At 41.6% G+C, this 243793-nt stretch overlaps 2 protein-coding genes and 1 pseudogene across 2 annotated transcripts; 1 reads left to right on the top strand and 2 right to left on the bottom strand.

The window, feature by feature from the left end:
- Positions 1 to 1055: 1055 nt before the first annotated feature.
- On the bottom strand, positions 1056 to 235850 carry pam (peptidylglycine alpha-amidating monooxygenase). The gene is made up of 19 exons (XM_022250921.2): positions 235691 to 235850; positions 217379 to 217847; positions 212117 to 212171; positions 198060 to 198150; positions 197799 to 197887; positions 197164 to 197247; positions 151953 to 151995; positions 127679 to 127746; positions 126672 to 126832; positions 110588 to 110691; positions 92042 to 92166; positions 53430 to 53768; positions 48539 to 48665; positions 38043 to 38159; positions 36732 to 37030; positions 26868 to 27077; positions 15996 to 16123; positions 4090 to 4192; positions 1056 to 3260 (listed from the first exon to the last, which is right to left on the bottom strand). Exons 2-19 carry the CDS (start codon positions 217619 to 217621, stop codon positions 2848 to 2850), a joined length of 2799 nt encoding a protein of 932 aa, XP_022106613.1. The 5' UTR covers positions 217622 to 217847; positions 235691 to 235850; the 3' UTR covers positions 1056 to 2847.
- On the bottom strand, positions 93814 to 99807 carry LOC147799121 (uncharacterized). The gene is made up of 2 exons (XM_087136471.1): positions 99313 to 99807; positions 93814 to 98839 (listed from the first exon to the last, which is right to left on the bottom strand). Exons 1-2 carry the CDS (start codon positions 99532 to 99534, stop codon positions 98711 to 98713), a joined length of 351 nt encoding a protein of 116 aa, XP_086992597.1. The 5' UTR covers positions 99535 to 99807; the 3' UTR covers positions 93814 to 98710.
- LOC147799120 (uncharacterized) lies at positions 104614 to 105495 on the top strand (annotated as a pseudogene).
- Positions 235851 to 243793: the final 7943 nt, after the last annotated feature.

Here is a 243793-nt window from a genome sequence, read left to right as displayed (position 1 = left end):
CGCTCTTCTTGTGCCCATCCTCCGCGTTCGTGCTCTGGTGACTGGGTTTGCACCGCGTGGAGCTGAGCCGAGCCGTGTACCAGGGTGATTTGAACCCTTAAGTAGAGGCAAGAAGGGGGAATCTGCCCTGTTAGTTATTGTTGAGTTGTCCGCTACCCAGAAGCAGAAAAGATACCTGATTAGGGAGCACCTACGTTTCTAATAAATAAATACATCGGTCTGTCCCGAAATGTATTGGCTTGATCCGTTGGTTATTTGTACCCGACCCCCTTGTTCGTGTGTGGTGTGCGTGTGAGCGCGTGAGAGTGTGCCCTGGTGCCTGGTGGTAGACTGCCCCACAACGAGTCTGCTCCCCCGGCCTTCTTATTAGACCGCTCGTAGGACGGCTGAGGCCCTACTCAGGGTACGTCCCCTTCCCAGGTTCGCCCGAAGGAAGTCGCCTACCCAAGGTGGACGGCAACGTTGGTGAGTCCAGGGGAGGATTCCGCCACAGTATTTTCAATTCACCTCTACACAAGTTATAGCTGCTAACAGGGTATGAGGTTTGGACTTCGTTCTCAAGAGGATTTCTAACTCGTAGCTATGTCAATTAACTAAGGACTTCCTTGGACGGGTGTAACATTTTTCTGCCCTTTCTCATTGACTTTGTACATTCCCCATACAAAATGCAAACACATTAGTAAATGTATAAAAATATCACCCTCCATATAGAAGTAGAAGGTTTTTAAAATCCCAATTTGACACCATATTCAAGTAGCCGCCAACCCGGGACTTCTTTTGGCTTCAATTTTTTTTTTCAAGTTGCCTCGTTCTCGATGCAACTGCCAGCAAGGGAGCCAAATTTGATTTGTTCCATTGGGGAGTACAAAAGCTCCCTTGCTGGCAGTTGCATCGAGAACGAGGCAACTTGGAAAAAAAATTGAAGCCAAAAGAAGTCCCGGGTTGGCGGCTACTTGAATATGGTGTCAAATTGGGATTTTAAAAACCTTCTACTTCTATATGGAGGGTGATATTTTTATTTCAGGTCACTGTAGTCAGCAAGCAGTTTGCAGCAGTTTTGTATTACATATCAGTGTCGATTTTATTTACCAGGAAAGTGAACCAAGTGCAATTTTGCACCACAAATTCACGGTAATGGTACTCAATTGTACATGACCCTGGAATGTAACCTAAGCTACCAATCACAACAATAAGCATCAAGATGATACCATGCTTTTTGCCGGTGAACATAATGTTGCCATATGAATCCTTTAAAGTAGGATTTCCCTTTTTTTTTATAGAAACACCCTATATAGGCAAGTCTTCATTTCCTTTAGTGAGAATAAAGGATATCAAAAGTTGATATGCAGCACTTTTTTCCCTGTTAAATGCATCTCTATGTTACTTTCAAATTCAATTAATTACAGTGTGAACACAATTACGTATTTAGTACCATACACAGGAAGTTTGGTTTTCATAGTACATATATACTATCAAAGAAAGAGTCTACCACTGTTTTACAAGTGTGGATTATTTAGACAAATTTAGACTACCTGAACTCATTACTTTATATTAACAAGCCATGTTCATGCTGTACCAATACACAGAGTTAAACAGAGAGCTGACTGAACACATAACTTTAAAACAGCTTTCTTGAAAGCTAGTACTTGATCATACATATAAAGCTTCTTCTGCAATGTATGAGAAAAGTAAGCTGATTCACAAAAAAAGTACTGCCACAACAAACCAGAATTATGTCATGGTATGGCGACAAAAAATGCATAAAAAGAGTGGACCTATGTACTGATGATGTATAACAGTGCATTAGTGGGAATGCATTGCTGTACACACTGTCAGAGGGTCATGTATGCACCGCTATCATAAACAATTGTTTGAGTATGATTATCAAAAAGGCAGTTGTTTTATGTTACCATGATTTTGAATCTTCCTGGGAACTTCCCTCAACAACTGGAAACATTAAGATAGTGGCTGTCACTTGTGATCAAATGTAACTTGTATGTGCACTTTGCCGCCTCCCATTCTATCCAATCATACACTGGGGTAAACATAGTGATACGTTATCAGTGCAAAGGCCTATTACAGGGTGCCAATCAAATGTCACACTTATCTATATTCACTACTCTTCGGGGGAACAAGAAATTTAAAAACCACAATGGACCAGTTTACAACCATTATCACCTTTTAATAGGGGAATAAAGATATGCTTAGTCAGTATGATGGCCTCTCTCATCCGAGGAAGAATGCACCAGATAACTGCGCAAGTTGGGGCAATGTGGTCAGTTTTCCATTGTGCTGATCTCTCCAGTGGCACACAAGTACACCCCCCCCGACCTTAATGGTCATTACTGTTAGCAGTTTAGTAGGAGTTTGTTTGTATCTTAATATGCAATCTGAGGACATGCCTGATCGGGCACACTGGGAGATCTACAAATGTGTAGAAAAATTCTACACATCAATGATGCAGCAGGGGTTTGATATTTCATGTAACAATACATTATACCTCACTACTCCTCTGTCAGGGGCCATAATAGAAGTTTTACTTTAATGGGTGAACTAGTGTTGTAGTTGAGACCATCACACGTAACAGGGTGAACAATGACAAGGGAATGCTTTTGTTGCAGTTCATTTAAATAGCACTTATAATGCGCCGGTATCTGCCAAAAACTGAAACTCATGGCGCAGTTTCAATAGCTTGTGACTTGAATTCAGACGGCGGGTCTTGCGTTGGACTCACGTGCTTTTGTGAAAGTCTCAAGTGGTCTCGGCTACAACACTGGTGTGAACACCAGCAAGTTAAATTTGTATAGGGAAATGCACATAATTCCAAATTACTTACTGCTTTTATTTTCACAAATTTTGTGTTCTCTTTGAGTTCAGAATGCTATACTCCTCCACATCTGAGTCATCACTCCAGCCCATACCACCTTCGGGATCTGATTCCTCTGTGTCGACCTGATTAAAGCCTTTCCTTCTGTTAAAGAAGTTTCCCAAGCTGAACTTGTTATCGCTAGTGGCCTTATAACTTGAACGGATGGCAGTGCCTGCTTCACCCTGGAAGAAACGCATGCGGCCTTGAGCTCGCAGGCGGACAGAAACTGCTACCAGAAGCATGAGGAAAATAGGAACAGCCAATACAGCCACAATTATGGCTGTAGTGGTAATGCTGGCATTCAAAGAAGAATTACGTGTCTGCTTGGGGGCATCATTTATGTGTGGTTGTCTCTTGTCTTCAACTTGGCTGTAGGCTGTTTCATCTAATCCTGTCCAAACAAACAAGAAGTAAACTAAATGCCAAAGATAAATATCAAAAGAAGGACAAATAAAACGAATTCAACTGAACTACTGTGGTAAAAAGAAACCCATTTAGTTCAAAACCTGAAACTGCACAATAACAGAGTTCCAACTTGTCATTCAAAAATAAATAAACCCTTACAGGCAAACACCCACACAGTCGTGTTTTGCGATACCCCGGGTTCCCACAACAGTTTCCCATAGGCTAACCACAGGCACTTACCTCTGAGGACAATAGATTGGCTAATGAGGGCAAGAAAACAACCTTTGTTTTCTTTGTGTAAAGCCAGACACAAACACACCCACACCCTAGTCACACAATACCTACTTTTATTATCAAGTACTACTGCATAATGTTTTGTGGTTTCAGTTTCACTTCATGTAAACCATTCTCAAAAAAAAAAAAAAAACTCAAGAAACATTTCTCCTTGCCAACAGGCCCATTTCCCAACAAGGAAATGTATGCATCATTCCTAACACATTTCCTTTTTGCACAGGTAAGTGGTATTTTTGGCCATTTTTATGCTGTGGTTGAGTATCACTACACTCAATTATGTAGTGCGTCTGTGTCCAGCATACCACGAAGGTGAAACACAGACACACTACATTATTCTGTGTTCCACTTGCACATGTGTGATAACTAATACTATTTCAAAATGGGACTTCTAGTCTCAGAGTGTACAAAGTTTGCAGAGCTCAAAAATCCCAAACACAAAAAAACATGATGAGAACTTGCTGTAAATTTTAATGAACAAAAAGGACTTGAATAAAATGGAAAACATGAGAGTTTTTACATACCAAGGTCTCTTTGAAATTTCCACACCCTGTTCGGTCCAATTTCAACCACATACACATCTCTGGAATCTGGTGCTGCTGCCACATCATGTGGTTGCTTAAATCCCTTCGACAAATTTTAACCAAACAGAACATGATTTAAAAGATCCAGGGAATGAATTTTTCGTATATCTCTTTTTGTGTATCTCTGTACTCTTCTTCCATGTATAAAGACTGTTTGACATCTTTTTTGAATTACGTGAACTGAACAGTGCACTTTTTCAAACATTAAAAATTGACCAAGCATTTCTGGACAAGTGAGGGTGCTTTTGCTTTCATGTAAATCCAGGAAGACATGTTCAAATTGTGAACCCCAAATTTGCTATCTGGGAACATTTCTGTGAAAAGGATTTTTGCTGGGTTATTGCCATATACTTACACAGCACAAAAATTGCAAAAGATAATGAAATCTGCCATAGCAGTGGTTAAAAAAATCTCAAAATTGTCTGTACACAAATCAGTGCAACACTGAAATTTAATGCCTTGGATGACATTATAGTTCTGCTCATGAATATGCAAATGTGCATAAGCATCAGAATATGGGTTAACCACTTTATGCTGGGGCATTTTTCAATGTTGATGATGCTGGGCCGGCATGACTATAATTTTTTCCGTTTTCAAAATCCTTCAAAAATTCATCATTTTATTTAACGGTCATCTATAGCCACACGAAGTAATCTTTAGGCACTACTCTAAGTTGACAGGTGACCTTCATTGACTTCCGAATATTGCAGCCAGGCCTGCAACCTTGTGAACAGAGCCCAGATTGTGCGGTGTTTAATAGCTGTCTTTTGTTCACAAACCTGGCTCAGTGCACTGCTGACCTCTTTTCAATAGGGCCAGATTAGTGTGCAGCGATGCTGTGTGGCTCATCGCTGCAGTGGTGGAGCGCTTTTGTCCCTGGTGGTAATCCGCTTGCTCTCAATGCCCAAACCCTAGTACACAGTTTCAGAACAAGGCTGGATTATCACCACTTTTGAGAGTGAAAAATTTCGGTAATGCCCAGCAGCCTGGTCTTTTGTTCGGAGTACGGTCTTTTGATACATGGCCCTCTTTCCTTTGTCCGAGTTTGGAGACCCCGGCCACGCATATAAACCATAGGTCTCCGATTCCGGAGTCCCCGGCAGGAAGTGGTTAAAATTGCAAAACAAAAATTTAAAATCAGGTTAATTGAAACCCAAAGATGCAGTTTCAAGGGTTTTTAGTAAAATTTATAAACAGATTTCTATTTCCTGGTTACTTTAAAGATGCCACACAAGTTAGTTACATAAGAGATGCCTTGCAACAATACACTATTCTCATGGATAAGAATGACACAAAGGAACCAGTCAATTCCAGAGATGGTGGTCCCTATGCAAAAGCTTGCCCCAAGTCACGAGGTATAGCAACAGTGTCTTTAGTCTGGGGAATTCAAATTGTTACATTTCTGTGCAATCAGATAACACAGTGTATTTTATTCAAATTAAACTCGCAAGTGGCTTATTGGGTCTAGTCCAAGTAACTTGGACTGGCTTGCATTAACACTTCTTCACGTATAAAAATAATCACAAGAAATCCATCATGGAAGTTGAAGATTGAAATAGACCTATTCCCCAGCTGATTCGACCACATTTGCAAAATTTGAAATCTTGAAATGCACACTGCATGTCCAGGCTTTTGGAATTTGCTGGTGCGGCTTTTGGAATTTGCTGGTGCGGATTTTGTCAACTGCTTGCTGGCTGGCCGGCCGTAAAATGTCTCCATCCTTGTTTAGCTCTGCATATTTTTAACTTGAGGATTGATCTTGTCAAAGACTACATCGAAATCAGACCCTCTTTAGACAATTCTTATACAGGCGTTTGCACTAACATGTTTATGAGTCTATGTCCAAGGATTGGTTTAATATCGTCAAAAAAACCCGATACATATAGAACATGTTAAAGACGTACAATAATGTACAACACAATTTCTTTGACCTGTGCTAGTTGCCACAAAGCCCTTTATCGTCGAAAGCAGAAAATTTACTAGCTTCATTTCAAGCTGCATATTTACGGTGGCTGGGAAATGTGCTCTAAATAAAATACTGGAGATTGTTTGTCAAGTCTTCCACTGATGAACAAGTATCACTAGGGTAAGTATCACTGGGAGATCTGATCCACTCTAAGTGGGGGAGGAGTCTCTTGCGTTCACATACCCCTGCCCAGCCTACATATACAGAGTGGCACCAAACCCTGGAGGTGGGTTGGCGACGGGAGTGAAGTTACTATTAAGGAACATAAGGCGGGTGTTGCAAGAGTGAGCACTTGTTAGGAGACACTGCTCAGTCAAGGTATCCATCACCCAGCCTACAACAGTGCTGGACATTGTCCTGACCGCAGAGCGCAGGGTCTCTCTGCCATATGCTGTCTTGCTCTGCAGAACATTTTTCAGGTAGCAGTCAGTGAAGGTGGAGGGAGATTTCCAGCAAGCCGCCACACAGATTTAAGCTAAAGGAACTCCTCTTAAGTACGACCAGGATGCAGAGGCAGCCGAACGCCATGGGCCCTGATGTGAGATTGGGTTGTCTCATCATGTTGTGTCGGCCAGTCTCGCTTAGCAAAGATAATGGCCGAGACCTTCCATTGGGCAATAGTTTCCTTCGATGCCAGGTGAAAGGGTTTTGTCATGGCGATGAAGAGCTGTGAGTTAGATACTAGGCGATGCTTGGTCCTGGCAAGATACCACTTGAGAGTCCGAACCGGACACCATGTCTTGTCAGAGCTGTCTCCCGAAAGTAAGGTTATGTTGAGAACAAGTATGTCGGGAGGCCGGAAGGTAGGCGTCTGTTTTTTTCGTCAGAAACCCAATGGTTGGAATAAAGCCAACCCCATGGTGACCATTGGCAACCAATGTAACGACTGCAAGGAGGAATGCCAGATTGATTCTGAGATGGAGGTTACATGCATCGGACAGCGGTTCAAGGGGGGACCAGCAAGAATGCGTAGGACACTTCCAAGGTCCAAGGATAAGACAAGGCGTTTGACGTGGGAACACTCGACAAACATTCCTCAAAGGAAATGGTGGATCGCAACGTTGTTGGAGACAGTCGATTCATCAATGAAGCCCGAGGGTCAACAGCCACCAAGGCCAACCAGTTGTTGCGGATGGTGGCAATCTGGAGGCCCCAGTGAAACAGACACATGAGGAAGTCTGTGACAGAACTCACAGGAGCTTCAGTTGGAGAAACATAATGGTCATCGCACCATCTAGTAAAATGTTGCAGTTGGCTGTTGTAAATTTTGCAAGTGGACAGTCGTCAACCCCGGGTCGCCATGGACGCAGCGTGAGCAGAAAGGCCAAACACCATGAGGGATCGTTGGACAACGGTCCAGCACGTCAAGTGAAACTCTCCAGTGCTGGGTGGAGGATTCCTGATTTGGGTTGACGAAGGATGTCTTCCCTGACTAAAAGGACCAGCGGCCATCATACCGGGAGTCTTGTCAGTCTTGGCAACCACAGTTGGTAACGCCAGAACAGAGCGATGAGGAGGATCCAACATGGCTCCCATTCCATATTGGACAGTACCTGCGGGATACTGGAGGAAAGGCATACGTCAGAAGGCCCGGCCAGATGATCTGTAGGGCACCTGTTGCCCATGCCTGTAAGTGAGGGAACCTGGAGCAGAATTTCGAGGGATGGGTTTTGTCGGCGGAAGCAAAGAGGTTGACACGGGATGCTCGATTTCCGCAAAAATCTGCCTGGCCACATTGGGTGAAGAATCTACCCTGTTGGTCGGATGGCACCCCGAGAGAGTGCATCTGCTATACTGTTGCTGGTTCCCACTATGTGGATGGCTTTGAGGGTGATACCTTGATCGTTTGTCCACATGAAAAGCTGCCATGCAAGGGCGAAGAGTTGAGGAGAGAGAGTGCCACCCTGGAGGTTGATGTACGCCACAGCCATGGAGTTGTCGCTCTGGACTGAAACAGAACGACCTACTAAGTGTTGCCAGAAGTGGCGAAGAGCATTTAAAACCGCTTGAAGCTCTAACCTGATGATATGTTTGTCTTGAGAAGTGCTGTCCCAGACCCTGGAGGCATTGAGTGGAGGAAGAGAGGCGCCCCTTTGAATAACAAAACGTCTATCGTCACAGTTACATCTGGACCTTGAGGTACGAAAGCAAGGCTGGCCAACAGGTGCTCAGTGACAGTCCACCACCGGAGGTGATTGTGTTGGAGGGTTGGCCTAAATGTACAAAGAGGCTGAAGTTGTCAATATAAGAAATGAATGAGAATGAGCACTGTTACATTGTACTATGTCTGAAGGGACTACGGCCATATCATTACATGCATGGGGAATTAAGGTCATTCCGCATGCATTACAAGAATAGAAAAACGGCAGGTAAGGAACGCCCGAAGATGGAAGATCGCTCCATAACTTAAGAATCCAAATATCCTCTTTCATTCTATATCTAAGCCTTGTAACACTTCCATTTACTCGCTGGAACAGACAGTGCAAGCGGCTAAATGGTGAAGTTAACAAATGCTTGCCAAGTCTGTCTTTTGTTTCGATTATGCAGGGCCAGGCGCAGTTGGAAAGGCAACCATGGCAAAACCGTTAACAAAAATGGCTGGGACAGTAGGCACACTATTGTCAGACCTCGTAACAATCACAGTAAATACACATTGGACAAGCCTACTACAGAAGAACTCGTGTCTGGAAAGCAATGTGAGGCGTGGCCAGGCTGAGTGGAAGAATATATGGAGAGTTGGGAATTATTTGATGAAGATATTATTTGTAGAATTCACGACAATGTGAAGTTTGGTGAATTAGGACGCCAAGACATGGATACTGAATTGAATGGTGTGATCACCAGTCAGAGATAGAGGGCAGTTTGTCCGGGGATCGCAATTGAACTTGCATGCCTGAGTACCTCCGATAACGAAGTTTCAGACATCGGAGGGCTCAATGGGTCTGCGAGTAGGGCGATGACATCCACTCCAGGCACTAATGACGTGAAGATCGATGGTCAGAATAAAACACACACGGTAGGCTGATCATATCGCATTTTATTCACCGGGACAGCTCCATAAAATGGTGGAGTGATGCTTGGAGAGAAGATTTCTCTATCTTCCACCTAGCTGGCCCCCAGCACGGGGTCTCAGGTGCTAGCCGGTAGTCTGATGCGTAGTGCAGCAGTAGGCCTATGAGCAATTGTTCAAGGTCAGGGTTGTCAGGGTTGAGCATGCGAGACCGAGACTCGGTCTAATATGCAAAGGAGACACCCCCAGGCATAGCATGTTCACAGGGTGGAGCTAGATGTGAGTCGTAAGTTAAATAATAGAAAAATAGATAAGTGAAATTATTATTATTGAATGAAGTTATTAAGCACCACTTCAATCCAGAAAATACATGTGTAAAATGAATTGTCGCTGTCATGTATTAGACAGACCGACGGAGCCGGATGTAAAGCCAAAGATGAAAACTGGATGTGAAGTCCGGAGCGCAGCCAGCTACAAATCCTGGTGAGGATCCGGGGCAGTCACTGAGGGAGTGGAGATTGACTCAAGGCGGCTGGTTAAAGTGGGCAGCGTCTCTAAGAGAGTGGACCGCCGTCATCAAGCCCGATGAAGAAATATCTTGCCTTGGTGTAGAGCGAGATTTCTTGCACTTGAACCCAGCAGAAAACAATGAGTGTTTACGCTTATGTGCAGTGATCTGGCCGAAGAACTTTAAGAACCTACTATTTGAGAGAAAATTGTGCCTTTGATGATAAAAGCATGAAACTTTGTACTGAGTCAGAGTATGTCCTACAAGAGATATTTAGCTTTAGGGCCATTGCAAATTTGCCCTTTGACACTAATGGTGGCCATTTTCTAAAATGCCCACCACTGATTGATATTTTTGCTGTATTTTTCAACTTTTTTTGCGTATAAGGAGTTATTGAGAGCTGGAAAATTTGGCATTTGGCACATTATGAAATACCTGTGATTGTAGGGTCATTATATCCTGGAAAACAATGGGGACCATTATTTCAAATGGCCACTAGGGGCAATTTTTTTTCAAAATGTCCACTTATTTTAGCACATGTATATTGATGATATATAATATGTGTTCCATATGGATACATTAATAGCTCCCACTTGAATCTACTTCCCATGGCATATATCTGCTTGTCCTGGCAATCACCATTAAGGACAGTACAGGGACTAGGAACAAGTCTTTTGTAGAATAATGCTACTTGTAGTAACACTTGGTGGCACATTTCAAATTTGTTTCAGCCAGTATTTGTTGAGGACTGTTGTTTCATGTAACCCAATGGTGTAAGTTTTCTTGAAAAATGCACAATCTTGTCTAAATAGCTTATCAAGGTCAATATAGAGAAGTCAGGAGATTTTGTAATGCATTTATTTGTTTCAACTGCAGTGAAAATACTGCTTTAAAGCTATGGGAGACCGGAATGGATAGCCTAAGCTTATCCCTTGCTTAGTGTACAAATAGCATAGGCCTATTCTAGGCTTAAGTGCTGTGATTCATCTGACATTTTGTTTATATGAATGAATGCTTTGAATCACTATTATTTTTAGTATGGACCTGAGGAACTTGGCTTCAAATGTATTAGAGCCAGTTACAGGTACATGTATTTAGGAGAGCCAGGGAAGAGTTGAAAGTGTATTTAATAGTGTACTTGTTGGTTGGACAATGTGTACAGCTTCCATGTCAGTAAGCTTTGACGCAAGCACACCGACACTCGGTGGTTCATGCTTCCATGTCAGTCAGCTTTGACGCAAGCACACTGACACTCGGTGGTTCATGCACACTCAGTGGTTCATGGTATGAATGAAGTAATTTGTTTCCAATGAGGGAGCTTTATCAGTAAAATGGCTTGTGCTTTTTAATCTGATGTTTTACAGTCAACAGAAACTGGCACAACACATCAAAAAAATTTGCCAGGAAGGCAAAGCAGAGTTTCTTTCTCATCCAGTTGACTCAAGACATGCACACAAAGCAGGGTATAATATGCTTGCTGAGAATCTGATGGCATTTAATAGGATTGGTTGCTTGCGGCACACATTAAACATATCATCATTAGATAAAGGTGAGGGTGTTCAAGGAGACATTCTGTCATCGGAAAGCAAGGTGGCACGAATCTTGTAGACTGAAGTTTAACAAAATAAAACTTCAGTGGGCACAAAAGCGAAAACAACCCAGTGAAGATAATGCAGATGATCTAAGCAAGTTCACCAGTCAAAACACTCAAGAACAAACTTCTTGCATTGAAAAATACTTCTGTGATAAACCTGCAACTGGAGCTAAAGATACTTTGCACAGTGCATCAACCGCTCAGCTTGATGTTTGTGTGCAGCCGTGTGCCCTTAAACTGCAGAACAAACCACTACTTGCACAACGTCGTGCTGTAGACCTCATTGCACAAGATGCCAAGTATCACTCCGTGTGCTTAGTTTCTCTGTACAATAAAGCATGAGATCTTAAGACCTCTGAGGCATCTGATGCAGACAGTATCAACCACGGCATCGCATTTGCTGGACTTGTGCCCTATATTGAGGAGGCCTGCATGGACAATCTTGTTGCCCCAGTTTTCAAACTAAATGACTTAGTTAAGTTGTACACCACTAGACTGCAATCAGAACTGATGTGAGTATACGTATCCATTGTACAAAATGAAGAATAGATTACTTAATTACTTTTCAGAGATGGAAGCTCACAAACAAGGCCGTAAAGTGGTCTTGACTTACAATGACGATGTTGGATATGCGCTACGAAAAGCATGTGAGCATGATGCCAACAATGATGCTGTTCACCTTGCAAGGGCAGCAGCCATAGTTAGGAGATATATGTTCAAAATGCACACCACATTCAGTGGTTCATTTGACACTCAATGTCAGGAGGCATCAGTGCCAGTTTCCCTCTTGTCGTTAGTTTCAATGATATTGTATGGTCCCAACATACAAACACAATCAAGCTCCTCATTGGTGCCTCAGCCAGCACTCACCGCATCACAAATACTTATGCACAACAGTGCAGTAAGTCATAAGGATACAACTGCAAGTACAAGGCACACCAAAGAAAGAGAAACACCACTACCGGTCTACCTAGGTGTGATGTTCCATACAAAAATCCACAAGTGAGACCTTGTTGATACCCTCTTTGATCTGGACCTGTCTATATTGTATGACCGAGTGCTCGAAATCTCCACAGAGCTTGGTGACAAGATTTGCCATCAGTTTGATATCCCGGAAGCCGTCTGTCCTCTTCAACTCAAGGGCGGGCTCTTCAGTACTGCTGCAGCAGATAATATTGATAACAATCCCAGTTCCTCTAGTGCACACGATTCTTTCCATGGAACTGGAATATCAATGTTCCAACACCCAGATGCCAAGTTCAGTGGAGATCGCCGTTATGTTGTCACCAGTGACAATGACACTCGTGACAAGGGGACGGTTGTGCATTTACCTGAGTACTACACCAACGTGGCCCCTGTTGCTCTGCAAAAACGTCATCCATCCGTACCAAAGCTAGATGGACCCAACAAAGCAGTCTGCAAGCTCATTGATCGAGCCATGCAGAAGGAATTCAGGTACAGTACAAGAGTATTTTATTTGCAGGATGTTATACCGTATGAATCTTTGAATCACAACTTCACAATACTGATACTAAGGTATGTGCGTACATGTTTTACTGGGATTTGCAGGTAGCTGGAGTAGCTAAGACAGGTGATCACCACAAGCATGCAACAAGAGCACAAGACTCTTTGTTAGGCTGCATATCACGCCAGTCTTTAGCCAGCCAATAAAATACCAGAGAGCAATGTGGCACTCACCTCTCGGTTGCCCCTTTTCTATGAACAGGCCAAATATGTTGCCATGATTTGCAATTCCATGGATGAAGTGAAGAAAGCAGTGGATATTATGAATCCTGGGCAAGTGCCCATCATTACGTTGGATCAACCTCTGTATGTTTCAGCAAAAGAGATCCAGTGGAGTAGGCCAACAACTCACGGTGAGCTCCACTTCATTGTTATGTTTAGCTGGCTTGACATTGAAATGGCTTCTGTCAAAATACTTGGCAACCTTCTAGAGGGCAGTGGGTGGTCATCTGTACTCGTACAGGCTGGTTTTGCCTCGGCTGGAACAGCTGATTCATTTCTGAAGGCCTCCCATGTTACACGCACTCGACGTGCTCATCACGCCTGTGTCTACTTTTGCACAAGGCATTCGATGAGTACCGCAATGGCCTCGAAGATGGGCAGAATTCCATGTCATAGGAAGAATGGTGTTTCAACAAGGCTGAGACATGTCCCAATTTGCAGTTCTGGTACTTAATCCTACAGCTGCAGCTGGTGATGCTATCTTTGTGAGAGCAATACGTGAGGCAAATTTCCTTCTCTACATAGAAGCACTGACCAAGATCGTTCCTTGGTTCTTTGCTTTGGACCACATCCACGATGCCAAATGGATACCAGTCCACTTGCGTGAAATGGTTACTTTGAATGACACTCATCCTGACATCTGTGGCGAATTTTTCAAAGGAAACTTTGTGGTAAAGAAGACAACACATGCATTCTCCTCGATTGCCATAGACCAGACTCATGAGCAAAATAATGCATCCATGAAAGGTGATTGCGTTGCTGTAGGTCTGACAGAGAATCCTGCAGCTTTATGGCGCTGGATGATTTCTGGCCCTGAGATGGCCAGATTGATTGGGGAGTTTGAAGTTTCACTGAAGAGGGAGAAGAACACATGATTTCCGACATCATGAGCGAACAAAGCATGTACAGGTGGCATTTGCACAACATGTGAAATCACTCACTGGTGCCATAGAAGAGTTGGGAAAATCTTTTCAGTGATGATAGCAGTTACCTTCTGGTACTTGATAGCAAAGACCTTGCTAATCCAGCTGTTATATATACCCTGCAAAAGATCGAGAAACTTGGGCAAGACCAATGTGACACATGTGAAGGAGCAGCTGGTCAACCAAGGAAAACCAATTAAGAAGAACAACCTGCCTCTCTTCAGTTGTCCTCCCGTCCAAGAGAAAACAAAGGCACAACTACACATGACATCCTATAAGAGTGACTGCTCCCTTTTCTATAGACTGTATATTGCTTCACAGACATGGAATGGCGATTTGGATGAGTTCTTTAAAGCATGAAAACCAGGCTTGTCCACCAGCACTGTCACAAATGGGCAAATTGAGATCTGGGACAGAATAAGATTCAGTGAGTTGCTTGGAAGATGTTGTTTCTTCCCAGGAAACTTTACCCACTCCCACTGTCCAAGTCACCATACTTGGCGGTGCAGCAATCGTCAAGATGCTGCGGCCCGGTTCTTTAGAGACGATCAACGACTATGCAAAGCAAGTCTTTCTGCCATACATCACAAATCAGTTACAACATGTAAGATGAATAGATGCTGTGTGGGATGAGTACTTCCCTGATAGCTTGAAAAGAGACACATAAAGCAAAAGGGAAAAGGGTGTTCGCAGATGTGTGGATCCATCAAGTGCCATTCCTAGAAACTGGCAGGAGTTTCCTTGATTCCTAGAGACTAATATAGCAGATATTGACATCAACAAACAGCACACATCATTTAGACGTGGTGTGTACTCAGCCCCGAGACAAATCAGATCTTGCTCCATGCACACGAGGAGGCAGACACACGAATCATACTCCATCTAGCAAACACTGTTAAACAAGGGTACACGAAAGTATCAATACGTACAGTTGACACGGATGTGGTAGTTCTTGCTGTGACAGTAGCCCAGCGCCTAAATATAAATGAGTTATGGGTTGCCTTTGGTGTTGGACAGTGTTTCCAATATTTACCCGCTCACATAATGGCAAGAGAATTCACTGGGTGTGACACGGTGTCATATTTTGGAGGTAGAGGAAAGAACACTGCATGGAAAGTATGGAATGCATATGATGAAGTCTCTCAAGCATTTTGAGCCTTAGCTACAACCCCAGCTCCAGAGTCTGTAGATGTCTGGTTAAAGCCTTTGGAACGGTTCACGGTCTTGCTTTCTTGGTTTACGGTCTTGCTTTATGACCATACCAGCACTCAAGAGTGTGTCAACCATTAATGTAGATAAGGGTCCGGGGAAGTGTTGCGGCAACTGCTCGCTCAACCCCAGCCCATTCATTCCACTAGGTCTCTCCCCAACGTGGCTGTTAATATCAGATAGGAGTGGGGCAGCCTGCAAAGCCCTTCTCCACGGCCACACCCATCCAGCGTTGGGCCGTTATTGTTTGAACACACGCACCACATTGAGAACAAAGGGCTGCCCGTGAGCCCTGATCAACGACCATATACAACAAATACCAAGGTGGGTCACACCCAAACATGTAGATAATGCACAGAAAAACGGGGCAGAAAAGAAACACAAAAAAACACAGCATGCAAAGAATGAAATATGAAAATAAGCACTCTTACCAATATATAAGAAATCAAATCAATTCACAAACGTAAAAGGTTATGGAACTCGAAACTCTGAAAATGCCGTAAAGACACATCCGTAAATGATAGGCGCTGAAAAAAAAAGAAGGACGAACATGGTGGCGGGACCGCAGTGCATTGTGGAGGGTCAAGGGAAAAGAATGCATAATCAAGTCTTTTCTGCGAATTGTAATAGGCACATGGGAAATTTGCAGACGTAGGCTAGGCAGGGGTATGTGAACGCAGGAAACCCCTTATTTTATGGGGGAGAAAACGTACAATCGTATTTCCAAGAATTTCCTGTAGGAAATACGGCTAAATCATACTAGTTGGCAGGTCTGATGTGCCAGATGCATAACAGAAACACAAGCTTTTAAAGTGAATGAACTAAATTAGCCCTTCAGAGTAATGCTCAAGTTAGTATCTAATATACAATATTGGAAAAGTAAAATTTACTGAATTTCCAGGCATCCACATATGAAGCAACACTCCACTGTCAAACCCGATGGTGAATCCCTGAACCATCTGATTCGTTGCGCCTTTTGTGGATGAAACTTTACCATTTATTGCATAGAGTACACCTCCTAGGACAAAGCATAGACATAGAAAGAAAAATCAGAATTTACACACAAAAAAGTTGTCACATAAATCTTTCCTTGCTTGAAATTCTCAGAGGTTGGTGTAAGGTTTCCTTGCCTTCCGTCTCTGTTGACCAGGTTCAACTCCTGGCTGGGTCCACAGGTGCTTTGGGTTTTCATTCCCTACCTAATTCTGTTAGTTTTACCTAGAATATCCCTCTGGGATATCCCTACTCCAAATCTGTATCTGCTTCTCATTACCGTCCCAATACAGGCTTCTTCAGGTTAATGAGCTACAGCACCTAGGGCAATCATTGGGGTTATCACCAGAAATAATTAATATTAATAATAATAATGAAACTGATTTGGAATTAGGGGATAAACAGATCATGTCCTCCCATACAGATCAAACAACCTGGAGAAGCTCATCGAAATTCTAGGACAGTTACTAAATTACTTGGTACAGAATAACCAAACGTAAAAATCTTAATTATGGCCAAGGAAGAGTAGTATAGGAAGAGAGTTTCAGCTCAACTTTTCCCCTAAATACCTCTTTCGGGCCCTCTCCCACCTCAGAAAAAAATGAAAAAAAGGTTCTCACACTCATATAAAAATCTTTGTAGCATACTTTGGATCTCTGGGAGACTTGGTGGCTTGAGGGAAAAGAAAAAACCCAACCTCCAAAAGCGGAAAAAGTACCATCAGCTCTTACAGGTAGTGCAAGATAACGTCATACCCTTTACTGCCACTGGTGCAAATGGTAATGTGTTACAGAAAGATCTCATTGACACAATTCATGCTTTTACCCGTCCAGAAGCGATTGCAGAGGCAGACATCCAGAACGTCCGGCGATTTCAAGGTAACTACAGAAATTGGGAACTGAAGCCTAGTTTCTTTGCAGATGATTTGGTACACTTTTTCAATTTTTACAAATGTTACATCGAAAAGAAAGCATTGGGGGAATTTCGCGAGTTATGAATATACAAGTTGCAACCTGCAATCAAGGTTCAGTTTCAAGTAGAAAGGCCTGAAGTGGAAACCAAAGTTGGTGTTTTTATGTTTACAAGTAAAAATATCGGGGGGTTTGCCGAACGAGAGGTCAAAAACGCGTTGGGAAAAGTAAAGAGAAAAACAAATGGAAGATGTCAAAGCTCACACCAAATGAGGCTCTGGTGGGGTGTTTGATAAAGTTATCACATTTTTTATAAACGTTGTGCTCTATAATCCAGTTGGAGCGATAAGAGCTGCAAAGGGTATCTATAGTGACAACGTCAAAAATCAACTCAAAAGCAAACCAGATTATTAAATAAACAATGAAAGGACTTCAACGTATACAACAGCAGATGGTTTAAATTTTACATACACGTACGTAGACTTTCCCACCCCAATGTCACAGATTTCATGCATCGAAGCTCAAAACAACTTGGTGATCAACGTATTTGGTTACACCGCGAAGGACGGTGTGTTTATACTTTACACAACCAAAGCTGTAGGTGAGCCGATCAACTTACTTTATTTTTACCAAGGTTGAAAAGCCCATTATTGTTGGATTAAACATTTCTCTAGGTTGATGGGTGGGGTTAACAATTACACTGGTCAGAAAAATTTTTGCTTTAATTGTATGTGTCACTTTCAAAGTCAACAAAGACTAGACAATCACAAAGAAGACTGTCAAGGAATAGACGCAGCACCTTCCAAAGTCGTACTCCCTGAAAAAGGTGATCATATCCTCAAATTTGAAAACTACAAAAACAAACAAGACACTCCTTTTGTTATTTACGCAGATTTTGAATCTGTGTTAGAATCTCTCACACCCGAAGAAGCCAATACGATTAAAACCCAACATCATAAACCATGTGGTTCTCCTAACGTAGTCGTACAATGCGATGGTATATGTACGAGTTGCAAAACATACCGAGGGCAAGACACAGCCACTCATGTCATAAAATCGCTATCACCAGAAATGAAAACAATTAACGAAACGTTGGCTGATCCAAAGCCGCTTCTTTGGACGTTAGAATTAAAAAAACGCCACGACAAATGTTGGATCTGCAAAAAGTGTATATCTCCAACTAAGGAATCACAGTGTGAATGTCCTATCCCGCAAAGCCCAAAAACCGAATTCCAAAAAATAGACTTTAGTCTCATAAACGACTGTGACTACATCGGTATGAGTTGTGAGAAACCCATCGACAAGCTTAGAAAAGTTTGCAAACATTGTCACGTCACGGGGAAGTACAGGGGCCCAGCGCATGCAAACTGCAATCTCAAACTCCGAGTCATGCCTAAACAAATGCCCATTCCAGTCGTGTTGCACAACTTGGAAAAATATGACGCGCATTTGATTATGCGGGGTGCTCGCGCGTTCAACAGAAGTCAAATCAAAGTCATCGCTAAAAAGTCCGAAAACGATTTCTCGTTTTCTTTTGGTCAAATTAAATTTCTAGACTCGTTTCATTTTATGGCCACTTCACTAGATCAATTGGTCAAAAACTGCACCAGAGAGGATTTTAAGTTACTTTATGAAAGGTTTCCAAACAACACAGAGCTACTGCTAGACAAGGGTTTGAAGAAACCAGTCTGCCTCCTTGAGACACGTTTTATAGCTCATTGAAGCAGGAGTCCGTAATAAAAAAAGAATATGCATGAGCCCAAAATGTATTGACAACGTTTGAGTGTCAAACTCTTAGGGACTACCACGATCTCTATGTCGAAACAGATGCGTTGTTACTCACGTGTGTGTTTAAAAACTTTCAAAAGGTCTGCAAAATGAATTATGGCCTAGACCCTGCCAACGACTATACCTCGCTGGGTTTATCGTGGGATGCGATATTGAAACACTCTGTCGTCCAACTCGAGCTGTTGACAGACATTGATCAACACTTGTTCTTTGAACGGGCTAAACGCAGTGGCAACTCAAGCGTAGGAAACAAACTTTACGCAAAAGCTAATAACTCCGGTTTAAAAGACTATGATCCAGACAAACTAACGTCATACATCGTGTACCCTGACATGAATAATTTGTACGGTTGGGCTATGAGCCAGTATCTGCCTATTGGGAAATTTAAATGGGTCAAAGACTTGAATAAACTTAATGCTGAATACATTACAAAGCTTTCACCTTTCGCTACAAAACGTTACATGTTTGAAGTAACGATCGATTATCCGCAACACTTGCACGACCAACATAACGATTTTTCCCCTGGTACCCGAGAACATTCAGACCCCAAACGAATGGCTGTTGCACTACCAAAAACAACTACTTGAACAAAACGGAGAAAAAGTTGCATCCGTAGACAAGCTCGTAGCAATGCTTTCAACCAAACATAGATACGTCTTTCACTATCACACATTGCAAATATATCTCAAACTCGGTTTACAACTGAAGGTGGTTCATCGCGTGGTTTCTTTTGTGCAAGCGCCTTGGATGAAAAGCTACATCGACAAAAACACTGAGTTACGCAAATGAGCCAACTCTGATTTCCAAAAAGAATTTTTTAAAACTGATAACAACTCGATATTTGGCAAAACGATGGAAAACGTGAGAGATCAAATTAACGGACACTTGTTGAGAGACATACAAGATGCCCCACGATATAAACACTCTAAGCCTTACTACAAATCGAACACACCGTTTCCAGGGTGCGATCTCTCATTTGTCGAAATGCATCGCGTAATAACTAAGTTGCACATACCAATCTAGTGTGGCGTAAGCGTGCTAGATCTGTCTAACACGTTATTGTATGATTTTTATAACAATACGTTAAAATAAGATTTTGGAGACGATGTCCGTTAATTGTATACCAACACCGTCAGCTTGCTCGCTCAGATTCAAACAGACAACTTACACGGTTACCTAAACCAAAAACGTGACGTATTAGACTTTTCAAACTACATGTACCCAACAATCACACGCTTTACGATCCTAAAAACAAAAAAGTCATTCGCAAGATGAAAGACGAATTTGGTGGAAAGGTCATTTCTGAAGTCATTTGCTTACGTCCAAAAATGAATTCAGTCTTACTCGAAGACAACGTCAATCAAAAAAAGCCACAGGGGTAACTAAAGTTGTGACTAAGAAACAACTATGACATGAAGCTTATAAAACATTGCTGTGTGATTGCAAGCGGGTTTATACAAGCAACATTACGTTAGGTCGCAGAAAACTATGATTTTTACGATATGTCAAAACAAACTGAGCTTGTTGAAGTTGGATACAAAGCGTTACATTTTGCCAAATGGCATCGATACATTAGCATTTGGCCATTATTGCATAGGCGGTAACTCGCATAGGCGTTGACATGAGTAGCTACCTAAAAGATAAATATGGTTTGTGGCTTGACTTTAGAAGTTAAGATGACAACTCGGCGCATGACTCGGGTCAACCGTTGGGAGCAGGAGGCAATATTTCAATCCAGATGAAGTGTGAAGCAGAAGCAGCCGGGCACCTGTTTATGTACGTTTTCTTGATTATGGATGCTAAGTCAATGGTGGAAGATGGAAATTCTAAAAGTCTAGTTTATAAAAAAAACATGAGTTTAAATATGTTTAAACAGCCACATTGTGCTCTTATAGTTGGACAGACTGGCAGCGGGAAAACCCAGTGGATTTGGAAAGTGAATACCAGTTCGTATTTGAAGCGATCGTAATCATATGTCCGACTTTGTTTAAGAATCAAACGTACTTGGCCCACCTGTGGGTGTACACCGACGAAAACGTGTAAAAAGAGAAACTCAACTTGAATGAAGCACTCGACTTGTATCAAAAAATTGTTTGACGATGTGAATACTTTGTTTATTATAAACGATTGTGCAGCTGATCAGCATATCAAGTATAAGAAAGAGTCGAGGAATAGCAGAACATGTATGTTGAGCAAAATGGCTTTTAGTTCAAGGCATTACTTGCATCCATGCTGGCTTTTAACGCAAAAGTATAACACTGTGTTGAAAGACTACAGAAGCAATACGGGGTGGGTTGCGATATTTCGTTGTGAGGATCAAAATTCTTTGGATCAGTGTTTGGAAGAGGACAATATGATACCTCATGAAGAGCGGGAATGGTTGAAACGCCATCTAAGAGATGTGAAATTTATTAAGTTGGTTATAAACAGTGAGCCTCCTGTCTCTTATTTACTTGAATAAAAATTAAATAAATATAATTATTTAAAATAAAACAACAATGGCAGAAGAAACTAAGATTTGCATTACATGTAAAAAGTCAAAAGACTTGTCTAATTTTAAAGTAAAAATAAATGGAAATACAAATGTTAATTGTAACCATTGTATTAAAAAAGGAAAGATTTATCGTGAAAGAAAAAATGTCCTCACGGTCAAAGAAAGAGTCTGTGTGGAATGTAACAACTTAGGTATCTGTGAACAGGGTAAACAAAAGGTAAAAATTGTGGAGGCGTTGACATTTGTAAACATGGTAAACGAAAAGGCAGGTGTAAAGATTGTGGAGGTATGTCAATCTGTGACGATGGTAGAGTGAGACATGATTGTAAAATATGCAGTGACGAAATTAAAATTACTATTAATCAATGGATTAGTGGTTGTCGATGATACGATAAAAACACAATCACTTCGATCCAAACCATATTATAGATACTGACTTTTTCGTGGATTATTAGGAGATCACGAATAGTGTTATTACGAGGATTGCAAAGTAAAACTGCAATATTTAGAATATAAACCTGATTTGGGAACCATCGAGCATTTAAACAACTCGCTAGGTCATATTAAAAGCAATTGCGTATAATGCTGTCTGTCTTGCAATGCTTAGAGGAAGTCTGACAGACTTGTTAGTTGTCTCTTTGCTTAAGATTTGTTTTAAATTGGTGTAACTGGACTGATATAGTCCATTTACACCAATTTGCTATTTCTTGTAAGTAAATAACAGCTATGTTGGAATACATGCAAGTAATTATCCAGTTTATTATCGCAATCACCTTGACCTATTATACATATGAATACATACGTATCAAACGTTTAACCAATTTATAAAGCTTATAATTAAAATGGATGACATCAAATCAATCTTATTCACGAAAACAGAATCCGCCAAAATTTCTGAAACAAACCCAGCGTCAAGGATAGACTTTGCGTAGTCGTGGCCTTGGGCAAATCTAAAAAATACTTTGGGAAAGATTATACCATCAAGGATATTGAATCATTAAATCTGGCCGAGCAAGAAAAACTGTTTAATCTTTACGAAGTTCGATTCGGCAAAGAAATTGTCAAGACGTGGGGCAATGCAATTTTGAATCTATACGCACGGATTTTATGAATAGCCACGCCTATCGACCTTTTGGAATTTAATGTGGATTTAAAATCAGAAGAAAATCTAACCAAAGATTTAAAAGAGGACCCCATCATCAGACAAAGCATGGGTCACCTGCCGAGCAAGCTGTGCTACAAGTATGGTGCTTACTTTTCACCACTGGTGGCAACATTTATTACAACAAAACATTTGGCCATCAATAAAAGCATGTCTATTATAAAAGAAGATGTCAACAGAAGAGAAATAATTACCACTGGTTCCACCATCGAGTCCGGTGAAGCCACAGGTTCAGGCGGTCACCAAGAGTAAGAACCCTAAAAGAGTGGAACAGGGAAAATGCCTGGCGGAACATAATAAAAAGATGAAGCAACAGCTCGCTAGGTTGAAAATCAGAGAACCAAACCCGAAGCAAAATCCCTAAGTAAGTTCTACACAGAAAACAGAAACTTGATTCTGGGCGGACTGGTGATCGGTGTGTTGGCCCTCACATTGTTTTTAAAACAATCCGGATCTGAAAACTCGGAGAGAGGATCGATAACTGAAACAGCGCTAGAGTTTAAAGTTTGCAGGCTACTCGTTGCGATTTGTAAATTGTTGTTGTATCCTTCAAATGTACCAATACGTAAATCCATGTCCAAAGGCACCAAATACAAACTGGGCACCACCACAAAATTCTTAAATCCATGTCCAAAGGCACCAAATACAATCTGGGCACCACCACAAAATTCAACAGCGGTTTTGCATACTGCAATGAATCTTGAAACTGGTCAATTGACTGCTTCTTTGCTCTGTAATTTACCCTCTTGTAATTTTGTCGTGCTTGAGCGTATCTTTTCCTTCATATCATTAAAATTCTTAATTTGGGGCAAAATCAATACAAATTCTTCTTGAGACACGTCCCCGTCTTCAATAGTGTGAAAAACAGACTCATCAATGGTGTTTAGCTTGCCGTCTGCAAGCATTCTGATTTGATTGTGTTTCTTTGTTTTTGCCATCAACTGGAGACTGGCATATTTCAACAACATGTAACATCCAAATGCGCCTATAGCAATAGCTTCCATCACTAGCCCAACGGACACAGTGACGGCCCCTTATAAACCTGGAATACCTATGGCGGCTGGTTGTCATCTCTTTTTTATATTATACGCATTTTTAAAAATGTCTAGCTCGATCGTAATTTTACCATCTTTGTTGTTGATGATTTCTTCCCTTTCGTTTCTTAACGAAAATTCAAAACTCGTTATACATCCATTTACAAGTGGTTTAGCAGTGCTTTTGCTTGGGTCTAACACGCTCCACAACACATATGAAGGTTGTCCATTAAAATAATTAAAATGATTGTTCATTTCTTGGCAGTGTATCCAAAGCTCCTTAAAAGGGTTTGTGTTTATCTTCCCTTTGTAAATAATGTTTGAAACAAGCCTGCCTCTTGGTAAATTCAATAACTTGCCAACTTCTTTACCAATCGCAATCTGAGATTTCATCTGTCACCATAATTGTAACTAAATTGAAAATCGCGGTGGACTTTAAAACTCACACCCGGAATGGCATTTGAAATAAAATCAAACCAATCTACATTATAAAACCCCGGTGGAATGACTACACTCCTGCATTCTCCAGCTTGTAAAAAAATTCCAGGTGTTTCTCTCTTCTGCAACTCCCGCAGGATCGGGACATTTTTAGAACCCGTAATTAAAGGAGCATACCCTGGTTCGGTTTGAGCAGCTCTGATGATTCTCGTTCGTTTGCCTACAAACCCTTTGCGAATAAATTCTAAAGCTATGCTGCGGGCTTCTATACAAATATCAATTTGTGCTAGAGTTAAAGCATCAGATATTCTATCAAAGTGGCAATTTTTTTATTAAATTTCCAAGAACTCCATATTCCCTTTTTAAATATACTATTTGTCTGTTGAGGTCATTTATTTTTTGGTTCAATGAGGTGCTGTATTCATCTAGACTTCCTGCCTCATAAGCTCGAATATAATCTCTGATTATGTCATAAAACAAAAACGAAGTATCTACCTCTACTTCTGAGAACAGCACTCTAATGTCGTTTAACTGGTCTATTAAACTTATATCAATATCTTGTGTATTAGGTCTGATATTTGCTGGGCTTGGTGGATCGGGTATTTCACTCATTTTGCTCAGTCTCCTTCCAGTAGGACTTCCTCTGACCTGAGTTTGCCATTCGATTTCAGTGGATTTTGTAAAGTTAAAATATCCCGGGTAAAAACTTACTTTTTGACTTGTACGGCCTTGTCACCTTTTAAATTATCAATGGCATTTTCTAATTCAAACGTCTGCTCACTTTCGGTCAAATAAAAAGAATGAGTTTCTGTGTCTGTTTTATAATAAACAGTTTTAAATAAGACCTTCTTCTTCATAAAGTTTATATTTTCATAACGGCATGTTCCTAATGTTTATCCGAAACTTGAAATGGGTCTTTTACTTTGTCTACCGTTTCTTCCATCATGTCTTGATAATAGACGGCAATAAAGGCGCGAAGTGGTTTTCCTCTAGAGATCTTGCCTCCTAAAATTTGGTTTAGTTTGTGTTCTATGCCACCCGCTTCATCTTCCGTCAGTTGAATGTCTAGTTGTTTGAGTATTTTGTTTGTTTTAGATTTGGGCTTTTTATAAACAAAACGCTGATTGTATTTGCCGCCTACGTTTTCTACTTCAAAGTCTGTATAAGGCTGTAATCTTTTACAACAATCGTGGCAATTCACAAATTCCTTTTCTATTCTTTTATTGATGTGCGGACATGTGTCTTCTTCGGTTTTACATAAGTTCCTGATGTTTTTTTTTTGTTAATTAAAGCATACAACTCTCGTACACCTGGCGGTAGAAAATAGCTGGTCATCATCTTTTATAAATAGTATTAATTCTTTTAAATAAAAATAACCTCATTATCCCAGTGGACAATGAGGCTTTAGAGTCAAATTTTAATATACGTTAATTACTCCAGGTCGCTGTTATCACTATAGGATCCATTAAAAATTGCAATGCTATTGTGTTTTTGAATTTATGTGTTAAGAGATATTTTTCACTTTCTTAAGCCACAGGGACATGGCGAGTTTTCTTTTCTATAAAAACAAGTTGATAAATAATGATAAACAACTCTCTTTTTTACCAGAGAGTTTGCTTTTGCAATTCTGGCGGGGTCAAATGGTCCATGGACAACGTTTGGATTTTTATTATAAGCATTGAGATGTCCATGGTCGTCGGTTATAAGTTTGGTTTGACATGATTCTTATTTTATATCAGATGTAATAATTTTTTATCATTTTTTTTTCGGCTTAATCTGCCACGTCTATTAAACGTGCGTAATGGTCTTCGGTTAATGGTAGTGCTGGAGGAGTCATACTTATTTCTACATCTTTGTCATGTTCAATTATCAAACCAAGTTTTCCTACATCTTTATCCAAGTCAGATTCTTCATATTGGGATCATATTCTCTTTTCAATCTCATCCTTTTGTAGCAACCATAACCACTATCATCTTCGTATACAAATACTAAATATGATTCACCAGATAAATCACAGCAGTTGATGCAACAAAAACAATCTTTGCAGCTTTCACAATCGATAAAGAGTTTACATTCGATGCATTTTTCACAGTGCTGACAGTTATTAGAATTATCAAAACCAACACATTGTTAACAATCACCACAGTTCAAGCAATCTTGCATCTTTCACAACTGTTCTTGTTTTCACAATCATCACAGTTTTCACAATTTTTACAATCTATGCACGCGATGCAGTTTTACAATCGTTGATGCCTTAACATCCAATGCAAGTTTCACAGTTAAAACAATTATGAGAATTTTCACGATTAGTGCATTCTTTGCAATTAACATTACATGTGCAATCTTCGCAATCATCACATATTTCGTGGTCATTGCAAATATCACATTCGGAGCAAGATTTACAATATTTGCAATCTACACAATCGTTACATTGATCGATATGTATAGAGTTTAAACAATGTTTAGAATCACGAGCATCTATCACGTTAAGAGACTGACTTGTGTTTTTGCAAAAATAACAATTAACATTGGTTTTCTGGTTTGGCATCTCTGTTTTAATATACATTGAGAGAATTTTTTGTAATTTTTCTTAAACCCCATTCTTCATTTTTGGAGGGTGTTTTTTTCATTTTTCCCAAGGTGGGAGAGGGCCCGAGAAAGGGGTGAGGAGGGTCAGGTAGGTATACAGGAGAAAAGTCGATCTGAAACTCTCTTCCTATACTACTGGAAGTGTGTTATATACATGTAATTTATAATCTGAAAGCACACCTTTATTTTACAAAACCAATTCAGGAAGTGTTAATACCAATTTGGCAAACTTTCAAGAAAATATGTGGCCTTAAATATTGGGACATAGTGTAACATAAAACAAATCAAACATGATTTCAGTTGCACAAGGTGACCAGGGTATCCTATGCATGATGTCCAATACTTTTCCCTACCTTTCCAGGGACTGTAGCTAATGGCAAATAACCGTTGACCAAATTCTGGTAAGTTATACTCTCGAACATATTTTCCAGAGTCAGCCTCAAAGCATTGTATCCGTCCATTTTCCCGATCAGCAACACAAAGTTGCTGCCTGCTTGGGACAAATGTCAGGCTGTGAGGTATGGAGAAGGTGCTTGGCTCCGGGTCAATGGAAAGTTCTCTGCCTACAAAATTAAGAAGATGATCTCACTAAATATTTATCACAAACAAATTACTTAATACATACACGGTAATTAATTTATGGGAAAACTGGCAATCTTAATAATACAATACTGGAAACTATCAATCAAAGGGACGACTTTGGCCCATTAACAATGACATTATGATGATGCTCTCATGTACAAACTGACCTCACAAGTCACATGACATCCCTTCAAATTAATACACGTAAAACACAAATTACTTTGGAACCAGAAGTATAATCCAAATGAAGGAGCAATTGCAGAATACCCCGCCACTCCAAAAAAACGACCCGTGGAATGACTTGTTACGTGGGTACGAGGTGAAAATTCCTTGAGAAGAGAGTCACACTATGACCTGTACCTGGCTATGGCATTGATCATGTGAGGTGGTGGGATATTCTGCAATTGAGCCCACATGAATCCTGAAGATGCATGGATGAGTTACAAGTGGAAACTGAGGTGATGCCACCACGACATCATCAAGAGATGTACTATTAATGTGGCAACACTTAAAGGTCAATTACTCTGGAACTACAAGTCTGATCCTTATGAATCTATGCATAGACATATGCAGGGATGTATTGTATCTATAAGTCAAAGTGATATCAAAATGATGTCTTTAAAGGTCAAGATACCTGTTAAAATTGTAACAATAAAATACAATTTCACAAAACTTCAATTCCCATGAATTGTTGCACTTGTTGAGGGAAGGACTTTACAAATATGAAATTGGGGAGATATTTGGATGACATCACCAAAAGCCATGTAATACCCCTTGAAATTTTTTCAAAAAACACATTGAGACCAATTACTCCAGAACTGAGTCCAATCCATGTGACTCTTTGTACATGTAAATCTAGGAATGTAATGAGTAGTATTACATTCCCTTTAACCCTATCCATATCATATTGAAATTTGAGAATATGGGACTGTTAGAAAGCATTTAAATCCCATTACCATGGAGCTGTAAGTGCTATCCTCATGAATTTGGTTTGCAAATCATTCTATAAATAAATGGTCCAAAGTGGGACATATAGGCCAAAAGTTTGATAACTGTTTACTACCCTGTAGCATTATGGTTTAGGGAACATTTAAACAATTGGGAATGTTCCCATTCCATTGGACTGGTCACACTGGAATGCTGGCATTTCCATCCGAACGTGCCCGCATCGCAGGCACGTTCCAGACCGTTCCAGGCAGCGTTCCATTGGGAATAAGTGTCTCTAGTGGAACAGTCCTGCTGTTACAATCGCAATCAGGAATAAAGATTTTTGGCATTCACTTCCTAAAGTCTGTGTCTGAAGGACGGTAGCTGGAGTGTTGTATTTTGTCATTTATTCCTTATGAGGGTTAACTTCTCTCCCGTTTTTCTCTTCCACATTCACCATGACAAATCTTAACAATGAATTTAGAGTATATCTGGACACAGTTAATTTTATTGTGTTAATGTTAATGTCTGTACTCACAAGTGTTTTATTCATTGTCGGGTTTGTGTGATAGAGGGAATCATCATCGCAATGTTTCACACTTAAGTATTCCATCATATCAGAAACAATTTGGAAACCTAACCTGCAACTTAAGGGGTGTGGGGTGAGGTATCCAAATATCACGAACAAGGTTGAATGACACGACTAAGACAATTAAGCTCGGCACTGGCACACTGATACACACAGCGACATATACTCTGCATGAAGCCAGCAAGCAGTGATTCTCACTTTTGTATCTCTGTTAAAAACAAAATTTCCATAATCACATTAACAAATTTTTCCACATCACATTTCCATCTCAGGTTTACTTACAATTCTTATTCAAAATTAGGCCTATCATAAACCAAAGTAGATTACCTACGCTCGTTTGTCATGGCGGGCTCCGTTTTTGGACATTGCCTAAGATTTGTACATGGGCGATATGAAGCTACCCGAATGAGGATGCTCCGATGGGAACGTGTACTGTTCTCACAAAGGAGCACCGTGTGGAATGTCTCGTTCCCAACAGAGCAGCTGTCCATTCCAGAATGAGAACAGGGAGTTCCAATGGGAACATTCCAACCGTTCCAAATTTTGAGATGCTCCCTTATGTTCCCTTATATACAATGTTTACACATATACGTATACCACTATTTTATGTGAACAAATGAGGCACGAGGTTTGGCCAGGATACCTTCAATTGTTACACGGTATAAAACTGAAGTGACACATATGGTGCACTATAAAGCTGGCCTAATTCCTGGTTGATTCTACCTCTTCTGCTGAATTTCTAAACTATGATGTTGTATGATTCTTTTTTTAATTATTACAAATGACGGATTTTATATTGCGGTTTCACATGCAACAAACTGGGAGATGAAAAATTAACGTGTGATACCAATACTGCCAGTGGCTTGTCAGGAAAATATCATTACCTAACTTGCTGTAACACTTTTGTAAATGAAGAACAATTGATACAAAATCCTTTTAGCTAGAAAAATGAATTCTTTAAAACTGCCAGCACCCTGCGAACTTAGGTATTTGTTCTTTTTTTTTTTAATGAACGCTTTGTGATCATATGCTGTTTGTCAAAAGACAAAGCATGATGAAAGTATGTAACTTTTTCCCTGAAAACCCTCCCAGTAGCCATGGTTGATAAACTTATAACAATCACCAAGTGAAAAGTTTTCCACTTGAAAGCTTCACTAGGAGAACTGAACTGCTAAAAGAGCCGTTTTGTTAATTGAATCATGTCCAGTGTTTTTCTCCTTTTAGGAGAAACTGCTTCCATATTATTTTTGAGTGCATAATTTAATAATAGTTTTGTGAGTTCTCTCAAAACTTTAAAAAAGGCAAGCAACCAGACACAGCAAATCCCTCCCCCATGTGTGGGAGGGTCTGTTCGTGAATACCTATCCCAAACAGTCGCTGTAATACGCAAATTTCCTTTGCACCCTATTTTATTAGCTAAAACTTGATGCATTGTAGCACCACCGCCATGTTCTTCCTTTTTTTGGTATGAAACCATCTGACCAAATTGGGGGAGGACGGGTGGGTGCCAACTGTTTGGGGTAGGTATTCATTAGCAGACAATCCCAGGAGTCTATTGCATTTATCCTACCCCTAACAATCACTATATGATGCAGAATAGCACCGTTCCCCAGAGGGCGTTGGTGAGGATGCACTATTTAAGAGAGAGAAGTGTGTGGTCAGAAGAGAGATATAAGCTTGGGGGGAAGGAAACATAATGCGGACTCAACAGAAATAGGGCTGTTGGGTAGTTCTGCTAGTGGTCCGCCCTGATGAGGAGTCCCTTGACTTTGGCGTGGCTGATGACAGGACCGTCCTTCTATGTGAATAGTCTCTTTGCAAGACATCAGTGAGGTGTACGTCAATGGAGTTTTCCAACATCCTGCATAGCATATTTCCTCCATTGGAACACCCCAGAAATAGGCCCAGGAGGCAGACACTGCTCTGATATCAAGGGCCCTGATGAGGCATTGAGTTTAATCGTCTGAAGAGTCTGGACACTCAGGGTTGGCAAATCTGATGGCCAAGACCACCCATCTGGTTATAATGTCCCTGGTTGTTTCTCTGTGGGGCTTATCCTTGTGATGAAAAGTTGCAGTGTTGTCTCTCTCAACTCTCTGGTCATGGCTAACAACTATTTGAGAGTTCTGTAAGTACTGGACATCAGGGCTTTTCGTCTGGAGTTCTGGCATGCTCGGTTATGTTTACAACAAATAAAATCAGGAGGATGGAAGGTAATCAACTGATTCTTGATGAGGAAATCCAGAGCTGGGAAGAGGTGCATGCTGTGGGGTGCCCACCCGATGTGGCCATCAGCGATGGATAATGACTTCAGCTCGCTGCTACGGTGTGAGGTGGTAACCACCAGCAGGAGGGATAACTTCACTGTGCTGTGTAGTTACGAGGCCTCACTGAGGGGTTCAAATGGTGGGTCTGCAAGCTGGACAGAGAACAGGTTTCAGGAAGGGATCAATCATTTGGTAGGAGATGATTAAGAGCGCCCATATCTGATAACCCTGGTTTCCATGAAGTCGTAACCAACGCCAACGGCACGCAAGACGTCAAGATGCAGAGTCCTGGAAGGGAGATGCTGCATGACATAATTCCACCAAAAAATTGAACAAAAAGGCGTCAACACATAAACAGTTTTTACAAAAAAATGCATCTTCAGGTTGCAATGTCACCCCTTGAAGCCAAGCTGATACTCAAGTTTGATGTAACTTGTTAATGGTCAGCAATTTTGTTGACAATTGGAGCTGCATATGCTAGCAATAAGGAGAAATTGGACAAAATAAGTGGTACTAAGTGAGAGGAACATTGTTGTCTGCCCGTCATGAGAGTGTGTGTGTTTGTATAGGTCCACTCAGTGATAGTAAAAGTTGAACCAGGCTCAAATTTCGGATCCATCTTGGGCTGGTTTGCATATGTCTGGGTCAGGGTTTTACCTGGGGTACTGATATGTGTGAGGTGATTCAACAAATTTTGCCCAAATTCTAGTGCCTAAAACAAAAGCGAGTGCTTTTTAAAAAAGCCTAAAATAAAATCTATATATAGTCTAATAGTACATTTACTCCAGATTTCTTGTCTTCTGTGCCCTTCCTTATCATTCTGAATGATTGAAACTGATTGATTCAAAATATCTAACTTATTTAGCTTTTTCCTTCCATATTTGTTTATTTTAAGTATGAGGTGGTAAAATTCAACAGAAAATCCTGAGGCGGTCACTGAAATCAGTGAGGTGGACTGCCTCACACTTTAATAGGCAGGGGAAACACTGGCCTGGGTTATTGGTGACACTCCATTAGACATGTTTCTATATGTCTGCATTGCAGTTTGCATCTTGATTGCATTGCCCTCTGCATTTCTTATGGAAACTGGGCTATGGAGTTGAACCATCAGGGAAGCCATTGTGTATACCTACGATGGCAGGCTGGTAGTTGTGGATGGTCGCTACCTGTAGGCCTGATTTGAACAGGTACCCGAAGAAATCAAACTGCAGTGGTCATAGGAGCTTCAGTCAGAGTAAGCTCTGCACACTATGAAGTGAAATGTCGTAGTCTGCTAATGTACATGCTATTTGTGTCCGGTTCTTGTGGCCATCTCGGTAGCTTCCTCAGAAAGGACGCTGATCAGTACAATTGTCTGAAATTGGCCAGCAAGTCAGGTGTAGGGATGCCGGCTGAGTGCAAAGTATGCCCAACTTCGGTTGGAGGAGGAGGTCTGGTCTGGAGGGCAGGATGAGTGGCGTCTGTACAGGTAGTCTGGTTAAGTGGGAGAACCAAGGCTGGCATGGCCAAAACGTGGTGATGAGAAGTATACTGCAATGTTTCCTTTGATTGTGGAAAGCACTGCCAGGATCAGGCGGGAAAGAGTAGGCCAGCATACTTTCCCAGTTGATTTGGAGAGCGTTTATTGCCCAGGCCTGTGGGTGCTGAAACCTGATGCAGAACACTGGCAGTTGAGTGTTCTCAGCTGAGGCAAACATCTGCTATGCTGTGGTGTAGGATCCACTCTGTTGGTTGTATTTTTCCTTGACGGAGGGCATCTGCGACTCCTTGGATGTGTGTCACTTGACGCTCGATCTCTTGGTCTTGTGCCTGTCTTGTCTGGAGGCACAGGCAAGGTGAATGAATTTATATGGTCTACTTTAGGCCACTACATGGAGTATGATACCGAGTGTATACGGACGTGTTTGCCCCTGATGCTTGAGCAGAAGTATTGTAGTGTGTTGATTGTTGCTTGGAGTTCTAGCACATTGATATAGCTCCCTTGGAATTTAGGTCCCATGTTCCCAATGTCTGGTCTGGGGGCAGGGAAAGCCCCAATCAGAGGTGGCATACACCCGTAGTTATTATTACCTCTGGGTTTGCCTTTGGGAAGGGCTATCCCCTGAGTTAGATGCCCTCTCATCTCCCCCACTGCAGATGAAGTCCATTATAGAGATTGGTAGATCGATGGAGTCCTAAGGACACTAGCAGATGCTAGCAGTTGTAGCGGTCTCACGTACAGTTGACAAAGGGGAACCAGGTACACCATCATCGAGGCCATCATCGAGGAGACGTAGCCAAGCTTGGGTGGGGGCCGGTTGCACTCTAGTAGGTTGTCGATGTAACAACAACATAGAGTAGAGGGCCTCACGGATGGACACTGCGTCATGCGTGTTGCATGCATTTGCATGGCATTTCTGACGAGTGATGTTACTGCGCGAAATTAACTCGTAAACAAAGTAATTTCAAGCAAAACAATAGGTAAAAATATAAAATAACCACAAAGCTTATTTTTTGGTAAATCGTATTTCATTGAGAAAAAATGTAGTGTCGTATTGTCACTGAAAAATCATATAAAATACCATAAAATTGTACTGGTTGGCAGCTCTGCATTACTCTGCACTGGTACACATTGAACTGTGGTACTCTGCTGAACTGAGCATTACATAAAATATGATAATATCTTTTTGAAACATACTTTCATAAAAGGATCAATGCATTTATGTATGAGACCAAGTGGACAAAAACCCTCTCAAGAGTAGTGGGGATTTCTAAGCAAATATTTCGTATTTTTGGTTTCTGCTTTGCCTTTGAGAAAGATTCTGCATGGATTGAAACATCAGGGCTTCCCATCATTTTCCTTTGTATACCACAGTTAGCAATATGCACAAGTCTTGGTATTTTACATTTCCTCAAGTAGTGCTGGAAGAGTTGGAACTAATGCATATTTCCATTGTCAAGAAGTTCACACTGTCTACTGCCCGCGTCTTCTTCCTCTTATTTTCTACATCAGGAGGTGGACATATCATCGGCGTCACCATGAAGTTACGCATCATGGAAAGTTGCCGCACCACAAACTAATGTATCATGTGTACAAAGTCTATGGGCAGTACGTCACGTGGTGCACCAAACTATCCTATATGTCACTTCATGGTGAACCCGATGATATGTTACAATCCCAATAATGAGGCAGTTTTTAGCATGACTGCACTCACTTCACTCTGTTACTATTAACGCGGACTACAACTAGCCTTGTCCCTAGCTTCTGGCATTCGGGGCACATCCAACAAACAATAAGTCTGATTCTTATGTTTTTTTGTGGATTGGGGAGCTGCTTGTCAGAAGGGCCTGGTCTGTCCAAAATCCCTAGCCCCTCCAGGCCCCCCTTGGTGAAAGGCATGATGATTAAGAGGTGGGTTGCGAAAGGCTATTTGTGCAAAAAACACAGACCGGCAATCGTTACTATAACTGGCCTTTAGGTAGAAACAAATTGTAAGCAGCACCTGGAACATGACTTTAGGCTATAAAGTCAAATCTCGATAACAAAAACACTGTTAATACAACATTTTGCAATCGCTTGGAAATTTTTGTGGTCCCATTCACTCATTTTTCATTTTTTTGGTTCCTTACAATACAAGGTTCCTATTATGACAAGGTAATCTGCAAAGTTCAAAGGATCTCTCACAGATATGTTCACCCACCGCAGCCGGTGCACCACTGAGTTAATACACGGGTTTGTATGGGATTGCACACGATGGGCGAGTCACGTTCTGGTTGCGTCTCCTAAGACTATGGCTTTGGATTTAAATCAAATGGTGAAGAGACATTGCCATTGTTTTTCTGGAGATATGCTGCATTTCCAGGGTGTTTCAAAAAAGGTACATGTAATCCAACTTAAAGGGGTTAATTCGACCATACTTTATAACCTTTAAGCAAGGATCATGGTATCACTTTAAAAGTAGAGATTCTACGTGTTAAAATGACACAAGGGTTTCTTGACCAGGGCCATGCATGATTGAGTACCACCACCTAGAATTTAGGGTGCAAAAATGTGGTTGGTTCACTTTCATGTGGAACAAAATCAACACAAATTCTCATTTAATGAAAGATTATTTATTCATTTAGCACACATTCATCAACAGCCGTCCTGAGTGACCTCTGTTTCTGTTTAAGCTGGTTCCATGTGTTTCATACTTTTAACATTGGCCCAGATTGTTTTCTTTGCTGGTGATTCTCTGTCTCTGAACGCTTCGTGAAAAGCATCCTGTGTGGCTGGCAAACTTTTGGTTTCTTAAAATGTCTTCACCACAAAAATTCTCTGCTCAGTGGTTTGCTGCACCATTGTGATACGAAGCTTGTTTGATGGCCAGAATGGACATGCCAGGCCTTTTGAATAAACCCCACTGCATATTAACCAGGCAAGACATTATTCACAATCAAGGTGTGGCAGTTAGTCAAGTGGATTGTGACGAGGCTCAATAAGTGAACCAGTGCCATTTTGGTGTCATGATTTCAATCCATTGGTATTCACTTATGCAATAACATGATTTGGCAAGAAAGGTGTCATTTGAAAGCTCTTATCTTCAATTTTATTGCTGTGGCCCTCAAAATGCTGTGTGAGATGTCATATAGCTATATTAATCCCTTAAAGTTGGATCACCTGTTTTTGAAACACCCTGTATATCTTTACAAAGGACATTAGTCATGATATACATGATGAAACCAAAAGGGCTACATTTTGTTGAAGTGATATTGAGTAATTTTATGCAACACTGCAACTCAGTGTCCACAGAAGCCAGTATTGATAAATTATAAAGCAATTTTTATCAAAACCATTTAATCCTACAGAATTCTATAATATTCGAATATCAACTCGACTTTTGGTTATGTAATGACTTGTTGTGCCAGAATAAAATCACAGCATGAACCAAATTTAAGTTCCTGAATCTGGGTTTAAAAAAATGAAGCCACGTAATGAGCATCAGGATGGCCTTTAATTCAGCGCTGGCTTCACCTTTATGTGTTTCGAATTCTTGGGGAAACTCCAGATGCAAGAATATCATGATTTATTTTACAAGAAAAAACGAAATCAATTAATTTCACTATTCAAAATTATTGCTGCATTAGATGACTGAATAACATGAATTACATCAGACAACTTCTTCGAACTGAAGTTCTGGTGATTTCCCAGACTATTTCTATTTATTTTACCATGGGTAACCCTGATCCCTAAATGTCCTGTTTTAGAGAGACCAAAACAATGTATCGACATGTGCAAGTCCACACCATGTCTTCTTAGGCCACTTTATGTGGACTTTTTTGTATAGAGGTCTACACTATGTACATGTATGACACTCTTGCTCCAAACATGCAAAACGGAAGACAAGGTAGAAAAAAGTATGCCCCTGCAGCTTTGCAGGCAGGGAATAAAAAATGAAATATAAAAAGACAAGAAATTTTCATTGAATAAACTGCACAGAAAAAAAGACAATTATGGCTGCTTTAAACAGCCACTGAAAGAAAAGGACAGAAAATGTATGGGAAGGTGCACACTCAGGTTAGGCTGTTTGTGAACTGGGCACTCGATCAGTCAGAATATGTATTAGTTGTGGTTCCATATGACCGCAGAAGAATTCAGTGATGTAGGTCACTACTACAGCACTGGAAGACCAGGAATTGTGAAAATAATCACTGGTCTTTTACTGATTCTTATACCATTTCTTTTGGATGTAAAAACAAAGAATTTTTGTATTTATCGGAAAATTTCTGGTTATGGCAAAATGAAACTAATAGAGATAGGGCTGACAACTGCAAATTAGAATTATTTACTATTCAAAGCAATGCCTAGGGTTATAAATTGAGAGTATTCATACCAACATAGGATGATGCCTTCCCCCATTCCAAAATGTAATCCCCTCCAGCGGAGAATTTCACAATCCTACTGTTACAATAGCCATCGGCTACAAAGATATCTCCAGTCATTACATCCACAGCTACATCCGTAGGCTTGCAGAAATGATCTGTGCCACTGCCTGGCTGTAACTCTGTTCCTAAAGACAGTAAGGGCTTGTCTCCACCCCCAGGAGGGAACTTGAATACCTGGTGGAGTGCAACATCTGTAAGCCACATGTTCCCTTCACTGTCAATAGATAGTCCATGTGGCATGAAAAACCTTTGAAAGTAAAAAAGAACACACACAAATTGCTTGACCGTAAAATTCAAGAGCTCTTAGTCATGCAAATTTGTCAAGATGTAAACACCACTAACTTTTACACCACTAACACCGCCAACTTTTTCTAGAGACTTAACTGAAGATAATAAATTTCCCCTCTACATGTACCTTATGCCACAACCTCCCAAAGGTTTAACTAGCAGCTCAAGGAGTGGCAAAGCAACATGAGAACATAACACAGGGCATTGAGGTATACATGTGCATATACATTTGGACATGCTTGGTAGTTCAGTATTGGCAACCAAGTACAAGGCACTTGGTTAACCCTCAAAGAGCTGGGGGGGGGCAGAATCTGTCCCCCATGTTGATTTTTGCTTATAGCATCTCCAGGATTAATTTCTGCATGATTATACTTTATGACAATGTTTTCCAACGTATTAGCCTCAGTCTGACCCCAAATTTATGAAAATTAGACATGGCATTCTCTCTCAGCGAAGAAGTTTAGGAGGCAGGGTGAAGCATGATGTGAAATTTACCACTGACTTTGTACACAGACGTACAATGTACAAAGGGCAGTGGTTTCCTTTTGTCAGGAAGTCTCTTGCTTTGGGGAAGGTCTATTTATTGTATAATTAACTTATGAATATTTATGTATACAGCTCATAGCATCTCTGGTTTCATTTCCACTGAATATCCAATCTATACAGCATCTTTGATGTAAAAAATGCAATAAAATTGCCCGACAATCAAAAGAAGATAAACAAATTGGTTTCATGAATAAGTAATGATAGCATGTATGCCTCTGTGGCACTGCCAAATAGCATTGAAATACATCATCGTATGGCCGAGATCTGAGGGGGGCAGATTCCGCTCCCCCCCCCAAAAAAAACGGCTCTTTGAGGGTTAAATCCACACACTCTGCTGAAGTTGAGCTTTTCCTACCATCTAAAAAATTTAGAGTATTCACTGAAAATACATAATACCAACTCCAGTGGCGATGGCTGCCACTTACAGGTTTTCTCCCCACTGGTGTTTTATCTTTCCAGTTGCCTTGTCAAACACCAACACTGTACTATTTTTGATGCGTCCCTTATCTGCATTCAAGAAACGGTTGTCTGCACTAAAAGTCCTGTACACATCATGGCATGAACAAAAAGTAAAAAAATAATCTTAAAACTCAATTTAAAAAACAACACCAATTCATTCCTCCCCCACAGTAGTGTGAAATGAGTCTGCTCGTGAATACCTACCCAAGCATTCATTATACATACAAATTTCCCTATACACCTTCTGCCATTTGCCAAAACCTTGATCAATTGTAGTGAGCCCTCTATTATCACAACGCATAGTGGTGCTGCCGCCATGTCCATCTTTCGTTTTCAGAGCTCAGGACCTGAGCCAGAGTGAGGAGGACAGGAGGGCGTCAACTGTTTGGGTAGGTATTTGTTAGAAGACTCATCCCACACTATTGTGGGGGAGGAGTCCACTATGCTCATTCTCCCAAACAGTCACTGTATATGCAGAGTAGCACCATACTCTAAAAGAGTGATCGCGAAGACGTACTGAAAGTGAGGAATACTGTATGGAATGATGACCCACCGAGGATAGCAGGAGGCCATCAGGAAAAGCTAGAGGTGGATCCTTGTGGTCTCAGTGAAGAGGGTTGTATTGTCTTGCTATGAAGAACTTGTCGCAAGACTTTATTCGGGTGGCATGAGGTGAATGATGAAAGTGTTTCCCAGTACGCTGCCCTGAGGATATCTTCTAAAGGACACCACCAAAGATGTCAGTAAGGTACATAGTGCTCTAATGTCTGAGCTGCAACAGGGTGGCTCGGTTTGTGATTTGGGAAATTTGACCATTTGGAACAGGCCAACTAGCCCTGGTGTCTCTGATTAATGCTCGATGAGGTTTAGTGGGGTAATGACAGAAGAAGAGGGATAGCACTATGAAATTTTGATCGGTTAAAATAGGGTTAAATGTCATTTTTAAAGTATTCCACGCTGGTTTTAACCCTGTTTTAACTGCATTGATCAAGCCAAAACGTTCGCTCCATTTTAACCATGTTTCCACCGAACCCACAACCCTTTGTTATTCAAGCTTTAATCTTCTGGTCCATCAACAGTCCAAACGAACAGTCACCCATTTTAGCCGTGTTTTAACGGCGGAGAGATGGTGTGCTACAAACCGCAGAGTCCCGTGGGATAATTCCACTTATTACCGAATAAAGGAGCGGTTTAGGGGGAAATGTCAATCATTTTCCTTACATTCAACAATTTTCAAGATGTAATTTTTTTTTTTTTTTGGGCGTTGGGGAGATGTTAATTATATATAACAGGTTCTGCCCTTACCCAACGTATATTAACAAGCACTGTATGCTCAGTGCTTGTCCGAGAGCTTGTGAAAAAAACCTCATAAGCTTACTCGGGTGGGACTCGAACCCACGACCTCCTGCTTACTAGTGCAGATGTCTTAACCACTCGACCACCGAGCTTGCCGGGGTTGGCTGGCCGGTCGGAATCAAATGAAGCAGCGGGTACCGCGAACTATTTTCAAGATGTATTTTTGCGTTGGGGAGATGTTAATTACATATAACAGGTTTTGCCCTTACCCAACGTATATTAATAAGCACTGTATGCTCAGTGCTTGTCCGAGAGCTTGTGAAAAAACCTCATAAGCTTACTCGGGTGGGACTCGAACCCACGACCTCCTGCTTACTAGTGCAGATGTCTTAACCACTCGACCACCGAGCTTGCCGGGGTCGGATGGCCGGTCCGAATCAAATGAAGCAGCGGGTACCGCGAACTATTTTCAAGATGTATTTTTGCATTGGGGAGATGTTAATTATATATAACAGGTTTTGCTCTTGCACAAGTTGGAAATTGGCTTCAATGTATTGGCGCATGGAGATATTCATAAATTCACTGATTTTTGACATATAAAGCAATGAATCGATCAAATAAAAATGATACCTGTGTCTAGAGTAGTTTAGTTACAATAAACAAATGAAGTTTTATTGGTAAAGTTACCATTCTTTAGCCTTGATGACAATCAGAAGTGACTGTTTTCTGCGTGCACAAAATCAATCACACTAACGTTAAAATCCAAGAGTGGCGCCCATAGTTAACCATGCATCAAGAGCGCAGATGCTTTTACCAATCAAAACTCCCCATGGCAGCTTTGTACCACCAGCCCATAAGCCCTAACGAATTGGCAGGAACATGACTATCCAAACCATATCACATCCGCGGGAGAATCTGGAATAATTCATTCCAGTTTTGAGGACGAACTTCGTTGTTCCACAATTTCTGCAGCGGACAGCATCACGGCCAATGGGCCCCCAGCTTGGTACAGCTGCAGCTCCCCACCCATGAGCTGAATTGCTGGGCTGCTAATGTCATGCGTGTACATAGTTGCTTGCGGCATGATGCATGATATAGAAGGCAAATTTTCTGCAAGTGCACGGGCCGGGGTGGATAAAAAGCCGATATTGTGGCGGGTGCCGATCACCTCGCTTGTGTTAGCCAGCTGTTAGTGTATTTTTAGTCGAGGAATTACTCATTCTCACCTTCTTCAACTTAAACCTTACACTGCACTTTTGGATCTACAGTCTACCCCAAATTCCTGGTTAGAAATCGCTCAATCCCCCCGTCCCCAAGCTTAGAACATCCTTTTAATTATCGTCTCAGCCAATAGCAAGAATGAAAAAGACATCAAATGCCAATTGGGCCGTACCTCTATGCAAATGGACCCAAAAAAAATTCCCCTGGAGTTGCTGTTGATCGAGGGCGAGTCCGACTGCGATCAGCATCCAATAAAAATTCATTTTGAATGTCCATTTCTAATGTTATTGGCCTAGTATGCAACGTAAGGGCATGCATCTTGGGGGTTTGCATGCATAATGTTTTTCTGAATATACATAAGCACAAATGAAGTGAAAATTTAGTATTGTAATGCAGCTGAAATGCCATGCCTACAGGTACATTGTAACTTTACACGATAAATTCAATGATTTTTTACATATAGAACACTGGGTTGATTGAATAAAAACAATACCGATGTATGTAGTAGTTGATTTTGAATTCTCACCATCATGTGATGCGGGGCCATCTCAGTTTACTGTACCAGTACATGTACATTATACATGTATATGTACGTGCACGTGTGCATTGTACAGTCCCGAGCTACAACCTGTTATCCTGTTTCCATTCTCTTCTTTTTTTCTCAATGTTTCTTGCAACTGTATGCATTTTGTTTGCTATCAATGCCATGTCATATCAAAGCGGAACATCCAAACCTAACTGTGGGACGGTTTGGTTTGAAAGTGTCATGTCAGATGATTTTAGGTTCGGTTCGGCATGTTGCATTCCATCCGCGAATCTGCCAGTTCGTGAAGGGCTCGATTGTTTGGCAAGGATTTGCGATGCATTAAATAAAATCTCTGTATCATGAAATACATGTGATGCACGACACCTAAAAACTAATACATTCAGGTATAAGATAGGCCTTCAAAGTGCTGAGTACCGTTGCAGAAACTCACTTGTATCAATAAGTGGAGATTAAAAGCTATTTAGTATACCCCTAGGGATTAGGCCGGGGCAGCCTATTAATGCGGTATGAGCGCCACACACAAAGGAACTCATCTGACCTTGGGGATTATACTACACAAAACTGACTGCAGAGTGTGATGCCCCAAAACATGCAGAAGATCCCTGTTTTAACCAAATAGCAGTCCTTGCTATCCCAGCCGAAAAACCACAAAACTGACAGCGGAGTTAATGAGCAGAGCTCCTTACCAGTTTCAAAAAACAACCCTATTTCAACCATGTATTTTTGCCACCCCAGGTTTAATCGAAAATGAACACAGTTAAATTGAGTGATAAGACAGCATACACCAGTTTTAACCGAGCGGAAATTCATAGCGTAGTACCTCTCAGCTTCGAGTCCTGGTCAGATACCATTATGAGAATTTGAACAGGACGGCAAGGTTTGCCATTAGAACTAGAATGCTTTACGATGTTTAAGACAAAGATGTTTTGTTGGTGGGATGAATTCAAATAAGACCTTGAGTGGGCTTCTAGGGCTCCGATAAAATAGACGCCATGGTGTTACCATTCATTGAAATCATCCATGACGGATACCATCGGTAATCCATTGCAGTGGAATGAAGAGTTACTAGAAGTACTTTGTAGAGGGGCGAGCATCACCAAGGTGAGTGATGATGAGACCTCAAGGAAAAGCCCAGAATAAAAACCTTTGAAGAGCTCAAGGACATGAGACAGGCCCCAACAATGAAAGAACTGTCTCAAAGGGGAACGCTTGATGAATGTACTAAGAAAAAAATACTCAAGGACAGCACTGTCCGAACAGTGGAGCCATCAGTGACAACCACAGTGGATAGTCCTGATGACAGAAAGGTAGTTGTGTATAAATGTTAACTGTAAATTTGAGAAGGGACAAGAGAGAAAGTCAACTACTGTGGTTGTAGTCATTTTGGTTGAAGACGCACGATGACAGACACACCATAACATAGAGGGCCATTCTTTGGCAGTGGAGAGTGTAAATCTAGATGGGTTGGTAAAAGTTGTCACCTAAGGATCATCTTTGGGACAGGGAGGTTGGAAACCATATGGTTCCACATCAGCTACCAGCAAGATTGTAACCGGATGAGGTCAATTATGAAAACTGGAAGAGTGATCAGGTCACAATTTGGGCTGGAAGAACAACAGGAAGTGGGCTGGGAGGCCTCAATATGACACTGGTAAAGAGGGTGCCTGGCCCACCAGACCCGTCATCAGGCCGAGGAGGAGTTGTGTTTGTGTGCCAGAGCCTGGGAGGAGTCAGGGACCGCACCTAGATCAATCAGGGCTCGAGAAGGGGTAGTCTCAATATTCCTGAGTGATGAAGAATTGCAGATGGCAAGCTCATAAGTAAGGCTAGTGTCAAGTGCAGTCTTGTCTGGAGCACTGTATATGTCCAGTCAGGCATCAAAATATTCAAATGTGAGAGTATGGGACTGGTGTAGGTAGGCAACCACAACTCCTGCCATTCGGGTGAAGACCCTTAGGGATTGAATGGTCAAATCCCAAAAGCTCTTCCAGTATAGATTAATCAGAGGAACTTGTAAAAACTGTAGATGGACTGAAGGCAGGAAAGTAAGCCATTTGCTAATCCATCAATGACAACCAGAATAGAGTCGACAGGGGTTGAAAACTGTGGAGTGTTCAGGATGCCCCATGCAGAACTTCTCAGGGCTCAGTAAGGCTCCTTTTTCTTGTCCCAATGCCTGCCCACTAAATCTCATTGGAGCGATTGGTGAAAAACTGTTGTGAGAACTCATCTGGCCAACGTGCAGACTTCCCAGAACCTTAAATAAAGTGGTAGGTGGTCACCAGCACAGTGCTCTTTGTGTTGTTTGTGTGGGCTAATGACAGGAGAGCACAGACAAGCTTGACTGGTGTACAGGGGTGAACAAGTGAGCTGACTCGGTGTGATGAGCCTACAATTCTATTACCTCTATGAGTTTGTCCCAAAGATGAGCCTTTCCTATAAAGAGGGAGAGGCCACAGATAAGTGAGAATTGCTCGCTGATAAAATTGGCATTCTCATCCAGTGCCATAACAGCAACTGCAGTATGGTCTGGAGAGACAGAAGATTTTTTTTTGCCTCACGAGAGATACTCTGAAAAGGATAGAATAAAAGGCAGCACAACAGAGACTGCAACAAGAGGCCCTATCCAACTTAATTAGGGCAAGCTCAAGGTTGGATTTGTCCTTGTCAAGAAGGTTGGAAGTAGCAGACCCAAGACTGGAAACACGTTTGTGTAGTAGACAAAGGGGAATCTTTGATTGCATATCGTTAAAGGGGATGAGCCGTGCTGGGAAGATTTCTTGTAAAACATGCGTGAACACCTAACACTAACATATGTATAACAAGAAAACACATCTTCATAATTTCAAAATGCACGGAAATATGGTAAAAATTATACTTTGCACGACCCTATTTCACTCCTTCCGGGAGCAAGAGTCAAACTACAGCTGTCGGGTACAGAAAGATGTCTGAAGAAATTCCCAAGAATCGTGACGTCTAGGATGGAGTCCTTTATCCGGCGACTGTTTACTGTTACGCAACAACGCGTTGACATGTACATAATGCAGTAGCGTTAGCGTGTGCAATCATGTCGAACTCAAGCGATGATAATTCCAGCATTGATGCTTTTTTTGATCACAGCGATCAGTTGTCATGTTCGTTTTATTCATTTGACAAAAAAAGTGACATTGAAGGAGCTGATAAGGAACAAGAAATATTGCCTTTGTGCGACCGCCAGAGTTCCTCTCTGTCAGTCTGGTTAGAAGGCGCTCTCCTGTGGTGGGACTGCGACAACAAATTTATTGAATCCCCAGATCCGTTTGGTTGAAATATACAACCAGGTAGTTAAACTTAACACCTCGAGTCAGAACAATGGAGGGAAACAACGGTTGGACAATTATGTAATGTCAACCTTGTTCATTTTATTCGGATATTTAAACAGCACGTCTTCAACAATCCTTTAATCTTTGGTTCCTCTATTTACTTGAAATTCATTACTTCACCGAATATTGAAACTCTGTATCAGTGTGAATCAAGCTCTGCTGATGCTGCTCCGGTATACTGCCATAACTTCAACTTCTACGTCAGTAACCAGCCCTGCTGCAATTACCAGTATCCGCTTGAGCACTCCACCAGTTTCAACTGCGCCATTTCATAAATACATTCCTATAATGCAATCGGAGTCTTTGCTAAGTACGTCATCACATTCTTAAAGTTTACTTTATCATATTGTGAGGCTTCACGAAATCATAATGTGTAACAGTGGCAGATGAAGTTCAAAATTAATTTATAATCAATTTGGAGATGCTCCAAATCATTAATAAGTAAGAACTACCAGACAGAAAATGTACCTCTGAGATCTTAAATAAATCAGAAGACAAGGAAGTTTCTTACCTAACGTCGAGTAACACAACTTATTTGCGGTGACTAGAGTGAGCATGTCACGCTCAGCTTTTTATATGTTCTCCCACCATGCATCCAAGAATTCTTTTGGGTTCGATAGTTGTTATCATGTAGCAACTTATGGTGGCGCTCTTATGCATTTCCTGTCATATTTATTGAACTGCCTAAATAGCCAAAATCATCTCTTTAGAATCAACTGAGACATAAAATTATTCCATCACATAAAGGTGAGAACGGTTAATTAGGAGAATCAATTAATCAATGTTCGGAGTTAATCACGTGTTCTGTGACATGACGTCACACATTTAATAGCTTCCGTTGCTATGCACATGCATACTGTAGATACCGGCTCATGACATGTGGACTCTCTAAGGCATAAATCATACATCAATTAAAGCTATGCACAGGTAATCAGCAATTATAATTCATGAAAGTTTTAATGGTAGAACTTGCTCAAGAATTAAGTGAGACAGACCATACCCTCGGGCATCACAGCTTATCAGTTCAAACCAGAATACACTTGGGAAGAAATTTTGCGACCCGAGGCTGTTGGCCACAGGCATGTCAGCGACCCGGAGGATCGACAACCAAACACTGACTGGTCATGATTTTATTTTTTCCTGTACCATTATAAAACTTTGTCTTTCTTAAATTGTCCTACATTGGCCATTTTGATAGCTGTAAAGTAGAAGTATTTTTTTGTCCATAGTTATAGGCTAGCCTACTTCATCATAGTTGGTGTTCCATTCCAACAATTTTTGCTCACCATGCACTGCGAGTCACTTGCTTGGCATCGACGCGTCGTGTGCGTGACGACTGTGCAGCATTAATTGCACCAGAAAATAGTCCATGTGCACCAGTGCAATATAGTCCCATTTTACATCGTTTACAAGTAGTACGTGTATGGGTATACATGTACGTGTCAGTACTGGTACGTGTACATACATGTAAACCTGCACATGTATTTGGGATTTTGAGTCCTCATAAAAATCTGATTGTGTGTTATCCACAGATCTAACCTACAAACACTGGTGTGAAAAGTCGCTTGGGAATCTACAAAAACTGCTCTCTGGGGAATTGTTTTGATTGCGAGAACAGCCACCAGCAACACAGTTTATCAGCATTCTTTCGAAATTCACTATAGAATTCACTATAGAAATTATTACACATGTATGACGCAATGCAAAACAAAATGAACAAGATGCATCAAGTTAGTTGTCCAGTACTGTAGCTCTGCCCCGTGTTAAGAGAAGAGCACTGGGAAACAAGACCAAATGTGGTTGACTTGACATGTACAAGTTACCTACCCGACTACGCGCCAGAGCAGAGAATATTATTCTTGCGCAGACCGATCAACTATCTTGCTGGAACTATGCAGTCTTGTCTGAAAAGTCGAGTCCGTCTAATGACGTCACATTATTGCCAAGATTAATCTGCTGCCCTCATCGACCGATTTTGATAAGTTTTTGCGAAGAGCCCGCGTGGAGACCGAAAAAGCACACAGGAAACACCAATTTTTGCTGCTTTAATGACATAAAAGAGGGGGTAATCCAACTTATTGTACATAAGACTGTTGAAAACTATCATATAACATCAACTTAACCCTACATGGCCCATCCCCTTTAACAGAGGACACTATTCCTTAGTCACCAGAAGACTCATCATGAGGATCAGGGTAAGTCTGGACTGGGCCCTGTTGTGTATCCCAAGAGGGATTGCATGAGGTTTCTGATGAAGGTAGAGTGTCTTTCAGGTTATGCGAGCCAGCGCTGACAATCGATGCACGTCCACGCAGGAGAGGGGAGTCCTGGATGATGAATGTGGAAGTGGATCGATTAGAAAGAAGGCCAGGATCTGGAGCTGAAAAAAAGGGGTGAAAGCCTTGGATCAAGGCGACAAGTCAAGATGATAGTTGAAAGGGAAGTGGTGCGATGTTTGGACAAACGCAACCTCCTACAGGATGACCTGGTGGCAGAAAACGTTTGCGGGAAAATTTGCAGGTGAGCCCAGATGTCAGATGGGGCCAAATGGGCAGGCAAGAATGGCTGAGGGGTGGATCATGCCTGAAAGAAGTGGTATGTTGTTAGGACGAACACAGCTTCCTTTTAAATTACCCAGCGAAAGAACATGTGGGGTGTTTACGCCTCTTACACATGGGGATTTGGCAGAAAACTCACAGAAGAGGTCAGCTAGGCAGAAGAATGGTCAAGCTGCAGATCACATTTGGACAGAGGCTGTATGAGGTGAGCCACAGTGGCAAAGGGCCCTGAAGCGATCTTCTGGGATATCCCCAAAGAAAAAACATGGGGGGGGGTGAAGGACCCGGGGTGTGGAAATCATGGAAGTGTAGCAGGCTGATGGGGTCAGATGCCAGGGGTGCAGACTGGTGAGATGTGGCCGTATTCACCGGGACAGCTCCAGGAAGAGCTTGGGAGGTTCTCACCCGGTAGCGCCATTGTCTGGTTCATGCCTAGGTGCCCATGGTCTCGGAGAAGTCTCGGTTGTCAACTTGCCAGTGTTGTGGTCTGCCTTGTGCCTGCATGGCCCAGCACTGTAATTACTGGGACCACCCCAGATGATACTAGGGAGCTGATGGGAGGGTGTAATGACTAATTCACACCTGAACACCCTTGTTGAAAGCTTGTTTGAAGGTGGTGGATCATGGCATAAGGTAGTCGGTGTGGGTGGTGTGGGGCTTCTTTCTGCGAGCTTTGAGAGCCATGCCCGTAGAGTGATGTACTGATGTACTGTATAATATTGCTAGGTGGCACGAGCTACATGGAATCAATGTTGGCAACCTATGAGCATGCAGTTACAAAGAGAGAGAGAAACCCCAACCAAAACGACAAATAACACACACTTGGAGAAATAATCAGACACTACAGTTTCTTATTATACAATTGATCAAGGTACCACAGGAAGGTGGAGTGAGAATGGAAACTTGAAGATGCCAAATATGACACGTCCATTGGCAATGGCACTAAGAAAAGAAGGATGAACATGGAGGCAGCACCACAATGCAGTGTGGTAATAGAGGGCGCAATACAGTTGATCAAATTTTTAGCAAATGGTAAAAGATGTGTGTTGGGATAGTGACTAGTGACTGTTTGGGTAGGATGAGAGTAGTCAACCTGAAGAATCAACTGTTAAACTTTTTTGAAAAGCATGCAAGAAAAAAAAGGGTGGGAAAATTTACCTTTCAAGAAACAATGGGTGATATAAACAGGGGGTAAAAATAATTGTGGGGGTTGAGTATGAAGTGTCCTAATTGCAAATATTGCTACCTACATGTATGATGCTTTTGCCCAAATTCTAAGAAAATTATAGAATAAATGTTTGACCTTTGAAAACTCTGGAAGCCATTTACCAATACCATAATATTAACAATCAAATAAGGTAAGTTCTTTTTTGTTTTCTTTTTTTTTGGGGGGGGGGGTTGCAACCTCCTCACCCCCAGATCCACCACCAGGTTTATCAATACCTTGAAACAAGCTCCTACATTTTCTTTCTGCTTACCGAACTCCCCAAATCCTGTCTGCTCTTTGAAATATATGCACATCTCCATCCGAGTCCACAGCAACCCCTGCAACCTGACCCAAGGTCAAGCCATTATCTGTTGGCCACCCTTCAACAATAGTCAGATCTGTAAATAAGTAGTAAATATATCATACATGTAGTTGTATTAATATTGGAAAAGCAAACTAGTAAATCACTAGCTAATGCTATTTCGGATCACATGCATTTCACAAGATTTATCATTTCCAGGGACAAGAAGTTTTATTTGAAGATGCAAACATCAGTCTAATACACCATCAGTCTAATACAACATCACAAGACTACCCAATAGGTTTCTTCAGCAAAATACCACACTACACATCTGTCAGTAATACATTAGTCACCAGAACTACATGTACATCACAGTGTGGACAAAAGTAAAAGGGCAAGAAATACTTTCTAAGCTTTTTCTCACCAATATGCTGCCAGTTTCTTATTCTGGAATTTTTGTTTTTGTTTAGCTTAAATTTTTTTCTGGTTAGAATCATTCTGCAGTTTTTAACCAGTTGAATGTGGCAAATAATGGGAACCCCTCCCCCCGGGGTATAATTTTCAGCAAGAAATTTGCATAGCAAATCTGCTATACAAAATAATTTTTGCATGCCAGTTGGATCAACTTGTCTAGCAATTTCTTTTCATGTAATCGCAGTGTAAATTACAGGACACAATTTCAACATGACAAACAGCGCATGTGTGAGGATAATAGGGAGTTTAAGATTCCGCAATGTGCAATCTTGGTACGGCTTGCTAAGTTTTTTAGTGTGCATGCTCAGTTGCTATGGCCAGTGTATCATCCTCAATGCAACCTCGACTCTATGGGCTACGTATGTGTAGTGGAGGCATTTTTAACGGGTGATTTTTTTTATTAGTACTTGCAGCCTGTATTAATATAGGGGTGGCACCCCTTGGTTTACCCAGTTGGAGTTGCAGTGTGTGCCCCCCTGGTGTTTATTTCATACTTAAGTCCATGTAGCATAGCTAAAGCTTCAGTAGCAGGTCAGCTGGCAGAGAGTAAACACTCATGTAACCTGGCATCCAAATCTGCCCTTGCTGTATTTAAGAATCGACCTGCAGTGGACTTGGTAAGTTTCTCCCTTTTTCTTTTTTTGTGAACATGATCATGTGCCGCTTTACTTTTTTTTGACATATTAAGGTTTAGCTCTATAATAGAGTCAAGTCAGCAGTTTTCCCTTGACAGAGATATATATTTTTTTGGCTCTCCTTTTGATCCATTTTTGGAGGTCTGAAGATACTTGCTGATTTTTCCCTAGAGATGCAGAAATAATCTGTAGTTTTGCAAGTGTTTTTTACTTTAATCTGAGGGCGTCATGTAACTTTTCATGTTTTTGCTGAAGCTCATCTTTTGAAACAGAGTGTACTGTTTTTTAGTATCCATGAAAAGTTTCCGCTCCTTTTTCAGTTGCTGATTATCCCAGGCACTTGTAACTTTTGGAGTTCATGGTTATTGGAAGTGTTCCTATTACATGTATTGCTTGTGGTTTTCCTTTTTTTTTTCTTTTATTTTTTGCTGGAAGTGCCATGAAGTTGTTCTTTATATAAGGTTGTTTTGTTTAGTAGACTAAGTTTTTTAGTTTCGGAAGTCAGATGATTGGAGTATGTAGGATCGAGAAGTTGGAATCTGTTGTCTAAGAACTTTGTGCTGTTTAATACTTGAGATGCTTGGACACATTTTTTCTTTATCTTTTCCTTATTTTTTTTGTATTTTAGTTAGAAATTTTAGACATGGAATACACTTGTTAATATTTCGACCATGTGATTTTTATCTTGTGTAAGGCCAGTTTCTTTGTTCTCTATTCCTTGCCACATGGTTGAGGCAGCAGCTCTTAGTTTATGACTAGGGAAGTAGGGATTACACATAGGATTAGAGTGTCCTGCCTTCCCAGAAGAGGCCAGAGTCTTTTGTTTATTACATCTTTATTATTCACGAGCTGAGTGTCAGTAGCATTACCTACCCTCCTTCCTCCCATGCTAGAAGTTTATGACGGATTAAGTTTTACCTTAAGTACATGTAGCATGGCTGTGTATTGCTAGGTTATTATATGAAGATGTTTTTTTGTTGTTGCGTAACATTTCATTTATAAGTATCCACTTTTTCTTTCTTTGCAGGTTGTTAACCACTACCAGCCGGGGACTCCAGGATCGGAGCCGTATGGTCTATATGTGTGGCCGGGGTCTCCGAACTCGGACAAAGGAAACAGGGCCCTGTAACAAAAGACCGTACTCCGAACAAAAGACCAGGCTGCTGGGCATGACCGGCATTTTTCGCTCTCAAAAGTGGTGATAATCCAGCGTTATTTAGAAACCCTATACCAGGGTTTGGGGTATTTAGAGCAAGCGGATTACCACGGGGGACAAAAGCTCTCCACCACCGCAGCGATGAGACACACAGCACCGCTGCATGCTAATCTGGCCCCTATTGAAAAGAGGTCAGCAGTGCACTGAGCCAGGTTCGTGAACAAAAGACAGCTGTATAACACCGCACAATCTGGGCTCTGTTTACAAGGCTGCAGGCCTGGCTGAAATATTCGGGCGTCAATAAAGGTCAGCTGTCAACTTAGAGTTGTGCCTGAAGATTACTCCGTGCGGCTATAAACGACTGTTAAATGGAATGATGAATTGTTGAAGGATTTTGAAAACGGAAAAAATGATAGTCATGCCGGCCCAGCATCCTCAACGTTGAAAAATGCCCCGGTCCGAAGTGGTTAAAGCTGTTTGTGTAATCGATTTGTACTTTTCTTGATACTGTGTTGGCTTTAAGGTTACAGTTTGAATATTGTTGGCTTATAGTTGTGGTTTGACTTGGCTTTGAGTTATAGTTTGAAAATTGGTTTGCTTTTGGTTAGTTCCGTTGGTTTTGGTTTTTGGTCATGGTTTAAATTTTCCTTGGTTTGGTCCTTTTCTTTTGATTTTTGGTCTGGGTCTATAGGTCTTTTGAGTTGGTTTATGGTCATGTGAAGGTTGGTCATTATTTTGGTCCGTTGGTCTAACCGTCGAGGATTTTTTTTAGGTAGATTAATCACTGTATCTGACGCTTTCTCTTTGGAGTTATTTTTTTATTTCTTGTTAATCTCTTGCCTTTTTTTTGAATAAATCTCTTCTTTTGATTAGTTGTTCCGGAATTGAAGAAATTTTCTCTGTGTTATTTTTTTTACAAAGATCTCGCGCCTGTCCTTACCCAATCCCGGATTGTTTATCTTTTTGTGCTAATCCCCAGCGAAAGATTTTTTTTGTATTTTGCAAGCGAGTTTCCCCTAGTGTCTAAAGTTCTCTTAGGTGTGTCATTTTTCCAGGCTACATATGCATTGCTTCACTAGCCCCTAGTTGTGTAAAATTCGAAAATGATCCTGACTGGCTATTCAGGATGAAAATACATAAACATAAAGTTAATAATAGGCTTATTTTGAAAGTTACACGCTCATGCCCCTGTATTCTCCTGCACGTCATGCACGTGTAAATCTGCACTGCACATAAACACACTGAGTAAAGGCCTAATTTAAATATTCCAAATTGTAGGATATTTGAATTATACAAAACTAGGGATTAGATTGTACAAGGCATGGTGGGAACCAACATGGCGCAGCAAGATTGTAACCATGGGAATGAGGTTGTCCTCCATGTGGCATGTATTTTGCTTTTTAATGTTGTTGCTTGGCAATCATGGGCCGCGTAGTGGTTCTGCGATGTGAAACCTTAAACTCTATAATTAGTTGACTACATGTACATTGTCACTGCATTGCAGGCAATGAATCAATACAACTTTCAAGGTCCGGTTAGAAGGTTACCGTTGTACTCCTTGCTGCTGGCGCAAGGAGTACTATGTCATGTGCTATGACTAGTGTGAAAGTCGAGACTGATTAGCAGCTGAAGGCGCATTCACGTAAGTCTTCCTTCCTGCACAAATTGTGTTATGGAGAAACACGATTTTCCTTTTAATTTATTAATTCATCTTATAATGCTTCATACTAGTTGGAAAATGGCACAGTTAATCGATAAGCTGGTCTCAGCAAAGTTTGTAGTAAACACCCCAGCTACTTGCGTGCGAGAAAGGAGCATGTCATAAGGTTATGTCTCACCAAGAGTATGTCATGTAAGTGCATATTCTCATGGGAGGTTGTTCCAGTTCTGCCACTCACATTATGAATAATTCAGTCATTGGGCGGTAAGTATTTAATTCTATAATGGCCAATTTCGTACTATAAATGAGAGCTGACTGCATATTATAGGCTTACGGAGTGTTTTCATTGTGTTATCGGCACTTAACAGCTAGCTTAGTAATTCAGATTACAGGGCCAGTGATTGCAGAGAGTGCCACTCTTTCGTACATGTACTAAATGAATTTGCCCATAAATATGTACACGTATGTTTCTGGTTGCGCAGCAACTGCTGTAAAAAAATAAGTGTGTAGCAAATGGTTTAAAATGCATCTTGAACTGTGATGCGATACCGGGAAAATGCTCTGCCCCCCCCCATCTTCCTGTTTAACCACAAAATATAGAGTAAAGCACGGTCAAATATAATAAATGTCAAACTTTTTACTTACACATACTAATTCCTGACTTGCTGGTCAAATTTATGACAGATGTAAATGTACATTGCTATTGGTAGAACTCCTATGCAGCCGGTCATTATAATGATTTAGGTCATGCTCAGCAGTGACCATATGAATCACAGTTAAAATAGCTAAGAAGAGAAATCATACATTTTGTAATACATACCCATTAATCTGAATTTGTGACTTACTTTTATTTTGAAATTGCAAAACTGGCCAAACTGACCTAGTTCTCTGTTCCAAAATCCATCAATATGGAACACATATTGTATAATCACTTACCTTCTGATGATTCCTTCTTGTTATCTTTTGCATTATTTTTGTCATTTCCATCAGTCTGTACTTTTTTAGTTGCTCCAAATTCCTGTCCTGATGTCTTCCCAATGACAGGTCTAGATGTTGTTTGATCAACATTCTCCTCAGCAGCATGGATCTGTTGGCCACCATATTTTTCAAAGTTGTGGTCGTTATCATTGATGTTGGCACCATAAAAATCAGGCTTGTAGTTTCCATTTCCAATGTTGTATTCATAAAAGTCAGGACTAGGATCATTGTGGCCAGGTTCCATCTTGCGTGTACCTGTACTCATGCTGGGTGGGTTTTTGGGAGGGATGTCTGCACCTGTATGCATGTATGAAAGAAAAAAAAGAATGCATTTTCAAGAAAGGACAAAATATCCAGCTCACTACTTCATGTGCATCTAAATTCTTTACTGCAAAAATTGCGTAAAATTGTTAAAAGACATCCATGCAAATCACACTTAACTATGTGCAAGCTTTGCCACAATTTGTACAAGCAGAAAGCAGAGAAAAATTGGTAGATACCCGACTACATTAGGCCCAAAAAACAAAGTCTCCCGTTTCTGGTCAGCGCGTGTGTTGCTGTAGACCTTTGTGTCGGCAAAATAACATTTTTTGTATTTGGTATAAAACGATGTCTAAAAGCTGCCAAACTTGTTTAACTGACTGGAACCCTGTTATCATGAAATGTTAACATGTTTTTGATGGGGTATGGTTGAGTAATATGTACAGTAAAGAAGTCCCTCTATAGTTGCTCATAAATTTAGTTGGGCACTCTTTTTCAGATGATGTCATTTCTATATTACACGTTTACATCTGGGAACAAAACAAATGAGGTGGTCTTTATGTCCTGTGTACCTGTACAAGCTGAAAATGCTTTCAACACCATGAAGTGCTGGGGCCAGTCTATTTTAGTGTAAGTTGTGGCCGGCATTACATGTACATGCAGTCGTGATGGACATCGCATGTTAACATATATCATTTCCAGAAAAAAAAAGTGATAAAAAAAAAAGCCGCACCACTTTTGGTGCCAGCTTCTGACCAGAAATGGGAGACTTTTTTGGCCTTATGGATGTATGATAAATAGCACTCTAAAGATCCCACCTCCACCACATCATTCCATCCATCTCACATTTTGCCCCCATCCTATCATCTCATCAATCTCTTACTCTGCCCCCACTCATCATCCGAATCCATCACCTACATGTACTCTGACCCCCGTACCATCATCTCATCAATCTTCTTTTCTGCCCCCCCCTCCATCCCATCCCAATCCATCTCCTACTCTTCCCCCTAACCCAATCATCCCAATGTGTCTTCCATCCCAACCCATGGGAGTGTGCAGTATTTTCATATACATGTATGTATGTACGTATATATAACACAATTAAAAACTTAAATGTCTGGGGCCCAATTTTTTCATTGAATATTTACAAAACAATTCTTCATAGGCAATGATCCCACATGCAGTTCTGAAACTGATAAAACTCAACTTTGAAACAAACAAGCACAAATGACAAACACCCAATACCCACAAGCAAAACTTTACATTTACATTACAGCTGGCTGGCCAGCCAGCCCACCAGACAGGACAGAAAAAAAAACAATATTACATTTGCTTTACAGTTCGTCAAAAAGAGAGGGTGCTTTGTTTCCCAGCAATATCATGGGAAAATATGCAAACTGATGTTTTCACTTAAGCTCTACAGTATGTCAAGTATGTACATGTTTAAACTAAATTTCATTTGGTATGTGTACAGACCTGTAGAAATAATATTAAGTTATTTTCAGCATTTTTAAAACATTGCAACATAATACATGGCATATTAACCGCTATCCTTTCCTTATCTTGCACTTAGCATCTCTATCATGAGTATTTATAATGCAACAGACTTCAATGCAATGGTAAGCAAAACTTCATTTGGTGACGGACAACACATCACATTCCATGAGAGTTATCTTATACATGAAGAAGCATCCACTTTGATTGACTCAGATTTACTTTAGAATGGAACTGCTGTTTTTGCAGTGTTGCAGTGAATTATAAAAAGATAAGATAAAAGATAAGATTTGCCTTTATGTTAGTGTCTTACTGGAGCAACATTTCACCTCCAATTTCAAGGTGAAATTTAATCAAATTCCTAATATTCTGATTCATAGCTGTCAATTTCATTTACCCAATGAAATTTGATTTTGACCCGATTTTCCAATTTGTTCAAGAGTGCAAAATGAAACCTTTTAAAATATGCCCACAAATATTTTTTTTTACAATTTTTAAGTTGGGTATGTGAGTGGAGACATTAATGATTTCTAAGATTTTATAAATTTTAAAGAACTTTTGACATATTTTTGTGGCATTTTCTGAGATTTTTTTTCAAGAGTATCAGGTCAGTCAGCTGAATTCTTGCCCAATTTCTGGGCACCGATGTGTTTAAGTTTTGGACAAAATTCCATGACAATGAAAGTGTTCACAAAAGTGCAAAAGCCTGTATCATAAAGGCAATACAGTATCAGTATTCAGCCAGGAGCATTTCAACAGTTTTTCAAGTTGTTCAACAAGAACACCAAATGAACGTTACAGTGTGTCACGTACTACTTTATATGTACTAGCGATGAATTACGCGACACTGTCAGCACTGCAGTAAGGCTTACACACCGACTTTAACCACTTCTTGCTGGGGCACTTATCAATGTTGATGATAATGGGCTAGGATATTTATCATTTTTTCTGTTTTCAAAATTCTTTAAAAATTCCTATCTTCATTTACCGGACACTTATAAACACGTGAAGGACTGTCTGGTGGCTCCTCTAGCCTGACAGACAAAATCTATTGACGCCTGAGTATTTCAGCCAGGCCTGCAGCCTTGTAGAAAGAGCCCAGATTGTGCGGTGTTATATAACTTTCTTTTGTCACGAACCTGGCTCAGTGCGTTGCTGACTTCTTTTCAATAGGGGCCAGATTAGCATGCAGAGGTGATTTGTTGCTCATCGCTGTGATGGTAGAGCGCTTTTGTCCCCGGTGGTAGCCCGCTCACTCTAAATGCCCCAAACCTTGGTATACTGTTTCAAAACAAGGCTGGATTATCTCCACTTTTGAGAGTGAAAAATTGTTGGTAATGCCCAGCAGCCTGGTCTTTTGTTCCACGTACGGTCTTTTTTACAAGGCCCATTCCCTTTGTCCGAGTTTGGAGACCCCGTCCACGCATATAAAGCATATGTGTTTGGATCCGGAATCCCCGGCAGGGAGTGGTTAAATCTTGATTGCAGATTTTTGCCTGGTGTGGTTTATACTCGGAATGGCTTGTATTCCCCAAATGACAATACTAAATTTGGACACGTACATGTACTTTGAACAAAAGCACATCTTGATATATTGGGTGCAATTAACCACTTGCTGCCAGGGAGCCCGGTTTTGGATACGTTTTCTTTATATGCAAAAGAAATCGGACAAAAGAGCTGGGTCTTATAACAAAAGACCGTACTCGAAACAAAAGACCAAGCTGCTGGGAATTGCCAACATTTTTCAGTTGTCAATAGAGGAGGAAATCCATCATTGTTTTGAAAGATAATACCACTGTTTGTGGCATTCAGCGCGAGCAGATTACCACCAGGGACAAAAGTGCTCCAGTGATGAGCGATACAATACCATTACACGCGAATCTAGACCCTATTTAAAAGACGCCAGCAGTATCAGGAACAAAAGAAAACTAGATAGAAGTGTTTGTAAACAAGTAAAAACACAGACCTGTTTCGGGACTGTTTCACCAACAAAATGAGTATTCACAATTGTGATGAATAAACCTGGCATCAAGAAACTACATGTATGAGCGAGTAAAACTGAACAATTTACTATTCAGACGTCACATAGCCTGAAAGAGTTACTTGGTAATTTACAATGAATTTCAACCCATGCAGTTGGATGTCCACTTCAGAAGATAATCTAACATGACTTATCAAGTGATGTCATTCTGACATTTGAGAGTTTGCCTTGTACTTTGTGGAGTTCCCAAGACTTGCTTGAAAATTATAGTATTTACTTAGAGACTTCTTAGACTGATGATGTCATCACAAGTGGATGTGATACCAGTTACAAAAATTGAATTTTTAAATGAGGGTTTTCGTGGACAAACACAGTTGCTTTGGCCCTGTTTCATTAATCTAAAACCAGAGACGAAATTCTTGACAAAGCACTCACAAGATTTAATGACAAGGGCACACAGGCGATACAGAAAACCCACTGGCCAGTGGAATACTTAAACTCCATGTCACATCGATGTGTGTCAGGAGATATAGCATATTAAATAGTGCCCCGTCATTATAACATGAGGTCCTTTTTGTCTATAACACCTCCCTTTCTAAATACTTGCCAAGTTTCAACCAAATCGGGCATGCACTTTAGGAGATATAGTGCTTTAAAAGATGCACCTTTAATGTTATGTGACTCGTTTGCTGATGATATTGTTATCACCTGAGGTCAATCTCTGTTTATAAACTTTCCCTTCCTAACTATCTGCAAGGTTTCAACCCAGTCAGACATGTACTACACAAAAAACAACACAAAACATTACTGTTATTGCAGAAAGAGCACAGATGCAATCTGCTCTCAGCACCATCTGCTCGGCATTTTGGAAGGTCCTGAGTATATGCCTATGCACTGTGCGCTGCCGGCCACACGTTACAGGCAGATATTGAGCATCCAAGCAAGTTAACAGTGTCCAATCCACAGTACGCAAGAGGGATTTTTGAGTTCGCAAATGTTGTAAGGGGTTTTTCGTCGTCGGTGCTTCGTCTGAGTGAAGAAGTACACCACTAATGCATTTCATGCAGTTGACTTCAATGTTTAAGCTATCATCTAATGAACAATTCATGCTTAAATCTGTTAGTTGCTTTTTTACAGAATGAAGAATGAAAGAACTTTTTATCATAACTTTCGATCTGATAACATCATTGGCCCCAAATTTCACGTATGTGTTAACTAAGTTAAGATCATTGTCTACATAAATTTTTGGACAAACTTCCCCACAGACATTTATTCTAAATTTATTTTTCAGAATTTTTAGCCTGTCCCTAGAGGATGCTCAACAATTACATGACGTCATCAGTAGATGATTGGAAGAATATTGTACCCCAACGGACCAACACCGTTGAAAACAACTTGATACCTTTTACCACTTTAAATAATAAGTCCACTTCTGGTAGCAACCGGAAGGAGGGGTCATGTGATTGACCCACAAGAGATGAATTAAAGACCCAATTTTACTCTGGCACTTGCCACAAAAGAATGCTACGGGAGGCCACAGTTGATTTTATATGGATTTTTACAACATTAACACAATATTTATTTAAATATTCAAAATTTAACAATAAATCACTTGGTGACATCATCATGACGTAATGATTTTAGTATTATCTTTGCTTCTAAGTCTTTTTTTGTGTAACTGAAGATCACCAAACTTGGGCCTTGTAAAGGTGTACAAAGTGAATGAGCTAATATAAATATTAAAAAATCAATAAAAAACCACATCGTGCACATCTTTGAACCAAGGTCCTTCACTGATGTAAGTTTGATGAAGATCCGAAGTTGCAAAAGGACCAAAGTCGATGGTGGAAGAAACGTAGACAAAACAAAAGAGCTTTTGGTCAGAAGAGGAAGAAGAACGAAGAAAGCTAGAGGTTTTGTCTGTCTTGAGGACAGAGCAAAGGGCTTTTTCGCATTTTCTTTTTACTTAAGAAAAGGGCATTCTTTCATTTGAGACATCACCACATAAGGATTTCTCTTATTCACACATCTATCCAAGAGTTCCCAAAGTCTCCAATGACGTTTTGGGTGACCTCATTATAACAAATATTTGGACATTAGGAGATACAACGAATTAAACTTTGCACCCTTTACATCATGTCACCTTGTCTATAACACTTCCCATTCTACCAAATTTCAGCCCAATCAGACATAGAGTTCATGAGATATAGGGCTGTAAAGAATGTACCTTTAATGACACGTGACTAGTCACATAAAGTCCTTACCACATCAGGTCAATGTTTGTCTAAAACTCTTCCTTTTCAAGAGACCAGCAAGGTTTGAACCTAATCAAATATGTACTTCACGAGATACAGTGCTTTGAAGAGTGCACCTTTAATGTCACGTGACTTGTCTTCTGATGACATCATTATCACATCAGGTCACTATTCGTCCGAAGCCCTCCCCTTTCAACAAGTACTTTTCAAGATATATTGCTTGAAGGAGTACACGTTTAATGTCACATGACCGGTTACATGATGACGTCATTATCACATGTGGTCAATTTTTGTCCATTGCACTTCGCATTCTAGATACCTGCACGGTTTTAACCAAATCGGACATGTCCTTCAGGAGATATAAGGCTTTAAAGTTTGCTCCTTTAATGTTATGTCAGCCGACACCGTATGACGTCATTATGACGATGTTGTTCTTGGACCCTCTCTAGCTGGGGGATCTAAAGAGAGCACACCTAATACACAGTCAATCAGATCAAGAAAATTGCCAAAAACTGGCTGTGGAACAAAAAAAATCTTTAGAACCTATTGCGAATATAAAATATTCAAAAATCAAGAAAATATCAGAAGGCGACATCATCATAACGTCATAATATTGGTGTTTTGTTTCAGAGATTTTTCTTGGCTGTAAATCTAATGACAAATGAAGATTGCTAAATTACCAAAATGATGCCATGAAAACATGTACAAAATCAACGGGCTAAACACACATGCAGCAAAAGTGCTCCTTTGAGTTCATATCACGTGATTTGTGTCTAAACTGAAGAAAAACTACGAAATATTATTTGATATTCTGACTCTTGGGTATATTTGGAACCACACGGAAGAGAAAATTTAGCCTGATTTCTCTTTTGTTCTAGTAGTAATTCTTGGTTGAAGTTGAGGACTACTCACTCATTAAGCACGACAATTGTGGAGTGCCAAAACATGTACAATCCCTCTCATGTCACATAACCACTGATGATGTTGTGATATTGCACGTGTTCTGAGACCCTCTTTAAATGCTGGAGTATGAGTGTGCACAAACATGAAATCAGTTAGATTGACCAGCGTCCCGAAGTGTACCTTTTGAAAAACGTGTACAAAATCTACGGGGAAAAATAAGGTATTCAAAATTCAATACAAAATAAGGTGATGACGTCATCATGGCGTCATCTATTTTATATTACTCTTGCATAAGGGTCTTTGTTAGTTATCACCTTGTCAACAATCAAACATCGCAAAGTTAACAAAATTGTGGCTCGAAAAGATGTACAATGACAAAGGGCTGTAAACACGTGCACAGAAAAACTGCTCCTTTAAGTTCATGTCACGTGATTTGCATCTAAACGGAAGAAATATTATGAAATATCATTTCATATTCTGACTCTTGGGTATATTGGGAATCGAATGGAAAGGAAAATTTAGTCTGATTCTCTTTCATTCTGGTAGTAATTCTTGGTCGAGGTTAAGGACTACCCACTCATTAAGCTCGATAATAGTGTGCGGTGCAAAAAGTGTACAATCCCTACGGAGAAATACTGCACCTTTAATCTCATGTCACGTGACCATTGATGATGTTGTGATATTGCACGTGTTCTGGGACCCTCTTTACGTGGTGGAGTATGAGTGTTCACAAACAGGAAATCAGTTAGATTGTGCCTGTTGAAAAATATCTACAAAATCTACGGGGAAAAATAAGGTATTCAAAAATCAATATAAAATAAGGTGATGAGATAATCATGCCGTCATCCATTTTATATAAATCTTGCATCAGGGTCTTTGTTGGCAATCATTTTGTCAATGTTAACACATCACGAAGTTACCAAAGTTGTGGCTCGAAAACGTGTACAAAGTCAATGGGCTATAAAGTCATTTGCAGAAACACTGCTCCTTTAAGTCCATGTCGCGTGATTTGCACTTAAACTGAACAACTTTTATGAAATATTACTTCATACTCTTAGGCATATTTAAAATCAAATAACAGAGCGTAAAGTACCCAATTTCTCCACAGTAACTGACATTACAAGGCAGAATTTTAACTACACTGTCTTGTAGTTATGCAAAACAGAAATGTCTGGGGCTTGTAATAAATACAGTTATATGAGTTGAGGAGAATGAAGAAATAGTTTCACTGAAACTGCATTTCTCATTGAACAGCAAGTAAAATGTGTCCGGTAACTGACGTTACACAAAAAGGACATGGAAAATTATCGTGTAGAATCAAATTGAAATATCTCATGTCCCTGACTCGCTAGAGTGATATGTTTAACTTGACATAATACATAAGTTCTTAGGTACAGAGGTGCAAAATAATAAGCAAGTTAAATATTTCCCTTTTATGCCACGAAAACTTTAGTGAAGATATGAAAGTGTCACAGTTAGCTCACTTTAGGGCCACAGTAACTAGAAGGATTAGATGCAGGCCGGAAAATGATTGTAACAAAACACAATCTGTACTATTTACAATATCGATTCTATCATACAAAAACATATACAATTCAGTATAGCTACAACTCCGAGGTTAAAATTAGACTTACCAAATGAATTCACACACGCATGAATTTCAGTATTTGCAATTCAAGTATTTACAGGTAAGTGTGTGTGAATTCAAATTTCAAATTTACTGTAAATTCGCAAATCTAGTACATCAAAGAGATAAATACTTGATAGTTTTCAATCCTTCAGCTTTCAGCTCTGTAAAGCACTTCAAAAAAAAAGAAATATCAATCGAAGTTCCTCCTAGGAAAATCAGTATTCAAAAGAAAACTTCCAAAACAAATGTCAGTATCAGTTCAATGAATTTACCAGGTATGGTGGAATTTAGTTCACCAGGCGAAATGCCAACAAATTGCAGTATAAACTCCAGAGAAATCAAGGTTGATTAAAAGTACATGTATGTCACAAGCTGGGATAATCCAAAAAACTCAAGGCATGTAAAAGAAGATCTTTTAGTCAAAACTTGCAAATGTTATCACTACGTCTGCTCTCAAATTTAAAATAGCTGACATACAGTTCGACGTAATATCAAATTCGTCCCTCCTTGATTACAAGAATCCGCCCAACTAGAAGTGAACCCTCACTGCAGTGTACTGTGACCAAGGTTACATCAGAATTCCAGAACCAGCCATCGTGCATAAGGAGGAATGGAAATCAACCAGTCTTTTGAGCTAAGCTCAAATCTTCAAAGCCATCTAATTAAAGCAATAATTCACCAAAATGCCAAATAGTGTGGTACAATAACAAGAATATATATCTCAATCTCGAAAAGTCATTTCAACGAAAACTTGTCGGAACTCAAACAACTATGATCGTAATTTATTATCAAGCTGATTATGAACAAACCTTTAACAAATCAGTCGATGCTGTTAACCACTTCCAGCCGGGGGCTCCCGTACCAGAGCCATAGGCCTTATATTCGGGGCCGGGGACTCCGAAATCGAAACTTTACTATAAAAAGAAAAAAGTTGCTGGGCGTTTCTTAAAAAGTTTGGGGCTGTCAGTTAGAAAGTTTAGGCCATCATTGGCCTGTGAATTGTGACTTTATTTTATAGCCGGGGTGACCGAACTTTTTTTATAGCCGGGTAGACTGAACTTATTTTATAGCCGGGGTGACCGAACTTATCAAAGCCTGGAATAAAAGTACGAACTGCTGAGAGCTGCCGGGCACTGCCAATCAATCCCTGTATTCTTTTAGCGCAGAGCGCTGCAATTAGCGGAGGTAATCCGTGTATTGTTTGTGCAGAGCGAATTTGTTCGCGCTGCCGGGCGCTCGCAGGGGATTATCGCTGCACTGCACCGAAGACAAAGCGCGGGCTGTGCAGGCTCATTATGCACCTGCGCCCCATGAATGACCCGGCCCGGGCGCTGCTGGCCCTTGCCACGTTGACTGACAGGGCACGGCCCTCGCTGCTTGAGAATAAAAACGCCGTGCAGTGGCTACATGTGTTCATATTGGGCATCGTGTTATTTAGAGCACAGACAACATGGCTGAAGTTATATCCGGAGAGTCCAGTTCTTCCAGCGAAAGCGAGTTTTATCTGAGTTCAGACGAAGGTTCTTCGTCTTTTTCATCACCGCCGTCACCTGCTCAAGTACAGTCAAGTACAGAAATTGACAGTGATGTACCCTTGGCGGTATATGCCAAGCACAAGAGACAGTCCCGTACACAGACCGCCGCGTCGACTAGAAGCAGTGCCGCACCTTTCCGGTGGACAGATGAAGACGGTACACCGCTGAAGTACAGCTTCACCGGTAATGGTGGTGCCGTTGATCCCCGCCTGCATCGCAGCTCGACCTGCAGTGAAGCCTTTGAACTGTTTTTTTACGTCATTCTCTACAACAAGATAGTGCAAGAGAGCAACCGGTATGCCATGCAGAGGCCCGCTACGACATCGGCGCACATGCGATCATGGACTGATCTGAACACTAGAGAACTGAAGGCCTTTCTGGGCCTTTGTATAATGACGGGCATTGCGAAGCACCCCACCCTTAATAGCTTCTGGTCCACCGACCCACTACTGAAGATGAGCCTATTCCCGTCCATCATGCCCCGAGATCGCTTCCTTGCCATCCTGCAGTCCCTCCACTTCAACGATAACACTGCCATGCCAAATGACTGCACCGACCGCCTCTTCAAAGTGCGCCCAGTCATCGACCATCTTGCTCAGAAGTTTGCCACTGTCTACGTTCCCCAATGGGACATTTCGGTCGATGACTCCCTGCTGAAGTTTTACGGGCGTCGCCGCTTCGCTACCTACAACCCCAGAAAGATGGCCTGCTTCGGCATCAAGATGTACAAGCTGTACCAGAGCTTCAAAATTCAAAATCTACACCGGCCAAAGTAAAGGAGACCTCCCAGCAACTGCACAAGTGGTGATGGACCTGGTGAATGACCTAAGTGGTAAGGGCTACTACAACCTTGCCCTTGACCGGGCCTTCAGCAGTCCTGATTTGTTTCGACGACTTCACAACCAGAAGTTCAACGTCGTCGGCACCGTCATGGGGAACAGAAAAGGGATGCCGAAAGACCTGCAGTCCGTCAAGCTGAAGCGGGGCGAAACAGCGTCCCGGTCGGCCGACCTGGGTGTCAGCGGTTCTCTCCTGGCCATGGTGTGGCGAGACAAGCGCAACATCCATATGCTCTCCACCATGCATACGGCAGACATCCGTGGCACTGGCAAGCAAGACAGGGCAGGAAAAGCAGAAACCGACCTGTGTCATCGAGTACAACGCCCTGATGGGGGGCGTTGACAAGAGCGACCAACTAGCAGCAAATCATCGAGCAACTCGTAAGTCCCTCAAGTGGTACAAGAAGCTCTTCTTCTACCTGCTCGACTTGACGCTGGTGAACAGCTACGCCGTGTACCTGGCCGTTGGTCACCGCCTCTCCTTCCTGGACTACCGCTTGAGTCTTGTCTGTGAGCTGCTCTTTGACGAGCCCTTGCCCGAGTACCACCCTCAGCACAATACTCCACCATTCACCAACTCCCACTTTGTCGGCCGACACTTCCCCGTGGACTTTGAGAGGACCAGCTATGGCGACTTCCGCTACCGGCGGTGTGTCCTCTGCGCTTCCCGTGGTCTGCGAAAGAAGACACACTTCGAGTGCGACACGTGCCACCAGCCCCTCTGCGTTGCCCCCTGCTTCAAGGAGTACCATACTGTCCACTAATTGACACTTCGAACATTTATTTTCATGGACATTTTCATTGACATTATATTTTGTGTTTTTCATGTGTGTTTTGACTTGATGCCCCACTTATCTAGTGTAAAACAATATGTCATTTACTGGTGGTTTTACTAGGTGGTCATAGTTTCAACCTTTGAAAAAAATGACGAAAAAGACAAAGTTTCTGAAAAGTACTGCTTTGAGGATGTTGTATTTTTATCTCTTGAAAAAGTGGCACATTTCCTTGTAATGGTTTTACTAGGTGGTCATATTTTAAGCCTTTGAAAAAAAATGACCAAAAAGACAAAGTTTCTGGAAAGTACTGCTTTGAGGATGTTGTATTTTCATCTCTTGAAAAAGTGGCACATTTCCTTGTAATGGTTTTACAAGGTCATGTTTTCAACCTTTGAAAAAACGACAAAAAAAGACAAAGTTTCTGGAAAGTACTTTTTATTCGTTGCACCGGTGTTTGCTTTTTATTTGATTAGAAAGAGTGGAAATTTATTTTACCACTTTTATGAGTTCAACTATTTCAATGAGAAAAGAAAACAAGAGAAATGACAAGAAGAAAATAAGAGAAAAAGAAGTTCTCTCCAAATATTTGTCTGTGTGTGTATTTCTATGTGTACTTTATTTTATTGGTTTCTAAATTTACTTGAAATTGTTGGGGAAATAAAGTTTGGGAAGGGAAATATCTTACACTATGGGAGGGAAAATGAACAAGTTGGGAGATAAAATATGAGAGTGGTTTGGGGGGATATAAGTTTGGTAGATGGGAAAATATATAGCAGAAAAAAACCCCAATAGCTTCCAAGCACTGAACCTGAATCCAGCAGCATTAGCTTGATTGTGTGTGATCAACTGAGGACGGGAGAAATTCAGTCCCGGTCCTTCTGACAGGAAATCAATTCCGATCGACAAGGGAGTTTTGGCAAATTCAGGCCAAACTCTTCTACTGTTATCCTGATCATCTTGGGCCAGCAACAGTCTGCCTCCAGCTCCCCTGAGGACAGGTCTTGAGAAATAACCATCGCTGTTTGGTGCAGGAAATGCCAAGACCCTTGCCACTGGGCTCTACTCATTTCAACTGGAGGCCACATCTCCTGGGAAGACAAGAGTCGAAGGTTACGTGGGACTCACTTCCTTTGTGCATCCAGAGCCTTTCAGAGCCACAAACAGCTTTAGCTTCATTGGGTGTTGTTTTATGACTTCATTTATTTTATGACTATATACTGTTTTATGACAATTTGTTTCTAATAACTTTGTAGTTGTCATTTCCAAATATCCCCACAAGAGTAATGTGAATTGGATACGATGTAAATGGATTACTAAATTCAAGTTAAGGAGTAACGAGAGTGAAGAATTCTGTTGTGCAGATAAGAATACTAAAAAATATTGTGGATTATACACTCTCTGTACTTGTAAATATCGAATTTAAATTAAGAGTCAAGAAAGAAACTCACAAGTGTGGGACTCTTTCTGTTTATGGAGTTTGATTTATAGTCTTGTTAACTAGGATCCGGGGTTGCCATTCCAGATACACTTGAAGTCCGCTGTAACTTATCCCAAGAAAATGATAGAGTAGTAACAGTTACAGTTACATTTGCCATAGGATTTACACATGCAAATCATAATTGAGAATTGGTTTGTAATACCTCATGTCCCTGACTCATTAGAATGATTTGTTTGATATGAAATCATACCTTGGTTCATCAAGTACAGATGCATAAATTAAAGGAAACATTGGTCAATTTTCCACTTATTATTTGAACACTTTATTGTAAACATGACGGGAACTGATTCATAAAACTACAGCATACATCTGTGTATTCATTCGTCTTAAAATACTTGGCCAAGGTAATTGAAAAATACAAACACTGCTATTTTTTTAAAGCAATCATTAAGTCCAGATTTCAAAACCTGAAGCATACTTTGTAATTAACCTACGTGTATGTTTTAGAAAAGGTGAGTATCATACAACCACAAAATGTCATTGATTACAAAACTATGAATTAATTTAGCTTTATTATCCTGCAGAACTTCAAATTTTAATATTGGGTATTACTAGGCAGTGTGTTTGGCATGTACTCAGAGCTGATGATACTCCCTTAACAGGTCCTTACTGGAAACCTGAAAAAGAAGGATCTCGTGAAGTTTAGAGTACCAACTCTTTAGCTTTGGAAAGTGCCCTTGTGCACAGACAACTGTTGGTAGTGGAAGTTTTCACCACTGGATCATAACAGCATCTCTGATCGGGAAGCTATTTTTGAAGCCATCACCATCTTTGCAGTGTCAACATTCATTCAGTTTACACTTTCTTGATTCAGGGAAACAGATTATGATATCTACAAACTGATGGTCATATACTGGAACTGAAGCATCAACTTTTTGGAGCACATTTACAGCCATATCAAATTAAAGCTCACTTCCTCATCTTTCATTTTCTTTTCAAGTTTCAGTGGCTTAACTGACGACTTTTGAAGATATTGCTTTCCAGAGAAAATCACCCCTCAAAACAGTCAAGATGAGGCCCATCACCTTTTTGAAAATTGACGCCTACTCTACAAAGCAAAATAGAGCAATCTGGCAAGCCCTGTTTGGTCCACTACTTTCAGAAATACAAGCCGGCAGTCCTGCTGATAGATTCCATTCTCCTTAAAATACAAAGTCCATTGGCCATGAAATGCTCTAATGGCAGAGAATTTGAAGCCTACATATCATGATTCGGTCCAAGTTGGCAATATTGGACCTATTATTGACCTGCAACCCTCAAGTGAATGAATGGGGCCAGTGTATCATTATTTTCTTGGTAACTGACGTTATGTCATGGTAACTGAAGTTACACAATGGTTTCTACATTGTAACATCTTGGTAACTGATGTACCACATTCAGTGGTACATTGAGTATCCCTATTTCTGGTTCAGAGAGGAAGACATTTGGTCATAAATTAGAAGTCCCAACTTACACCATAAAGATAACCTTCTTTGCGGAATGAAATTTAAAAATCCATGTTTTTGGTAACTGACGTTACATCCATTATGGTAAAACTGAACAAGATTTTTGTAAAATTCATTCATGAAATCAGCTTTTTTTCTTATCATTTGATAAAGTGTTTCTCTGGTAACTCCATCCATGTGAAAGATTACTTTTTAGAGCACTGGCATAGTGGAGATACAGGAAGCATGTCAACGCAATCTTTTTTAAAAGTCAAGTTATTAGCATACTTTGGCCATAATTTTGAAAATCAAAATCGCAACCTTCATAAAAAATTGTGTTTATTCTCAAAACTTTAACTCAAGTATTAAAAATATAAGGTGTTCGAACCATTATCATTCTGAATTTTTGGCATCTGTGCCCTATATGTCATGGAATTGCCCCGGGGTGTTCAGGCATTTAAAATGCAAGTCACATTGGAACAGCTTGTTTACAATGCCCTTCTGCCAGGCAACTTACAGCCTAAAGTTACAACCTACAAGTAATCAGGCTTGCGGTTTCAACAATATTTTGTTTTGCATATATCATTTGACACTGAAAGTTCCATCTCCAACATTTTCACAAACAAAGGTAAACTTGTCATAATGTCACTGCAAAATTCAGTTATCAAATTCAGAACAAAAAACTTCCACTAAATAAATTAATTGACAGTAAACCACTTAATGTCAGGTTTTCTTCCCCGAAAAAGCTGCTGGGGGAGGTTTGTTTGCAAATTTTTCCACTTAAATATGTAGGGGTGTACAACTTTTGAATTCAAGCATACCCTTGGTTCTTTTATTTCAGCCATTTTTCAACTGCCCTGGTAAAAATTGTGGCATGTGTCCAACATCAACTGGTTTGCATACGTTTGCATAGCGTTTATGCCACCCATGGCCATGTATACTTTTTGCCAATTGTTTCGATACAATTTACAAATACAAATTGCTAGTAGGGATTTTTGTAACGTTGGCTCTTTTGTTAGTGTGATTTCACTCTCTGGTAAGTGGGTCTACCCAAACAAAGAAGGTCCTTAATACCCTTTGCTCTTTTGTGTCTGGTGTGAGCTCCCATTTTAATCCTCACAGCTCAAAATAAATATTTCCAGATTATAGTTGGTAGCAGTAGCAGCATCCATGTGTAGGATTGTCTTCCATGTTTTGGCCCAACAAAGCATGACATGTTAATACGTCAACCGCAGAAATGAAAAAGAATTAAAACGAGTGTACACATCCTCTTTGGATCAACTAAGGAAAATTGTAAGTGTTTACTTATTATTTGATCATTATCCTCTGGAACTGACAGACTAACTGTGCACCCAGTGTGAAGTCAGTCAGATGAATATGTGCTCGAGTCTGTGAAGGTAGAAAAATGTGCCTAAACTTTCAGAAAAAAACTGCATGTTTAAATTCATGTCACATAATTTGCGTTTGAATGGAATAACTGTTGCAAAAAATTTCTTTGTTTTTTTCTCTGAGGTGCATTTGTCATTGAACAAAAGGATATATTTCCTCTTATTTCTCTTTTGTTCTCATAGTAATACTCAGCCGAAGTTGAGTACCACTGAGTCATGAGCATCAATAACAGTATGTAGTGATAAACACGTATGAAAAACCTATGGGGAAAACTGCGACTCATGTCACATGACTCCTGATGATGTCACAGTGGTGATTTTTGTCTGACACCCTCTCAAGCTGATGGACTAAATTTGTACGAAATACAAAGTCAGTTAGATGGATGAGTGCCCCAATCTTTGACAACAGAAATAATTTTATGTGCCAAAAAACTTATGGAGAAAAATTGCACCTTTAAAGTCACATCACATGATTTGCGTTTGAATGAGAAAACATTATCAAATATTATCTGTTATCTTGAATCTTGTGCAGGGTTCTCCCCAGGATTTTTCAAAACTGTGGGGGATTTCCATTGTGGTTTACCAACATTTTGCAAAGCCATGGCGTGAGGTTCGGACCCCGCCCAAGGCCCCGAAAATTTTGGGACTTTATAGATGCTCTCAGCAGCATTTTAGAGCATTTCCTGGGTTTTTCAAGTACCTTTTCTCAAGGAAAAATGTAACAAATTCAATATTTTTTTTTAAATTTTGGATATTAGTATTTTAACAAATGATCAATTTCCTTTCTGGACTACTAAAAGGCTTGTAGGCACAAACAATGAGTCATTTTAAGTTTCAGACATGCAACAACATGTAGTGGCTGTTTAATATAAACACCCGTTTATTCAGTTTTAATTTTAATACATTTCCGTTTTGCTGATCAGACCTGAAACTATGAGCTCCATTCACTTGTAATGCAAAAATATTAGCTTAAAAGAAACAAATTTCATAAAAATATAAAACGATTTGGTCTTTATTTAAAATAAACAACAAGGCATTTCTTGTATATCGGCAAGAAAGAATACCCACTGCAGGTGACTGCTACGTTTGGGTTTCCCTCAGCGCGAACTGCGGAAGTTATTGGCTTAAAAAGAGCCAATCTTTGATTAAGTGTCTGCCATTGAGCGCCAGACAAAATGCGGTGATATGGCAACGAGAAATATCGTCCCCGTCGTAGATGCCATTAATACTCATACACAGGGCTACGGCTGCTGCCATGAAAAAAAGAACGTGTGTGGGATCAATGTTGTAAGTTCTGCGAATGGTGTAGTATAAAATTGTACCCTTCATAAATGCAGCCCCAGTAGCGTATTGACCACACGGCACAGAGAAAACACACTTGAGCACGGGTGCATGTACGACGCCCATGACGGAAGTTCAGATTTCATGCAACACCGGCCACGAGGATGCCGATCGTACGTGTATGTACGGTGTGCAGTACAGTGTGGCCGCCAACGCGTGATGCACAATGCATGTACAGTACATGGAAAAATGCAGGACTAAACTGTTTTTTCATCTACATTTTCCGGACAAGCACTCTGCATTATGTAAGATACAATGTAACTGTGAGCCATACTTTCATAATTATAGTGTGCGTATCAGGGATGAAGAAATGGGTATCGGCCCGTTTTTCGCATATTGGGCAGAAATAATGGCGAAATAGGCCCGATACGCAAGTTTATACGTGGGGAGAACCCTGTTGTGTATATTTGTAATCAAACGAATACGAAAACATACGATTTATCTTTCCCTCTCATAATAATCCTCAGCCAAAACTTAGGACTACTCAGTCGATATGTATCAGCCAAGCTTTCTGTACCAATACTTGCTGGTTTTAAAAAAAATGGAAAAGCTTGCACAGTATATGTCTTTATTTAATTCAGCAGCACCATGTGTTATTTTGCATTGATGGCTCTTAACTTGAGTAATGTCTATGTACTAAAGAAATTTAGATTAACAGGAAACAGTAAGCCATGGCATCTTTGCCATAGTAGTCTAACATTTGTTACCCTGTACATTTCACCTTTATGCACTTGCGGGAAGTTGCTGTATAATCCAGTTGGATCCAAACATAACAATTCCAAACCCAAGCATCCAGGTACATACTGTATAGGCTACACACATACAAAAGTTGTGCGTGTATCAACCTGTGGCTATAGTCAAGTTCAGTTAAATCATCTTTCTTTTTAGTTTATTATATATTTTTATGTATCAAGAACTACATTTAGAGGATAGCTTTGTACAAGGTCTTTGAAGAATCAACTGCTTGACAGCCTAAGAAGAGAGTAATGTGGATGAGAATCTCTGTAACAAGTTCTTGAAGAATTGAAGTGCACTCCTTGAAGATAGAAGACATGCCATAATACCTGAAGAAATGACAGTATTTCGGAATTCCCTGCAAAAAATTTCATTAAAAATTGAAACTCCCAGAAGATATGGGCATCTACATTTTGGGGAATTCCCTTATCTCATTCAGGGTGTGCAGTGTATTTCTGAAAAAGCACAAACTGTGTAAAAAAAGTCAACATTCATTTAAGTATGATGCTAGTCATATGTTTTGCCGTGTACATGCGCACTTCTTGACACCGAGACACACTTTCACTGCCAACAAGTGCACACCCTTGACGTTGAGAAGAGAAAGAGGGTGAACTCTGATGGCATTCTTCTACCCGATGGATTGAAGCTAAAAGCATTGAAGAGAATGAAGGATACAAAGTATCTTGGGGTGTTAGAGGCGGACAAGCATGATGCATGACGAAGTGAAGGAAAGGTAAGCCACTGGGATCTTTGTCAGAAACTAAGAGTTGCAGTCAAGGGGAAGTGGTGGAAACATGTCACAGAAAAGGTGATAGAGACCGAGGATGTCAAGGTTCTCAGGGATTTCAACATACAAACTGACCATGTTGTATAGGCAGCCGGATGTTGTTCTACATAGGCCGAGGACTTGTGCCACATTATAGATGTGGCAGTTCTGGGTGACACCAGAGTTGCCACCAAAGAAGGAAAAGTTCCAAATGTACGCGGATTTTGCAAGGGAGCTGGGGAAGGTGTAGAAGGTCGGGGCTTAGGTCATTCCAGTGTTGGTGGGGGCGCTGGGTACCACTCCCAGGCCCCTTGACTTGGTAAGTTTCTCCCCTTTTTCTTTTTTTGTGAACATGATCATGTGCCGCTTTACTTCGTTTTGACATATTAAGGTTTAGCTCTACAGTCAAGTCAGCAGTTTTCCCTTGACAGAGATATGTTTTTTTTTGGCTGTCCTTTTGATCCATTTTTGGAGGTCTGAAGATACTTGCTGATTTTTCCCTAGAGATGCAGAAATAATCTGTAGTTTTGCAAGTGTTTTTTTACTTTAATCTGAGGGCGTCATGTAACTTTTCATGTTTTTGCTGAAGCTCATCTTTTGAAACAGAGTGTACTGTTTTTTAGTATCCGTGAAAAGTTTCCGCTCCTTTTTCAGTTGCTGATTATCCCAGGCACTTGTAACTTTTGGAGTTCACGGTTATTGGAAGTGTTCCTATTACATGTATTGCTTGTGGTTTTCCTTTTTTTTTCTTTTATTTTTTGCTGGAAGTGCCATGAAGTTGTTCTTTATATAAGGTTGTTTTGTTTAGTAGACTAAGTTTTTTAGTTTCGGAAGTCAGATGATTGGAGTATGTAGGATCGAGAAGTTGGAATCTCTTGTCTAAGAACTTTGTGCTGTTTAATACTTGAGATGCTTGGACACATTTTTTCTTTACCTTTTCCTTATTTTTTTTTGCATTTTAGTTAGAAACTTTAGACATGGAATACACTTGTTCATATTTAGACCATGTGATTTTTATCTTGTGTAAGGCCAGTTTCTTTGTTCTCTATTTCCTTGCCACATGGTTGAGGCAGCAGCTCTTAGTTTATGACTAGGGAAGTTGGAATTACACATAGGATTAGAGTGTCCTGCCTTCCAAGAAGAGGCCACAGTCTTTTGTTTATTACATCTTTATTATTCACGAGCTGAGTGTCAGTAGCATTACCTACCCTCCTTCCTCCCATGCTAGAAGTTTATGACGGATTAAGTTTTACCTTAAATACATGTAGCATGGCTGTGCATTGCTAGGTTATTATATGAAGATGTTTTTTGTTGTTGCGTAACATTTCATTTATAAGTATCCATTTTTTTCTTTCTTTGCAGGTTGTTAAAGCTGTTTGTGTAATTGATTTGTACTTTTCTTGATACTGTGTTGGCTTATAGGTTACAGTTTGAATATTGTTGGCTTATAGTTGTGGTTTGACTTGGCTTTGAGTTATAGTTTGAAAATTGGTTTGCTTTTGGTTAGTTCCGTTGGTTTTGGTTTTTGGTCATGGTTCAAATTTTCCTTGGTTTGGTCCTTTTCTTTTGATTTTTGGTCTGGGTCTATAGGTCTTTTGAGTTGGTTTATGGTCATGTGAAGGTTGGTCATTATTTTGGTCCGTTGGTCTAACCATCGAGGATTTTTTTTTTAGGTAGATTAATCACTGTATCTGACGCTTTCTGTTTGGAGTTATTTTTTTATTTCTTGTTAATCTCTTCCCTTTTTTTGAATAAATCTTCTTTTGATTGGTTGTTCCGGAATTGAAGAAATTTTCTCTGTGTTATTTTTTTACAAAGATCTCGCGCCTGTCCTTACCCGATCCCGGATTGTTTATCTTTTTGTGCTAATCCCCAGCGAAAGATTTTTTTGTATTTTGCAAGCGAGCTTCCCCCAGTGTCTAAAGTTTTCTTAGGTGTGTCATTTTTCCAGGCTACATATACATGAATGACAATTTGTTTTCCGTGCCTTGAGTTTGCTGTTGTATTTCAATGATTATGCATGTGTTGTTAAGGTATTTTTGCCTCGGGAAGCGTGATTAATTTCTAGTGTTACATCGCACCACTGCCTTACCAGGTTTTGCCAATTTCCAAATAAATTTGGACAAGAACACTCTTATTTTGGCCTCAACCAAATCCCTTTGTCGATATGCTTCACCTTTCCTTCTTCTTGATGAATGTCTTTACGGGCAGACATGATGATGGAAATGTAACGATAAGAAACGTCCATTCAACAACACACACAAAGGTACAATTTTCTATGATAACACACAACAAGTATTCAGGGTACCAGGCGCAGTGGCTTCGCATGGTGATCTATACACTCGTGCATGTGGTGAGTAGCATGAAAAGTGCACAGTCATTGGCTTATATGAAAATACGTCATGAAAATAAGACTATCAGAGCGACTGTTACACCGACAGTTACCAGGAAACAAACACATTTCCAACAGAGATGGTTATTGGTCGGCACTGTTTTTTGTCAGCGAAAAGAGCCAATGGAATGTGTTGCTTTATCTTATCTCCCAATTCTAGCCTGGTACCGGTTCAGATCTGTGTGTACGTTGACAGCGTGTGCCTGAACTACACATGAACGGAGGGCATGCATGGCAGGACACAGTGCCCTTCGTGGTTGATATAATTTTGATATTCTTAGGACAAAATAAATATGACGTGACACATGGGAAGTAAGCAATGAGAAATGCAATTTCATTTTACATGTATTTCACAACAAACAGAGGCTCAATATTATCATACATGTACCTGATACCTGGAAGTCAAAATTATCTTGATAAAATGGGTCGGAAAAGTTTCAAATATCAGAATTTCTAAGTTGACTATCACCGTATCTGACAGTCCAAAAAGGCCAATCTTATTTGCAAAAGCGGATTTTCAAAGTCCCAAAAGTGGAAATCCGCCAAAAAGGGCAAGAATCTCATCCCTGCAAACTGGGTTTGTAGTGTATTCAATATGTTATGATTAAGAGTGTCAAAAGTGGCACTTAAATCTAGCAGGACTTGAATAGTTACCTTTTGCTGGTCCACAGCCATGAGAAAATCACTCTTAATTCTCAGCAGTGCAGTTTCCGTGCTATAAAAGCATCTAGAATGCAGACTGTGTGACAGGTAGCAGCAGATTAGCATGAAGGTGTTGAAAGATTTGTTTTGTAGCAGCACTTTCAACAAGTTCACAGCCAAAAATAGTTTTCTTATTTGGAGCACAAAAAAAATTACAAGTCATTTTGTTGTTTCTTATTCTCATATCTTCTTGATTTAAGAACTCTCAAGTAAAAATTTTTGCTACCCTTCTCAAATAAAAACAAATTTGTACAATACCTTTTCTTACAGTGGGAAAAAATGTGGATTAAGATTTTACTTTCTTGTATCAAGAAAATCTGCTAGAATAATTTTCTTATTGAACGTTTTTGACAGAGTGACACAAGAAAGGTATCTTCTTTTCTTGAATGAAGGAAGGTTTTCCTATGCAATTAAGAAGTTTTTGTTGGTTGTTTTCTTACCGTCTGCAGTATTTTTCTTGGGTAAAACTAATTTCTTGACAAGATTTTTTTTAAGGAAAGGAAAGAGTTTTTTACAATTTAGTTTCTAAATATTAGTTGAGATGATGTTTCCAATATTATAAAACAAGAACAAGTTTCTCAACTAAAATGTTAATTATACCAATGTAAGAATTCTGCAATGTAACTTTTCTGCAATGGAACAATCTTTTCTGAAGACAGAGTTGATTTCTTAAAAATGTACAGAATCAAAGTCTTTCCATGCAAGGATTAAATTTCAAGTACATGTATATTCAAAACAAATTATGACAAATAGTGAACTATATCATTTCAAGTTTAAATGTATCCAGTTAATTGTGTGGACTTCTTCCAATCATCAGCCCAGCCACTGTTTGGTTTCAAATTAACATGGCTGCATAATGTACGGTATGTTCTGTTTCCAGAAATTAGGTGCTTAAGAGCTGTCTGAAATATGGTGTGGCTCATTGGAGTTGTGGAAAACACACATATGAATCAAATCATTTGACAAATTTATCATTTAGCAAGGCTGGCCAGAACACAAATTAGCAGGTACATGTACAGTACAATGCACTCTGTGAAAATTGATTCGAATCATTCAATCTTGCATTGCACATATGGATAACAATTTAAAAATATCTATGTTGAAAGCAAACATTTCATTTTAAAACCTACTTCTATTCTTCTATTCATGACAATTTTAAGGTCTCGAGTTGTATCACATTTCACATTTAATATGCAACTGTCAATGAAAGCATGATTTAGAAATGTACTGCAGATTGCTTACAGGCCTAAAATTGTCGCCGGGAGTTCGAGAAGTTCCAAGACCTAACTGAGAAGAGTTCGGCCCATCGCACCACCCATCGCCCAATGGAGTCTGCCGTTGATACATTGAAGTGGGTCGTCAACCTCTCCGCGAGGACCTTCACCAGAAGAGAAATCTCTTCTGGGGAAAGGCCTCAACTTCGCCGTCACCCCCGACCATGTACCAGCAACGGAGATCGTGGTCAGTGTGGAAACAACATTGAAGAGGCTTGACCCAGAAACAGCTGATCTGGTCCGCAGAGAAGTCAACGCCACGTTACGGAGGGCACGCGCGCCCAGGAGCAACATCAATCGGGAGCAACGCATCGCCCTGAAGGCTCTACGGCAAGATCGTTCCATCCTGATCCTCCCCTCCGACAAAGGCCGTGCCAGCGTGATCCTCGACGCCCATACGTACCTGGATAAGATGGGTAAGCTCATCTCCACGGGCCCTTACTGGAAATTGGCTAAGGACCCCACCGACCGGCTCTGCAGGAAGATCACAGCCCAGCTTCTCGCCCTTAACAAGTCCGGAGATCTTGACGATGCCACCTACCGGAAGTTACGCCCCAACAGCAAACAGCCTCCCCGGATGTATGGTCTACCCAAGATCCACAAGCCGGGGACACCCTTGACACCCATCATTTCATGCGTAAGTTCCTTTGCCTACAACCTCTCCAAGCATCTAGCAGGGATCCTGTCACCGCTGACGGGTAACACGCCGAATACCGTACCCAACTCCACAGCTTTCGCTGACCGGTAACACACCGAATACCGTGCCCAACTCCACAGCTTTTGCTGACCGGTAACACACCGAATACCGTGCCCAACTCCACAGCTTTCGCAGAGTTCCTCCGCGGGCAGCACATCGACAGCCATGAGGCATTGATCTCTTTTGACGTTGTGTCCTTGTTTATCAACGTCCCCATAGATGACGCTTGCTGTGTGGCCCTTCATCGCCTTAAGAAAGACCCTGAGTTGCCTGACCGGACATCGCTCTCCCCTGCCGAGATCATCTCCCTGCTAGAGATTGTCCTGCATTCCAGGTATTTCCTACGAACAGACAGATGGAGCAGCCATGGGTAGTCCGGTGTCAGCGGTTATTGCCAATCAGTACATGGAATCATTCGAGGAGGAAACCCTGCAGAGTTGCCCACCCGACTGCCTACCTAATCTGTGGAAGCGGTACGTTGATGACACCTTTGTCATTGCACCATGGGATCAAGCCAGCCATCTACTCAACCACCTGAACAGCCTCAAGCCCAGTATCCAGTTCACCATCGAGAATGAGCAAAACAACAGCATCGCATTCCTGGACACCATGGTCCACAGGGAACCCGACGGCAGCCTGACCAGCACCATGTATCGCAAGCCTACCCACACTGACCAGTACCTGGCCTTTGACTCACACCACCCAGTGTCCATCAAGAGGGGCGTGGCCAAGTGCCAACATGACCGCGCCTCATGCCTAGTCACCAGACTGCACCACACAGCCGCCGAGAGATGCCAAGTCACCGCTGCCCTCATGGCGAACGGGTATCCAGCGTACTTCATCCGGCAGTCATCGAGACCCAAGACCAGCACCGGAGTGGAGTGACCAGAGTACAAGGCTTTCACCGTTCTTCCCTTTGTGGATGGTATCTCCGAATGGCTGAAGAGGATCCTGGAGGACCATGGCGTCCACACCGTGTTCCGATCATCCACAACCTTGAGGAACCAACTCGTGCGTCCTAAGGATCCCATCCCACCCGGAAGACGCGGAGGAGTGGTCTACAGGATACCACGCGGTGACTGTAACAAGGTATACGTCGGCGAAACTGGCAGACCAATCGGCAAGAAAATCAAGGAGCACCAACGTGACGTGAGACTCTCCCGTGTGGAGTCGTCAGCGGTAGCCGAGCACACCTGGGGAGCTGGTCACCACCCCAATTCGGAGGGCGTGCAGTGCGTGGACCAAGACCAGAATTGGTACACAAGACGCATCAAGGAGGCCATCCACATCTGCCTGAATGGACACAGCATCAACAGGGACAGCGGCATCGACATCCCGGGGTTCTGGCTCCCCACCATCCGCCAACACAACCACCGGAGCGAAACGGAGCCACACCGAGGACATGGAGTGGAGCATGCGACGCCCATTGAGGTCACCCGTACTACATCCGCAACACACAGCGGGGGGCATGCAGAGGACGTAGTCCAGCAATATACAGCGGACTCTGCAGCATCCAGACTTCAGTTGAGTGATGAAGGCTAGCAGCACCAGCAGCCGAAACGTCGCTACCAGCAACACGACACCGCGAGTCATTGATTATCTTTTTTCCTGTATTTGTCATCCACCGCGGTGATTATGTTTATCTCTTAGGCCTAAAATTTCCAAAGTTCAGCTCAAGTCCTGGCTTATTGAGCAGAGGATGAACTGCAGCCACTTTCCACTTGGATAAAAACTCACTATTAGCCAGAGACAAATAAATCATTTTTGCAAGTATAGGTAACAGGGTATCAATACACACTAAAACAAGCTTTGTTGGAATAGGATCAAGATGATGATATTTCTTGCTTGATTTTAAAACAGTTTTTTTCACATCACATTCAGACAAGAGTCTCAATTCTGTGAGATGTGGAATACTCTCAGTATTGAAACCCCCCTCGGCATCCGTGTAGCTGCATGTATGTCCTTGTCAGCTGAAGTCAATCAAATAGTTGCATGAATATTGAAAATGTTGTCATGAAAAAACTTGCCCAACTGCAAAATTAGATCTAACCAGATTTGTAGGCAAGTCGAAGTACTGTTTTGACAAGTTTTTGTAACATTGAACAGTTTCTTTTTATCATTGTCGTTCTCTAGTATTATGTTTGAATAATACGTACAGCGAGCATTATTCATCATGAAGAGTGTTTTGTTGCAAGCCAGTGAACCACTTCCTGCTGGGTACTCCAGAATCGGAGACGTATGGTTTATATGCGTGGCCAGGGTCTCCAAACTCAGACAAAGGAAACAGGGCCCTGTAACAAAAGACCATACTCCAAACAAAAGACCAGGCTGCTGGGCATTACCGACATTTTTCACTCTCAAAAGTGGTGATAATCCAGCCTTGTTTTGAAATGGTGTACCAGGGTTTGGGGCATTGAGAGCGAGCGTATTACCACCGGGGACAAAAGTGCTCCATCACCACCGCTGCATGCTAATCTGGCCCCTATTGAAAAGAGGTCAGCAGTGCACTGAGCCACGTTCATGAACAAAAGACAGTTATACAACACCGCACAATCTGGGCTCTGTTTACAAGGCTGCAAGCCTGGCTGAAATACTCGGGCATCAATGAAGATCACCTGTCAACTAAGAGTAGTAGCTATAGAATACTTTGTGTGGCTATAAACGACCATTAAATGAAATAATGAATTTTATAAAGATTTTGAAAACGGAAAAAATGATAGTCATGCTGGCCCAGTATCATCAACATTGAAAAATGCCCCAGCATGAAGTGGTTAATATCCTTCATGACCTGAAAGCAGCTATCTTTTAACCCATTGTTTTTGCATCAAGCCAATTTTGAGAAGACCTGACAAGTAAACAAAAAATATTACCACCTCAATTTTTTTTTATATTTTGTGAGAACATACTGGGGTTTAATTTTTGCCCAAGTTTATCAGGTCAGGTGATTGAAAAGGTCAGAATCAAGGTCAAAGTAAGGGTCACAAGGTCATCAAACTTCATATTGCTTTAACATCAAATTTGGAAAAACTTCCTTGAGAAGTGCTTTTCCAAAGATACCAATATCAACAAATTTGGCTGCTTGATTAGGGAGATAAGGTCATTTGAAAAGGACGTCGAGCCCATTTTGACCAAACTCAGCCAAAATGGTGGTCTGTAGCTTGAAGCTGTTGGTTCAACAGGGCTACAATTTAAATTTCAGCTTTTTCACCCAACATTACCTCAAAAACCAAAACTGAACCAGTTTGAAGGGTTGAGTTTTACCAGTTGGGTGATTTGACATCAAATGACCCTATTTGTCAGAGTTTCTTGCATGCTCATGTGAAGCAGATTCTCTGGTAACTCCTGAGACAACAGAGCTGGCTTTTCACTGCTATCCAAGCACTAACTCCACATTTGCATGAATCAGTTTTTCCAGGTTGCTATGATCACTTCCACAATTTGAAGAACCAATCCTTTTGATGCCATTTTTCCTCCCTTCTCAGGGGGCAACAGCATCAAATCTCTTCCCCTCTTGGGAGCAGAGCTTTATTGGCAAGTTCAAAGAGGCTACATTGGTGGGGGAGGAGAGGCACTTGGAAGCTAAAGACAGAGTAAATCTTTGATAGTCTACAGGCACAAGTACCACATCTGTTAAGGAAACTAGACAACCATCTGGTACCAGTAGCCAGCAGTTTCCCCATGAGCCTCTGATGCCCTTCTGTGGGTATGGTTGAACATTCATGCCCAGCCGCAGTCCGACCAGACAGGTCCAGGATAAGGGTAATCCCTCCGATGAATCCACGTCCAGTTCACAAGAGCACACCTTTTGACCTGTATGCTCTCCTTATCCTAAAAGTGTTATGGCAGCTACCACAAGGAATGTTTGCGCAAATGACTATTCAATCACCATGGCCTACAATCCAGGGTCAGTAGGAGGGCATCTCATAAGTTACTCCAAGACTTGGGCCCTGTTTTTCCCAGACAAGTGGGTTCCTAATGCCATAAAACAGGGATATAACCCTAGAATTCACAAGCACACCTTCTTCAAACTTTGCTCCACACCCAATTCCATTTCTGGTAGACAAACAGAAGCATCTTGTACTAGAAAAAGAAATTCAAACCCTACTTCAGATGTAAGCAATCCAACGTGGTCCTGCAGGGAGATACCAGACATGGATTCTAATCAGCATTCTTTCTAACACCCAAAAAAAATCCTGGTGAGTGGAATATGGAATATGGATCCCTTGAACAGATATATTTGACCAAAAAGATTCTGAACGGAGATGCTGGGTATAATTCTCAGTGCTATGCCAGTTCTGGCTTGAGCATATTCCAATATGGGAGGACCATGTTAACTTCCTTTATTTTCTTTACGCACATGCAAATTCAGTCGCCTTCTGTGCGGTCTCTCAACAGCCCCAAAGATATTTACTAGTGGCATCACGTGGTGAAAATGAAACATTCAGATCTTTGTTTACCTCAATTATTAACTTGTTGTGGGTTCTATCAGAAACAAGGACCTAAAGACAGTCAGAATAACTTGAAAACTTGCAGTTTGCTTGGGCTTCCAGAAGAAGTCCCAGCTGGAACCTTCCACTTGGCCAGTCTACCTAAGGGCAGAGTTGGATCTTCTGTGAGGTGTGGCTATGCCTACAGGGGATCAAAAGTGTGGGGGGGGGACTGGCAAGAACTCAAGTAAAGCTTATGAGGTCCCATGATAAGATGAGACATTGACGTGAGGACGCTCGACAAACATCCCTTGAAGGAGATATTGGATAGCAGCGTTGTCGGAGAGATTCGAGCCATCGCTGAAGCCTGAGTGGACAGCCGCCAAGGCTGAACAGTAGTTGCGGATGGTGGCAACCTGGAGGCCTGACTGGTACAGATACATTAAGAAGTCTTTGACCGAACTCACAGGAGCTTTGGTTGGAGAAACATTGTGGTCGTCGCACCATCTAATAAAATGTAGTCGGCTGATACAAATCTTGTGAGTGGACAGTCGTCGACCCCGGGCCAAAATACACACAGCATCTGTAGAAGAACCCGACGCCCTGAAAGATCATTGTACAATGTCCAGTACATCAAGTCAAGACTCTCCCCTGGTGGGTGGAGGATCTCTGACTTGGGCTGATGGAGGATGTCTTCTGTGACCAGAAGGACCAGCAGCCATCGTACCAGGAGTCTCGTCAGTCTTTGAAACCACAGTTGGCGAGGCCAGAATGGGGCGACAAGGAGGATCCGACATAGCTCAGTTCTGTCTTGGACAGGACCTGCGGAATGAGGGAGATTGGAGGGAGGGCCTATGCCAGAGGGCCCGACCAGTCGATCTTTAGGGTATCTGTCACCCACACTCACGGGTGAGGGAACCTGGAGCAGAACGTTGGAAGGTGGGCACTGTCGGCAGGAGCGAAGAGGTCAAATTGAGGACGCTTGATCTCCATGAAAATCTGGCTTGACAACAGTCAGATAAAGAATCCACTCTGTTGGTAGGACAGCGCCCGAGAAAAAGCATCTGCTGTACTGTTGCTGGTTTCCGCTATGTGGACAACTTGAAGGCTGATGCCCCGATTTATCGTCCATATGAAGACCTGTCATGAAAGGGCACAGGAGTTGAGGAGGGCGAGTGCTGCCCTGACGATTGATGTATGCCACTGTCGTTGAGGTGTCGCTCTGGACTTGAGCGGAACAACCTACCAAGTGCTGTTGGAAGTGAGGAAGAGCAGTGAACACCGCCTGAGGTTCTAATATGTTGATATTTTTGCCTCAACAGGGAGTGTACTAGACCCCGCTGGCGCGGGATGGAGGAAAAGAGGCTCCCTATCCAAGTAGTGATGCCACCGTTGTCCTGGTCACATTCGGACATGGAGGGACGAAAGAAAGGCTGGCCCCATGCAATAAGAGGCTAAAGTATTTGCTAAGAATGAATAATGAGCCTTGTTAAATTGTACTATGTTCAAAGTGGTTGTTTGTATCCTTGAGTTAGAGGACTACGGCCATATCATTATATGCATGGGAATTTAAGGTCATTCCCTATGCACTGCAATAATGGAAAAACTGTAGATAAGGAGTGTTTGAAGATGGAAGATCGCTCCATGATTTAAGAATCCAGATATCCTATTTTATTCAGCATCCAAGTATTATAACATTCCCATTTATTCACTAGAACAAAGAACACGAGTGGATACAAAGGAGATATTGCCAAAATTTGCTGAGTACACCTCTTCGTTTCAATTATGTGGGGAGCAGTTGGGAAGGTAACCATGGCAAGCCATAAAAAAAAGCAAGCGTTGACAGTAGGCACAATTTTGCCAGACCTCGTAACATTCACAGTATACACACTTTGGAAATTCCCACTACAAAGGAACTCGTATCCAGAAAGTATGTGGGACATGGCCATGCTGAAAAGAAGAACATGTAGAGAGCCCAGAATTATTAAATGAAAGGAGCTTGTAGAATTGGCAACAAGGTGAAGTTTGGTGAACTTTGACGCTTGAGGCATGGATACTGAATTGAATGGCATGATCACCAGTCAGAGATAAAGGGGAGCCTGTCGGCAAATTGTGGTTAATCGTTACCACGCCTGAGTGCCCCATATGACAAAGTTTCAGACGCCGGAGGGCTTGATGTGGCATGGGTCTGCGGGTAGAGTGTTGACATCTACCACAGGCATTGATGAACAAAAAAATGGTGGGGAGAATACAACACACATGGTAGGCTGATCGTATCGCATTTTATTCACCGGGTTGGCTCCAGAGTATAGCAGATTTCTCTATCCCCCCCCCCCGCTGGCTCCCAGCACAGGTCTGATGCATAGTGTAGGGGTAGGCCTATGAGCTATTGTTCGAGCCGCGGTCAGGGTTAAGCATGCGTGACCCAGACTCGCATTCACTATATATGTATAGGGGCCGTACAAGCAAACAATGTAAGGAGGCCCGGCAAAGTATACATATAACTCCTGCACGTCTGAATGCCCCAAAATGGACAGATTAAAGCAGAGGCGTAGGCCTGAATATGAAACGTCACCACACTGTAAAAAAAAAAATTGGTTGAACAGTGTTGGGCATTCGTTATTTGCCCACCCTTGGTTAAAGTTACCACATTGTTGGTTAGTTTCCATCGATGTTGGTCAAATATTGACCAACAGTTAGGAAGAATTTGCACAAGGTTGGGAGGTTAATATTACTCCAACATTGGGTAAAATATCAACCAAAAGTTGACCAACCTATTCACAGTGCAGTTGTACCTAATAAAGAAAAGGAGATGCTCCAGGCATAGTGTGTTCACAGGCAGGAGCTAGATGTGAGTCATAAGTAGAACCCGGACAAGTTAAAAGAATTGTTATTGAATAAATTATTATTTATTATTTGTGTGTTGGGTGGACCAACAGAGCCAGATGTGAAGGCCACAAATGTTTCAGCGGGACATTTAGTTTGTGTGCATGTGCGCCACGTTGTTTCGTGCCCGTGCGAACTGAAGATGGCTGCCCAGTGATCGCGGTTTTGAGCTCAGAATGTATCGGGTATCATCATCTCTAAATTAACATTTTTCCTTTTTTTTTCTTTGCAACTGATTTGAATTTCAGACCTTCCAATTTAATATGTGAAGTATAATTTCAAAATGACCAATATCTCTTGCCTTATTTTGAATTTGATCGGCGACGTCTACTGCAAATGTAATTGATACAAATGCAAAAACACTAGCTTGTGAGGTCGAAAATGATATATCTCCCCAGTTTTTCCGAGCCTGCCACCACAAAAACTATGTTTGGAAAAACAAAACTAAGGCATGGAATGAATCTCATATGGGCAAGAAGTCCTGTTAAAGAGAATGGTTAGTTTTGATTTTACGTGTTTTGAACATGTACAGCGCCCTCCTTACATGTAGTGATGTACATGTACTTACCGAAAAAGAAAAAAAAAAGCTTTTTTCACTCATCAAAATCCCCACAGCGGCATACCACGTCAAGGTTACAGGTGCTGCACAAAGATTTACAGTAAGTCGATCGAGAGATCGTTTGAAATCCCACTATTCAAAGAGATATGGTCATACTTTATACATGAAGATCTGGAATTGCGAACTTGAGTGGCTTAGACAATAGTTGTACAGTCATAGTCCTTGTCCGGTGGGTGCATGTGGGCCAGGCATGTTATATAGCACCAGCACAACAGTTTTTCGGGATATACGGATGCCAGTAATTGTTCCCTACAGCAACCTATTAGCCGTCAGAAAGCAAAACATGTCAAGAAAGTTCCGAGGGTAAAAAACCAAGTCGTTTACTTAGGAAACACTTAAAAATCTTCTGACCGGTCCGATACACGTAGAAATAGATATACATATGTGCACACTGTCAAGTGAAGTCTGTATATGAGTGGAACTCTTTCCGATAAACGTACAACTGCAAACACATGTTTTTATATTGTTACCTCACTATGTAAAGCTTCAGATCATATTCGTCAGTTTATTAAGTGATTCTGTTCAGCTATTTTTTGGTCACTTTTAAATTGATTGAACTTACTGTGATCCTTAATGGTACATATAAAAAAAATTTCAGGATTTCCACTTAGTTTGATGTCTGATCTGATAATGTTAAATCTGGCATGAACATACTTCTCACCCTGTTAGCCTTGGAATCCAAGGCCAACTTTCCTGCTTGAGATCCACTTGATGACATGCTCTTCCACAAGATGCATATGAAGAGTTACGCTTTCTGTTGGGAGGTTGCCCTAAGAAAATTGTAAGTATTCTTGAATGTAACTTCCTTAATGAAATGAATGATACAACAAATTCAGTTGAATTGTGTCTACAAATATTCTGTTTTACAACAAACTGTGAAATGTTTTACAACAAAAATATGGGCGATTCATGATGTAGTGTGCCACTAAGAGGTTTTCATGGAGAGGCCTTTTCATAGTGCATTATGGGATATATAGTTGCCAAAATCTCATTCATTATTCTGCGCTGTGCATGGGAACCTTCAGTGTTTCTGATTGTTGATTTATATTGGTTGAAAATTCGAAATTGCTTATTGTGAATGGGTGTTAGGTAGTCAAAATGGTTGTTTTGTGTGCTGTGGGGAACAACTCAATCAATCAATCAAATATCCCCAAGCTATGTAGCAGAATGTGCTTAATCGGAGCAGCGTGTTGACAATAAATTTTAAAAGTGGCCTGTCTGCAGCAAACTCTTGGCGGTGCAATGTATTGTGAATCACCTGTATTGAAACATTTTAAAATTCCTTTTGGTTTTTCACCCCTATGCCTGACAATGGTTCTCCTACATGTATTTATTGCCAACTTGAATATGTTCTCCATACCCAATGTAGAATTGGCTGAAGCCAACAAAATTGTCTTGCTGATCTCCTCACTCTCAACTTTGTTTCAAACTGTTCAAGACTTGATCTTAAATCTGTGGCTTGATCACCCTGCCATATCTCCTGTACAGCTGGGAAATCTATTCCTTGTTTTGGAGTCACAATAGTCTAAACTTGTTTTAACTGTACTTTTCTTTCAGCTCAGTGACACACTGATCTTCAGCAACAAGAATTCGGCAAAACTGACTGACTTTCTTGCTGATGTATTCTGAAGGGAATGGCCAATGCTCTTCCAAGGATAGCTGCTTTCCCTTACCTCATGCTAAGTTCAGCTGTGCCACATCCGAGGACAGATCCAGAACAAGGTATTTTGGGAGGTCTTTTCAAGGGCTTAAATTTTTTTTTAAATTTCAACCTTGTATGGCCTTTGGGGGGTAAGGCTACATGATGGGTAATTTGCATGGTTGTTAAGGGATGGGAAATAAGAATGGTACAAGAACATTAGAGGAATCTATTGAAATAAACTAGTAATTGACCTGTTTTGATAGTTCATGTTTATACATGTGTGACATGAAAGTACACAGAGCCATTTGCAAGAGTTTAGGACCACCCATAGAAAATGCATTAACCTGAAGGAAAACCAAACTTAAACCAATCAATCATGGCAACTTATGTTTATTTTCAATGTGTAACCTTGGTTGAATATTTTTTTACAACATTTCCATGATTTGACATTTAACAGTCTAATATTCAGTGTTCCCTCCTTTATTTCTGATAGCTTAGATTGGTTTTTTTAACCCATGCTGCCTTACAGACAAAATGTCATACAAGACCTGCCTTTGCAAAAAATTTCATTCAAATGGGTATGTAGCACTACACTGATGCTATGCACCACTGTAAAATCATGTAAAGTCAATGAGACAATGCAATGCAGGCCCAGAAACAGAAAGACCAATAAAATTCCAGGTGGTCTTAAACTTTTGCAAATGACTGTAATTCAATGGTCACGGTGGTTATTTTGGAATGATCAGAGTATTCAGTACCAACATTGTTACAATGTAAAGGTATTTTTACCATTTGGAATAAGTAGGTTGCAAACATGAGGTATCAATGACAAAATGATTTTTTTTTTTTTTTCTCAATTGATTTTTATTAATTAAAGCATTTTCTCTCATGTAATTTCATGTTACGTTACAAGTGACAATGACTTTTTATAAATGCTACTCTGTTTTTAATTGTCTTAATGAGAAAAATATCCTATAACCCTAACACTCCTCAATCCTTCACCTGTTGGAGGAACGAGGACTGTTAGGGTTAATTTACATGTACATGTATCTCATGTATGTCAGCACTGGAAGGCATGACATCACATTATGGTAATGTTTTCCGCAAATCTGCTGTGAAAGCCCAAATAAGTACAGCATGATTTCAATGAAAATCAAATATAAATTGTACTTCTGAATTTGATATATGTAGTCTCATGACTGGAAATACCACAAAGCCCTTGGAAAAAAAGAAACTCATTTAAGATGAAATAGAAAATACGTTAGAGGCTAATAAGTTTACTCAGTGATATTTAGAAACCATTCTCAAGGAATATACAGTATCAATCTGTGGTGATACAGAAAAATATATATCACCAGGCCACCTATTCAGTTTTAAACTCTACCGTAATTCTATCATTTGGCCTGGGGAGTTTTCTTTTGGCATGACTGTCTGAATTGTATTTTGTGCTAATGCAATAGGTCACTTTGGGAGGAACAAGGAGCACTCCAAGAATGTCAATATCAAGATGGAGAGCTAGTCAAGCATTAGGGACTCTTTACTTCACTTCAGACATGCTGTGTGGAAGAAACATAAGCTCGGTCGTGTTTTGGATATAAATGGGTATTTCTATTCATTAAGGGGATCATTTTTTTCTTGTCAAATCTGACATGATTTTGTTGGTTTAGAAAACATTCTTTAATTTCCAAGAGTAATTCCAAGAGTAATTAAAGAATGCAAATAACCTACCAAGTAAATGCGTGTACTATTTGAAGACCATATCCACTGGAGTTCCACTGGGCGTATGTAACAGGTACAAAAAAAAATGTCACCATACATATTAACCCCTAATTTGAGAATAACACACATGGCATCTCCCTATGTTCATATAACATTATTTTTACCTCAAGTGCACTGAAAGAATTCTTCATTTAATTTACCAGCTTAAAATGACCAATGAAATTCTGTATTGGCCAGATTTTGAAAGTGCCCAATAACCCTCTTCAAAAGTGCACAATAACTCTCTTAATGTGCCTTCAAAACTATAAAAATCAAGCTTGATTGGAGTACTGTTGGTGTAGGTACAACAATGACTTACCGTTATCAATTTCAAAGAAATGTTGATGTGAATGTGGAATTTTTAAAGATTTATTCAAGTGCACCACTGAATTTGTGCCAATTTCCCGGACCCGGAAACCAAGGAACGGTAACACGTCCTTCTTACACCGGACATTGTACAGTCGATTGTTGGTGTCTCGACTAAGAACATCCCGGGGGTTACTCACTATACAAATACATGTCAGCCTCAACAGTTTGCTAACCCAAGGTGCAAGGCTTCGTCCGTGCAATCCCTGGAAATCAGTCAGGCACTCTGTACCAGCATGACGTAGCTAGTGTCTCAGAAGTACTGACTAGTGGTGTGTTTCGCGTAAACACTGCTTATTGGAGGGGTCTGGAAAGTTACGCTTTTTTCAAACATCAGACTTCTTGCAAGCCACAAAATACCCGTAACGATGTCAACAAGTATTGGTCTTTTGGTGGTGATGGGGGATCTGAGCATTAGCCCAGTGCCTGAAGTGTGGCATTGCTAACCTTAACTGAACAGGGACCAGTCCTGTCAGTGTAACGTGAGGCTGTGCGCCGCGCGGTGCTATAGACTCGGCCGTGGCGGAAGGAGTGTAGCACAGCGACCCCGCAGTGGAGCGTGTTGTCCGCTTGGAGGGAGTAGACTGGCCTGATTTCCAAGCGGAAGAAGCACAGTGAGCAGAAGCTGGTAAGGGACCCGGGAGGTGGTGGGCTGTCGCCCTGCGAGCCCCACTGGGCCAATGGTAGGCAGGGTCGCTCAGGGATGAGGTAGGTAGCAACGCTTGGCATCTGCAGCATAAGGAAGAGGAACAGCTTGCTATGCTCTGGTCAATCGTGATAAAGGGTAGTGTTGCAGCACAGCACGCTCAACCCGATCCGTAGGTTATGCAGAGTGGACGCCACAGATCAAGGGCAATGTTGCGGCACAGCACCCTCAACCTGACCACGTAGATAAAGGTCTGGGGTGGTGTTGTGGCATGGGACATTCAACCTCGGCCTATTCACTCCACTTGGTCTTTCCCCGACACGGCCGTTAATCTCGAATATTGCAAACCACAAAACAAAGGTGAGGGGCAGCCCGCCAAGCCCCGCTCCATGGCCAGACCTACACAGCAAAGCACGTTGGGTCGTTATTGTTTGAACGCACGCACCACATTGAGAACAAAGGGCTGCCCTTTAGTCCCGTTCAATGACCATACCCAACACACTACAATGGTAGGTCACACCCAAACCCATAGATAATGCACAGAAAAAGGGGCAGAAAAGAACCAAAAAAATACAAAATACGAAAATAAGCACTCTTACCAATAGAGAAGAAATCACTCTTTATTTGTAATTAGGAATCAAGTCAATTAAAAAATGTGAAAGGTTACTGAACTAAAAACTCTGAAAATGCCATAAAGACATGTCCGCAAACAATAGGAACAAAAGAAGGACAAACACGGCGGCAGGACTGCAGTGCATTGTGGAGGGTCATGGTGCAGTCTGCATAATCAAGTCTTTTCAGCAAATTGTAACAGGCCCATGGGAAGGCATAAGAAGGCTGGGCAGGGGTATGTGAACGCAGGAGACTGCAGTGACAAACTCACATCATCTTGGCTACAGCAAAAATGGGTGGACATCTGGCCCACTTTCTAAAAATGGGAGACTGTAGGCTTTATTAATTACCTGCAGTTTCAGTGCCACTGCACAAATCTGTGGTCATTCTTATGCGTGGCTCAATATAAGCCTTGTGTTAACAGCATCCTGGAAACCAAAAGGTCATTGTATTGTAAATGGATGCCAATGAAATATCAGTATTCATATATGTCTCAGAGGGACTCCTTACAGCCATTCCTGCATCAGCAAAAGATGTGACTAAAAATCCCCACTCTGACAGTAGCATACATTTCACCATAAATTAGCAACTTGAATAAAGGTTAGAAAATTTTCCACTTGCACCGAAAGAGTGTGTTATGATAACTGGTGCAGGCAAATTATTGCATAGTTTTTACATGCTCTATGAGCACAGTTTTGTAGAGATTTTAAACAATTTTTGGACATTAACTCAGCAAAACATCAGTGCAACACAAGTGTATATATTGCCTAAACAGGCTTGATGCAATCTTGACAAGACTGACCTTCAAGTTATAAAAACACAGAAATGGACATGGGTCATTGACGGGCAGTGGGACACATCCACGCCAAAAGTCTGGACATGCCATGTGCATTCTTTCTAACAAAAAAATTCCAAGTTTGAGAATGTGGTCAAATCAGGTGGGTAAAGGGCAACCCACTCTAAGAACTTGATTGATTTGTCATGTGATTATTTTCATGCATGAAGAGGTGTTGAACCAATCTAGAGTTGGTCAAACCAGTCACAGAGGAATATATGTATATTTTGAAATTACAAATTTTTAATTGAAAAATACAACAGTTGGATTTTCAGGATACAGTTTTGTGATCCCTGATGTTAGTAGGTCTGGAAAGCCCTGCCTACCTGCAGTTTGCAACTCCAGCTCCATTTCTGGCCTCTACCTATAAAGCTTATTCGTGTGAGGCTAATAAAGTTCGTTGAACTAAACTGCCTAGGAGACAACAAGCCAGTGCAGTGCAAGCTGCTGAAACAAAACAGGCGTTCCCTGGATTGTGTGAAGTGGCTTGTCACTATTCACACAGTGTACAGTGTGGCACTGTGTGTAACTTAGATCGCTACTCACTAACAATCACTACTCGCAAGTACTTGCCAGCTGGTAGTCGGGCTGCTATTAATCAAATAGTTTCAAATCCACAAGTAGTGCATGAGTAGAAGGAACAAATCATGATTTGTTGATTCATCAAGATACTTGTCCAATGGTATTTACTATGGCATAACACACCAGCAAGTGGGAAACTTAAGCTAGATAAGGTAAGGTAAAGGAGTCCTAGAAATAGACTTTTGTATTTAAACAACATCAGTTTCATCATTCATAAAATGCGAATTCTCTAGAGCTTGACAAATGCCTGCTGCTGTGGTTAGTTTCAAACGAACTTGGTAGTACATCAGTACATGTGTGTCCTACCTGGTGGTATGTTCTGGAAGAGTTGCGGATTACCTTCATCCCAACATGTTTTGTAAGTTTCACCCTCCAAAGCATCTGTGTAGTACATCATGTAGAAGTTACACATTTCATCATGGGAGCTGCCACTAAAGCAAAAAGAAATTGCAAAAAAAAAAAAAACAACCAGTCATTTGTGTTTGGCTTGTTTGATTTTGAAAAAAAAACTTACATGTTGGGTTTGATCATACACAAATAAATGTTTGTAAGTGCAATGGCAAGAATAATTTCGTTAAGTGACAGATGAACTATTCCACTGCAATTGGCTTTGCCTCACGGAATGGAACATTTCTATTTGTTTCATACAATACATTGTACCTGCAAATGCTTTTCTTCTAGGAGAACAATTAGCATTCCTTGTATATTAACCTCCACCATTTTGCAAAACAGACTTTATTCCTGTGTGTGTGAAGGGCTGCCGACTGGTACTTTGTGTAATGTTAGACTGGTTTCCGTTCCTTAATTATTTTCCTTTCTTACTGTGAACAAAACATACAAAATGGGGATGGGAAGCAGTCAAGTGAAATGAAGTTCCATTCAGTGGCCTGACGTTGGGCACTTCCAATTTTCACTTGTAACATTTGTGTATTTTCACAAAAGGTGAAATTTAATCAAACTCCAAGTATTCTTATTCATAAATGTCAGTGTCATATACCAGCTACAGAGATCTGATGAAATTTTATATTGGCCTGATTTTTCCGATTTTTTATTAAATTTTTTTTGGAGTGCAAAATGAACTCTGTTAAATGCACCCCACTTTATTTTTTACAATTTTTAGTTAATAAGTAGGTGAGTGGAGGTAAATATGATTTACTAGAATTTATAAATTTTATAACATTTTTTGTAGGATAAAGCTAAATACTTGCCCAATTTCCGGATGTCAACATATTTCAATTTCAGACAAAATTTCGGGACATTGAAAATGTTAATGCAGGTTCAAAATTCTGTATCATGAAGACAATAATACCACTATTTAATAAAGTGGATTTGAAGTTCTGGAACTAAGAGGTTCAGCAGTGCTATATGAAGAAAGTCAAGTAACGTTGGAAGTATGTATGTAATACTCTACATGTACTAGAACTTTGGCAGTGCAGCACGTGCGATAACTTAGACATTAACTGTCAGCATCGCAGTGCAGCTCAAATGCTTACTCACTCTTAATTTGCAGATTTTTTGGTGTGGCATACACTGCGCGCTGCCTGTATTCCGAAAATAATGGTAATGATGTTCATACCGTTCGCTTGTCACCCAGTGCCCGACTAAGGACACTTTCATTGCCCTACCAACTGCCCGAGGCACACAGGACCAAGGCCGGCTACCCAGCAAGTTGAAACAAAACCCCAATCAAGCGTGACAGCACTGACATTTTCCCGGCAGATGAAAAAGGAGGCTACACATAACGACTTGCGTCATATGCATATTATGCTCTGAAAGTGTACAGTACGTACTGTGGCGAATGTAACTGACACCTCTTGTGGTGGACCCAGTAACCGGCCGGATCAGGGATGGAATTGACCTGGCCCAACCCCACAAATATATTTATTAACCTTGAGCAAGGATGAGCGGCTACCCTGACACAAGGGGGGATATCAGTAAACGAACAGCGGACTAAGCCTAGGAGCAGTTCGTTGGGTGGAAGTTTACCACCAATTAGGAAAGACTAGATTTATCTGGTTATACAGTAATGAAACAATGAAACACAGGGAAACCTAAATAAACCTCACAGCGACACAGGATTTCCAAGGACAATAATCAAGTATTTGATTTATTGCAATAAAAATCAATAAGGTATATAAATCACACAAGGTTTATGTACACAATACACCTCACAAGGCAATACAATATGCCTCACGTGGTTAACTAACCACCCCACTAACTTAAACACAGCTAGCCTACAACCCAAGGGTTACCTCACTAAATAGTGATAGCCCTCACACAAATAACACAGAGTGTCATGCAAAACAGGGTCGATCTAACGAAAAGGAAATTACCCTCACAGCGATCTGAGTACATCAAGTAAACCTGAAGGCTAGCTAGCACAATGACAAGATTGCCTTCCAGTCGTCACTCCACTATCAGTGCTTACAGACGACAAGCAATCCAACAGCAAAGACCACTAGCTCCCAGCCTAGGTTCACGACACTCAGCTCTATCACTAAAGTAATCTAGACCCAATACGGTTCGCTACTACACCTACCAGTTATAGTCACTACACGCAGCGCCCCAGGTGCAGCGTCCACGCTATACCTCGCACAGTCACAGCACAGAGCGGTAGAAAGCGTCCTCCACGATCCTGCCACTCTGCAACCCAGCAGCGAAACCCACAAACTGATTGTGCGCGCTCTAAGCACGCCGCAAGCGCCCAGACCTAGTGCTCTATGCGACGCTGATTGGTCAACGCAATGCTTAATAATTCATGGCTTAGACTGGCATTCATGCCTACCCTGTTTCGTTACATAATATGCATATGATGTCTAACCGAAGTGCACCCTCTTGTGATACTATAATTCGCTGTTTTCGTGATGTTTTGCCGTTGCATTCACATTTGAGGTTTCTATAAATGTATCTGTTAATTTTTTTTGTTTATCAAATCTTGAGTTACAAAATTGCTATTTAGTTTATCCTAAAAGTCGTGAAGCTACATGTACCACTCAAGATTGATCTCTGATGATGCTGTGGCAAATCTCAGTTGATTTGCAACTACATAATGTTTGGTACATGTCGGTTGTGTGCACAAACTATTGGGAGCCTAGGGCGATGTTCGGTACAGCCGAATGTTCAGTATAGCGGTGTTCGGTATAGCGATGTTTTTCTGTACTAATAAATAATTAACTTGGTGTATTTTGTATTGAACATTTCACTAGTTATTTATATGTAATTTGCAGGAAGTTGTTGAGGACTAACAAGGACCCATGAAACTCATACAAGGTTTTTTTTTGGGGGGGGGGGCAGTTGTGACAATGTGCAGTGTTCAACCTGTCCCAACTCAAAGCCACAAGCCACATTCTACTCATCCGTGAGCTCCTGAATGCTAGCAAAGCTTTCCTAGCACATGATGTGCACCAGGGAGGCATCCTTTACTGCTCGAACAGAAAAGAAACTATCTTAGGTCTTATGACTACACCAATTTCCTGACAAGGGGACAACTGGATGAACATACCATGCAAAAGGTGAGTGAGTGCCATGCTGTTAGAGGCAGTTGACCTGACTTTGAAACCAACGTGTATGGCAGCTAGAGCTGACCTGTAGACACAAGTTGTAGATACTTGCAGCTCCGAGTAAAAGAAGTACAAAACGAAGTTTGATCATTGAAGCACATAACAAAATGCTAAATTCTGCTGTCATAAATTAAACAGGTGGGCAGACAACGTCCCATGTGGCCATGGCTGTAGCTTTGCCAGAAAGTCCTGTCGAACAGAAAGATTGTTGGACAATACCCAATATTGGAAGCAGATTGCTGGGAGCTGGGTGAAAATATCCCAGACCTTGGATAACGGAGGACATCTGGTCTGGCCAATAGGACAAATGGATGGTGAACCAGAAGTCTTGACAGTCAGGTGAACAAGGGCTGGTGTAGTCAGAAAGGAGTAGTCAGGAGTATCCGACAGTGATCTTGCTCTATTTTGGAGAGGACTAGTGGAATTAACAAGATGGGCAGAAAGGCATACCCTAGCATGCCCATCAAATCAGACCCGTAGGGCATCTGTGGCTCATGCACAGAGGGAGAGAAACTCTCATGCAGAATACCGGGAGTTGAGCATTGTTCAGAGAAGTAAAGAGGTCATTGTAAGGTTGCTCTATTGTCCTGAGGAGAGTGTGTTCGCCACTATGTTGTCAGCCCCTGCCATGTGGATTGTCTGCGGGTCAACTGCATGATCCTTTGTCCTTTCCACTGATGTGTGAAAGCAGAGGCAAGAAAGCCACTTGACTAACTCAAAAATGGAGATGACGTTATCATCCAGAGCCCCTAGCATGACTGTAGTCAGGTCTGGACAGAAAGGAGAATTCTCTTTTCACATCTGAAGAATGTACCTCGATAAGAGGGAAAAAGATGAAATAGGTCAGAAACCACGACAAAGACTTCATGTAACTTAGACAAAGTTGGTTTTAGTCTTTATCAAGCAAGGAGTTCCTAACGGAAGTCTTGTTAAGTCGGATGCATAAGTTGTCTTTAATGGTAGTGCATAACTCTGGAACATATGGAAAGGTGCTGAAGATGTTCATGTCATATTTAAAGTAAGCCGTGTCCTGTATGGCTGCTGGCACCCCGACTGCCCCTGGATTAACTACCAAAAGCATTAATTTCAGAAACAGACACTTTTTTTTCATTTCGATCACACAAGGCTTAATTGGAAGAGATGGCCTAGGTCACCCTCATCATTATAGCAAAATAGTGGACTCACAGCAGGCTTACTTTTGACGGACCTGGTAAAAGTCACAGTAAACAGACTTGGACACATCCACTTTGAAGTAATCCCATGCACGGACAGTGTGCAGGGCATGCACAGATTCAGAAGAATAAAAAACTAGATGAGAAGAGCGTAAAATACATGCGTTTGCCTGGGCGCAGCCAGTGGTCACATGAACAGGGCAAAAAATTTTGAACGCACAGAATGCTAGTATGGCGAACATAATTTCTACTTACACTAACTTAAGTGAGCTTTATCCGGGCTAGTCTTCTCCAACAGAAAATGCTTTGATTGTGGTGATTTGAATAAAGTTTTATAGTAAATTGTGGTGGTCAACAGAACTGCACCAATTTGCCACAGTTGCAAGCAAAGACAGGAACCAGGACAGTCGAGAGAAAAACCGACCTTCCATGAGTAAGTACATGAGTCAATAGCGTAGGCCTGGGCCTAGCCTATAGGCTAATTGTGCTCTGAGCGGGTAAAGTAATTTAACGGCAATAAACAAGACTTATATTATGTTGGTGATATCAGCGTGTATTTCAAGTGTGTATGCTGAAAACATATTATGTAGCACGAAATGTCACAGAGCCTCAGAGGGGAGGCCCCCCCTTTGTGTCAGCCTTTGTGTTACCAGAATCTCAATTCTATTGAGGCATCTATGTGATCAGTCACAACTATCTAGAGTGTGTATTGGGTATGGACAGGGAAGGGGATACCTCCCTGTCACATTTCGTGCTGGGTATAATCAAACAAGCTATCAGGCTAGAGGCCTGTCTGAAAATGAATTACATACATGTAGTTGGCAAGATATTAATCAGGAAGCATCACACCAACTTTGTAATTATTATTAATTTTTCCTCAGAAGTACCCTTTGGCACTTTTGCAAGCCTGAAGAAACCTGTAGAGAGGAGACAATGAGAAGTAATCACAGTTGTAGAGGTGGGAGGAAACCCCAGTGAAATATTCTGGGTAAAACCCACAGAATCAGGCAGGGACTAAAAACACAATCCTCATGTGGGCAGTGCCAGGATTTGAACCCGGACCGCTCAGGTAGAAGGTGAGGAAACAACCACTACGCCAACCTGATTCCCATACATGTGTATGTACTGCAGGGCCAGGACTTCCCTACGTAATGTTTAACTTGAACAAATCTGTTCAAAAGATTGTGTGACAATTTTCATTAACAGTGAGTTGGGATTTTCGTCATCGAATCATTCTAAGTAGGAACCTTGAATATCAGCTCTTTTCGCTGGTGGAGAATGTTCCTCCAGCTGCGGTGATATGTTTCAACCCTAGAGGACAACCCAAGAGGATAACAATTAATGAGCACTGATGTTGGATCCCCCATTATTTTACCATGCACCAGTTACTGTTGGAATCCCTTATACTTCGAGTTGCGCTCTACGATGTTTCTGAAAATCAATACATTTCTTTGCAGGTCATCTGTTTGGGATATTTATCTTTTGTTAGTAGACTTCAACAATACCCTAAAATGTGTAAAAAGGAGGGGGTATTTCCACGCATTCAATACACATTCCCTCATGGAGACCCAAAGCAATGAAGATCTGGCTAAATAGAATAAAGTGCACCAACAGAGATGGGTCTAAATGGCAACCGACAAAGTATTGTAACAGTGGCACCAACAGACTGGTGCGGGTGCTGGTGTGGCTCTGTGGGGCCGTGCCAAGCCCTGCCGGTTGGCTTGTTGGGCCCATCCCTGCATTGTCAGCGCAGTAGCACTTTGGGGATTTTCCATTGACCTCTGAGTTTTTCGTGCCAATTCTGGCAAATGTGTTAGTGTGATTTGATCCGGTGTGAATGTGACAGGAGATCCAGATTTGCTTGTACTTTTATATAAAAACTCTGTGTGTGTTCACCAGTTGTTGAGGTGTAATAAAGACTTGAGGACAAGCATTTGTGCCCTTTTTCAGATGTGTGCACCCCCCCGAAAAAGAGCAGCGATGTTACAGTATATACAACAGACTGTGCAGCAATTACTTTCCTGCTGAATTCAAGAAAATGCTGCCCCATACATATTTGAAGATTATCTAGGTCATTTAAACCGGTAATAATGCTTAAATTATGTAATGCAACTTGAAGTTTACGCAAGTATGGAATAAAGCTTGTGGTTTCACTGTTTTCCTCGTTTAACTGTCTTTTTTTTTTTCAGCCCATACTCTCAAGCTTGGACTTCAACCGCCAACGAAGAAGAAGGAAACACCTCCTATGGAAGATCCATTTCTGATCCCAGCCGACAAGGCGTCTGGCTCTGGTGAGCACATGATGGCTGAACATGCATACAGTCATCCTCAAATGATGACTTATTAGGGAAGCTCAGGAAGGCATCGCCCATCTGGAGAAGAAAAAACAAAAAGTTGCAGAAGACAAACCCGCAGTTAACAACCAAGTCTGCATCTGTGAAGGGCATCGTTCACAGACTGAAAAAGGAAGGACTTGTTCCCGATGACAAGGTTCAACTAATCCAGTCAAAGTTCACTAACCTGCAGTTTGGACTCGCAAACAGTTTATCATCAAACTTCAATCGACTATGTGGCCCAGAGATAAGGAACTTTGCATTGTACCTGTCCTACTGCTTGAAAAAGCTTAGGAATTCAACATTATGAAAACTAGTTTATGTTTTTATTAATACTGTTGTGGTTTTATTCTTGTATTTGTTAACAAGGCCTGGCCAATATGAGCTGTGGTGGCTTGAAGCCCCAATGGCATAGAAGCGCAGTAAGGTCTGTGGAACCCAAAGAAGAATTAATGGGTGCCAGGGTGTCATGGCTCGATGGCGCACCAGGCGGGTGAGGCCCCAGCACTCACATGACTTTGGTATCTGCATGAGGAGGAGTACGCACAGGGGCCGCCAGAGAAGTGGTCTTCTTGGATGATGTCAAACGGCAGGTAGTACTCTTCAGCATTGCCAGGGGAACACTGGCTTGAGTGCAGTATGGATTCCTCTGATGATGATATCATGATAGTAGCACAGGCCTGGGAGATGTCTGATGGGGTACTCTCTTGGGGGCCTCGGCTGGCTCGCCACATCAGCAATTGACCAAGGAAACAGGGTCCTTGCCAGATCCCGGTGGTTTCCCTACTCGCGTCTTCCACAGTCGACCACGGAGCTTCCCTGTCAGCTCCATGGGGACAAACAAACCAGGGCCAGGCCAGATCCTGGCTGGAACCCCATGGATGACAGCAAGGCTTTTTTCTTGTCCTGGTGGCCAGAGAAGACAGGGGAGTATGACAGATTCTGACAGTGACCCCCTTAATTCAACCAGCTAAGGTCTGCAATTTATCGGTAGGGTAGACAGAGGAGTAGCTAGAACGAACCTTGTAGTACCAATGGTAAACACCTACAGGGTGCACATACAAGAAAACAGAAGAAAAGAACACAAAATATACACGAAAAGAACACTCTTACCAATAAATGCAAGGTAATACGTTGGAACGCCGCTATAATGAACACGACGGGGTCCATGCTAAATGTTCGGTACAGCGGTCTTTCAGTATAGCAAAATTTACTGCCGAAAATTTCGTTGCCATATTGAATAGCACCCTCTCTTTTCTAACTGAAGTGCACCCTCCTGTGACACTATGGTTCACTGTTTTCGTGATGTTTTGCAATTGCATTCACGTTTAAGGTTTCTAAAAATGTATCTGTTGATTATTTTTGTTTTTTATTAAATCTGAAGTTGCAAAATTGAATTCAAGTTTATCCTAAAAGTTGTGAAGCTACAGCTCAGGACCAATCTTCGATGCATGCTGTGGTGAATCTTGGTGGCTTGTGTATCAGCGGCGCCCTCTTTAGCCTAATGTTAGTGCAATGCCACAGTGTGCGTGCGGTTTTCTTCTGCAACTGCCGATCATGCAGAGTTGAAAAACCAGTATCCATTTGATACCATTGGCAGATTAACCGTGCGTGCCCTGGCCGTTACTAGGAGATGACTTTGGACAAGTGTGGACCAATGTACCCAGTTTCTTAACTAGTTCATTACAATTAACTCTTCAACAACTAGTGGCTTTTCCTTCTAAGCCTTGGGGAAATAATGGCCACTTGTCACTTGCAAAATAAGTGTGGTTTGGTTTGCATTGCCTTCCAGAACCAGCTTTTTTCATATGTGCACTTCAAGTAATTTAAGAGGTTCAATTTAATTTATTTTAAATTTTATTCATTCGTGGCTTTCTTAATTGAAATTGTTTATTACTGTTATCTTGTATTATGTTATTTAATATTAATATTGTTTTAATTTCATTAATTTTTTGCATTTATAATTATATAATTAATGTCTTTTTAATTGTTTCCTGTTTCATATTTAACTACTTGGAAAGCTCCTTGACAGAAACTATGCTTTTCTTGGGCAATCAAGCAGGAGCTGGTTAAATATTGTGTCCTATATGTTTTGTTTCAGATGTTAAGATGTACAGGAATACATCATGGGTATAGGGAGCTTTGAAGAGAGGTAGACCTGTTGTCTGGCTGCTGCTTCCTTCCTTCTTACTTGTAGGAAAAATGCATACTAGCCTTCCTCCATCTCCTGAATCTCTCAGTGTGGCTCCTAGTGCCGTACTCTGGGACCTCACCTCAGCAGGTGTGCTAAACCATATGAAGGGGTGATGTTAACACAGCATCATTGGGCGAAGAACCTCCAAGATGCAGGTTACCAGCCAGGGTGGAAGAAGTTCACAACAAACTCAAAGGCTATGTGTTCGGGACCAGGGCAACTAGCTAGTTGGACGATATTGCTTGTGGTATGGCATGGCGAGGTACTGGCTCCGCTATGCGACATTGCCCAAGAAACACTACATGAAGATGACAACAACCAACAATCATTCCATTCAAGATCGGTTGTCGCCTAGATTCAGGACTGCCACTTCTACTGATGGTCATCAGGGCAGGGGTGGAAATATGCTACTGGTGGACCAAAGTAAATTCGTGCCAGGAATAAGATCACTATTGGCACATGGAATGTGAGAACATTGAGAAAAGCCGGGAAAAGTTAAGAGTTAGAATATGAAATGGAAAGATACCACAGGAACATACTGGGACTCTGTGAAGTACAATGGAAGAACTTTGGAGAAACATCTACCCAGAGGGCCACAAACTCTACTACAGTGACAGGAAAGATCAACATCAACAAGGAATTGAGATTTTTGTTCACAAAAACACTGTGGATACTGCCATAGGATGCCGACCGATCTCCACTGAACTCATGCCAATCGTTTGAGGGCTTTACCATTAAACATCATAATTACCACCAACAGCAGAGCATGATAATGAAAAAGTTGAAGACTTCTACACCGACTATAAGAAGCCCTTGATGGAACTCCAAAGAAAGACATCATTGTGGTGCAAGTTGATTAGAATGCAAAGGTAGGAGAAGATGCATCTAAGGACTGGGAACAAGTATGTTGGCCATCCTGCAGCACCAACGATAGAGGTTTGAGGCTCCTAGAGTACACCAGCTACAACAACCTCAAGCTGATGAACACTTTGGGCCCACACAAGGCATCAAGGAGGTGCACCTAGCACAGCCCAGGGGGAATTAATCACAACCAGACTAAATCATGGTCAAACATCGCTTCACGTCCAGAGTCAACATTGGTAAGACCAGAAACTTTCTAAGAGCCGACATTCGAAGTGACAATAAGCTTGTGATTATTATTGTAGAGAGCCTCTACAAAAAGGCCACAAGCACAGTCTTCTTCAATAACAACATTGGAGTATGGTTCCAAATGACAGTTGGAGTATGCCAAGGCTGTCTGCACTCCCTACGCTTTTCAATACCTTTTGGAGTGGATGCGCACACTTGAAGATCATGAAAGATTGGAGGCTCATGATCGGAGGCAGAACAATCACAAACTTACTTTTGCCGAACAGCAGCTTGTCCACCGGAAAAGACCTCCTCAGCATACAGCAAGGAGATCAGTTTGGAGGAAACTAACTTGATATCCAAAACACCAATGGCATTACTGTTGACATAAAAGTCAACAATCAGAAGCTTGAGATCCACTACAGCTTCAAATACCTGGGAGCCACAGTAGCAGATGAAGGATCAAAACCTGAAATTCTCTCCAGGATAGCTCAGACCACAACTTCAATAACCGAACTGAAAAACCATCTAGACCGACAGGAACTTCTCAATCAAATCCAAGATCAGACTGATGCATTCCTTGGTCATGTAAATCTTGTTCTATGCTTGTGAATCCTGGACCGTCACAGCGGACATTGAAAGAGCAGTTGAGTTGACTTCTAAAAAGTACTTGGCATCTCCTCCAGCGACCACATAACCAATGAAAAAGTCAACAGATGAGTTGAAAATGAAATTGGACCATGCATCCATAAGTAGAAAAATGCCAGCTGAAGTGGAATGGACATGTCACCCATTCATCAGTCCTTGCCAAGACAATCCTACAAGGCATGGTCCGACGAGGAAGAAAATGAACAAGACAGAAGAAGAATTGGGAAGATAACATCAGAGAGTGGACAGGCATTGAGCTGAAGGAAACACTAAGAAAAGCCGAGGACTGAGAGGAATGAAGGAAGCTGGTTGTAAAATCTTCTGAGGGGCCCCTACGGTCAGCCTGACTACGGGATCCATAACCGTAACCGTTTAGAAGTATCTTTGTGGGTTGAATGTCTTTGTAAATGTACCCCGAAAAGAGGAAATAAATGAAAATGTTTTCAGTTGGGGTAGGGGACAAGACATTTTACCCCATAAAGGGTACAATAAACTATACTTGACACAACCTGTTGAGAAGGTAAAAATATTGCTCAAACTCACTTGGATTTCGGGGGCACCATACATGTCTCAAGGTGGATTGATTACTAGACGGGTTCCTTTCCAATAAGAGTGAAGTATTACTTGTGTGCCTCATGCAAACGTCTGGTAGTTGCGCTTGATGCTAAACTCTGAAATCATCTTGAGCCAGTTCTGGGAATGGTACTTTTGGTCAAGGCTTCAAACAATAAACATCCACGTTCGATTGAAATTAATTCTTCTTGTTTCTACAGTGTTCCGAGTCAGAAGATATTATGGGTGGAGATATGTAATTCATGGTGGCATCATCCAAACTTTATCGTTTCACTTTGGGAACTTGTTTATCTTTTTTTTTTTGCAAGTATTACCGGTAATTAAGAATTCCTCTGTGAGTACCGCGAGAACTGTAGCCAAGAAGATGATGCCAATTGGTAGGCTAAGGCTCACACGGGCTGCTACACAGCTTACACAGGGACGCAGCCCATAAAGAGAGCTCACAAAACCCTGTTTGCCCCACCAGAAGACAAGACACATTAGGAAGGACAGTGACGCGATGTTAAAGGGAAGCCAAGGTGAGAAAAGTGCCACTGAGATATCATGTAAAGAAGCAACGGCTACTACAGTGCTGAGATATCATGTTAACAAGCAACGGCAAACACGGTGCTGCACACACCTGTAGGGTTGCCATGTTAGTTTGCAAATGTGGTCCAGCATGCACTAGTGGGCATACCATGTCAGACTGCAGTTAAAGTGCAGCATGTGCTGACAGGAATGACAAATCAGCATGCAAATGCAGTCCATCACACACCAATTGGAATACCAAGTCAGCCTGCAAATGCAGTCCAGCGCACAACAATTGGGATGCCCAGTCGGTGCCAATGTGGTCCAGCCCACATCTGAGCGAGGAGTACAGAGTCAGCCTGCACATTCTGCAGCATTTATGACCGGGGTGATGATGACCACAATATTTTCTGCTGCATCCTGCACTGGAGGAGTGTCTGGGTTGGTAGCCAGTGCTTCAGCTGTTATGCCTCCTCCTGTCAAGGTTCCGGTGGGTTTTGTCCATGGATGAGTAATGCACTATTTACAAGTACATTGGGTACAGATACAGCAGAAGGGGCATTTATTCCTTGTGGTCCTACCGTTACTTCTCCATCGTCGATGACATCTGGCATTATACATTGGACCTTAGCTTATATTAGTTCCAGCACAGGGGGGTGGAAAAGTGCATGAGGCCCCATTATACACAGGTGGCTGTAGCTTGCCCATTTATGTGGTTGTGCCAGCCCCCCATATAAGCACCACACCACTTGAGACACATTTGCCCCATACTTGGGGAACTCAGAGCAGCGCAGCAAGTGGAATGGGCAGCAGTACACGTACTAGCGAACTTAGATCAAGAGAGAATGCTGGACTTTTGGCCTTCCCTATTAGTACTCTAGCACGGGTTGCAATCAGTGGGGTATTCGGGAATCCCAAACCTATCCAGCACATTGAGTCAATTTCCTTGATTGGGGGACATGTTTCTCAGGCTGTGAAAGAGGGTAGCACACCAGAAGTAGTTGTGCAGTCTATCAAAGCCACTGAAGTCATGCTTGTTATTGACAATAAGATGTTATTGTGTTTGAACTAGTCCAAAACAAGCCGTACAACTTGATGCATGGGACACAGGTTGTCAGCTTTCCATGAATTCATGGCCTTTTACCTGGTAAGGTTTCCTCAATGGGTCCAGGAACTTCTTAAACATACTGAGATTGTGCTCATGGCATCAGTCCAGTTCCCTGGCAGGAGTTAGCAAGTATATGATGAACAATTTTGTCTTTTGCTGGAAGCTCAACCTAAGAAATCCTGGGGTGAGCTACAGGTTGAATTATGGCTAAAAGTAGCATCTTGTGAGGCAACTCTTTCAGCGGCAATATGGGTCCCGCCGAGCACAGGGAATCCCAGAGACATGTGCTTTGCATTTAATAGTCCGAATGAATGTAAATTTTTGGGCTGTAAATATCAACACAAATGTGCCAGAGGCTCCTGTTCCGGGCATGGGGCACCTATAAGCCAAAAGCAGGACAGCTAAAAGCATTACCAACCAGGAGGCAAAAGGTAGATAGGGCAAATGGACTACGGGACAGGATTAAAAGTACATTGACCGTTGTGACTGAGGTGGGAAGAATTAATATATTGTTTGGGGGTTGGGGACTTGAAATACAAAAAATGGCACTATGGCAGGGGGAAAAAATAAATGCCAAAAGACTGGTGGTCCTCGTTTGAATAGAAAAAATAAGTTGAGATGGGAAGGATGAATATTTTTGGTGGGTTGGGAGCTCCGCATAAAAAAAAAATGTGTGGTGGTGCAGGGAAAAAATAAAACCACACGGATCTAGGTGTGGATTGAAAAGAAATGCTCGAAATTTTAAAAAATGTTGTCAAAATAAACAACACATGGTCTAGGTTTGGATAGCAAAGAAATGCTGAGGTGGGAAGAATTGATGTATTTGACGGGAAGGATGTGTGAGAGAAAAAAAACAGCAGTGGCCAGGAAACATGACAGCCACATGTGGTCCATGGTTTGGGGTGGATTTATTCTAGAAATTTTTATCTTCTGGATTTGCCGAGCCACTTTTTCATTCTTCACTTGCACAACTGCCCAATTATTTTATTCAAAGCACCCAACCCTCGGCATTTTTCTAAGGCTTTTATTTTTTTTCTGTGCCACGGCTGTTTTTTTATTTGGAGGACCAAACCTGCCAAAATGATTAATTCTTCCCTCCGCGGCGTTTCTTTTCTATCAAAACCATGACTACCTGTGGTTTTTATTTTTTTCCGGCACCACTGCATATTTTATTCGGAGCATCCATCCCAACCTATCAAAATATATTCATTCTTTCCTCCGCGGCATTTATTTTCTATCCACACCTACACCACTTGTGGTTTTTCTTTTTCCCAGCACCACTGCATTTTTTATTCCGAGCACCCAACCCGCCAATAATATTAATTCGTTCCTCCTTGGTATTTATTTTCTATCCACACCTCAACCACTTGTGCTTTTTATTTTCCCCCCTGCACAACTGTATTTTTGTTGTTGTTGGAGTATCCATCCCAATCCATCAAACTATATTCATTCTTTCCTCCTTGGCATTTATTTTCTATCCAAACCTAGACCACGTGTGGTTTTAAAATTTTTCACAGCACCTCTGCATTTTTTAGTCGGAGCGCCCAACCAGCCAATATCAATTCTTCCCTTGGCGGCATTTCTTTTCTATCAAAACCTTGACCACTTGTTTTTATTTTTTCCCGTAACCGCTGCATTTTTATTCGGAGCGTCTATCCCAACCCATCAATCAATAAATTCTTTCCTCCTTGGCGTTTTTTCTGTTCAAACAAAGACCACACGTGGTTTTTATTTTTTCCTGTACCCCTTCACATTTTTTTCTTATCCCAAGCACCCAACTGATCAAAATATATTTCTTTCCTCCTCGACATTTTTAACGAAAACCTTGACCAGAATCGTTTTTATTAAGAACGTATAAAATGTGGGAAGTCAGTACATCAAAGGGGCAACTTGAGCGTTTTCTAAGAGGAAGGAAAAAATCTTATCGGACCAAGCACTGTTGACACTTACATGTATTTAGCCAAGACTCAAGAACAGCTTGTATGAATGTTTTTCACATCTTTGCTGTGACTTTGTTGTGACCCTTCTCGCACGCGCAGGAACGGCCATTTAACATAACAATATCAATATCAACTCATGCAAGGGAACGGGCAGGAACGCATTCGGAAATGCTCTTCGGAACAGGGGTGAACGGGAGGGTGTGCAGAACGGAAGGCAATGCATGCAGACGCGTTCGAACGGTCACTGTATTTTTGATCCCGTCCCTTACCTGCCTGAGCATCGCATCACCAGGGCACTTGTTCAATATTTTTATCTCAACTTCTTGAGACTGCCCCTCATGTTTCTATTGCATGTGTTTGTGCAACGTCGACGACTTCCCCCTCCTTCCTTATGGGGGTCCCCCGCATCGTGGCTCATCGAGGGAAATACAATGCACGTCAGATTGTTCTTCAAGGACACATTCAAGCATTTGCACCTGACGAGGGGCGGGAGACACCTGAAAATTTGTATTTAAGTAAGTTCCCACAGGGTGATATGGCTTTAAGAGAGGTAAATAAGGTGTCAGGAGAATCCCTGTACAAGGTCAGGAACATAGTAAAGTGTATCAAACTTTGCACATGTTTTGAGTAAACTTTGTACACTTTTTTCCCCTCTATGAAAAAGAAACTTGACAAGTGGGAAATTTTTTCATACATTTTTCACAAGTGGGAAAATTTTTCACAGGCATTTTTTCACAATTGGGAAATTGGACTGTGAATGTGAATTCTTTTCACAATTTTTCCCAGTCATTTTCACATGGTTAAGTTTCAGTTGCAATGTTTTGTATGTAGTGACTGTGTAAGTTGACTGAACTGGAATCCTACTGTCTGCAAAACACTTACTGATGTTTATCATAGTGCACGAGAAACTTTAGCCTGTGTCTGTCAAATTCCCGCTAGAAAATGCCCCTTCATTGTTTGCTAGAAAACCCCTATGCAAACTTTGCTTTAACAATGTGAAACAAGTGGTGGTCAATGGGTTGTTTGCATAAATTTCTCCTGTTTAAACCTACGGGAGGAACAGTGGCTCCAGGTGGACCTCCCGGACACAAATGACATCTAGCGAACCACAAGGCAAAATTGGTTAAGAATTAAACAACATGGATAATCTTCCTTATTCCAACACCCATTCAATTGGTGGTGATGCGATGGAGGTGGATAACTTGACAGTTACATTTTTCTGTGTTGTGTTTCCCACAAAGGGTTGTGACAAAGTGACATCAAGCTGTACTTACCCCCCCCCAACAGAGTCAGTAGAGTAAGAAGCCTTCTCATTGCCTAAAGGTTTGATGTGACCTAAGCTCTCCTTGGCTCAAATCTCCTTACTTGATCGGTTGATCAGTGTGCATAAATTAAGTACTGGATCTTGATTACAATCCTGTGGGTTTTTTTTTAAGAGAGTATAACAAAATTTTTATCAAATTTCATAACTGATGCTGAAAGCTTTTAAAATTTCTACACTAACATGAAGAGTTTTCCCATCTGTTGAGCTGACACTGTGCAGAATTCTGCATTTTCCAATCAATCTGCCATGTCACTTGTCCCAAACCAAACTTCACACAACCACATACTAGTTGCTAAAAAGTGCATCGCTTCCAAAGTATCAATTCCCGGTGGGAATAAACCCTACAGTAAATAGAAGAGCTTTTGTGTCATAACATGCAGTGTCCTGTTTGTAATGTATAAATTTATGCACACAACCCTATACCTTACCCAGAATAACCACTCTACTGAATATTCATGAAAAAGTTTCCAGTCCTGCCCTTGATTGGCTGTTCCCGATCAACTCAGGATCCTGTGTTCACACAAAGTTTGCAGTGGCAATAGACCCCTTCACTAACAAATTCATAATTATGCACGCATGCGCACAAATGGCCTTGGCGGCAAGAATTGTGAGCAGGCCATTGAAAATATGACTTCAATGATCATTCTCTCTCAGGTTTTCTGACTTTGTTCATTTTTTTCTTGAGAAAATCTCTTTAAATCTTTAAACTTTCTATTAGTTTCTAAATGAAGTAGAATTTTTAGTAAAAAGATTTTAAAATCATAATTTTTCCTGTGCGCACAAGATCATCATTTCTTAGTATGGCCCCCTTCCATCTTGGAGCCAACCAGTGCATTTGTAAAAATACGTTCTGATGTTCAATCTACCTCCATGGTTCAATGTACATGTACTGGTATGGAACCCATTCGATTTGCTGCTTTTTGGACTTTTTGAAATGTGAAGAACTAGATCTCTTTCTCTTTGGAATCTGCATTTTGTCTTGAATAACCCCAAACACAACAACTGGATACCATTTCTTTCGATAGTACTCCAAGCTATGACCAAATTCAATGGTAAGGTATGTACATGTACGTAGAGTAAAAATGTACATTTAACATCGGTATGTGTTTTTGCAAAATGCAAAGGTTGACTCCAAAAACACTAACGATGTAGTTTATACAACTTATGATGGAATGGGGCCACACTAAGAAACAACGATCTCGAGCACACAGGAAAAATAACGATTTTAAAATCTTTTAACAGAGCAGTAAAAATTCAACTTAAATAAGAAACTATTAGAAAAACGATTTAATGGGATTTTCTGAACAAAGTCAGAAAACCTGAGAGAAAATTATCATCGAAGTCGCACCCCTGTACATTTTCAATGGCTCTCTCACACTCCTTGCTGCCAAGGCCATGAGTGCATAATTATGGATTTATTAGTGAAGAGGTCTATTTGTGCAGTAAGTCTCCACAGGTGGAACCAAGGCTAGGCATGCATGTACTGTGTATTACTCAAAGCAGTGTGTAGTACTGTATGTACACTGGTATTTCAACAGTGAGGATGCTAATTAAGGTGGGTCATTCCCAATGCAAATAATTCTACACTGTAGTTATTAAGCTTGATGTGCAGGGGTCGAAATTAACGGTGGTCCACTGGCCCGGGGCCACCAAAACCAGAAGCAGAACTATTTTGGGGGCCTTAAAAAGTGTATTTAAGTCCAGCCAGGCTGCCCAATTAGCTGTTTTGGTAGAGAAGTTCACAACTGATGCAAATGGGCATGTGTGGTGGGCCTGATTGATTTCAGTACATGTACTCAACCCGCGGGCCACCAAATTTTCACAAGGGCCAGTGTGGTGCACTTGCCACTGGCCCTGCGGGCCACCAAGAAATTGAAGTTAATTTTGACCGCTAATTTATGCTATAAATTGTGGGTTTTAAGGTTAAATCCACAGGTCTTGTTCCACCCATATATCTGATTTACAATACTGAGAATTTACAAATTCTGAGAATGAAGCATTTTATCATTTAAATGATGAAATGTCTTGTTCTTATGGTTTTATGAGTTTTATGTACAATTGTTGACTCAGGGCAATAATACAAATTATCTGTTACATTTCCTTTTGTGTGGGGTGTATACAACAGGGACTTTTTCTAAAGGACTGTCCAATTTTTTATTACCAATTGTTTTTTGCAATGTTATCTTATTGTTTTTTTTTCAAATTCGTATCATTTCTACCGTATTTATTTTTATGGTTTTATATCTTTTCATGTACAATTTTTGCCCCATGGCAATATTACAATTTTTTTTTCCAAGCTTACCAAAAACTTGTAAGGCTGTAACATGGTCATCATTCTTTTTTGCCACATTTGATTCTTACTTTGTTTCAGAATGACACTGAGAAGCATTTGCACATTACTTACCCTGCATGCGTAATGGTTTGCCTTGACTGGGAGTTATAAGTACACCGTGCTGCCAGGATATCACCACTTCTGATTTCATAGACATGATCCATAGGATAGAAAGCCTATAAATAGAATTAAAAAAGTTTCTATTGCAACAGTATACTCAGAGACCTTACCAATGCAAAGTATGCAGAATGTAAATAGCGTGACCTGGTAAATATTTCTTAGTATAAAATCTAGAAAAAGACTTTGATTTTAAAAGTTTCTTCCTTGATAATTCAAGAACCAAATGAAAACTCAAGTTCATATTTTGTTATACTATAGTGCATGTTTATGAGTGCAATTGCACAAAAAAATCATTAGATGACAGATTCAGAGTTCTTTTTCACAAGGTAAAGTCGATGGAATGGAACATTTAATATGTCAACAAATGATATTATTTTTATGAATTGCATGAATGTGAAACATTTTTGTTTTATGCAATGCCTCAGAAAATCATTTGTAAATTTATGTTCGGATATAGGTTTCTTTGTGTCTGTATTAATTTGACAACCAACTGAAGTTTCAAGAGAAGTGTTATCCTCACCATCAGTTCAGATATTTCCTCATCTGACAGAAGACAAATGGTACCAGTATTCTGCATTTACTGTATCGCACACAGTTGTGTGTATTTGTGTGATGACATAACGATACTCCTATTGCATGTAAGCATGCAACACAATATTTTCTCTGGGTGTGAGGAGCTATGACTGTGCCTATTACACATACGAAGAGTATGAAAGTACAATAAATGGGTATAACCAACAGTCCCTTACTAATCAAACCAAGTAATTCAAGATTCATGATTAGCGGTCGAGCAATTTACTCAGGTTGTATTAAATCTGGACCACATAATGATGGATGCTTCTTAATTACATATAACAGGTTTGCCCTTACCCAACGTATATTAATAAGCACTGTATGCTCAGTGCCTGTCCGAGAGCTTGCGAAAAAACCTCACAAGCTTACTCGGGTGGGACTCGAACCCACGACCTCCTGCTTACTAGTGCAGATGTCTTAACCACTCGACCACCGAGTTTGCCGGGGTCCGCTGGCCGGTCCGAGTCAAATGAAGCAGCGGGTACCGCGAACTATTTTCAAGATGTATTTTTGCGTTGGGGAGATGTTAATTATATATAACGGGTTTGCCCGTACCCAACGTATATTAATAAGCACTGTATGCTCAGTGCTTGTCTGAGAGCTTGCGAAAAAACCTCACAAGCTTACTCGGGTGGGACTCGAACCCACGACCTCCTGCTTACTAGTGCAGATGTCGTAACCACTCGACCACAGAGCTTGCTGGGGTCGGCTGGCCGGTCCGAGTCAAATGAAGCAGCTGGTACCGCGAACTATTTTCAAGATGTATTTTTGCGTTGGGGAGATGTTAATTATATATAACGGGTTTGCCCTTACCCAACGTATATTAATAAGCACTGTATGCTCAGTGCTTGTCCGAGACTGAGCTTGCGAAAAAACCTCACAAGCTTACTCGGGTGGGACTCGAACCCACGACCTCCTGCTTATTAGTGCAGATGTCTTAACCACTCGACCACCGAGCTTGCCGGGGTCGGCTGGTCGGTCCGAGTCAAATGAAGCAGCGGGTACCACGAACTATTTTCAAGATGTATTTTTGCGTAGGGGAGATGTTAATTATATATAACGGGTTTGCCCTAACCCAACATATATTAATAAGCACTGTATGCTCAGTGCTTGTCCGAGAGCTTGCGAAAAAACCTCACAAGCTTACTCGGGTGGGACTCGAACCCACGACCTCCTGCTTACTAGTGCAGATGTCTTAGCCACTCGACCACCGAGCTTGCCGGGGTCGGCTGGCCGGTCCGAGTCAAATGAAGCAGCGGGTACCGCGAACTATTTACAACTTATACAATGTGCAAAAAGTAAAATGAATTCCAAATGCAGATGAAAACCCCGGAATCCAAACTCATCCAACTGCTTCCTAATGGTTTATAAAATGAATATGTACCTGTAGAAAATCAACCTCGATTTCAAGACTTCCCTATTTAAGAAACATAATCAACAATTTAGCAGATATACATTTACTTGACTTACCACTATGAACTTTAAAATGTAACTCACATTTTTTATATAAGATGGGTTGCAGTCAGATAGGTTTAGAAAGTGTTATATACCAGCAGTGCTACAAAACATTTACATTTGAGGAAGGTTATTGAAGTATTAATTCAGTTTCATTAATTCCATCCACATATATACATGCAAACAAATGTCATGGCCAGTGGCTCACCACTCAGTCCTATTCTTGCCAACATATTTGTGAGCTGTCATGAAAATCTCTCCCCACCTAATGTGGGTTGATTCTACTACTGCATACCTACCAGATACCAATGATATGCATTATTTCCTAGTCCATTTGTTATTAAATTCTCGATCACCCTACAGTACGCCCTCACCCGCTTGACCCCATGAATCGTCCTCTTTTTTTGTAGCGCAAGAGTGCAGAGGCTGCTTAGGGAGGGTAGTTGGTAATCTGGTAGGTATGCAGTAGTAGACTCAACCCACATTAGATGGGGAGAGAATTTAATGCCTGCACCTGTGTAAATGACCAATACATATGCAGAGTAACACCGAACCTGAGGATGGTGGGAACACCACCAACACCCTAGTCATGACGAAAAAGGAAAATGGAACGATGAGGGCAAACAAATGTATACTCTCATCATGTTAATGCACAACAACAAATGGAGAACACATTTAAGCTCAGCATAAGAATTGCCTAAGAGCACCCTCTTGCAGGGTGAAAGACGGCTGGCAGTGAACCCACTATGATGTCAACCTGAGAACTGACAGTCCCCCTCAAAACATCACTCCCAATTTATATCTGGAAGCTGGTCGATAGAGTCTAGTGGATGTGATGAACAATTAGGTGACTGGCTCTCATACGTCCTTCTCCAGCTGAGACACTAACAGCTTACATTCCTACTGGCAACAGCAAGTAGGAATGTAAGCTTCATACTGAGGTGAAAGAGGAAAGAGGGAAGCTTGACACGCTGGTTCAAAGGGAGGTTCAGTTTGTAGCTGGAGAACATTGCCCGAACACCACAAGAGAGTAAGTCGTTTGGATGGAAGGCATTCAGTGAACATTTCTCTCGGAGATGGTGAACCATCAAATTGTTAGGAATCACAGAGCCACAAAGGATCGCTGCTATTGCTAGTTCCAAAACATGGTTACAAGGAAACTGGAGTTGATGAGGTGCATAAAACGTCCATCACTAGCGAAAGAGGCACTTTGGTCAGATCTGTGGAGTGCCCTTCACACCATCAATCAAAATGTTGTACCCAGCTGTTGTAGATTCTCCTAATGGATTGAAGTCGGCCTCTGGCAGCCAAGGCCGAAGCAGTGTGAAAAGGCCTGCCTACTAAAAAGATCGTTAAGTTACATTAAGTGTAGACAGACAGGTCCGCGGTCGAAAGAGTAAGACCGGACCCTGACACTGAAGTAGCAGGATATCGATCAGGAGTCTGACTAGCCTTTCCCAAAAAGGACTGGGGGTCAATGTTGTATCCTAACACAGGACATTCATCAAAACTAACCCTGAGGCACAGGCCCAAGGATTGACGTAGTCCAGGAAAAATGTCTCAGGAATTACTCAAACATAGATAAAACGGCTTTCTGATACAGAACCCTCAGTCCAACTGCAGTGAAGCCTCGACAAAGGGGAGGGTTCTCTCTGCATACACAACATAGGATACTCCGATAAGAGGGAGAGAGAAGTGAAATAACAGGAAACCATGAGAAAGACTCCAAGTAGCTATATAAACCTGGTGAGTATTTCGAGCAAATGAGGAGTTACCGCCAAAAGACCAAGTCAAATAAAAGTTTGTCCTAGTGGCAATGCATGACTCCAGAAAAAAATGAAGAATGACTAAAAAATAAATCTTGTCTTACATCTGATGTAGGGTCAAAGACAGGTCCATCTGTCATCAGAAAATCAAAAAATAAAAATGAAGCATCTGTAGTCATGAGATTACTCTAAGAGGATGAAAACCATCTCAGTGCTGCCCAACGGAAGCAGAGTATAAACATTTACTCAAGACACATATGTTTCAGCGGGACAATTAGTTTATGCGTATGTGCGTCAAATTGTTTCATGCCCATGTGAACTGAAGATGGCTGTCCAGTGATCACAGTTTTGAGCTGTGATCACTGTATTGGGTGTCATCATCTCTGAATTGACATGTTTTGTTTTTTCTTTGTGACTGAAATGAATTTGAGACCTTCCAATTTAATTTGTGAAAGTGTAACTTCAAAACAACAAATATCTCTCACCGCATTTTAGATTTGATCAGCAACACCTACTGCAAATGTATGTAGGGACATGGCACTTTACGTGCAGAATATGCAGCACACTCACTGTTTAAGACATAAAATTGGGAAAGACATGATTATTGAAAACACCAACTTGTGCGTACTAGGGTCATATGCTTACGAGCCACTAATTAGTCCCTAAAGATTTGTTTGGAATACTCTATCGGAGTGATCTTTTTGATAAGCATTATCGAGAAGAATGACCAGTACTCTAAAAGCAAATTTATGTTTTTAGTCTAACTTTTAGGGCGACGATCACTGATCAATGTGCAAAAGATAGTTTGAGTGGCGGAAGAGTTACACCTTGGCCAATTCACGCACGTACGTCCTAACAGCCTCTTTGGCAGTGCGTGCTCTTGGCCGTCGCCGGTGAGACCTTCTCTCCTAAAATGATTCCATTTGATGCTGCTTCTTGCTGGTGTTTCATTATGTTCACATAACCAGCTGATGCATTATTATTTGTAGATTACCCTGGTTGGGTTAGTGTGCATGAACAGGTCATTTTAGAAATGGAACGTGGACTATATAAGTTTGCAAACTTCCAACTAATGGTCTTGCAGTTGAATCATGCATGACGTGTATGTTGTATTAGCGACCATGCTGTCACTGTTCATGTATTATAATTATGTCACTTCTCGCCCACTGTATACATGATAGGTTAAACGTGCTGTGTGTAGCACGTGTGTATGGGGTGGCCAAACACTGCCTGCGTTCTGTAGGCTGTGTTGCTTGTGGTATATATGGGCCAAATACATGAACCTCTATCTCACTGTTTGCCAATAGCACATGCGTATGTCAGATCGGATCACATCACATCACAATTACATACACAGACTTTGTTGTGTTTTTAATCTTGTAGACCTCATATTCATACAACTGGGAGCACTTGACTTAACCTTTTTGATGAAACTCTACCCCATATGATATCAGGGTAAGCTGGTGAATGTTAAACATCAAATTGTGTGCTATATTCATGTATTTCACCCTCTTTGAGATACAATTACCAGGATATACAAAGATTTATTCTTATTGTGTGCCCATCTACATTTACATATACTATAATTTTGTAAATGTTCAAAAAACTTATTGTAACTGAGCTTATATTCAGCACACAATAAATACATTTATTGACTATTTGTCTTTATGGATAGGGTTTTTTGGGGGAACTGTAAAATAATCAATCAAAAATCAACAGGATTAAACAATATTGGGAGACAGGGACACTGAGTGATTTTGTGTGTATCTCTCCAAGTGCCCTTCCCCTTATCCACCTCATTGGTAGATCGAACAGCAACTGAGGTTGGCCTCTCCTACCATTTCACTTGGCGTCACAGACAGGATCCAGGGGAACTAGACGATACAATAGCACCAAGATACATTTTCATATTTGTCCTGAAGAAAACCTCTGATATAAATATAGTCGTGAGTGGTGTATAATTTATGAGATAATTATTCTCCTTGATTTAAGTTCTCAAACCTTGATGGCATACATATAATTATAAAGCCTTGCTTGAAGTAAAAGTTTTATAGATGACCTCTGGTGGTACAAAGTCAGTAGGAAAAAAAAAAACAGCCTCGTCTGTATTGCACAAGCATAAAGTGGGAGGTAAATGATGTTATTATTATACCCCTTCCAACTTTAACGCCCGAAGCGAGTGTGCCATTGTTACTTTTGCCGAGTATAGCTCAAGTAAATCTCGGCTTAGCGTTTTGAAAGAGGGCGTGGTCGAAACTCGGCAGAAAAGTCAGGACGCACCTCTGTCCAATATGGGGTGGACAATCAGAAGTTACTGTCAGAACTCTTCGAAGGACAGTAACAGCTTCAGGCAGCTGTTCACTGCCTTGTCCAGCAGCAGACCCAGATGAGCATGCAATTGCAGAATGATTCTGACTCTGTGCAGTCCTATGCTGTTAGACCACCGACTCTGGAGCGCAAAAAGAGCTACCAGAGTCAGGTTACTTGCACATTCTGTCACAAGCAGGGTCACTCTGAAGAAAAGTGCAATGCTAAGAAATGCATGGAGGGCGCCAGTAACAAAGAAAATACCGCAGAGAAAACTCCCCCCTTCGGGAAATGCCCTGCCTCCGTCATAAAGGGCACTATGACAGAAAGGGGTTCATGTGCCCACCAGTCAGTCAGATCTTGAGCCAGAGAGCACTGATTGTGAAGACATTACAGAAGATTCTGCCATAGATGTGGATAGGATGATGAACAAGGACGACCATGGAAAACTCCTTTCAAAAAGTCCTGCCAAAATTCTCCCCCACAGTAGTGTGGGTCGAGTGTCCCAGAGAATACTTAACCCAACAGTCACTACGTATGAAAATTTCCCATGCACGTATAGCTATTCACTGAAAAGACTTGATCATCCATGGTGCCCCTTGACCTCCCACTACGCACTGCAGTCATGCCGCCATGTTCGCCCTTCTTTTCGAAAGCGACTAGGAATGTCACAGCCAAGTGGGGAGGTCGGGCGGGAGAGAGCTGTTTGGGTAGGTATTCTCTAGTAGACTCAACCCACACTACTGTGGGGGAGAAGTCTACGGCGCTCTATCTACCCAAACAGTCACTACATAATGCAGAGTGGCAACGGTCTAGGTGGTGGGATGGCTACAGAATACAAAAAGATGTAAAAGGGATAAATGGCCATTTATCATCAAGATAAGAATATGCTCGTCATGATTTCCAGCCAGATATGAACTCAGTGTGAGGAAGAAACATTAAAAAGGACACACCAGGAAGGAAATATCTGGAGTCATGTGTTGTCTCAGGAATGGGAGTCGATGGTAGAGCACATTAGGTAACTTTGACACCAGACAGTTGCTAAGTATGATTGAAAACTGCAGTTCCGAGTCTCATAAAAGAAGAAAAGAATCGGTTACTGCACTTATTGGTATTTGAATTGAACCACTACAATGTACACTCTTTGTCGTGCCTTGAGTAGTGAGGAACCGTTTGCTGCTAAAGTAAGATGTTAGGGATATTAGGGATCTAGGAGAGTCAGACTTCAGGGTTAGGAAGGTCTGAATGACATAAAGAGAAGTGTCTTTCCTGGCCAATTCTAACAGCATTGCCAGGACTATGGTTAGTAGAGAGGGGCATGTTGGACTTACAAGCCCTACAACTCTAGCCTGTTGGAAGAAGAAGAAAAGGGTTGTCTGCGACTAAGACATGAAGGCGAGGGGGTCTGGTGCAGGACAACAGCAGCTAGATGTTCCATGTGAAGGAAGGAACAGCAATGCGCAGAGACGGTTGTCTGGTACCTAAGGAACGGACTCCGACAAATTGTGATGAAGTGTCTATTCTACTGCATGAATCTTTCTCTGAGAGCAAGCATATGTATTTCGAAAAGTTGTTGTTGGCTTTGAGATGGGTAATCTTTGGGTAATCTTGAAGTCCAATGTTCATAAGAACAACTGTATTTTGAGGAGGCCAAGGCGTAGGGAGAGTGTACCTCCATTGTGATTTATCTGGCGTAGGGAGAGCGTATCACTGTAGTGATTTATCTGGTGAAGCAACAATGTGATAACCAACACACTCCTGTCCCTGAAATCTGAAAGTTTAGACATAGGAGTAAGTCACAGAATTCGGGAAGTGCCGGTATAAACCAGTACTTGAGAATCCATCTATGGTTTCACTGGTCACAGATATGCTTGTGTTATAAAGGCCCAGACAAAGGACAAGAGCGGAAAAACAACAGAAGATTAAGAAACCTGTATGGCTAGTATGTTTCTAAGTGATGTTCAGGAAAGCTCCAGCCTTATCTGTACATCTGCCTACAAAAGCCAATTGCCAGAATGTCTGATTGTGGGAATGGTTAGCTGGTGGGAGTAGGAGATAAAGGTTACTAGAGTAAGGGCCCTTAGGACACTGACAGAGTGACAGGGTCCAGGCTAGAGAGTTACTCTGCCGTGATTGAAGTAGAAGAACTTGAATTTCTGTGAGAGGACTGGAACGGGAATCCAACAATTGAAGTCCCAAAATAACTGTATGTGTCAGGAGAGATTGGGATTCAATGAGTTTGTCCTAACAACCAGGCAGACATGAATCAAAGAGGGTAGCTGAACGAGCAGACACAGGTATTCTTCTGACTGAAGAGGTGTCTGCTAAAACTTACTACTGTAGTAGGTAGTAAAGTAAATAAAGTACCTACAAGATCAATCATCGAAAGTACCTTAGAAGTAAATAGCCATTAGCATCAGATCTTGGGAACAGAGTAGCGTCGACATTCCCTTTTGGTCTGTATCTCCCTGCATTGCCTGTGAAATAGTGGAGAGGGCAAAGCAAAATTTGGCCAATTGTGTGGAACTGACGAGGGAAGAAGAACTGTGGTAGTGCTTGTTCCCCGAATCCACTGGTTAGTTTGCCAAAGGGCAGGCTTACACTCATCCCTGAAGAAAGATTTTATCGGTAGGTGTAAATAAAGGTGACATTTCTTTTTTTCTTTTTTTTTTTTTTTGAAACCCCAAGTATGACCGTTGTGTGGGCTGGATAAGGGCTAACCTCATCTTTATCTGGCAAGGAATTTTTGCCGGAAGACTATTTAAGAGTGGCCGATGACGTCACTGTATTGAAGGACTTTGGACACTTAAACAGCTTAATAAAATGGGAGATTAAAGCCAGACTTCCTAAATCGGTAAGGATGAAAAGTTGGGAGTCGCAAATGGAGCGTCCATGCGATAACTTAAAATCATTAATAGTACTGCATGACAGAAATACAGTGATCGTATTTCGCATTCAGAATCTGAAAAAGTGTGGACATAAGTACCACTTCTAAATCCGAATAAATTTTATTTCAACCAATACAGATTATTCATCGAATATAGAGAGCGATACCAGTCAAATGTAGCTCTTTATTTCGATCTCGTGGGGCGCAATTGAAAGAAATAACACGGAGGTATCAACGTGACAAAAACTCATAGCAGACACAGTACATAAGTGTGAAGTTCGGACACACCCACATTGGAAGATCTCGGACAGTGAACCGGAGATAGTGAGGCTGTGTAGAAGATTTTTTGGAGAAAGCACGACAGGTCAAAGTGGTTATACATGCGCCAACGTTGTACAAAAAAGCCCCCTGGAAAAGTGCAGTATTACAGGATAATAAGACACTTGTAAAATCCACGACGGTGTAAAGCGCTTAGGCGTGAGGTAAAAATACAGACGGTTTGGAAACAGTTCAACGGTTGGTGTTAATCCCCCTTCATTCCGTTTGTCTTTTGGTGTTCGACAGTTCAACGGTTTGAAAAGAACTGTCTGTCCTTGACTGTCTAGCTTCACCAGCAACCCTGACAACAATGGAGTTTGTGGCTTACACAGCCATGGTTGTGAACATAAGATCCTATTCAAGAGAACTTCACTGGCCCCGGTCCGTCTTCCTGGGCTGGTCGTAAGGATTAATGGTTAACACCTTGCGACAGAGTTGCAAAATCAACTACATTCTAGATTCATTTCTACATTCATTTATACCGCCTGATCTATCGTCTCTGAAAGGAAACATCCTCACAGACACAATATGAATTTATTTTGAACTTAAGTCACGTGTACCATATTCCTTGACGGTTATAAAAAAATCAAATAGTGGTGCAAGTATGTGTCAAGGTTCGGTTCGGTTCAGACAGGGCTCGGACATTTTTTGCCGAACTTCTGATCGGTTGGGGTTCGGACATGCACCCACATGTACATGTACAATGCACACTGAGGCATCGAAAGGCTCGCTACGATTGTACCGCAAAAGCCTACATAGTATTTCTGTGTATAAAATTATGCATCTCCTATCTCTCCCCATCCACAAGCAACTTTGATTTGAATACTTTTTTCTAAACTGTTTCCCCAGAGTTTGTTTACGAGTATGTTCCATATAAAGTTAGTGCCGGAGGTGTGACAGTTTCCGACCGTGTTTTGCCGACCAGGAGCGGTTGTGTTTGTACCATGCTTGACTCAACAAAACGATTTTAAGATATGTGCAAATAGAAAAAACAGCATGCTCAATTAGGACTTTCCTCCTTCAGTACAGAATACATGATCGCGCAAATTGTGTTTTGGTTATTTTTGGCGAAATAGATTCAACTACGAAAATGGCTTTCGTTGCAAATCTGAGGAGGAACCTTTCCAAGGACGGCGTGCACGTGACCAAAGACGCGATTTTCCATCAGCCTCTTTTGAAGCGATAACAGCATTTTGTTATTTGAGATCTGGTAAATTCTATTATAACGCATTCGTACTACGATCAAACCCTTCATTGTCAAATGAAAAGAAAGTTAGTCCATCGCGCGAACAAAAATCTCCTCGCACGCTGCGCTAAAGCACAGCATAAGCGAACCGCTTGGCAAAAATTTCATGCAGGGATGCCTTGGATCGAGCGCGAGTCTGACTGTGATCAGCATCCAACCAAAATTTGTTTTGCACCCCATTGATGACACCATTGGCCTAATTTGGAACGTCTTTACCCTAATATGGAACGTAAGGGCGCAGCTATCGGAGATTGGCAAATAAAATAATAAATCTGAATATACATGAGCACAATTGGATGTAGTGAGAATTTAGAAATGCTATGCAGCGACAATGCCGTACGTTGCGTGTTCTTGGTTGATTTCTGAGTGATTCTCACCACATGCTTTTTGCAACCATCTCATGATGCAGGCCATTGTAAGTTTCAGTATGTCGCCTGTGTGGAGCACGCCGTATAACTCGTTATCCATTTTTCGTTGTGTTTGTTTTTTATTAAGTTTATTTGTATTTTTATGTATTCCCGCGTGCCATCAATGAAATGCCCTTTTAAGCCGTACATCCAAACCAAACAGTTTGGTTCGGTTCGAAAGTGCCTTGTTTGATTTTAGCCTCGGTTCGGCGGTTCGCCTGCAGCACTGGATTAAATTGTGTTTATTATTTTAATTTACTGTGCATTACAGTTTAATAGGTAAAGTCAAACACCAGAGATTAGTATAAAACCCGACCCGTTTTTCCAACATGAATTTTGTACAGCCACAAAGTATTCAAAGAGTACAAAAGAATCGTAAAAGAATCGAAACATATTGCAACGGGCACGCATGTACTACTGACTTCAAGAAAAAACATGTATCCTTAAATCGTGCAGGTGCAGTCGCGAAGTAGAAAGCGCGTAGTTTGCGTACGTGTCTTCCTCGATCCTACACATGAAAACCTGCGAGTGCGCAATGCTGAGTCCCAGCTTGTGCACAAGGCCAAAAAAAAGAGGTTTTATCTATAACTACATGTTGGCGAACAGAACACTACGCCATGTATGATTTAGGTAAATACTATTTCGAGTTAGTATATTCGATTCTGCAGGTATACAGTTAGGTGTGTATTAGATTCACGAGACCGAGACAAAATATCAAGATTACAGGGTATCAAGACCTGAACAGACTGGTCTGGAAACCGGCAGCGCAGATATTTCACAATTTATTAGCAACACAACTACTCAGTACACATGTTTTATCAGGAAGTTAAAACAGTGTGCCGATCTAAATCCTCCTGTGGAGCTGCAAAGTAAAGAGCTATTGTTATGACTCATCCACTAGACCACAAAAGTCTAATATGCAGTAATGCGATGAGCTGTCCATTGTTTACTGGAAGCTGCAGAGTGAACGGTGTACTCGATCGCAACAGTTTGGCCAGCCTTGCTGAAGCGTTCATCTGTTCAACGTTGACCGTCCGTGGGGCTTACCGTTTACAAAGCGTTGAACACTTTCAAAAGCGTTTGTATTTTGACCTCACGCCTTAGTGAATTCAAACACCCAAGAAGTGGATGCAAACAAGAGAAATGCAATAATGGATCCAAATGCAAATTGTGTCATCACCAGGGCAAGGCCAGAAATGGGGCAGGTTGTCTCAGGCATCAGTGAGATCAGGCACATGGCAATTGGCAGAAGTCATTCATTCATTCTTTATTTACTACATAACTGTCCACTACAATATGTCACGAATAAATAAAGAAATGTGGATGGGGGTCCCAAAAAGCAAAGGCTTGTCGAGCAGGATTCCCCGGTATATTAATTAACACATAGCACACCCAATACACACCTAATACATAGGTCTGCGGGCAAAGTGCGGGATCGTCTCCTGCAGGCCTCGGAGAACAGGCACCAGAGGTGGGAAAGTTGTATCCGGTAGACTGCTTGTACATAGTCATTGTTTCTTGGCTCCGCACCTGCTGACATGGGATAGACACCAGTCCAAGGTTGGTGCGCAGTGCAATGATAAGGTGTAGTGTCCACTGAATATCCCAAAGAATGGCTGGTTCAAGTCTAGTCCCGGGTGTAGGGAGGAATGGGAACTACTGAACAACATACGGTATACAGAAACCTCGGCAGCAGAGCAGACCGGTTACCTATGCTGTGGTCTGCATTGTCCTTGCATAACTGTATTTCGTCCACTGGAGTCACACCGACTAACGCAGGGGGTTGCCCGGTAACATATACTATCCACCCATACCTGCATGCCCCCAATGAAGGGTGATTGAGAACAGTAGTTCGAGGTGTTGGAGCGCTCAGTAGAGCTGGGGCACGAGGGACGTGGGGTCTTCCCACCGCCAGCCTTGTCAGACACGTGGCATGAATAGGGAGATTTGTGATTCATGGTAGTACCAATGCCCAGGATGCAGGCGGTGTTGTACCCGCATTGCCTGGTGCTGTCTCTATAGGGGGTCTTCCCAGAGCGGGCAGGGGGAACAAGGGGATAGAATTAGTCTTCCGAGAAGGTAGTTGGAAGACAGGGTGTACAGCGTTCGGAGGCCCCAACCACGCAAATGGCTGGCAGGCTCCGTGGCCCGGTATTGCCTCTGTAAAGGCTGTCCCGGAAACAACAGGACAATGACCCAAGAGGGATAGGGGAATTGAATGGGGAAAATCGCCGACAAAGTTGATGTCCTCTTTTGGCGACCTGGTCTGTTGCTTGACTGAAGCACAGCCATGTGGATTCATGGATGCTCCCATTCGTAGCAGAATGTTCCAGAAGGGGAACACTAGCTTGACTTAAACCTCAATAAGTTCCATGTTCTGAGTAGTCGTCTGCAACCAGGAGAGGTAGGTCCGGGTCCAGAGCGGTAGAAGCTGGTGTGGGTTTGTCGCTCAGGCAGTGGACGAGGGAGGACAGAGATTCATTAATAGACTGAAACGCTGTCATCCAAGGTTCAGAGGGAGTGTTCCCATTGCTTGAAATGATGTCTCATCTCTGTTTCACTTTGGTTGAGGTGCAATCAGTAGTAGGCTCACTAAATTTCTTGTGTAAAACCATTGCTCCAGGAAGAGCATTCACAAGGTGTTTAATTGCACTCACTACCGGGCTCACTAAACAGCACCACAAATATCGCATAAATAAAGGTGCCAGGTTAGATTTGTTAATGTGGTTGCGGTTTTTGTCACAGTTCAATGGCGTCTGCTTTTCTGAGCAATGAGTGGGAAAGTAATGAAGTATTAGAACTGTTTATTGATGCGGCAGCAAGCATCAGTTTCGGGGTATACTTTGGTGGCAAATGGACTAAAGGTAGATGGCCAGAGGATGTGATTCAGAATCCCCCATCAATTGCTCTTCTGGAAATTTTTCCTTTAATGGTTCCCATTAAGTGCTGGGGCTCTGTGTTGGTCAATCATAAGATTAGATTTCAGACAATGCAGCAGTCATGCAAATTGTCAATAAGCAGTCTTTTGGTTGTCCCAAATTATGCATTTATTGCGCATATTTGTGCTGGACTGCCTACAATTTAACATCGTGTTTAGGGCAATTCATGTTCCGGGAGTACATAATGAGCAAGCCGATGCTCTGTCCCGTTTTCAGATGCAGCGGTTTCGCATCGCAGCCCCACATGCCGAGCGCGTCATGACTCCGCTACCAATCCTCCCCGAAGTGTGTAGGTGAGATGAATCACCTTTTGGGTATTTCTGTTGCATCAAACACAAGGAAGGCATATACCACAGGCTGGAATGCATTTTGTCCATTCATGAGGTGAAGACCTGGTGCGACATCCTCAGCAGTACCCCTTGATATTCGAGAATTTGTTGCATGGTTGTCTTGCGTAACTTGGCGCCTTCGACCATTGCTTCGTATGTTGCTGGAGTGGGATTTTTTCACAAAATCAATGGTTGGCCAGATCCAAAACAAGATTTCATTGTCACTTAACAGTTAAAGGGCTGTAGGCGGGATCGGCCATCTATTGATGATAGACTACCAATATCCTTGCCAATTTCAGCAGATCTGTTGCATGCATAACCTCATACTTGCAATCCCATTTTCAAAGTGTGATGTTTAAAGCCGTCTTGCTTTCAGCATTTTGGGGATTTATGAGAGTTGGGAAATTTACTGCAAGATCATGGTGCTCAATCCAGCGTTCCCTTTTGTGAATATCCAACATTGAGCTTTGTCATAAGAACACAGTGGTTGATTCAGTGCTAATCTTGTTCAAACAAGGAAAAACCAACCAGACGGGGCCTGCTCAAACAGTTCAGCTTACTCACTCACGCCCACAGATTTCTCAGCCATTATCTTGCCACTTTGATGGCAGCCCCTTGACAACGTATCGGTTTAATTAACAGATACATTTCTAGAAATCTTAAACTTGAATGCAACGAAAAACATCACGAAAACAGTGAACCAAGATATCGCAAGAGGATGCACTTCGGTTAGACAAGAGAGGGCGCTATTCAACATGGCAACAAAACGTTTGGCAGTTAAATTCAATATGCCAAACGACCGCTGTACTGAACATTTAGTGTGGACCCAGTCTTGTTCGTTATAGTGGCGTTCCGCTGTACTACATATTGGTTACATCCATTACAATTAAGTAATTAAGCCCATTTCCAGTAGTAACAATGGAAAAACTTTCGCTCTGAACCTGGACTTGTGCAAGTTTTGTTCATTTTGAACAAGTGTGGGAAGTAAAACCTGGTCTAGTCAAAACTAGGCAATGATACAGAAAATGCCAAAAATCCACAAGGTGTCTCAAGGAATGAAGAATTCTGGAAATCTGGAAAAATCCAGAGAAATATCACCCCTGTAACAATCCAACCCGACCTAGCACAACCACACAACCACCCCAAACCAACCAACAAAATAATTTCAGTTCCCACAACTGACACTCTTTAACCACTTCCTGCCGGGGAACCCAGTTTCGGGCACATAGGCTTTATACACGAAACTGGAAAAAAGAGCAAGGCCTTATAACAAAAGACCGTACCCGGAACAAAAGTCCGAACTGCTGGGAATTGGTAACATTTTTCAGTTGTCAATAGAGGAGGAAATCCATCATTGTTTTGAAACATCATACCACTGTTTGTGAAATACAGCACAAGCGGATTACCGCCAGGAACAAAAGAGCTCCAGCGTTCCAGTGATGTGCAATACAATACCACTGCATGCTAATCTGATCCCTATTGAAAAGACAGAAGCTGCACACGGTGCCAGTTAAGGGAACAAAAGAAACTTATGAAACACCGCATAATCTGGACTCTTTTTACCAGGCGGCAGGCCTGGCTGAAATTCTCTGACATCAATAAATGTTGTCTGTTAGACAATCATTCATGTGGGTGTAAATGTCTAGTAAATGAAGTTATGATTTTTCGAAGAATTTTGAAAACGAAAATCTTCTGGTTTTACGTCATGCAACTTCAAATTACACCCGGCAGCAAGCAGTTAAGTTTTGAAAAATAAGTCTACTTTTTTTTTGCCCCTTTTTCTGAATGAGTTTAAAAAATCAGAGTTACCTGAGCCCATTTGGGGTTACCCTTGCCGAGTAGGGTCCATTCACTTTGGCGTATGCGATATCCAGTAATGACCGAACTCAGTTCATGGGCATGTGTCCGGAATGCAAATGGGTAGATGGGAACAAGATCAGAATAGATGCACGCAATGTCAGCATGGAAATCTAGAAACCACAAACACAAATTCAAAACTTTACTAACACAAAATGTGCTCATTTTTCTTCTGTCAGTGCTCTCAATTTATTGTTTAGCTCAAAAGAAGTATCTCAATTAATCATCCTACCATTCCTATTGGTTTGTCAATCAAAAGAAATAAATAAGTTGGTGCACTCCATTATTCTGTGTGCTATAACAGGGAAGTCAAAATTTGTCAGATAGTTTTGAATAAGCGAGTAGAAACCAGGCAATTAGTTTGAGTGGGGGAATAATATTGAATCATCGTCCCACTTTTCTGTGGTAAGCAAAAAAAAAGTGGATTTTGAGGAATTTCTCAGACTTCCAACAATTAAAATTATTAAATTTTCACTAGAAATAGGAAAACAATTTCTTACAAGCTTTGAATATGTTGCTCTGAATACATATTACAGATGTACATAAACATCATGAACACTGACCACTACAAAGACTCATATGGTGTCACCCAACCTTCCCCTTCCCCGCTTTTCAAAGTTTCATGGCCAGACAAGTCAACCCCCCCAACCTTTCCCATTTCCCAATTTCTGACACAAAGGTATGCTACTATATGTGAGAAACATACTTTAACTGATTATATATAGACTTGTTACTACGACGGACCTACTACTGAAATAATAATGCCACAAGTGTTCTTTTCCATGGGAGTTTGATTGGTCTCATCCCTGTCTGGCTCCTAAAGAAAAGTGCACATGTAAACACAGTGTGATGTCATTATGTGTCTTAGGTCTGTTCATGTGCGTATTTTTAACCCTGTTCTGCTAATACTGGTTAAAAAACTTATATCATAAAGTGGCTGTTTGTTTCAATGTACTTACTTGTTGCTTGAGGCGGAATAGACATGTACCCTGATCCCAGTAAGTAGACACCTCCAGCATACGGCTGCCTATAAAAAAATAATAATAATAAATACGTGTGGATATACATGTACTTAGGCCGTGTCTGAAACAGGCTTCCAGAGCTATGGCTAGGTCTATTGTCTACGCGTCTCCAAGCATTTCCAATGAAGCAAAGACCTAGACTAACTCTAGACAAGAGATTGGGATGTAGCCCTACTATACTATTTATATATTTATCAAATATCACCAACAGCAGCGAGCCGGCAATTACAGGGAGTTTAAAAAGGAAGTTAAATACATAGTTTAAAATAAAAATAATGAATACAACTGTAAAAGATATAAAATTGCATTAAGTTGTTACAACAAAGAAATCGATATTAATCAACACCAATCAAGCACACACAAAAATAAGCAAAAACGGAAACACATGACAAATGATACAGAAAAGCGAATATAAAGAGGGAGAGACAGGGGTAGGACAAAAGGGGAGGGCTGGGAGTTAGGGGGTGGAAGAAAGAAAAAATGGTCTGTGGTAAAGGTCAGTTGGGAAGGGAAAGGAAGGGCAGGGGTGGATAGGATCTCGAGAGGAAGGAACGTTTGCAAGGGTCCAGGAAAAATGGGGGAGGGTAAAACCAAAGAATAGGAAGGGGGGATAGGGAAGGCCTTGGAAAGGGAAGAGAAAAGAGGGAATAAAATCTGTCCAATAATTTCAAAACATTATAAGTGAACTTCTGTAAATCTCTCCATGAAAGACATTGAGCAAATCTGCCGCAAACACACCACATGTCCCATGAAGTCGGTTGTAGGTTGATGAAATTCTGGAAACAAAACCCTGCTAAGTCAGCTTCAACATAACCTCTTGGGACATGCAGGGTGTAGTTGCTTACAGTCCTAGTATGATGAACAGGAATACGCAATTGAAATGGATTAGCGTCAGAAAAAAAAACATTGTGGATATGTTGCTATATACACGCAATCATTAACAATTCCTCTCTGAAGAAGAGGTGACTTGAAGAGATCACAGAATTCACCATATCTGGGATCAACAAAATTGAGGTAGCTACTATCGAAAGTCCTAAACATGAAAAAGAGGTGACGCCTCTGAACTCTCTCTCGCCTGTCTGATTGAGACTTGGAAATAGAGTTAAAAACTACACAGCAACACTCCAGGTGAGGTTGAACAATAGTACAGTACAATGTACACAGGAAATATATGCCACTGCATCAACGAAAACTACGCCACACCAGACCTATTAGGCGACTAGCCTTCTTAATCAGAGAATCTACAAGAGAAACAAAGTTAAGTTTAGTGTCAACAAAAATACCCAGTTTTTTTTTTTACACTGACTCACTCCAACAGAGGGGGTAATTAATCACAAATGGGGTAATTAAAAACACAGGTTTCTTTTTGAGAGTGAGAGTAAGGACACTGCACTTCCTGAGATTATGAAACAAGTGCCAAGTGGAGCACCACAAGTGAATATTCTGTAAATCAGATTACAGAGACAGATTGTTATCAACACAGTTAATTTGATGAAAAACCTTGAGGTCGTCCGCAAAAAGTAAACTCTGGTTGTTTATACACTGGGAAATATCATTTTATACTTAACAATATCAACGAAAAAGGGGAATTCCGAAAGGAGCAGTTTTTCCAGCTTGAATAAAACCATCCAATACAACTCAATGTTTTTTGCCTGTTACATAACTCTTTAGCAGTTTCAGTAGATTAGGTTGAATGTGATAGAGCCAAGCTTGTGGAGAGGAAACTGGTGGTTAACTCTGTCAAATACTTTAAAAACTCGGTGTAAACAACATCATGCCATCTACCCTAATGAACAGCACAATAAGCATCCTAAAGCAATAAAGTAAGATTGGTTGAACAATCTCTACCTGGTACAAAACTGTGCTACTCCTCAGCAATGACTAGCTTTACACGACATAGTAACTGTTCACATAGAATCTTTTTGAAGACCTTGGAGATTAATGAAATTAATGAAATAGCTCGGTAATTGGTAACATTTTCCCTTTTGCCAGAAATATGGACAGCAGCAATGTTGGCCTTCTTCCAATTGATAGAAAACTGCCCTCATACAAAGATCTATAAAATAAATAAGACAAGGAGCTACATAAACTGTCAGAACATGACTTTTACAAAACCTTGCAAGTTGTCAAGGCCACAGGCCTTATGGTAGGCAGGTGTCCATGTTCAGCAACTTATCAAGAACCTCACAGTCCTCAACTGTAATTGCTGGCATTGGATCAAGATGATGAGACTAAATTGGAGGCAATTCAGTGTCTGAAACCACAGGTGTAGGTGAATACACGAACTGAAAATACTCCTTCAAAAAGGCTGCCTTCCTAGCTGTATTGGATGCTTTGACCCCAGTGTGCTTTGATGGGACTCCAAGAACATTTGGGGTTCTTCCCAAGGTCCCTTGAAACTGTTTACAAGTAAATGCTGGATTTGTACCAGATAAGCCACTTGAAAAAAGATCTAGCAGACCTAAAGGAAGCTATGTTTTGAGGTGTGGGATCCTGTTGTTTAGTGCAGAAAGCTCACTCTTTGGCACACTTCTCCATCAAACCACAGGGGAGAGAACCTTTGCAGACACACAACTGGTAAAACGTCAGTCACAGCAACTTCAATGAAGTCATAGAAGGGTGCGGCAGTCAGATGTTGCCTCTAGAAGACACCATGGAACATTAAGTGTCTGCTGAAGGTCAAACAAGTCTGCTTTGTGGAACTTAAAATTGGGACAATTTGATTTTGGAGTAAGTTGCTACAGGCCCAATGCACAGCATGACACTCACAGATCTATGATGAGTCAAAAACATTGTCTGCGAGGTCTGATAAGCGTGAAAACTGTCTGAGCCAAGAACAAGGTCAAGAACATTCCCCCTAATAGAACTGAGATCACATGGTGCGGACTGTGAGCACTCAGAACACAAACACAACCTGGAACTAGCAACCCAGTTTCTACATCCCATTCAAAGTGGGTAGCTTGAAATCACCTGTCAGACAGAGTTGTAAATGCAGGATGGTTCTGGCAATTGGCAAGAGCTACCAGAGTCTGGTTTCCACCGTAGGGGCCAGTAAAACAAGCTAAGTAACAGTTTATTAATGCCATCTAGAGTGTTTTACCTCTACCCAGAGTAGTTTTAGTTCAAGTTTGATCTTGGTTATGTCTGTGTGTCTGTAGCAATACAATATTCCTTTATACTTCCTAAACTTTGGAAACATTTGTTTAGCCAAATTTCACTATGCTGCTCAGAATTTGTAAGCCCATTTTCAACGTTGACAAAGAGAGGCACAGACAGCACCATTAGCAGTCTTAGATGACATGTATGGAAATGCTATGTCGCAATTGAAGCAAATGATGCAGACAGTTACAAGTATTTGAGAAACTACTTTAAAAGGGCATTTCTTGAATTTAAAATGCCACATTGTTTTTATTTCTTTGTAAAATGACGTCATGCAACATTACTTTGACAACTTCTTGTGTCTTGACAGATCTATGCTCTCACCAATCATCATGACCACACGAAATGTAGACTTTATTTCAAGTAATATACTGGAAGGATATTTATAGTTATAAGATCAATGTTGAATACAGCATCACCATGAAACTAGAAAAGCAAAGTATGCAACAATCAAGACGAGCGAATCAATGTAGGGTTGGACCTACTTCCAGAAACTAGACGGCATAACTCCATGTGCCCTCCAGAACTCTTATTGTTGCTGAGGTTGTAACGCTACTTAACTTTTTTTTGAGTCTTTTTTATTATGTTACTTGTAGCTACATGTACATTCTGAAGGCCAAGGTGTTGAATCCGGCAGTTGTGTTTGGTGGGTGAGTGCTTTTTTTTATTTAGGGGTGTTGGGTACGGTGTCTTATTTTAGCCTTCTACTGTATAATTTGTAGGTAATCTTGTTTTAGTCTTAAGGTCATAGTATTTGCGTATTTTATTTATGTACAGCCTGTTGAGATTTGTTTTATGAAATGGGCTTTAAACAATTAATATTATTAATATTATTATTACCAAAAATGGGTCACTAGGGAGACATTCCTATAGGAACATGCCCAAATTTTTTCAAACTTAACCGTCCCATTATTCAATATTCCCTAATCCGATCTTAACCAAAATTTGCATTTTTTCCTTTCAGACCCTAATCTATCATCTCTCAAAATGTGGACATTAAAAATTTTCCTCCATTTGGTATAGTTGGAGCATTAGGGAAACACTGAAATGTCTCCCTAATGACTGATGTCTCCCTAATGTTGAAAAATTTACCACAAAATGTCTCCTAAGTGACCTTTTTAGAAATATAACACTAATTATCATTATTATTACTATATGGGTATTACAATCTAGACTCGTAGAACAAATTAATTTTGTTGATAATTGCGCTTTCTCAATTGAATCTACCTCCCAAAAGCCATCTAAACTGATCTCTTTCTCTCTAAAACTTTTGACAATTTTTGTGTGAAAAATTTGAGCCTTTACCACTCACCACCCACTCAACTTATCCACATGACTGCAATCAACTTACCGAACACTTGTATTTGTACACACAGAACATGTGCCCAGTAGATGGCAAAACTCCAAATGCTAGACCGACCATTGTTTAGAGGTGGGGGATGAAATCATGTGTTAATTGCAGTACTGTGACTGAAATTGTAAATAACGGTTACAAAGATACCCTCAAAACTTGTTCTCAGATTAATTGTAAGAAAATACATCCCTGATTTCAAAGTGCCTGTGGAACCTGGTCCATTCATGGACCAAATAGTTTTTGTGTAAAACAAGTCCCATACACTGCATTTTCCCTTGTTTTTTTAATAAACCAGATTAAAACCTTCCTAAGCAGGCTCCAGAGTATTCTTTATGGGGAAATAGTCCTTTCCCATTTGTACTCAATTTGTGTCATATCCTCGATCTTTTCAAATAAAGGCAACTAAACAATAGCAAACCAGCATTCCGCCCTTCATGGGCCATTTCCCCATCCCTGCCTACTACAACAAAAACAAAACTCCATCTATTTATGCCCTGTCCATCACAAGTGTGTGCTCAGGTCAATAGGATATCTGTTTACAAAGTGTCAGTGCCAGCCCCAGCAATAATCCAGGCAGTGAGTCAGTGACCTGCTTCACTTTCCCAAAAAGGGACAGTGGATGTTGTACATGTAGTGTGTGAAACCAGTCTAATGTATAGGCAGCCAGTCTAATGTGTATTTCTGAATAATGTACATGTATAATGTAAGGCCTTGGGGCCCATGCCCTATGGTGATTTGTGTGATATATGCCTCAGAACCCCTCAGCCAGAGGTTGTCCACGTTCTCATTTATTGCTCCCGAATCTCCAAACGTGCAAACACAACAATACACAAACTCATGGGAGCTGGAATTTTTTACATAAACACATGGAGCTTTAATTTTGTACACAAACATATGGGAGTGATATTTGCCCCGCCTGTGGTGATATGGAGGCGGAATAAGGAGCGCAATGGCACAGAATGTAGAATCTTCTGAGTGCTGTCAGGAGCACAGTTATTCAGCTATGGGTAGGAGACTGGTCAGACGCACAGATACATACGAGTATAAAGTAGTCTCACAACATCTCCTTTCTTTTGAAATTAACAAACTGAAGTAATACAAAGGTTTTCATTTATGGATTGGAATGTGGTAGTGTGTATGTGGTAATAGAGGGATTTCACATTAGCTCCGTCTGTGCATATCCGCATTGAAACCGAGGCTCTCTGTGTTGAACTTCGTCGCGCGTGCCTGCGGAATCCACACAGTACATGTAGTATCCGGTTCGCAAATGTGATGCCACTTCAGTTTAAACCACGCCCACTGCACATGCAGATACACGACCGTCGCAGGTACGTTAGTTCATGGTAAATTGCCGTTGATTTTTCTTTTGATTTTACGTGTTGAGTCATCCTGAAAGACTCTTCCACAAAAATTTGCAGCCTGAAAAGTCTGAATTTAACATACCTTTATGTATTTTGTTTCTTGACTCCTTACTTTCAATCATCTGATTGTATTAAGAATTGAAGCTGACACATACAGCCTCGTTTTCAAACGCGGAAGTGTGCAGATTGACACTAAAAGTCGTATTGGGATCCCTCTATTCTGGACTCATTAAACTGGAACAACCAGAATTAGCAACTTCTAGCAACTTTTGACAACTTTTAACAACTTAGAAACAGGCTTAGAAGTCAGTGAATTGGAACAGTCGATAGCTAACTCGACCAGATGTGGTCTTCAGTTCAGCAGGCATTGCTGTGGGGTTGTCTTGGACTTGCCTATCACAAACTGCATTGGTCTCCAATTTACAAGAATGATGCGGCTTAGATTTTTCACGCACACCTTGTGGGGCAGTCTGGTAGTTGCCTTCCTGAACCAATTTGTCAGCAAAACGAACGCTTCTGTGGCTTATCGAACTGAATGCGCCTCGCTGGGTTCGCGTTTGAAGCAGCAGGTTGGGCACGGATGCGCTGCTGGCTGACCATTTAACGCAGATGCGCTCGATTGCGGCAGGCTATGGTACCATTAGGTGTGGAAACCTCATAAGACCGTGGTTCCTTCCGAACTTCTGTGACCTCTCCCAGGGTCCAGGTATTGTCAGCTTGGTTGAGGATCTAAACCTTCCGTCCAGTGAACAGCAGTGGGAGTATTGGTCCTGCTTGTTTGTCGGGTTGTTGGTTCATGTTGTGTGTTCTGTCCTGCAGACATAGGAAGGTTTTTGAGGATAGCTCTTATGTGTTGTTACTGGGCAATGTAGAATGAATTGGACAGCCAAACATGATTTCAGCTGGTGCTGGCAAACCAGTGTCAATGGGTGTGGCTCTCAGGTTTAGAAGGGCACGGTAATGTCTTGGCCTATTTTACGGCATTTTGTCTTCACTGACTTGATGATGCGGACTGTACGTTCCATTAGACCGGTGCTGACATTGTGTGCTTGACAGACCAGTCCTGGTAGGCTTTCCCTTTGAACTGTGGGCCATTGTCTGACACGATCTCTGCTGATGCTCCCAGTAGTTCAAAGATTGAAGCAGTGTGCTGGGCAATGGTTGCACTAGTTGTGCTAGGCAGGTGGGACATGATCGGGAATTTGGAGTAGTAATCAATGATAACAAGGTGGTGCTCTCCATCCAGCTCAAATAGGTCCGTCTCAAGTTCAGTCCATGGGATTGCCCAGACTTCATGCAGGTCAAGTGGTTCTTTGTGTTGCTTGGTTTGGCTTTCTTAGCAAGCTGGGCATCCCTTGACTAGTTTAGGTATGTCCTCATTGATTTTTGGCCAATACACCGAGTTCCACGCTAGGCGTCTTGTCTTTTTATGCCTGGTGTCCAAAGTGCAGTTACTGAGGATATTCTCTGACATGAGTACTTGTCTACCTTTGAAGACGACACCGTTGGACACCCCGAGTTCATCTCGGTATGGCCAAATTGACCACAGTTGGGCAGGAAGTTCCCTGATTGAGTCTGGTCTTCCTGTGTAGATAATTTGTTCCAAACAGGGTCTCATGCAGTTTCATGCTTAAGTGCTTCATGTTTGCCACAACCAAAGGCCAAGGGCTATGCTGTCTTGCTTCATGGGGTTGGGCAAGCAATCTTTTCTATGCAAAATATAACCTGGTATTTCAAGTTCCTTGTTTGTAATGGAATCATTTAATCATGTTTCAACGAATCCAATAATATGTGCCTGTGTTTCTTCAGCCATTAATCGTAATTCTCCTGATTTAGGGCAGATAGAACGTACATTTAAACACATCATTTTAATCCCTTTCATCACTTTTAAATGTCCAAGGCCCATGCAGATCTGAGTTCCAGTGTTCAGAGTCAAGTTCATGGCTGACTGTTCTTTGATGATAGGAACTGGTGTCAGGGTCTATGGGGTGCATGGCAAATTATCTTTTGGATCGATTCCACTGCGGTCCGAAGTATATACAGGTATCCTAAACCGAGATGTCAATCGTCTTCCTCCTCTATGGCTACGTCGTCGCTTATTGATCTCTATGGCTTTTAATCTGTCAAAATCAGATTTATTCAAGAACTTGCCTTACTTCTTGAGTCCAATATGTTCAACTCGTGTATATGTTACACGGGACTGGCCTGGTTGTAGATGACTTGCAAAACCGTCACTCCTAGTTTCCGAACCAAGATATGTCAATTCCAGGAGTTTACAGGATCGATCAGCTTCAGAGTATACTTGCGGAAGTTGAGGACCAGGGTTAGCGTGTACATCGTTATATACAGTTATGTCTATTGGTGGATCGTGCCCAGGGATAAGAAAACATATATATCCACGGTTTAACGACTTTCCTGTAGGGATCCTGGTGTAGTGAAATCTGCATTGGCTCAATCGTCTCAATAGAGAGTAGCTATTAGACAAGCCCTTGAAAATGTGATAACAAAAGTTGAAGAACCCTGATGAAGGCTGGTAGCTCCTGAAGCAATCACCAAGAGTAAAAATAAAACAAATACTTCTGTAGCACAAACATATGATGCAGTTCTGTAGGTCGCCATGTTGGTTTCACTGTATTTGACGGCAGTGATCTCAAAAGTAGGGCAAAACTCAAGATTTCCAAGGCACAAACTCTTGAAGGTCCCATCAAAACATCAGAAATCCAGAAGAAAGAAATATACAGCAAAGACGAGCACGAAAAACAACAAAAACACGAAAAAACAACAATGGGACTGGGTATAAAATCTTAATAACAGAAATAAAAAACATAACAGGCAATAATAAACAGCGCCCCCTCATTATCTATTCAAGTACGTTGGTGCCTATAGAACGCGTAGTTCGTGCAATAACACAGAACATAATACAAAAGTGTCCACGTAAAACCGTGATGCTCTATAAGCCCAACTCATAGGCTGAAATCACAGGCTCCACGTAGATATCGCATGTTCCAGCAAGTTTCCACGCTCCTCTCTGGCAGTAAGCCCATGTCCATTTTCACATTATAAATGACTGTTCACTGAGCACACTAGATTCCATACTAGATTCCAGTAAAGTGTCAAACACAGAACCAGAACTAACATGGTTGCTTCATTTCGGGGACTGGGGCATTTTGTGTTTTATTTCATTGTTGTTTTGGGTCGTGCATCTTACTATTTCTCACCAATGGACAAGGTTTCATTAAGAAAATTATTTTATTGATCTTATAATGATGTGGATTTGACCTTAATATTACAGTTCCATGCCCACAACTTTTCTAACTTGTTAATTTTACATTTTGAACCATTTCATCACAGTATGTTTCACTCCCATTAGATGCCTGGAAATTAACGACTTCGACTGTGGGTGGCGGTTAGATCGGACCATCGTGAACCAAATGGAATTGTCCTTTGTAACTTGCCAATCCTCTGTTAAGTCTTCTTGCTTTGAAGACTTTGTACAAAGTTGATAAACGATCACATTGACACTCTTTGTATGTGTTCTAGAAGGCTTAAACCGAATAAAACACCAGAGAATCGTGACAAGAAATGCTACATAAATATGAAATTTAGCCTCAAAGTGGTTGCTAAGATGATAAATTATTTCCATTTTCAATCGACATCTGGGTCTTTTTTCCACTAAATTTCTCAAGTTTAGACGTTTCCCAGAACAGTGAGACACTGCATACGACAGGCCAGAATCTCACCTACACAATACAAGTTTTTGTTCAACTTTCATGGAATATATTTGATATTTCTGCACAGCGTGATCTACCCATGTTTTACATGCAGGAAACTGATCAAGCCACATACCGTGCACGGCACAATGCAGCCTGTTACACGTCGAGCCAGTGTACAAATTCATGTGGTTCATGAACATGGAGGGTTTCGAGTGTGCTGAATCTGAATATGACTATTGCCAAGCTGTAAACGTTCACAAATTTATGTAATATTTATGCATTAATCATATTTAAGAGCAAATAACTGTGGTACACAACCTGTCAATAACAAAGTTTTAATTTTTCCCCGACAAGGCAAAGTTTTACCTATAAGTAGAACATGCACTTGGTTTAAACTTCTAACAAGGGACCTCACAAGACAGTAATAAGGTGGATTGAGTTTAACACCCTCCCCCATTTTACCCTTATTAAAAAGGCTTTGAAGGGTAATGTGCTCATTCTCATCTCATTTAGTACTAAGTAATCAATAACCTTAAGCCAATTATGACTTTCCCTGTATGAAAGGGATAGAATGTTTGTGGTCCATTAAAGAGGATGGGGGAGGGGGGCGAGTGTGGGAGTGAGGAGACTTGATTGTTGATGACTTTATTCACCAGAAATGACTTCTCACACTACCTAATGAAATGAGAGGTAAATTTTGAAAATAATTTGTTAAGTGGGAGAATTGAAGTGAAGGCTATTTTTTTCGCAAGCTCTCGGACAAGCACTGAGCATACAGTGCTTATTAATATACCTTGGGTAAGGGCAAATCCGTTATATATAATTAATATCTCCCCAATGCAAAAAATACATCTTGAAAATAAAGGCCATCCCTTGGGCTTTGTTAATTCGCAGCATATGTACCTGTGATGAATGATGATAGCCTTCCAATGTAAACAGAGGAGAACATGAAGGAAATCCAAACTAAAATAAAGGCTATGTTTTTGAGTATTCAATTAGACTTGGTCAAGGCTGCATGTTATTGCCATCACAAGTATCATGACTGTCTATCAGTGTTGCAGTACTCATACTCAGTACTCGTACTCGACTATTACTCGAGTACCGTTTTTAGAGTACTTGTACTTGTACTCGGTCATCCAAATACTCATACTTGAAGTACAGTTCTTGTACTCGGGCTACAAAATACTCTGAACTCGACATCCAAAACTTGTACTCGAGCATCGAAGTACTCAAACTCGATTAACGGTACTCAATAAAAAAATCCTTTAAGTTAACTTACGACAGTCTTTAAAATAAGGTACAAAAATATCGACCCCAATGACCCGATATTCGATACGGTTCTGACAAAAAGAAGGCCGAACGTGGGACCATTAACATATACATGTACGACCCATTGGCTGTTCTGTGCGCATACTTAACCAATCATGTGCGCAAATTATATTGTGGTACTCCAGAATGGTCCAACAATTTACTTGGGCATTGGTAGTCTGGTTCCTGGACCCGAAAATTCTAACAACAAATCCAGCATACAGAAAATCACAGGTATATGAATAATTGAGTCTGGAAAAGAAACTTCGCCACGCCATGGACGTTGTGTCAACTGCTGCAACGCACGCATAGTGACCGCGACATTGCTAGCCAGATCACTTGTTCTTGTAGCCATGCCATCTGTATTCGGTGTTTCTTTTACACAGTGGCGGGTCTTAGAGTCTCTAAATTAAGATAAAACTACTTTTGAATTAGAAGTACTTGTACTCGTACTCAGAATTAGAAGTACTTGTACTCGTACTCGTACTCAAAAGTGCAAGTACTTGTGCTCGGAAACCAGTACTTGTACTCGGCTGGCAAAGTGCTCGACCTATCTTTGTACTCAGCAGTCAAAGTACTCGGCAGTACTTGGTACTCGAAAAAAAGTACTCGACTATAACACTGCTGTCTATATGTATATATTGCAAATACACTTTCTATGAGTTTCCTCTATTGAACGTTTCTGTTGCAAGAACCAACTGTGCATGTGAAAAAGTGTTTACTTCAGGTTAAAAATGCAATTGTAAATAATATTTTAATCCATTCTTTGAACATATTTTTGACACATTTGTTACTGATGAGTACAGTGCCTGTCTATAAACATACTCTTACCACTGTATACAAACTGTTGGTAAAGAAGAGTGTATTTTCAACAGAAAATTATTTTTAAGAAGACTCTTATGTTCTTCAAGTCAGGATCATTATGCAGATATGCATACCTAAATAATATACACTTAATGCATTTTAAAAAGTGCCAAATCAATGTCCAAGTATTACCTGTCAACTCATTACCCCCCCCAGTAGTGTTGTGAAGTTTATCAACAGAATAGCCCAGAAACGGGAAAAGATGAAATAAAATGAGTTTGCCCAACAGCCCGGCTTCATAAAGCTGTAAAGCACAAAAATCTGATTGGAATAATACACCCCAAAAGGTCTCTCTATTTACAAAAAATACAAACACTTGTAAAAATTTCTGAGAGCACCTTAAAAAAAAACCCAGAAAATATACAAGTTATAGATCATGGTGCAGATCAAGTGGCCTTTCCATACTAATAAATATTAGTTCTTGACTGTAAACAGGGATACTTTAATTTACTCACAGAAACAAATACATGGCCGCAAACAAATACATGATGCTGAACTCCGGCAACTGAAGCATGATTGCCCCTTTCTGCATTTTTGATACTCATGGCCGGATAACAGTCAGTGACAAAGTGGACGGACTCGGAAAAGTTGGCATGCACTGTGACAGCTGTCTTCAAGATATAGAGAGCCAGGTCACCAAATGTCATGTTCAACAAAATCTGGACGTTTATCTCTTGTATGAAGGCCATTCCATCAATTATCCAGATGCTATTTTGAGGTATGCTGTCAGCCAAGGGAGGTGGATCAATAGCAGATTCTATATATCGCATCAAGTTGGCTTTGTTGGTTTCTTCAGCCCACCATTCTCATTAGCAAGTGCAAATGGAACTGAATTCAGACTGTACTCCAGCATCTCCAGGATGTCAACTTTCCTGAACTTTGATGTCATGAGAAGTCTTGCAAAAAGACTATGGTCTTGCTTTAGAACAACCTCCTTTCCTCCTCTCATGGCTATTTTCGTCTTTTTCAACATTTGAGAAAACATTGAAAGCTTCTGATGCTTGATGGCAGTATGAAACCCAAAACTTCCTTCCTGGAGATGTTCTCAGAAATACTCCTCCACTGCTGACTGTCCATGCATATGAACTTGAAGGAGATGATCAAGGACTTTTGGGGATGTTACTACACCAGATGTGAGATGCACAAGATCTTGAGTGACAAATGGGTTGATCATGCTCTCAATGGTATCACACACTGCCTGAACATCATTGTTGTCCTTGTTCATGTGAGACTTGCTCAAATCCTTGACCTTGGCCCCCTGCACAGATTTGCCTGCCATCACCTCACACTGTTTTGGTATGGCAGCTCGAAAATGATGACAGAGAATCCACCTGTGAATGTAAGCTCTTCTGGTCGTGAAGCCAATAACACCCCCTCCGGTTTTTGAGTCTTTCAGTGTTCACAGTCCTTGAGTGTTCACAGCCTGCTCAATCACTTGGTCAGCAGGGATACTTGGACAGTCATGATTGCTTTGTTGCTGCACAGCAAATTCACCGTAAAGTAAAGCAGCAGAGACGTCTGGATGGGTTGTGGGAAGTTGCTGCATTTCCAACAAGTACGCAGGGAGGCATCTCAAGTAGTTAGCGTGATCATATGCAAAGAACCAGGGAATAATGGACCTAACGGCAGATAGATGGGGGAGGCCAGTTTCCTTCTGTCACACAAATGAGTTTGCACCATATCTATATACAATGACCAAAATACAAAGGTTGGTCTTGCAGACTGAGACTCAATGAATGACTGATACTTCTCCACAAGCACTTGGTATTGTCTGCCTCCTATCGCACGATGCTCAGAGTCGGGAAATGATGTTTGCATTCTCTGAATGACACCTGAAGCTTCTTTTTGATGTGGAAGAATCACTGCCATCACTGGTATCGTCATTACTACTTGCTACTGCTGCCATGAGCTACAGCATATTCAGCTATGCTTGTCACCTGTAACTCATTTGTGCGCAAAGTGTCACTCTCATTCTTGTTTCAGGGCTGAATAAAATTCAGCTGAGGGACTGTTCCCTTCACTTTTCTTTTTAGGCTGCAAGTCTTGTATGAAGACGCATCCATATTATGAATATCATTCACTGCCTTAATAAACAGTTTGTTTAATATTGTAAGCCTCAAAATTTCTTGATTTCTTATTATTCTTGGCTCAATGACATACAAAATGTTTTGTATGACAGTGCATAATTGAAGTCCCTATTATCTGTCGTTGCCTTTGTTACATTTACACACTGTGTAAATTCTTTGTAGCAGCTCTTGTGATACTGCACCTCAATGGGGACCATGTCCCTCCCCTTCACCTGAGTGAGAATGTGCTGATGATGTTGCTTCTCTGCTGCTGCAAGGAAGGTTTGAGCATGTATTTGTTCACATTTCAAAAGAGGAACCTTCTGTCACGATCCAGTTCTCCTGTCCCATGTACACTGGTTCCGCCGACAAATTACACATTCACTTAGCAGCACATGACTCCTCTCCTGGTGAGATTTTGTTGGCGATAAGGTGGACTTCAGAAGCATTTTCTTCTTTGGGGATCGGCCTGGAGTATCCTCATCATACGCAGATTCAGAGTCAGCATCTCCAGCTGAAATAAAATCCACATGACATGCCATGTTGAAAAACCATAGGAAACAGTTGGAGTTCCCAGTGCAGCTGTTAACTTAGAATTTCAAGTATCTATGACAAAAAGAAAATTTTAAACATCTCAACTGATTAAAATGAGGTAAGCCTAGTACATGTACTTCTTCCTGGAAAATGTTATCTTTCATGGAAGGTACAATATTAACTAATTATGGGAAAGCTTTTTCAAAGTTCAAAAAAAAATTGCAGAACATTCTATTGTGGAGAATTTGACACTCTTGTCAGCCATCAAATGTAGGACAACTCATACCCGGAACAACTCATACCAAGGACATGTCATTCTGAAAATAATTCATATCCAGGACAACTTGTAACCAAGAGAAAATTACATTTTATCATAGCTTGTGGCAACATCACATCAGAATTGTAGAATAGCATATCCAATCTGGTTTTTTATTGCTGATAATGCAGCTGTCTGTTTTGTGTGTAATCCGATTTTCTTCAGTTAACCGCGTTGAAATTGTACGGTTTGTACGAAATTTCCTGGGTACCAGATGTCTCAGGTACGAGTTACCCGGGTACGAGTTGTCCCGAGTGTGAAATTTTGGGTACCAGTGGTCTCGATGCTTCAGCCATCTTGTCAACCTAATTGTCTAGTCACGCTTGTCATGACATGTCACACTTTATCATGAAAATTCATAACAGCAACAGCATACTCAACTAATGATACAAACTGAAAGACAAAATTTACCATTATCGACATCTTCTTTAGTTTTTCTGCTATGGGCCCTTCATATCTTATTTACGTTGTAAAACCTCTGGTAGCAACGATGGTCGGAGTGCCGAATTATTTGCCACGTCGCTCAAATTCACATGGTGTGTTTGGGCAAACTTTACAATAATTTGGGCCTCAACTGAGTCAGGAATCTGCGTCCACTGGCAACTGTAGCTGATAAACTTACTCAAACTTGAACTTTTAAAAGCTACAAGCATCCCACATTCATCCGTGTAAACATGAATACAACAAAAATTTGGCTGCATTTCCAACAAAACCTCGTCTTCTACGGTTGCCTTCATCTTGGTTAGTGTATTATTTTACAAAGACGGGAAAGAGGATGATCAGCAAGGAATTTCATTGGTTGATACTAGATGATGTAATTCTTGTCATAAAACTGTTGCCAAATTTAATATATTCTTGACAAAGTGTGCAGGTTTTTTGAAAGGCAACATTCCAAATCGGATTTTTTGTAATATTTTGCGTATTATCTGACAAATGCTGTGTGGTCCTAAAGAGGGAATCCCAGTTTGTAACATTTTGAGCGATCATCCTATGGTCTAAGAGGTAAGATAACTTGTTTTAAGAGTGAAAATAATGTGTTTCAGAAAATCATGATTTTTCTAGTCGATCCAAATTTATGGTCTAGAGTTTTTCTTGTTTTTCGTAATGAAAATGATCTGCAAAAAAATAAAACCCCAGCATGCTGCAGGGCACCGCGGGATGCTGCATTGATTGCATGTTTATACAGCATGTTTATGAAGTGCATTCAGCGGTGTCACCATTGTTATGCATGTTTCCCACCAGCACCGCATGACGCTACGTATTGGCGGGTCTCGGGAGGCTGGGGTGCATTGCTGTGCAGCACTGTACGGCGCATTGAGGCGGATCACAGCGCGCCGATAAAAATATTGTGGACGCCTTCCCTAAGCGGACGACCGTCAGGCTAGAGCACACTCGGACACATGCCAAGTCCTGGCTAGAAACTAGAATTTCTCCACACATGAATGATCAAGCAGGAGTTTTGGAAAAATTGGTTTGGAAGATTCCAGTCAAGCCATGTTGTTTAAACAAGCCATGACCGATGTCCTCCTCTGGCGAAGCAGATGATGGCAGGCCGAGCACTTGAATCATGTCTCGCTGTGGAAGCGGCAATCGGACGGTCTGAGGACGCTGATGGAATAAATTTCATTCTCCTCGGAAGACAATGCTGGTTGCCCGATCAGGGACAGGGCAGGGCATCGTTCCAAGTCATGCACAGTCCCATGGGGAGCGGGGGAATGCCTAGCTGGTGATATTTCGGTGTGGAACCCTGCCTGGTGTAATCATGGCTCACAGCTGGAGAAGTCGGAAGGGGCTGGTCTGCCAGAAACGGGTCCGAGTTGGTGGAGGCTGGTGGCGGTCTAACGCAGAGGGGTGAGTCACGGAGGTCAGAACTTCATTGATGGACTGGAAGGCTGATATTGAAGCTGAAGAGGTATGTTTGTGGTGGTCGAGGAATTTGATGAAGATGGGGAGCCCTTGTGCTTGCCTTTACCGGTGGCAAGTGACCTGGCAGCAGAAGTAGCAGATGGGGCCAGGGGAGGCAGAACGCCCAGGGCATGTTCCCAATCGAGTTGAATGCGAACTGCAGTAGAAATGAAGCCTGATGGCCCAGGGATATCCAGTTGAAAGCCCGAGCTACAGTGGCTTGAAGCCCGGGTGGCAAGTGGGCCGGCAGAGAAGGTGGCGCACCAGGTGGGGTGGGCCCCGGCACTCACGGGGAGCCCAACCTGGTGACTTCAGTATCTGGGTTAGAGTGAGTACGCACGGAGGGCCATCGGAGAAGTGGTATTTTAGGCCGATGTCGAGCAGCGGGTGGAACTCTTTGGTGTCGCCGGGGAATGATGGCTGGAACACCAAGTGGATTCCTCTGGGCCATGTAAGGCGAAAGGCGTGGCGTACTTCACGATGATGGTAGGCCGGGCATGGGAGACATCTGGGGTACTCTCTGGGGAGTCCCTGCTGGATCGCCAGGGTAGCAACTGATCAAGGGAACAGGGTCCTTTCCAGATTCTGGGGGTGTCCCTAGTCGAGTCTTCAACAGTCGACTATGGAGCTTCCCCGGCAGCTCTGAACCAGGAGCCTGGCCAGATACTGTCCACGCTGGAACCCCCGGGATGACAACAAGGCCTCTTCCTTGTCCTGGTAGCCGGAGAAGACGGGATAATAACATCCTGACAGCGACCCCCTGAATTCAACCGGCTAAGGCCTATAATCCATTGGTAGAGTAGACACAGCGTAGCTGGAACAAACCTCGTAATGCCAACGGTAAACACCTGCAGGGTGCACATACAAAAAAACTGAAGAAAGAACACAAAAGTATACATGAAAAGAACACTCTTACCAATAAATAGAAAAAAAAATCCAGGTTAAATTTATTTTTAAAGAAGGGAAAGATGAGCAAATTGACACAGAACAGTGTAGCGAAAACGGAAGCTCGATGTTAAAATCGAAGATGCCTCAAAGGACAAGTCCATTATGTTACGGCTGCGCTGCATTGTGGGAGGTCAGGATGCACCCGGGTGATCAAATCTTCTCAGCAAATAAATAATAAGTGCATGGGAAATTTCAATATGAAGTGACTGTTATGAAGCACCGCAGACGTTTAAGTTATCTGTGTTAAATGTTCTTGGCACTGTATAGTGTATGGTGACTCAACTGCTTTCTGCCCAATTTTTCAGCACTTTTACTGAAATAAAACCGGAAATTTGACAGATTGTGCCAAGCATTTATATAATTCTAAACACAACTGGAAAGTTATTTACATAGATTTGTACCTCAGGTTTGTAGGCATAGCCGGGGGGCCCAAAATCAGACAAAGGAGCTAAGCCTTGTAACAAAAGACCATACTCAGAAACAAAAAATGAGCTGCGGGGAATTGCCACCATTTTCAGCTGTTTTGAAATGGTATAGCACTGTTTGCGGCATTCAGTGCCCACAGATTATCAGTGGCGACCAAACTGCTCCAGCACTCCAGAAATGAGTGATACACTAACGCTGCCGCTAATCTGACCACATCTGAAAAGACACCACTGCCATTCAGCAATGCACTGGGCCAATTTCAGGATCAAGGGAAATTACACAACACTGCACAGTCTGGGCTCTATTTACTGGGTGGCAGGCTTGGCCGCAATACTCAGGTGTCATTGGGGATTGCCTCTCAGATTACAGTAGCCACTAGACAGCCATTTCAGTGGGTGTAAATGTCCAGCTATTGTAGTTATGAATTTTTGAAACATTTTGAAAGCACAAAATCTTGAAAATTGCCCAGGAACTCATCGCGCATGTGCAAATTCCACACGAGAGGAAGAGGTTAACATAAAATCTTTCCCATACTTGTGTATCATCGGTTGATCCTGTAATATGGGCTGCCAAGGCTAATTCATTGATCACACTGTATCCATATTGTTACATACTACGTCTAAAAATATTGTACGTGTAACATTCAGATAGAGGTCTTTTACTTACCAGAGCAAGTCAAGTCTTCTGTCACATGTTGTTTGAAAGAAAAAAAAAATCTATTCCTCTCTTGCATACGGACCGTCCATCGGTGTCAGTAAAGAGTACACACAATTGGACTTGACTCGCCACTGCATACTTGCTAGTGTGCTCGCCCCATGTACATGTACATTCTACAAGGTTGAGTATGAGTGAGCTGAGGGCAAAGGTCACATGCATAATCCACAGAGGTGGCGAAACGTTGCAAATTGTTGCACGATATAAACTGCAATATAACTTCGCAGACTTGCATCTTAGCCGTGAATTCTTCTAACCTAAATGTGGCAACAGAATCTATGTGTGGCATTACACAGTTTGTCTACAGAATTTCAAAGTATTGGACTTCAATGTGTGACTTCAATGCAGACAAAAATTTATAGAGAAATAAATATTCAAAAATCAATAAAACTTCAATGGATGATGTCATGATGACATGTTTTCAGAAATAGGATCTGGGGTGACTTTCTACCAATACAGTGACTTTAGTATCAATCTAATATATAAGTAAAAAATGCACTTTTTATGACATCATGATGTCTCAAAATGTTCCAAACATCCACTTGGCCTATCTAAGGTCTTGAAAAAGAGAATTTCAGAGGTACCTTCTTTCGTTCAGAAGAAATGAAAACATCATTGAAAATCACATGACTCCAATTTTCACATATAACACGCCTTTGTATATGTCTGTACCAAGTTTAAAACCCAGTTGGACTGATGGTTTTGCAAATATACATATAGGCCTCCAAAGGATTCAACTTTGCGGCCAATCACCTGACTTATGAAATATGAATTTGGCTGTTGGTGGATTGGTCTCGTTGATAGCACATCTCACGGAGGAGATAATCCACGGAAATGTGGGAATTCAGGCAAGAAGTGGCCTATACCAGGGTGAGTGGTGATACTGCACTACCCATGTGGTCCTGACCGAGAAGCACATCTTTTAACTCTCATACAGGATTTTTATTAGTGTGACAGGATTTTTATTAGTGTTCTTGATGCGGCAATTTCTATGGATAGCCTATACTGTTGTAGAAATTTGTCCTTGATGAGGAACTGGAAGCCTAATGAATGGACAGTGCGGATAACAGCTGGGGGGAATATCGAGTGAGAACTCAAGGCATAGGGCGAGGAGTGCATCATGGAGGTTGCTATGTCGTTTGTCTTCTATGAAGCAAGCTCCTGTGAAAGATTTGACAGTCTCCAGTACAGCAAGAATGCGCTGGTGATTCCTTTTGATTACGTCAGCAGCAAAGGACACACCAACTGCATCTGGTGGATATGAAGAGATCTGGGGGTTTCAGTGAAGTGGAGGTGTTGCGGAGAGCAGCACATTGGTGACGATTTGATTAGATCTTTTCAATGGCCTTGTCCTAGTTAAGTGCATAGAAGTAGCAATGGACAACGCACTTGAGTTGGTGGTATGACAGGTGGTTTAACTAGATGTGAAGGGCACTGAAAAGGCCACACCAAACCTGCCAAGGGACAATGATGCACTTAAGTGTCAGACCAAGAGGTTCACCTTTGTAAACAACCAGGACACCATCTTTGACAAGGGTGGCCACACTGAGACATCACTTCACATCTTTGGCATTAATGACTTTTTGGAAGGTCGAGTCCATTGCAAGAGATAAGCATATGTAAAACGCAGATCTGAACACTCTGCCTGGAAGTCTGACTAGGCTGATTGGCTGGTGAATGGTAGCTTTGCTTTACCAGTGACAATGTCCTGTGTGGAGATATGCTGAATGACCTAGTCCTCTGTACACTTCACAAATGCACAGATCTGACAAGATGAGTCTGTGCAGTCAGGTACATTTTGATTGGCATAGTCTGATGGAATATTTGCCGATTCTGCTAGATTTCAAACTGTGGCTGGGAAATGGCTGACATTTGACAAGAATGATGACACTCAGGGGCTGGCAGAAAACTCTCCAAAGCATAGTTTCTCAAATGTTTGAGAAATGAACACAGGGTTGGCTGTGTGGGAGAATAGAAGTTTTGTGCCTTGACTGGATAATGTATGGATTGATATGCTTGGTGGCAGCGGCAATGGATAGTGTCTCAACTTCACAAGGAAGCCAGGAGGGCTGACGTACGTGAAGGTTTGGCACCAGCAAGAAACCAGCAAGGTGCAATGTACTTTGGTGTGTGAAGTACAGGTTGACTCCAGTACGGTGATTCTTGACAGCTGCGTCTGTGACAATCCATAGCTGGTCATCTGGGTGGGGTAAAGTAATTGTACAAGCCTTAGAAAGGGGAGCCTGAACGTCAGTGAACGCAACTTGGGGGATCTCCCAAGGACTTTTGCCACTGCAGTACAGGTCATCTGCAATCTTAGCCACTACGCCCTCCTTCCAGGACCTCTGACTCCAGGAACACAACACACGAACTCTTCCAAGGCAGTTCCTGACCATGGCATACCCATTGCTCATCTGGTGTAGACTCTGACTCTGTGGAAAGAATTGGCCTCTCCATGGAATTGGGGGATAGAAGATTCAAAGAAAGAGCTGGTAAGGTCAGTGGCAATAATGTGTTTCCACCGTGCAATTTGGCATGGAGTGGAATTGACATAAGACATTAGTGCCGGCTGTGGTTTGCTATAGCGGACAAAATCAGCAAAAGCTGTGACTAATTGAAAGCCATCACTTGGTTTCTTGACAGGATAGGAGGGGTTGAGGTATTTCAAAGTGATTTCTGTGTCTTCTGAAAGACACCTTTTTTGTCAAGTTTGTCAAACTTCTGTTGCAAGTATTGCAATCTGCCATAGAGTACTGTGGGAATCAAACTTTGCATTATTGGGGGCTGGACCGGGCCCATGTTGACAACAGCTTCAAAAGTCAAGTGTAATCGCTGCAGCCACTGAACTCTGGGTCGAAAACCTCATCACACTCCTGGTTGAGGGACCGAAATGCAGCATTTTTCGGCAGGCAGACTGTTGTCAGGATTAAGAGAGATTTGGTGGGAGTGTGGGGGATTCTTGGGGCAGATGCTTTGACAGGCTGCCATGGTCGAAATCATGCTTACATGTTGTGTCAGCATGTTGGGGTGGCACGAACACAGGGCAGACTTGACAAGTGCTCATGGCCTTTCAGCACTTGTGACCTGGTGGTCAGGTTAGGAATGTGAATCTTCCAAATCACACTGTCAGTTATGTCAAGGTGGGGAGGGCAGGTTTGGGCACAACCAGTCATGTTGGTATTCCAGCTATCAGTGTGGGGTTTGAGGGCAAAAGAACTGTCCGGTAATGAAATGTCTTTTGGAAGTTACACTTCAATGAACTCTCTGGGCAAGACAGTGGTAGAAGTAGAGGGGTGCATATGTACACGGCAGACATTGTGAGGCCTTGGTGTGACTTTGGGTGAGCCACAGAGGACTGTAGTTCCGCTGGTGAACGAAATGAAGCATTTGGCAGGTTGAACTGCCAAGTCATTGGTCTCCATGAAGGGCATGCCGCCAAGTGCTAAGACATCTAGGTTCAAAATCAGAAGGGCTTCAAACAGGAACTCAATCCCTTCATGAGAGAGAGTGATTTGCATCTCACCGATTAATATGAGAGGGGATGAATCATCTGCTGGATGAGTAGACTGGGAGTTCTTGATTGGGAGGCTGACACACTTTGCAGCAGCTGTACTTACGATGTTTCCTATGGCTTCAGTATCGATGATGATATGGATGGTTTGATGGCCACAGAAAGTGTCCAAGAATGGGAATAGTCTTGTCTGGACTTGAAAGATGAAGGGGGTGTCTGAGTCATGACTCATGTCACAGTTCTCACCTTCATGTACAATGTAGGGCTTGCCATCTGGTTATGGAGCTCTGAGTAAACCTCTGACTACTGGTGACCTGGCCAACAGGCTTCTGGTAACCCGATTCCCACAGTGGGTATACTGCTGCACAAGCAACCCAGCCTCTATGTCTCCTAGCCACTACTTCTCAACCTACCACTTTAAGATAAGTGAACTACAATCATGGCCAAATCTTGTTGGGCCCCCACCCCTGGGCCCCCTCTCAATGTTGGGACTCAACATCGCAGTCTGCAATCCAGCTCAAGATGCTACCAATGTGTGTCCAACAATTTCAGCCAGGATTGTCTGAGTTTATAAGTGCCTATTATATGTATGTGGGGAGGGCCTGCTAACTTCATATCCTTGGATGTCATTGATAGGACAATAGAATATAAGGACACCAGATATCAACTTTGTTAACTAACAGAAGCATTAGGAACACTAAACTAACAGTGCATAAACATGTTTGTGTGAATTATCTATGCTGCCCAAAGACAAAATTGTAATGATTGCATTTCTTCACTTTCAGCAAACAGGATGCGTAGCATGCCCTCAAATAATATGGCAAGCGCAAGTGATATATACGACACGATAGTGAGCCACAACTCATCATTAAAGAATTAGAGTGCCTCACTTCCTTTCTTTTTGGATTTTGATAGATCATAGTTTCATTTTTTGAGCTGATAACGGAATAACAAAATAAGAGAACTCTAAAAGGATTGCAAGTTGTTTTCATGCCAATATGGGCCTTTCAAATTCTGAAACGTATCAATTTTGGACAGTTATGGGCCGAAATCCCATGTTGTATCATATTTGATAAATTCCTACAAAACAATTATTTTACACAACTAAATGGGTCTGTAGCATGGGATCTGTGGCAGACACTTGCATGAGGTCATGGGCATTGGAGGTCTAAATCATCTGGTCTTGTGCATGTGAGGTCAGGGGAATGAGGTTTGGGGCATGAGAGCAGGGGTAGGCCAAAATAGGGTCTAAAGATTTGAAATTCTGGAAGCTCGAGTGCCACGTACACAGTTTTGAAAGTGTCCACTGGGGCCTCTGTAAACTGCCCTATACCAATGTGTGTAAATACATTTATGACAGGTAGTTTTTCCCCAAAAAAATTATAGACAATGATTTGGTTTCCACAACTTGTATATATGTATTTGAAAGTGCATGTAATCCGTTTGTCATGTTCTTTTGTGTTTTGGCCAAGTTCTAACAGTCTCAAAATGTTTCCAGCCATGTTGGCTCCCACTCACTCTCTCATTTCTAGGGAGTCATACTAAATACGAGTGCATGTGCAAAACTCCCCATTACCGTCCTATGCTCTCGATGCACACCAGCTTCCAGACACACACAGCTAAAGGCACTGAAGAATCTGAACACTTCATGATTATAAAGATGAACTAAGAAATTGACTGGAATGGGATTGAATCTGAACCTGCGACCTCCGGAAAACCATACTGGTGTTCAACCAACTGAGCTATCCAGCTCTACGTTGGTGGCTCTTCCCATTTGTCAGTATCTCTGTTCGGGGGTGCTTGCCAGAAGTCATTAAACCTGCACCATATGGCAAGGGATCATGTCCCAACTACATGATACAACCTGGGAAGTGGTCAACAGGGATCACTCAGAGAGAGGATACAGCTTTTTGAACATCAATCATGAAACAAACTACATACTTTCTGTTTTGAGCCTTTTTTCAATTCGGGGCCCACTAATACATAGATCACAGTGAATATCCATGGTACATGTACTTGTACGCATACTTACGGATTGAGCGTCACATATGCAGATAATCCTGAGTAGTCCCTGTCTGTAGTATAAATAAAAACACAAAAATGCAAAATATTTAGAATTCTACCAATTACTCCCATCAACTTCGAGACAAATGCCTGTAGCAATGCAGGAAACAAACTGTGAAAAAACACAACAGAAGGGGAGTCTGCTAATGAGTGATCTTATCTTGACATTGGTCCATGGCACTAAAAGGCATACTGGGGTTGTAATTGGACAGTCAGCATGCCAGTGGCATGCAAGTTCTGCAATTGGGTAGGCTGCAGCAGGCTTTAACTGCGGCATGCACAAAGCTTCCCTCAGTGCAGTCGCATGGCCACCATAAAGAATTGATGACTGGACTGCAAGTGTGCGGGCCACTTTTGGGCCACGATAGCAGTCAGGCTTGCTTTAAAAGCTAGAATTTGTTGAGGCCATGGGAGGTCGCAATTAAGCAATTACAATGGTAGTAAGCACCAGTGTTGTAGTCGAGACCGGACAGTCCAAGACCGAGACCTTAAAGTTCTGAGACCGAGACCAACCCCTTCAAAGTGGACCAAGATGGAGACCAAGACAGTCCGAGACCAAAAATAATAAACAACAACATTAGAAATAAACAAACAAGACAAAAAATTACAGTTATAAGTTATCACCTTTTATTAAGGATAATCACAGACGAAGTGACCAGTAGCTGTTTTGACAAACTGACACATAAACAAGACATGTCACTTGAGCATATAGTGGTTACACTTCAGGAATATCAGTTTTGATAGGTTGTCTGCACCCAGTCTTGCCCGATGTGGTCTCATGATGATTCTTTCATGTAAGAAGTAAAACGTTAAAGGTAGATGTGTCATCTGTTATAAGAACTTGGATTCTAAACTTCACAGTCACCCCTTGATTGCAGCTTTGACTACAAAGGGATATCTAGTGATGCAATTTTATGTTACATTGGCTTCTTTCTTTTTTCATAAATAAAAATAGGACTTAACTTCTACCAACAGATTTAAATACATTTTATAATTTCTGTCATGGAGTTGGGATAGGCGTTTATAGACATGCACATGTAGACCTGCAAGTTGCAAAATGGTAGCCAGATATTAATTTTTCTGACCAAGATTTTGATTTTTGAGGAATAATGGGGTACTTTATATCAGCAGCCAGAACATGGAGTCTCATCATACACTCTGATGGGAAAAGTGAGTGTTGGGCCTAACTGAAAAGACTGTGAATTCTGAAAGGTTTCCATACAAGATTTGCACTTACTTTCCTCTTTAGTAACTAATCAGTCCCCAGAAATCAATTAAATGTTATTAAAGTCAATTTTAACAGTGAGAAAATACAATCATTTTCAATGAGGACACTTAGCATTTTTCAGACCAGTCTCACAAGGTTTGTACACAGGGTGTCAAGTGCAAGTCTCATAAGTTATATGAAAACCTTTCTGTGAATTAATTGCTGGAAAATCAGGGAGGAAAATTTACTTTTTTTCCAAAAACTGTCCCAAATTACAGCGAAGATTGTGTGGGGTCAAAATATCACTAAATTGGAGCACTTCATTAGTTTTAAGAACACATACATGACAAAAATACAAGTGAATACCACCAAGGAGTGGGCCAAACTCCCCCCCCCCATAGAGCGGGTTGAGTCTACTACTGCACACCTAACAGATTATTCATTATTTCCTAGTCCAGTACTTCCATTCACTAAATTCTCGATCATCAGTAATGCACCCCCACTCGCTTGACCCCTGCCAAGGCAGCCGCCATGTTCTTTCTCTTTTTTCGATGCGCAAAGTGCGCTGAGGCCGCGTGGGGAGGGGGAGGGAGATTGGTAATCTTGTAGGTATGCAGTTGTAGACTCAACCCACTAAAGGGGAGGGGGGAGAGTCTACTACCCACAAACTACGCAGATTACCAATACCTATGCAGCGTAGCACCGAACCAACGGACAGTGGAAAAGCCAGGATGCATCTATCCACCACTAAGGAGACAAATGAGGTTAATACAGATACATGTATATAACAATAATAGAGCATGAGCCTTGTTACATTGTACTGTAATCAAAGTGGCCATTTGTTTCCTTGAGTTAGAGGACTATCGCCACATCATTACATGCATAGGAAATTAAGGTTATTCTGAAAGCATTACAAAAATAGAAAACTGCACATAAGGAGCATCTGAAGACAGGAGATCGCTCCATAATTTAAGAATCCAGATGTCCAATTATATTTAGCATCCAAGTATTATAACATTCCAGTTATGCACTAGAACAAAGAGCATGAGTGGATAAATAGTGATATTGACAAAAACTTGCTGAGTATGCCCCCAGTTGCGACTCAACAAGGCTGGTTTATCTCCCTCAACAACATACAGCAGCAGTTTGTGTGTCAGATGCTCGTATGTTACTGGTATTATCAGCTTCCCCCGTACTACGTTGGGTTCTCCTCCATAGGATTTCAGCTTTACTGTTGATGGCTCCAGTGGCCAGCTCTCAAGCTGTTGGTGGTAAGTTTCCGCAGATATGATGGATACTGCTGCACTAGTGTCCAGCTCCATCTCAACTGGTGATCCTGCCAGATCAACGGTGGTAGTGATCCACTTCCAGTGGTTGCAGCTGCAACCCAAAGCCAATCTGGAAGTCAAAAGGGTGACTGCTTCAAAACCCAAACCGAGCTTCAGTCATCAGAAGAAGCCGTCAACCACTGGAAGTCATGCAAGTGGTGGTTCCAAATTAGTGCAGAACCAAGATAGTGGGAACTGCTACCGATGCTTGGGTCAACACTCCCCAAGAGATTGCCCCTTCAAGCAGGCAACTTGTTACTGCTGCAACAAAGTGGGTCATATCTGAAAGGCATGCAGAGAAAAACAGTATCAGAATCCGTCTTCTAAGGAGGGTAAAACCACCAAGCCTATGAAGCACCTAGGCACCAACACAGACAGTGATGAATCAGATTATCTGGTTTATACCATCAGTTCTGTCAGCTCACCTGCTAAAGGGATCACTACCACCGTTGATCTGGCAGGATCACCAGTTGAGATGGAGCTGGACACTAGTGCAGCAGTATCCATCATATCTGCGGAAACTTACCACCAACAGCTTGAGAGCTGGCCACTGGAGCCATCAACAGTAAAGCTGAAATCCTATGGAGGAGAACCCAACGTAGTACGGGGCAAGCTGATAATACCAGTAACATACGAGCATCTGACACACAAACTGCTGCTGTATGTTGTTGAGGGAGATAAACCAGCCTTGTTGGGTCGCAACTGGTTGGACATAATCAGGGTAAACTGGCCAAAAATCTTCAGAGTGCAGGACAAGGACTACCCACATGTCAGTCCAGCCAAGGACATGGCAGGACTGAAGGAACAGTACAAAACGGTATTTAGTGATAAGGGAGGCCCAATCACTGATTTCAAGGCGCATATCCACATGGTTGAAAATGTTAAACCAGTGTTTTATAAAGCGCATCCTGTGCCATATGCTCTGAAGGAAAAGCTTGAAAAAAAGCGTAAAAAGCTGCAAGATGAAGGCATAATCAGTAAGGTTGAATGCAGCGAATGGGCCTCACCTATTGTCCCAGTAACAAAACCTGATGGTAGTTTGCGATTGTGTTGCGATTATAAGGTGTCAATCAATAAGTTGTTAGATGACACACAATATCCCTTGCCAAACGCAGGGGACTTGTTCGCGACACGTGAAGGGGGAAAAATTTTCACAAAGATTGACCTCACATAAGCTTACCTGCAACTCGAGTTGGATGAAGAATCCAAAAAGTTCTTGACCATAAACACTCACCTGGGACTGTTTCAGTTCAATAGGTTACCATTTGGTGTATCCTCGGCACCCGGGATATTTCAGGGAGTGATGGATCAGATATTACAGGGGACAGAGGCAGTTGTCTGCTATCTAGACAATATCCTCATCGCGGCCCCATCTGAACAGAGGCATAGTGACATTCTATGTCAGTGTATGTGAGGTCCTCAAGCGTTTGGAGAGATACAGTGTGCGGGTAAAAAGCCAAAAGTGTGAATGGCATAAACCATCAGTAGAGTACCTAGGGCATGTAGAAGATGCTGAAGGTATCCACACAACTGTAGAGAAGTTGGATGCAATCAAGCAAGCTCCCAGTCCCACAAAGAAGTACCTACTCAAGAAAGACATGACAAGCATTCCAGAAAGCAGATCGTGATAGGCTGAAGCTGGCTGAGCCCTGGGGAGCTGCGACGAAAGCACCTTGGTCGGATAGCCCAAGCCGGTGGCCAGGAGCCCTGGCAATGAATGGTTTTCCCGAAATGCGGTTGGTAAAGAGCCTGCATAGTTCGGTGGCACCTCTGAATGGGCGTGGGGCCTTCCCAGTGTGCAGCCTGGTGATCCATACCAATGAATAGACATCTTACACAGTAGGCAATGGTAGTAGAAAGACCGCTAAAGGACTTCCGAGCATTAAAAATTTAAATTTAATTAAAAAATAATTTATTAAACACACATAGTTTCTTAAAAAGAACAACACGCAAATTGCACGGAAAGAAACACAGACATTCTTCAGTATATGTAAAAAAAAAAGTACTCCAAAAGTAAGGGAACCCCAGTGGGTCAAAGACCATGAATATATACACCCTACATACTGGAGGGGTCATTCTTTGATATGAAGAGTAGTGTGAGCAGGAGCGTCATGTTTGAAACAAATCTGGAGGGCCTGACATTTGGTTGGATTTAGTCGAAGTTTGTTATCATTAGTCCATTGACTAAATTGGTCAAGAATCTTCTGAAGTTGGCTGTTAAAAGGATGAGAATGACTTCCCACTAGTGTTAAGTCCTCTATGTATTTCCAACAATTTATACTATTAGGGACATGGACAGCAGCATCATTAATGATAACCAGAAACCCAATAGGTCCCAGTTTAGTTCGCTGTGGGAGGCCACTGGTCAATGTTTTGTATGTAGACAATATCTGATTATATCGAAATCACTGCATCCAGTTGCCAAGAAAGCTGCACAACCAAGGGACAATGGATCTGCGGACTCCCAAGTGAATGAACTTTTCAATCGTAAGTCTGTGGTCCACCATGTCAAATGCTTTGGAAAAATCTGTCAAAACCAGGGTTCAAGGCACGGTGGGTGGCGGCGGGCGGCACCACCCAGTACTGCAAATTTCCGCCCAGCACTCAGGGTTGAAATTGGCTGTGCCGCCCAGCACGAATTTTCTAAAAAAATGAACTGAAATATTACTGAAAATGCAAAGATGCCAACATGTACAATTTAGGCGTAAATTTTATGATTTGTTTAGGTCATTTACAACTGTTTGCTCCAGACTAAGATTTTTTTGATTTCCAACTCGAAGGTAGAAAACCACATGTGTGCAAACTCTATACGTGAGCTAACGGAAGCACAGAGCTGGCCTCGTAATGTGCGTGTCAGAAATGTGTCGCTGGCATCCCGCACTTTGTGCACACATGATACGTGACTAGCGGCAGAAACCAACGTGGTTGAATCATTTTCAAGATGTTTTTTTTTTTTTTGCGTTGGGGAGATGTTAATCATATATAATGGGTTTGCCCTTACCCAACGTATATTAATAAGCACTGTATGCTCAGTGCTTATCCGAGAGCTTGCGAAAAAACCTCACAAGTGGTTGAATCATCTGTTCGCCCTGATTAATGCTAAGATGAACAAGAGGCGAAAACGCACGATCGCAACGTGATTGTGTACGTCCATATGCGCATTGTACATGTACATGTACCGATATAGTACACACGTGTGTTGAGCACCACGATCGTGTTAAAGTTGACCTGAGTGGGAGGACTGTCGAGGATTTGATTCTTGGATATTTGGTGAGCAACTGGACTTGTTTTGCACCGTGGTAACAAGTGAGCAGAAGTTCAGGGACGAATACAAATGGGCCATTGCAAAGTCTTGTCATGGAGAAGCGTGTACATTTAACTGTAACATGATAAACATTGCCAACGCTGGGTCTTACAACACTGAGAAGCAAATTAGTTAGGCCAAGAAAAAAATAGTGCTGCTTCCAATTAAATAGGGTTGGTAGGTAAGGATTTTTGACAATTTGGGGGGGGTGATTGAATGGGATGAAAGTTGCCCCAACTGCCCCAAAAGTGATTAAAATAAATAGGTGGATTAGATTTTGTTATTAGTACTACTATGGCTTTCTTCCACTGTTGTGGGACTACACCCTCATTGTATGAAGAATTCAAAATATTGCAAATACGAGTGTTTAACTCATACGTAAACTCTTTGATGATTTTGGGAGAAATACCATCAGGCCACTTGATTTACCAGGTTTAACTTTCCTCAGCCTTGAGTAAACATTCCATGGATAGAGTTTTGGAAGAGAACAGTCAGCTGGTAAAAAATCTCCCAACGTGCTCAAATCAAGTGATGGAATGTGCAAGGACACCTGAATAAAGGCATCATTGATGAAATGAATGAATGAATGAATGGTTTATTTTTTTTTTATTTTTAACTGTATTCCTCACTGCCAAGGGCAGAATTGTGAATACAATTTACATGTACATTAAAACAAATAAATATACAATAATATGTACAATTACAAAAGAAAAGGGTATTAAAAAGCTAAAAGCCTTAAATTTCTACAAAGCCTTGGAGTAAACAGGAACATTATGTTCAATAATACATTCTAAAAGGGTTAAAATTAAAATGACAAAAAATTGAATCAATGGAAATCAAAATTTGTTTACAAACATTAACAAAGTACTTGGACAAAAGGGCAAAAAGACAGAAAGGGAAGAGGAAACAAACATATAGGGCTAAGGAGGGTCAAAATGGGGGAGGGGGTAAGGGGTAGGGGGTCAGGAGGAAGAGCGGTCAAAAGGAAGAGGAGGGGGATCAAAACACAAAATATTACAAAGAGAACATTAGATAGGGAGGACAATTACGACGCAGGAACCACAATATCATTTGTATTAAAAGCATTAAAAAAATGAACCAGAGCAAACTGTTGTGTGTTGATGTGGGGCTCTATATCAGACAATACCCAATTGGACACAAACAATTCTGCCAGCTTGGCAAAATTGTCGGTCAGTGAGATTGGTCGCAATTTGTGTAATACAGGTGGATTGGATTTCGGAACCGGAATTACGACTGCTTTCTTCCATCGACGTGGCATCATCCTTTCATTGTATGATGTATTCAGGATGTCGGCAAGAGGTGTGCTCAATTCAAGTGCAAATGTCTTGATAATTTGTGGAGGGATGCCATCTGGTCCACCACTTTTGATGATTTTTGTTTAACTCAACTCTCTGGGCAAGGATGAGGTGCCGGAAGGAATGCAGGCAAGTCGGATGTCACTTAACAAGGCAGATCACTGGCAACAGCAATAAAATGTTTATTGATGATTTCTGCCTTCTGTTGATCACTGTATTGATGATCAGGTGGCATTGGGATATCAATGCAGGGTTGAGCTTTGGCACTTCTAGTCATTATTTTGACGTGCTTGTGCCAAGATGCCGGATCTGCATTTTTCAATTGCTGTATTCTTCCATGATAATAGTTTTTCTTGGCAGATTTGATTTCTCTCCTAATTTTGTTGCGTATATATTTCCACAATGTGTCTTTGCCCATGTGAAATGCCCTTTGACGTTTCAAGATCAGGGCCTTAATTGCAGGCGACATCCATGGCTTGTCAGCCATGTGAAGTTTTACCGTCTTGCAGGGGTAGAAGGTATGGATGGCAGACTGCAGTGTGTGATAAAAGTTCTCACATTTGTTTGTCGCGCTCGCACCTTGCAGAACTTCAGTCCATGGGTGGTTGCTTATCCAGGATCCAAAGTCCCACAGATCCGAATCTCAGGGTGACCGAACAACCTTTGTGTGTGTTGTGTTCGGTACTTTTTCATGATTGTTCTGGGGCCATAAAACAGTGGAATGGTCACTCAGGCCAATTGGTGCAGAGATGAGAGGCTTCGCATATAACTTGCCAACGTTTGTTATTATCTTGTCCAGGATGGCTTGTGCTCGTGTCGGTTGATCTACTACCTGGGTAAGGTTTCCGCCGTTACACAGGGGGTCAACATCCAAGTTGTTCATGTCACCCAGAATTACAACTCCAGCATCTGGATGACGAGTCTGGATCAGGTCAACGGTTTGTGTGAGGTGTTCCAGTAAGAGTTCAGTGTTGGGGCTTGCAGGCGGGTGATATAGAGCACAGAAAAACAGCTGCGATATTTTACAAGGTAGTCTTGCTGGTCTAATCTGCACCCATACCAGTTCAAGTTCATCAGGGGCCTCAGCATCGTGCAAGGGTTTGGCATTCAAGTGTTCTCGAGCATACAGAGCCACACCACCACCAATTCTGCCGATTCTACACTTAAGGAAGAGGTTATATTGTGGTATTTGCCAACATTCAGGTGATTGATTTGCGGTAAACCATGATTCAGTCACAACCGCTACATCAGCATTGTTGCCCCTGATTACAGTCTCAAATTCCTCCATTTTGTTGTTCAGTGATCGCGGATTGCACAAATAAATCAACGGCAGCAGAGTTTTGTTGATGGCAGTTTGCTCTTGATGCTGTTTGAGAGTATGTACATTTTTGTGGTTGACATAGCTGACATTGTGACTGCAATCGCGTGTCTTCCAAGATGGCCGCCGGGAAATTCTGGTGTGTATCAGGCGTTGCTTGTGTCGACCAGCCCGGCATCCCCTCAACCTTTTGCAAATGCCCAGATTTTGGAGTACTTGCCATGTTGCAGATGGTAGTTTGATGTCCTTAGTATTAGCTCTGATAGTCTACAACAACGTTGATGTGTATGAATACATGGTACTCACAATTAAAAAGCAGTTGACTCACATGTGGAGAGACACATGTAGCTGAGCATATGGGGCAAACAAAACTTGAGAGCATCGACAAAAACAGGAAATATTGTCCACATACAAAGGTTCACAGTGTCAGAGTAGAGAACCAGTGCACTAGAAACTTGATGACACAAGGATGGCAGAAAATAACAACGATTAAGATGATAAAAACTAAGTGAAAAAAAGAGAGCATAGCAAAGGTTTTAAAAAGGCAGCCAGCCAGTACAGGGTGCCCTCATATCATCGAAATCAGCAATCCTTGTGTGATCTTGTTCGAGGGAAGAGTGTGATCCCCTCGTGGTTAATATATGTGTGACAGCTGTTGTGTTGTTGGATTGGACCAGGACCGTCTTGCTCAGCTTGAAATGAGTCTAAAGGACGAGTTAGAGCAACCTTATGTGGAGACAACATCGGGGACGAGGTCTACGAGGCTGGCCATCAACTCCAGAAGGTGGAGCCATGCCCGAGCATTCACTTCTTCTTCTTGTTGAAACATGGTGACACACTGTACTAGGTTGTCTACACCGTCGTCAATAGGGGTAGTGACACTGTTGCGGAGATCAAGGGTTGCCCCGAGGTAGATCGGTGTCTGGGATGGGGTGGGTTGTGATTGATCAAGAACCCCAGACAAGGCGTAAGGTTATACGAGGCTCCGGTGGTAATGATAGTGTCGTTCTAGGAGCGGCCAACAATAAGGCAATTGTCAAGGTACTGGAAAACAAGGATGTCAGAACAAGGGAGGTGTGCTCCCACAGTCTTTACCACCCTGGTCAATACTTTCGGTAAGGTGGAGAGGCAGAAAGGGAGGGTGCAGAACTCATACATCTATTTCCTGTTCGAGAACCGGAGGAACTTGTGACCACCAGGGTGGATGAGAATATGTAGGTAGGTGTCTTTCAGGTCAATCGAGCATGTCAATGACAGGATGACGAGATACTGCTTTATGGAGCAAAAAGTCTCCATCCGAAACCTCTTCTGTCAAATAAACTCGTGGAGGGGTTTCTGATTGATAATCAGTCTCCACTTTCCCAGCTCCTTCTTCAGGGTGAGAAAGAAAGTAGACATGAAGTCCTCCTTCACAAGGTGATATGGGACCGGCAGGATGGACCATTTTTGAAAAAGGTCATTATCTCTGACTGCGAGGTTTGTTGCCTAGCTTGGTCTGTTGGGATTAGAGTTGGCTGGAGCATCATATTGGATGGAGGGGTACTTGTGAACTATAGCCTATAGCCCTGTCCAAGTGCGTCAAGAGTCCATCCGTCCAAGGTGCCACTTGAATGAAGGATGATCCTGGCTGTCCAGTTGTAGTGTTGGGCAAGGGAGTCCAAGAACTTGAACAATCTCCTGCTGGAGCAGATGGAGGCGAGACTCGGACGGGGATAAACTGCCCGTTGAGAAGGGTACCTCCTCATCAGAAAATGGATCCATAGAGTGTGTGCGGATCTGGATCGGTGATAGTCTCAGCGGGACGCGGGGCACTGGCACTATGTCGAGTCCAAGCAACTGATGATTGATGCTGCTGTGATGGTACGGGTTGATTCTCCTGTTCAGTCCCGGAGTTCAGTGGGGTGGAAGGGCAAGTATGGATCCGGATCCGGAGCGGCAGGATAGCGAGGAGGGTAGTGTTGTATGAGCGCTGACAAGGTCTCTGACATGGCACAGAACACTTCCCGAGTCGAAGGAGAATCGTCTTTATCCTTCCTCTTATTCTTTTTCTTGGAAATGACACAGAACGTAGTACAGCAAAGGAAAAATCTCTTGAAAACTTGGAGTCTGATAAAACATGTCCGTTCATAACAGTGCTAAGGAACATGGTAGCTGCTCCGTTAAGTTTTGTAGAAGATAAGGGTACACTACAAATTGGTCGTAAATTTAGAGAATGATGTAATGGCCCAGGGAAGTACGGTAAGCACATGTATTGGTAATCTGGGTAAGCTGAAGGCAGTGGACTTCAACATTTGTTGCCCGTTTCAGAGCAACAGTCTTTTCCTAGACTCATATTTTGTCTATGGTTAGTGTACTTGCTGTTGAGTTCATCACACATTGTGAGTGTGCCATTTTGTTTTGATATGTTTGTGATCTAAATTCTGAGGCTCGGAGACATTCCATTCTCTCCTCTTTCCATGCTTTATTTGTGCTCTGACCCGTTGTAGCCTCCTCAGTGGAAGCATGTTGGTTTCTCTAATAGCAGTCACATGTACATGTAAATCATCCACGACTTGTTCTTTTTTTTCTTGGTTATCATGATCATTATTAAGAGCCATGATATTTCACCTGGTGCATGTAGCTGCCAGATTGGCAAGATCCTTTGCTTTGGAATTCAGCCAAACATTCTTAAAGGCATCAGGATATCAATGCCTACTGCTTAACTCCACTTTCCTTCCACTGTACATCTTTGCTCGATAAAGAGTTTGTAGCAGTTCAATACAGGTATCCCTTGTAATAATGTCTTCTTTTTCATTTTTCTTGAAAACTGTGCAGTAAACAACAGTAGCGTGCTTGCAGTGTGTCTCTGGTCCAATGCCCACAGCACATTCACACTATGATTCTTCAATCACTCCATGCACATTTAGCTATAGGTCAACCCTGTAGAACACTTTCACTTTCATCTCTGCAGACACTCTTCCCATTGTACAAGTACATGTTCTTTGCAGTAATGTATCGAATGCAGAAACTTCCCATATCACAAAGAGTCAGCCTTCTCATACAATTCACTGACTTCAGGGATCTGAAATGAGATCACACAGCTACTGATATTAAACTCTTTAATTTTGAATCTAATGGAAAAGGTACATCAAGCAGTACATCACATAATGAGTCACATGACATGAAAGGTACACTCTTTGAAGCCCTGTGTCTCCTGAAGTCACATCGGGGATTAAACTTTGCAGATAAATGGAAAGGGAAATGTTAAGGACAAAAAATTGACCTCATGATGATGACATCACTTACGGTATCGCTACAGTGCCCTAAGGTGCTTAGCTACTTTTATCAAGTGAGCGCCACTACATGTAGTCGTCTTTGTTGTAGTCATGACCTGATGACTGAGGCACCCGAGCACAGAATAAAGATGTAGTAATAGTTCACTTAACTTCCAGTTTACAGGTGTGAAGTTTGGTACCAATGATATCATCAGACCAGAAGTTATGTTTTATTCTTCAAAATTTCCCCCTAAACCTACTGTAATAGGAAAAAGCGTTAATTGTCTATAATGTGATAGCTTAAAGCATTGGAGTCTATTAAACTGGTGATTCATTATCAAATTTTGAATATTCAAATATTCCGTTAAATGTATAAAAATTCATATAAAATCAACCGTGGCCTCCCGCTATATCCTGTTTGTAGCAAGTGCCAGGATAAAATGTGGTCTTAACCACTACCAGCCGGGGACTCCGAAATCGGAGCCGTATGGTTTATATGTGTGGCCGGGGTCTCCGAACTCGGACAAAGGAAACAGGGCCCTGTATCAAAAGACCGTACTCTGAACAAAAGACCAGGCTGCTGGGCATTACCGGCATTTTTCACTCTCAAAAGTGGTGATAATCCAGCGTTATTTTGAAACCCTATACCAGGGTTTGGGGTATTTAGAGCAAGCGGATTACCACCGGGGACAAAAGCTCTCCACCACCGCAGCGATGAGCCACACAGTACCGCTGCATGCTAATCTGGCCCCTATTGAAAAGAGGTCAGCAGTGCACTGAGCCAGGTTCGTGAACAAAAGACAGTTGTATAACACCGCACAATCTGGTCTCTGTTTACAAGGCTGTAGGCCTGGCTGCAATATTCGGGCGTCAATGAAAGTCACCTGTCAACTTAGAGTAGTGCCTAAAGATTACTCCGTGCGGCTATAAACGACTGTTAAACGGAATGATGAACTGTTGAAGGATTTTGAAAACGGAAAAAATGATAGTCATGCCGGTCCAGCATCCTCAATGTTTAAAAATGCCCCGGCTCGAAGTGGTTAAATTCATCTTGTGTGGGTCAAATCATGTGACCCTTCCTTCCGGTCAAAACCGGAAGTGGTCTTATTGTTTAAAAGTGGTAATAGGTATTAAGTTGTTTTCAACGGTGTCAGTCTGTTGGGTCATAGTATTTTTCAAATCATCCACTGATGACATCACCTAATTGTCGAGTGCCCTCTAGCGACAGGTTAAAAATTACGAAAAACTCATTATGAATAAATGCCTGTGGCGAAGTTTGTCTGAATCGCCTGAAAATTGATGTAGATGACCATCTTTACCCAGTCAACACGTGTGTGAAGTTAGGGGCTGATGATGTCATCAGACCGGAAGTTACAATAAAAACTTCTATTATTCTTCAAAATTTGGTAAACAATCAACCATAAGAGATATAAGTGTGAATTGTGCATGAGATGACAGCTAAAACATTGAAGTCAGCTGCATGAAGTGCATATTTGGTGTACTTTTTCACACACGTGAAGTGCCATCAACGAAAACCCTAAAATATAAATTGCCAACTCGAAAATCCCATTAGCATGCTGTGCATATGCTACTGTGTGTGTGTGGACGCCCAAAATCTGCCTGCAACACAGACAGCGCACTGTGCATAGGGCATGCACTCGACCATGTGCTGCCGACAGCAGATCGTATTGTATGGAACGCCAAAAGGGACAAATGTTTAAGATATCTAATCTCTTGCCTTTTCTGCAAAAAGTATAGTGTTTTGTATTGTATATTGTATTGTACATGTCTTATTGGGTTGAAACCTTGCAGGTAGTTAGGAAGGGAAGGTTTACAAATGAAAATTAACCTCACGTGATGACAATACCAACAGCAGACGAGTCACGTGACATTAAAAGGTGCCTCTTTTAAATACTATATCTCCTGAAGTGCACATCCAATTTCGTTCAAAGGGAGTGCTTTACAGGAATTTTAAACTCATGTGATAATGGCTTCATCAGGAGACAAGTCACGTGACATTAAATGTGCACTCCTTAAGGCCCTACATCTCCTGACGTAGCTGTCCGATTGGGTTCAAATCTTACAAATTTCTTGAACAGGGAAAGCTTTACAGGTATATTGACCTTATGTGATCATGACGTCATCAGGAGACAAGTCACGTGACATTAAAGGTGCACACTTCAAAGCCCTGTATCTCCTGACGCAGCTGTCCAATTGGGTTCAAATCTTGCAGATATCTTGAAAAGGGATTGCTTTAGAGACCTCATGTGATGCCTCTGTTCTGTTGGCAAACAGAAGCTCTCGTTACCTGTTTCTGGAACCGGCCAAAACAGCTATTGTTTTGTTAATTATTTTTATTTATTTATTTATTTATCTGATTTTTTTTTTATTTCTTCTTTCACATCAAATCATCATCGTCCCATTAAATAACATGGGTTTTCGTTCTGAGCAGGACCTTTACCCTTTTACAATTTTCGATTGACTTCAAACTTGGCAGATCTTTTCACCATCATCCAAAGACGGTCCTAGAAGAAATTCACGATGATAACTTAATTAGTTTATTCATTATTGATTTTTGAATAATTAATCTTTCCCACAGACTTTGTTCACAGATTGCAAGGAGTTTTCGGACTGTCCTATATCAGGCTATGAGGGCGCTATTGCAGAATTACAGTTACACCTGCTGTGTGGGGCTTCAATATTCAACAAACTGTCCTATGTTGAACCATAGATGGTGTTGTTGCACAAGAACGTTAAGAGTACCTGAGCTTCGATTTTGTCGATCATGTGTGAGCAGTCCTCAACTTCGACCAAGAATTACTACCAGAACGAAAGAGAATCAGACTAAATTTTCCCCTCCGTTCGATTGCAACTATACAAATAATATTTCATAATTTTTTTCCAGTTTAGACAAAATCACGTGACATAAAATTCGAGGAGCAGTCTTCCTGCACACATAACTTGGTAACTTTGCAATGTTTGATTGTTCCCAAGGTGATAGTCCACAAAGACCCTGATGCAAGATTTATTGCAAAGGGATGACGTCATGATGACATCTTCACTTTATTTTATATTGATTTTTGAATATTTTATTTTTCCCCATAGGTTTTGTACACGTTTTTCTAATTAACCTGAGTGAACAGGTAGTCCTTTACTTAAGCGCAAGATTGCTATTATTACGAAAGAGAAATCAGGTACTTTACACTCTGTTATTTGATTTTTGAAATATGGCTAAGAGTCCGAATACGAAGTAATTCCTCAGTTTAAGCGCAAATCACGTGCCATGAACTATAACAACAGTGTTTCTGCAAACGAGTGTACGACCCATTGACTTTGTACACATTTTCGAGCCAGAATTTTGGTAACTTGAAGATGTTTGATCGTGGACAAAGTGATAGCCAACAAAGACCCTTATGGAAGGTTTACAGAAAATGAATGACGTCACAATGACGTCATCACGTGATTTGTAATTGAATAATTTATTTTCCCCATTGACTGTGTACACAGATTTCGGCCCTTATTTTGGTCACTTAGCGATGTTCAATGTCCATCAAAGTTACACTAAGTAAAACCCTGTAGCAAATATTTTATCAAATGAATGACGTCATCACGTGACTTTTAATTGAATTTTGAATATTTAATTTCCCCCATAGACTTTGATCACACAGAAAATGCAGCAAACATGCAAACATATACCACAAACCTCACCATCTATGGTCTCATTCATAAAACACACAAATCATCTATATCTTTCAAACACACAACCAGCATTTACACAAAAGCCCGAAACAGCTCAGTGTTTGTTTACCAACAAACATAACGTTCATCTCGTTTCTTCTTTTTCAGCCCCAAAACCCTTTTGTTTTGTACACGTTTTTTGTTGCCGCCACTTTAGTGCTTTTGCAACTTTAGATCTTCATCAAACTTATACCAATGAAGAACCCTTATGCATTGATGGTCCTCGAAACATGACGTCATGATGATGTCATTAACTGATTTATTATTGATTTTTCAAAATTTATTTTAGCCCATTGACTTTGTCAAAATTACAAAAAAGTGCAGTTTGAATAGATGCCTGTGGCGAAGTTTGTCTGAATCGCCTGAAAATTACCCAGTAAACACATGTGTGAGGTTTGTGGATGATGTCATCAGACTGGAAGTTACAATAAAAACTTTTTTTATTCTTCAAAATTCGGTAACAAATCAACCGTAAGAGATATACTGTAAGCGTGAATTGTGCATGAGAAGAGAGCTAAAACATTGGAGTCGGCTGCATAAAGTGCATAACTGGTATACTTTTTCACACACGAGGCGCCATCGACAAAATCCCTGTTATCATCGCTGATAAGTTATTTTACTTGAAGCAATTTGGTGTTGTGTAATTTGCATAGTACAGTATGTCTAGTCCAGCTGTAGCAGCTGGGTTCGACTTGTGCGAATTGTTGCCTTTGAAGTTAAATTTGTATTTGATGTCAGGCCACACAGTTCTCACATTCCTTTATGTACTATTATTCATTGGTATGTAATTTGCGATGCATATTAAGTCATGTGGTAGCATTCAGCCAATCACGTTATGCTATTCCCTTGCCACGTGATCATACTGTGTATATCAGTGCGGGAAATTCCATTTCAGGTCAGTTTTCGTAAAACGCCGTCAGAGGCTGAAGACTGTTTTCTTTATATTTAAGATAGAAAATATGCCCATAATGTATACTTGAGATCACTGTGTATTTGGTTATATCTTTTCTTACGTGACTTGGGAAACTTATTGCAACACTGCTGTGTATATTTGTTCGTAATTTGAGTCGACATTTGGAAGATTTATTATCGTATTTTGCATGGGCGTATGCAGGCTATATGGAATTATGTGTAAGTATGTAAAGTATTATCCCCTTATAGATGCTCAGTGTATTTTTGTATTTTCAGCACCAGAATGCCACTGTAAACCCTGAAATCTCCCGCTAGCCTGTTTATTTAGCCATCTTGAATACAATTTACTGCGTGTATTCCAGGGGTGTCGATCCCGAATACAATTTGTAAGTGTGTAATTAAACATACGTTGTAATGATAGGCCTACATGTGATAATGTATGTGTACAACTGAGGGAGTGATCACTTTATTGAACATTGAAGACGTATTTTTTTTTGCGTTGGGGAGATGTTAATTATATATAACAGGTTTGCCCTTACCCAACGTATATTAATAAGCACTGTATGCTCAGTGCTTGTCCGAGAGCTTGCGAAAAAAAACCTCACAAGCTTACTCGGGTGGGACTCAAACCTACTCGAAACTAGTAAGCAGGTCGTGGGTTCGAGTCCCAACCGAGTAAGCTTGTGAGGTCTTTTGTGAGATCACATGACATTAAAGGTGCATCTTTTAACTAATAAATCTCCTGAAGTGAATATCCAACTGGGTTCAAATCTTGCAGATATCTTGCAAAGGGAATGCTTTTTAGAGGAATTTTGACCTCATGTGATAATGACGTCATCAGCAGACAAGTCACGTGACATTAAAGATGCAGTCTTTAAGGCCCTATATTTCCTGAAGTACATGTTCTTTCAGGTTGAAACTTTGCAGATAACTTGACAGAGAGGTGTTATATACTAAAAATGACTTGATGTGATCGTGCTTTAGTTGTTCAAATGTACAAAAAAATGCGAAAAAGCCCTCTGTTCTGTTAGCAAACCTCTCGTTTCTTTTTTTTTTCTCTTCTCATATTTACAAACACTTTATCTTTCTTCAAAATTTTAGTTTAAAAAAGTAACCTTCCACTAAAAAAAGAGAGTAGGTGCATTACACGATGTCTTCAAATTAGGGGAAACCGTGAAAAAAAACTTAGCCAAAAAAAGGAAAGAAAGCGGAGAGTAGTTGCATGACATGATGTCTTGACACAGGAGAAAGTTCTTGTGAAAACTTTGCAAAAATTGTTATTGATTCAAGTATTATAAACCTTGAAGGATTTGCCTCAAAATTCATGAACTATTTTTTGGAATGCAGGAAACTTTGCATAAATAAGCAATTGATTCAAGTGTGATAATCCTTGAAACAAGGAACAGCGCAAAGAGGCACTTGACAAATTTCATACATCACTTTAGTCTCTTTTCTTTTGCTGTTTCTAGAACAAACATCACACCGTCTGTATAATGTAGCTCGTTTTCCAGTTCGAGGAATTTCTACAGCAAAATGTCTTCCTATCAGTCTACCTGGACCAGGAAGACGGGTTGGCCTACCTCTAGATCAATACAATGGCAAATTTTGTACATGCAACTCTAAAATTTCACTTACCAACATGTGTCTAAATGTCAAAAAACTGTCAGTGCCACCAATTTCCTTATGCACAAGATAAGAGTTTACAAGAGCAACATCAAGCAAAAAAAGAAGTTTCTTATACCATTTGATTGATTATGTGACTGAACGGTGCGACGATGCCAGCTGGTCTGCAATTTCCACACAGTCGGGTTTCGGAATCAGTCCCATGACTATCATCATGGACAGGAACACTGACATTTCGTCTGGTGTTGTGTCAAACCAGCTTCGCATGTAACTTGGACTTGCTTCTGGTTGACTTTTTGGATGTTCAGCGGCATAGCAGTTGGTCTCGTTGGTAATGTTCAACGTCAGCTCTGGGGTCAAAAACTGCTTGAAGATTTCGAGAGGAGTGCTGTTCTTGTCCAGTTCTTGTACTTAAACACCCACTGTGCCTTGAAAGCTGTGTCAGCAGGGGAAGTTGTCACCAGCCGTCCATTGAATGGACGAAGTCTTTACCTTCTTGCCAGGCCTCGCTAATGGTGGTTGCCTGTTAGAATCACTGTCACAAGTTACATTTTCTGAACTATGTTCAGATTCCGACATGAAATCTGAACCCCTAGCTGCGGTCAAAGTTTCCTCGTTGCTGGAAGACATTGTACATTGTGTAATGCAACTGAAGGGCCGGGAAGCAGCTAAGCAAATGTATACCCAGCGCTAGAGAAAATGCTGCTTTTCGATGAAACAAATAACTAATTAGACTGAACAATGGCCCGTCTTTACCCTGAGTGCGTGGTGCTGGTGTGCTGCCCATGTGTTCTCAGTCCAGAAGGGCCATAAACAATGGCGCGCATACCATGTCAACGGCCTGTATTCATCACGCTCTGGGACCACACAAAACGAGTTGCATAATCCCTGTCCACGACCTCGAGCTCTGCTCCACAGAGATTACCCAGTGTATTCAATCAAAGACAAAGGGGTGTTTTGATGAAAAAAAAATTCACTCTCTGGGTTGCCCCAGATTTCCATTCAATGCAAAGGTCCCAGTAATTACAGGTGTACACTGAATAAAAGTTACATGTGTGGTGTGCGGCTACAGCCGCCTCCCGGTTATTAGACTTTTCTCCGGAACTTTTCGCCGCTTCCCGGCATGAAGGGTTAATGCCTGCCTACAGACAGAAATATAGTACACTATGTGGAAATAGCTTTGTATTTCTATAAATTTTTCTTTTTCCTTTTTTTTTCTTTTTGGTCCTACCCCACTTTTTCACATCACCTCTTTGGGCATTAAACAATCCCTATGATGTTGAAACTTTACACACTTACATGTACATATAAGTAATTTATAGCAAGGGTGTCTTCTGAAACATGAATTCATAATGACGTCATCACCTGATTTATTGTGGAATTTATAATATTTAATATTTTCCCATATTTTGTACACATTTTTCAACAACAAAAGTAACTAACCATCTGACTTGATACATATTAGGTCCATACTCAGTCCTCGGGGTAGACACGATTAAAAAAAAATCGTCAAACTGATATCAACAAGTGTCATATGACATGGAATGTGCAAATTTCAGAGGCCTGTGTCTCCTGAGGTAAACATCTAATTGGGTTCAAATTTTGCAGATATTTCGAAAGGGATGTATTAAAGAAAGACCACGTGTAATGATGACATCATCAGGTACTAAGTCACATGACCTAAAAAGTGCGCTCTTGAAAGCCTTTGTGAAGTGACAAGGTTCACTTGGAAAGGGAGGCGTGGCTCAAAGGGTAACACAACAACTCTATGGCAGCGATTAAACTTATGAGCAGGATGGTTTAATGAAGAAACTGTCTGTTTATTATACCCAGATAATTAGAAACAGGGGGTAGTGACTTGCAATTGGCCAGGATACCGTAGCAATCTTGGGGAAACTGTGCTTTGTGAACGGAATGGTGGAGCTGAAACCATTGATGAAGTCTTGGAAATATATGGAACAGGAAACCGTGGTGACTGGGGAATAAACAGAAATAAATACTAATAAATTAGCTGGAATGCACGTGCATGTGCCAATTAGACGACAACACAATTGTACATGTAACGTTGCAACAATTGTCCCCGATTAAGGCTAAGGTTTGTACTCTAAACTCCTCTATTTTACATAATAACACAAGAATCACTATATGATCTTATACTATAAACACTAAAGAACATACGGCTGTACTCATAATTGTCAGTAACGCACGGTAAGGGCAAATTTGGAGGTATTTTGATTGGATATGAGCTTGGTAAACCTGTCTTTAGAACGGAATGTATGGTGCGAGAATGAGTAAACTACTGAGGGCGCCCTACCAACTATTGCACGCGGTCAGTAGACAGTGAGGGACTTTCTTACAGCCGCCCCCACATTTGGGTACTAAATGTGAAACCAAGAAAGTCTTAAGTTAGTGTTCAGTCTGTGGATGGTCCTCAGACGGGCAGTTGTCGTCGTCCTTGCATTCTGACAGACGGATCAGGCGGGCAACTGGTCTGGTGTACACCTTGTCACGAACTCGGACCTTCGCCGCTCTCACACGTCCATCAGTTCCAGGATGTGTCTCGCATATCTTCTCTACTGGCCACTGAGCTCTAACCAGCTGGGGGTCGACGACCATGACGACGTCCCCACAGGCCAGGTCTCTGGATTCAGTCTGCCACTTTTGCCGACTCTGTAGACTGGGAAGGTAAGATTTGATGAAGTGAGCCCAGAACTGGTCAGAGAGCACCTGACTATGACGCCATCGTCGTCATCCCATGGATTTTTTGGAGGTGTAGACAACCTGTGGAAAGTTAGGATCTAGCCGCCCCATCAGAAGCATGTTTGGGGACATCGGATAAACGTCAGCAGCATCTGAAGAGACGTAACCCAAGGGTTTTGAGTTGAGAATCCCCTCGACTTCAGCTAAGATGGTTCAAAGTACTGGTTCTGTGACCGACTGGTCTCCCAAAGCAGCTCTGAGTCCAGCCTTGACCGACTTCACCTCTCTCTCCCAGGAGCCGCCAAAGTGGGGAGCATTTGGCGGGTTAAACTGGAATCGCATCTTTTGTTTGGAAAGCTGTTGGCTTAGATCTGGAGCCATGGAAGCAAAGAGACTTCAGAGTTCTGCTTCTGCACCCTTGAAGTTGGTCCCGCAGTCAGACAGGATTTCATATGGTTTAGCCCTTAGGGAGGTGAAACGCTGAAAGGCCATCAGCAATGCATCTGTGTCTAAGCTCTCCAGCAAATCCAAGTGTATGGCACGTGTGGTCATGCACTTGAAGATGACTCCCCATCTCTTCTCTGTGCGTCAACCAATCTTAACCACCAATGGCCCAAAGGAATCAACGCCCGTTGAGAAGAAGGCTGGCTTGAAGAGACAGAGACTGGGAGAGGGCAGGTCGGCCATCTTGGGAACTGCTGGTTTACCGCGCCACTTGCAGCAATCGTTGCACTGGCGATGGTGCTGACAAATTACCTCTCGGCCTCGCAGGATCCAGAATTTCCGCCGTATTTCGGCAAGAACACGTTCAGCTCCAGGATGAAGGAGTCGCTGATCATAGTCTTGGATAAGAAGCTTTGTGATATGATGCTTCGGGTCAAGAATGATTGGGTGCTTAACTTCGTGCGGGAGGTGCTCTGCCTGTCGCAATCGGCCTCCCACTCTGATCAGTCCAGACGTTTCATCATGCTCAGGACTAAGCTGTGCTAACCTGCTCCCAGAAGGCAACTGCTTGTTCTGCATCAGAGCATGGACTTCCTGAGGGAAGCAGTCTACTTGTACTTGAAGCAAAAGTTTGGTCTCGATGGCTTCTTCCCTCTCGACCAGTGTTGAAGGAGATATGTCAGCAGTTGCCGCTGCATCATGAAGCTCCTTGAAAGCCCGGATGAGGCCATTCCAGCTACGTTACTGTTCTGGGTTTGGCAACTGGGGCTCATTCACAGTGATCGCTCCACAGAATGTTGCTCCCTTCAGTTCTACGGTGTCTTCCAGTTTGTCGACAAAGGGGCTTGCCGGCCAGCGATGAGGAGGTAAGGACAGAAAGGATGGGCCATTTCTCCATCTTTGTTCATTAGAGAGTTCAGACACTGTCTTACCCCGAGTGATGTCATCAGCAGGGTTTTTGGCTGTGTCAACATAACGCCAATTCTCTGGGCTGCTCAGGGACTGTATCTCTGCTACTCGTGTCCCGACAAATACCTTGTATCTGCAGGAGTCGGACTTTAGCCAGCGTAGTACTGTAGTGGAATCACTCCACAGGGTAATCTTCTGGATGGAAAGGGTCAACTCCTTTCTGAGCAAATCTGCCAAGTGTGCACCGACCAGTGCAGCAGAAAGTTCCAACCTTGGGATAGAAAGTTGCCGCTTGGGAGCTACCCTGGAACGTGACAGGATGAAACTGGTGTGGATGCTTCCTTTGTGACCTTCAATGCGCAGGTAGGCGACCAAGCCTTAGACTCTTTCTGAGGCATCATTGAAGATGTGGACTTCTCGGTTGGTCGTCTCGGTGTCAACTTCAGGTGGTGTGTAACACCTTGGTGGTCGAAGCTTAGGTAGGTCAGCCAGTTCCTATTCCCATGTGTGCCATCTGGTGAGGATATCTCCAGGCTCTATTGGGTCATCACAGGTTCTCTTTGACTTCCACAGATCCTGGATGATTACCTTAGCTCTTGCAGTGAAAGGTGCAAGGAAACAAATTGGATCATACTAGCTGGCCATGATTTTGTAGACAGTTCTGAGGTTGAGCATTTGGTAAGCAATGGGTCGGTGCTTGTAGCCAAGGTCATCTGCATCGCATTGCCACTGCAGTCCAAGTGTGGCCTCGGGTGTGTCACTCTGACCAAAGACATGCCAAAGGTCAAATCCATCAAATCTGGCAGCAGCTGGCAGATCTGCTACCACTGAGGGGATATTGCTTGCCCATTGGCAAATGTTGAAGCCACCTGTGGCAAGCAGTGTGCATATCTTCATGACCAGTTCTTTAGCTGCTTTGGCTGAGGGCAGACTGTCCAGGCAGTTGTCTACATAAAAGGATTGTTGGACAGCACGTGCGACCTCTTCGTTGCCCTCTGGTGGTCGAGTACATGCCTTTGCAGGGCAAATGAGGCGCAGCAGGGGCTACAGGTTGTGCCGAACGGAAGAAACTGCCACTCATAGACATCAGGCTTAGATGCTCTGTCCATGTTCCACCAGATGAATCTCAAGAGGGGCTAGTCGGCTGGTAGGAGACGTATCTGGTGGAACATTGCTTGGATATCCCCAGATATTGCCACAGGGTGCTGCTCAAATCTGAGGAAGACTCCAAGGAGGGATGCTCCATACTTGGGTCCAGGTAAGGGAGGGTTGTTCAGCACCTGTCCATCATGTTCGAATGAGCAGTTGAACACCAAACGTGGCTTACCGCTGGTTTTAACAATGCGATGTGGAAAGTACCACAACTCCTCAGTCTGCTGGGCTTTTGCATCATTGACGACTCTCACGTAGCCTGCATCAAGTAGCTTCTGGATTTGCTCTTTGTGGATCCTAGCAAGGTCAGGCTGTTTCTGGAGTCGTCTCTCTGTACGCTTCAGGTTTGGGTAAAATGCTTCTTTGCCAGCATGAAAGTGGGTTCCATCATTCCTGCGCAAGAGGGGTGTGGCATAGCGCAGAACTCCTCCTTCTTCAATGCGAACTGTTTTTGCTTCAAACAGTTCCACAGCATACTGGTCCTGCTTGGAACAGGTTACAATCTTCTCACTAGTGTAAGGGATCACATCGGCCTTCCACAATCTCTCAACTTGCTGCATAAGGTCATGGTTCTCTTGACAAATGGTAATCTTGAAGCACTTCTGCTCACTGAACTGTTCCTTCAGGACTCCAGCCGGTCCCTGAAGTGTCCAACCCAATTTGGTGCATACAGCCACTGGTGCTCCACTGGGGCCGAATTTCACAGGTTGCTGTGGGGTGATTAGGTCAGAGTAGTCAGAGCCAATCAGGATCAAGGGAGTTGCGTTGTTGATCAGAGGCAGTGCAACTCCACGTAAGTGGGGCCAACGCTTCTGAAGAGCTGTAACTGGATAGGTATATTCTGACAGGCGTAAACTGTCAGCGGTGAAAGCTCCTTTTATGTCGTACCTGGTGTCAGGATGTTCCCTGGTGGACACTTGGAAATAGAGCGATTGCCCTTCACATTGGAAAGGCAGTTGTTGAACTGTTGATAGGAGAATATAGTCTTTCTTTGCAATGAGGTTCAGTTGCTGGACTGCATGGTTGAGCACCATTGTTCTCATGGAGCCATCGTCAAGCACAGCATGTGTTTCAAGTTTGACAGCAGGACCATGGAGAGTGATCGGAACGACCTTTAACATGACATTATGGGGACGCAGGGGCCGGTCTAGGTAAGTCATCTGAGTCCTCACTCCAACAGTATAGATTCTGATCGCTCCTTGCTGAATGGCGTCATGCAGTACAGTCAAGTGGATCTCCTTGCAGGTGTTGCATGGTTTTCTCAATGTACACTGCTCAGGTTTATGGGTGCGCCCACATTTCCAGCATCTGGACTTTTCCTTCAGCCATTCGATTATTTGCTGGTTATTGAGCGCCTTGAATTCAGTTCAACCATTCAAGTAGTGGTCATGGTTGTTGCAGTGTGGACAGAAGGCCTTACGTTTGTCCTTTGATGGTGACTGTTGTGAAGGTAACTTTCCCATTGTCTGTTTTCTGTCATCAGCCATGAAAACAGCGGTAGGCTGATTCCCTTTCTTGCAGGGAAACTTGTCTTTCCTCTCTTGTCTGGGGTTATCTTCTTTGTAGACTGTTGCTGCTTGACCAGCGATCCGCTTTGCTCGTGACTGTACTTGCAACCAGTCAGCAAGATGGTTTAGGGTATAGGTTTGGTCGGAGTCTGCTTTCAGAATGCCCCGATTGATGCAGTGTTCCACGAATCTATCACGATATCCTGTTGGTAGTTTGCACATCAGTCGATGCACATGGGAACCGCACTTGAGTTCATAGCCATTTTCTCCTTCTAGGGAGCGAAGCATTCCAACCAGTGACTGGACTGAAAGTGCAAAGTCGTCGAAGGCTACGTGGTCTCCAAACTTGACAAAAGGCATGTTCATGATCATGCCTATCTCACTCTGGACCAGCTGACGTGGTTGACCATACTTGTATTTGAGGGCTCGGAGTGCTGCTGAATATGGTTTTGGGTCATGCATATGTGCCTCAGCCAACCTCAGGATATTGCCCCCAGACGCCCAAGCAGAATCTCATATTTATACTGCTCGGTGAGGTGTTGATGAACATTAACAAGATTGTCCAGGGCCATATTTAGGAGTGCAAAGTCACGTTCCTTGCCGGTGGTGAAGTGTGGTAAGGTTGGACGGGGCACACCATAAGATGAAGTGATCAATAGTTCTGTCATGTTCGGCATGACTGGTGAATCTGGGTGCGATGGCGGGGTGACAATTGGCTTCCCCGCTACTGGTGGCACACTGGGGATTGGTGGTGCAGGGTGCAGAGCTGCACCTGGCGAAGGAGACATGCCACCCAGGGGGTGAGAGGCTATGGCTGGTCTTGCTGGTAGCTGAGATTCAGGTAGTGAAGCACACTGAAATGAAGAAGTCACAGGTATGGTCACTACAGTAGTGGTAGACACGGTTGGGTAACCCTTACTGCAAGTGACAGGTAACTTGGCATGGACCTCATGTGGTGTGGGTTGTGCCCTTTGTTCTGCAGACACGATGGAGAAATCTGGTCAAGGTTGCGGGGGTTGAGGTATGAATGGTGACGGAGGGTGGAATGTCAGCATTTGGAATGGCAGCCCAACAACTGGTGGTGCACTATGGATTGGTGGTGCAGGATTCAAGGCTTCACCTGGTGATGGAAATATACCACCCAGGGGAGAAGAGGCTATGGCCGATGTAGCTGGTAACTGAGATTCAGGCCTTGCAGCATGCTGAGGTGAAAAGGTCACAGATGTGTTAGCTACAGAGGTGGTAAATGTCATTGGGTGACTTTCACTGCGTATGGCAGGTGACTTGGCATGGGCATCGTTGGGTGTGGATTGTGCCTTTTCTTCTGGAGACACAGTGGAAACCTCTGGTTGAAGTGTCTGTGGCTGAGGCAAGGTGTCACCTGACTGCTGCGAAGTTTTACCAGTCATGGACGTAATAAGTTGGGCTTTCTGTAGCTCATGCTCGGCTCCTCTCAGTCGTCTTCTCCTGGAGAGCTGTGTATTCAGCTGTTCTCGCCGGCGTTGGGCCTCTCTTTCAATTTTCTCTGCTCGTCTTCTAGCTGCAAGTGCCTCTTCTTCAGCAGCTATCCGTGCCTCATATGCAGCGTCATCAAGTCTCCTCAACTCATTGTCAAGTTGGCGCTCTTCCTCAAGCTGACGTTTCATCTCCACCAGATGTCTTTTCTTCTGTTCTTTCAGCCTGGCTTCCTGAGCACTGCTCAGTGTAATTGACAAATGGTGACTTGACGCTATAGAGCCTTCATCTGAGCAGGAATCCAATTTGTGCTCATTCTTGTCAACTCTGGACTTAAACTGGGCATTGTAGCTGACAACAAAGTCATCAAGATGCCCCGGAATCCTTCTTTCCCTTCTGGGACGGACATCATGCGTGGATGCCGTCTCTTGGAGTTCCTTGTTTCCTTGCTCTAGGTCATCCATAGGTCGCTGTGCGAGTGTCGGGCTCAAAGGACCATGTAAAGAAGTGACAAGGTTCACTTGGAAAGGGAGGCGTGGCTCAAAGGGTAACACAACAACTCTATGGCAGCGATTAAACTGATGAGCAGGATGGTTTAATGAAGAAACTGTCTGTTTATTATACCCAGATAATTAGAAACAGGGGGTAGTGACTTGCAATTGGCCAGGATACCATAGCAATCTTGGGGAAACTGTGCTTTGTGAATGGAATGGTGGAGCTGAAACCATTGATGAAGTCTTGGAAATATATGGAACAGGAAACCGTGGTGACTGGGGAATAAACAGAAATAAATACTAATAAATTAGCTGGAATGCACGTGCATGTGCCTATTAGACGACAACATAATTGTACATGTAACGTTGCAACAATTGTCCCCGATTAAGGCTAAGGTTTGTACTCTAAACTCCTCTATTTTACATAATAACACAAGAATCACTATGTGATCTTATACTATAAACACTAAAGAACATATGGCTGTATTCACAATTGTCAGTAACTCACGGTAAGGGCAAATTTGGAGGTATTTTGATTGGATATGAGCTTGGTAAACCTGACTTTAGAATGGAATGTACAGTGCGAGAATGAGTAACTACTGAGGGCGCCCTACCAACTATTGCGCAGTCAGTAGACAGTGACGGACTTTCTTACAGCCTTATATCTCCTTGAGTACATGTTTCATCCGCTTGAAACTTTGCAGATTACTAGAAAGGGAAGGGATATAGACGAAAATGCCCTCATGTGATGATGGTGTCATCGAGTGCCAAGTCATGTGACATTAAATGTGAAGTACATGTTCCATTCAGTTCACCTCTTGCAGATATCTTAGAAGGGGAGTGCTTTAGACGACATTGACCTGATGCAATCATGACATCATCATGTGACAAGTCACGTGACATTAGAGGTGCAATGTTTATGCCCTAAATGCATAAAATACATAATATAATATAATGCACTATATCTCATTAAGTACATGTCTCATCAGGTTGAAACTTTACAGGTAGCTGGAAAGGGAAGAGTTACATAGGCGAAAATTGACCTCATGTGATAATGACCTCATCAATGACAAGTCACGTGATGTTAAAGGTGCAATGTTAAAAGCTGTATATCTCTCGGAGTCCATGTGGAAGTGAATTGAAACTTTGCAGAAACAGGAGTCTCATGGACGAAAATGTGGTGACATTTAACATCTATTCTTTAAAGTCCTGTTCTCTTTTTCATACAAAAATTCAAGTGGAAAAACCTTATGCTCTGTTCTCGAACAGGCATAAACTTGTTATTTTTGACTTTTTCACAATTTTGCAAAAAAGGCATTACTTCTGTTGTTTTGGAGCTTTTTCACATTTTTCGAAAAAGGCTTTCTTTTTGTCAAGATTTTTTGGCTTTTTCGTATTTTCTGAAAAAGGCATTACTTCTCTTCTTTTTTTTGGCTTCTGCGCAAAACCCATCCAATTTGTGAACGTTTTATCTGTACACGACTCTACTACTTTTGCAACTTGGATCTTCATCAAACTTGTACCAATGAAGGACCCTTATGCATAGATGGTCCTCGAAACATGTCATGACATCATCAAATGATTTATTATTGATTTTTCAATATTTATTTCAGCCCGTTGACTTTGTACATGTTTTAAGGCAACATTTTGGTTGTTCAGCAATATTCAAATGTCATCAAAGTTACACCAAGGAAAAACCTTGAAGCCAAGACAATACTCAAATAATTACGTCATGATGATATCATGAAGTAATTTATTATTAACATAACGCTAATCATTTTAAAATCCATATAAAATTGACTATCGCTTCCCAACAACATTCTGTTTGCGACACGTACCAAGGTAAAATCGGGTCTTCATTTTACCTAGTGTGGGTCAACTCACATGACTCTCTCTTCTGGTCAAAACCGGAAGTGGGCATATTGTTTACAAATGGTAATAGGGTACATGTGTATGAACTTGCTTTCAATGACTTTAGTCGGTGCGGGTATAATATTCTTCCAATCATCTAATGATGACGTCACCTAATTGTCGAGCGCCCTCTAGCAACAGGTTAAAAAATGAATTTTGAATAGATGTCTTTGGTGAAGTTTGTCCAAATCACCAGAAAATTGATGCACAAGATTATCTTTAATACCCAGTCAACACATGTATGATGATGTCACCATACCGGAAATCATAATAAAAAGTCCTTTCATTCTTTGAGAAAAAATCAACCATAACAGATTTAAGCGTGAGTTGTTCATAAGATGATGGCTAAAACATTGAAGTCAATTGTATGAAGCGAATAAGTGGTGTCCTTCTTCACACAGATGAAGCGCCGACGACAAAAAACCTCTAATAATGTTTGTGAACTCGAAAATCCCTTTCGTATACTGTGTATATATTGGCTGTTGTGTGCGTGGACGAGTGCCAAGTCATGTGACATTAAATGTGAAGTACATGTTCCATTCAGTTCACCTCTTGCAGATATCTTAGAAGGGGAGTGCTTTCGACAAAAAATGACCTGATGTGATGTGACAGGTCATGTGACTTTAAAGGTGCACTATTTAAAATTCCACATCTCGTGAACTGTATGTCCAGTTTTGTTCAAACCTTGCTGATACATGTATCTTGGAAAGGAAGTGCTTTAGGCAAATATTGACCTTATGTGAGGATGACATCACCAGGTAACAATTCCTGTGACCTTAAAAATTCACTATTTAAAGCCCTCAATCTCCTGAAATACATGTACGCATCTCATTGAGTTGAAACTTTGCAGATAACAAGAAAAGAAAGTGTTGTAGTCAAAGATTTACTTGATGTGATGATGGCATCATCAGATGAGGAGTTAAATTACATAGAACATGCACTCTTTAAAGCATGTTATTTCTGAATTAGGCGTGAGGTCAAAATACAGACGGTTTAGAAACAGTTGAACGGTTGGTGTTAATCCCCCTTCATTCCGTTCGTGTTTTGGTGTTGGACAGTTCAACGGTTTGAAAAGAACCGTCTGCCCTGGACTGTATAGCTTCATGAGCAACCCTGAAAACAATGGAGTTTGTGGCTTACACAGCCATGGTTGTGAACAAAAGATCCTATTCAGGGAGAACTTCATTGGCCCTGGTCAGCCTTCCTGGGCTGGCCGTGAGGATTAGTGGTTAACACCTTGTGATAGGAAGACACAAAATCAACTGCATTCCAGGCTACAGACATTTATCTAGCTTCAGATACGTTTTGAGTTGGTATTTCATGACAAAAAAGCATTGCCCCAAGATAATTGTTCGTGTTTAAGCATTTTTTAGACTGGAAAATAAATGCGTTTATATGGGAGTGACGGGGAATGCCAAACACGGTTGCCTCATTTTACCGCCTAATCTATCGTCTATGAAAGGAAATATTCACGTAGACGCAATGTGAATTTATTTGGGACTTCTGTCCCGTGTACCATATTCTTTGAAGGTAATAAAAATATGTCAAACTCCGCATCAAATAGTGCTGGAAGTATGTGTTCGGTTCAGACGGGGCTTGGACATTTTTTGCCGAACTTCGGATCGGTTGGGTTCGGACATGTACACACATGTACAAGTACAATGCACATTGAGACATGAAAGGCTCACTATGATCGTGCTGCAAAGGCCTATAAAGTATTTCTACGTGTAAAATTATGAATCTGCCATCTCTCTCGATCCGCGAGCAACTTTGATTTGAATACTTTTTTCATAAACTTTTTCCCAGAGTTTGTTTTCGAGTACATTCCGTATAAAGTTATTTTGAGGGTTTGACAGTTCCCGACCGTGTTTTGCCGACCAGAAACGGTTGTGTTCGGACCACGCTTGACTCAACAAAACGACCGTAAGATTTGTGCAAATAGAAAAAACAGCATGCTCAATTAGGACTTCCCTCCAGTACAGAATACAAGATTAAAATCAAATTTCGAGCAAATTGTGTTTTGGTTATTTTTGCGAAATAGATGGCTTTTGAAAACTACGAAAATGGCTTTCGTTGCATATCTGAGGGGGAACCTTTCCAAGGACGGCGTGCACGTGACCAAAGGGGCGATTTTTCATCAGCCTCTTTTGAAGGAATAACAGCATTTTGTTATTTGAGATCTGGCAAATTCCATTACAACGCATGTGCACTACGATCAAACCCTTCATGGTCAACTGAAAGGCAAGGCCACCGCGCGAACAAAAATCTCCTCGCGCTGCGCTGAAGCACAGCATGCACCGAACCGCTTGGCAAAATTTTCATCCGGGGATGCCTTGGATCGAACGCGAGTCCGACTGTGATCGGCATCCAACCAAAATTCGTTTTGCACTCCATTTATGAGACCATTGGCCTAATATGGAACGTCATTACCTTAATATGGAACGTAAGGGCGTGGCTATCGTAGATTGGCAAATAAAATAATACATCTGAATATACATGAGCACGATTGGATGTAGTGAGAATTTAGAAATGTTATGCAGCGACAATGCCGTACGTTGCGTGTTCTTGGTTGATTTCTGAGTGATTCTCACCACATGCCTTTTACAACCATCTCATGATGCGGGCCATTGTAAGTTTTAGTATGTTCACGCACGTGTGGAGCACGCCGTATAACTCATCCATTTTTCGTTGTTTTTTATTAAGTTTTCTTGTATTTTTGTATGTTTTCCCGCGTGCCATCAATAAAATGCCTTATTAAAGCCGTACATCCGAACCAAACAGTTTAGTTCGGTTCAAAAGTGCCTTGTTTGATGTTTTTTGCCTCGGTTCGGCGGTTCGCCTGCAGCACTAGATTAAATTGTGTTTATTGTTTTAATTTACTGTGCATTAAAGTTTAATAGGTAAAGTCAAACACCAGAGATAAGTATAAAACCCGACATATTTTTTTTCCAACAAGAATTTTGTGCAGCCACAAAATTTACAAAGAGTACAAAAGAATGGTACGTACAAAACATATTGCAACGTGCACGCATGTACTATTGACTTCAAGAAAAAAACATGTACTTGTATCCTTAAATCGTGCAGGTGCAGCTTCGAAGTAGAAAGCGCGTAGTTCGCGTACGTGTCTTCCTCGATCCTACACATGAAAACCTGTGACTGCGCAATGCTGAGTCCCAGCTTGTGCACACGGGCCAAAAAAGGTTTTATCTGTAACTACATGTTGGCGAACAGAACACTACGTCGTGAATGATTCAGGTAAATACTATTTCGAGTTAGTATATTCGATTCTGCAGGTATACAGTTAGGTGTGTATTTAACTCACGATACCGAGACAAAATATCAAGATTACAGGGTATTGAGACCTGAAAAGACTGGGTCTGGAAACTGACAGCGCAATACAACTACTCAATACACGTGTTTTATCAGGATGTTTAAAACAGTCTGCCGATCTAAATCCTCCTGTGGAGCTGCAAAGTAAAGAGCTATTGTTATGACTAATCCACCAGACCGCGGAAGTCTATGATGCCGTAATGCGATGAGCTGTCCATTGTTTACTGGAAGCTGCAGAGTGCAAGGTGTACTCGACCGCAACGGTTTGGCCAGCCTCGCTCAAGCGTTCGTCTGTTCAATGTTGACCGTCCGTGAGGCTTACCGTTTACAAAGCGTTCGACACTTTCAAAAGCGTTTGTATTTTGACCTCACGCCTTAAATGCCTGATGGGGCTGAAACCTTGGACCTGAATGGTAAGGATGAAATAATTACGCCCTCAGGTTTGTCCAGTTTAGATTCAATGTTCAAATTCAAGGAATGCGAAAAAAGCCTTCTGTTCTGTTGGCAAACAGAGAGATGACCTCTAGTTTCTTCCTATTCCTTTTCTTCTGCTCAAGAGCTCATTTGTTTTCTGCACGTTTTGTTCAGCCAACAGCTTTAGCCCTTTAACAACTTCAGATCTTCATCAAACTTGCAATGAAAGACCCTTATGCATAGATGGTTCTAAAAGAATGAAGTCACGATGACGTCATCAAGTGATTTATTATTGATTTTTTAAATGTTTATTTCAGCCCATTGACTTTATACACACATTTGTGGCACATTTTTGGTAACTTGGCGATCTCCGATCGTCATCAAAGTTTCATCTGGCACACATCCTGATGCAAGATATGTGCCTTATTTTTGATGTCATGATGACGTCATCACTTTATTTGATATTGATTTTTGAATATTTCCCATAGGTTTTTCCCCATAGGTTTTGTACACATTTTTAACAGCCAGACTTCTGGACTCTGGTCAATCTAACTGATTTTGTGTTTGTGCACACTCGTATTCCACCACGTAGGGAGGGTCCAAGAACAGAATCATCCTAATGACATCACTGGGGGTCACGTGACTAAAAGGTGCAGTATTTCTCCGTAGGAATTGTACTCGGTTTTTACTACATGTTGTTATCGGTCTGAATGACTGTGGGATTCTCAACGTCAGCCAAGAATTACTATGAGAACGAAAAGGAAATCCTATTTTTTTTTGGCTTCCCATTTGATTACAAATATACCCAAGAATCTAAATATGAAGTATTTCAAAAGTGAGGCTAAATTAATGACGTCATGATGACTGATTTCATGTTTGTGCTCACTCGTACTCCACTACCTAAAGAGTGGTCCCAGAACACAATAGTCATAATGACATCATCAGTGATCACGTGACATGAGATAAAAGGTGTAATTCTTCTCCATAGGGATTGTACACATGTTTTAGGGCGGCAACGCGAAATTGATGGACTGCTCTGCCCCGTGTCAAAAACTCTGGATCCCGAGGACTAAGTTAACAAAAGAGCCCCTGGCAATGCAGTCTATCCCTGCCAGGTCAGCTTTATTTAAGGAGTCATCTCAAATCTCGTCCGGGATAAGTTGAGGATAAACTGTGGAAGAAAGTTGCAGTGGAATGTTGAAAGCTACTGGAAATTTCCCCACAATCTCCCTGAAATAGAGCTGTCAGTATTTGTATACAGAGTCTTTTTCCTCCCACTCACAGGCTGCCCTGTTAGTATTTATTTGATAGCGCCCTTACACTATCAAAGGCGGACAGGCCAGTTGCTGGAATAGAATGGTGCCATCCTCACTTTGCGTAAGCAAAGCACTGGAAGGATTCTAGGTCCTTGACAGCAGGTTGCTGTTACCAAACCAACCTTGCCGTCCACGACATCTTGCCAGAAATCATCTGCCAAACTTGCCTATTTTATAGAACATCTTGCCTAAAATTGTCCGCAAAACTTGCCACTTGTATGAGAATTGAAAATGTCGACGGAAAAGGATAAATGTTGCATGTGTCTTATTGGTGTAAGGAGTAGATTTCATGAAACAGAATTGTATGAGAAAGACTTGCAGGATTGTTTTTTGCTTGACAGGAAGGGTTCGCTGTGTTCTTCTTGCATGGGTTGTGTTTACAAGTATAGGAAAGATCACTCAAAGACTTTTGAGGACAGGGTAGATTGTCATGCTCACTCTAGAAAATGTCAGATCGGGGGGAAGCGGAGTAAGATTGTACAGAAACAATATGAGGGGGATCAGAGCGCTGTAAACAATCAATCTAACGTTAGCCATATTGGTGCTACCTCTGTCAGTGTTGTGCAAGATCAGACAACTGCAGTGAGGGCAGAAATTGTAAACACAAAGCCAAACTTGACAGACTTGAGGCTTTTGAGAAAAATATCAGACAACAATTTGGTGTTGATAGTTCCATTCCGGTTCAACAACTTCAAACTGTGGCACTTCATCACCTTGCTAAAAATACTCAAAGAAAGGATAAAGATATACAAGCAATTCAGAATAAAACTGGGCGTGCAAGCACTTATGTTCAGATTCCTGTAGCTGAGGTAGGAAGTTCTGCATGCAGTGAAAGAACACTCAGGAAAAGAAGCCAAATCATAGAAAAAGTAGAGACTCTGGTTTCAGATGGCACATTTTCTGGTGCAAATTATGGCTCAAGTTCTTCATCGCATCCAGAACAAACCTCTTCAGCTACGAGATCACATTCTATTGGTTAGGTCCAAACTGTCTCTGATGATATTGTAGCTCAGCGATTAGCAAACATTAAGCAGCAAAAAGAGCAGTATGTAGCACAGCAGGCCTCAAAATATGCAGCAGATTTTCAAGGGAAACGATTGATGGATTGCGAAGCCTAATGCCAGAGACAATGTGGAATGTGATCAAAAGGAAAATTGAAGAAGAAAAAGGACAGAAACTTATGGGAACACGAAAAGAAATGCGCTCTTCAGCAGAGTTGCCTCATGATTTTGAGTCTGGCTGATTTAATGGAAGTAATGGGAATACTGTACATTTTGGCAGGGTTGTAAGCGTTGAAAACCTAATCACTAACATGGTTACTGAATAGGTTGAATACAATCACATTGTTGAAAGCTTTTACAACACCTTGTGGCTTCATGTGTCTGGCGATAAAGGGGGTAAATCTACAAAAATGGCAATCCAGACTCTAAACTCAAAGTCTGTGAAACTAATAGGGATTTTTTAGGGGGGTAAAGATGACAGGCATAACATTGAGACTGCATTCAAGCCAGTATTTGATGAGTTGCTGAATGTCACTAAGGATATTGCAAGACTGCGGCTTCCATGTCCAAACATTGATCAAACTGAACAGATGACACAGTTCAATCGCAAAGTGAAGAGCTAGATTTCACACCACTCCAGGAGCTAAATGCAAATAACCGGTACATCAGCCCAAAACTTGAATAAACAAATGATTCAAAATCAGAAACTTCAGGGGAGAATTAACAAAGATATTAAGAATGTCACTGGGCCTTTCATGACCAAATTTAACCAGGTCTTAGAGGAAATGAATATCAGAAAGCAGTCATATCATGGGGGTCCTTAATTGGCCCAGATGTACATAAAATGCTGAGGGATGGCAATTTCCAAAAATTTTCAGAAATTTTTTTGCCTATCTCCATTGACACATCCAGCGGTTGCAAAACATTCGGCTCTCAAGAATTTTGTGAACGAATACACGTGTTGTTCAAAAAATTCAAATCTTGCTATGTTCTGTACACACTAAACAGAATGCTTTGCAAACAGGTGCAACTGTTAGCATTGCGATGTTCTGAGTTTGGTTGCTGGTTCACTTTCCAAAAGAAAACATCAAAAGAACGTTTCACTTATTAACAGTTGAGGTTGTTAGACGAGCCAGGCTCTTGGGTACTGTTGGCAAGCCACAGGCAAAGGACTGCATTCCTTACTCAGAGCATTTTGAAACTTCTCTAATAACTGTATCATTTGGAATAAATATGCATCAACCCTTTCATAAAAAATAAAGCTGCTTCAGGTTTGTTATTCTCTTGGAAAACTATGGTCTTACTTCAGGCACATACAACTTTATTGTATTTAATATGGCAATGTTACTGTTCAATCGAGTACAGGCCCTGTATTTCAATAAATCTTCCTGTAATATCTTTTTTCTTAGCCAAAAAATCATGGCGTAAAATATGGAAAGTTAAACCATATTGTTGCTTTGCATTTTATTATCTCTTGATGTGCAATACTGAACATCTCTTATTACAATCACGATTGGACAATTCTGGATAGGGAACCTTTAAAAATATTATAGTAAACACTTCCAGTTTTGAATTCAGACGTGAGTGGATATGGAGGTACATGTATAACAAGGAGCACAGGTAACACAACTTGTACATTTAACAAGCAAATGAAGCAAAATAAGCGGAGGGACTGACAAAGTCTGCAGGTTTTTCCAAACAACCAGCTGATTCAGTCTACAAAAGGTATATTGAACGCATGACTAAAAATCATGGTGTGTTAAGTGACCTAAAATCAGTCTCTGGAAACCACAAACCCTTAAGATAGTAACCACATATTACAAGTCCACTGGTAAAGTAAACAGTCCTTCATAGTAAGTGACATACTAATGCAAAATTCCTCCACAACTTCCCCCTCAATAAATGAACTGCTACTTGCGGGGAAATTATGGCGAAAGTATTCACTTTCCCCACAATTTTAACGCAACTTGTCCCGGACGAGATTTGAAATGACTCCTAAATATAAAAAGAAATTAATACACCTGAGTTTCCGCGGACGCGCCGGCCAGCCTCAGTGGCAGGAAGGTAAATTTAAATATGAATGGTTCGCTGAAGTCAGTGTGTGGAGTCGGTCCATGGGGCGAATGAACTAAAAACCGCGGCTGCTTAGTTCCTGTCCAAACAATGGGGAAATGATTTAGGGGCCTGGGCTGAACCTTGTGTGTTTTTTGTTTTTGATACAACTTTCAAATTTTTAGGCAGAAAGTGCAGTAGGCAAGTTATTTTTATGTATTATGATTTTGTGAAAGCATGCTTCAACTCAATCATATGCTTCTACTAATTTGAAATAAACCAGAGCGATGATTTTTTCCCTTGTTTAGAGTCTTATTACAGTTGACTCTCATTATTACAAAATCCCCAGGACCACGTAAAAATGTACAATGCATACACGTGTATGCATGTACATTAAAAAAAATACGTGGTTGATGTTACATCAAACAGCTCTCTCGGTTGCAATTAATCAAATATATTGTGATGTGTTTAGAATAATAAAATTCACTGTCATTTGAAAAAAATGTTTATTGTGCATGTGAGATAAATAAAAGCAAATACATGTACACGTACATGTGAAAGCATCGATCCAGGGATTTTTAAAAGGCTTTCGATTGCCATGGATGACGACGAAGCTAAATGCCATGCACATATAGGCCTGTGTGTACCTGCAAGAATGTGAAGATTCATCAACTAGAGCCCACATCCATGTGAGTGGTCTTTTCAACACAAATTGTGTCTATAGTAAAGATTGCGGTAACACCATGTATTTATCTCTTCTTTGAGTATGTGTGGTTCTGAGAAGAACCGGGGAATAACTCGACGTTTCGAACAGTGTACTCTGTCCGTCTTCAGGAGACTGCAGGATTCTAACTGGGAGTGGAGCTTATATGGTGTAGAGAGGGATCCAGATGTAGGGATTAGCTCGGTGAGGCGTTAAGGCGGGAACAGTGATGGCGGGAACAATGGATGCTGCACTGGATCCTGGGGCTGCATGCCCTGTGTGTGTGTTTACCGGAGCGTGTCAGTTGGAGTTGGCAGTGGGAGAGTGAATAGCTGGGTGCCAAGGGGTATAGAAGAACCATAGGCTGACTGAGGGGGAAAACCTAACTAGGGAGTTCTAGGGTATAGGAGACCCATTGGACTGGGATGTGAGGATGGGGCGCCAGATATCGCTGACAAATTGTGTCATGGAGAGACATTTTTATTTAATTTTCCGTCTGTCTTATGATTTTCGACACTAACTAAATGACACGATTGATCGATAGTCCGAGTTCACTCGCCCACTGCGGCACAGCCGCCAACATGCAAGATGGTAGGTGAAGGAGCATGATGTCGTGAAGGAATAATTTTGCGGCAATATGAATAATTCAGTGATTGGGCGATTACTTGGGCTCTTGAGATGGGACAGTAGTCAAGCAAGCTTTTTTGGCCTATTTGTATCATAATAGGGAAGGGAATTTTTTTGCAGTTATGAATGATTATGACCATGATTCCATTTGTTCCACTTCTTGTGGGTGGTTCCATAAAAAATATGAAGATGAGAGCAATCCTGTCTTTTTTATTTATTTTTTAATGGTTTGTTTTTTAAATGAAATTACATGAAATAAAGTACTGTCATTAGAAAACCCAAGTGGAAACAGATCCGACATGTCACACCAAGCACAATTGGCGAAAAGATGAGATTTGCTACACGAAGTTACACGTACAATTAAGCGGCTGATTTTATTTATCAGGGGAAAGAAACCTTTAGGTAATAAAACACTGCATATAGTATCTCAATGTTGATTATTGCATCCCAAACTAAACCACGAGAATAAATAAAAAATGCAAAAATAATCACTACAATGCCGCCACAGCAAAGCCACGCGGCCACAGCTCACCATGGTGAGCATGTGCTCATGATTGCGCTGCATGGACGGCCAGCCCATTGCCCAGTGCGTGTCTGCACTTCATAGCTATAACCACATAAAAATGTACACGGTGAATGGGCGTGCAGTTGGGGAAATGAAAATTGAGCATTATATCGGTAAGAGTGTTATATCAGGGAGTGCTATAACGGGAATCTACTGTATGCCCTAGTCTTCAATAATGCCCCGGCAGCTTTTTTTATTGAGAATATCCGACGTTAACTGGTTAATTTTGAAATTATTCCCAAATTATTAAAGTCTGTGACTGGTTTTAGGCCTACAACTTCCAACATAGTACAATTAATATTCGCTGTCGCGCCGCGATATTGTGGAAGAGCATGCGGAGTGTGATCCGATCGTTTGGTCCACTCCCATATATGTTCCGTGGTCATCATGGGACAAGTCTTAGATCTTCACCGTTTCACGTATACTTTTCGTGGTTGATCTTATAAAAAAAACTGAGTTGCCTGCCTTTTTGCAAAAGTAAAATAATTTTGAATAGCCTATTTAAGTTTGCAACGTACACTAGTCAATGATTACAGTGGAACTACACAAGGGTGACCGCCCGGAAGACGGCAACCAGGGTGGTGGTACTATAGCTAAATACAGTCACAGGTCTACAGATTTATCATCGTAAACCATTGAGATACATTGAATAGTTTGCTGCTTAAGTCTTTTTATCGTGATTTTGAGTCTCCCGTCTTTGCAGGTATCTCTCAATCTCAGGCCATTCAACAAGTATATCCGGCCCAAGAAATTCCGGATGGAAACCATACTGACAGTAATACGCTCTATCGCAACGCCATCATGGGCTTCGACAATCGCCCTCAGGGACGCATATCTTCACATTCCTTTCCACAAGGTGGATTGCAAGTTTCTCCTCTTCATGTACAAGGGCCAAGTCTACGAATTTTGGGCCCTGCCTTTTAGTCTTTTGACATCCCCCAGGGTCTTCACCCGGGTGGCGAAGACTGTCGCCACCCATCTACGTCAGCTGGATGTGCTGATCTTCCAGTACCTTGACGATTTGCTGATCGTAGGTCGTACTTTAAAGGAAGCCGTAGCATCAACTCATCTAACCTATGACCTTTCTTCTCGCCTGGGCTTCATCATAAATTGAGAAAAGTCAACACTGTCTCCGTCTCAGTCCCCAACTTACCTCGGGGCAGAACTCAATCTCCACAGGGGTATTATCACCCGACGGCCGATCGCATCGCCAACCTCCGAGGGTACGTATCCCTTTTTTGCTCAACCCAGTCTCATCCAGCCGTCGCATAGCTTTGTCTCCTCGGGCTGATGGCGAGTATGATCAACCTGACACCATGGTGCAGGCTTTGCATGAGACCTCTTCAACTTCATCTGCTCTCCAGTTATCGGCCCAAATGGGATTCAATCAGTCATATGGTTCCTGTATCGGATGACGTTCAACATCATCTGCTTTGGTAGTTAGAGGAACGTCACTTAATCGTCGGTCTACCATCCCTACGGCCAAAACCGGCCGTAGTAATAACAACCGATGCATCATCTCGCGGCTGGGGGGGGCCGCCCTCCCTCCTCACCAGATCTCGGTAACCTGGCCCCCTGCCTTCCAGGCAAACCACATCAATGTGTTGGAGCTTCAGGCGATATTCCACGCTCGGCAATGCTTCCTGCCGTACGTCAAAGGGAAGAATGTCCTAAGTCGTTCGGACAATTCTACAGCTGGGGCGTACATCAATCACCAGGGTGGCACTCGTTCCCCCAAATTCTGTGCCCTCAGCTGGGAGATCCTACAGTTGACAAGGGAACATGCAGTCAACCTGAAAGCCTTCCACATAGCCGGCCCCGACAACACTATAGCGGAGGCTCTCTCCCACGGCAAAATACTCCCAACAGAATGGACATCCAGAGGTCATCAAGACCCTCTTCACCATGTTAGAGAAGCCTCACATCGATCTCTTCGCCTCTCCCATCAACGCCCAACTTCAGATCTTCTGCACTAGATCTCCGCGCCCCCAAGCCCGGGCCACAATAAAGATCCTCGGCCCAACCATGGCCGGCTTGGCTTGGTCAAAGCAAGGGTCGAAGCTCGACGTTGGGTTGGTTGCAAGAGCCGAGGATGAAAGGATTGTGTCCTGGGTGGCAGTGGCTTTGGATTCTGAGGCTGACGCGACTGAGTTTGTCGCAAGACAGGAGTAATCGGCTCCCAGAAAGAGAGCTTCTTAGTGGTGTCAATATGCTTGGCTTCTGCCTTGAGAGATTCCAAGAACTTGCTAGCAAAAGAGGTCCTTGCCAGAAAGCAGGAGATCTTGAAGTCTAGATTTTACGCCTTCACAAGGAATGTGCATCGCCTCCAAGGCACTGGCTCTGCAGGTAGAGGAAGCCAGGCAGGAAATCCAGGTGAACTGCTCGAACATGAGGGCCAGGCCCTCATTGAGGCCACAAAGCACCAGGGCAGCAAAATCTGGGGACACTGGCGAGTTCTCCTCGCAGGCACGTGCCTTGTATTCCGAGAGGAGAAGGAGGAAGGCTGAATAGCATAGACCGAGATGAGAAGCCTTGTTGACTTTAACCAATGCTGTTTCGAGGCGAGACTTGTCACCATCACGGAATATCGACTTCAAAGGAGGCTTGCCCAAGTCAGCAATGATTTTGTCTCTAGCTGCGTTGGGAACCTACAGTACCAATAGGAAGTTATTGTGGTCCTCCGTTGGGAAGTGGTAGTAAGCCAGGGCACTAGGGGGATAAGGGCACCAACATGCTGCCTTGCTGATTCAGTCAAAGATTTGATGCATGAGCGGTTGAGCGGAATTTCCGAGAAAGTTGGACCCGAAGATTCCAGTCTGGTTGTGTGGCATTTGAAGGAAGTGTGACTGGTATCCCTTTCTGGGGGAGAGGGAGCCCAGTGGACGAAGGCCTGGATCATATCACATTGAAGAGGATGAAGTCAGCCCTCAGATGGGGAGAGATTGCCCACCGAATCAGTATCATCTTCTCCTGACGATGGTGTCTGCTGCTTGAACTGAAGCACAGTCATGCCAGGGTCAGATCCGTGGGTGCTACAGTACATGACAGAATGTTCTAGAAGGGAAACACCAGCTTGACTCAAGCTTCGATGAGTTCTACACTCGGAGTAGTCGTCTGTGACTGCAGAACGGGTTGGGGCTGTAGGAGCCGGGAGAGGAAAGTCCGGGTCCGGAGCAGTAGAAGCCGGTGTGTGTTTCTTGCTCAGGCAGCAGACTAGGGAGGAATGAGATCCGTTGATAGACTGCTTGAACGCTGTCATCCATAGACTGGAACGCTGTCAACCATGGTTCAGGAGAGCGTTTGCGTTGCTTGGAATGATGTCTCTTGTTGGCTTTTGAAGAAACTGATGAAACAGAACACTTGCCCTCTGGTCTAGAATGCAAGGGTGAATCAGCAGCCGACACGGTGCGTAAGGTCGGAGGTTCATCCCCTGGGAGCAGGCGAGATCTTGGCTGGTACAGACGCCGTCTTCTTGGGGTGAGGGACCAGCCAAGGACGGTCCCGGTTTTCCAAGTATACCAAGCCGAAAGCCAGAGCCGCGGATGGGTTGTGGAAGTCGGGAGCTGTGGCAGGGTAGTAGTTCGGTAGGCTCCAAGGTGCCCTGTGAGTTCTTGGGTGTCCCTGTAAAGTGGACCAATTCATCAGGCACGCCTGACCTGGTGGAGCATGGGGAGCCTGTCCTGGCATTGTCGGTATGAGGCCGACTGGGTTTCGGGTCGGTCAGTACTAGCGAGGATGCGGCCTTGTGTGTGACACAGCTACAACAGCCGGTAGCCATTGCAGGCAGCGGGGGGGGGAAGAGGACCCCCGTTGGTCTGCTGGCTTTTGTGAGCGATAGGCATTCAATCGGCCGATTTGCGTCTTCGACGGTCGGTGGAGGCACTGGCTCAGTTGATTAGGCTGTCTGTTGGAGGGCGGAGAGATAGAATGGTTCGACATTTCAAAGTCCCTGATGAAAGGCTTCCCCCACCATGCTTCCACAGATGAATAGGGGTTTAAGCGGATTACTGTAAACATTGTATAGAGCTGAACGATTAAAACCACAAGCAGGTTCCTTCTGGGATAGATTACATGTACCACTACTTGCAAACAATAGACCCCAGGATGGAGAAGTTTGAGATCAACAACCAGACCAGCATCCCAGGCCGGTATGAAAGGGGTTTTTGCAACAAGGCGAGCTTACCGGGGGGCCCTTTTCAAACCGGGTCTAAATGGTCGCTGGCCCTTAGGAAACGGAGCGCCCACTCAAGCAGTTAGGCCTTAATCCACAATGGCTGCTTAAATAAGGAAACGCCCACTCGAGCGGTTACAAGGGAAGAACCCCTAAAATTACAATCCGCCCCCTCATGCAGCTAGGATTGTGTGGATTATATGGGCCGCTAACGTGCGAATGCACCCACTTAAGCCACCCGGCCAATGGGGAGTTTAGAGTTGACTGTTCCTCGTAACACTGACGGTAAACACCTGCAGAATGCACACACACAAAAAAAAGGGCACCAAAAAACAAGGAAATAACACTCTTACCAACAAGAATGAAATCACACAAGGTAAAGGTTTATTCAGAAATGATGACTGGATGATTAAAGTCAACACACAACCGTGTAGCGAAAATGGAACTCGAAAAACTTGAAGACGTCTAAAAGACACTTGTCCTTGCTTTTGCTCTTGTTTAAATTAATGACAGTGATAACTTATGTCTTAGACTTTGGCAGTTATTAACCACTACCTGCCGGGGACTCCAGAATCGAAGCCGTATGGTTTATATGCGTGGCCCGGGTCTCCGAACTCGGACAAAAGAAACAGGGCCCTGTATCAAAAGACCGTACTCCAAACAAAAGACCAGGCTGCTGGGCATTACCACCATTTTTCACTCTCAAAAGTGGTGATAATCCAGCATTGTTTTGAAACCGTATACCAGGGTTTGGGGCATTGAGAGCGAGCGGATTACCACCGGGGACAAAAAGCGCTCCACCACCCCAGCGATGAGCCACACAGCACCGCTGCACGCTAATCTGGCCCCTATTGAAAAGAGGTCAGCAATGCACTGAGCCAGGTTCGTGAACAAAAGACAGTTGTATAACGCCGCACAATCTCGGGCGTCAATAAAGGTCACATGTCAACTTAGAGTAGTGCCTAAACATTACTTCGTGCAGCTATAAACGACCGTTAAATGGAATGATGAATTTTTGAAGGATTTTGAAAACGGAAAAAATGATAATCATGCCGGCCCAGCATCATCAACGTTGAAAAATGCCCCGGCATGAAGTGGTTAAAGCCTTGATCGAGTTGTTATTTTTGCGGGTTGCACGTGACATACAACAAGTAGTGAGTATGCAACCAACAGGAACCTCAAACATGTGCTTAGCAACGCTATGCAAAAAGTCGGGCACTGGGCCTTTATAACGTGCATATGCACACAGACTTAAAAGGGGACTGACTGCAGCAATCAAACATTTTTTAAACGAGTGGATTAGGTGGAGACTTTTGTTTCACTGGTTCCAGCTATTTTGGAGCATGGTTCAAAACCACATGTTCAAGCTATGACTGGAACCAGTGAAACTTAACTCCAAGCCAAATCCACTCATTTGGCTTGAATTTACCCACGAGGGCCAGTTTCCCTACAATCGTGACAATGGCCACGGGTGTGCAAGTGTGTGCATGCATCGCATGCGAGAGTGCGGCGTGCACTTGGCGACATAGTAAACAAAATTGTACCGTATTATGGTTCCGTGACTAGGCTGATCCGAAGTGAAGTCAAAAAGCTCAGGTATTTTTCATAACAAAAGTAGAACAAATGATAAAAATGTTTAGGTACATGGAATCAAACAGGCGTAAGTACTTGTGCCCGTCAGTATGATTTATGGGTGCACTTCTGAGACAAACAGGTGCATTTTAGCTACCTGCACCCGTTAATTTCGAGCCCTGTTGACGAGGCATGCTCTGAGTTTTTCCGGTAAGCCTGCCAGATTCTACAAGATTGGGTTTTCTGGCAGGTTGTCTCTTGTAAATATAGCGCCCTCTACTGGTAGAGCTATTTGGCTGCACTACCCAGCGCATGCTGGCCGCACGGTGCACTGGCCAGAACAGTAAAACCAGTCTTGGGGCAACTAGGCCTGGGCCTGCATTAACGTTATCAGTTGGGAATTCAATCCAATGGAATCCTGCTCTGTTAATTAACATGTAGCCTGAAGTTACTTACCTTTCAACAATTTTATGGTTTCTGCCTGACAATTTAGCCTTGCGAGTCTTGAGCTCAGCCCGACAGCTCGAAGAGACAAATTTAACCATAGTTTTTGAGTTGATGCCATTAGCTTCAGTTCTTGATGACATTTGAGTTGCTTTGCTTTGAGCTACCATGCTATCAGCATTGCACGTATTATTTTAATAGCAGATGACCTGATGGCAGTATTGTTATGCAGCAGTTATGAAGTTGCAACTTTTACCTGGTAAGTTTGCAGAACTCTACTGGCAGATATTCACAAAAGTCTCCCATTGTTTCATCTCAGAAAGGAGAATAGTATATGTTGGCAGAACATACATGTAACTCTAATTTGACTCCTTCATTTGCTATGGATAAAAAGCAGAAACTGTGGCTTACCCTTGAGATGCGTGATGTCACCGTAATGTATTTGGAGGGTAAGATATTTGATTCCGCTGCTCCCCCCGATATGAAAACCAACACCTTGTATAAATAAAAAAAAATTTAAAAAGTTTCAGACAGTTACTGTACATGTAACTGATTGAATATAACTATAAATACAGTACAAACATGTATTTTAAGGCTCCAATGTAACGTTAACTTTCTGAATTTTGTCACACCACTGCAAAATAAAAATGGTGGGTTGATGTCCAACATTAACATATATAAATCAAGGGGTGGGGGATGCTGTATTTATTGTGTATAAAAATATTCTCTACAGAAAATCGTTTAAAATGCAGAGTATTTCCAAACAATTTTTGTTTTTTTCCTTTCTTTCTTTTTTTTTTGGGGGGGAGTATGGTAGGGCAAATAGTTTCTATGCATGTATTGCTCTCCTTTCTCATGTTTACTTAGGTATGGAATGGAATTTGAATTTCTGAAGCAGAATTCAGGAATTGGCAAAACGAAATATATCCATTTTTGAAACGGGAAATCATTGGCTCTTTACACTGCATTGGTCCTTCACTTCACAAACTTATGAAAAAAGAGAAACAACATATATAATGTGTGTCTACACATCCATATACATGTACCTGTTGGAATTGTTGGCTGTGATGCATTCCTTGCCCAGGCAAACAGTATGTTACCTTTTCCCCTGCACGAACCCATACGAACACAGTCACTGGAATAAAGCACATGAAATATCAGTGATCTTTGTGTACATGAAGCTTGATGACACCAAAGTATCACAAAAGCACACATGAAAAGAGGAGACTGCATACCCTTTCTGCTTTTTAATCTTTAACCATACATATAAAGTTAACTGTGAAAACTGGTGAAATGTGCATACTTACTATGACAACCCCGGAGAAACTTGCACATCACCACAACCATAAAGGAGCATATGGTGGGCTGTGTTCATATTTGCATGTGGCTCAAATCCAACTGCAGAGAAAAGAAGACAACATTTACAGTTATAAACAGGAAAACAAAACAATAAAGAATATGCATGTTTACATGTAAAAGTAACCTGAGACAAATCAAGCCAAATCATACAGTTAAGAATCACCGAGTGATGTCTGAAACCATGCAAATTAAAGGTTGTACCTGGCAAATTTCATAATGGTCAGCATTGTTGTAAAATGTGTTATTTCATTATTTGCATAGCAGGCAACTCATCATTATTATAATAGCAACACACAAGATAAGAGATCTTATTCTTATCTGTTGAAATAACTCGAGTCAACCTATTTCCCCCAGCCTCAGATCTCATGCAACTTCCATAGAATTCAAGCAGTGCCAAGAAGAGCCACCTTCTGCAGCAAATTCCACCTTGACTGCTGAGCCAATCTCGTTAATATGTTCTCAATGGACCTGAGAATGGTACCCAGAGCAACAACCACAACTGGAACGACCTTAAACCTGACCTTGCAGAATTTCCACAGCTCTTTTGCCAAATCCTAGTACTTCTGGACCTTTTCCTTCTCCTTGCTGTCAATTCTGGTGTCACCTAGTATTGCCACATCTATAATGGGGCACAAGTCCTCAGCTCTATCTAGAATAACATCTGGCTGCCTATGTTCTACAACATGGTCAGTCTGGATATTGAAATCCCAGAGTACCTTAACATCCTCAGTCTCTATTACTTTTTCTGGGAAATGCTCCTACCACTTCCCCTTGACTGCCACTCCTCAATTCCGACAAAGATCCCAGCCGATTACCTTGGCTAATTTGCCATGCCTTTCCTCGTAATCTATCTGGGCCATCTTGCTGCAATCAAAAACTAAGTGAAATACACTCTCCTCTCTCTCCCCACACATCCTATACAAAAGAGACCCATTGGCTTCCTCTATCCTGGGCTTCATCACATTCTCCTCAGGGCCTGGTCCTGTGTTGCTGCTATCAACCCTTCCGTCTTCTTCAAGTCACCATTTTTCAATCATTCCCAGGTCTTATTCCCTGCCTCCTCCAGTGTTTCAGAAATTTCCTATGAAGCGGCTTGCCTTCTCAGTCCTGGAACCTCCTCTCCTCCTTCCTCTTGTATGTCCCAGCCAAGCTCCATTCCCACGACATGTTTCTTGGCCACCTTCACCATCATACAATCGTACCCATCAAGACTCCTCTTCTCTATGCTCACACAATCCACCACACTCATCAGTTCCGTCCTCCATCATTCCTTAACAAGTAGAGCCTGCCGACATTAGCCCTCGGATACAGCATACCATGCATCATCTTCAGCTTCCTGGTCTTCCTGTCAATAGACTTAGTCCGGCAGCCAGAGGGGTGAAACATGTTTTATTGGATATATAATGTTTCTTTGCATATTCTAGATAAGGAGGTCATACTTCAAAAAATCTAAATGATGACACCTTGTCATGGTTGGGCAATTTGAGTTATTGATTATGTTTTTATCGACAGTTTACCAATAAATACTGGTTGCACAGTTAAAAACAAATAAAAAACACAATTTCAAAGAAACTGATGTCCCATATTTACATATTAAAATATATAAGGAATAAAGACCTTTAAATGTAGAACTGAGGTTAGCTGCAGTTGAAAGTGGCCATGGGTGTGCTTGGGGAGTGGTTGGTGCATAAACATGTTCAAATAAATTCTAATATTAAACTACAAATATAAAGTGAGGTTGCCTTATATTGTAATGTTCAGTAAAATAAGCCGATAAGCCTAGATTTCTCAGAACAGACATTGGGACTATAAGAGGGGCATGGTTTGAAAAGGAGATTAGTGGAATAAGATGTTCACTTACAAATCTATCAGATTTAATGTAAGAGAGCAATAATACTGTTGATGAATGTATTAAGCCTTTAATTTTAGTGCCATAATTTTGTCGATATTTTCTACAGATGGGATTTCAAGCTATTCATGGTGACAGACGACTAAGATGGAAAGCTTGCGGTAAGCACCATGCAATATCTCTTTTTGAGTCTGTGTGGTTCTGATAAGAACCGGAGAGGCTCAACGTTTCAGACAGTGTGCTCTGTCCGTCATCAGGAGACTGAAGAGATGCCGACAGGGAGTGGGGCGTATATGCTGGTTGGAGGTACTGGAGTGTGATGGATCCTGCTGTGTGGTCAGGTGGAACGGTGGATCCTCCTGGGTACTGATGCATGTCAGTTGGTCATGGGCTGTGGTGGGGGAAGTTTGCCTGGGTATAGGAGACCCTGGGCGGGGGGGGGGAGTCTTAGGGTATAGAGGACCCATCAGACCGGGAGGTGAGGAGGGGCTGCCAGATATAGCTGATGGAGAAGCCGATGTCTTGAGGTACGGTGGGGTGCTTGGAGATTTCCAAGGCTTCTCTAATGCGTCTTGGGTACCACTGTTCAATGTTGGCGATGAGGTGGGCTTCTTCCCAGTTGATGGTGTGGTTCAGTCCAGTCTGGCATCATTGGATGAAGAGATCAGCGCGACACAAGACCAACTCAAGGCCACAATGTCCGCTGTAGACTTCAACAAGATTGAACGGCTCACCACCTCATCCAGCGACCACGCCTTCAAGGAAGCCCGCCAACGACAAGTCAAGAAATTCCTGAAGATGACTAGCCCCAAGAATACCCTCAGCAGCACTCCACCCCAGGCAATGGGATCTCCTATATCCCTACGCCCTCGCACATCAAACCCCATGAGATGCTCAGTACCACCCCACCTTCAGTCCAAGGAGTCCTTCACTAAGCACACCGTGGTCAACATGAGTAAGCGCTCCTTATCCCCTAGCGAGGAAAAGGTTCTTGCCCTAGGCCTGAACTTTGCGCTCACTCCCCGGTCCCTGCCCAAGGAAGAGATTATCCAAGCCACTGAGCCCACTCTCCACCGCCTTGACAAGACCACCGCCGATGAGATCCGCCTCGACATCAGCCAAGCCCTCCGGAAGCACAAGAACCCCAAGCCCAACACCACCAGAGAAGACCGTTCGGCCATCAAGTCCCTCCGCCAAGACAAATCCATCCACATCCTCCTTGCGGACAAGGGCAACGCCACGGTAGTTATGGACCGGGTTGAGTATGACCACAAGGTCAGGGATATACTCAATTCCGGCAGCTACCGTGAACTTCAAAGAGACCCCACGGCAACCAACGAGAGAAAGCTGCAGCAGAAGCTTCTCTCCCTCCACCGCTCTGGGAACATCACAGAACAACTATACAGACAGCTACGTCCATCCAACTCAAGGCCCAAAATTCTTCGGCCAGCCCAAAATACACAAGAAAGAGACCCCATTACGCACCATCGTCGCTTCCAGACGAGGGCCCACCGACAACACTGCAAGACACCTAGCCAAGATCCTTCGCCCCCTAGTTGGCAACACCCAGCACCACATCAAGAACTCAGATGAATTCTCGTCCATCATCCAAGACCTCCGGCTGCAGCCAAGCGACATCATGGTTAGCTTTGATGTCGTGTCACTTTTCACCAGCGTTCCCACCTCCGACGCAACCACCATAGCAACAGACCGACTCCAAGCTGACACCAGCCTGAAGGACCGCACCGACCTCACCCCCAGCCAGCTTCAAGACCTCCTCACCACCTGCGTCGATTCTGCCAGCTTCAAGTGGCGGGACAAATTCTATGAACAAACAGCTGGAACCTCCATGGGAAAAGTTCGAGCAGACCACCATCGCCACAGCAGACCACCGCCCCAAGATCTGGCTCCGGTACGTGGATGACACCTTCGTCATCTGGGAGCACGGACAAGACAAGCTTCAACTCTTCTTGGACCACCTCAACGGGCTTCACAGAAGCATCCAATTCACCATGGAACAAGAGTGGCATGGCTACATTTCGTTTCTTGATGTTGAGGTGTCCAGAAGGGAGGATGGCAGTCTTGCCCGGCGGGTTTATCGCAAGCCCACCCACACTGACCGGTACCTCAACAGCGCCTCTTTCCACCACCCCAAGATCAAATCATCGGTCAACAGAGCCCTCATCCGCCGAGCCTACAACATATGCGACCAAGAACACCTGCGCAAGGAACTCTACCACATCTCCACGGCACTCCAACGCAATGGATACCAGCCCCAGCAGATCAAAACTCAAGACCCAAGATCAAGTCCCCCTCCCAGCCGTCGGGTCCCCTATACCCAAAGCCAACTAGATAAGGCCCCTAGTTCGGTCACTCTCCCCTACCTAGGACGTATCTCCCACCACATTAAGTGTATCCTGAGCAAGCACAACATCAAGGTGTTCTACACAACCCCCCTCAAGATCCAAGGAATGCTGACTTCTCACAAGGACCGGCAAGATCCACACCGCCGACCAGGTGTATACAAGATGCCCTGCCAGTGTGGCAAAGTGTACAACGGAGAGACTGGTAGGGACCTCCCTACCAGGATCAAAGAACACAGAGCCCATGGCAGAAAGGGGGAATAAGAGAAGTCAGCCATCATCAAACATTCCCACGCCGAAGACCACACCATCAACTGGGAAGAAGCCCACCTCATCGCCAACATTGAACAGTGGTACCCAAGACGCATTAGAGAAGCCTTGGAAATCTCAAAGCACCCCACCGTACCTCAATACATCGGCTTCTCCATCAGCGATATCTGGAAGCCCCTCCTCACCTCCCGGTCTGATGGGTCCTCTATACCCTAAGACTCTAAGACTCCCCCCCCTCCCAGGGTCTCCTATACCCAGGCAAACTTCCCCCACCACAGCCCATGACCAACTGACATGCATCAGTACCCAGGAGGATCCACCGTTCCACCTGACCACACAGCAGGATCCGCCACACTCCAGTACCTCCAACCAGCATATAAGCCCCACTCCCTGTCAGCATCTCTTCAGTCTCCTGATGACGGACAGAGCACACTGTCTGAAACGTTGAGCCTCTCCGGTTCTTATCAGAACCACAAAGACTCAAAAAGAGATATTGCATGGTGCTTACCGCAAGCTTTCCATCTTAATTTTCTACAGACCAAGACACATCGTTGGACTAAGAACAGGTTCCTGAGGCACGGAGTTACTGGGGCTTTTTATTGGGCGGGAGGGCAACTTGTTCCAAACTAAACTAAATATATTGTATATTCACTAAAAGTGAACTGTTAAGTGAACTATTTCTCTGAGAATAGAAGCAAGGTTCTCTGTTGCATCAATACACTGCACTTTAAAATGAAAACTGTTCTTGTGAGAATGGTCTTACAAAAAGTTTGTTCAACATTCAAAGGTTTACTGTAATACAAAGGCCTACATTCTTTCAAAAGCTAGAGTAAGGAAAGTTTGACTGAAAGGTTGTCCCATCTGGATACACAGGTACATGTATGTCACAATGGCTTTTTAACAAGCTCTTTACAATTGCTGTTCACTTCAAGTATGAACATGGTGAAGTCTGGTGATGGTGTCATATCCAGAGATGGCAAGAAGTTTTGCTTTAGATGTTTGACCTTCTCAATTAACCCTCACCCCTTAGGCTCCTGCACTAGAAAGCATACTGAACCTCACAAAATCCAACAGGTTCATGTACTTGTCTATGAACTTGTACATGCAGGGTAGTGTACCAAACCTGATAAACTCCAACAGAATGAGCCCGTTGGAATTTGAGTGATATGGTATGGATGGATCTATGCAGTATAGGATGACTTGCACTGAACAGTACCAAACCTGACAAAATCAAGTCCAACCATTGGTACAGCAAGCCAGACACTGCACACAATGAACCCTGTGTGTCCCAACTCACACAGAATCCAACACCATCTCCCTGGGTCTTTCATCCCAAGTCTCACAAAATTCAACAACAAGTTCCTCAGGTACGGTACCAAACCTGCCAAAACCTCACAAAACCTGCTGTTGGAGTATGGCAGGTTTTGGGCAGTTAGGGTTAAGCACAGTATTGCACCCATTAAATTCTCCCCTCCATCTAGAGTGGGTTAAGTCTACTACTGCATACCTACCAGATTACCAATACGGTATATGTGTATAAGTACATACATGTATGTGTAAGGTCACAATACTGGCCAACTTTCATGATGCAAAAAATGAACTTTAATTTATCAGATGATGTAACCATTTTCAAGCTATGTTTGCTTGAGATTATAGTTGTACATGTATTTGAGAGATAAATAAAGATAAATAATTCAGTGTAAATGCGAGTCTATAATTTTTATTCACGTTGAAGAGCAAATTTTAGTTCAAAATGGCGCCCAAAAATGGGACATTGCTTGAACAAAATTTAATGAACTCAACTACTTTACTTATAGCTCACGTATTTTATCACAATGGTCATATTTTTTGAGTAAAGCAATGAAGTAATATTTTGGCCCTTTACAAAAAAAAACAAAATAAATCCACGCTCCAAAATGGCAGCTGAACCTGCGTTAACGTTCATTTCACATCGTGTCCACCACACCATACCATGACGAAAAGGGCAAGAATCATCATTTACAAGCCTCACCCTTACCTGTAAAAGCCATTTTTATTCGAAATGAGCTTAATAAACATCGTGTAAAATGTGTGCTAGACCATAATTACCCTCGAGGATGAGAAAACATCAACACATCGATCGCTATAATTTTCGTGTCCACTTTGTAACTAACGTAAAATGTCCACATGTTTTAACTGGTGATCAACGCAGTCTGACTAGTGGTCGTACACGTGCAATGGTACCCTGCATGGATGACCTAAAGGTCAATTGTTTTAGGCTCGATTACGTCTTTTCCGAGATAAAGCTATTTTAAGCACCGTGTCCACCGCGCGCCGCTTTCGCGTCTCTTTGTAACGAACGGAGAAAGTTGCTGCACTCGACAGCTTTCCCCCCAACAATCAGGAAAAGAGCAGCCAATATCCGGAAAAAGAGCAGCCAAAAGGTTTGTATCAACTTAAATAGATTTTATTTTCTGTATTTTTTTGTGAAAAGAGGTCAGATGGCATTGTAAAAGGGAAGATTTTAATGGATAGTCAATGGGTGATTTTTGGGCTTTGTAGCGGACCGCTTGGATGGTTTCGTGTGAATCGTGTCCATGTTTAATGAACGGAAGAAAAAAAATAGTAAATGGAGCGAAGTTGATGTACATGTAACACGTAGGCAAGTGATGTTTAAACTGATAGGGGAACTTGCCTTTGTGGAACCCCTGGGGTCTTGTTAGAGTTTTTTTTTTATGTTTCTACAAATCAAGCCACTGCCGGTTATGTTAAAAAATTGTTCTATTTAAATTTTATTTTTCTTCTATCTTATTTCAGAAGCCAGAAAGGAGAAAAAGATTCAATGGTTGGATAAGATTATATGTCTGTAGATTCACATGTCCTTGTGAAAGAAGCTTTAGTAGTAATTAAATCAAAGATTATTCGATTTCAACCATTCCTGTTGCCATTTCTGTAATTTCAGGACCCCACAAGAGCCTGCTGATCGCCAGCTCACTGCAGGGGATATAGTTGTCGTCGCATTTGAGGATGCATGGTATCCAGGTGCCATCAAGCGCATCATTAGTGATTAACTGGCAGTTATATACTGCATGGATCGTCCAAATAAAAATAAGCAAAGTTTTGTTTGGGAAAAAGATCTGACCGTTAACAGGAAATTCATTCTGTGTGTTGTTAATCCAAGTTCACTTATTCCAGATCCATCTTTGCGTTACTTTCACTTGGACAGCAAAGAAATAGGTAAAATTAATGCACTATACAGTGTCTATGCTAATAAGTATTTTTAAACGTTTATTGCCAAAAGTAGTTTTGTCTAAGTATGTCATCAGAGGTTTGTCTAAGGTCTGTAGTCAAAAGTTCATCAGTTTTTCAGCAAAGATGAGTCACCCAGGTGGCACGAACTGAATAAATTCAATGAAATTCATTTAATGAGATGTGCCATGTTCTTCAGATAGGATCGTCAGTGTATAGCCTCCACAATGAAATACAGTTTTTAAGAAACAAGATTAGAATGAAAAATAAAATAGTCATTGACTCAATTTACTTGTTCCTCAGAATTGTTTAATGTTGGAAATGGTGCACATTTAAATATACATACATGTACTTAAGTTCACAATGCCAAAGATTTCAACTTCTGTGAAGCTCATGTGCAACCTTCTTGCATGCATATAGGGCATCTAAAAATAGGCTGAAGTGGCTTATCAGATATGTAGATCACAGAGATGCTCCCAAGAAATGAAAAAGCATGTGCATGTATTAACACCTGCACATAGTAACATTGGCAATTTTCTGAAGGTGAGGCAACTGCCTTAAGGGCTCCAGTAAAGCAAGTCATAATAAACTTGTCACATGAAATGTTAGCTTTGATTCGAAATTTTTGGTGTCCGTGTCATTTTTGTAACTAACGTTAAACTACAGGACAAAGATCTTTGAAATTGAGGTTATCTGTTCTTTGGTTGTCAATGATAATGTCCTCTTTGAAGTACTTGCAAGCTTCGCAACCAGCTGTTTTCCTCAAGTCATCAAACTGCAAATCATTTAAAATTGTTGTGTGCGAAAAAGTACACTTGTTAACGTTAGTTACAGTGTCCACCTTATTAAGATATCGTAAAATTAGTAACAATTAACATTTTTTTTAAAGATGACTTTCAGAAAGGAGGAAAAGCTTAACCACAACAATACAACTCCACATTGTTTTTCTTTGACTTTTATTATTGCATGGTTGACTGCAAAGTGGACACCGTAACCAACGTTAACTTATGAGGCCCCCCTCTACTGAAAGCACTGCATGGAAGAAAATTTCTTGGGCCGATTATCTTCCCATTGCTATTTTCTGATAGAGGGTGGTCCATTGTCATAATTTAAAAGTAAATTAAACACCTTTCACAAGATTGAATTTTTACCTATGTGTCCCATTTTTGTTAGCCAGTATTGTGTCCTTACACGTATGTACAATACACGCATACACGAAGCTGAAGCGAAGGCTCTGCATGTGCAGTGATTCACTACACATAGTCAGTCACCTTTGCGGTTGGCAGTCACAAGCCCTGCTGAGATAATGAAGTTCGGGGTCAGGGTTAACATACATTGGACCAGTAATGCATGGTAAAACCCGCAAAGCGTGTATTGAACAGCATACCAGGTTCACTGATTGTGTTAGCATGTCCGTTGAAATTCTCACCCCTTATTGTATGTCAATAAGGCAAAGATTACCTCATGTGGACAAATAATTCTTTGAATTCATCGAAAATAAGAAATATGCCCTTATGGCAGCAGTGAGATAGACTGAGGCTGTGAAATGTTTCACCTCGTAGCTATATTCAGACAGAAGAACGTTACCAGGGCTGATCATAATCCATCACGAAGTCAGGAAAATGCAGAGGACATTGAAACCTTGAGTCATGTGCCTATGGACCTTTGCAGTGTTGTTGTAAAACACCGTCATGACTGGTACCGTGATTTTCGGATTTCACGAGACATGCTATCGTAAAGTTTCTTCTCATCACATGTGTTCTTACCAGAACTATACATTTACTGCATGTAAAGAGCAGTATATCACCCCAGTAGTAACATGCAGCAGCTGAGCATGCAGTTTGCTACAAACGAAACACGGTCCAGACTGTGATTGTGGGGGAACCTGTATGTTCACACTGTACATGTATGTATGCCCTCTGTAACGCGACAGAGAAACGTTTTGAGTACTCACAGGCTAACGTAGAGGGTGCGCAAGGCCTTCCCCCCAAGCTAGCAGAAGGAGGACTGTCCAGGGTATGCTGATTAGCTACTGGTGGTACTGCCAACCTGTACCACGTCCACAAAGCAGGCATAAAAGAGGTGCACAGACGGCTGGAAGTTCAGTTCGTTGCTGAGAAGTATGAGCCCTGCTAGAAGCACTGCTGGAATTTGGAAATCAACTGCTGATCTGAAGTAGGCCTTAAGACAGTAAGCACTTAACGTATTGTGTGATATTCATGCATTGTGCCTTGTGAGTCTGGGGCCGCTGGTTTACTCAGCGATACTGTGCCCAAGTACAACAGCAAACAGCAACAACAAATTATTTTCCTGACTCTTGCCACAGCATCTATTATTTATTATTTTGCCAGATACTGAATCTGTTTTGGGCAAGCTGGCATCAATCATATGGGCTGGTAGGCCCCAAAACATACATCAAACAAACAAAGGACTCCCAGGTCCAATGTACATGTACATGTACCGGTACATCTATTGTCATTTGGCTTACAGGCAAGTCATAAATGAATGGACTCCCGGGCCTCAGGAACAATCGGTGCACATGTGATCATGGACTGATCTAAACACTAGCGAACTGAAGGCCTTTCTGCGCCTTTGCATAATGACGGGCATTGCGAAGCACCCCACCCTTCATAGCTTCTGGTCCATCGACCTACTACTGAAGATGAGCCTATTCCCGTCCATCATGCCCCGAGATCGCTTCCTTGCCATCCTGCAGTCCCTCCACTTCAACGATAACACTGCCATGCTGGAGGACTGCACTGACCGCCTCTTCAAAGTGCGCCCAGTCGTCGACCATCTTGCTCCGAAGTTTGCCACTGTCTAAGTTCCTTGACGGGGCATTTCTGTCGACGACTCCCTGTTGAAGTTCTACGGACGTCTCCGCTTCGCTACCTACAACCCCAGAAAGAGGGCCCACTTCAGCATTAAGATGTACAAGTTATGCCAGAGCACCAGGAGTGCCACGGGGTACTGCTACAACTTCAAAATCTACACCAGCCAAAGTAAAGGAGACCTCCTAGCAACTACACAAGTGGCGATGGACCTGGTGAACGACCTAAGCCGCAAGGGCTACAACCTTGCCCTCGACCGGGCCTTCAGCAGTCCGACAGTTCGACGACTTCACAACCAGAAGTTCAACGTTGTCGACACCGTCATGGCGAAAGAAACGGGATGCCGAAAGACCTGCAGTCCGTTAAGCTAAAGCGGGGCAAAACAGCATTCCGGTCGGCCAACCTGGGTGTCAGCGGTTCTCTCCTGGCCATGGTGTGGCGAGACAAGCGCAACATCCGTATGCTCTCCACCATGCATACGGCAGATATCTGTGGCTCCGGCAAGCAAGACAGGACGGGGGAGGAAAAGCAAAAACCGACCTGTGTCGTCGAATTCAACGCCCTATTGGGGGGCATTGAGGAGCGACCAACTCGCGCCAAATCATCGAACTACTCGTAAGTCACTCAAGCGGTACAAGAAGCTCTTCTTCTACCTGCTCGACTTGACGCTAGTGAACAGCTACGTCATGTACCTGGCCGTTGGTCACCACCTCTCCTTCCTCGACTACCGCTTGAGTCTTGTCCATGAACTGCTGTTCGACGAGCCCTTGCCCGAGTACTGCCCCCAGCACGATACTCCACCAGTCACCAACTCCACTTCGTCGGCCGACACTTCCCCTCGGACTTTGAGAGGAGCAGCTATGGCGACTTCCGCTACCGGCAGTGTGTCCTTTGTGCTTCCCGTGGTCAGCGAAAGAAGACACAGTTTGAGTGCGACACGTGCCACCAGCCGCTCTGCATCACCCCCTGCTTCAAGGAGTACCATACTGTCCACTAATTGACACTTTGAACATTTACTTATACAGACATTATTTTTTTCTGTTTTTCATGACTTGATGCACCACTTATCTGGTGTAAAACAATATGTCATTTACTGGTGGTTTTAAGAGTTGTCATAGTTTCATCCCTTGAAAAAATGACGAAAAAGTCAAAGTTTCTGGAAAGTACTGCGTTGAGGATGTTGTATTTTCATCTCTTGAAAAAGTGGCAAATTTCCTTGTAATGGTTTCACTAATTGGTCATACTTTCAAACTTTGAAAAAATGACAAAAGACACAGTTTCTGGAAAATATTACTTTGAGGACGTTGTATTTTCATCCTTTTTAGTCTTTGCACCAGTGTTAGGAGTTTGCTCATTCTTGCCTTTTTTAATGAGTTTTGCTTTTTATTTGATTGAAAAGAGTGGACATTTATTTTACTACTTTTATGAGTTCAACTATTTCAATGAGAAATGAAAAGAAAACACAAGAGAAATGACAAGAAGAAAATAAGAGGAAAAGAAGTTCTCTCCAAATATTTGTCTGTGTGTGTATTTCTATGTGTACTTGATTTTATTGGTTTCTAAGATTTTACTTGAAATTGTTGGGGAAATAAAGTTTGGGAAGGAAAATATCCATTTTGAACTAAAACTTATACTGTGGGAGGGAAAATTAACAAGTTGGGAGATAAAATATGTGAGTGGTTTGCGGGAGATACAAGTTTTGTAAATGGGAAAATATATAACAGAAAAAACCCAAATAGCTTAAAAAAATGGCAAAAGTTATATGCAGCAGCACTGCAAAAAACCCACACTTTTAGACCCCTTTTTTACAGCATGATTCATTTGTCCGTCATGGCCCGCACTCATTGAACAGTTTACAAAGCCCAGTGCATGTGAGCACAACATATTGCATGCTGAGGTCTTGACCGTCAATCACTCTGCATAGCAACACGGCAGTATAGCAACGTGCTGGGCCAAGGCCCAGAACAAAGGAGCCCTTATGTAACACCACACTATGGGGGCTCTATACGGAGCGGGCGGCGTGGCTGCAAAACCGAAGGGTCAATGGAAGTTGCTTGTGAGGGCTAGACTTGCCACGCAGCAGTCTTTTTATGGGGTTTAGATGCTCAGAAAAAAAGATACGAATTTTTGAAGATTTTTGAAAAACGAAAATATGAAAAACGGCCCGGCAGTGCATATAATGGTAAAAAAAAAGCACCCGGCAGCAAGTGGTTAATTGCATCTTGTGTGCAGAGTGTGATCTGAAACTGTTGCACCATTTTTTGTTGGTTTTGTTGATTGTTTGTATGTAATGTTGACCCAATTTTGTCTTTCTATTTTACTATGTCTTGACTGACCCAAGGTTTTGCTTCGTTTTTCAGAATCACACGCCTAGCAAAATTACACCCTGGAAATGTCCAGGAGTGTTTTTTTTTACAAGCCTGCAATTTGTAATCACAAGGACTGAAACACACAGTGCTGCCAAAAAGGGAAACAAGATTTGTCTATACAAGTACATGTTATTCGCAGTAGTGTACAATGTACATGTACACTGTACATGTGCATGTAAGTAGTAGATACAGGTACATATACATGTAGATATAGTAATTTGGTTCATTATCCACAATTCATAGCCAGAAGGCCAAATTGTTTGTGAATTTACAATATCAATTAAAAGTCACAATCATCATTAAGTACTGATGAAAAACAGTTACACATATTTACTAGATAAAACTATTGCTTCTCAGCCTTTTGGCTAAGATCATGTGTCTCGGTCTTAAGGCTTAGAAGACCATGTACATGTACATGTAGGTATCTGTTCCTATTGGTGAAATGCTTCAATGCAATTCATGAAGCTACAGAGGGGTTGCGTCTTGCAACCGAGGCAGTTCCCATCGTTGGGGTTGATGTCCGGGCTACGGTACTTATTTTGATGTGTTCCCTTTGGGGAGTTTTTTTACCTTCCGGTCTTTGTATCCCGCGGGACGTTATTTCTGGTCTTCTGTGTAATTTGTTTCATGATCGATAAAACTATTACAAATATAAAACAAAAACACCAAAACAAGCACAAACTAACGGGAACACCAAACACAAAGATAAAACAGGTTCCGCAAAATATGAGCCATTACAAGAATGAATGCAGGGGATAACACTTTCCTGAAGTGAACAGCTCTGAATTAATTCAAAATTCTGATGAAATGAGGGGAGTCATGACTGATATCTGGAACACGGATGACCCTGCCCATCTTTCAAGATCAAGTAAAGTCTTAAACCTTAGCATTTTGACAGTCATGCTAGCTATATACATCCTAGCAACCTAAAAATTATAGGGAAGTAATCATTCCCGCAGTAATTTCTGAACAGATTTGTAACTGGTGACAGATAATAATATTTACGCATATCAAAACTACAGTAAAAAAAAAATAAAAACATGTCTCGCAGATAATCAGGTTCAGAAGTCAGCGATTACATGTACATGTACTTACCAATGTAAGAATCTTGCCTTGGAACAAGCACGGAGGTACATACATATTGCTCAGACTGACGGAAGATGAAAAGAGATAAACTGCATGTAATGCAAGTTATAAGTTAACCAAAAACCAAAACAATAGAATTAAGAAACCCATCACAGTAAATTTTATCACAAATCATCAAATAAAGCATAAACACCTGTGCAGAGTATACAACTACCAAACTGTGGCATTTGATATATTCGAAGGACCCTGGTATCAAGTCAGCATTTTTTTCCAGGACGGCGGCAAATTTGAAATTTTGAATTTTCCACCGGTCCTTTTTCCGAATGGATAACAGCATTTTATTTGAAATCTGCCAACAACTTAGAGCTCTGGAAAAATTCTATCACATTATATACGTGAAATGATTTTGACCAAATGAAAGGAAAGATTATTTGGCCCCTGTGTGCACCAACTCTCATCGCACGCAGAAGCACTGCTATACTCCGCCTGGCAAAATCTTTTTTTTCCTCCGGAGTTGCCTTCGATTGAACACGAGTCCAACTGCGATCAGCATCAAATCAAAATTTGTTTTGCACATTCATTTATGACATCATTGACCTAATGTGGAACGTAAGGGCGTGAATATTGGAGATTGGCATACATAATGTTGGTCTGAATATGCATGCCCACAAGTAATAAGTACTTGTAAGTAAGTACCACAAATAGATGTAGTAAGAATTTAGTAATGCTCTACAACTGAAATGCCGTACCTAGCATGTTCTTGGTGGGTTATAGTGCATTCTCACCACGTGTGTTTTACACCATCATATGATCCGGCGCCATCAAAAATTTACTGTACATGCCTGCACCACGTGTACTAGCACATCTGCCGAGCGCAGATGCGGAATATAATGTACATGTACCAAAACTTGATTTCCATTTTTCATTGTATTGCTATCTTATTGAGTTTTAAGTACAATCCGTTTGCTATCAATACCATGCCACATCAAAGCCCAACATCCAAACCGACCAGTACATGTGTCGTTCTGTTCTATGATTTTGGGCTCGATCCGGCAGCTTGGCTCCAGTACTAGCTGTCGCTCTCAAAAGGTGGTTTTGCCGCTGGTCCCTTTTCTTTGTTCCTCCACGTGACCGAGTGCTTGTGGGTATATCTCATGCTCATAAAACTTTAAACTCGGAACAAAGCTAGTTATTGTTTGATGGCAGCACGTTTATATCCTGTAATTTATTTAATGATTGTCAGACAGCTTTCTGCCCTACGCTGGGGTGTGTAAGCCTATGGGATTTGTAAGATCTAAAAAACGGGACTGTCAAATTATCTTGAAATATCTTACTGTAAAGTAAGTACATAATACTGTCAGACAATCTGTGAATTCTTACCACCAGAAATTCTGTCATTTTGAAAATTTTTTTCTCAGAAAATTGCAACTATTGCAACCGTTAATGGGAGCTGTTGCAAGAGTCTATATTAATGGGTCGTGTGCAAAATGACAACACGCCATCGGTTCACCTGAAATCATTAGTAGCTAATAAAATAGATAAAGAACCATAACTAAAGACCTGAAAGAGAATTTGGACTGATCTGAAATTAAACTTTATTTATGAAACTTTGGAAATTTACCTCACGTTAATTATATCATCTCGGTTTCACCCCTCAAAATAATGGTATAGTTCAAATCAATTATGACCTCTCTGGTGGAGCTCCGGGACCAGTTTTTCTCAAACAGAATCTCCACTCCAACATCGAGACATCTAGCTTTTTAATTTTCAAATCACAGTAGCTCACATGACCAAAACGCAGGGATACATATGGTTACCACATTTGCTGATTTACATGTGTTACGTGTCAACGATGGGCACTGATGATGTGTATGTGAACGGTTTTTGACAGATATACATAAGCCTACGTGTGAAAACCGAACTGTACATGTGTATGATTCGTGAACGTGATCAAATGTGCACATGTACCTTACATGTATAGTATGTGTGATCACACCTCAGGAGATATAGGGCCTTAAAGAGTGCACCCTTAATGTCACGTGACTTGTCTCCTAATGACGTCATCATCACATAAGGATATACTGTATGTACCTCTAAAGCACTCCCTTTCAAGATATCTGCAAGATTTGAACCTGATTGGACATGTACTTCAGGAGATATAGGGCTTTGAAAAGTGCATTCTTAATGTCACGTGATTTGTCTGCTGCTGATGACGTCATTATCCCATACGGTCAATATACATGTACCTCTACAGCAATCCCTTTTCAAGATATCTGCAAGATTTGAACCTGATCAGACATGTACTTCAGGAGACATGGGGTCTGAAAGAGTGCAGTGTTAATGTAACGTGACTTGTCTCCTGATGATATCATGATCAGAAGAGGTTAAAATTCCACTAAAGTACTTCCTTTTCAAGATGGCTGCAAGATTTGAACCAAATTGGATATACACTTCAGGAGATATAGTGCTTTAAATGAGACACCATTTAATGTCACATGACTCGTCTGCTGATGGTATTGTCATTATGTGAGGTCAATTTCCGTTTCTAAACCTTCCCTTCCTAACTGCCTGCAAGGTTTCAACCCAATAAGACATGTACAATACAATATACAATACAAAAAATTATACTTATCACAGAAAAGGCACAGATTAGATATCTTAAACATTTGTTCCTTTTGGCGTTTGGCGTTCCATACAATGTGATCCACTCTCGGCAGCACGTGGTCGGCATTTTGCCAAGTCCAGAGTATGATGCCCTACGCACTGTGTGCCATCTATGTTGCAGGCAGATATTAGGCATCCACACACACACAGTAGCATATGCACAGCATGCTATTGTAATTTTTTACTTGGCAATTTATATTTTAGGGGCTTTTTGTCGGCGGCGCTTCACGTGTGTGAAAAAGTACACCAGTTATGCACTTCATGCAGCTGACTTCAATGTTTTAGCCGTCATCTTGTGCACAATTCCCACTTATATTGCTTACGGTTGATTTTTTACCTAATTTTGAAGAATAAAAGAAGTTTTTATTCCAACATCCAGTCTGATGACGTCATCAGCACCAAACACACGTTTTGACTGGGTAAAGATGGTCACGTACATCAATTTTCAGACGATTCGGACAAACTTCGCCACAGACATCCATTCAAAATTCATTTTACGGAATTTTCAACCTGTCGCTAGAGGGCGCTCGATAATTAGGTGACGTCATCAGTAAATAATTTGAAAAATACTATACCCCAGCAGACTAACACCTCTGAAAACAACTCGATACCTATTACCACTTTTAAACAATAAGGCCACTTCAAGTTTTCGACCGGAAGGAAGGGTCACATGATTTGACCCATACAAGATGAATTGAAGACCACATTTTATCCTGGCACTTGCTGCAAAAAGAATGTTGCAGGAGGCCAGGGCCAATTTTATATGAATTTTTATAAATTTAACAGAATATTTAAATATTCAAAATTTAATGATAAATCACTTGATGACGTAATCGTGACGTCAATAATTCAGAATCATCTTTGTTTTATAGTTAGTACTTGCTGCAAGTTTGACAGCGATCAACGATTACTAAGGTACGAAAACGGTGCCTCAAAATCATTTACAAAGGCAATGGGCTGAAGTCAATTTGTAAAAATCGATAACAAATCACTTGATGATGTCATCATGACGTCATGTTTCTAGGACCATCTACACTGTATGCATAAGGGTTTGTCATTGGTATAAGTTTGATGATGATCCGCAGTTGCAAAAGCACTAAAGTGACCAGTAGAAAAAACGTGTACAAAACAAATGGCCTTTTGAGCAGAAGAAAATAAAGGAAGAAGAAGCAAAAAAAAACCAGAACAAAAAGAATGCCTTTTTTGCAAAATTGCGAAAAAGCCAAAAAAAGGAAGAAAACCCAGAAGGAAAACAATAGCTGTTTTTGCAACAGCAAAAAAAGGAAAACCAGTTGTTTCGGCCTACTGCCGAAACAGTTAAACAAAAAAAATTTACGAAAACTAGAGGCAGTGTTTGTGAACAAACACAGGCTGTTTCGGAGTTTGCTGTTTTGGTCAAACCGTGTTATAAAAGAAGAATGTTTGCAAAATTGATTTGATATGATAATATTGGAATACAGCTGAGTTGCCAAAATATTTGCTATGTTGGCTATATATCTGTGTAGAAAGTCAATTTAAACAAGAAATCATTAATAAATTCATTGAGTGCACATTTAACGTCATGTGACTTGTCTCCTGACGACGTCATCATCACATATGGTGAATATTCCTCTCAAGCACGCCATTTTCAAGATATCTGCAAGATTTGAATCCGATCGGACATCTACCGGTACTTCAGGAGATATACATGTAATTCCCTAAACAGTGCACATTTAGCGTCACTTTATTTATAGCCTGATGAAGTAATCAGCACAGCAGGTCAACATTTGTCTGTAACACTTTGCTTTCTAGTTATCTGCAAAATTTCAACGAGATAGGACATGTCCTTCAGGAGATAGAAGGCTTTGAAGTTCATGCCAAGTCAAACAACGTGTACAAAACATATGGGGAAAATGAAATATTGAAAAATCAGTAAAAAATAAGGTGATGACATCATGACATCAACCCTTTGCAATAAATCTTGCATCAGAATCTTTGTTGGCTGTCACTCGTTTGCAGAAACACTGCTCCTTTAAGTTCATGTCACGTGATTTTGTGCTTAAACCGAACAATTTTTATGGCATTTTTATCAGGGTCTTTGTTGGTTATCACTTTGGGAACTATCAAACATTGTAAAGTGGCCAAAATTATGGCTTGAAAGCGTGTACAAAGTTAACGGGCTAGAAACACATGTACAGGAAAACTGCTGCTTGAATTTCACATCACATGATGTGTCTAAACAGGAAAAAATTATGAAACATTATTTGATAATCTGACTCTTGGGTATATTTGCAATCAAACAGAAGGGAAAATTTAGTCTGAATTCTCTTTCGTTCTGGTAGAAATTGAGGACTGCTCACGAATTATGCTGGACAATTGTGTGTACAAACCCTATGTTGTGCAACAACGCCATCTATCGTTTGTAGTTTGCTTGTTTTGTTTCATTTAAAGGGGTAAGGGAGGTTCAAAGTTTCTTATATTTGATGATGCCATTTCTTTCCATGGTTAGAGAAAAAACAAATTGGGGTAAATTTTTTTGACAGCTTGTAGCCCAACCCATGAAAAACCTGGAAAGGGTGAATGTATATGTACATGTAAATGTAGCGAATATGCAAGTAAAATACTTACGTTTTGTGGAAGAACACCTGGCATGAACACATCCAGATAAAAGAAGTTTGGGTCCGGCTCATTTTCATCTTCCTCTAACAGGTCACTATGACGACGTATCATGTCCATCCTCCGAGGATCTAACTGCTCCCCAAAGCAAACTCTCATAACAGCAAGCAAGAAGAGGATATCTCTAAGTGGCTTCAACGAAGCCAAAAATGATTCCATGATTTTCCAGTTCCACTCAAACATATACATGTACATACACAGGTCAGTTTTCACAACAATCCATTCTTCACCAGTTTGGGGGAGGGATGTCTTTACTTAACACACATAATGTGTATGTACGCATATACCAGTTCACATGCAGGTATCAGCAGTACATGTACGTGCAGCATCCCATTAACGTCTTGCAGTAAGCACCGTCTACATGTAGCAATGTACCGTACATACAGGGTATGGTAGATTCCACTGATGACCTGAGAGATAACTGTTGAGAAATATATACATAAAATAGACATTATCTATTCATAATAAGTGGCATTCAATTGATCATAACTACATGTTATTGAGAAAATTGGAAAATAGCTAGCAAAATGATTGGGTGTGATGTCACAAGTGTTCAAGTTCTGGTGGATAACACACAGATGCTCCATTTCCAGAAGATAAGAAGCAGAACATCTAATCAAATTCAATGCTTTTTTGAGTCTGAGAGAGTGAGTCTGGGAGAGTATACATGTACATGTACATATGTCAACATCAGGTAAAAACAGGTTCAGGAAAAGCTTTCTACCATGTGCAATACATGCCTTCAACTCAACATTTAAAAGATGATTGAAATGAATTGGAAAAGTTCTATATCTGATGTTCTACATGAGCAATACTTTTCCCCCAATTTGGCATTTTAAGATAATTGAAAGTGTGATTTAACGTATCATTTTTAAGCACATATAACTGTAAAGTTGTTTATATTAAAAAATTTACATGTTGTATGATTGTATTGTTAGTGTTGTATTGTACATGTATTTTATGTACATGTAATTTTATATCATCAGGAAACCAAATTTCATTTTCTTTTTACATGCTTGAAGGAAATGACAAAGAAACAAAGAAAAAAATAAATATACAAAACAGGTGGTTCCTCTCTACTCCTTAATTACTCGGTATCTTTTGACACTGTCGATTATGATACATGTATATAATGTACAACCAACTCTTTGGTTCCAAATACTGACGCCAATATTCACGACCCACTCTATGGTAGTGAATATTGCCATCAATATTAACAACCAAAATTCATTACTCGCTCTCTGGTCGCCAAAACTGCCGTCAATAATTGCAACCACAATACACGACTTGCTCTTCAGTCACGAATATTGAAGCCTGAATTTGCGACCAAACTTCACGACTCATTGCATCTCCAGTCACAAGTATTATTGCGAATTTTTTTCCAGCAATCCAGATAAAGAGAGAAGTTACTTTTAAACATTGTGCCCCCTGCATTGTGCCAAAACTGCCCAGCCAAATAAAAACTTGAGATCAAGCTAAAAAATGTAGGTAATTACACATGCGTGTGAACACAAAAGTAGACAGACACCTGTCTACACTTCTGGAATGATAGCCATTGCCAAAAAAAAATTTAAAGTGGCTATAGTTACTGTTCTGCTGAGGAACTTAGTTTAAAACAGATTCTTGACAGAGCCTCTCATTTGAGAACTCTGCATTTGACTTTTCATTTTAATTAGGGCATTCGCCAAATTGAACCTTTTATATTTTCTTATTTTTCTTTTCTTCCCGTCTGCCACTTTTACTCTTCAAGACACACGCTGTTCGGGTGTGCTCCACCTGAAACTTTCTGTGCCAGCGTAAAATAATGTTTTGTAAGTAGTCAAAGTTCAATGAGCTTCTGATAAAATTATCTCCACTTTATCTGATGTCTAATTTGAATGATAATGATGTATTTGCTCAAGTACTAGTATCTTTGCCTATTATGGCATGTTTTGAATATCTAAATCTGAACTCTGAATTTTCTCTAGAAATTTATTTTTTCGGTAATTTATTTCCGTCAATTTTGTGTTGATTGTGTAATATCTGGTGTTGGCTAAAGGTTAATTTTAACATACTTTCACGGACTGATTTTGCCATGTTCCTAATTACTCAAAGTTATTTTTATGTTCAGAGTTCTTGTCCAGAAACACATTGTATATAAACTCTTGCTTAAGGAGCAATTCGTTACTGTTTCTTTTTGCTGCATCAGACTGTCTGCACTGGTGTAACTGTTCTACACAATTCTGTTTCCATGGATTGCTGGGGTGAAAAATTTTAAGTTGTATTTCTGTGTCTGAAATGTTGTTTCATTTTATTAGAAACTGTATCATTTTTTATTTGAAACTGTACCATTTTTGACTGCTGTTTAACCTTTGCACTATAACAATGTCTACACAAAGACACAATTACAATGTAGATCCACTGTTGACTTCAACTGTTTACCTAATGTTTTTCTTTTTCCTAGTTTGATTCTTTTCAGAATTGAATAAAACATTTACATTATTTTGATACTTTGAACTCCACATCCATCTCCCCTCACAACAGTTAAGGTAAGGTTCCAATAACCATTCTACTTCTAAATTCTATATTTAGAGCACTCCACAATTATCACTGCCAATCTACATGTACATTGTATGTAACAGTTTTAAATTCAGAGGCATTAGGTTAGCTCTATCAGTACGCTCATTGCTATGCAACCCTGGTACGCCAGGATCGAGCCTGATTGATACACATTTTTTTTCCTTCTTTATTTTCTCAATCAGATCGCATCTTTGCTTTCTACACCTGCTTTTCTTTCCATTTTTGGTAGATCTGTTCATACCCCTGGAGGATTTTTAAGGAAAATAAAGTCTGAAATCCATTCATTATGACTGGTCTTGTTCCTGTTCCCAACAAACATGACTGGTGCAAAACTCTAGACCTGTAAACCGTCTAAACTTAACTTCACGTAGCCAGTCCCTATAAAATTGAAAAGAAAATTGAATTTGGGGGTTATCACCTTATATTTCCAGTGAAACACGCAAGGCTAACATCTTTCTGAAAGTCACCAGAAGTTCTGTTTTTGTCTGATTTTGCACTGTTTTCTATGGGGGTATATTTAGTATAGAGCAACCCTAAGAGTAACACTCAGGCTAAGGGCATGCTTATTGCAATAAACAAAACATTGTTAAGTCTGATACATTTGGACATGGTTGGTGATAGTCCAGTTCTGGAGCACTTCATTGGCCCTCCCTTCCAATATTGATTTCATTCAACATCAATATCCTCGGATTTCACCTACAAAACAGTCCTAAAACTGTCTAATGTGCCCACTTTAAGACTCCGTGGGAATTGGAGATGCCAACAATTGTGAGGTAGTTTACTTATTGTTTTGGGATAATTCTTCATTGGTCTACACAGGGCACTACTCCTGCTTCGAAGCGAGGATCTCGAAAACCGCACTCATAAAAGCACATTTCTTTCCCAACGTAAATACTTTTCATTCAATACAATATAGTTAATCATTCAGTTGCAAGCTTTGTTGGACCCTGAATCCTAAAACAGTGGTAAGGAATTTTGTTACATTTATTAGATGCTCTGTTGATGGGATTTTGTCATAAATTTGGAAGGTAATTTGTGCGTTTAATAGTGACCCTTTAGTTTCACTCTTGCATGAAGCGTGAGGTCAAAAAACAGACGGTTTAGAAACAGTTGAATGGTTGGTGTTAATCCCCCTTCATGTTGTCTTTTGGTGTTGGACAGTTCAACGGTTTGAAAGGAACCGTCTGCCCTGGACTGTCTAGCTCCAAGAGCAACCCTGGCAACAATGGAGTTTGTGGCTTACACAGCCATAGTTGTGAACAAAAGATCTTATTCAAGGGAACTTCACTGGCCCCGGTTGGTCGGTCAGCCTTCCTGGGCTGGCCGTGAGGATTAGTGGTTAACACCTTGTGATAGAGACGCAAAATCAACTGCATTCTAGGCTACAGACATTTATCTCGCTTCAGATACATTTTGAGTGGGTATTTCACGACAAAAAGGCATCGCCACAAGATCATTGTTCATCTTTAAGCATTTTTAGACTAGAAAACAAATACATTTATATGGGAGTGACAGGAAATGCCCAACACGGTTGCCTCAATTTACCGCCTGATTTATCGTCTCTTAAAGGAAATATCAACATAGACACAATTTGAATTTATTTGGAACTTCAGTCACGTGTACCATATTCTTTAAAGGTAATAAAAAGTCAAACTCCGCATCAAATAGTGCTTAAAGTATGTGTCAAGGTTTGGTTCAGACAGGGCTTGGCCATTTTTTGCCAAACTTCGGATCGGTTGGGGTTCGGACATGTACACATGTATACACGTACAGTGCACACTGAGACATCGAAAGGTTTGCTACGATCGTGCCGCAAAGGACTATAAAGTATTTTTAAGTATAAAATTATGAATCTCCTATCTCTCCCCATCCACGAGCAACTTTGATTTGAATACCTTTTTCATAAAGTGTTTCCCCAGAGTTTGTTTACGAGTACATTCCATATAAAGTTACCACCGGAGGTGTGACAGTTTCTGACCATGTTTTGCCGACCAGAAGTGCTTGTGTTCGGACCACGCTTGACTCAACAAAGCGATCATAAGATATGTGCAAATAGGAAAAAACATCATGCTCAATTAGGACTTTCCTCCAGATTAAAATTAGATTTCGAGCAAATTGTGTTTTGGTTATTTTTGCGAAATAGATGGCTTTCAAAAACTACGAAAATGGCTTTTGTTGCATATCTGAGGAGGAACCTTTCCAAGGACGGCGTGCACATGACCAACAGGGCGATTTTCCATCAGCCTCTTTTTAAAGGATAACAGCATTTTGTTATTTGAGATCTGGCAAATTCCATTACAACGTATTCGCACTACGATCAAACCCTTCATGGTCAAATGAAAGGCAAGTTAGGCAACCGCGCGAACAAAAATCTCCTCGCGTGCTGCGCTGAAGCACAGCATGCACCGAACCGCTTAGCAAAATTTTCATCCGGGAATGCCTTGGATCGAGCGCAAGTCCGACTGTGATCGGCATCAAACCAAAATTCGTTTTGCACTCCATTTATGAGACCATTGGCCTAATATAGAACGTCATTACCCTAATATGGAACGTAAGGGCGTGGCTATCAGAGATTGGCAAATAAAATAATAAATCTGAATATACATGAGCACAATTGGATGTAGTGAGAATTTAGAAACATTATGCAGCAACAATGCCGTATGTGGCGTGTTCTTGGTTGATTTATAAGTGATTCTCACCACATGCTTTTTACAACCATCTCATGATGCCGGCCATAGTAAGTTTCAGTATGTCGCCTGTGTGGAGCACGCCGTACAACTCGTTATCCATTTTTCGTTGTGTTTGTTTTTTATTAAGTTTTCTTGTATTTTTGTATGTATTCCCACGTGCTATCAAAGAAATGCCTTATTAAAGTCGTAAATCCGAACCGAACAGTTTGGTTCGGTTCAAAAGTGCCTTGTTTGATGATTTTTGCCTCGGTTCGGTGATTCGCCGGCTGCCCTAGATTAAATTGTGTTTGTTTTGATTTACTGTGCATTTAAGTTTAATAGGTAAAGTCAAACACCAGAGATTAGTGTAAAACCTGACATGTTTGTTTTTCCAACATGAATTTTGTGCAGCCACAAGGTATTCAAAGAGTACAAAAGAATCGTACGTACAAACATATTGCAACGTGCACGAGTGTACTATTGACTTCAAGAAAAAACATGTATCCTTAAATCGTGCAGGTGCAGCCGCGAAGTACATGTACATGTACATGTAGAAAGCGCGTAGTTCTTCCTCGATCCTACACATGAAAACCTGCGAGTGCGCAATGCTGAGTCCCAGCTTGTGCACACGGGCAAAAAAAAAAAATAAAAAGTTGTTTTATCTATAACTACATTTTGGCGAACAGAACACTGCATGTACGTCATGTATGATTCAGGTAAATACTATTTCGAGTTAGTATATATTCTGCAGGTTACATGAATACAGTAAAGTGTGTATTTGACTCATGATAACGAGACAAAATATCAAGATTACAGGCTATCGAGACCTGAGAAGACTTGTCTGGAAACCGACAGCGCAGATACATTTCACACTTTATTAGCAACACAACTACTCAATACACATATTTATTCAAGAAGTTAAAACAGTCTCCCGATCTAAATCCTCGTGATCTAAATCCTCCTGCGGAGCTGCAAAGTAAAGATCTATTATTATGACTCATCCACCAGATCGCAGAAGTCTATGATGCAGTAATGCGATGAGCTGTCCATTGTTTACAAGAAGCTGCAGAGAAACCGGTGTATTCGACCGCAATGGTTTGGCCAGCCTGGCTGAAGCGTTCGTCTGTTCGATGATGACTGTCGGTGGGCTTACCGTTTACAAAGCGTTGAACGCTTTCAAAAGCATTTGTACAGTGTATTTTGACCTCACACCTAAATTCTACCCAGTGCTCTCAAATAATCTGTGCTTAATATCATTTCTTCCAACTTATAAGCTGACTTCTTGTGTTTTAAAGATGTATTTTCCTGCCATATGTACATGTTCTGGGGCCAGTGTGCATAGTCCATGGCATAGTCAACAGTGCCCTCTCGTGGTGAAACAGTTTGTTGTGCTGTAAGTTTAGCTATGCGTTATATGTATTGTTTACCTTTTCTCTTTATTTCTTATTGTAGTTAATGTGACAAGAAGGCAACTGTAGTGGCATAAATGGCTGGTTACTAGAGTGAATAAAACATGAGCTGTGTTCATAAACCGGTGTTTACACTTACATTCAGGAAGGAATGAGTAATTTTTCCGTTTAAACCAGAAACGCTTCTACCATTGAACTCAACATTGAAGTTACCATCTTCTTCTTGTGCAATTAAACAGCATGCCAATGATACAGTGAAAATTGAGATGTCAAGACACACCTGCCAACATGCATGCTGACGACTGTTTCCTGAGCAGAGCAACATCCAGTGTACATATATCTATAGTCACAACCAAAGATCTTATGGCACTGCATAGCGGCCCACGATGAGGAACTCTGCCAAAAGAGTAATCGCCATGGGCACCATTCGAGCAAGCAAGGCGCCTGCACAGTGGACGTTAATGCACAGGTGCAGGCACGCACACACTAAGCCTGTTCGATATGATGATATTTCACGATATTTTGATATAATGTTGATATCAGATATTGTATCATTAGTAAAAACACATATCAAGATATCATGCAAATCGATACGCTGAAAATTATCGCGATAAGCTACAAACAATCATACTGTACATGCACATAGGGAAGTCAACACACCACGTGTTGAGCCCAGCATGCATTACTGCATTTGGGCCACACAAATATTCAATTGAAAACTCCAAACTACAAAGTCACTGTTGGCCCCATGCAGCTGCAAAGGTCTTACAAGTATTAGGGAACAGAACCAAACCAACAGACTCTACGCACCTGTAATGTATTGTACATGTACATTTCGGCTAAGTCGGCTCTCTTGCTCAGGACTCGAGATTGTCATACTGCACATGTACACATAGGCCGTTTTCCAATACTCAACTTCATCTCCGTCTCAGGGTTCATCTCCTAAACCAATTCCCGATAGTGGACTTGAAGCATTTCACTTATATTGAAGAAAAGTTCTGTAATGTCTGGCTCTTTTGCATCTTACTTGATGTTTTGTGCCACTATCAACATTTCCATGTTGAAATTTGCTTTCCACCAGCATTACAGTTCTAAATATAGAGAAAATACATATATGCATCGGGTTTTTTGGGTTTTTTTTTTAAGGGGCTCTCGAGACATAGCGGTGATTTCGGTCGTGTTTACTTTATGAATAGAAATTGACGGTATCACGATCACATCAGATATTGCGATACTTTTTCATGATATCACAATATAAAAAGAAATGAATATCCAACAGGCTAGGCACACACATACCAGGTGTGCAGGCCTGGCACATGCCTGTGCATTAACGTGCATTGTGAAGGCGTATCACTAGCTCAAATGGCACCCAGGTGATTAAAACCTTTTATACATAATCACAGTTAAGTTCTCCATCTCGTGCCACTACGTGGTGCTGTATAATCTTTGGTCACTGCTACTGAATGTTCTGCTGTTAAGGAAACAGTCATTGTTATAGGTCCTTCCAGAACTGTAAGGTTTACACAAACCTTACAGACAGCTGTACAAACTCACATTAACACATTTTGGCTGATGTGATTGTGCCAACTTACTCTGCCATCACAGCTACATGTATTTGTGCAACAAAGTTCATGCACGCTTCTTAGTGAAGTTAATGTCTAATGGGGAGGTTTATTCACCTTATATCCATATTATGTCCATCCACACAACCAAAAATCAGCACCATGTGCATGTAATCTTAATCACTGTCAGCTGCATGACAGCTTGACAAATCACAACCAAGCTCCTTCATGTATCTTTTCCTTTTTTCCTGAACTTATCAAAATGAAAATCAAGCTACATGTGTGATTGATTATTGGAATTGGAGCAAATTGGGCCAATCACTGTGTGGCTGTCACCTGTGGGTGACAGGAAAACAAGAAGGAAAAGATCACGTACGATCCTGTGGCTCATTCTGCAATGTACATGTACATGCACCAGCTTTATTGCGATTGGCATGCTCAGCCAAACCCAGAAATGAATATGCAATACAAACGGGTCAATTTAATCCACTCCCATCTTAGTTGTGTCAATACGAATATTAATTTTTTTGTCAGCAATGCTTGTTCACCTCTTCCACTAACATAGAGATTTTTAAACAAAATAGTGTTCGCGTGGTTAAATATAAGACAATGCAAAATTTGGTTTACATTCTCCCTAAAACATAATTTAAAATCCGAGTATTCTAGTGCTATATAAAACAAAATTTAGAGTTTTCCTAGGAGGCATGGAATTTTTTTTAGTCGGCAAGCCTGTGGCACATCAGTTTAGATTGATAGGTCAATGCTCGAAATATTTTTAACAGAGATTTTTGGAACATAAGGCGGTGCTCGTATCTGCTCACACTTGACAGAACAGGTGGATCTTGCCAATGCATGGTCGGATATTTCTCCAAAATCGTCGCAAATAGTGCAAATAAAAGTGGAAAAATGACAAACGTTAGGAACACAAGATAGTGTGGTGATGGTATCGTATCCCGGCAGTATCATTAGGCAATGCCGGGCAATCATGACATTTTTGAAATTGGTCATTTCCATGATGGTGATCATATACACTGTAGGAGTAGGCCTACTCACTAATCATAAGCCCATGAGTACAAAAAGTTTTGCAAAGATTAATGTCACAGTCTCTCTTGGATGTTCATTTAGCATGTTTAGGCATTAATAGTAATACCTGAAATACTGGGTGATACTTGTATCTTACTTTTTCCCTTGTTTTTGTTTAACAAACTCGGGTTAGATTTAGTACGTATATAATTTGGTTTGTATAAACCTTACAGTTCTGGAAGTATGGTATAGGCATACATATGCCTCAGGCTCGATTCTGAATGGTCTGCTCAGCTAACATGTCGTGACGTCTTGATATTCTCTCGATTATTTGCATACAGTTTGAGTTGCTACATGACAAAGATGGCGACCTCAAGTTTGGCCAACAAGCAGACAACTTTTTTCCATTTTAATGGTAGGGTCATAGATCATGTAGATTGGATTTTGTCAAAGGAATGCTGATTGGTAGGCAAAATTATCAAGAAAGATACACCTGTCTTCCTTCCTCTATGATTCAGAGTTATCGTAAGCCAATAACTCCTCTTCAAACAATGATGAAAGAAGGCAGTACACATTCAATCAAACACAAAAGGAACATACATGCTTAGAATGACAATGCATCGACAGGCAACAGTGTACTAGAAATGTTTGTGGGGCAAGATTTACGGGAAATACAATTCTTGCAAGTTTCAAGATTTCAATGTACACACACTAGCAATTTTGTATAGTTTGGGAGAAATATAACTCCTGGGGGGTGAAATTTCTGCTTTTAAGTGGGTCTCTGTTCTTTTATTGCACGCCGAATTTCACTTTCTGCCTTGGTGTCATTGACTGACCAGACGGAGGGCAGCATACTTGCATGCGATTTTTGTACATGTACAGCACTGTATACTGACATGTTGATGTACATGTAGATATACATGTACATACCGGTACATGTATGTGTAAATCCTCCATGTGATGTAAATCTGTGGGAGCATACATGCACATCACGATGTATGCTCGCACATCGGCACAGAGCTGTGTAAACAGCATCCTCATACCATCAGGTTATTGTGCTGTGATTGGTTGACAATGAAATGTCAATATTCAGTGAGACTTGTTGCAGCCATTTCTGCAAGAGTCAAAATAGAGATTAACAAGCTCCACTATAACTCATGCTAGCACACATTTCACTGTAAATTTGCAGCTTCAAAATTTGGCATCTAATAATAGAGGGCTTTGTGCCAACTGGTGCGGGGTGCCCCAACTTCATGAGTTCCCACATGGTTCTGCATCGTTTTGCACAGGCTTTCAAACAATTTTTGGACATAAGCTCATCAAAATATCAGTGCAGTAAAAATGTACTGCTGTCCAAAGAGGTTTTGTCTTTGATAAAGTCTTTAACAGATGCTCAAGTCACAAATCAGCAGAAATGGACGTGAATGGAATTACACTGTAGACGGGCTGGCAACAGTCTGCACCCGGAAAATCCAAATTCCAATAGCCTGGACATTCAATGTGGGCCTACATGTACAGTGTACATACATGCATTCTGTCAAGAATTGAAATTTTGAAAATGTGGTCAGATCAGGTGGGGGCCAGCTCACTCTACAAATGTTAATGTCTACAATTTTGGTATACCTATTACTAGTTCATTTTAACCTTCAGGAATTTCAGCCAAATAAAAAAGTAAAATTCCAAAATACGTGTGTTCGCTCTTTTCTAGCGTATAATTCAAATTTCCTATAAAGTCACCGCAATGTACAACCAGCCCAATTAAACTCTCAAAAGCGGCATGATTGTCGCAATAAATGGAATTCTTATCTCTGATTTCAACCATATTCTGGTAAAAAAAAATTTAATTTTAGTGAGCAACTTCTTTAGGGCACTGGTAAAATTAGGATTGTTAAACATTCCACATGTTCCACAGACATAAGAAAGTAAATAGGCATAGAAAACATGTCTGCACGAACATGACTGAACTACACGTACATGTAGAAACTTGAGGCAGGATTTCTGGAACTGATCAGTAATATTAATACCCCATGTTTCCAAGCGGTTGCAAAAAGTTACTAGGTGCATGGAACACACTGCATGCAGAGTATCCGCCTTAAGTTGGTGCTGGGGGATCAATTAGCCTTCGACATCCTTGCTTCTATTTCACAGTGTTTTATTGGGGTTATGGGGCTGACATTTGATAAATACATTGTAATTATACCAATTACTTTTTCCAATGAAATATTCTTTGTAAAAAAATCTGCCAGGGGAGGGGGAGAGAAGGGCAAGTATCCCCCTGCTGGATTCTTCACTGCCCCGAACATGAACCATTGACACCGTATTTCGCTTGTTCTGTCTAGGTATGTTTAGCCCTAACCCCCAGGGCATACAGTATGTAAAATCATACTGAAATCGGAGGATTTGGGACTGTTAGGGTTAATGCAAACCAATCTCATGTGTAGCAGCCAAACTCATTTTTGATTTCTAACCCATTGAGGGCACTGTAAGCGGGGACCATAAAAAACAGCACTGAAACTAAGATGACTCCATCAAGTTTTGCATCTGACAGATTTTGATTTGCCCATCCTGCCGAAGTTTATTAAACGGTTAGAGCTCATTATTCTCAGGATTCTACTATTAAATTAAAGAATTTGATTTAGTAATTACTGGGTTATTTATAGTCTTGTATAAGCTGACACTCACTCATTTAGGCCACGCTGTTACATCAGTGGAACACTTTATTGTAAATGGTAAATAATACAGATATGCACATGGGGGGCCTACATATTGGAGCTATAGTCAAATTATGGGGTTTCGTATAGTCCAACTTAAATTTTGGGCATCATACTCTTTTAGGGGAACTTAGATACATGTATTAGTGTCGCTTAGATACACCTAAGTGCAAGTTATAATTGAGGTCGAAGTAATATCATTATTGGGTGCATGTATATTTACATGTTCAACGTGGGCACACATACATGTATTATTATCACCTAGACGTCGGATGTACCGTACTCTTGATTTATGTTTTAATTTTATTTTAGTCAATCTGTGCCTGTACCTGTGTCTGTGCATCAAGCTGTTTACATGAACAAGAAGAGAAGCATTAAACATCTGGATCTGAAGTGCACACTGTACATGTACAGCATTGCGTGTGTATCCTTTGGCAGATTCATCATGTATGTTCATGCCCCTCACTCAGTTGGTGCCCATGTGCACTGAATCCCACTACACTGCCAGAAGCCAGTAAAATGGCTCTTGACTCGGGCAGGAAGACCCCAAAAGTAATTGATCAACATTAATCAAGCTCAGATAAACTGGTTGTTTGTCCCTCACTGAACTTGCAAACTATACAAATTTATTTTCTGCCAAATTTTTGCCATCTTTGTCAGTACCTCCAAAGTAACAGGGTCAGAAGTTAGAAGTGAAGTCAACATTTTAGAGGGGATTTTTTCTGTTTTGCCGGTTATCCTGACATTTCTCTACTTGTGAATGGTGAGGAATATCATGAACGCTATAATGATAAGGCGTCATTTCCAAATTGACATGTTCCAGGACGCGGACATTTCGCGGAATCACGGACACCATGCTAATCCCGGCCAAGCAAAAGAGCTGTTAGCAATCCGGCAGCTCCGCGGACGGAAAGCAATATGCAAGCTTTATGCAAATTACCAACCTCATGAATATGCCCGATCTTCCGCGTATCGGCCGGCAATCTTTGGCAGGGCAAATCCCTTGAAATTAGCACGTGGCCGAGTTTCCCCTGACTGAATGGTCGACTTCCAGTTAGAACAAGATCAGCCGCCAACTTTATAAAAACCACAATTATTTTTTCCCGAAGTTGGCCGGCTGCCCTGGTGGGAATTTCGAAATGGATGCATACGTTTAACTACTGTGCGGGATTTGCATGAACTGCAGTTTGCCAAAATTGACAAATTTGGGGGTTTGTGACTTAATTACTTTATGTATCACTCAAGGGACTATTTCAGCTTCTGAGTACACTGTACACATCACTCTTTTTATCTTTATTCATTCGCAAAGTGCTTTAAAGGCCATCGTAGAAACCATTTCTCAATACTGTGTTAATAGATACTCCACCTTCACTTGCACCACATACAGTCCTGACGGTACGCACACAGATTTTCTAAGGGTGCATGCCACTAGGGGTGTGCATTTGTGGGTATTTTTAGAACCGGGTACCCGTTTTTTGTTAACATCGGGTACCCGGGTACCCGGAAAAGAGATCGCCTGATAATGGCATTGCGCGCAACCCGGTGGATCATATGCCCGAAAGACGGTTCTTTTTGGTACCTAGGAAGCAAGCAGAACATTGTTCTAAATGTCGGAGATAATCTCTCCTACCTTTTTATCAAACGAAATTGTTATCTTCAGTTTTCAAATTTTGTGTGGGTGTATGAAACAGAAAAACAAATCTTCACGGGAAACGTCAGAAAATAGAACAGAGCTGCAAACCACGTACATGATATACGCACCTGCAAACGCTCAAAGGAAATGTCCCGGATGCTGCATGACCACGGACACGCGGAACGCATGTGGTGTGCACAAATGGTGAGTGCTGGTCGTGTCACGTGCGGACCAGATCAGTGCTATGTACGTCACAGGTAAAAAGGCTCAAAGTTTTATGTACAAAAATACCACCGTAACTCGAACAATGCCCACACCATTACATCCACTGATTTTGAAGTTTCTGATTAAAAAAAACCGCCACCAAAATGCTTCAAACGGCGTTGAAAGAATCGGAAGTCTATATAGGGTCAGGAGTCATCGCAAGTTCATTTCTTTTCTGACGAGGACCAGCACGTTGCATAAATCAACGTAGCTGCAACTGTTTAATCCTGGCTTTCAAGACGCTGAAACTAACCTGATTGCAACGCGGGCCCAATTGTAGTCCCCTTCAGGCAGTCCAATCGCTAACACTGCAGCAACCATGTGACCGTAAAAAGAAAGGTCATGTGACCACACATAAGGAAGCCGAAGTGAAAAAAATAGCAGCGCTCCATGTTGTTAAATGACTAAGCGATACGAAAGTTTTGCCACACGAAGGTACGTACCACGATGAAGTGGTTTAGTTTTATAAATACTTTTTCAGGATGACTCCATTCCCCTGAGGTTCAAATTGTCGAGATTTTAATGCATAAGTACTTCGACAAGTGATATTTGATTGGCCGACTGTATTATGACTTGCACCTGTCAACATTTCTTTTTTTTCGAATGAAAAAATACTTAGATTTGAAATGCTTTAGTACATACAGAAAAAATCATTCCTGCTTTTTTGGTCAATTCCTCATCACAGTTCCGGTGAATTACTGAGGAAATTCAAGTTGCTTTAATTTAAAAATAATTTTGAAACGGAATATTTCTTGGTATAAAACTGAACTAAACTGGTTCTCTGACTCTTTGGGTTTGTAGCGCACATTTAGTGCTTTGATTATAAAAAGAGCCCGATCAACCGCACAATTTGTGCGTGATCGCTACTTACCGCACGCCGTGTGGAGTCCCAGTACCGCAGGAATATTACACAATCCGCTCTCGTCAATCCCGACATAAAGTAATTTTCATTCATATTGTTTTATTTGACAAAAATACTCTTAATTCAAACAGTAAGTGCTACTTATTCTGCACAAAAGTCATTTAGGCCGACAGGGTTTGATAGTTACAAATACAGTCATGCAAGTGTACATCAACAGCGCTCCCCTTCATAAGACAAAACTCCTTCGGTCTCTTGTTCATATAGGTTTGGTACAGTCATTTTCCTAGTTCCGGATCGCGAAAATTATTCAGTAAGACTGCAGCTAAAAAATCCTCAAATTCGAGTGAAATATGGTCAGAAGTCAACTTTGTGTTTTGGATATACTTCAATTTTTTTTCTCAAAATCTAAGCTTTTATATTTGGATTCACAGGATCGATCGACGAAAGTGATGATGACACCTTTCCTAGTTCTGGATCGGTTTAGGATCGAGACAAAAACGTCTTCACAAATAAAAAGTAACCACACGAAAAATTCATTTTCAGCCAAAACCATTGTAAAAAGTTACTTTTCTAATAGAGAATTTTTTAATTTTGAGAAAATTAGATGAAAAATAAGAATTCTAATGAATTAAAAAGGTAGAAATTGCGTACGGTTTGACTCGACTTTTAAACTGTACAGTGAGCTATCAACGTTATCCTCCCCGCGCCGCACAGTTGACGAACCCATTACGTCACATACATTTCTGCTGCGCCCGTGTAGTTGAGTTTGCAACGACTTTGCGTGGTAACGCCGCACGATCCGAGAGTGGGGGAAAAGCTTGCAGTTTTCGCTAAATTAACAAAAACGGAAACTCTAAAAAAGTCATTTTAATTAAGCGGACATTAGATGCAAAGGTTTATATGACTATTCAATTTAAAGAAATATTTAAAATCACACGTTGCGAGTGACCTATCGCCGGTGAATTTTAGTGGTTTTTCGCTCTTGTGAACTAGGAAATTCCGGAACTAGGAAAACGACTTGCGGTGCAATGGGTGGAATGGGTAACAAAATTAGCTGTCGATCTCCGAATTCAAGTTTCATGTATGACCGCGGGACCGGGTTTTCATCGGCACGGTGGTTTTCCATGAAGTCTGTCCTTCAGTAAGAAATTTCACAGACGTTTTATGCATGAATGTTTGTTCCTAATTTATTTACTTTTTACGGGTACCCAGCCCGGAAAAATGGAACCGGGTTTTGAAATCGATGGGCGGGTACCCGGGTACCCGGCACAGGCCTACATGCCACCAAATGGTTGTATTTCTGCGAGCGAGCTCATTAATGTTTTGTGATCCCACAGGATTTTTACAACAAGACAAGCCATAATCAGGAGGCATCATACAAATATTTTTATAAATCCTGAATTTAGGACTGATACTTTGCAGTTCGGGGTACTTCTTTCACAAAAAGCCCCAAATTGCGGGCCTACCCATGGATAAAGGCAGGTGGCTACATTCAGAAATGAGAGCTTAGTTTTACTGATACATCCGTTTTGGGGGTATCTTCGTTCAAAGGCAAATAAAAAACATTTTTGTATCTAACCCTCATGAAATTGAAAAGAAAAGTGATCTTCTGGCCATAATCTTGAATTTCCAGTAAACAAGCAGAGGCCAACCTCTTCACAAGAGTCAACGGGCCATGCTATTTTTGTCTAATTTGGCACTGGTTTCTATGGGCGCGTATTTGGTGTAGTGCAACCCTAAGCTATCGTAGAGGAAAATAAATTGAACCACAAACATTTTTGAATCAAGTTAAAAAGTAAAAGTTCAACAACCATGACAACAGCAAACATGGGATAATTCAGGAAGGTGAGCGAGCCATCTTTATTTTTATCGGAAAATGTGATAACTACCGCGATAATACTAAAGTAACCCATCCTACATGTGCAGGCCTCTGCGGGTGAACAAACGGATGCCGGACAACTCGACCTTTTGCCAACTCAACTTCAGACAACTCGACAGTAGAGACAACTTGCCCGTTTAGGACAACTCGACTTTGACAGAGAGACAACTGACCACTGAGATCTACAAGTAATACAGCCATCTTCCCAGTTCCAGGTCGCAAAAATTATTCAGTCAGATTGCAGCAACAAAAAATCCTCAAATTCAAGTAAAATATGATCAACATCCACTTTGTGTGCTAGAGATGCTACCAAATTGATTTTAAAGTTTGGACTTTTATTTCAGATATACAGGATCAACGAAAGTGAGACACTTTTCCTCGTTCTGGATTGGTTTCCGGAAAGTAACCATGCGAGCGGCAAATTCATTTTCGGCCAGAACCATTGTAAAAAGCTAATCTAATGAAAAATTTCTTAATTTCGAGAAATTGGTTAAAAAATAAGAAATCCAATGAATTAAAAAAGTGAATCTTGCATTAATTTTGACTCAATTTTTTCAACTGCACTGCACGGGCCATTAAGGATACTACCTCGTGCCGCACAGTTGACAAACCCATTACGTCACATACATTTCTGCAATGTCAGTATATAGTAAGATGATTTCGCAACGTATAGTGCTTGCAAGCATTTAATGCATGATCCAAAACTAGGGAAACAATATGGTTTTCGGCCAGTTTTAATGAAACCCAACTCTGAAAGTCATTTTGATTAAACAGACATTAGATCAAAAGGTTTATAAAATATGACTGTTGAGTATGATAGAAGTATTTGGGATCACTCATAGTGAATAACATATTGCCCTGTAACTGTTCGTCATTTTTTTCCCAATCAGAATTCTGGCCAAAATTTCTCTTCTAGAAATTTTCTGAGAACAAGTTTTGTTCAACAAGAAGCTTACATTTCACCTTATACCCAGAACCTGTCGGAGAATGTAGAACCATGGTAGAACTGAAGGACAACACAAAGGAGGTATGTTTTTATTTATCCATCCCTAAGGATGGATCAGCATGAGAGTCCGTGCCACACTGGATTGGGAGTGAGAGTCTGTGCCACACTAGTGGGGCTAGGTCAGCGCGGATGCAAGATCAATTGATTGTGCAAAGATTGACTTACTGCAGCAACCATTTTTGTAATAACTCAGAAATTAGGCTTTTCTATCTGCTACGTGAAATTCTATCTCATTATTAAAGCACAGTATTTCACAACGTGGCCTCAGCAGAAGACTGGGCTGAACGGACAGTGTCCCAACGGAGGACTTGTCTCAACGGTCGAGTTGTCTCAGAACTCAGAAATTGGGCTTTTCTATCTGCTACGTGAAATTCCATCTCATTATTAAAGCACAGTATTTCACAACGTGGCCTCAGCAGAAGACTGGGCTGAACGGACAGTGTCCCAACGGAGGACTTGTCTCAACGGTCGAGTTGTCTCTCCGTTTTACGCACGGACGGGTCGAGTTGTCTCATCGGTCGAGTTGTCCGGACCCGAACAAACGACGGTTCATTGATCGTTATCCTGATCCGTGCGATGGTCAAACAGCCGCAGTCATGGCAGTCTGCCTAAACCCTACGCTTAACGTTAAGGGCTTTTTCGGAAAGATTCAGTCACCTAGATTTCATATCATGAATATGGACCTACCTGAATCAAGAACCAACAACCTGTATGACGATTGAACTGTGACTGAGAAAGTATACGATCACAGAGCTGGGAAACAGACCTGCCATTAGTTTAGTGGTACTATGGTACGTGTACCAGTTCCGATATCCACGCGCGCTAGCGACAACTGGCGATGCACCGCTGTGCGGCGCCATACTCAACAGTTTTGATAGACGTACTAGGCCTACGTAAGCGGGTACAGTCCACTAATTCAAGCCCCATTGAAAACTGTGCAAAAAATCAGCACTGTTCAGGGCCCAATATTAACATGCATGTCAATATCCCTGAGATTTCTGAAACACATGAAATTATTGTCTGGTCACTAATCGTTCATTTTCTTTTCAATTTTGTGTGAGTTAACCAATTACATTTTTTAATTATTCCCACAAAACAAAATCACCCCGAAAAGGTAACCCTCAACTTTTCTCGGCACAATTAGGACCTTTTTCAGCCGTACGTAGTTTTTAGCCATTCTGCTCTCATAAGAATACTCGACGACCCAGGGAGTTGATCCTGGCAACGACTTACACAATCTCACCATTTTGGGGGCCAAGCAATCTCCTTTTTCAAAAGATACTGCGGGGGGCACTTTTAATGATAATGAGTTGGCCCGAAATTCACGACTCCTTGTATCTCTTGTTGCAAATATTACTGCGAACTTTTTTCCAGCAAGCGAAGCAGCAGAAGTGTTCACGCGCACGCGCAATGACCTATATTTTCCGGCTTGCTCGAGCCTGAAATTAAAAGGTCACGCAGCGAGGTTCCGGAACCCTCGCGCCGTCCTCCTATGGGGATTTTAGGTTGGGTCGTACTTTCACGTTTGATAATTTTGGAAGAATATTTCCAAAATGAAACCATCCCATGAAACGCTCATGCTGGAATTTTACCTTTGTCTTCCTCGAGTAGTATTTAGGAAAAGTCACCTGGAGGTGGAAAAAAACGAATTTTATTAACGACCTTTCACTTCCGGCGATGTCGTACCTAGATCTCCATGTTCATGCACGTTTGCTTTCACTGCCCGTACTTACGTACGTGAACACGAGATTGTACAACGTTACAAAGATTTACCTATTTGTAGTCGATGGATTCCAGATTCTGTTGAGTTGACATCACGCAGTTGTTGTCAGCAAGGGTTAGATAAAAGATTAGAATATTTCGGAATGAAGTAGAATATTGCTTTAATTTTACTCTGTACTTATAAATTAGGAGACTGTGTAAAATATTTTGATCTGTTTTCATTTCGGTTTTTACCGACGGACTACCATAAAATTTCAAATCGTATATATTCATCTGTGTACGAGACTGCCGCATTGCACTGTTCTTCATATATTTTAGATTTTCGGAAGTGATGGGTCAATTTTTGGCAGGATATTTCTCTTTTATGTTAGGTGATTTTTCAGTTTCTATAAATTTATATACTAGCAAATATTTTTCAAAGCCCCTTTTCAAAGTTGGATTTTTTAAGAAGTAACGGAACTTAAAAAAAAACAGAACCACAAATTCTAAAATCTTTGTACGTTATTTTTCCTATTCAAGGTTCCGGAAGCGCGCCATCATAGGGTGCACTGAACCAATTCAAGCTCCATTGAAAATAGTGTAAAATCAACCAAGTTTGGAGCCCCATGGCAGGCAACTGAAGTCCCTGAGGCCTCTCAAACAAAAAACAATGTGTTGTTTGGTCGTTCATATTTCATTTGATTTTCAATTTTTAGTAGGTTTACCAATGAATTTTTTAATTATCCGCCCAAAACAAACTCACCCCCCAAAAAAGTGAATGTTGCCAAGGCTTCCCAGCGGCCATTTTTCAAATGACATCCCTCACCTTCTCGGGCTCTTCTGACTAATTTTCAATCCCATTTTTGTCTGCTTTGCCCCAGATGGGTGCCCCTAAATCTACAGAGATGATTCTGGGCCATACTGACACCATTCCACTATTTCTTGACCCAAAGAGACCCCTCTTTTCGAAACAATCTCCTAGAGATACTTTTTTGTGCGCCTCGGGCTGGCGGAGAATTTTCCTTGAATTGGGACACTGCTCCTGTAGGGGATCCGATGATACCGTTTTAATCTGTTTCACGTCTTCCCTTGTCGACCTTAGTTTCTGTTCATAACTGGTTGTCCGGAAAACATTGCGCAATGATATTTAATTTAGTAGGTGTAGTTCAGTATAAGCTCTAATAATGGAAAATGTCGGTCAAGGACCTTGAAATGTAAAAAACATTTGTTTAATTTTTTTATCGATGTTCTTTCTGTTTTAAATTTCCGAGGTTTGGCGGCCTAGTATCAACTTTTAGTTTTACTGAGGGGTCAGACTGTACTACACAGGCACATAAATGTCGCCCCAAAACGCGGATTTTGGCACCGCCTGCCCGACTTTTTGCAGGTAATCATGTCGTTCCTTTTACTCCCATTTTGTAGCCGAAATTTCATTATTTTGTGGAAACTTTTGGGGTCGGAGGGCCTACTACCTTTACCGCAGTTTATCATAGACAGGTTTAATAAGGATGGGTACGGCTTTTGTTGGGTTGAAAATGTGGAATTTAGGTGAAGTTCAAAGAAAAGTAGTGCCGGAGCTTTAATTTAACGTTGACTTCTTACAATAGAGTCATGTACGTGCGTTGTGGTTGTGTAAAACGTCACCTGGGTTGATGTGCAAAACTTACTACATTTATTGGATTGTGGGATTAGATTTGGATTTCCTGTGTGTCAATGGTAATTTAACTGTAACACCTTTACATGTTTGGGATTAAGGGTAGTTACTTTGGAATCTTGGACTGCTCGCTTCAAGTATAGTAGGCATGGCGGCCGCGTTGGATCCCCGGGAGGATTTGTGTGTGTGCGTGCGATCGTCGGTCAGCCGGCGCGCGGGGTTGACCTGACTGCTTTCGTCCCTGACCCGTGTACCCAGTGCTGCCTTCATGCCTATTCAATTAAATGTACATGTATGTTGTGGCACGAATCATTTATGGCAGATTCATATTTATTGTGTAGCCATGTTTATTTTTAAATGAATACTGTGAAACAAATCATTTTACAAGACCGCGCCTGCCAGCAGGCAGCCCCTGTCTCAGGCATATGCAGCAAGGTATGAGACGGAGAGAACCTCCCCTGCTTTGTGTATGGCATTGTCTCGCAGGAATCTGGGGAATTCCTTTCAGACATCTTGGGAGGATGTGTTAAGTAACAATAGTCTGGAATGTGTATAGAGATTGGACATGTTGGGGGAGGTACCCCTCGGTTTCATTTCTTGCTGGGTATAGTCTCGGGCCTGACTTTTGCATACTATAAACCCAATGGAGGGAAGAGAGCTGAACTCTGGTTGTACATACGCCTACTCGTGAACCTGCGTGCCTGCTCCCCCCCCCTTTTTCCTCCGCCCCCCTTCCACCGGCCCGGTTTTCCTCATACCCTTAACTTCAGGTTCCATTTGACACGTACTACAGACGCTTTACAGTCACTTCACCCCATTTCCACGTCGCCCTTAACCACTTCGGCCATAACCACATCGCCCCATCTCCACATCGCCCCATTTCCACTTGGCCCATAGGGTTGCACAACACCAAATACGCGGTGTACATTCCTCTGGTCTTTGGCAATTATCGTTACTGTTTTGAAAACTTCCAAAGATAAAAATGCTCATTTCTCCGCCCGTAAATAAAAAAGCACTAAAAGGATAGGGCGCCCCCTTTTTGTCTGTTGCTGTGTGCGCTGCCATCTTGTCTTTACAGGTTTCACTACACTAAGGGTACAGTCCACTAATTCAAGCCCCATTGAAAACAGTGTAAAATCACCATTCTTCAGAGCTCAATAACATGCAAGCCAACATCCCTGAGGTGTCTCACACAAAAATATAATTATTATTCGGTCATTAATCTTTCAGTTTCTTTTCAATTTTCGGGGGGTCAAGTTAACCTATTACATTTTTAATTATTCACCCAAAACAAAACCAACCCCCCAAAAGTCGAAGTACCCAAGTCAGCACGCAGCCATTTTTCAAATGGCAACCCTCTACTTTCTCGGTCCTTTGGGAACATTTGTAAACTGTATTTTTTTATCTCTTCCGCTCTCAGATGGAAGCCCAAAGAACCAGGGACTCGATCCTGGCAAAGATTTACACAATCTCACCATTTTGGGGGCCAAACAATCCCCTTTTTCGAAAGATACTCTGGGGGAGCACTTTTAATGCTAATGAGCCTGGCGGAAATTATTGCTTGAATTAGTGGACTGCACCCCTAAACGCGCCCAGTGCAAAATAGGACCGGAAAAGCGCCGCCCGTTGACTCTCGTGAAGAGGTTGGTCTCCGTTTTTTTTGGGGGGGGGGGTTTATTGGAAATTCAAGATTATGGCAAGAAGATCACTTTTCGTTTCAACGTCATGGGGGTTAATCACGAAAATATATTTTTTTTATTCGCCTTTCAAGGAAGAAACTAAGCGCTCATTTCTGAATGTAGCCGCCCGCCTCTATTCAAAATGGGCTCGCGATTTGGGGGAAAGAAAGTTGATAGAAAATTATCTGGAAATTATCAGTCCCAAATTCGGGATTTATAGAAATATTTCTATGATGCCTCCTGATTGTGGCATGTCTTATTGTAAAAACCCCGTGGGTTCACAAAATATTAATGAGCTCGCGCGCAGAAATACAATCATTTGGTGGAATATGCACCCAGAGAGTTAGATATAATAATGACCTTTCGCCCAATTTCCATTTGCACAGCCGTGCTCGAGTGTTTTCCAAGCCTCTTCCAAAACAATTGGTCGAGAGGAGTTCCACAAACGACATGTACATGGAAAACTCTACGGCGTTCACTTAATTAATGTCGAATGCGTTGTCCATGGTGAATTAATGTATATGGTTGAACCAAGTTCTGTACACATCGTTCTGGTAATTGTAAGTGATGTATCAAGACAGCTGTTCCCCGGCGATCAAATAAACCTTGGCGTGTAGGAAAATTTTGTGGAAACATGCTCACTTCAAGTACGAGCAAAACAACTTAAAATTAAACTCATGAACACGGGAAATACACACACAGACGAGATACATGTACACAGTTCTGTGAATTAATTTGAAGAAATCTTGCAACATCGATTTTTATTTCGATGCGTGAGGTCATGTACATGTACGGTCGCCCGCGGCATGAGTAGACTGGTTGCCACACTCCATCACGCATTCTCTTGCATTGGTGCGCCGCGGTGGAACTAGCGCTTTGCGCACGTGTTTTACCACAGCGACAACGAAACACGAAGAGACCTCGCGAAATTAGCAGAAGTTGTTTTTCAAATGTTGCAAATGTGACTGGAAAAACATGTAAACACAAGCGTTATAATGAGCAAAATGTCGTTCTGGGGTGTTTGTGAAAACAGAAAAGACAACAGGAATTATTTATTTGTCTTTCTTATAGTTATTAATTTTTGTTTTCTCTAACTTGCCAATAAAAATATAAGGGTCTCACCGAAAAATTTGGGTCGGTCGGGAAATCGGAAGCATTGTATTGGCCTTTGCGAGTTGGATTCTCCTACTGTTATTTGGGTACTCAAACGCCAATGTTTTTATTTGTTGTATCTAGGCCTATGCCTCTGTCACTAAAGAACAGAGTGAACGATAATCAGTGGGGCGAAGTGGAAATGGGGGCGAATGGGGATGGGGGAATGGATAACAGTTAATATCTCTCCGATATTTAGAAAAGGAAATGGTGCAGACCTAAGTAATTACTGGCCGGTCTCACTGACGTCCATACCGTGCAAACTATTAGAGCATATTATCTACACAAGTGTCATATATGGACCATTTTGAAGAGAACAACATCATAAATGAAGAACAACATGGCTTCAGTAATTGGGTGGTCATGCAAAACACAATTGGGGCTGACAATTAACGATCTATGAAAAATACTTGACTGCTAAGGTCAAGCAGATGTCATTGTAACAGACTTTCAGTTTTGCCGGGTTTTCCCTGAAATTTCTTCACTTGTGAATGGTGAGGGTTATCATGAACGCTCTAAAGAGAAAGTATCATGCAAGACGGAACCGCATGGATGAAAACGGAAAGTTTTTGTGTGGGCCTTGTGGTCGGACAATTTGACATCATACGTATCCGTGCAAAGCACTAAAATCAACTCATACCCAAATTCACTCGTATCCAGGTGGGTGTGCGTGTATGACATGCCCAAATCCGGACATCTCATTTTTGACCACTGTCGAATTCAGTGCGGAAATCTGAACACGCAACGAACCGCATTTCAGACAAATGGCTCTCGGTCTTGAAGAAATGAACTGGTGGATACAAACGATTCATCAGTCTTCCAGACAGTATCACCGATGATCTGAGGGGAGCTTGTCAAAAGTGTTAAGATTGGGCACTACGTTAGATGAACAATACGGAAAACGACAAAAATGGGTCCCAATGAAAAACGAAGTGAATTAAACAAAAAAGGGCTTCTACCTGAAGTATTAATTTTTTTGATCATAAGAATTACTACCTTTTCACGTGGCGTCAAATTTACTTGAAGGTAAACCCGACAAAATTCAAGTTCTGAAAATGATTTACGTACAAACGATAATTTTTTTTCAGAACTATCTTTTGCCGTAAAATTGACTCCTTTTTCCACTTCTTTGGTTATTTTCCGGAGATCTTTCTGACTAGAAGCTTTTGAACATCAAGATCTGATAGATTCTTGGCAATTTATTCATACACGAGGTCTTCAAGGGAAATGACATCCCTCACATGGGGCACCACTGATAATATGCGTCCGCACGGTCGGCTCAGATGCCAACGAAAATGTCACTATTGCACATGCACAAATACACAAACCGAATGCACATAAAGTCTATGGGGACTAACATACGTGCCGGCCGGCTGGGTAGTTTGGGCACAACGGAGGAGGGACAACTTCTCTCTCTGCCCGGACTTCTGGAAAAAATCGCGGCAATCTTTGCGACCGGAGATACAACGAGTCGTGAATTTGGTCGCAAATAATTCGCGATTGAAGAGCAAGTGGTGAATTTTGGTCGAAAATATTGACTGCGATAACGACGATAGACGATGTCCTTCCAGGGCCACAGTAGTAGTTGTGTGTTTTTTTTAATTGATCGGAGATGCACTCACGAGATATTGGGCTTTGAAGAAGCTCCTATAATGTCACATGACTTGTCAACCGATGACGTCAACATCCCAAGAGGCCAATAGGAAAGCTCATTAGTGCCATGGCAAGTATGTGTTCATAATTCGTTATTACAGATTATTAATTTGTTATTACAGATTGTTTATTTGGTTAGTACGGATTATAAATTTTATCTGGTGTACTTCCAGTAAATGTTACCAATGTGACATTTACTCAATTGACAGGGTTTGGAAAAAAGACTAGTCAGTCACCCGTGGAAATGTGTTGGAGGTGACCTCAACATACGAACGTTTTGTTGAATTACGACGTGAATTTAATGAAATCTTACGAAGTGGGGTCTGGGTGATGGACATTATGCAGACTATCAATTCTAGGACATCGCCAAGGGAAAATAATGTACACCACTTGTTGCAGTTTTTGTGTTTTTAAAACTTTAATGTGGTGGTTTATTTTTGAAAAAAAAATAGATTTATAAATTATTGCTAAAAAGAGTGGCTGTTGATAAAAGCAATATTATGTTCACCACTGTTCATCAAGTTTTACATACCTTTAATCGTTAGCTTGGTCCTTTGGTTTTAACCCCCAAAAGGCATCAAAAACTGAATTTTATGGTACCATTGAAAGATACATGTATCTTTTCCTTTTGTTGCACCCAACAATCATTCAAGATCTAAGTATTATATAAGGAGCAGTTTTACTGTAAATGGTTTCTCAACATAAAATGAGGGTGTTTCAAAGATTCCAAATCAGTTAAACATAGATTAAAGTTAATTTTGAGAAAACAAATTTCTTTACAAACCTATGTTATAAACTTGTCAGAAATATAGACATTGTCCAGTTCAACCAAACATCTTCATTATGACTGTTTTCCTTAAAGACAGCAGCAAGTTTTCTGCAAGTTATCTGTTTTTTACATGCAGTTGCGTTGTTTAACTTAGCTAATTCGAAGTAGACATTATACCAAAT

The sequence above is a fragment of the Acanthaster planci genome, linkage group LG05, assembly GCF_054643075.1.
Source record: "Acanthaster planci isolate LZ-2023a linkage group LG05, COTS_SCS, whole genome shotgun sequence".
NCBI classification, from domain to species: Eukaryota; Metazoa; Echinodermata; class Asteroidea; order Valvatida; family Acanthasteridae; genus Acanthaster; species Acanthaster planci.
Note: the sequence above shows the minus strand (reverse complement) of the source record. Positions and strands in the feature narration are given on the sequence as shown.

What these genes read in the sequence shown, in the direction of transcription:
- LOC147799121 (XM_087136471.1), bottom strand. Translation starts at nt 99,534, where the DNA reads ATGTGGCGAGCCAGCCGAGGCCCCCAAGAGAGTACCCCATCAGACATC. An exon ending in CATGCAGATACCAAAGTCAT is followed by an intron (nt 98,840 to 99,312) that starts GTGAGTGCTGGG and finishes TTTCTTCTCCAG; the next exon opens with ATGGGCGATGCCTTCCTGAG.
- pam (XM_022250921.2), bottom strand. Translation starts at nt 217,621, where the DNA reads ATGTACATGTATATGTTTGAGTGGAACTGGAAAATCATGGAATCATTT. An exon ending in GTTTCTCCGGGGTTGTCATA is followed by an intron (nt 197,888 to 198,059) that starts GTAAGTATGCAC and finishes GCTTTATTCCAG; the next exon opens with TGACTGTGTTCGTATGGGTT. An exon ending in CAAGAAGGAATCATCAGAAG is followed by an intron (nt 48,666 to 53,429) that starts GTAAGTGATTAT and finishes ACTTATTTACAG; the next exon opens with ATCTGACTATTGTTGAAGGG.